General features: G+C 41.3%; 2 protein-coding genes across 5 annotated transcripts; one reads left to right on the forward strand and one right to left on the reverse strand.

The window, feature by feature from the left end:
- Positions 1–59,915: 59,915 nt before the first annotated feature.
- On the reverse strand, positions 59,916–152,414 carry lmo7b (LIM domain 7b). Of its 4 annotated transcripts, none has more exons than XM_060899018.1 (27): positions 152,237–152,414; positions 151,449–151,553; positions 141,876–141,946; positions 141,642–141,711; positions 139,365–139,471; positions 132,587–132,617; positions 124,517–124,630; positions 122,675–122,855; positions 115,698–115,854; positions 108,889–108,918; positions 106,130–106,289; positions 103,965–104,092; positions 101,670–102,099; positions 100,972–101,220; positions 99,659–99,773; positions 95,094–95,255; positions 92,024–92,115; positions 91,817–91,880; positions 88,683–88,708; positions 88,472–88,579; positions 86,767–86,856; positions 83,441–83,640; positions 81,006–81,061; positions 80,743–80,905; positions 77,713–77,958; positions 67,263–67,368; positions 59,916–60,495 (listed from the first exon to the last, which is right to left on the reverse strand). In XM_060899018.1, exons 2-27 carry the CDS (start codon positions 151,515–151,517, stop codon positions 60,460–60,462), a joined length of 3,261 nt encoding a protein of 1,086 aa, XP_060755001.1. In that variant the 5' UTR covers positions 151,518–151,553; positions 152,237–152,414; the 3' UTR covers positions 59,916–60,459. The 4 variants fall into 4 exon arrangements, with proteins under 4 accessions (XP_060755001.1, XP_060754999.1, XP_060755000.1 ...); XM_060899016.1 differs by having other exon boundaries at positions 80,683–80,905; XM_060899017.1 differs by lacking the exon at positions 108,889–108,918 and having other exon boundaries at positions 80,683–80,905.
- Positions 152,415–215,677: 63,263 nt separating this feature from the next.
- On the forward strand, positions 215,678–257,720 carry klf12a (Kruppel like factor 12a). Its single transcript, XM_060899020.1, has 6 exons — positions 215,678–215,873; positions 226,750–226,816; positions 234,908–235,520; positions 241,754–241,892; positions 252,688–252,845; positions 255,436–257,720. The coding sequence occupies exons 2-6, from the start codon at positions 226,751–226,753 to the stop codon at positions 255,615–255,617; spliced, it is 1,158 nt and encodes a 385-aa protein (XP_060755003.1). The 5' UTR covers positions 215,678–215,873; position 226,750; the 3' UTR covers positions 255,618–257,720.
- Positions 257,721–288,358: the final 30,638 nt, after the last annotated feature.

Here is a 288,358-nt window from a genome sequence, read left to right on the forward strand (position 1 = left end):
ATATCTTCAAGCCAACATGTGATTTTCTTTTTATTATATCGACACATTCATAAACAAAAAGTACCCAAATTTATCAAAACAATTCATCGATTTCCTCACGAGTGACATATAAAGATTTCTCATCTCATTATCTCTAGCCGCTTTATCCTGTTCTACAGGGTCGCAGGCAAGCTGGAGCCTATCCCAGCTGACTACGGGCAAAAGGCAGGGTACAACCTGGACAAGTCGCCAGGTCATCGCAGGGCTGACACATAGACGACCATTCACACTCAATTTGGAGTCACCAGTTAACCTAACCTGCATGTCTTTGGACTGTGGGGGAAACCGGAGCACCCGGACAACATGCAAACTCTGCACAGAAAGGCCCCCGCCAGCTACGGGACTCAAACCCAGACCTTCTTGCTGTGAGGCGACAGCGCTAACCACTACACCACCGTGCCGCCCAGTAAAACACTCATGTCTATATAATATATAAATGTCTCCTCACAGAAAACGTAGCAGGAACTACTGTCTGAGTCAAGCTGTTAGAGGAAAATTAATCAACACGCACTTACTGATCAATCAGTGCTTTAAAAAAAATAATAATAAATTCATAGATACTACTAAAATGGCTGCTACATCTTTATTCTAATGAAAAACATAGCACAAATTACATAGTAATGTTTAGTGGAAGTGCTAAGTTAACATAAATTTGAATATACGGTACCAGTCAAAAGTTTGTACACCCCTACTTGACGCATTCATAGGTTTTTTCTCTATTGTGAGTATTTTCTAGATTGGAGAACAATACTGAAGACATCAAAACTATGAAATAACATCTGGAACATATATGGAATTATATGGTAAACAACAACAAAAAAGTTTTAAAAAACCAAAATGTTTCATATTTTAGATTCTTCAAAGTATCCACTGTTTCCCTTGATGACACTTTGCACACTATTGGTGTTATCTTAACCAGCTTCATGAGGTAGTTACCTGGAACGCTTTTCAATTAACAGCTGCGTCTCATCAAAAGTTAATTAGTGGATAAGTTTCCTTCCTCTTTAATGCATTTGAGATCAAACAGTAAATAATAACAATACAGTAAGTAATCCATACATATTACATCAAGAAACTAAGTAAAGAGAAATTATATTCATCATTATTTTAAGACATGAAGTGACTTTTAATTAATAAACATAAAGAAAAAAACATTGAATTAGAAGGTTTGTCCACAGTTCTGACTGGTACAATACAATATCTATTTTTAAAATCTAATCAGAATATAAGATGGAAATGATTTTTCTTGGCTAGAATATGAGTAAAGCTGTATCCTATGTAAAGCTAAATGGAGAATATAACTATCATCTAACATACACTCTCAGAGTTTAGCCCCTCTGGCAATTGTATGAATGTTTCCAACAAGACACACGTACATACACGTGTGTGTGTGTGTGTGGGCAAGAGGGAAAAACAGCTGTGGCCCTCCATCTGTCATAAGCATCAGTTCCCATACACTGGAGCATTACAGGAACACCACTTTAGTCACGCTGCAAAGACGAATGATGAAACAAACAAACAAAAAAATACAATATTAAGGAGGATGATTGAATTTTATTGCTAAGAGCAGTTTAGTCTACTTTTCAAACTTGACATTTTAAAATGTTTAATGTGGCTTATCTACCAAGAAACACCACTCACTTACCATGTCATAAATACTGCATCTTACAGGAAACAGCTTAACGGCTTAATCCAAGACCAAATTTCAATTACATTTTCCTGACCATAATCTCTCTGCTATGAAGAGAACGATAAGTAAGAAGTATAACACAAAAGGGCATGCTGTGATCGGAAAATGAGACCGTCAATAACGGCGTAGCTCACTCCGACCCCGTCTAGTCCAGAAGGAATGATCTAAAATGGGCCACCTTGCACAATAAATGTTACAAGCTATATACACTATATACAACCCCGATTCCAAAAAAGTTGGGACAAAGTACAAATTGTAAATAAAAACGGAATGCAATGATGTGGAAGTTTCAAAATTCCATATTTTATTCAGAATAGAACATAGATGACATATCAAATGTTTAAACTGAGAAAATGTATCATTTAAAGAGAAAAATTAGGTGATTTTAAATTTCATGACAACAACACATCTCAAAAAAGTTGGGACAAGGCCATGTTTCCCACTGTGAGACATCCCCTTTTCTCTTTACAACAGTCTGTAAACGTCTGGGGACTGAGGAGACAAGTTGCTCAAGTTTAGGGATAGGAATGTTAACCCATTCTTGTCTAATGTAGGATTCTAGTTGCTCAACTGTCTTAGGTCTTTTTTGTCGTATCTTCCGTTTTATGATGCGCCAAATGTTTTCTATGGGTGAAAGATCTGGACTGCAGGCTGGCCAGTTCAGTACCCGGACCCTTCTTCTACGCAGCCATGATGCTGTAATTGATGCAGTATGTGGTTTGGCATTGTCATGTTGGAAAATGCAAGGTCTTCCCTGAAAGAGATGTCGTCTGGATGGGGGCATATGTTGCTCTAGAACCTGGATATACCTTTCAGCATTGATGGTGTCTTTCCAGATGTGTAAGCTGCCCATGCCACATGCACTAATGCAACCCCATACCATCAGAGATGCAGGCTTCTGAACTGAGCGCTGATAACAACTTGGGTTGTCCTTCTCCTCTTTAGTCCGAATGACACGGCGTCCCTGATTTCCATAAAGAACTTCAAATTTTGATTCATCTGACCACAGAACAGTTTTCCACTTTGCCACAGTCCATTTTAAATGAGCCTTGGCCCAGAGAAGACGTCTGCGCTTCTGGATCATGTTTAGATACGGCTTCTTCTTTGAACTACAGAGTTTTAGTTGGCAACAGCGGACAGCACGGTGAATTGTGTTCAGAGATAATGTTCTCTGGAAATATTCCTGAGCCCATTTTGTGATTTCCAATACAGAAGCATGCCTGTATGTGATGCAGTGCTGTCTAAGGACCCGAAGATCACAGGCACCCAGTATGGTTTTCCGGCCTTGACCCTTACGCACAGAGATTCTTCCAGATTCTCTGAATCTTTTGATGATATTATGCACTGTAGATGATGATATGTTCAAACTCTTTGCAATTTTACACTGTCGAACTCCTTTCTGATATTGCTCCACTATTTGTCGGCGCAGAATTAGGGGGATTGGTGATCCTCTTCCCATCTTTACTTCTGAGAGCCACTGTCACTCCAAGATGCTCTTTTTATACCCAGTCATGTTAATGACCTCTTGCCAATTGACCTAATGAGTTGCAATTTGGTCCTCCAGCTGTTCCTTTTTTGTACCTTTAACTTTTCCAGCCTCTTATTGCCCCGTCCCAACTTTTTTGAGATGTGTTGCTGTCATGAAATTTCAAATGAGCCGATATTTGGCATGAAATTTAAAAATGTCTCACTTTCGACATTTGATATGTTGTCTATGTTCTGTTGTGAATACAATATCAGTTTTTGAGATTTGTAAATTATTGCATTCTGTTTTTATTTACAATTTGTACTTTGTCCCAACTTTTTTGGAATCGGGGTTGTACAAGCTATATATATAGAAGCTATATACAACCCTAGGAATACCGACCTATTTGCCAGAAAGGATCCAAAACGGCGAGGAATTGACAGAGAAGAATCTATTTTTGTTGAACTGCTCATTAAGGCTTAATTAGTCCATTATTAACTTCATTAATATCTGTAATGAAGCAAATCTGGGTAGAAGTTATGTGCACCCTAGGTCCCCTACCTTCACGCCAGAAAGAATCAAAATCGGTGAAGAATTGAGGGAGAAGAAGCGATTTGTGTTGAAACTGCTCATTAGGGATCAATTAATTACTCCATATCTTCATTATTAATTGCAGTTATGCAAATTTGTGTAGAAGCTATCTATATGCACCCCAGGCAGACCTATCTTCCTGCCAAAAAGAATACAAATCAGTGAAGAATTGAGAGAGAAGAAGCGATTTTCGTGAAATGTGGACGACGCCGGACGGACAACACATGACAACATAAGCTTGTCGCCTGTCACCGGATGAGCTAATAAATTGTCAGTAAGCGCAGACTGTTTAAAACTTGCAGCATGCTGCTTCCATAACTGATACACTTGTACCAGTGTCACACACTTTGCATCACTTCTTCTGAAATCAATACTGCAGTTCTTCCAACTGATCACTGGATGAAATGTTTCTATTCTGATGGGCGTGGTCTCTTCCAGGATGACTACACCCCCACCCACAGGGCACGAATGCTCACTGAATGGTTTGCTGTGGATGAAGTTATTGATACCTGACTATTGCACCCTTATGTAGTTCTTTCTGAAGCTCTTGTCACAAAACTGGAGAATAAAGAATATAAGAATAAACATCGGTGAAGAATTGAGAGAGAAGAAATGATTTTCGTGAAATGTGGACAACACCAGATGACGGAAGACAGACGACAGACAACATATGATGGCATAAGCTCATCGCCTGTCGGTTAGATGAGCTAATAACCAATAACAGAATGTCCCAAAGTGTTTTATTCCACTTATACAGCAACAGTTTACCAATAATGATTGAATATACTTTTTATTCGTATAGGTAATCGTATGGGGCCGAGTAAAATTAAGGATTAATTTCATGAGTGATTTCACGACTCAGGCAATTTCAAAACTTCGAAATCACGAGTATTTTGGCATTTTCATTTTCGCTTGCAGCTTTCAACTGGTTTATCATTTCTTCATCAAATATAGCGAAACGCGGCATTGCTGACTCAGCAGAGTCAGCCATTTTGTTGACAAAATTTGCTAATTTTTGTAACCATAACCAAGCAACGAACTAGCCAATAGCATTTCAGAAATACGGCCCTATGTTGAGTAAAGAAGCCCTCCTTGATTGACCAATCAGAATTGAGTAATTTGGCCCTATGTATCATAAAGTAAATAACTATACAACTTACTTTTTATCCCTTTATAGTTACATTTAATGTTGCAGAACATCCTTGAATTAGCTTGCCAAAGGAGGTAATGATTAAATTTTAGCAACAGCAAATTTGACAGTAGCTGTGGATGCAAGCTCGAAAGTTTGAAAATGTTGTTTCTATAGTAACATCTTCCACATAGGGACTTGTATGTCTTGAATGAGTCTCCACTGTCAGCACTTTGCACCACTCAGATCCAAAGCTGTAACTTTAATTTATAAATCAATAAACTGGGAAAAATCTGTAGTTTGTAGTTCATTAACCCATACGAAGCCATTTTCTTCTATAGAGTTCCTATAGATAAGAATATATTTCATATTAAAAAGATCCTATTATCTCATGCAGAGACAAAGGTAAGTGTGTGAGAGGCTTGGATGCTAATTTGGGACATTATTGTTATTTTGGTAGCCTTTTAGAATATATCCAAATAATACATAATTATATAAATTGCAGGGAAATATGTGCTTCATGCTTTCATCTGATGTCTGTGGTCCAATTTATTCTTTGAGTCCTTGAGTCGTCCCTCTGCAGGTAAGCAGCTCGTTGGCCAGCTCTGCCTCTGTGTGTTTGCATACAACATTCTAATCTGAGCTCGGATGCGAAGCAGGAATGAGAACTCCATAAATACTCATCACCTTCAGTTATCATCAGTAGATATTCATCATCAGTTACTGTGTGGCTTGGGAGAGAATCAAAAGGGTGCCGCAGTTATAATCCAGGAGTCTTCTCAGGGTCAGACATATCACTTTTTCACTTTTTATTGCTCATGTGACAAGAGTTTTCGAAGCAGTCAACTGTAATTAAAAAAAAAAAAATGAAACTCGTTATTTATTTCTCAAGAAATACAATATTGGAGCAATAAGTAAAAACAATATAAAAGCATACAATATGTGTATATTGTAACAGTATAAAGGCATATGACAAAGTGATGGATTGCCTCTATATCTGGACCACAAGATTATCAGCATTATTCAAGACAACGGACAAAACTGAATGCATAAAATAAACTTTGCACGCATTGATTCAAGTTTTCCACTTTAACAACTGGAGAAAGTACTTTTTTTTTGTCTAACAAAAAAACATTCAGTTTCAGAAGAGCTTAAAAAACAAGAAGAAGCCTTTATCATCTCATTCTCATTATCTCTAGCCACTTTATCCTGTTCTACAGGGTCGCAGGCAAGCTGGAGCCTATCCCAGCTGACTACGGGCGAAAGGCGGGGTACACCCTGGACAAGTCGCCAGGTCATCACAGGGCTGACACATAGACACAGACAACCATTCACACTCACATTCACACCTACGGTCAATTTAGAGTCACCAGTTAACCTAACCTGCATGTCTTTGGACTGTGGGGGAAACCGGAGCACCCGGAGGAAACCCACACGGACACGGGGAGAACATGCAAACTTCGCACAGAAAGGCCCTCGCCAGCCACGGGGATTGAACCCAGACCTTCTTGCTGTGAGGCGACAGTGCTAACCACTACACCACCGTGCCGCCCAAGCCTTTATCAAGCACAGCGAAATTCCTCCTCTGCATTTAACCCATCTGAAGCAGTGAACACACACAAGTGAGCAATGAGCACACACACCAGGTTTGTAGTACTCGAGTCCAGGACTTAGACTTGAGTCCGACTCGTGCCCTAATTTTAAAGACTTGTGACTTGACTTTGACTTGAGCACTGATGACTCAGACTTGGACTTGGATTTTTTCTTAATTTTTTGTAACATGCCATAATAATGGGCAGCACGGTGATGTAGTGGTTAGCGCTGTTGCCTCACAGCAAGAAAGTCCGGGTTTGAGCCCCGTGGCCGGCGAGGGCCTTTCTGTGCGGAGTTTGCATGTTCTCCCCGTGTCCGTGTGGGTTTCCTCCGGGTGCTCCGGTTTCCCCCACAGTCCAAAGACATGCAGGTTAGGTTAACTGGTGACTCTAAATTGACCGTAGGTGTGAGTGTGAATGGTTGTCTGTGTCTATGTGTCAGCCCTGTGATGACCTGGCGACTTGTCCAGGGTGTACCCCGCCTTTCGCCCGTAGTCAGCTGGGATAGGCTCCAGCTTGCCTGCGACCCTGTAGAACAGGATAAAGCGGCTACAGATAATGAGATGAGATGAGATGCCATAATAATTTGGCATAAGATATTTATATCTACATTAATTTTCATACTAATTTCGTGCAAGAGAATGCACATTCACCTATTCATACATCATAATCAGGAACAAAATAATAATAATAGTAATAATTTCAACTTCTCTAGCACCTTTCTCACACCCAAGATCACTTTACACTTAGAGAGAGAGAGAAAAAAAAAGTCCACCAAAAGAGGGTCAGGATGCAATTCCAGTGGCGTAGCTGGCCACAGTGCCACTAAAGTTAATGACACTAAAATGCCTGGAGAGAATGCTCCTAGGATTGTCTGCTTTGCTTATACAGACTTCTCGTGCGGTGGGAAAAAATGCATTACTATGTGTTCCATATGTAGAAGAACTATCGAGGAGATGGCGGGGACAACCTCGAACTTCAATTGTCATTTGGCAAGACTCCACTCAGAGAAGGAAGTGACATGCTATGTTCATTGCTCTCTTGATAGCGAGGCTTGCTGACCAATGAACTAGCTAGTGTTAACCCTCTCTCATGTTATTTGTCTTGTTGATATTGGGGCTTGTGTCGGACTCAACTCAGATCAGTAGTGGAATCGACTCGGACTCGACTCAAAATTTTCTTTAATGACTTGGACTTGACTCAGACTTGAACACTGGGGACTCAAGACTGGACTCGGACTCAAGGGTTAGTGACTCGACTACAACACTGACACACACATACATACCCAGAGCAGTGGGCAGGTATGCTACAGCACCCGGGGAGCAGTTGGGGGTTGGGTGCCTTGCTCAAGGGCACTTCATCCATGATACAGAGGGAGGGGAAAAAGTGTTGTTCATTCACTCAACTCCCCTCACATTTTTTCTACCGGTCCCAGGAATCCAACCAGCAACCCTTTGGGCCCAAGGCAGTTTCTCTAACCTTCAGGCCATGGCTGCCCCCAAGGATAACAAATTGTCTTCCTTGAAAAAAATTCCATCATTTTTTAATTGCTCTCAGCCTCTAGTTTCTTTCTTGCTGCCTTTGACCAAATGGACACATTTGGTGAAAAATGAGGACTGAATACAAGCAAAAGCCCCCAAATCCATTGTAAGATATTGTGATGGATCGTTGATGCATGGGGCTGGGGTGGTCCAGGGACAGTTGCGAAGACTGATGGCATCTCCTGGCTGCCTCTGCCATGAGATTCAAACAAAATTGGATCTTTCAACAATATAATGACCAAAATATATATCCTAATGTGGGGTTACAAAATCAATGTTTCACTCCGGTCATCTCAGTCTCTGGAATGTTTGGATTTTAACCCTCCTCAAACCCTTTTATGAGAATTAATGAGAAAATGCCACATGCACAAACCAAAGAATATAAATGATATTAAAACAGTTTGCATGAAGGTGTAGTTCAAGGCATTCTACACGTGTCACCAACCTTATACTTTACAAGAAGAAGCCCAGTTCTGTTATCCCAATTCTGTTACAGGGGAAGCTTTACCAAATATGTTGTATTAATCCTACACTCTCAGAATAAAAGGTACTAAACTGTACTGTACATTTCCTTCTTGTTGCTATGGTTCCTTTAAGCATACATCTGTTGTACTTATTGTATGTATCTTTTACATATAGTGAATATAGCGAACCTTTAAAACTTAAAAGTAAATTAAAATCCTTTAAAATCTTTTGTATTTACATTTCCAGGTAAAAGAGAGACATTAAAGGTACAAAAAATAAGTGTACATCTCCAGTGACAAGAAAAGGAACAATTAGTATGATGTTTTTCTGCCAGCGTAAGGTGCCAATACTTTTGAAACAAACAAACCCCACCCCACCCCCTTTTGTTTTATTTTATTATTTGCTTGTTTTCATGAAGGGTGCCAGTAATTCTAGAGTTGACTGAACGGCAAAAGCTGGTTTTGGACACCCCTTCCCCCTTTTTTTTTCTTGCCAATTTGGTCACCTGTCACTTCCCACCCACCTGCCAACTCTATTTACAAACAACAGCTAAAAAATAGCCCCAATGAGGCTGTAGCTCATACCGGCCACTGTTGTTGTGTGTCAGTTTGAAATCCGATCAGTCCTGTAGGAGGAGTAGCGATTTTTGTGAAATTGCATATGACCCCTGTGTTGCCTCATCCATGGTAAGTGGCGCCACCTGGTGAACAATTCTTGTTGGAACATGTCTTTAGAGTCTTCTGGGTGAGTTTCAGTGAAAACGTCCCAGCAGTTTACAAACAGTAGTGTTTGGTGTGACGAGTCACCCAAAATTTTCAAACGCCCATAAAATGTTAAATGTGACAGGTGGCACCACCGTCTTGACAACTTTTATACACACCAACCAGGGGAACCTAAAAGACATAAATAAAGCATATGAGGAATTATTGAGGATATTTACATCATTATATAATAAAAATTGCCCAATTGTTCAATACAGTAAAAAAGTCAAACATACAGTATGTCCATGGATTACAAGGGGTTTACAAAATGCCTGTAAAAAGAAAAATACATTGTATAGAGAGTTCATAAAGCAGAAAACTAAAGAGGCAGAGGATAGATTATTTTTTTTTTATTTAACCTTTCTTTAACCAGGAAATGGTCCCATTGAGTTACAATAACTCTTCTTCCAGGGAGTCCTGGCCAAGATAGGCGGCTAAAAAGTTACATTACAATAAAACACATAAAACAAACCACAGCTACACCACATCTAAACAGACAAAAACAAATCAATGCTAACAGCCTATGTATACACAGACTACTAAAAAAGCACACTGCAAACAAATAATGATATTAAAAACAATTACAATGCTCAGTTAATGTTGCTTTTAAAAGGTCTTTAAAAGAATTAATGGGTGGAAGAATTTCAAGATTTAAAGTAGCTTGAAGTTCATTCCAAAGCTTTGGTGCATATGAAGAAAAGGCAGTTTTACCAAGTTCTGATCTTGTTTGTGGAGCATGTAAAAGTATTTTTCCTGATGACCTTGTCCGGTAAACACTATTATGAAAAGAAAGCAAATTAAAAATGTACAGGGGTAGTTTACCCATTAGGGCTTTAGCAATAAAAGTCAGTGCATGGATTCTCCTTCGGAGAGAGAGAGAAGACCATTGTACAGTTTCATAAAGAGTGCAGTGGTGAGTCCCGGCTGATACACCAGTGATGAAACGCAGGGCTGAATGGTACAACACATCCAGTTTTTTAAGTAAAAACAAACTGGAGTGCATATATAATGTGTCCCCATAATCAAGCACTGACAAGAACGTGCTTAGAACTAACTTTCTCCTTGCATGATAAGAAAAGCACTTCCTCATTCTAAAGAAAAAATTCAACTTTGGTCTCAATTTCTTGCAGAGGCTCTCAATATGTACACCAAAAGACATCTTATCATCCAACCAAATCCCTAAATACTTGTATGATGATACTCTTTCTATTTCAGTGCCATCTAATGTTGACACACCAATATTAGCTGGAGAGCGTGATCGTGTAAAAGACATTATTTTTGTTTTTTTAGCATTCAGTACCAACCTTAACTCAATAAGAAATGTTTGTACATGATTAAAAGCAGACTGCAGTTGTGCAAATGCATCATTCACTGATGAAGCTGTGGTATACAAAATGGTGTCATCTGCATAAAGATGCACCTTTGCTTGCTTCAAGTTCTTACCTAAATCATTTATATAAATAGAAAATAAAATTGGGCCCAAAACAGACCCTTGTGGGACACCCATAAAGACTTCTAATGATGATGAAGTATAGTTATCAATAACAATACATTGTGTTCTACCACTGAGATAATTTGAAAACCACCTTAATACAGTACCACTAAAACCTATGCTTTTTAATCGCTTCAGAAGGTGGTCATGGTTCACCGTATCAAACGCTTTAGAAAGGTCAATAAATATTGCAGCACAAGACTCCTTATTATCCAAGGCATTTAAAATATCATTTGTGACTACGGTTACGGCTGTGACTGTACCATGGCCTTGTCGGAAGCCAGACTGCATAGGATTTAAAATGGAGTTTTCAGTTAAAAAATGTTTAAGCTGCTCATTTATAAAAGCTTCAAACAGTTTGGCCAGCACAGACAATCTGGAGATTGGGCGATAGTTGTCCAATACAAAAGGATCTCCACTTTTTAAAAGTGGGAGGACAAATGCAGACTTCCATGATTTAGGTATAGAACCACTGAATAAACTAAGATTAAAAATGGAGGCAATAGGGCCAGCAATCAACTTAGCAGCAGTCTTAAGAAAGTAAGGCTCGATCTGGTCAGGGCCAGCAGACTTTTTACAGTCCAATCCAAGCAAAGCCCTCTGAACTTCACAGGCAGATATAGAGCTGAAATTAAAACTATTTAAACTTAAGTTTGGATCTGGGACAGTCATTATACTATTAATAAAATTGGTTGGAAGAGTCGACTGAATAGCAATTCCAGCACTAATAAAATGCATGTTAAAAGTGTCTACCATGTTTTGTTTATCCCTAATTTCTCCCTGGCTAGTCACTAAATATTCAGGAATAGTAGGAGGTGGCACATTACCCGAGGATGATTTAATTGATATATAGATAGATAGATAGATAGATAGATAGATAGATAGATAGATAGATAGATAGATAGATAGATAGATAGATATAAAAAATATAAAAATAAATTAACTAATATTATAAGGGCTGCTAAGAAAGAATATTATAATAAATTATTAAATGAAAACAGAAATAATATCAAAGTAATTTGGAGCACTTTGAACAGTATTATAAAAAATGGGTCAAGATATATAAATTATCCAAAGTACTTTCTTAGTAATGACAAAGATGAATATAATATGGATGTGGTAGTTAATAGCTTCAACCATTACTTTGTAAACGTAGGACCAGTCTTAGCAGAACAAATCCTGGATCCAGGAACATCTGTTGAACATCTGGGCAATTTGATAGATAATAATCCTTTTTCAATGTTCCTCACAGCAGTGGAAGAAAAATAAATTGTTGATATTGTTGGGAAATGGGCGGCACGGTGGTGTAGTGGTTAGCGCTGTCGCCTCACAGCAAGAAGGTCCTGGGTTCGAGCCCCGGGGCCGGCGAGGGCCTTTCTGTGCGGAGTTTGCATGTTCTCCCCGTGTCCGCGTGGGTTTCCTCCGGGTGCTCCGGTTTCCCCCACAGTCCAAAGACATGCAGGTTAGGTTAACTGGTGACTCTAAATTGACCGTAGGTGTGAATGTGAGTGTGAATGGTTGTCTGTGTCTATGTGTCAGCCCTGTGATGACCTGGCGACTTGTCCAGGGTGTACCCCGCCTTTCGCCCGTAGTCAGCTGGGATAGGCTCCAGCTTGCCTGCGACCCTGTAGAAGGATAAAGCGGCTAGAGATAATGTGATGTGATGTGTGTGTGTGTTGGGAAATGTATGAACAAAAAGTCTACCGACTGTGATGACATTGACATGATGATATTGAAAAATGTTATTGATGGAATATCCAAACCATTCACATATATATGTAATTTGTCATTTCTAACCGGTATATTTCCATACAGAATGAAAACAGCAAAAGTCATTCCTCTGTACAAATCTGGGAGCAAACACCACTTCACAAACTACAGACCTGTCTCACTACTTCTGCAATTCTCCAAAATTTTTGAAAAAACTTTTCAATAACCGATTGGATAAATTCATTGACAAACATAAACTACTTAGTGACAGTCAATATGGATTTAGAGCATATAGATCAACATCACTGGCTTTAATAGAATTAGTTGAAGAAATCACCAATTCCATAGAGCAGAAAAAACATGCAGTTGGAATATTCATTGATTTAAAGAAAGCATTTAATACAATAAATCACGACATATTAATAGAAAAAACTGGAACGATATGGCATCAGGGGTATAGTTTTAAACTGGGTTAAAAGCTACTTAAGTAACAAGAGACAGTTTGTGAAGCTGGGAGATTGTTCTACCTCATGTTTGGACATAACTTGTGGTGTTCCCCAGGGGTCAGTGTTAGGACCAAAGTTTTTTATACTATATATCAATGACATATGTAGTGTATCTAAAGTAATGAAGCTTGTCTTGTTTAGTGACGATACAAATATTCTCTTTTCTGGTGATAATTTAATGGAACTATTGCAGGAGATCACAACATAAATAAGTAAATTAATAATATGGTTCAACAGTAACAAATTATCATTAAACTTGAACAAATCCAAAGTAATATTATTTGGTAACAACAAAACAAACACACAAATAAATATTCAAATAGATGGGGTTATTATAGAAAGAGTTAAGGGAATCAAATTTCTTGGAACAACTATTGATGAAAAACTCAGCTGGAAACCACATATAAAAAACATCCAATCCAAAGTATCAAGAAGTATTGCAATATTAAACAAAGTCAAACAGTTTCTAGATCACAATTCACTCCGGATTCTTCACTCCGGATTCCTGGTTTCACCTTATTTAAGTTACTGTGCAGAGGTATGGGACAATAATTACAAAAATACAATACATTCATTATTCATTCTCCAAAAAAGACCAATAAGGATTATACACTAGGCTGGTTATCGGGATCATACAAATATATTATTCTTACAGTCAGAAATACTGAAATTTGCAGATCAGGTGGACTTTCAAACGGCACAAATATTATTCAAAGCAAACAATAATCAACTACCACATAATATTCAAAAACTGTTCACTGAAAGAGAAGGGAGTTATAATTTAAGGGGTTTATTCAAATTTAAAAATTATAGGGTGCGCACAACCAAGAAAAGTTTTTGTATTTCTGTTTGTGGGGTGAAGCGGTGGAACAGTATAAATGAGGAGCTCAAGGGATGTCCAGACATGAAGCAGTTTAAAAAGATGTACAAAAATTTGATTTTCACAAGGTATAAGGATGAAGGGGATTAATCATAACTGGCTGTTTACTGTGTATTTTTTTATTTTGTTCTTTTTTGATTCATCGTCTATGTGTTTTGTTTTTATCTTGTTCTTCTCCATTGTGAGTGTGGTATTAGTAGCAAACTTATGTGTAGACATATGGATATATATATATAATTAATTATATGATATAGTCATAGAGAATTGATATCTGAATAGTTGAAGTAATAAGTATTATACAGTGTATGTATGCAAAGTGTTCTGTACTGTATTGCTAAACAGACTGAGAAGTGCAATAGACAAAAAACTTAGGGAGGAACAGGCTGGATTCCAACCTAACAGGTCCTGTAGTGACCAAATATTTATCTTACGCAACATTATTGAACAAAGCCTTGAGTCCCAGAAACCAGTATCCATAAACTTCATTGACTTTACAAAAGCATTTGATAGTGTACACAGAGAATCAATATGGGGAATACTCAGAACATATGGCATACCTGAAAGGTTCACAAATGTTTTCCGAAACTTGTATGAGGGTTCAAGTTGTTGCGTGAAGGTTGACTCAGGCTATACTGACAGCTTTGATATAGTCACGGAAGTAAGACAAGGATGTGTCCTGTCCCCTCTGTTGTTCATCACCACTAAAGACTATGTAATACGCAAAGCCATGGATAACCCTAACTTTGGTTTAGTATGGAAAGAGGGCAGACGCCTCACAGATCTGAACTTTGCAGATGACATTGCTTTAGCAGCTGAGTCGCATCTGATTCTCCAAGAGATGACTACAAGCACTGAGACAAATTCAGCGAAAGTAGGCCTGAGAATTAGCTGCAGCAAAACCAAAGCAATGCAGGTTGGAGAACAGCCCACAAATATACAGCTGCACATTAATGGTGAACCAACAGAGAACGTTACTCAGTTCACATATCTGGGCAGTGTAATTACCGCTGAGGGAGATTCAGACACAGACATCAATTCCCGTATTGGCAAGGCAGCGTCAGTCTTTAGGAGAATGAACACAGTTTGGAACAGCAGGACACTATCCAGGAAACTCAAGGTAAAGCTACTCCAATCAGTAGTACTTCCCATTGCTCTCTATGCCAGTGAGACATGGAAAATCACAGCAAAAATGAAAAGAAAGCTTGATGCATTCCAACAACGGTGCCTCCGAAAGATACACAACATAACATACAAAGATAGAATTACAAATGAGGAAGTGTATCAAAGGAGCGGGACAAAACCCCTTAGCACCACCATCACAGAGAGGAGAATGAAGTACACAGGACATGTCCTTAGAATGCCAGTGGAGAGACATGCAAAAACAGTGCTGCACTGGTAACTCAACAAAGGAAAAAGGAAGCAGGGAAGACCTAAACTAACCTGGAGACATATGTTACAAAGGGACCTCAGCCAACTCGGGGTTAGCCTGAGGGAAGTGGAAACCCTAGCCCAAAACCGCCCTGAGTGGAGAAGGCTTGCTGCCCAATGTGTCACTAGACATGGGAGGATCTAAGTCTAAGTAAGTAAGTAAAGTGCATATATATATATATATATATATATATATATATATATATATATATATATATATATATATACACACACACACACAGTGGGGCAAAAGCCACCAATTGTGCAAGTTCTCCCACTTAAAAAGATAAGAGAGGCCTGTAATTTTCATCATAGGTACACTTCAACTATGAGAGACAGAATGGGGGGAAAGAATCCAGGAAATCACATTGTAGGATTTTTAATGAATTAATTGGTAAATTCCTCGGTAAAATAAGTATTTGGTCACCTACAAACAAGCAAGATTTCTGGCTCTCACAGACCTGTAACTTCTTCTTTAAGAGGCTCCTCTGTCCTCCACTCATTACCTGTATTAATGGCACCTGTTTGAACTCGTTATCAGTATAAAAGACACCTGTCCACAACCTCAAAAAGTCACACTCCAAACTCCACTATGGCCAAGACCAAAGAGCTGTCAAAGGACACCAGAAACAAAATTGTAGACCTGCACCAGGCTGGGAAGACTGAATCTGCAATAGGTAAGCAGCTTGGTGTGAAGAAATCAACTGTGGGAGCAATTATTAGAAAATGGAAGACATACAAGACCACTGATAATCTCCCTCGATCTGGGGCTCCACGCAAGATCTCACCCCGTGGGGTCAAAATGATCACAAGAACAGTGAGCAAAAACCCCAGAACCACACGGGGACCTAGTGAATGACCTGCAGAGAGCTGAGACCAAAGTAACAAAGGCTACCATCAGTAACACACTACGCCGCCAGGGACTCAAATCCTGCAGTGCCAGGCATGTCCCCCTGCTTAAGCCAGTACATGTCCAGGCCCGTCTGAAGTTTGCTAGAGAGCATTTGGATGATCCAGAAGAGGATTGGGAGAATGTCATATGGTCAGATGAAACCAAAATAGAACTTTTTGGTAAAAACTCAACTTGTCGTGTTTGGAGGAGAAAGAATGCTGAGTTGCATCCAAAGAACACTATACCTACTGTGAAGCATGGGGGTGGAAACATCATGCTTTGGGGATGTTTTTCTGCAAAGGGACCAGGACGACTGATCCGTGTAAAGGAAAGAATGAATGGGATCATGTATTGTGAGATTTTGAGTGAAAACCTCCTTCCATCAGCAAGGGCATTGAAGATGAAACGTAGCTGGGTCTTTCAGCATGACAATGATCCCAAACACACCGCCCGGGCAACGAAGGAATGGCTTTGTAAGGAGCATTTCAAGGTCCTGGAGTGGCCTAGCCAGTCTCCAGATCTCAACCCCATAGAAAATCTTTGGAGGGAGTTGAAAGTCCGTGTTGCCCAGCGACAGCCCCAAAACATCACTGCTCTAGAGGAGATCTGCATGGAGGAATGGGCCAAAATACCAGCAACAGTGTGTGAAAACCTTGTGAAGACTTACAGAAAACGTTTGACCTCTGTCATTGCCAACAAAGGGTATATAACAAAGTATTGAGATGAACTTTTGTTATTGACCAAATACTTATTTTCCACCATAATTTGCAAATAAATTCTTTATAAATCAGACAATGTGATTTTCTGGATTTTTTTTTTTCTCATTTTGTCTCTCATAGTTGAAGTGTACCTATGATGAAAATTACAGGCCTCTCTCATCTTTTTAAGTGGGAGAACTTGCACAATTGGTGACTGACTAAATACTTTTTTGCCCCACTGTGTGTGTGTGTGTGTGTGTGTGTGTGTGTGTGTGTGTATATATATATATATATATAAATAAGGAAGCTAGATAATCAATTGACTAAAGAAGAGGGGTGGGATTAAATAAGTTTTTACTTCATCCCACTCCTTTTCGGACATCTAAACTCAAAACTGCTTAGTGCGTCCTTGTTTGTATTTTTGTTTTCTTTTGTTTTGATTTTGATATTATATTATTATTATCTATATTATTTATGGTTTATTTTCTAATTTAGCGGCTTTTTACATATTCTTGTGCAAATGCTGTTTTGCTTTTCTTGTTTTCTGCTTATTTATTCATTGTTTGTTTACATGTTCGAAATAAACTAACATTCCATGTGAGTTTGATCAAAATTTGATCAATCCTGTAGAAGGAGTAGCGATTTTCATGAAATTGCACGTGACCCTTCTGTAGCCTCATCCATGGTAGATGGTGCCACTTGGTGAACAACTCTTGTTGGAATATGTCTTTAGAGTCTTCTGGGTGAGGTTCAGGGAAAACATCCCAGCAGTTTACGAAGAGTAGCGTTTAATGTGACGAGTCACCCAAAAATTTCAGACACCCATAAAATTATAAATATAACAGGTGGCACCACCATCTTGACAACTTTTGTGCACACCCACCTGGGGAACGTTCTATGTGAGTTTTATCAAAATCTGATCAATCCTGTAGGAGGAGTAGTGATTTTTGTAAATTGTGGATGGACAATGCATGATCACATAAGCTCGCTAATAAAAAAAAAAAAAAAAAAAAAAAACAAGGAAGGGTAAAGCCGGGCAACTATATTTTTTCAAACTGCTGCTCCTGCTGTATCACAGGGCAGCATAACACAGTGGGAGAAAAGCACTATCTAGCCTTTTCTGCATGGAAACAGAGATCGGCACCGCACCCATGTGTCTCAAAGAGCTGGTTAGTACTGGGACAGGAGACTGCCTGGGAAGACCAGATCCTGGCGTGGAAGGGACTTTGACCCTCTTCCGCATACACAGATGCCAACAGTTGGCTTGTGTCACTGTGATTGACAGGAGAGAGAGTATGTTCCTCCCATGCAGATAGCATGGCCAATATTTCTCTCTTGACTCCCAGCCGTGGCATTACTGGGTTTATACTGAGGTAGATCCAGACACAAACCTTCTTGGGCATTAAATTTGCGCAGTACAGTCACGAGCACACTCACAGAGACTCTGAGTCAGGAATGGGACAGTCATGACCTAAATATCAAACCCCTGAAGCACAGTGACTGTCTGTAAATCCCTTTTCTGTTTTGTCAGAGGAGGGACAGAGGGAGATGATTACAAAGTCTGTGTGATAGTGTAGTGAACGGTCTTACTGATATGGGTTAGGAAATACCCCGAACCAACGGGACTTTCCTCCCACACCACCCCGAGCTCCAAACCTTCTCTTGCACGAGGTCAGAACAGAGGATGCACTGTGTTCCACAATCAGATGCTTCAGAGGCTAACAAAGGCATTTTAAGTTGACACAGGAGAGAAGGATGAAGCCAAATCCTGTAATCTTGTCCAAGGAGATTTCTCCTTTAGAATATAATTCTTAAGAAATACACAATTCAATTTAGTACATGAATTGAATTGTGTATATGATAAAACTGGGAAACATGGATTAAAATATTCTTTTCAAGGAATTCTTTAGCATTTTCCAACCAAATCTCTGTCCATCACTCAGCATTGTACTGTATGTGTAACTTCTTACTATAGATAAGAAGTTCACCGTGTCTCCCTGTACTGAGAAAAGAACAGTAGATATGAATATCATTAAAATGTGCAGATAATAAAAGTGTAATGGTTTAACAGTTGTTAGTTTTCCATCAAGTAATCATTTACAGAATAAAGATATTTATATATAATCAGCGGCAAAGTTTGTTTGTTTGTTTGTCTTGAACTAATGTCGCCATTTCTCGACAGATTTTCACCAAATTTGGCAAGTAGGTCCAGGGATGACCCGGAATTTTGCAGATATAAGCAAAATTCATGTATGAGCCCTAGGGAGGTCCCTAGGGGGCACAACATCCACCCACCCCCTCCCTCAATCCCTTTCACATTACATTTATCAACACAAACTCTCAACAGATCTTCACTAAACTTGGCATAGGAGATAGACACAATTTGGCAGAACTCAGAAATTCCACATTTGGGCCCCAGAGGGTCCCCGGTGGGCCCCTGGGTGGTGGATGTTTGGATGAAGTAAGAAATATGTAGCAACAAAGTATCTTTCATTTCTTGGTGGATATCTTCTCTCCATCCTTCCCACTGACTATTGTATTACTCTTAAAGCCCTTTTTCTAATATATAGAAACACAGCATATTTTATCAGAACCTGAAATGTAAAAATCTACAAAGTGAAAATATTTTCCCAGGAGAAATGTATATAGCTTATATTTGTGTTGCTCTAATAAAGAATATAAAACTAGAATTGTTTGATTTTAATATATTGTATATCAAATACTAAAAAAATTATGTCTGAGCTTCAAACCCCCCCAGAACCTGGGCAACGCCAAGTAACCTGCTAGTACTATATAATGCAAATTCAAACCTACAACCATTACAGCAACAACTACATTTTAACACTATTGTTCACATGGCTTAATGCACACAACCACATCCAGGGCTCTGAAATGCAAGCACAGAACAGTTACCTTGAAATTTCTGTTAAAATATTGATATTTTTTCATTCTGTCTAACCAAATACACTACATTATTTCGGCCAAATTGAATTTAAGTCAAATGTTTCTTGTTTCATCCATGAACTGTTCTTGTCCTTGGTCAGGTCTTCATCCGTCTTGCGATGGGTCTGCCTGCTCACAATCTCTTAATTGTTGTTTGGCAGAACGTAGGATTCGGTGCCATTTAACTCAATCCAATGCACAAAGTTTCCCCATCGCAATATTGCAATCCTCTCCTAGATACAGCTCAAGATCCTTACCCAGCATCTTCAGGATGTTTAGTCTTGGGCATCCAACACCTCTAGAGCCATGGGCTGGAACCGAGTCTAGCAGGAATTTAGGGAACCTGCCATCTGATATTTGTACCACATGCCCAAAGTAAAGGAGACAGCAATAGCTTCTACTTATTCCCAGGCTACAACAACCAGTTCTCCTTCTTATCTCAAGGTTCGAAATGTGATCATGGAACCATACCTTTAGGATTCTGCGCAGACAATTATGATGGAAGGCATCCAGTTGATGTAACTACTGTTGTTGTGCAGCCATAGAGAAGTGTTGTAATAACTCCACACTCATATTTTGATCTTGGTATCAAGCGGTAGCCCTCTGTTCTTCCAAATGTTATTGAGTGTGTTGAAAGCACTCAATGCTAGACCAATCCTGACATTAAGTTCTTTATCAGTGGAGCCATTGCTGGAAATAGTGGATCCTAGGTAGTGGAAATGATTGACTTGTTTTAAGTGTTCTCCATGAACTTCTATGTCCAACATCTCGGAGAAGTGAACTTTCCAATAAGCATGGTCTTAGTCTTGTTTACACCAATTTGCAGGCCAGCTTCCTTCCCAAAATTCACGATTTGAGTGGTGGTTTCCTGAAGTCTGGCAGCAGAGCTGTCTCGAGTGGCTATGCTGCATAGTCTGTGTCAATAATGCAAATGGCTGGATACCGTGACCTCATATGGTTTTGGAGAAGAAAGCCTCTTGAAACAGATTTCTCCTGAATGGCCCTTTGCATTACCCAGTTCAGGACAATGTTTAAGATTGGTGGGGCTTGAATGTTGCCTTGCCCCATCCCGGCCTTTACCTCAAACCAGTCTGCTAGCTCATCTCTGACACTCACAGCGCTGACTGTACTGATAATGAACTGCTAAGTGATAATAAAATGTATGGTGGGAATTTATTTTACAAAAATTCCTTTTAGTTCTTTGTGTCACCAAGAAAATGGGTAAAGATCCAATCAAAAGTTATAGAAACATTTTACAGAACTATTTCTGGCATCTCATTTTTAAGAGCTTACAACTTTGCCTTTATATCTAACTCCTTCCCAATTCCTTGCCTACAAAAGGTAAGATAAGTGACTAACATAACTGAATGGTGTCAAAAGTTACCTTGTAATGCTTAACCATTAATAATAGTTTATAGTTATAAATACATCATCATCAATGCGGCCTCAGCCGAGCTATACACCTGGTGGCCCGGTCATCACGATTGTTGATGCACGATATTAGTTCAGAGAGTCTCTGAGCCCCAGTGTCTCTCATTAGTGTGTCTAGAAAGGTGGCTGGAGGGCAGCCCCTCCTCAGATGACCATGGGTTGGGCACCACAACACCAACTGACTTGCGGGAAGGTCAGGGTAGCAATAGCAATGACCAACAAGGCCAAGCCTCCTGTAGCCAATCTTGTCCGAGATATGGGGGATGTCACCGTACAGCTCAGAATTGGTGATATGTTCTCTTCAGCTGATGTTAAGTACCCTATGGAGCATGCACATGTAGGTGCCATTTAGGGATTTCTCCAATGCAGTTGTGAGGGTCCAGCCATTGCAACCATAAAGCAAAACAGATTTGACAGTAGCTGAGAAGAAACAAAGATTTAGCTGTCTAGATAGATTTGATTGCCAAACATCTGTTATGCTGCTGAGTAGCTCAACAGCTATAAATACATCCATCCATTATCTGTAGCCACTTATCCTGTGCAGGGTCGTGGGCAAGCTGGAGCATATCCCAGCTGAGACTATGGATGAGAGGCGGGGTACACCCTGGACAAGTCACCAGGTCATCGCAGGGCTGACACACAGAGACAAACATCAATTCACACTCACAGTCAATTTAGAGTCACCAATTAGCCTAACCTGCATGTCTTTGGACTGTGGGGGAAACCGGAGCACCCAGGGGAAACCCACACAGACATGGGTAGAACATGCAAACTCCACACAGAAAGGCCCTCATCGGCTACGGGGCTTGAACCCAGAACCTTTTTGCTGTGAGGCGACAGTGCTAACCACTACACCACCGTGCCACCCGCTATAAATACAGTAATAATTAAATGTTTGGTTTTGTACTGGTGCTTCATGTTATCGCTTAAAAGTCCATTTTAAGTAGCTTAGAACTTGAAATTATCCAACAAACCCTTAAGCATGTCTTGAAGACTCCTTTTTTTTTCTAAGAGTCTATAATATATTCTTAATTCAAGATGATTGATTAACAAGCATGCAGTCTGGCTTTGTTTTTCCTACTGGAATTATCATTTAAAAATCATAACAAGCTCGGGACGATTTAGCAGACATTGGAACTACAGTACAGACTCAGGGAGGAGAATTTCATTACATTTCATCAGCAATCAAAACAGACATGCTAATGAAATAGAAACCCAGCTGTTTCCTGAATGCTGCATATTATACTGCAGTAGTTCCCTGTAAACAAGTGTTTTCTCATTTTTTGGTGCAAAAAAGGGAAAAACTGCATGTTGTCTACTTGAAGGAAACCAAACCAGCTGTAGGATTAGGAGGAGGATGGCAAATACGATATCGAGAGTGGAGGTTTGATAGGGGGAAATGGCTTTTGCTTGCTGTTCATATCTTGGTGGATGGAAAGAGCTAAGTTTGCTTCTGTCTCCCACCATTTCATCATGACAGCCCTTTAAACAAATCCTCCTCCTTTTCTAATCAACCAAGGGGAAACTTGGCTTAATCCTTCATGGAACAGTCAATAAGAACAATCTCAGAGGAATACTTGCATGCACACAGACACACAGACACACACTTTTCAGTGAGTTATCGACATACCTTTTTGTCTGGCCCTCTGTTGACTGCTTCCTTCATGCTGTTGTTTCTATGGCGACCACCCAGGAGGCTGTGGTTGGTGGTCCACTGGCTGTGAAGCAACTAAAACCCCTTCCAGCCACACACACACACACACACAGTAGAAACACTAAGCAGGGACAAGGATTCGAGCCATTTACTGGGCCTAATCTGGGCTGTTTTCATTTTCTTCTCACACTAGGCCTGGAGGAGAGAACATAAGTACACAAGTCTGAACTTACAAACTACACTGTGCCAGTGGCTTCAGGGATCACAATTAGGTGGCTTGGATGAGTACAAATAACTTCTGCAATTATAACAAAAAAACAGCATAATTTATAGTTTCACTGTTGGTGAGACCACAGAGGCGGGCCCTTAAACAATATAATTATATGTCCAAAAAAACAAAAACAAAAAAAAAACGGTTGGTTTTAGATGTCGTGCAGAAACCACCACATTTACGTTTTGCAGCACATTTAAGAAAATTTTACATTCATGTCTGTCCAAGGGAAATACATGCCCCCAAACAGCAGTACTTCATGCCATAACTACATGTATTTACTTCAGCAAAAAAAAGCTATAGATTCCCATGAAACTAGAAATCACCTTATGACTGAGTTTCTCTGGGGTTTGCCAAGACATCTTCCAGGCTGCAAGCCAAGAAAAATGGGGAGCAAAAGCCAAGTATATGTTATTCCAAGAAAACCCACAAATGTAATTAACTTTCAAAATCATGGTGAGAAAAAAATCCAAAGTTGCTCTGCTTGTTTGTAGGACCGGATTTCGGTTTAATGACGATCAGTCATTGGGCTCTTATGACAATAAACCATGGTTTTTGGTTCAGAAGAACAACATGAAAACTTGCTAAAAACCATGTCAGCCATAATTATAATATGACTACTTTGGTATGTGTATCATTTGTACTAAGGTATAAAACCACAGTGATGTCATTACGTTAAGAATATAACAACTATATGCTTCCCATATGATACGCTGTTCTAACCCTGTGGCAGTATCATACTTCAATTTGTATGGAGTAAGAAATAAAACCTTTAGGGTGAAAATATTCAATGACAGGATGACGTGATGTAGGCTGACATAAACCAAAGCCCATGATGTTGCTCTAACAGCAAATCCTGACATGCTTTATTCCTCTTATACCCAAAGCTTATTTATTGAAAATTGTGAAACTGTACTTTTTATTCACTTTATGTGGCAAAAGGTGGGACAGGAGCAACAAAAGACTGAAAAAGTTGTGTAATGCTAAAAAAAAACTAATTAGGTTAATTAGCAACAGGTCAGTAACACGATTGGGTATAAAAAGAGCATCCCAGAGAGGCGGAGTCTCTCAGAAGTAAAGATGGGGAGGGGTTCACCGCTCTGTGAAAGACTGCGTGGGCAAACAGTGCAACAATTTAAGAATAACGTTCCTCAATGTAAAATTACAAAGAATTTGAGGATCACATCATCTATGGTACATAATATCATTAAAAGATTCAGAGAATCTGGAGAAATCTCTGTATACAAGAGACAAGGCTGAAAACTGACACTGGATGCCTATGATCTTCAGCCCCTCAGGAGACACTGTATTAAAAGCAGACACGTGTCTGTAGTGGAAATCACTGTATGGGCTCAGGAACACTTCAGAAAAGCATCGTCTGTGAAAACAGTCATGCATCTACAAATGCAAGCTAAAACCAGATATAAACAATATCCAGAAACACTGCCACCTTCTCTGGGCCCGAGCTCTTTTATGATGGACTGAGACGAAGTGGAAAATTGTCCCAAGGTCTGATGAATCAAAAGTAGAAATTCTTTTTAGAAATCATGGAAACCACATCCTCCAGGCTAAAGAGGAGAGGAACCATCTGGCTTGTTATCAGTGCACAGTTCAAAAGCCAGCATCTGTGATGGCATAAGGGTGCATTAGTGCACATGACATGTGTAGCTTGTACATCTGGGAAGACATCATTAATGCTGAATGATATTTACATGTTTCAGAGAAATATGCTGCCATCCAGACAAAATCTTTTTCAGGGAAGTCCTTCCTTCTTTCAGCAAGACAAAACTGCTTTCTGCACATATTAAAACTGCATGGCTCCATAGTAAAAGAGTCCAGGTGCTAAACTGGCCTGCCTGCAGTCCAGACCTGTCTCCCATTTAAAACATTTGCCGCATTATGAAGCGCAAAATATGACAAAGGAGACCCCGAACTGTTGAGCAACTGAAACTGTATATCAGGCAAGAATGGGACAACATTTCTCTTTCAAAACTACAGCAATTAGTCTCCTCAGTTCCCAAACGTTTACAGAGTGTTGTTAAAAGTCGAGGTGATGCAACACAGTGGTAAACATGTCCCTGTCCCAACTTTTCTGAAACGTGTTGCTGACATCAAATTCAAAATGAGGATATATCTTTCAAAAAACAATAACTTTTCTCAGTTTCAACATTTGATATGTTGTCTTTGTTCTATTTTCAATGAAATATAGGGTTTCCATGATTTGCAAATTATCACATTCTGTTTTTATTGACAGTTTACACAGCATCCTCAACTTTTCTGGAACTGGGGTTGTAATTCTTTGTTATCGCTTAAATTCTAGCAGATAAACAGTTGTTCGCTCACCAGACTCTCTTTTTTATGCTTAATAAACATTAATAAGAAATGCGGCTTTTTAACTTAACAATAAACCAGAAAACGCAAAAACTTTACATATAATAGTGGAAAACTAGTATTATAGTTTAAAGTATTGTAGTTCACCATTTGATATCAGTTGATATAGTTACTAATTAAAGACATTATAATTTAGGGTAATAATTTATACCTTGATCAGTGCAGTCTAGTCAAACAAGAGACAATTTTAAGAAACTTGTAAAGCAGTTTCTGTTGAGTAAATTCCAAACCCAATCTTATGATGTGCATATAACTACTTTTTAATGTTCATACAGGTGCTATTATAGTAATCTAGTCACTTTTTTGTGGTAGTGCAGTCATTATTCATTTTGGTTATTTCTATACATTTTTATAATAGTTATATTTCTATACTCATCAGTATTATTGTTAAATTTATACATATGCATTATTGTCTCATATTTTTTTTGTTGCCTGCTGTCATCAAGAGGACCACATTGGAAATAAGTGTGTTTATATGTTTATATGTCATCCTCAGTGCTATTTACACAAGCCGATTTCAAAAAAGTTGGGACAAAGTACAAATTGTAAATAAAAGCGGAATGCAATAATTTACAAAACTCAAAAACTGATATTGTATTCACAATAGAACATAGACAACATATCAAATGTCGAAAGTGAGACATTTTGAAATTTCATGCCAAATATTGGCTCATTTGAAATTTCATGACAGCAACACATCTCAAAAAAGTTGGGACAGGGGCAATAAGAGGCTGGAAAAGTTAAAGGTACAAAAAAGGAACAGCTGGAGGACCAAATTGCAACTCATTAGGTCAATTGGCAATAGGTCATTAACATGACTGGGTATAAAAAGAGCATCGTGGAGTGGCAGCGGCTCTCAGAAGTAAAGATGGGAAGAGGATCACCAATCCCCCTAATTCTGCTCTGACAAATAGTGGAGCAATATCAGAAAGGAGTTCGACAGTGTAAAATTGCAAAGAGTTTGAACATATCATCATCTACAGTGCATAATATCATCAAAAGATTCAGAGAATCTGGAAGAATCTCTGTGCGTAAGGGTCAAGGCCAGAAAACCATACTGGGTGCCCGTGATCTTTGGGCCCTTAGACGGCACTGCATCACATACAGGCATGCTTCTGTATTGGAAATCACAAAATGGGCTCAGGAATATTTCCAGAGAACACTATCTGTGAACACAATTCACCGTGCCATCCGCCGTTGCCAGCTAAAACTCTATAGTTCAAAGAAGAAGCCGTATCTAAACATGATCCAGAAGCGCAGACGTCTTCTCTGGGCCAAGGCTCATTTAAAATGGACTGTGGCAAAGTGGAAAACTGTTCTGTGGTCAGACGAATCAAAATTTGAAGTTCTTTATGGAAATCAGGGACGCCGTGTCATTCAGACTAAAGAGGAGAAGGACGACCCAAGTTGTTATCAGCGCTCAGTTCAGAAGCCTGCATCTCTGATGGTATGGGGTTGCATTAGTGCGTGTGGCATGGGCAGCTTACACATCTGGAAAGACAACATCAATGCTGAAAGGTATATCCAGGTTCTAGAGCAACATATGCTCCCATCCAGACGACGTCTCTTTCAGGGAAGACCTTTCATTTTCCAACATGACAATGCCAAACCACATACTGCATCAATTACAGCATCATGGCTGCGTAGAAGAAGGGTCCGGGTACTGAACTGGTCAGCCTGCAGTCCAGCTCTTTCACCCATAAAAAACATTTGGCGCATCATTAAACGGAAGATACGACAAAAAAGACCTAAGACAGTTGAGCAACTAGAATCCTACATTAGACAAGAATGGGTTAACGTTCCTATCCCTAAACTTGAGCAACTTGTCTCCTCAGTCCCCAGACGTTTACAGACTGTTGTAAAGAGAAAAGGGGATGTCTCACAGTGGTAAACATGGCCTTGTCCCAACTTTTTTGAGATGTGTTGTTGTCATGAAATTTAAAATCACCTAATTTTTCTCTTTAAATGATACATTTTCTCAGTTTAAACATTTGATATGTCATCTATGTTCTATTCTGAATAAAATATGGAATTTTGAAACTTCCACATCATTGCATTCCGTTTTTATTTACAATTTGTACTTTGTCCCAACTTTTTTGGAATCGGGGTTGTACTTGGTTTTTTTCATATATGAATTTTACCAAATAAATCCATACCATACCATACCATACCATACCTCCTGAGATTGAGTTGCTGACCTCTTCTGCTCCTCGGACCTGCCTGATCCATCCTGATGCCCTACGTCTGGCTGGAGTCTCATCACATCGCTCCTGTGGAGGACAGCCCCATATGGACAGTCGAAAGTCACACTTGGAAGATGCTCTGGACACTTACAGTAATGCTTTTATGGCTGAGGACTACAGTTGACTTGCTAATTTTAGGACTGCAGTTGTCATGAACAGTTTTGCACTCAAGTCTCCATCAATGAAGAGTTTATAACATCAGCGAAACTGACTTCATGTTAAAACTGTTAAAAATGTTATAACCACGTTGTCTGTTATCAACCAAATGAGGATGGGTTCCCTTTTGAGTCTGGTTCCTCTCGAGGTTTCTTCTTCATGTCGTCTGAGGGAGTTTTTCCTTGCCACCGTCACCACAGGCTTGCTCATTGGGGATAGATTAGGGATAAAATTAGCTCATGTTTAAAGTAATTCAAATTCTGTAAAGCTGCTTTGCAATAATGTTTATTGTTAAAAGCACTATAAAAATCAACTTGACTTGATACCATGGTACATTTCTATTATTGGGTGTATGCTGAAGCCAGTTGAAGCTTTGCTTTCTTTCCCAGTACTCCACACTTCCTTCTCATTCTTTCTACCCTGCTGGGTAACTGAATAACCTTTTGTGAAGCCAGAATCAAAAACATTCAGAAAAGAACTACCTTTTTGGAAGTGATAACTTGACAAGCAAAAGAAAGGGAAGTGTAAAAGCTGAAGCTGAGTATAGAACTAAGGGCGACTTAGATGTTATGATGTTCTTTTGAAAGCCAATAAAACAATGGCAATGCTGATGGCTGACATCAACATTGGCAATGTTGATGGTTTTACTGAGCATCTTACAGATTCCGCCACAGTTCTTCTGGACACTTTGACTGTCACACTTGCTTCTTCGTTTTGCAGCCAAACCCAGTAGCCTTCATTATGTTTTCTTTTTTTAATCTGAAAAGTGGTCTCTTATGTAAGATGCTGCTCAGATACAAACTTTTTTTTTCTGTAACATTTTATTTTGTGCTGGAAAACAAACGTTTGGAACTCTAAAATGCTCTTGTACTGACTCAATGTAGAAGTCATAAAATAGAAATCTATAACTAAGTTTGTATGAAAAAAATAGGGTGGCTCATACTTTTGCACAGGACTGTATGTATACACCAAGTCTATTTATACGTATGTGTATCTGCGTATAGACAAATCAAAGGGAATTTTGGTTAAGCATTGCTCGTGGTGGTATGTAAAGGAGGCAACATGAACTCCTCCAAAAACTCAACACAGCATCATGTGAGTATGCTGTGCAATGCATCAATGAAAGACTGATTGGTTCATCAGGGACATGTACAGGTTTTTTTGTTCTTCCTCTCCAAATGTGACTCGTCCAGCTGTTACTTCTGTTTCTACCTGCCCACAATATTTTCTAATAAAACACAGTAGGTGAAATTCCACCAAATATAAACAAAATACACATTGAAATACTGTTTAGAGAGTTTTTCCCTTTCCTTGTAATGAACACGAGAAACACAGCAAGCTTAAAAAAAACTAGCTTTTGGCAGTGATTTAGTTTTATCTCAAATGAATTAACATAGATTTGTGAGCTGATAGAAAATAACAGGACAGCAGTGTAAACTTTGTCCTGCTTTGCATTATCCCACAAGATTCATTTCTGACCGCCCACTCAAACCTGCAAATAAAAGACATTCTGTATTTCTCAACTTCCCTTCTCATGCACACATGGCACTTCCTCTCTAGTGCAAATGATAGAAGTATGCATGCTGTTTGGTAATTGCATTACCAAAAACTCATTGGTATCATCGATTTGAATGTAGACATTTTGAAACCTCCAAACATTCTGCTAAAACCACTATTTAGATAACAATCTCAGTGACCTGGTAAGTCATCAATACAAGTTTCAACACATACACATGATTAGTCAGGAAGGACTGTAAGAATTGATGGAAACTGATGCATCAGGCATGACAGAGCACATTGGCATTACTCCAGGTCCAGGGCTGGGAACCAATAATCTCTATTTCTGAAACTTAGAGGGGAAAAAACATAATTGACCAAATAAGTGCTCAATGACTGACTAGGTATTCTGCCAGAATAGCCAAAACCCAATCCAAATCCACTTATACCTTCTACTGGTACTACTTAATACAGCTTTAGTGTACAAATTGAAAAGGAGGGAACATACATGAAGGCTGAGGTCATGAACTTACAGTGGCAACATTGGACATGGCAGTGTTTTACTGCTAGACAACAAACAAGACCTCAGGAATATGAACTGATTTAAAAACAGTAAAACATGTACAATTTAAAAACCTCTGTTAAATATCATCATCATCGTGACAAGAGGATTTCTCGAACTCTCCTGTCTTCAACTAAGAACCCGGCATCATCTGCTAACTAATCAATGTATTTCTTTTTAGGGTGACCAACTGGTTTTTGGCCATGCGAGGGTCTCCATACAAGGACATCACTAACAATCTCATCTTTGCTATGCCATAAACGACCAGCTAGGCGTGGTCTTCACTCTCAAAGAACACAAGTTACTCTTGGAAGGTTTCCATAGAGCTCTTCAATTGTAGGGTGCATTCTCCAGTTAACATTTAAGATGGCTCTTAGCATTCTCGTGCATGTCCCATCTAGAGCTTTTTTTAGTTGGTGGTCCATGATGTTGAGTCATACAGTTAAATATTCACCATGGAATTCCTACACTGTTAGAAATAGGGGTACAGTAGGAGTCCATTTCTGTACCCCTTAGGGCTTATTATTGAACCTCAAGGTAACTGTGTGTACCTTTTTAGGGCCAAAAATGTACATATATGTTCCCAAGCAGTATATAAAAGATACAAATAAGTACCTTAGAGGGTACTGCCCCAGTGACAAGCCACTGTACCCCTAAAAGTACAATAATGTACTTTATTTTCTGAGAGTGTAAAGAAGTACATCAAACATCAAACCCCAAACCCAGCTATAAGAAAAGAAAAAGGCAGGCTCAGCTGCAAACACAGATCATTTAAACTCAAAATTGTGTCATACATGAGGACAACACTGTATTACCAAAATCCATAATATACCAGTGCTGATGCATGGCGACACGCCTCTCACACCCCGCCCTTACTGTTAGTTTTAATTTTACTAACGAGTTTGATACGGCCTACATCCTCCTATAGGCCTATCACTTATGATCGCCAGACTTTATTGGACATCAGACAAAATGCTCCAAAACTGCCTACAACAGGGCTTTTCAAAGTGCGGGGGCCCCCCGGGGGGCGCCAGAGTTCTTCGGGGGGGTGCAACGTGAGGAAAAATAAACCAGAATAAGTTACTATTGCGGACATTTAGCGAACTTCAGCTAGCCTTTACCAGAGACAAAATGGATCGATTTTTAGTACCTAAAGCTACAGTGAGTGAGGAGACAGAGTCTGGGCCAAGCAAAAAAACAGACCCTCCAGGATGCTGCGATTTACAACTTCAACGCAAATTCAACCAATCCCCACGAATTCAGGGTGGTGTTGCAATTATATCCAATCACCACAACTTTCCCGCAAATTTGACCAATCGTTGGCGTCGTCTTGAGGTGACGTCGACAAACTACCTTCCGCCTTACTTCCGTGTATACGTTCAAGAGAAGCAGCATGCGCGCAGTGTTGCCAGATTGGGCGGTTTCAAGTGCATTTTGGCGGGTTTTGAACATATTTTGGGCTGGAAAACGTCAGCAGTATCTGGCAACACTGCATGTGCGAGTCAGTGTTTATATAGGCTTAAATTCTGTTACTGAAAGTGTGTTATGTTTACAGTGAAGGACTGTGTGCACTTTACATTATTTTTTTTTACTTAATACAAGAAATTAATGGATGCCAACATTTTTGCCAAAATGGTATTTTATTTTCGATTGTTTAGGCAGCTTCAGCATCATACTGTGAGATTCTGTTCAAATTGTTTTTTTTTTCTTCTATGAAGCCGGAGCCATTTATTTAATTAGTTTATAATTATTGTTTAATTTAGTCTTCAGGAGAGACTGCCTGCACACAGTACTAGTATTAATAGTTTTTTTTTCTTACATGAAAGCTGAGGCATTTATATTATATTTTAAGGTAACTTCATGTTGTGCTGTGAGGTTCTCTGCACTTTAACTTTTGAACCAACAGGTGCATTTGGATAAATAAAGCCTATTTTTCTGCATTTTTGTAGTCCTGGTAATCTTTTATATTGGTAAAGTTGTTTATAGGACCATTTCTCAGTGTCTTTGTTTTTTTAATCAATAGTTTTTCAGTAATAACTTAATATTTAACATATCACTCAATTTTAATCACAAAAAGAGAAAATCGCAACAATTTCTCGCAACTTTCACTTCCTCCTGCAATGTAATCGCAACAAAAACCTAAAAAACACCGCAACTTTCATCGCAATTTTTTGGAAAACCCCTGCAACATCAGACATTTTAGCCTGCAACAATCACAAAAAAGGCCCGCGGAATCCTGGGGGGACTGAAAAAAGAAGGAAGTATGACCACGATTATTTAAAGTTTGAATTTTCATGGACTGGATCTGAAGATGCTCCACTGCCACAGTGTGTTGTCTGCCAAGAGGTGCTAGCTAACGATGCTATGAGATGTTTAAAATGTGTAAAACAAGATGTTTTAAAAAGCACAGATGTTTAAAATGTGAAAAAGAAAAAAAATGTGTACAACAACCATTTTTTAAAAATACAAATGGAACATTAAGTATAGCAACAACAAAAATTGTAAGGGGGGGGGCACTGTTGTTTATTTGCTCTCCAAGGGGGGGTTGACTCTCCCACACTTTGAAAACCCCTGGCCTACAACATCTATGATACCTTTGGATATTACTAAGACCTCAGAGACCTGGTGCACTGGCTACCAAAGGCGATACGGGCAGAAGAGAGGAAGACGGGGGGGACTGCTGGTGAGGCTACGGAGCCGACCTACGCGGCCTCCAATACCAAGCATGTTGCTGGCAAACATGCAATCCATCAGCAACAAGATGGATGAGCTCCGTTGCCGGGTCAGTGTTCAGCGAGATCTGGGGAGTTGCTGTGTGTTCTGTTTTACGGAGACATGGCTAACATCGGACTACCCGGATAATGCCATAAACTTGGACGGCTTCTCCGTATTTCGTTCGTACCAGGCCAAGCACACGACTGGCAAGTCGAAAGGTGGGGGTGTGTGCTTTCTAGTGAACAACTCATGGTGCACTGACGCGGAAGTGATCTCCCACTCCTGTTCGCCGGTCCTCGAACATCTCACCATCAAATGCCGGCCTTTTTATTCACCATGGGAATTTCCATCAGTCCTACTCACTGTGGTATACATCCCTCCCCAAGCCAATGCTAAGGCAGCCCTGGAGGAGCTCTCCGACGCCGTCAACAGGTGTGAGATGCTGCACCCGCAAGCCCTCTCCATTGTTGCCGGTGACTTCAACCACTGCAATCTAAAGACAGTGCTACCAAAATACTACCAACACATCAACTGTGTCACGAGAGGCAACCAAACTCTCGACCACTGCTATTCAACTATCAAGGGAGCTTATAAATCTGTCCCCCGACCTCATTTTGGGAAATCAGATCATTCCTCCGTTCGACTGCTCCTTGTGTACAAGCAGGAGATAAAGAGGGAGAAACCCACTGTGAGGACAATACAGCGTTGGACTGCTGAAGGTGAGCTAATGTTGCAAGGCTGTTTTGAATCCACTGACTGGACAGTTTTTAGTGATGCTGCTACTTTGCATGAGTATACTGAGGCAGTCACTGATTATGTTAAATTCTGTGTGGACAGTTGTATTCCCACTTGCACTTTTTGCATTTACCCTAATGAAAAACCATGGGTAAACAGCGACGTGTGCACGAAATTGCATGAGAGAACGGCAGCTTTTAAATCTGGAGATGATGTTTGACAAGGCCTACCTACAAGCAGTAAGGCCAAACCTAGTGGCGTCACAACAACTTCTGTTTCCTTCCCCGACGACTTGAACATATTTTATGCTCGCTTTGAATGCGCTGCTGAGTCTTTGGCTCTGAGACCATCTCCAACTGGGGATGCGCATGTCAAAATACCTCTGCGCGATGAAATGCCTACAAATGGGAATACACACACATACACTGACACACTGTCTCCAACCGGGGATGCGTTTAACAGGCAAACATATCAGGTCTCAGTCACAGACACACGTAAAGTTTTTAAATTTGTGAAAATAGGAAAGGCTGCAGGGCCTGATGGTATTACTCCACGAGTCTTGAGGACATGTTATAGCCAACTTGCCTCTGTTTTCACTGATATTTTTAACCGGTCACTCTCTCTTTGTGTGGTTCCGAATTGTTTTAAAAAATCAATCATAATTCCTGTGCCTAAGAAAACGACTGCCACCTACATGAATGATTTTAGACCTGTTGCCTTGACTTCTGTGATTATGAAGTGTTTTGAAAAGCTTGTGAAGGCACACATCAACAACAGCTTACCAGTCTCCACTGATTTACTACAATTTGCATATAGATCAAATAGAGCGGTGGATGATGCTGTATCCTTTGCCTTACATACTGTGCTACGACACCTAGAGGGCAGGGATACGTATGCCAGGATGTTATTTGTTGATTATAGCAGTGCCTTCAATACCATCAGACCTTCTCTTCTAATACCCAAGCTTTTAGACCTGGGCCTCTGCAACTCCATCTGCAGGTGGATACAGGATTTCCTAACAGGCCGCCCCCAGACAGTTAGAGTTGGCACTACATACTCAGCCCCTATAGTGCTAAACACTGGAGCACCTCAAGAGTGCTGTCTTAGTCCACTATTATATAGTCTGTACACTTATGACTGTATTGCAAAACATCCCACTAACAGTATTGTGAAATTTGCAGATGATACTACTGTGGTAGGACTTATTGGCAGCAATAATGAAACTGCCTACAGGGATGAGGTGAGTAACCTAATCATCTGGTGCCACAGAAATAACCCGTCCCTCAATGTGGGGAAAACTAAGGAGGTCATTATAGATTTCAGAAGAAACAAACCCACACATACACCTGTCTATATTGACAACTTCCCAGTTGAAATTGTTAACACATGTTAAGTTCTTAGACATCCACATTTCAGACTCCCTCTTATGGTCCTCACATATCAGCTGTGTCATTAAGAAGGCACAGCAGAGACTTTATTTCCTGAGGTGTCTCAAGAAATATGGTATGTCCCTTAACATTCTACAGAACTTTTATCGCTGTACTATTGAGAGTATAGTGACAGGTAACATCGTAGTGTGGTTTGGCAGGGCTACTTCACATGATCTTAATCTTCTAGCAAGGGTGGTCAAAACTGCCTCTAGAATTATTGGGGCTCCACTTGAACCGCTCCAAAATACATACTGGAAATGCAGTACTAAGAAGGCACTAAGTATTATGCAGGATTCTAGGCATCCCGCATACAATTTCTTCTCCCACCTCCCATCAGGGAGGCGTTTGCAGAGTATCCCAACACACACATCATGTTTCAGGGATAGTTTTTACCGCCGGTAATTAGGCTAATGAATGAAAGTTCAACTGGAAGGAGGACTGAGGTCTGAGCTTAGTTACTAGGTTTATTGTACATGTTTTTGAATGTTATTTATAGTCTTTCTTTTATTTATTGAACGGTGTGGAGAGAGTGCCAAGGCACATTGTTTTCATTGCTGTGGTACTCATGCATATGACAAATAAATCTGAATTGAATTGAACTTATACATAATATAATACAAACACTTATCTATGCTGCCAACTTTGTCCACACACACCCTACTTTTTTCCATATGTCCATTCTATAATTTCCAAGAATGCTGTATCCCACTGCAGCTGACTAAAGAGTTAGGAAGTATAGACCTACACCTTGAAGCTGTTTTGTTGAAAATCTGTGCACCATTGAGGCCCAGCATGAGGCTATTACCGCAAAACAATTTCTCATAAACCTGAACCTTTCAGAGTCCGAGAGTTTATTAACTAAACAGTCTGAACCACTCAGAGCCATGACTTCAGCAAGGCCTGTAGATGCTTTCCAAACAAATGTGTTGAAATGGGGATTGTATTTATGGTTTTGTATTATTCACCACTTCAGAAGTGATATTAACAAGACATGATGCAGTATCCGTGTTTATCAATATAGCAGAACCCATGCAAGTTAGCTTGTGCTAGATGCTAAGTGTAATAACTTTAAGAATATGATTTTCTTAGTATTTTAACAATATATCTGAGGGAAATGTTGGTATTCCTTAAGTTTTTGTCTCATTTCCATTGTCATTCTGTCTTTATATTGTCTTTAAAAAAAAAACGGAAAGAAAAAGACCTGATGGATATGTGCTAGCGAGAAAAATCTCCAGTCTCACAGATTAGCTAGTTTATGCTAAGTGCAAGAGGTTTCCCAGTTGTTTAGCAACAATGTTCTCAAGAACACTTCAGTTTGTGTTCACTTCAGTATTTTAACAACGTATCTGAGGTAAAAGTTGGTATTCCTTGATGTTTTGTCTCACTTTCCATGTCGTTATATTGTTTATAAAAATAAAAAGACTTGATTGTTATTTGCTAGCTAGCAAAATCTAGCTAGCAAAAGCCTCAGAGATTAGCTAGTGCATGCAATTTGTTATAGGAGTAATATGAGTGTAATTTTGCTTGTAGAGTCTTTTCCTTGTACTTTAACGGCATCATTATCTCTAGCCGCTTTATCCTGTTCTACAGGGCCGCAGGCGAGCTGGAGCCTATCCCAGCTGACTACGGGCGAAAGGCGGGGTACACCCTGGACAAGTCGCCAGGTCATCACAGGGCTGACACATAGACACAGACAACCATTCACACTCACATTCACACCTACGCTCAATTTAGAGTCACCAGTTAACCTAACCTGCATGTCTTTGGACTGTGGGGGAAACCGGAGCACCCAGAGGAAACCCACATGGACACGGGGAGAACATGCAAACTCCGCACAGAAAGGCCCTCGCCGGCCACGGGGCTCGAACCCGGACCTTCTTGCTGTGAGGCGACAGCGCTAACCACTACACCACCTTTAACAACATATCTGAGGTAAATATACTTATATAACAATTTTTTTCTCATTTCCCCTGTTAAAAATAGAAAAGACATATATGTTATTTAGCAGCTGGGAGGTCCATATCGTGAAATACCGTGACCGAGGTCTTGAAAGTACTGACCAAGGCCCTCTGGGCTGAGGTCAGTATTTAAGGCCAAGGTCACAGTATTTCACCATACAGACTGACCTTAAGCTGGTCAATAATATATTTATTTTTTTCTTTACCAAATTCTAACAGAAAATGAGAGCACCCGAAAGGGAAAACCGAGCTGAACCAAGCCGAGGCGAGCCACCATTTTGAATCCTCATTCACAGCTGTAATGCAAATTGCTTCCTCCTTGGCATACAAATGCACTTCCATGGCAGGAAAAAAAACTACATTGTGCCACCTATGTAGTCCTCTATTTATACAAAATTGAGTCATTCAGGATTCAGCCATGTTTTTGCTCGGCGTTAGCAAGTTACAGGTTTTTAGCTTTCTCCTGCAATGTTTTTTTTTTATTTCTTCTTCCTCAGGGTAGTAAAACTCGCTTTCGCTGTGAACACTGTCGTTATCGCTATCCATGCTGTAAAATGAATGCTATTCTCCTGAGAAATGCTGGCAAAAATTAAGATTTTTGATAATCTTATAAACAAATCTTATAAAAAAAGATAAAAGTTGACAAAAAATTCTACTAAGTTTGTTGTTGTTGTGAACGAGAAAGTCGCCAGAGGTCCGTAACCAGGGTCCATAACGGGGTCTGCTCGCCAGCCAATCAGAGTGCAGGATTTGATGGAAACCGCACCGCGAAAAAAATAATTGGTGTTATTCATCACCTCAGAAGTTATATTATATATTGTTCCCATATTGTGTAGCTTATGGAAATTCAGTTTTCATTTGATGCTATGTGTAATAAAAGTGTTATTTCACATGTAGAGATTCTTTTCTTTCTATTTTAACAACATATCTGAGGTAAATGTTGGTATTCTTTACAGTTTTGTGCCATACAGTATCTGCTGTCATTTTATCTTTATACTGTTTGGAAAGAAAGAAAGATATGACTTGATGGTTACATGCTAGCTAGGAAAATCTTAAACCTCAGAGATTAGCTAGTCTAGATGCAGCTTCCAGTTGCCTAGCAACAATGTTTTCAAGAATCTCTTCAATGCTAAGTGTAATAAGTGTGACTTTAGTCGTACAAAGTCTTTTCTTAGTATTTTGATAATGTCTCATTTCCATTCTTATTGTCTGTAGAAAATACCTGATGGATATGTGCTAGCGAGCAAAATCTCCAGTCTCACAGATTAGCTAGTTTATGCTAAATGCAAGAGGTTTTCCAGTTGTTTAGCCACAATGTTCTCAAGAACACTTCAGTTTGTGTTTACTTCAGTATTTTCTTAGTATTTTATCAACATATCTTAGGTAAAAGTTGGTGTTCCTTGATGTTTTGTCTCACTTCCACTGTCATATTGTTGATAAAAACAGAGTTGATTGTTATTTGCTAGCTAGCAAAATCTAGCTAGCAAAAGCCTCAGAGATTAGCTAGTGTATGCAGTTTGTAATAGGAGTAATATGAGTATAATTTTGCTTGTAGAGTCTTTTCCTTGTAGTTTAACCACATATCTGAGGTAAATGTTGGTATTATTTACAGTTTTGTGCCATACGGTATCCTGGGCTGCCAACTCTCACTCAATGAGCGTGAGACACACGCATTTGACTGTCTTCACACGCTCACACGCCATACCTCCGATTTCTCACGCTAGTAAAAAAATCTAGTTTATCTATCTGATCTAGGCTACCTATTGCATCGCGCCAACCACTTGAGATCGATCAATTACGCCTTACGCACGGCTAAACAGGCAGAGAGGTGTTCCCTTCTGTACACACTCCCCTATGGTAGGTGGCGCATCTAATGATGCTGCACTCGCCGGAAGTTGGATAATTGCCTACCATCAATTTAGAGGAAGAGGAGAGAGAAGAAGGTATCCGAGTTGAAGACGGGTGTCTCAGACAGGTTTGTACATATGTACGCTGATGTGTGGCGTTACTGGCATAATTATGAACTTATATAAAGTTTCTTAATCGTTTTAGCCTATAAGTGTTGTGAGAATATTTAATGCCATTTCGAGAGCTGTGTACTAGGCATGCTAAATCATTATAGGCCATTATATATTTCAAACATGAACTTGCCTTTGGGCGGCACGGTGGTGTAGTGGTTAGCGCTGTCACCTCACAGCAGGAAGGTCCGGGTTTGAGCCCCGTGGCTAGCGAGGGCCTTTCTGTGCGGAGTTTGCATGTTCTCCCGGTGTCTGCGTGGGTTTCCTCCGGGTGCTCCGGTTTCCCCCACAGTCCAAAGACATGCAGGTTAGGTTAACTGGTGGCTCTAAATTGACCGTAGGTGTGAATGTGAGTGTGAATGGTTGTCTGTGTCTATGTGTCAGCCCTGTGATGACCTGGCGACTTGTCCAGGGTGTACCCCGCCTTTCACCCGTAGTCAGCTGGGATAGGCTCCAGCTTGCCTGCGACCCTGTAGAACAGGATAAAGCGGCTAGAGATAATGAGATGAGATGAGATGAGATGAGATGAGATGAGATGAGATGAGAACTTGCCTTTAAATCTGAAACACAGGTCTATAGGGCTACAGGAACATTGGCAGTCATCTGTATTTTTCTAGTGTGGGGGCTTTTAAGCCAAAACTTGGTGCTTTTGTTGGCCACAAGCTGAAGGCCTGGCAAGTCAGGGTGTGTAAGAATGTACGTATGGCACAGCAGGCCACTCCAAAAATCCACCAGAATGCAGGAACATCTACTAAATCCAAAATCTCACCCCCCCCCCCCTCATTGTCCATCTCCAGCTGGACAACCCACAAACAAAACACCAGAATGCAGGGGGACAAGTGAATATCAAACTGAATACAAAATTCCCACTTACTGCATGGTGTGCGGAAAAATTTTGCCGTCGACCCCCCCCCCCCCAAAAAAAAAACAAAAAACAAAAAACAAAAACAAATCCCACTCCAAGGAATTTTGAAAAGTTGGCAGCCCTGTGGTATCTGCTGTCATTTTATCTTTATACTGTCTGTAAAGAAAGAAAGAAAAAAAATATGACTTGATAGTAATGTGCTAGCTAGGAAAATCTTCAGCCTCAGAGATTAGCTAGTTTTGTGCAGCTTCCAGCTGCCTAGCAACAATTGTTTCAAGAATATCTTCAATGTTAAGTGTGATTTTAGTCGTATAAAGTATTTTCTTAGTATTTTAACAACATATCTGAGGTAAATGTTGGAATTATTTACAGTTTTGTCTCATTTTTCAACTGTCATTCTGACTTGCATTGCCTGGAGAAAAAAGCCTTTATGGTGTGCTAGCTAACAAAACTCTTTAGTCTTAGAGACTAGCTAGTGTATGTTTAGCATAAAAGGTTTTCTAGTTGCCTAGCAACAGTGTTCAAGACTCCATTGAAATACCTTAAACACCTTGCAATTTGTGATATTCTAATTAATTTCTGAGGATTTTATGTGAAAGAGGTTAACAACGCATTACCTGTAATTTGACCCAGGTTTAAAAGATTAGCCCTCATTTTGAAGAGGGGGAATATCCATTATTTGCACCATCCCCCATTTTTTAAAAAAAATTCTATCTCTTGCTGTATGAATAGAACAGATTGCAGATTATTGGAATTTTAAATAAGGCCCAGTGTCACCGCTGTTATCCATAGATGAGTCAAAAACCAATGAAAGGAAAATAAATGATTTATTAGAGACAGCGGGATATGACTCGACTGCCTGGTAACCGCACAAAGGCTTCATACTGCATGTGTTTCATTATGAAAATGTGGAAAATCACTCACACACACCCACGCACACACACCCCCATGCACCCACCCACACGTACACACACACACACACCAAATTAGAGACGGTATGTAAATGTGCAAGGAAAGCAGACCTGACAGAAGGCAGTATGTATATAAATATAAAAGTCGAAGAGACAGAATGACAAAAGTTATGACAGGAACGACTGAGCCAAACTGCAGCACCTTCAGAAATGACAGAGCTTTTGGCACGCCTCAGGGAAAACTGAGGAAACTTTCACACACAGATATAACAGAAATAGGACAGTAAGCAGTTTCCTAAAATGGAGAAAACCATAGCAAATGAGCATGTCCTCACACTTCTAGTCCATCACTGCAAAATCATACAGCTCAAAAAACAACAAGAAGAAGGAAGTCTGCCTCTGACTTTAGAATGGTGAGACACGCAACGACACTTATTTTTAGCATCGCCGCTGTTTTCATCATGGAATCAAACAGATGCAGTTCAAAAGTGGTTCAATTACACAAAACCCAAAGGCTTTTTTCTTGTAGTTGCAAGAGGCTTTTTTTTTTCTGAAAACCTGTCTGGACAACGCCCCGTGGAGTTCGGATATTAATGTTAGCAATGTTTTCATTATGTTCAGAGACATTATACGCTGAGATATTTCCAGTCGTGATTTATTACGCTTGTGACCTTTAGGATGAAAACAGAGCTCTTGTCTATAATAACGGTGATGGTAAACTTTTGACTCCTCCATTCATCAAGCTGAGTGGGGCAAATGTGATTTAAGTATCAAGCTGTCTTACCGGTAAACCTCCCTGAAGAGAAGGATGGATGAACTAGAGAAAGAAAGAGACAGAAAATGAACAAAGAAACAAAAAAACAGGAAAAGTGAAAGAAAGAAAGAAAGAAAGAAAGAAAGAAAGAAAGAAAGAAAGAAAGAAAGAAAGAAAGAGAAAATGAACAAAGAAACAAAAACAGGAAAAGTGAAAGAAAGAAAGAAAGAAAGAAAGAAAGAAAGAAAGAAAGAAAGAAAGAAAGAAAGAAAAACAGGAAAATGAAAGAAAGAAAGAAAGAAAGAAAGAAAGAAAGAAAGAAAGAAAGAAAGAAAGAAAGAAAGAAAGAAAGAAAAGGGGTGACAATGATTGAGAAAAAACTGAAAAGATCATTAAAGGAAGAATAAAAAGAAAAGAAAAACATTTTAAAATTGGAAGGAAAGAAAGAAAGAAAGAAAGAAAGAAAGAAAGAAAGAAAGAAAGAAAGAAAGAAAATGAACAAAGAAACAAAGGAGAAAGAAAGAAACAAAAAAATTAGGGGAAACAATGAATTAAAAACGAAAAGGTAATTACAGCAAGAATAAAAAGATTAAAAGAAACATTTTTAAATATGGAAAGAAAGAAAGAAAGAAAGAAAGAAAGAAAGAAAGAATGGAAATAAGTCTGAAAAAGAAAAAAAAACAGAAGAGAAAATGAATGAAAAGAGGGAAGAAAAGAAGAAAAAGAAAAGCCTTATTTGAATTGGAACGGATTTTGTTTTAAGTGTTCATTGGGTCACAATCAGTGTGAACATTCTCCTCCTTTTTCAATGTCCACCCACCAGCTCTTATCTCTGTCATCTTCCTTCACCATCTCTCTCCTCCTCCTTGTCCACTGAAAATCTGACAACCCTAAAATGAGATACAACCGGAGTTGTCCCCAGGTGCTGCCCTGCTGATAAACGGTCTCAATTTAGAGCCTCGTATGGAGGGAGCATAAACCTGAACTAGCTCTCTGCTTCAGCCGATCAGCAAGCGCACCCTCAACAATAAACAACAGAGTAAAACCTACACAATAGTTTAATTTGTAAACCTTTCTACAGTTCTCGCTCATCTGGGGACGCAGTTTTCCATTTGTCTGCTCAGTTCACGAGTCACAGGGTGGTGTTTACTGGCAAAACATTTGAGGCCAGCAATATTCCTGATCTCCTGCTCTATTATGCATACAGTCATTTATTAAGTCGAATAAAAGCATAATACCACAATGAATCACCATAGATTTAAATACATTTCCCCAAAATGACCTCCTTGACATTTAGCTTTCCTGATCTGCATATCAATAGAAGAACACTCGGAAAGCTCAGATGCTGTCAGGGTTCACAATATGAAAGCCCGAAGGAGGAAAAGGAAGAGCAAGTGAGAGGATGAGTAGGATGATGTTCCTCTTTCTGGATATAATGAACCACCTGCTGAGAGAACAAGAAGTGGCCCAAAGTGACTCAAAGTCAAACTCTCTCTCTCTCTCTCTCTCTCTCTCAGACACACACACACAAAGAATTACGTGGTTATCCTGATGAAAGCTTGTCAGGGCTGTCATTAAACGTGGATGGCGCTGGGAGATATGGATGCTATTAATGGACTTTTGTCTCCTCTGTTGCTTTTCTCAGAACACACTGTCTCGACAAAGCTGGTAAATCTGTTGATGAATAGCTCATCCTCTGTACACCGAGATTCGAGTGTATTATATGATTTCTGGTGACAAATCATGGCACAAAGCTTCACTATTCTGGAAGTGTACTGGATGGATGGGGTATTGTTCCTCCAAAACTTATTCCCTCAGTTGGTGTTTTTAAGATGGTGGTAAAGAGTGTTATTGAACACATTACTCCTAAATCTCTCAGTGGGTTGAGATCTGGTAACTGTAAAGGTAAAGGCTTATACACTACATCGGCAAAAGTTTGTAAAGAGCAATTCCAGCGTTATGGACGTGACACTTGAACTCAAAATGGCAACAAATGACCCAGTGCATGTTTTATTGTCTCCCAGTATTTAAACAGGTGTTGCATATTTTAAGGCTGTACCATACTGGAGAAGTGATAGAACAAGAACAATCCCCATAGTACATCTAGGGCATGCCAGAAAATGCCAATAAAAGATGCGTTATGGATGTGACAGAAGAAGTATCACTTTTCTTGGGTGACTGTACATTTTTATCAAACTCTGTGAAATCGTAAACCTAATGTCGAAATGGAGATATCCATTTGATAGAGGGGTCCAAGGTGAATATTAAAAAATCTTTGTTTAAAATATTTTGTATTTCATGCAGAGTTTCGGAAGGAAAAGTCAGCGTTATGGATGTGACGAAATTCCGTTATGGATGTGACGCGTCTGAAATAGACATGGCATATGTTTAGAAAACCAGCAATTTAACCACCATAACCCTTTGAAAAACTCTAAATATCAGCTAAAACTATCAAAGTTCTTAAATAATATTTAGGATGGCTATTGTTTTGCTGTTTTGTGGATTTTAGCATACATTTCTGTGGCTTGTGGCAATAATATAGAATTGTACATGATCAAAGTTGATTTTAGCTTGGGTTTTACATTATAAGAAAGAAAGACTGACAGTGACATATTAGGTTGGTTACAAATTGGTTCAACTTATTCACATCTGTAAAATACAGGCCTAGGTGATATCTCTGGGAGTGGTTTTGATGTATTACATGTTGCTTTACCCCGCCTTTCGCCCGTAGTCAGCTGGGATAGGCTTCAGCTTGCCTGTGACCCTGTAGAAGGATAAAGCGGCTAGAGATAATGAGATGAGATGAGACATGTTGCTTTATTTTTGCATGGTGAGGTTGACATTTACATGGAATTGCCCTAAACACCTGACCAGTCCTATTCCAGATTTATTCCCCCTTTGCTCTTGTAATAAGCTACACTCTTCAGGGAATGCTTTCCACTAGATTTTGGGGGCGTAGCTATGGGGATTTGTGTTCATTTAGCCACAAGAGCATGTGTGTGAGATCACGCACTGATGTTGGGTGAGGTTAGTGTTCCAGTTTATCCCAAAGGTATTCAGTGGGATTGAGATCTAGGCTCTGTGCAGGAAAATTGAGTTCTTTTACACCAACCTTTTCAAACCATGTCTTCATGGAGCTTGCTTTGTGCACAGGAGCACTGTCATGTTGTCGTACGGCCTCTGCATGCTCTTGCGACAAGGCTTTCGCAGACAGCTTTTCACAGACAGTTGTAATTTATCGTTGAGCGGGGAGTAATAGGCGTGCGCGATGTTATTCACCTCCACAACGCAAGGGGGCGCGAAGTCGCGAAATCGCTAGGAGTAGTTGGTGGGTGTGGTTAGTGGAGTGCTTATCCTCCGGTTACTTATAATGACTAGAACTGGAGTCGTATAGATGTACGTACTTCCTCACTTCCTCGATCAACCGCTCTTTGTGCTGCTCCATCTTCGCTCGTGTTTTTAAAAATGGCGGTCGTGAAAACAAACCAAAACGGGAAAGTAAGGAAGCGGAAGTGCATGTACAGCGGATGTAGAGTGGACCTGGAGTGGACCAATTAGGGCCCTCTTGTGTGCGACGCTGTCTGCGAGGCTTCTGCGGTGGTCACAATTTTGGGGAGGTGCGCGCAGAGTGTCTGCGAAGGTGGGGGGGCTACGCAGACACCATCTGCGATGCCGTCTGTGAGGACTGCGTTGTCAGCATAAATTGGCCTTTAGTTCCAGTGAAAGGAACTTGTAATGCTACAGCATGCAAAGACATTCTATATAAAACTCCAATTCCAAAAACGTTGGGACGTTGTGTAAACTGTAAACAAAAGCAATGCAATAATTTGCAAACCATGGAAACCCTATATTTCAGTGAAAATAGTACAAAAGACAACATATCAAATGTAAAAACTGAGAAATGTTATTGTTTTTTGAAAGATATATGCTCATTTTGAATTTGATGTCAGCAACACATTTAAAAGAAGTTGGGACAGGGGCGTGTTTACCACTGTGTTGCATCACCTCGACTTTTAACAACACTCTGGAAACGTTTAAGAACTGAGGAGACCAATTGCTGTAGTTTTGAAAGAGAAATGTTGTCCCATTCTTGCTTGATATACAATTTCAGTTGCTCAAGAGTTCAGGGTCTCCTTTGTCGTATTTTGCGCTTCATAATGTGGCAAATGTTTTAAATGGGAGACAAGTCTGGACTGCAGGCAGGCCAGTTTAGCACCCGGACTCTTTTACTACGGAGCCATGCAGTTTTAATACGTGCAGAAAGCAGTTTTGTCTTGCTGAAAGAAGGAAGGCCTTCCCTGAAAAAGATTTTATCTGGATGGCAGCATATTTCTCTGAAACGTGTATATATCATTCAGCATTGATGATGCCTTCCCAGATGTACAAGCTACACGTCATGTGCACTAATGCACCCTCATACCATCACAAATGCTGGCTTTTGAACTGTACACTGATAACAAGCCGGATGGTCCCTCTCCTCTTTAGCCTGGAGGACGTGGTGTCCATGATTTCTAAAAAGAATTTCTACTTTTGATTCGTCAGACCTTGGGACAATTTTCCACTTTGCCTCAGTCAATCGTAAAAGAGCTCGGGCCCAGAGAAGGTGGCGGTGTTTCTGGATATTGTTTATATCTGGTTTTAGCTTGCATTTGTAGATGCAGTAATTAACTGTTTTCACAGATGATGTTTTTCTGAAGTGTTCCTGAGCCCATACAGTGATTTCCACTACAGACACGTGTTTGCTTTTAATGCAGTGACTCCTGAGGGCCTGAAGATCACAGGCATCCGGTGTCAGTTTTCAGCCTTGTTTCTTGCATACAGAGATTTCCACAGATTATCTGAATCTTTTAATGATATTATGTACCATAGATAATGTGATCCTCAAATTCTTTGTAATTTTACATTGAGGAACGTTATTCTTAAATTGTTGCACTGTTTGCCCACGCAGTCTTTCACAGAGCGGTGAACCCCTCCCCATCTTTACTTCTGAGAGACTCCGCCTCTCTGGGATGCTCTTTTTATACCCAATCGTGTTACTGACCTGTTGCTAATTAACCTAATTAGGTTTGTTTTTTTTTTAGCATTACACAACTTTTTCAGTCTTTTGTTGCTCCTGTCCCACCTTTTACCATATAAAGTTAATAAAAAGTACAGTTTCACAATTTTCAATAAATAAGCATATTTAATGGGTATAAGAGGAATAAAGTATGTCAGGATTTGCTGTTAGAGCAACATCATGGGCTTTGGTTTATGTCAGGCTACATCACGTCATCCTGTCATTGATTATTTTCACCCTAAAGGTTTTATTTCTTACTCCATACAAATTGAAGTATGATACTGCCACAGGGTTAGAACAGCGTATCATATGGTAAGCATAGTTGTTATAGTCTTCACATAATGACATCATTGTGGTTTTATAGTTTAGTACAAATGATACACATACCAAAGTAGTCATATTATAATTATGGCTGACATGATTTTTAGCATGTTTTCATGTTGTTTTTCCGAACCAAAAACCATGGTTTATTGTCATAAGAGCCCAATGACTGATCATCGTCATTAAACCGAAACCCGGTCCTACAAACAAGCAGAGCAACTTTGGATATTTTTTTTTTCTCACCATGATTTTAAAAGTTAAATTTGTGGGTTTTCTTGGAATAACATGTACTTGGCTTTTGTTCCCCATTTTTCTTGGCTTGCAGCCTGGAAGATGTCTTGGCAAACCCCACAGAAACTCTGTTTAATCAGTCATAAGGTGATTTCTAGTTTCATGGGAATCTATAGTGTTTTTTGCTTAAGTAAATCACATTGTTTTGTTGAAAGAAGGAAGGCCTTCCCTGAAAAAGATTTTGTCTGGATGGCAGCATATTGTTCGGAAACATGTATCTATCATTCAGCATTAATGATGCCTTCCCAGATGTACAAGTTACCCATGTCATGTGCATTAATGCACCCTCATGCCATCACAGATGTTGGCTTTTGAACTGTGCCCTGGGAACAAGCCGGATGGTCCCTTTCCTCTTTAGCCTGGAGGACATGGTGTCCATGATTTCTAAAAAGAATTTCTGCTTTTGATGCATCAGACCACGGGACAATTTTCCACTTCGTCTAAGTCGATCGTAAAAGAGCTCTGACCTAGAGAAGGTGGCGGTGTTTCTGGATATTGTTTATATCTGGTTTTAACTTGTGTTTGTGGATGCAGTAATGAACTGTTTTCACAGACGACACTTTTCTGAAGTGTTCCTGAGCCCATACAGTGATTTCCACTACAGATACGTGTCTGCTTTTAATGCAGCGTCTCCTGAGGGCCTAAAGGTCACAGGCATCCGGTGTCAGTTTTCAGCCTTGTCTCTTGCATACAGAGATTTCTCCAGATTCTCTGAATCTTAAGTGATACAGACTGTCTGATGCTGGTACAAGCGTATCAGTTTCAGAAGCAGCATGCTGCAAGTTTTATACAGTCTACACTTACTGACACTTTATTGGACACCTTGTTGTTTTTGCAAATTGTCAACGCAAACCCAGGTGCCAATGCTTTTCTGAGGGAGAAAACCCAAGAACTTAGAGGAAACCCATGCAGAGTTGGCAAAACTCCACACTGACATTGATTGGTTTAACAGGAGAAAAATCAAGTCTGTATGACTTGACTATACATACTGGTGAACATCACAAAAAAAAAAATTATGACAAAGTAATGCTGAAATATTGACGATGAAATTTTCAATTATGTCATAAATCTCTTTACATTTACACTCAGTAACAAGCCTAATGCTTCACTGGTACTTTGTCCTTCATGTTAGTTTTTTGTAAAATAGTACCAGTAATTAACTTCACTTTGACTGCTTTGGGGCTGCTTCCCATATGATTACATGTAACAATGTGCTGTTGACTGTTCAGATGGCTGCCCACAACACTGCTACTGGTTTTTAATTGGTGGACATTTCTAAATCCAGCTGTGGCACTGACATGAGGTCAAGAATCTCATCCAATACAATTTTCTACCCTGTAATCATTTAACCAGTCCATGTCAACCAATTTGAACACGTGGGGATTGCAGAACCTACCAGAAGATGTAACTATTGTGGGATGTGTATCTTACGAAACCATTTCTCCCATGGGAAATCCATGAATGTATCCTTCATTCTCTTAAAATGCAATTCACTTTTTGTTTACATCTCATTAGCAAAAAAAAACCCCTCCCAGAATATATTTAGTACGTTCATGAAGGGAACATTCACCAATTTCCTTCACAAATTATCCTGAAGCTTTCACTGACATAAGGAAACTATTTCACTAATCCGTTTGGAGCCATGACTGCTTCAGGACCAGAATTTCCCCCAGAGAAGAACTAGAGAGATCTTATCTATAATTTCAGAGTTTCAGAAGCAGTCGAGTATGGCCAGTATGCATATCCCCAAGGTAATACGCATTCTCATAGCCAGCTTTTTCCCAAGCAGCATGTAGGATGTCGTCTTCGGTTAGAGCCTTAAAGACAGAAAATTTGAGAACAACCACAAACCCGGTGGCCCCATAAGGGACTCATGAGGAAAGGACTAGATTTCTGGGATGGAGGGGAGAGAATTGGTAAAAAAAAAAAAAAAGAAAGTTACCCCGGTGTTGTGCTCTGGTGTTCCTGTGTAGAGGCACGACTGCTGCTGTGCTCTTAAGAAAGGACACTGAATCATCATGAAAACACTGGCACACACAAAAAAAAAAGACAGCATATAAATGGATGAAGAGAGTCATAGAGAAGTAAAGAGATTAAATGCCAAAGGAAAAGAGCAAAGGATGAAAAGGGTATTAGGTTCAAGTTGCAGACATCTGGCAGCTATGGGAAAATCGCAGGTGACACATGTGGGCACACATGAAAAAGTGTCAAATTGAATCAAGACTTGCTTTCCAGCCTGTGCCTTATCCACCGCTTGCCCCCCTCCTTTACATGCTATTACAACCTCAATTCCAAAAAAGTTGGGACGCTTTGTAAACTGTAAATAAAAACAGAATGCGATAATTGGCAAATCATGGAAACCCTGTATTTCATTGAAAATGGGACAAAGACAACATATCAAATGTTGAAGCTGAGAAATTTTGTTTTTTGAAAAATATATGCTTTTGAATTTGATGTCGGCAACCCGTTTCAGAAAAGTTGCGACAGGAGCAACAAAAGACTGAAAAAGTTGTGTAACGTGAAAAAAAAAAAAACTAATTTGGTTAACTGACAACAGGTCAGTAATATGACTGGGTATGAAAAGAACATCCCAGAGAGGCGGAGTCTCTCAGAAGTAAAGATGGGGCGGGGTTCAGCGCTCTGTGAAAGACTGCGTGGGCAAACAGTGCAACAATTTAAGAATTACGTTCCTCAGTGTAAAACTGCGAAGAATCTGGGGATCACATCATCTATGGTACACATCATTAAAAGATTCAGAGAATCTGGAGAAATTTCTGTGTGCAAGAGACAAGGCTGAAAACTGACATTGGATGTCTGATCTTCAGGCCCTCAGGAGACACTGCATTAAAAGCAGACATGGCTCTGTAGTAAGAGTGTGTGGGTGCTAAACTGGCCTGCCTGCAGTCCAGACCTGTCTCCCATTTAAAACATTTGGCGTATTATGAAGTGAAAAATACGAAATGGGACAACATTTCTCTTTCAAAACTACAGCAACTGGTCTCCTCAGTTCCCAAACATTTACAGCGTGTTGTTAAAAGTAGAGGTGATGATACACAGTGGAAAACATGCCCCGTTCCAACTTTTTTGAAACATGTTGCTGACATCAAATTCAAAATGAGCATATACACTCACCGGCCACTTTATTAGGTACACCTGTCCAACTGCTCGTTAACACTTAATTTCTAATCAGCCAATCACATGGCGGCAACTCAGTGCATTTAGGCATGTAGACATGGTCAAGACAATCTCCTGCAGTTCAAACCGAGCATCAGTATGGGGAAGAAAGGTGATTTGAGTGACTTTGAACGTGGCATGGTTGTTGGTGCCAGAAGGGCTGGTCTGAGTATTTCAGAAACTGCTGATCTACTGGGATTTTCACGCACAACCATCTCTAGGGTTTACAGAGAATGGTCCGAAAAAGAAAAAATATCCAGTGAGCGGCAGTTCTGTGGGCGGAAATGCCTTGTTGATGCCAGAGGTCAGAGGAGAATGGCCAGACTGGTTCGAGCTGATAGAAAGGCAACAGTGACTCAAATAACCACCCGTTACAACCAAGGTAGGCAGAAGAGCATCTCTGAACGCACAGTACGTCGAACTTTGAGGCAGATGGGCTACAGCAGCAGAAGACCACACCGGGTGCCACTCCTTTCAGCTAAGAACAGGAAACTGAGGCTACAATTTGCACAAGCTCATCGAAATTGGACAATAGAAGATTGGAAAAACGTTGCCTGGTCTGATGAGTCTCGATTTCTGCTGCGACATTCGAATGGTAGGGTCAGAATTTGGCGTCAACAACATGAAAGCATGGATCCATCCTGCCTTGTATCAACGGTTCAGGCTGGTGGTGGTGGTGTAATGGTGTGGGGAATATTTTCTTGGCACTCTTTGGGCCCCTTGGTACCAATTGAGCATCGTTGCAATGCCACAGCCTACCTGAGTATTGTTGCTGACCATGTCCATCCCTTTATGACCACAATGTACCCAACTTCTGATGGCTACTTTCAGCAGGATAATGCGCCATGTCATAAAGCTGGAATCATCTCAGACTGGTTTCTTGAACATGACAATGAGTTCACTGTACTCAAATGGCCTCCACAGTCACCAGATCTCAATCCAATAGAGCATCTTTGGGATGTGGTGGAACGGGAGATTCGCATCATGGATGTGCAGCCGACAAATCTGCGCCAACTGTGTGATGCCATCATGTCAATATGGACCAAACTCTCTGAGGAATGCTTCCAGCACCTTGTTGAATCTATGCCACGAAGAATTGAGGCAGTTCTGAAGGCAAAAGGGGGTCCAACCCGTTACTAGCATGGTGTACCTAATAAAGTGGCCGGTGAGTGTATTTAAAAACAATGAAATTTCAGTTTCAACATTTGGTATGTTGTCTTTGTACCATTTTCAATGAAATTTAAGGTTTTCATTACTTGCAAATGATCACATTGTTTTTAGTTACAGTTTACAGAGCGTCCCAACTTTTTTTATAAATTAAGGTTGAATCAGCTAAAATCAGTCTTCAGATTGTTAAGTGTTTTTTTCTTCATCTCTGTTGGCTGTTAAATAGCCTACTGTTGTATACCGGTTCCTTCTGCAACACTTTCATTCCAGAACGTTCATGTGACGACATGATCCTAACAAGGACACTGGACTGGGTTGAGCAATCACAGTAGCCAACTTGAACGCTCAAGAATGCTCACTTCCTTTTCGTGCTTTTTACGCAGAGGAACTGAAGATAAGGCTGAGGATCTAAGAGAGAACAAGCAAGACAGAAACCAGACAGCAGAATAAAGATGTGGGTTAAGGTCATTCTGCTAGCGCTACATAAAACGTCTTAAAGATGCAGGTCTGGTAATAATCCAGGAATAAAAACACATGGCAGGATGGTTTCATAGGGCTATCATGCTGGTATAGGAAAGTTATTTTAGTAAGTAAAGGAAATAAGTAAATTACCTGTTATCACATTACGGCAGCTATAAACAGTCATTCCTGAACCTTTTCCCCCCCCACTTTCTGTTTCGAAATTACTATAATAATAATAATATTTAAAAAAACCCGCATACTACCCTATTACCAAGAAAACAGGAAGTAAAACATTCTGTCCTGAAGACTTTCCCATGGTGGAAAAACCTACTAATTGTTAAGTGCCAACATAAGAGATTCCTTCCATAAATACTAAACAAAGATCTTACAGAAAATGTCACAAGGTCAAAGATGAGATATTTTTCTCTTCTCCCCCAAATAACATTGTTAGATTTGTCTGCGATACAAGTCCTTGCGCGGGGCGGCACGGTGGTGTAGTGGTTAGCGCTGTCGCCTCACAGCAAGAGGGTCCGGGTTCGAGCCCCGTGGCTGGCGAGGGCCTTTCTGTGTGGAGTTTGCATGTTCTCCCCGTGTCCGCATGGGTTTCCTCCGGGTGCTCCGGTTTCTCCCACAGTCCAAAGACATGCAGGTTAGGTTAACCGGTGACTCTAAATTGAGCGTAGGTGTGAATGTGAGTGTGAGTGGTTGTCTGTGTCTATGCGTCAGCCCTGTGATGACCTGGCGACTTGTCCAGGGTGTACCCCGCCTTTCGCCCATAGTCAGCTGGGATAGGCTCCAGCTTGCCTGCGACCCTGTAGAACAGGATAAAGCGGCTGGAGATAATGAGATGAGACAAGTCCTTGCGCACGACATGCTCCGATGATGTATTTGAACAAGTGCATTAATATAAAGCTTTGCAAGCAGAACAATATTGAGTTCCTGTTAGAGAATGAATCAACACCTTCTGACCAATCTGATTAGAGTATTCAACAACGGTGTGGTAAAACCCTACAATAAGTCATAGAAAAATTAGATTTTGCTTTTTTTTTTTAAATCATACCCTTCTTGTAAGCTCGAGCCACTGCTGTCTTGAATCGAGAGAAGATGTGGCTTGACATGGTGTACAAGGGTCAGCTCCTGTAGAGCTGTATCACACACATCCCACTGAATGGAGACCCTGGGGCAGACCCAGTACATGCCAGAGAATTTAGGTCTCTGGGAACGACGAGGGATCCCTCAGGAGGAAGTGGAATCTGTGGCTCAGGATGGAGAAGTCTGGGCTGAGCTTCTCGCCTTCTCATCCTGCTACCCACTCATCAGGAAAATGAAATGGAAATTAACGTTTCAGAAGATACGTTCAGGTGATGGTGGGGAGGAGTGTAGAATCAATCAGAGCTAAACTTTGCAGTTTATGCGACTGAATTATCATCACAAGGCAGATAAAGCTCTGAAGACGAAGCCACTGCTCAAAAGAAGGCGTACAGTTTCTCAGTCAGCATGGTTTCTTGGGGTTCTGCCTGGAATTGGTTTCACTCATGCCCGAGTTTAATAGAGATCGTGTGCTCATGATGTTTATGAGCAGATTCCACATGAACAGCCTTCTCTACTACTCATTACTACAGTAATGAGATGTTCTGAAAGCTCATAAGTTGTAAAGGAAAACCGTTTCTCAAGAAATCACTGGGAAATTTGGTTAGCAGTTGATGGGAAGAGTTGATAAATGTAGCTGAAGCACATAAAATAAGTTACCAAGACATCACGAGGGAAACATTGCTATAGTATTTCCCATAGTTCTCTCAATTCTGCTGTCAACATGCCGTTATGTTGTTTCTGTTGAAACAAAATGCTGCCTTTTAAGGCTAAGGCTAGAGAACATGGTCATGTCCAAACTGTTTCCAAAGAAGTATTGCCTTCCTTCATGTGAACAGTTTTTGAATGCAATATACATTTTTCCACCATCCTACGCGTCTCAATTTTGTGCTTCAGCCAGTCTGGAAAGAAATCATGGCTTTAAGTTATTTGTAATCGTTTTCGACTTGACAAATTATACCTCTTTTCCATAACGGTTGGACTGTTAAGGTGAGAAATCGTTCACTTTGTGATAGAAGCATGAAATTTGGCATTCTAGCTCAAGTTGATATACAGTATATAATAATTCTAGATATGGGGGCATTTCAAATTCAGCTTCTAAACCCTGGAATATGCATGCGCAAAATCAACCAAATATGAAAACGAAATTAAATCTCAGAGATCACATGATTAGTCACATGACATAAGGATACAGTATTAAGTACAGTGGTGCTTGAAAGTTTGTGAACCCTTTAGAATTTTCTATATTTCTGCATAAATATGACCTAAAACAACAGATTTTCACACAAGTCCTAAAAGTAGATAAAGAGAACCCAGTTAAACAAATGAGACAAAAATATCATACTTGGTCATTTATTTATTGAGGAAAATGATCCAATATTACATATCTGTGAGTGGCAAAAGTATGTGAATCTTTGCTTTCAGTATCTGGTGTGACCCCCTTGTGCAGTAATAACTGCAACTAAATGTTTCCGGTAACTGTTGATCAGTCCTGCACACCGGGTTGGAGGAATTTTAGTCCGTTCCTCCGTACAGAACAGCTTCAACTCTGGGATGGTGGTGAGTTTCCACACATGAACTGCTCGCTTCAGGTCAGTGGCGGCTGGTAGTCTTTCAAACAGGGGAGGCTGGTCGGTTACGATATTTCCAGATTTTAAAAGAAAAAAAACATCAATTTTGCCCATACTCTTGCCTCTGATCTGGCTGATTGTTGGCAGCGTCACAAACTGTGAAATAACAGGTTCTTTTGGCCCATTAGCCTACTGTCCAATATACATGATGGTGGTGTTGGGGGGGGGGGGTATATTTTAACATTTTATATTTTAAAATTGTGGCATGTTGTTTAAAAATTGACCTCGGCTGTGTTTTTGTTTAAAAATGTTTTCCAAATTGTAGCGGTGTTTTATTCATATCCAGAAAAACATATTCCAATATAATATACTCAGCATAAACATTTTAAATAGATTCTATATTTTTGGTCCATCCATGACATATTACTAAAGTAGCCTATTTACTGTTGTTGATGTGGGTCACTTGCTGTTAGCCAATTCACTTTCTCGTACCAGGAGAGCTGAAAGGAACGAGTAGTATTCCCTACCTTTTTCACCAAGTCAATTTGAGGCGTTGGTCTACCCTGCTCTTTAATTTTAATTTTTTCCTCGAAAGGAAGACTGGCAAATGGCTTCGCCAAAATTAAATCAGCAATGCTTGGCATCCGTGCGCAGCTTTCTTGCTAGCTGACTAGCCCCCTCAAGTTCAAGTTCAGTCACTCAAAAAAACGACATTTCTGGAACCAAGATAGCAAACTTGACAACACTATATTTACACTTTATTTACAATGAAAATATATACAAACTAAAAAAGCTGGTAGAAACCATATGTAATGAATGAAATCAAAATGTAAGCCGATCTCTTACAATACACCACAGCACTTACGAATCCGCATGGGACTGAACTGATGTTGCCAGATACTGCTGACGTTATCCAGCCCAAAATATGTTCAAAACCCGCCAAAATGCACTTAAAACCGCCCAATTGGACGGTAAATCGCCGAATCTGGCAACACTGTCCGCTGCCTGTCTATAGTTGAAACGAGCTGTCAATCAAAGAAAATATCCGGCTGCTTTCACCAATCACCAGTCTCCTCGCGGAAACTGCCATGTCCCTCCCATGTGAGGCTCGGAGTCCGTGGGCGGGCATTTTTGCAGTATTTGTCCAATAACCATCTTGCATTTTGAGATTGAAAAGCGCATAGCTCCCAAATGCCGTTGAAGTCCATTGAGGCTGGGAGTCCGTGAGACTCCGTGGGCGGGCGTTTTCGCAGTATTTGTCCAATAATTGTCTTGCCTTTTGAGATTGAAAAGCGCAGCGCTCCCAAATGCCATTGAAGTCCACTGAGGCTGCGCTGCATCGCGCTGTCACGAGGGGGAAAAACTCACGCACACATTAGGCGAACTGGGGAAAGTTATAATGGAATGATTTCGCACTGTCGTGGGTTGAGCACATATATTTCTATGATTCTGGATCTGAAATAGTAATGTTATAAGGTCGGCTATAACATAAGCCTAGCGCAATTCATCCTACATGATGTTCGTCATTTTTAGAGGAGGCTGAGCCTCCCTCGTTGTCTTAGAGCAATCGCCCGTGCTTCAGGTCCTTCCACAACATTTCGATTGGATTAAGGTCAGGACTTTGACTTGGCCATTCCAAAACATTAATTTTATTCTTCTTTAACTATTTTTTGATAGAACGACTTGTGTGCTTAGGGTTGTTGTCTTGCTGTATGACCCACATTCTCTTGAGATTCAGTTCATGGACAGATGTCCTGACATTTTCCTTTATAAATCGCTGCTATAATTCAAAATTCATTGTTCCATCAATGATGGCAAGCCGTCCTGGCCCACCACCATGTTTCACAGATAGGATAAGGTTCTTATGCTGGAATGCAGTTTTTTCCTTTCTCCAAACATAACACTTCTCATTTAAACCAAAAAGTTCTATTTTGGTCTCAGCCATCCACAAAACATTTTTCCAATAGCCTTCTGGCTTGTCCACGTGGTCTTTAACATTGCTGCTTGTCTGCAGTTTGTTCTTTTTGGAGAGCAGTGGTTTTCTCCTTGCAACCCTGCCATGCACAACATTGTTGTTCAGTGTTCTCCTGATGGTGGACTCATGAACATTATCAGCCAATGTGAGAGAGGCCTTCAGTTGCTTAGGCCAAGTTTACATTAGACCGTATCTGTCTCATTTTCTTCGCGGATGCACTGTCCGTTTACATTAAAACGCCTGGAAATGGGAATCCGCCAGCGTCCACGTATTCAATCCAGATCGTGTCTGGTCCGGTGCTGTGTAAACATTGAGAATATGCGGATACGCTGCGCTGAGCTCTAGCTGGCGTCGTCATTGGACAACGTCACTGTGACATCCACCTTCCTGATTCTCTGGCATTGGTCATGTGACGTGACTGCTGAAAAACGGCGTGGACTTCCGCCTTGTATCACCTTTCATTAAAGAGTATAAAAGTATGAAAATACTGCAAATACTGCCCATTGTGTAGTTATGATTGTCTTTAGGCTTGCCATCCTTCCACTTGCAAGTGGTAAGTGATATGCACCGAGATCACACACACAGCAGCTCAGTCCCAAATCACTGCTCGTGCGCTTCACTCGCGCGCTCTGTGAGCTGCGCAGGGCCGGAGTACGCACCCTCCAGAGGGCACTCACTGTTCAGGGCGGAGTGATTTGGAGCGCAGGATGCCTGCGGAGCCGAGCGTATCCGTGTATTGGCGTTGCTGTGTGCACGCGAATTGTGTATTGGTGTTGCTGTGTGCACGCTAATCGTTTTAAAAACGTTAATCTGATGATCTGCTGATACGGTCTAATGTAAACCCCACCTTAGAAGTTACCCTGGGGTCCTTTGTAACCTCACCGACTATTACATGCCTTGCTCTTGGAGTGATCTTTGTTGGTTGACCACTTGTGGGGAGGGTAACAATGGTCTTGAATTTCCTCCCTTTGTACACAATCTGACTGGATTGGTGGAGTCCAAACTCTTTAGAGATGGTTTTGTAACCTTTTCCAGCCTGATGAGCATCAACAACACTTTTTCTGAGGTCCTCAGGAATCTCCTTTGTTCGTGCCATGATACACTTCCACAAATGTGTTGTGACTTTGATGGATCCCTGTTCTTTAAATAAAACAAGGTGCCCACTCACACCTGATTGTCATCCCATTGATTGAAAACACCCGACTCTAATTTCACCTTGAAATTAACTGCTAATCCTAGAGGCTCACATACTTTTGCCACTTACAGATGTGTAATATTGAATCATTTTCCTCAATAAATAAATGACCAAGTATAATATTTTTGTCTCATTTGTTTAACTGGGTTCTCTTTATCTACTTTTAGGACTTGTGCGAAAATCTGATGTTTTGGTCATATTTATACAGAAATAGAGAAAATTCTAAAGGGTTCACAAACTTAGGCACCACTGTAAATAAAAAGGCTGCCAGCAGAGCATTTTCACAGTTCAAAGTTTTAGCTGTTAATAGGGATTTATATCTCAAAATATTGAAAAAATACCTGTCATTATGGATTCCAATCCCCGTGACGGAAGCATAACGCTGTACATTGAAGATTAGCCTTCATACATTTACAATTGACCCAAATACCCTTTCTTAGAACCACAATGAATCAAATGCCTCCATATCTAGAATTATATACATCAGCTTGAGCTAGCATGCCAAATTTCATACTTCGATCACAAAAAAGAACAATTCCATGCTTTTTGTGTTGCTCAACAGCCAGACAAGTTGACTGTTCCCAAAGGTCGCATTTATGGTTAGAGAAGCAGCTTTGGGACCAAAAGGTCACCGGTTCAATTCTCTGGACCACCAGGAATGGCTAAAGTGCTCTTGAGCAAAGCACCCAACTTCTCCAGGAAATGTTGAATGTTGCTCACGCTGAGTATCTGCTAAATGCCTGCAACATAACGTCTGCAAGATGCTTTGGTCAACTTGAGGACTGGCCTGTTCATTTAAATAACGAGCCACTGCTCACTCCACTCTACTCTTCCATCAGCCAATCAGGTAACACTTTGATCATGAATATTCATTCACAAAGGCAGTTCTGAAGCTATGGATTGAGATACTCCGAGGAGGCAGGATGATTTAATGAGCTCCACTTGCAACCTAGAAAGAGGAACCAAATCCAAAAACAGCTTGAAGAATGTTTTCTGAAATGCGCAGAACAAAAACTGACTGGATTGACTTGAGTTTGTGGGTTGGTAGGCACTCCAGATACCTAAATGTGTACACAACCTTTGAAAGTTTCTCATATTTCCCCTTTAAGATTTATAGCGAGAAATGCTCTTCCCTAAAGCTAATGAATTTAAAAGGTCACCTAATGGTCTTTTAGGGTTGGTAACCATCAGGTGAAGTTTCTCATACCATTCCCTTCGTGTCAACAGAAGTACTGACTTAAGACAAGGTTTCGAATCAGCTGCCTTCCATTTCAGACCGACTGTCAATCTTGAGCTAGCTTAAGAACCCATATTTCTCAGTTGCCTAGCGACAGTGCTGTTAGATCCTGGACTGGTGAGCTCATCATGTGTTCATATCAGAAACATGATTCACTTTCATTTGAATGCTGAGCAGGTAGCAGGTGAGGAGGAGCATTTAAGCACACAGGAGGAAAACTTGTAAAATTCCTAGATTTCACCAAATCCATTGGAAAGCACCAACAGAAGGGGGTGGGGGAGAGACAAATTGTCAGAATCCAAATCTAGTTACTCCAGGATTCTACAGTTCACTGTTCTATTTGAACACACAAACAGGATGGAATATACTACAGTGCTGATGCAAGACTCCGAGAATTGACTCCATTCATGGGTTTGGTGTCCAAAACTGAATGCAGCATCATTTTATACATCCATGATTTAGAAGACACTCACACCAACCTCTGCGAATGTACCTGCAAGGAAAAGCTTTGAAGGCACATGTGCTAAAAACAGTCATCTGTCAACAAGCGCTGCATCAATTATAGAATATATTCGCTAGTGAAAGCAGAATTACAGGAACACAACAACCTAGGGCCCGTCCCTGCTACCAGGAACCAGCATTTTATACAAAGAGCACAACATACCTCCTCGCCCTTGTTAACAGCTGCTGTATACACCAATATTTACATTTTGGATGAATAAATGCAATAGGTAAAACACCCAGGTAACAGAATACTCTAAAATCCAGCTTTATACAGAAGCAACAAGAGATTTCACATCTCTGACAAATAACTACTACTATCTCTTGAGGGCAGGAGGATTCACTAATGATTACGTTTGGGTGGATTTCACAGATCTGGCAACCTCTTTATTCATTACCACTTGAGACAAAACCCAGAGCACCATCTAGTGACTGACCAATAAAAACACATTTAAATAAAAGCTGTATCGTAGATCCTTTTATTTACAGCATTAGGAAAGATCATTGGGATTTCTCTAAAAACACTTTTCAAAAAAAAAAAGCAAGAAAAAAAAACTTGTGCATTACAAGATCAAGTGCTGACATCATGCACTTGTATCTGTGAAATGTACACATACGCATTATATATTAAATCTGTGAAACAAAAACCTGTGCTGCTGAAAGCTGGAATGAAGAGAAGGGAATGATACAAGAAAAACATGTCCAATTTAAAAAGAGTCAGCTCGTTTCAGTTCTTCAGTCCAGATTAGCAGGACAAGGATGAAAACAGTGTTTTAGTTCAGCAATTTCACTTTATTAAACAGAAATAAAAAACCAAAAAAAAAAAAAATTAATGACACCACATGCAGAAACTACATACTGACGACCTGTACAAATCCACACAACATTAAATCTGTGACCGAAGTGGAAGGTTAAGCAGTAGCTTAATCCCATCTGAAATTATGCCGAGTTTGTGGTCGTCGTCTGAATCATCTCCAGGGAAAGTCTTCTCCCCGATGTGCAGTCAGTCATGCACTGTGGTCACTTGGGAATGCTGGTACTGACTGAGGAGAAACCAATAGATAGAGTACTTGCTAAAGGAAAAGTCATCAGAATCCATTTCAGTGTTTCATGCCATTAAAACAGACTGCAGTCAACATTTCGTATGCATCAGCTCCAAAATAGACTTCTGCAAATGAATACCGTCCCCAAAAAAAACCCTGCATTTTGTTGCTTACCGTAAGTACTTGTTCAGTGAAGTTGAAACTACTCATGTCAGCCATCCTGAGGTTATTGTTTAATGGAATATTCCAGCATTTTCATCTCCATCCACTGACTCTGTAGTGGATCTCATGTCTTGTCTCATCTCTAGCTGCTTTATCCTGTTCTACGGGGTCGCAGGCAAGCTGGAGCCTATCCCAGCTGACTACGGGCGAAAGGCGGGGTACACCCTGGACAAGTCGCCAGGTCATCACAGGGCTGACACACAACCATTCACACCTACGGTCAATTTAGAGTCACCAGTTAACCTAACCTGCGTGTCTTTGGACTGCAGGGGAAAAACGGAGCACCCAGACATGGGGAGAACATGCAAACTCCACACAAAGGCCCTCACTGGCCACGGGGCTCGAACCCAGACCTTCTTGCTGTGAGGTGATGGCGCTAACCACTACACCACCGTGCCGCCCCTGGATCTCACGTATGCCTGTAATTACCAGACAAAAATTTACCACCCTAACAATAGCAAAAACAACCCTGTACACCAAAAACTCATCCCTAGCCATGTTTCCATTCAACTACTGAATGCACTCCAGGTTCTCCAGAAAATCTGCAGTCACCATCTTTATATTAAAATAGTAGGGCAAGCCAAAGGCACACTAACACTACGTTCAGACTGCAACCTGAAACGACCCATATCCGATTTGTTGTGAAATCCGATTTTGTTGTTAGGCCGTTCACATTACCAATTATATGAGACTTGTATGCGATCTCCAATATGAACGGAAAGTGACCCAAAAGTGTCCCGCATGCGCAAATTGACACGTAATAAGCACATCTACCTAATACGTAAACAAAAAAAAAAAGCGCACTCTTCATGTTTAATGATTTTTTTGTTTGTTTAATTATCTGGTTAGTGTTAATGTGTGAGGTCTCGTGTGTGTTTTTGTTTCTGAACTGAAATGAAAACGTGTAGCCTGGTAACGAGGGTTGACTCCTAAATGTCTCTCTAATTTCTATATAAGTGCACTACATGTTACTAGGAAGTAATGGATTTTTAAACTCTATATAGTGCACTCGAGCTTCAGTAGGCAGTCGTTTGGGATACGGCCGCTGTATTACCAAACTCTTAATTCAGGCTTAATAATTTGCGCATATTTATTTCGTCATATTAATAAACTTTTTCTACATTTTTATAAATATTTATTTAGATTGTTTATAGCCAGCTGAATTCTGCAACTTCTCTCAGCGCTGGCTCAAGGTGCAGAAACACCAGTGCAGTTTGCGATGGAGATGAGGCGAGACCTGGCGATGTGGTTTTTGTGGCGGCGGCGGAACTCACACAATAATCTGATTAATGTGGGCAGCAGACTAATGAGACCGAAGGTGTCAAATTACTGGAAATTTCCAGAACAATCTTATAATCTTGTAATACAGGATGGTTTAAGTTATAAATCAGTTACAGAAACTGTTTTATTTAATCAGGCTAACAGATCAACATCCAGGTCCCTACCAAATCCACCATTAGCTTGATCAATTCTATAAAAGTCTATTTAAATTCTGAAAACTGTACAAATGTTTTCCACCAAAGAGGCGGGATTAGCCAACGCAGAATAGTGACGTTTGTCTCTTGTTGATGACGTGTAGGTGGCATGAATGCGACCTGTCCGGTCAGACTGCAGTCGCATGTGAAAATATCGGATATGCATCGGAATTAGGACCACATATCCAAGCGGCCTGGGTCGCATGTGGGGGGAAAAAAAAAAACAAAAAAAACGGATCTGTGTCGTTCAGATTGTCAATAACAAAAATCGGATACAGGTTGCATATGGGCAAACAAACAAACAAACAAACAACAAAAAAAAAAACACATATGGGTCGTTTCAGGGTGCAGTCTGAACGTAGTCTAATGCACACTCCCCCCCCAAAAAAAAAAACCTTTGAAATTTACATGCCTTCTGGTGCATTCTCAACTCCTCAATTAACCATTTCCCTGTAAAATATTTGCAAAACCTGTATAAAATTTCCCTCCAGATGCGTGTGTGGCTTTCAGTTCCCCTCCGTAGTACACTGCCTGATTAACAACTACATGTGAGCTTATTTGGTGCATGTGTCACGTACGGTACTTGATGTGCAGTGCTGTGTATTGTCCAGTTTTAATCTCGGCATAAATATTTGCACACCATTAGTTATTTGCACTTTACAAGTACGAAGCCGGGCGGCACGGTGGTGTAGTGGTTAGCGCTGTCGCCTCACAGCAAGAAGGTCCTGGGTTCGAGCCCCGGGGCCGGCGAGGGCCTTTCTGTGCGGAGTTTGCATGTTCTCCCCGTGTCCGCGTGGGTTTCCTCCGGGTGCTCCGGTTTCCCCCACAGTCCAAAGACATGCAGGTTAGGTTAACTGGTGACTCTAAATTGACCGTAGGTGTGAATGTGAGTGTGAATGGTTGTCTGTGTCTATGTGTCAGCCCTGTGATGACCTGGCGACTTGTCCAGGGTGTACCCCGCCTTTCGCCCGTAGTCAGCTGGGATAGGCTCCAGCTTGCCTGCGACCCTGTAGAAGGATAAAGCGGCTAGAGATAATGTGATGTGATGTGTGAAGTACGAAGCCTTAGCTAAGGGACCAGACATCTCTGGGAACTGAGGCACTCTGGGTAGCTTCTGGATATGAAAATTATATGTACAAACCTGCAGAAGACAGGCTTCATTTGGCCCACAGAAGGTTTTAGTTTCTTCTTCGGTGGCATTTTGTGAAAACCGAGTGAAACTGTAGGTAACAACCACCAACTATGTCTTTACTGCCTGCTACGGCGTGGTCACATGGTCCAGCTCAGCTAATCAGAGCATGAGAATCAATCCACAAATATGGTGGTCATGCTAGACCCAAATTGAAGACAGTTTCATGGTGGAATAATTGGACTCACAGCAAAGTATGGGCAGTGGAGATTATATAAAATTGCTTGAACATTGAAAGTTATCTTTTTCCTGGAATTGAGTAGCTGGTGCAGAAAAGTGCTGGTCACTGGTGTTTATGGGACATCTGTGCACTATTTGACAGTGCAATACTAAAAATCCCCAATAAGTAATAGAAACATGAATTTCGGAAGGGGGAGAACCCCACACAAAAATTTAGGCTTGCATGACATCCCCCCCCCGACGATTCGATAAAAATACACAAAATTGAAATTAACTTTTTTTGCATGACGTGACCAAATGGAAACACTACCTATCTGGGAAAAGGGTGCTCTGTAAGAGCCATCACAATAAGAGAAACCCCAGCTTCAATCTCATCTCACCACTCAATAGAAATCACAGTCCAGTGTTGTTGAAGTTTTCAAAAACGTCACTTCTATTTTGTGGAAAACCTGCACAGGGTGTCTACAGGTTTGTCCAAGTTAAATTTAAGACTTGGAGACTTTCATACCATGTTCCCAAAAAAGTTAAGACCAAATCTAAAAAGTCACACAAAAACGTACTCGGGGGGGGGGACGACACTATATAATTTAATGTAACTTATTGTTCTTGTAAACATTCACCAGAAAACACTATTCTTCTAGTAGAAGTACTTCATTTCTTTTCCTTGACAGGCATTCACACACTCCGAACACAATATAAGGATCAGATAAACTTGTAACTATGTGACAATCAGAATGCAGTCACAACGTTTGAATCCAATGTGAAAATGTGAATGAAGTCACACACAATCCAATGCAACAGCATCTCATTATCTCTAGCCGCTTTATCCTTCTACAGGGTCGCAGGCAAGCTGGAGCCTATCCCAGCTGACTACGGGCGAAAGGCGGGGTACACCCTGGACAAGTCGCCAGGTCATCACAGGGCTGACACAGACAACCATTCACACCTACGGTCAATTTAGAGTCACCAGTTAACCTAACCTGCATGTCTTTGGACTGTGGGGGAAACCGGAGCACCCAGAGGAAACCCACGTGGACACGGGGAGAACATGCAAACTCCGCACAGAAAGGCCCTCGCCTGCCACGGGGCTCGAACCTGGACCTTCTTGCTGTGAGGCGACAGCGCTAACCTGAACCACTGTGCCGCCACCCAATCCAACAGGTTTTTTTTTTTCTTCTCTGCTTGGGGAGTCACATTGTAAGCAGAATCGTTCAATTCCATCTTTGGTCAAACAACAAGGCAGAAAACAGTTAAACAATGTGAATACACATACACCTGAAACTTCGGCTCACTCACTTGAAAGGTATGCTCACTTGCACTTCTTAAAACACTTGGAACGATACCCACACACAAAATACTATTCTCTCACATGCACCGAAGTGACGAGTCATGGAATCCACGGACACGTCTGCTGAAACGAATCCGAGAAAATCGCAAAAGCATTAATTTATTGAGCATTAATTTATTTAGCATTAATTAATGCTTCTTTTGCGATTTTCTCAGATTCGTTTCGGCAGACATGTGTCTGTGGATTCCATGACTCGACACAGTCACACACTCAATATTCTCTTACATCTCACAGATCTATCCTCTTCTCCACGACAGTTAGTGGTGGCAGCGCTGAAGTCGGATATTTGAGGCTGATGCTTGCAGCCTTTAGCAAAAGCAATGTGCTTGGCACTCTTCATACGAGAGTCCACCATTCTTATCCCCATTGTGCCCAACTTAAGTCTTACAGTATGCCTCGTTGGCATCTTTGGGTACAGCTTTCAGCCACCACGAGTATTTTGCATCTTGCAGCCAGTTATCATTAAATTTACATTTACCCATTGTGGCTCGGACTACCCTCCATCAACAGATCAGGCACCGAGTGGTTGTCAAGCACGCGTGTGTCTAGCAACCGGTGGATTCGGAGCCTGCGCGGTATAATTGTGAGCATCAAAAACGATTAAACTTTTTCCCCATCCAAAGTGTAGAGTGGGGGGAAAAAAGCCCCCCTTAAGGAAAATTCAGTTTTTCTCCAAGTTGAAATGAACCATGTGCTTAGTTTTAATCATAGTTTTTGACAACAGTGACATGAACAATAATGCCACCTAAAGTTTGCCATAAGGTAATACTTTTTTTTTTTTTAACAAAAACAAACATTGTGCCAAAGGGGCCTTTTACCCCCCCCAGTGGGGTAAAAGGCCCCCTGAGGTGGGGCAATAAGCCCCCTCACTCAAAAAAAAGCTGTTTGGATAGCAAAAGTGTTTACTTAAGCCTATAATGTGAAACAAGAAAATATCCCTGAATTAATGAATAGATGCATTATTTTATTATATTTCGCATTTTAATTTCTTTTTTTTTATTTCAATTATTTTTAATATTAAGTTTAAGTTACTTGCTTTACTCAACCAGGTAAGTGAGATGTTATTAAAAACTATGTATCTGCTATTCAGAAATGTACGAAATACAGTAATTATGATAAAAGGAAACGATGCCCCCTGGGGGCCATTTACCCCGCCATTAAGGGGGCGTTTTACCCCACAGACTACACTTTTACAAAAAAGGGTCTTACTTTCAAAATGTGATTCAACTTTTTATACCTAATGTATTTTTAACGTACTGACTTGTCTACTCATACCACATACACAGCTGTGATATCTGACGAAATAGCAGCTATCTAAATACAGTTTTACTGATATCTGAAAATTATCACCATGAAATTTGATTTCTCTCTGCTGCGTTGCTGATATGCGATCCACAGTGGATATTTGTATATCCCCGTTGTCAAGCCAGTCCATAGCAACAATAGAAATGTAACTTTGCGCCATCTGGCGGTTATTTTGGGTAAAACAGGCCGGGGGCGTATTACCCCACAGGGGCGCATTACCCCACTCTACTCTACCACATTTTAATGATATGACTGAGTAAAATCTCCATAAATTTAAGATTGAAAATTTAAGACCACGGGGTTTGAAATTTAAGACTTTTTAATGGCCTTATTTTAGGAAAAGTAAATTTAAGATTAACTTTTTAAGGACCCGCGGCCACCCTGCTGCAATGGAAACCCAGCTACTCACACAAGGAAAGTCTAAGGGCAGCTCCTGAATTCCATCAACACTGATGCTAAATGTTTGCAAAACATCATGAAATCAGTTAAAGATACTACACCTTCAAATCTAATTGGTACTTTCAAAGAGATGGGACTACTTTCAGATCCAGTGTTTCATGGCTCTGATAGCACGATTCCATGAAAGCGAAAGGAACCAGATTTTTTTTAACCTGCACTGCTCCAGTAGTCTAGTGCTGGAACACTGAAGGAGGAAATACAACCTCCATCAAAACCACTTTAATCAGACTCTCTTAAGTTGTAGCTTTGAACTTGCGTTACACGGGTCACGTTATATTCATGTACAAATTTCAACATCTGCCCTCCACGAAACCTCCATTAGAAGCAAGTTGAGTGCTTTCATTTCTCAGTAAAGGAAAATGAGGACATTTCTGTAATAAATCTCTCGCACACTACCGATTCAGTGGAAAGGTTTAAAAATGCTGGAGTATTCCTTTAATTTAGATCATAAATAATGGGTATAGTTCATAAGCATGTTTTACTCATCAGTCCAAGACTTCATTGAGTTTAGAAACATGTTAGCTGCACTATACAGTCAACCAGCTGTTTAGCTGACTTTAGAGAACAGCAGATGTGAAGTGAGGCTCACCTTGGACTCTGTTGTAGCAGGTGTTGCAGAAGAGCTGTCTGTGTCTGACTCGCACCTGAGCGCCAGACTCTGGGTGTGTCCTGAGCCTAGTCCTGCAGCTGACACACTGGGAAACAGAACAGCAAGAGGGGGAGGAAAAGATTTAACAGATGGCTCATGGATCAGTTCATCATGTGTGTTTTTCAGGGGTGCACAGAATATCTTCCCCATCTAGCAAGTGTGCCGCCCAGTGCGAAGCCTGATTAACAAGGCTAGTGAATGGTACCGAAATAAGGAATAACATAACTGGGTGTGCTCTTATCAGAAAATGATCAATGAGGTAGTGCGAGGAGGCTCAAACTTAAGAAAAAGTAATAAATCATTCTTGGCCTTGAGTTAAAGAACAGCAGGTCATACTTTACCCATTTATAGTTACATTAACACTATGTTCACACTGCAAGGCTTAATGCTCAATTCCGATTTTTTTGTGAAATCCGATTTTTTGTGAGGTCGTTCACATTAACAAATATATGCGACTTGTATGTGATCCTCAGCATGAACAAAAAGCGACCTAAAAGTGTCCTGCATGCGCATTGCAGGATACGATGACGGCACACAGTGAGCACGGAAGTAACCTAAAGTTTCCTGTGTATGACAGTAGCCAGCATGGAGTACCTGGCGATGATGCAGTTGTTGCGACAGAGCCAGAACATGCACAATAGCCTGATGTTAAGGAGGAGGTTGAGAAGGAAGAGGGCAAGGGTTTTGGCTCAGGCGTTCTGCGGGGTAGTGACCACAACCTCCGTTCAAAGGAACGCGTGGGTGCGGAGTCGCATTGATGTCATGCGCCATGTTGTAACTTTTGAGAGACCTGCCGCCTACTTCAGTGCAGAATAGTGATGTTTGTGGCTTGTTGAGGACGTGCAAGTCGGATGAATGCGACCTGGCGGTTCAGACTGAAGTCGCATATGAAAAGATCGGATAGGAATCGGAATTAGGACCACATATCCAAACGGCCTGGGTCGGATTTGAAAATCGGATCCGTGTCGTTCATATTGTCAACTAGACAGGGACACTAACGAGTGCAAACCCCGCCTTTTCCCTATTAAAATACATTGGGCGAAAATTTCGAAGTTCTGCCATGACCTTGACCTTTGACCTCCAAAATTTAATGGTTTCCTCCCTGGGTGATTGGCAACACATGTACAAAATTTGGTCCAAATCAATCCATTGGTTCTTGAGATATCTTGCAGACAGACAGACAGACAGACAGACGCAGGTGAAAATAATAACCCCTCCGACTACTGTCGGCGGGGTTAATAAAAGATCGGATACAGGTCACATATGGGCGAAAAAAAAATCGGATTTGAGTCACTTCAGCCTGCAGTGTGAATGTAGTCTAAAAGCATGATTAATGTATTACTTCTAGACAAAAAGACACGCAAGTTATGTCCCCCCCCAAAAAAAAAAAAACAAACAAACAAAAAACCTAAAAGCCCTTTTGTGGACAATTTCATTGTGGGTAATTCACAGAGAGGCAGAACCACAGAGCAGCCATCGCCAGCCGGAAGTGGCGTACAGTCATCGATTCCGGGTGCAAGTAAACAGTGTTCCGTGGGTTGAGATTCCCAGTCAAGTAACTTCAGAACACACTGAATCAATAGATCTAATGGATCTTTATGGCCCATATCCATTTCATGGCATTATGTGCAAGTAGATTTGGTTGTACTTTGGGGTCAGCAGCTTCGCCCGTGAAGCTCGACAGGTTTAGAAAGAGTAGGTCATGTATTTAATATCCTCATGGAGTGTTTTTTTTTTAAAATCATACAAGCATGATAGACAAACTTCATACTTTACACTTTCCTATGTGCCCAGTGCCAAATCTAGCTCTTAAATTACCTAAATTAGATGAAATATAAAACTTGTCACCTTACTTGGTCACACTGAAGCATGCACTTCCACGTTCATAAAAGCCCATTCACATGCCTTGTGTCTGAAATTGCTCCCTACTCAGTATATAGTGAGGATGCCATTTTGTAGTACTGTCCAAAATGATTACACCCTATATATAGTGCACGAAAGTGATTTCAGACACAGGAATGGTAACAGCATGATGACTTTCGCTCTGTTTCTTTTTTGCAGTGTGAACACCCACTGTAAACAGGTTAAAGTTACCCTGTCCACACTAGGGATTTTGTACCGATACGATACTACTTTCGTACCGCAACACCTGTCCACACTAGCAACTATACCGGTACTGTAGCGGTATAACTATCGGTACGAAACCCACAAATGTATGGGTTTCGTACCGGTACAGTATCGGTGCTGTAGCGCTTCGCTGTAGTGTGGACAGATGAAGCAGCTCTGTATCGATACAAATATAATGCGCAAGTGCAATGAACCATTCCTACGTCTTCCGGGTTATTCATACAATACAATATGCACGTGCTTTCCAGCTGTAAATAAAACGTCAAAATGGCTCAAAACGACCGTGGAGCTACATGGAGCAAAGAAAGGGGGGAGAAAGGGAGAGGAAGAAAGGAGGAACAGAGGAAAAGGGAGAGAAAGGGAGAGGAAGAAAGGAGGAACAGAGGAAAAGGGAGAGAAAGGGAGGGGAAGAGAAGGGGAGAAAGGGAGATTCGTTTTCTTTGTTTCTTTCTCAACTGCCTCGCACGTTTTATACGATTCGACTGAATAAAATGACCACCAGAAATACAGACTGTACATTGACAAAAAGCACACGCACGTTGTTTCATCCGCCATATTCTCGGAAGGAAGTTACTCAGTAACCATGGAAACATTTCACACACGCGCATTTCAACTTGCGTGAAAGAAAACTGCAAGCATTTCTCGCTAGTGTGGACAGATGCACTAAACTGTACCGGTATACTTTGTATCGATACAGTTATACCACTTTCGTCCCGGTACAAGTGTGAACACAGCATAAGTCCAACATCCCATTAGGGAATATAGGGATATTTGGAGGTAAAACTTGAGATGGCACATTGATTATGCTCTTCAGATGATTCATTTTATGATTCAGAACAGCGATTCGGTTCAATCTTGAGAACTGCGACACTGATGAACGGTACCTCTTTTTTTAATTTCAACTCGATCCAGCCAAAGATCAGCTCAAGTAAGTGTAAATATTTCTTATGAGCAGATCGGTTGATAATGTGTCATCTTGGACTGCGTTTGCAACACACAGGGTCGGTGACCAGTCCACTGTGGCCCAGACAAGCCAACGACTGCGTGTCACTACCAGTGCTGTGAAGGAGGCAACATGTCGCTGACCACCCACATGCAATGAACCGGTGCTACAGGTGCTCTAGCCCCTGCCCCTTTTCTGTTTGCTGTCCAAAGTGCCCTTTTCATAGGGACTGTTGTGTTTTGTTTTTTTAATATTTGTAAAAGACAAAGTTAGCTCCAACATATATTCTCTACTTTGACAATATATGAAATTATAGATTTATAAAATAACGTTTTTCTATGTAAATGCAGGCATCAATCCATGACGTCATGCATTCAGTGAGCCTCTGTGCAGAAAGCGCATGCAGGTGGTTGACAGTGGGAGACAGTGCGAAGAACGGCATGGTAAGGTCACACTGAAAGTCTCCTTTCATTTCTTATCTGAACATGCAATATTGTGCAGCTTAGAACACAACAGTAAATGCGTAGGGTTGTTTATCATTTAATGAAGCCGCCGAGGCTATATTTAAACCGTTTGCTCCATCCATTTCATTAACGTGGCAGATTCGGAAACTTTAGTTTGAACGACGGCGTTAATAACATTCTAGCAGCTTCGAAAACTTAAGGCTGAATGACGACATCCACAACATTCTAGGCTGTCAGACCTTCTTCTGCTGGCAATTGAGAAAGATATCCATATTGAATACAGTGTTGTCAGACATTTTCAAGAACATGGTAAACCGAAGACTGCTGCTTTGAAGAATACTGCAGCATTTAGATGGATCTCACTCACACACAATGTTCAGTTGCAATTGAAATTTAGTTTTGAATAAAGTTAACTTGTGTGAAAAATTTGTTCCAAGTGCCCTTTTTTGAATGTTGAGCCCCTGCGCCTCCAAAGGTCTTTGCACGGCCCTGTCGCTGACCATGCCTGACTGGCAGAGCAGTGACTTAAAACTCACTTGACAAGAGCTTATGACAAACGTTACATGGCGGAACCCCTGGTATCATACGTGATCTTTTGAAACTGCTAGTAATTAAAACTCACTACTACAGGTACAATAAGTGTTGAGCAGCCACAAAAAAGGCAATTGAAATGAGTTTTTTTTTCGGGGATAAGAGCCTTACACCAGAGGAGAACTGTCAGGGCCTTTAAAGAAGGCCCAAACATATCAGCATTTCAACCCCCCCATTCTTTAATTCCTTCACAATTTCATTATAATTCTCCAATTTTAACTTGGCCTCATTTTCTATCAAATTTGCTTCAGAAACAAAAGGGTTAGTGTCCTGAAAACATTAAAAAGAGTTATCCAATGAGATTTGTTTGTTGCCTCTAGGCTGAGAAGAGTTTAGAGCTGCTCACTCATTGGTTACGACTTCATTGCCAGGACAGAAGGCCATGGCAGTGTGCGTTTATGTCGGAAGTGACCGATGAATTAGCCAACCAGATTTATAATGGGAGGGACCAAAGATTTATCATCCTAGGCCTTCGAAAGCAAATGCGAGCTTAACCTCAAGTCAGTGCTGCAGTGAAATCCCCTTCCAGCCGGTGTAGCATTCATTAGTAGTGCCAGCGAATGCTAATAAAATGGTCATGCCGGTGCTATTGAGGGCAAATAGCACAGACTAACGACTGAGAAACTAAGATTTCTGTCTCCAGACTCTTGCACGCTCAACAGTATTTTTCACTACAACTCAAGTATTCATTTCCCTATGCAATTCACAGGAGTTACTTTTAACCCTTTGATGCACAACCTGGGTCAAAAGTGACTCAGCTGAGTTTTTATTTAAGCTGGGTTTGCTAAGCTTGTGCATCAAAGGGTTAAAGTCAACACTGACCGCTACACACAACAGAGCGACCTGATGCTAATCCCTTATGAAAGCCTTTGCCCTGTTGCTTTTTTGGTGTCTGGCTAAGTTTTGGCTGAGCCCAAGTCCCAGCTCCAATAGCAACGCTTAACATTTCTGTAAGGCAATGGCAAACCTCTTCACAACAAGCATATACATGTTTATAAAATCTGCATCTGTAACAGATGCCTCAAGTATTCGTACGAGTGCAAAAATAAAACCCTGATCTGAATTTAGTTGCGGAAGTCAGAGCTGCTATTAGAGAAAATTCAATTCAGAGCTGCGGTAGAATTTCATTTAAAATGATGGAATGTTTAGCTAGAAGTGCAATAAGGTTCTGATAAAGTGAGTGAGCACTGAAAACACTTCCTGACATTGTCTTTACAGTGATGTGATGCACATTGGAGAAGTATCACGTTGCTCTGTGGTCCTGATTCTGGCAGGATTATTTGTGCAAGATCATGTGTAGTTCAGGGAGGTGGGGAGGTTTAGAATTGAAGTGTCGATCCATCCAGCCAAGACTGACTTTCAAAGCAGCTGGAGTGACCACAATGCCAACCTACCGACTCCTAATCAGTTTGGGGGGGGCACATCTGAAGTGAGATGAAATGGACCAAGGCTAAAGATCATCTCATACCCATAAGGACACTGTACAAGTCTCCACTGAGACATGAACAATGGAGCCATAAACAGCATTGTTAAGAAATCCAAACCTCAAACCTTTTCGTCCTCATCAAAACCAGTACATCCTGCACCCCAGAGAGAGACAGCAGCCATTATGACGAGATTCAGCAGTGTTTGTGCAGTGTGTGAGAGAGAGACTTGGAGCAAGACAGCATGGAACCCGTGGAAAGTAAAGTCTTGTGATTGCACCAGATCTCTGATTAGCAGACTTCCCCAGGAACAGAAAGCATAGGTGACCCATTAATGTGCACGAGTTCACACTGAGGCAACCAGACCACATGCAAATCTTGAGGCCAGAAAGTAATTTCACGGACATTTAATTCTGTGAATCGACAGGATATTCATTTTTCATGTCATGTCTGATCAACACCGGTTACTTTGAGAAAGTAAGGGTTAACAATTAAGGAAACCGACAAGCAAGCGTTCAAATAAGTGTCTACTTTTCTTGAAGTGTAATACGGTTAATTAGCACAAGGCTTCAGGAAAAGTAACCAGGTCTTGAACACACTTCAGAGCTCAAAAAAAAAAAAAACCATCTTTACAGGCTACTGTCAAATTTAAAAGGACTTGAATTTTAATAAGCTGAAAATACAAAATGCTCAAATGGAGTCCGTTTTTACTTTCGCAAGCTGTAAACATCAGCAGCCGCTATAATGAGCACAAGTTTGTGATGCAGTGTTCTCCAAAATATTTTAGTCATGTTTTAGAGTTCTAAACCAAGCCGAGATCATAGTTTCGCATTTCCAAATGTCAAGAATAATTGGCATGGCGAGTACAGATTTCAATTGGGCTCTTGTATGCTCAACATAACATTTTATCCACATTCACAGACCCTGATTGGCTACTCTACTACTAGGCCATCAGCTCATGTACTGTGAGCAGAGAAAAACAAAAATGGCAGAGCGTGCTACTGAACCAATAGAGGACAAAAAAAAAACTACTTGAAAACAAAACCCCAAAAATCAAGTACTTAAAAGAACCAGAAATGGCGAAAAAAAAAAAAGTCCACCCCAATATCTCCTGTTCCACTCTCCAGCCCAGCTGGTGGCAGTAATGCACCTTTAAGCTGATTTGCCAACTGCCAAAAAACTCTAAAGCAAAAAAAAAAAAAAAAAGTATTAGATGTCAGAACATTTCAAGTATAGCATTTTTCACAAATTGCTCCCGTCATTTCGCTGGTTTGTTTACATTCTAAGCAAAAATGATTTTGTTGGATGTTTTGTACAGAGTTGATCAAATTTGCAAAAAATAAAAAAAATGCTGTCTCAGAATCCCATTGAATGTGGATAAAACCGTTATTCCACTCAATCTTGTCGTACACGGCTTATAGCCAACTCGGTGCTACTGTATGTGCTTCGCCAGCCATCAGCTCATGTACGACTCGATTTCGTGGAATAACTTGATTGAGAGCAAGAACGATCACATTTCATCTACAAATGAAGTGATTAAAAGTGTAATAAATTCCAACAGTCACAAAAAAAGATCTTCCTATCTAATACTAATGAAAGCCTTGTGTTTTGACATGAATGGAAGCGCTAAACATGTTGACCAGCACGGATTGAATCATGAGGCATTGAGATTCTCACTCTTAATCATAACGTCCTGCTTCTCAAGTCTGCATGTGATCCGATTCCCAACAATTATGATCACTTAGTGAGTTTTCAAGATAAGTCAGCCAGCCCAGGTGCAGGTCAGTAGATTATCAGGTGACCTCCAGGCTCACCTTAAAGCACCCGACATGAAAGGAAAGGTCCAGAGACTCGATGACCATGGCCGGGCCCTTGGCCAGCAGCTGTTCACAGTAGGAGCACTGTCGCCTGCGGCTCACCAGCCTACAGGACACGGCAAAGTGTCTCAAAACGTTCAAGATGTTTACTAGCCCATTCATCTCAACTTACCTTCAGTGAAAAGGTGTGCAAATTTTTTTTTTTTTAAACAGCGACAATTTCTTAAGGACAAATTTTCCACCTCTGCACCCAGTGTTTATGAAAAACATAACTAAACTTTCAGACCATATGACTATACAGTAAAATTTTTTTGCTTTTAACAGGGAACTGAAGTCATTAAACTTGCTTTATTTCTTAACTAACGTTATTCAATTATGTTTCCAGTTTTATTAACCTTATATCATGACTTATTGGCATATTCAATTACACTCTGCCTTTTTGGGTTTTAGCCATGAACGTAGTTCGTATAGTCCACGGCAGGCGTCACTTATCCGCACGATCTTCACGAGACTTGAAACGTCAAGTGTCAGCGCCACCATTTTGAAAACTTTACACAGCAGCCAGATCACCATATTCCAATTTAGATTAATTGAGATTTGCCAGCTTCATCAGGTGATTGAGATTATTCCATACGACTTCGAACCAATGTGGAGTACAGAAGAGCCGGAAAGACGGCAGGATAAGAACTAATCTGTCGCACTGGTATTTACATCATTCCTGTCACACAATTAAAACGTGCCAGATCAGGCAGCTGGTGGGCTTTCAAAAATAAATACATGCATGCATTTTTGTGATACATTATACTGAGCGCATTTCCCATAATCCTCACTAAGGTTTCGGACAGCACTACAAAATAGCGTCCCCACTATATAGTGAGTGGGGAGCGATTTCGGACACAGGGAAAACTTCTGGCTTGATTAAGTCAGCATTTGAAAGAGGGCGTGCGCATCTTGACAGCGTTGGCAGATGTTGGTCACTTTGATTTCCACTGTACGTTTGACTCCAGTCTGAAGATTCTCAGTCATCCAGGTACATACAGTAGTAATCTGTGGTTGATTGAAGAGAGCAACTGGACTTGCTTGAAGATTCTTGAAAACATTTTCAAGAATCTTCAAGCAAGTCCAGTTGCTCTCTTCAACCAACCACAGATTACCATGTACCTGGATGACTGAGAATCTTCAGACATGTTTCTACGCACTTTGGGATGAGTTCCCTTCGACTGGTGCGGGAGTATGAGAGGACTTCCAGAAAACTGGCAGACATCTTAGCCAGAGAGGATCGTTCATTTGTGTCAACCTGGAATGACCATCACTGAACAGAGGTGGGTGTCCAAGACATCCTTTATCAGCCACCTACAATGCAGCCATCAGAATTCTGATTCTATAATCCATGAGAGGATAAATGCCTGATACTCCCTATTAGTCAGACAGAACTGAGGAAGCCTTTCAGATGAGAGGTGAAATGTTTTCAAGAATCTTCAAGCAAGTCCAGTTGCTCTCTTCTACCAACCACAGTTTGACTTCAGTCCTACAATGTCTCGCACAGGTCTCAGCAATCTCGTTTACAGCCATTGCTTTGACATATGGACTGATTACGTAGCATATTTCAAACACCAACTTATTATAGTGGGTGACAAAATGGCCATCAAAAATGCATTCCTATATTTAATAAAATGAGAACTTGATTTTTGACAAGTTTGCCTTCAGTTCCCCTTAAATGGTCTTGGTGAAACAATGAAAAAACATCAAGTGCTTTTAAGTCTTCATATTTCATCCATCAGCAGTTCTCAAAGAAAATTTCCCTTTTTGTTACCAGGATGAAAGTTAAAGTTTTTATAGTTACCAGTGTTGGACTGGACTTAAACCAAAACCTCATTAACTAAATAAAAAAAGTAGCTTCAATTTTTACCAGCACATCAGCAATGCAGTAGCTCTCACAGCCATAGCATGAGAAACCAGACTTATTGTGAGCCAAGTTGCTCTTCAAATTGCTCCCATGATCTTCTGAACAAAACCAAATCAAAAACCATTAAAAACTGGAGTAGTAATTCTCCTGCAAGTTCGTTAACCAGCCTAATTAGCAACTTAATGAGAAAGCACAACCAGGGAGTAGCTTTTGTGCATACTGATTAGATCTTTGAAACAAACGAACAAAAAAAAAAAAAAATTAAAATCCATTAAACTCCGGGAGGAGTAGCAATTTGTGAATTGTGGACAGACGCCACGTGATTAGCTCACCAGCCTATGGCCGTGTGAGTCAACAAACACGGGGAACCTTTCTACTCAAATAAGATCAACTGTGCTACTGCTCACTTGCACATCCCCCCCCCCCCTCGCTTATATCAGAACACAAGCAATCAAAGGAAGAGGACATTTATGAATGTTGACTTCAACAAATAATTAAACCTGAAACAAGTAAAGAGCAGTGTTCTCCCCAGGGGTTTCAAATAGCATCCTGGTAAACTGTCATTTTGAAATGGCATCAAAATCCACCCCGTTTCTCATAAATACATTGTCAGTAAAACAGGAAGTTGATGTGCGACAGACCTGAGAGCGGTATACACGGTATAGAACCCCAAGCTGAAGCTTGGTACCAAATATCCAGCAGTTGTGATTTGTAGTTGCTGAGAAAAGTGTTGTGAAAATTTGGTAAATCCACGCTATACAAATTTCGTAAATACATCAGTAAACAGGAAGTTGATGTGCAACAGACCTGAAAATGGTATACATGGTATAGAACCCCAAGTTGAAGTTTGGTACCAAATACCAAGTGGCTATGACTTGTGGCTGGTGAGAAAAAGGGCGTTTTGGACAGAGGTAAAACAGTATACCCACCTCCTTCAGAGCAGGGGTATATGTAAATATCCAAACTCTAATACACTTAACTAATAAGTCTAATATTTGAATCATTAGATTATGTACTAAAGCATCTATGAAATTTGTATTACGGTTAGAGCGCCCAAGCTGCAAACATTTTGAAAACCCTTGCCATTTCCTGTCCAGTCCACCACCCATACTCCATACCTGTCAGGCTGCTGTGAACGGTTATACGCCTCCTCAGCATCAGATACAGGGGACATGGGAGACTGAGACCAGGAGCTCTGCCTTAAAGCGTTGGAGAAAATGGCAGCTCCAGGGCCCAGGCTGCAGCGGCCTGAGTATCCTCGGTAAGGAGTGATGCTGCTCAGGCTGGAGAGGGGCTGAGATGAGCTGGAGAACTGTTTCGATGAGGAGCTGCTGATCGTGTGGACGTTGTCCAGAGACTCGTGTCTGAAATTAAACCACGAAGGACAAACAGCATTCAGATCAATGCTTTAAGACAATTTATACCACGATGGCAAGACTGCAGCTAATTTGTGCCCAAGAGCTACACAAAGGCAAAAGGAGACTCGTTCATGTATGAAACAAAAGTCAGTTCAGCTCAAGTAATTAGATTAAGGTGAGCAAGAGTGATTTTTTTTTTTTTTTACCGCCATGCCAGCACCTGAGGCTATATCACAGAAAGAACATTTCTAAAAAGGTAGTACACTTGATAAAGTTATATAAAGAAAACTAAATACCATACTTTTAAAAACATGAGAAATTAAGACTGTGGTGGCACACGCAAACATCCAAAGTATTTTGGGAGTAAAAACATGCCCTTGTGGCATTTAGACCAGGATAGCAAAGTAAAATATGCTTGATCAATTAGATTAGAAGATGAAATCATACAAGTGCTAACATGAACAGCACCGAGATATTGCTATGTAAATATATACAGTAGGTGTGCAAAAGTTTGCATCCCCCAGTGTTTTCTGTGAGCAGAAATCTCCCTTTATTTTTATATTTTATCCATAAAATTCAAAGAACTTAAAGCTGAAATACTTTGCAGGGTTACCTATAATAGGACAAAAATCAAACAGTCTGAAGAGACCGTTTATATAGACAAGGATGGACAGTTAATTTGCGCTAGCGCAAATTAACTGTTACTCTTATTCGATCTTTCTACTTAACATTTTTTTTAGGATGCTATTCCTCCCTCAGTTTTCAACACCAAATTTCACATGAATACCTCTGGGCTGAATTACATGGCTATGACTTTTGGTGCTCATCTGAGTCACTGAACCAGAATGATCCATCAAAACAGGCTTTCCCCCCAAAATCGCTTAACTGTCAATTTCCATGGTTTACTTCACTATTTATTTTGTTCAGGGCAGCACTTTCTCACAGAGTCATTCTCCATCTCTTACCGTTCCAGCTCTATAGGATACAGTGACCAGACATCCTGGTTTGTAAGAGCCAGTTCAAGTTACTGACTTTAGAAATTAAACTAGATGGAGACCGTCTAAAGACGTCAGGATGCATAGTCCTGTATTACTTTCAAAAGCCCAACACAACTCATTCAACGACATTTCAACAAAAATGAACAAAGCTACACACACCATGCTACACTGACTAACAAAATCTCATTCAGTAACTTATCTCCTCAATGAAACGGCTTTAATTCTGATTGTATAACAGAGGTGCCTACACTACGTCGATTTACAAACTGAGAAGAGAGGGACTGCTGGGTTTGTTGTTGCTGACTTGGTCATAAAATTTTAATTTATTAGGAATTACGGTCTGACTATAAAAGTAATTTGAAATATATATTACGCTGATTCTCACTCCGCCACATTTCTATTTTAAAAAAATAAATAAAAAAGGTACATGCTGATCCCCCCACCACTACCACTTTGATGCGCTGTACTAGCATGACAGCTAACCTCTGCTAGTGACTCTCAGAAGAGCAGGAAATCTCATCTCTAGCTGCTTTATCCTGTTCTACAGGGTCGCAGGCAAGCTGGAGCCTATCCCAGCTGACTACGGGCGAAAGGCGGGGTACACCCTGGACAAGTCGCCAGGTCATCACAAGGCTGACACAGACACCCATTCACACTCACACCTACGGTCAATTTAGAGTCACCAGTTAACCTAACCTGCATGTCTTTGGACTGTGGGGGAAACCGGAGCACCCGGAGGAAACCCACGCGGACACGGGGAGAACATGCAAACTCCGCACAGAAAGGCCCTCGCCGGCCACGGGGCTCGAACCCGGACCTTCTTGCTGTGAGGCGGCAGCGCTAACCACTACACCACCGTGCCACCCAGAGCAGGAAATGAAAACTAAAATAAGGAAACCTTACCGGTTATGGATTTACAAGGGTGAGACCAAATGGATTGTTACACGACATTACGGACATAAGTGTTCAAACATTACAACTGTACTTTTAAAACCAGAACGTCAAGCATGTAGGTGGTCATCTGGTCTACCATCAAAACCTCCATGACTACCAAACAGAACTGAATTGTGACTGTGAAAGAGGACCAACCTCCATGACTAATGGTTCACAACAGGGGGAAGGGGGGGGGGGGGGGGGAACCTACATTTTGTTCCCTGAGGGAAGATTGACCCAAAACAATCAGAACTGAACTTGCATGATAAATGAGACAGGAGGTACAATTCTAGTCTGGAGGAAAAAAAAAAAAAAACACATCATCAAGTTGACCTAAATAATTTGTTTGCAAAAAACTAAATACAATGACCAAGTTTTGTGCAAAAGGTCTAGTTCTTTCAAACAAAACCATCAGAACTGAAAAAGTTGTAAGCAAGTTGTTTACAACAAAAACCACCAAGTTTTGTTCCTCAAGGGAAGATCTACCCAAAACCTTCATCAAAACTGAAATCGAATGAGGTGCACAATTCTAATAAGGCCTGGAAAAATGTTAATTTGATCTAATTAACAAAACAATGACCAAGTTTTGTGCAGAGTGAAGAGTTTTTCCAAACAAAACAATCAGAATGGAAATCCATGGAGAACCGATGGAGGAGATACAATTTAACTCAACCGTTTACAAATGGACACCACGCCATGGCAACAGCTCATCAGCCTTGTGGCCAAATGAGCCAACAAGCTAATGAGGTGAAAGAGGCTTAGGCGTGCAGAAAAATTCCAAAAATAATTCTTCATTTACTTCAAGTTTGATGACAACGTATGAAGTTTCTCCGGAGTGTCGCATGACCATGAGACGAACCTTCTCAGTGGTGTCACATTGATGGGCTCCTTGTGGATGGTACAGGTGCTGCGCTGGCGAATCCAGCTGCTGTCAGTGAGGACTGGAGTCTTCTTCCTCATCTCCTCCAGGATCTGTAGCCGCTCCTGTTCAGCCCGAGACAGGCGGTCCTTCTTAACGCCCACTTCAGCCAATTAACACAGGAAATACGGAAAGAGAGGAACCAATTAGTTCAACAGGCAGTTCATTCAAATGGAGAGAGAGTGAAAATACAGCAGACAGACCTCTGGAATCTTGCTTGTGGCTTCCATCAAGTGAAGGAGTGGATATGGACTTCTTCCTGTGAACAAAAACAACCAATCAGCACATACAGATTTGTGAAGTCTTCTGTTGGTTTTAAAACACCAAACTGGTTCAGGAAGTGCTTTGGACCAGTCACATTTGAGAACCTATCTTGGCTAACAGTGATACAAGCCACTTTTTACAAGTTTGGTTACTAATGAACTACTGAGAACATGATAAAAAATCAATATAAATTTGGTATAAAAGCCAAGATCTAGATGTAGACAGGCGTACAGATGTTTGACAAGACATTCAGGCTCACGCATGCATTTAGAACGCTTTATTGAAGCATGAAGCGCACTGACCTGTCTGGAGCTGTTAACTTGGTAAATCCGTAAGATTCTCTCGGCCTGACACGCAACACAGCAGCACACATGTACAACAGAGCAGTGAAATTTGCAGCAGACACACAGCAAAACACTGATGCCTTCCAACATATTGCACTGGTGTCCTATACTGTACATAAACCATTAAACCAACTGTGTGTGGTGTATTTAGAGACCAAACCAGGGCATAAGGGTAGAAATGGATAATTATTGGTCTCGTCAGATCTCATCCACATTTCTGCCCTGATTTGGTTCCCAAATGTGTTTTTATTTATTTATATATATATATAATATAAATATTATATATATATATATATATATATATATATATATATATATATATATATATATATATATATATATATATATATATATATATTTTTTTTTTTTTTTTTTAAATGTGTGGAAAACTGAAGAAATATAGATGCGGACTAAGAAAAAAAAAAGAGCAATGATTTAAATGCTAGGTAGACATGGAATGTGTGATTAAATAGTACAAATTTAGGACCACATGAAATCAATGAAATGATAAATGAATCTCGATCAGCCATCACCAATTGCACTGTTTAGACGGCAGGGGCCATAATCACATACAATAGTGGGAACACACGACATGACTTCACCATAGGTGGAAGTAGCACTGCTCTAATGCCATGGAAAGAGCTGTTGTGCACTTGACTGTACACAGATTTAAGAAATCAGATTCTCTTTTTACAGACTACTGAACACTAAAGAGAACAAATGGAAGTTGAAAAGGACCATTCGTTAACTTTCGTCTTTAATAAAAGGAATATTTTTAGCCAATAGGCCATTATATTTTACTCCCTTTATGGATGTGGGTAAATTACTGTAGGTCATTACAAAAATGAAACCAGGGTTTGTTAAGAAAAGGGATATTTAATCTAAAGAATAAAAATATTGCATTTTTGGTAGAAGCCATGGCATAATGGTTAGAGAAGCAGCATTGGGACCAAAAGGTTCCTGGTTCGATTCCCTGGACCAGCAGGAATAGCTGAAGTGCCCTTGAGAAAGGCACCGAACCCCCAACTGCCCTGGGTACATTGTACGTAGCTCTGGAGAAGAGCATTTGCCAAATGCCCATAATGTAATGGTAAAATTTTCTCATCTCATTCTCATTATCTCTAGCCACTTTATCCTTCTACAGGGTCGCAGGCAAGCTGGAGCCTATCCCAGCTGACTACGGGCGAAAGGCGGGGTACACCCTGGACAAGTCGCCAGGTCATCACAGGGCTGACACATAGACACAGACAACCATTCACACTCACATTCACACCTACAGTCAATTTAGAGTCACCAGTTAACCTAACCTGCATGTCTTTGGACTGTGGGGGAAACCGGAGCACCCGGAGGAAACCCACGCGGACACGGGGAGAACATGCAAACTCCACACAGAAAGGCCCTCGCCGGCCCCGGGGCTCGAACCCAGGACCTTCTTGCTGTGAGGTGACAGCGCTAACCACTACACCACCGTGCCGCCCGGTAAAATTTTCTTTAACTTAAAAAAAAAAAAAAAGTAAAAAAAAAAAAGTGAGAAAGTCAAATCATGAACCCAATCAAATCATGAATTGAGTAAATTGTTACACCATCTTTTTTCTTATGCTTAAGAAACATGGACAACAGATCTATGGCAACCCCTAACAGGAGCAGCTGAATGATTGTCCATCTGGCTTTCTGCCACAATTAATCCCCCAAATATTATAGTGATTTATCACTTTTAATAGACTCATGAACCAAGCTTGATCACATTGGCTCACAAATGAACTTCCCTGAATGTCTCAGATTACTCTGTGCTAGCTGAAATCATTTAATACCCATATCCTAATTGCCAGGTATATTTTCAAATGATCATTAAAGGAGTAGCAAATTAAAAAGCATTAAAAGAATTCACAGATCCTTCTCTGTGACGATCCTTTTCAGATTGCTACTTGATTGAGTAGTCTTCACTCCTTTAATTCTTTAGTGTAAAGAGGAAGAGACTTGCATTAAAAACACTTTTGAAATCTCACACACACCATCCCTACATCTCTCACCATTGACTTGTCTTTGAGGAATCATGCTCCTCCTTGGTCGGATGACCAGCTGCTATTTGGACTTGTTTGTTCTGGAGGAGTGCCACCTCTTGGGCTTGCCGAGTCGGTGCCACAAGAGATGAGGAATTTGATCGGTGGAGGAAAGAGACTGGAGTATAATGCACAATGTTTCCACTGGGCAGAGGGGCCACGTCCCGATTCTGTAGAGAAAGGCAAGAGAATAGAAGAATAACTTAGAATTGGCATGTGTAGGTAAAGGGGAACTGAAGGCAAGTTTGTCATCAAAATTCTCATTTTATAAAGTGTAGGAATGCATTTCTGATAGCCATTTTGTCACTGCTATAGCAAATTATGAGTGAAATATGCCATCAGTCCATATATCAAAGCAATGGCTGTGAAGATTTGTTGAGACCTGTGCGAGATATCGTAGGACGGAAGTAAAATGTACAGCGGAAATCAAAATGACCGTTGTCAAAAGACACATGCGCCCTCTTTCGAATGCTGATGTAATCAAGCCAGAAATTGCTCCCTACTCACTATATAGTGGGGACGCCATTTTGTAGTGCTGTCCGAAAACCTGGTGAGTATTGTGTGGGAAATACGCTCAGTATAATACGTATTTATTATTTTGAAAACCCACCAGCCGCCTGATCTGGCACGGTTTAATCGTGCGATAGCAATGACACAAATACCAGCACGATGGACTCGTCCTTATCCTGTCGTGTTCCCAACTCCTCTCTACTCCATGTTGGCTTGAAGTCGTATGGAATAATCTCCAAGTCACATACACAAGGGAGGCGGATGCATGTGCAGAAGCATACAGTTTAATAAAGTGCTGGCAAACAATCCAAAACGGCAAGCTAGTTGCCTAGTAAACTAGACCCACCTGCCTAGCGGCCAAAAATATTTTTGCCTAGCGAGTGGGTCTAGCCTCGCACCATATAAACAAAAACACTCCGGGCATCAAATCGTGCCCACCAATCACAACGCAAGGTTTTTGTTTGGATTCTTTGGGCGGGCTTTTGCAGGAGTGACGACAAAGCTGCGCGACGCTGGAGAAAGCACAGCAGGAAAGATGGCTATGGCTAGTGAACAGCGCGCGTTTGACTCCGCTTTGGAATCAGTTTTAGAAGAATTAGACTTGGAGTTTTCGTTGAAACATGAGCAGGAAGAGGCTCTCTGCTCATTCCTTTTCAAGAAGGACGTTTTTGCCGTTTTGCCGACCGGCTATGGCAAAAGTCTGATCTACCAGCTGGCTCCGCTCGTAGCCAAAAGGATGGGGCTAGTTTGTGCAGTACAAAGAATTAATAAACAGCTTTGAAACATTACTTTTTGATTGTTTCTTATTTTCCCGTTATTTTAAATTTAAGGGAAATTATTTCACCAAACACCACTAAATAAAAACTCTCAAAAACAGTTTAAGCAAACCCTTGAAAAACACTTGGGGGGGTGTGCATGTGGTACAGACTCCAAACTTGTGGTCATCATCTCCAAACTTCTTAATATCTAGAACCTGTTTATTAATTAATACACATTTTGAAAAATTATTTATTTCAAGGCCTCCCCCACTGCTTTCTGTCACTCTGACTACGTCACAGTCACTGTTGCGCTGATTGGTCAGAGCGTTGGCCTATACGCACAGAGACAGTTTGAAAGACAGCGGTTTGTTCCTCCTACCCCCTTCGGAAATGTCTACGGATCGAGGCCAGACTAAATATTCACATTTAGTCTGGCTTGCCAGGCTAGCAAGCTAGATCAAAAACGAGAACACATGCAAAAGGTTCAGTCAAGGTGCAAACAGTACATCAAAGGCTAAGCAAGGACAAGAATGAGAAACAGGAAATCAATACAACAGGTAGAAAGGCTCTAACATGCTTCGTAATACTTCATGATGCAAATGCATCAGCAGTCCTTAAATAGGCAAACAGTTCCTTAATTGAGCTCAGGTGCACCTTGTTCACGGCACGCGTGCTGAAGTCCACTCGGCACACCTTCAGGTGCACGCGCCACAGTACACAGGACTGACACTCCATCACTGATGAAGCTGGCAAATCTTAAAATTAATCTAAATTGGAATTATAAATGGCCGCGCTGACACTTCACGTTTGAAGTCTCGCACAAGTCTTGTGAAGATCACACGGATAAGTGACGCCTGCTGTGGACCATACAGACTACATTCAACATGGCTAAAAACCGAAAAGGCCGACAAGTGTAATATGCCAATATGAGTCATGATATAAAAAGGTTAATAAAACCGAAAACGTAAATGAACACGTAAAGAAATAAAGCAAGTTTAAAAAGGACTTCAGCTCCCCTTTAAATGAGTATTACAAGATCTCAACCTTGTTTCCATGCAATGAAAGGAGAGAAAAGAAAAAAAAAACACCCCACACACTTGGCTTCTGGTCACTTATAATGAAGATGGAAGTGTAGAAGCTGAACTCCATCAATAAATGTTTAAAACGTGCTTCTATTTAACATCATTTCAAAACTTGGAAAGAAAATTGCACAAAAGCTGTCCTTATGTACAGTAGATTTCTTACACACCGTCTCTGCACCATCAGACCCACACAACTCCAATGTGCAATTATGAAATCCTAACATGCAATTAGAATAAGTCAATATACTGATCTTGGCATACTACTGCCACCTAGAGGCAGCTGACACCAATATAACTCACTTATGTAATGTTCATTTCACTTCACATCCCAGAAGTGTCCCGTTATCCCCAATTTACCAGTAGAATAAGCATATTAAAACCCAAAATGTGGAGAATCTGAACATTTCAGCTGTATCCTTATCCTGCATCTGAAAAATTATACAGGATTTTATGGTCAGAAGGTATTGGTTAATCTTCATCAGTACATCTAGTTTGGATAGTAGCGCCAGCAGTCAGTCATTCAACTCTCAGGTTTGAGTTCATGCTTGTTGTAATACATTCAGTTCTACAGGAACAAATTGTACAAAGACATCTTTGGGTGGACATTCCACAGGAACTGACATGAGAAAGATGTGTAATTGTATATAAACCAAAGTCTTCTGAGACAGACACTTAAGGAAGGAGTCTCCAGCATCAACACTTTGTAAAACCATAACTCATCTTCAGGACAGAAGTTTAGAACAAAGCAGAAGTGTTTTGTGGTTTCAGAATAGAGCGGAAAAAAAAAAAAAGAGGCTGTGAGGAGCCCACTGTTTACAACTGCTATAATGTATGTGATAACGAAGATATTTCATAAATGTTCAACATTAAATGCAAGCATCAATGGATTAAAAAGTATGATGGTTGCATTTAATTCTAGAATTACACACTTTACAATTTAACAAACCTCAGGGCTGCTGGTTTCTTCTAATGCTGCTTCCTGCTGATCTCGTCTCCATGCTTCTTCTAGTCTCTCTTGATCACGCCTGTACTTCTCCTGACATACACACAGGAAATACTGCAGTCTTGTTTTCTGCTGAGAAGTAGCTGTACTGATGTTTCACCTCAATATTATTTCAAACTCTGAAGGTGATGATACACAGGGCAACAATGGTTGGTTTCTCTTTCACAGTGGGAACAGCCCACTGTAAACAGGATAAAACCTGTCAGCTGTAGTTTAGGCTATTTGGAGGTAAAACTTGTTGTAAGATGACATGCACATTTTGTGCTTCAGATGATTCAGGACTGATTCAATTCAATCTTGAATGGTGCCTTTTTTACTTCAACTCAATCCAACTGAAGATCAGCTCAAGTGTAAATATTTCTATACATTACGAGCTGTGCAGTTCATACACAGGAAAAATGACTGAACAATTTTTTCAGAATTAAAAGTCTCAAAAATAGTTAATTTTGCTCTACTTTGAGTTGAGAAAGTACAATTTGGAGTTGGAGCAAAATTACAGTGTAATTGTGTAAGAGTTGGTTGTGGCTCTGAACTAACTAAAAATAGTACAAGAGTTAATTTCAAGACACACTGAACAGTCAAATACCAGATAAATGAAGCTGCTGTAAAAAGCAGTTTTAGAAGCGTGTTGGAATGAATGAATGAATGTATGTGTGTGTGTGTGTGTGTGTGTGTGTGTGTGTGTGTGGGGGGGGGGGGGGGGGGGTAACCATTGTGATAAACTGTTTTGATCACTTGACCTGATGGGATTAAGAGCTGGCCATGGAAGGGGTTCTCACTCTTCTCATTGAACAGAATGGTATTTTTTCCTCTTTGCATTGAATACCCCTCCCACTGCCAACCCTTTATCCCAAAACAGTAGGACAAGTTTTGATGGCCAGTTGATTATCCATATTAATGGAGTTTAAGCCCATATAAATGGATTTAAGTTTTTGTGCTTGATACATTCCCAAGACTGAACAGAAATCACCTCAAGTGACCAAAACAGTTCGACACAATGGGTCAGGTCATGTTTTTTCCACATATTCCAACAGTTCCAAGTGCTTTTTGCAACATTTTTAAAGTACAAATGATGTACTACATGTAACTGAACACCCCCCCCCCACACACACACACACCAAAAAAAATATCCATGAGTTTGAAAACACTACTTAGATTTGTTGAAATTGACAAAGCATACAAAATCATTAACGTGCCAGAAAAACACTCAGACCCAAGAGGGTTAAACGATTATGTTCTTGCCATTATATTTTTGTGATGCGTCAGTTATTAGTTATAGCATGTGATTGAGGCTAGTAGCATTTTTTAAAGCACTTTTTTTTTTAAAAAAATAAAAAGCGTTAACCAGAAATGTAGTTATTTTGACTTCTAAATGTTAAGATAATGGCAACTTATCTTTTGACCAGAGTATCTATTCCATTTTGTTCCAGAAGTGATACTTGAGCAAAATAAAAAGCTGAAGCCAAGACAAAAAAAAAAAAAAAAAGTGACTGCTGCAAATGTTTGTCCATTTTTGCAGCATCTCTCCGACAACAGATTTGCTCTTATCTGATTGGTTGCCAATTACCTGTTGCCCAAAAAGTTGCCTTGCATCACCTTTATACCTTACCTAGGCTTTAGTAGTCCTACACCATGTCCCTCTTCTTACCTGCAGGAGGTGCTCCTGCTCCATCTGCCATTTCTCTTGTCTCCTCCTTTCCTCCTCAGTGTTCCAGCACCAGCGTGAGGACGACGCACCAATAGAGGGAACCTGCAGCTACAGGAAGACATTCACAGAAGAATTAGGAAGGAAGTGATCATCTTTTATACCTCAACTATAAATTATCAAATCTGCAAACAACCAACCAATAATGACTTACGTCTGATATCGCCGACTCTGAGCCTCCTGAAGTGAAGTGGGGGAGAATCATGGGGGGATGGTTAGTTAATGTGTTTATTTTACAGTACACATGCAAAAGACTAAAGGAATACTCCAGAATTAACCTAATCTAGCCACTTCCTGGAGTGTATTTGTGTCTAAGGGGCAGCTGTTGAATTCAGCCAGTAACGTGTCAAAATGTGACATTGACAAATGTAAAAATTAAAAAAAAAAAAAAAACAACCCTGTACAGAATTACAGGTTGCACTTCCTTTTTGTCTGAACAAACCGTCTACGACAGTCCTACATATAAAATGTTCACCAAGTTCAACAACTGCCCTTAGACTTGGTCAATTTCAAGAAACAGGTTTTCTATTCAGTTCTCAGTACAAATAAACATGCTGGAACAAGGATTGTGTAGCAATTCATACACTAAAATTAAGGCCAAAGGGGGGGGGGAAAAAAAAAAAAAAGTGTATTCCTTTAAAAAGAGCCACACCCATTAAGTACTCATGCTAAATTTGGCGTTTCAGATCTCAGGAAGAGCACACAGGCAAACACAGCAGTCATTTACCACAAAGGTAGACTGAGGAGTCCACTGTGGAACCAGAGGAACCTGAGGTGTATATAAAAAGGTGTAGATAAATTCATTATGAAAAGTAGGATTATTTAACAGAGCCTAGGTAAACCCCACCATCATGACCTGAACAGTACCTGTTATTTAGCACAAATCCAAAGTCTCTTTACATCTTAAAAAAAAAAAAAAAAGCACCCACCCCTCAGCTTGATCTAGGAAGGGGCTTATGACTGCTTCGGGACTGGAAGCTGGAAATTTCTGCTGCTGTCCATGTTAAGGATCAGTTGTTGATCCCTGAAATGTGGACTGAAAAGCAGATTCTTTGGTGCCTTTGGATATTTGTAGTTAAGCCATAAACCTTGAATTGTGGGCACCTTCATAGATCTGATCAGAAGTGACAAGTTATCACAAATTCAACTGACTCAATTACACGTTTGGCAAATTAACCGGGGGATTACATCTCTTGCCCTGCTTGACGAGTTTTGCTGACTAACAGAAGAATCTACTCCTAAAAACTCAAATTATTAAAAGGCCATTTGATATCCCACCATTTTCATATGTAGGACTAATAAAGCTACAGAGTCTAACTGAAAAAAAAAATTTTTCAATGAGAAAAATGAGACTGTCTCCATCACCAACAGTTGCCATATGTAAACAAATTAAAAACTTCCACTAAAAAGTATCCTAGAACGAATGGCAATTTAAGGAGAACTGAAGGCAAATTTATCAAAATTCTCAGTTTATTAAATATCAGGATGCATTTTTGATTGCTATAGCAAGTTATGAGTGTTTGAAACATGCTCTGTAATACATCAGTCCATATGTCAAAGCAATGGCTGTAAGCGAGATTCGTTGAGACCAGTGCGAGACATTGTAGGACGGAAGTAAAACGTACAGCGGAAATCAAAGTGACCAACATCTGCCAAAAGACGCATGCGCCCCCTTTCGAATGCTGACGTAATCAGACTGGAAGTTTTGTTCGTGTCGATGGCAATCAGGAAAGTTTTAAAAAAAGTAGGCAGTAACAGTCATTTAAACTTGTTTTTGTGCAATATTTCATTTGGGAAAAAAAAAAAAGTTTTCAAAATGGTGGCACTGACACCTGGCTGACGCTTCATGAATATCGCGCAGATAAGTGATGCCTGCCGTGGACCAAATGAACTAAATTCAACATGGCTAAAAACCAAATAGGCCGATAAGTATAATATTTAATTGTGATTTAGTTGCCAATACGAGTCACGATATAAGGTTACTAAAACTGAAAAAAATTGAACACGTTAAGAAATGAAGCAAGTTTAAAATGACTTTAGTTCTCTTTTAAATTAAAAGTGAAATATAAAATATTCAGGAATGACAACCCAGCCAAAATTAATACCAGTTGTTTATAAGACTGCAATTGTGAAGCAAGACGAAGATTATGCCAAGATGTAAGGTTTTCATCAAGCTGTGGCTAGTTTAAAGTGAAATTCACTTTGTTGCAGCATGTTTTTATTCCATTTCAATTTTTTGTTCAATGTTATCAGCTGCTATAAACGTTAACACCAAGTTATCAAAATCAATAAACCACACATTTGTCAATTGTGTGAAAAACCATGTGCATAGATTAGACAATTCGCACAAATCAATCAGATCAAGAACAGCTTGCACTTTATTTGAATAATAAAGTGTGTTTTTTCCATCACTAAACCCATCGTTGAAACAATGGGATTGATGGAAAAAAAAAAAATTCAGTTCACTAATCCTGTTCTCTTAACTGAGCACTCTGAACAGAAATGGATGTGTATATACACTATACTGTTGGCTGTAGCAGTGTACTGTCAGGGTACGTACTGTGTTAAAATAATTTGGAGGGAGGATTGTGACTAACAGGCTACATCAAACATGTCTGCATGGGGAAATACAATTACGCCTTTTCAAACCGGAATCTCGGCAACTTTCATTTAAAAAAAAAAAAAAAAAATAATAATAATAATAATAATAATAATAATAATAATAATAATCCCACACATCTTAACCTGATCAGTAAGTACTCATAATAAAATAGTGTTCTTGGATCTTGTGCTATGGTGGTGTAGTGGTTCGCACTGTCGCCTCACAGCAAGGTCCTGGGCTTGAGCCCAGCTGCCAGCGAGGGCCTTTCTGTGTGGAGTTTCTATGTTCTCCCCATGTCTGCACAGGTTTCCCCCCACAGTCCAAAGGCATGCAGGTTAGGCTAATTGGTGGCTCTAAATTGACTGTAGGTGTGAGTGTGAATGGTTGTCTCCGTCAGCCCTGTGATGACCTGGCGACTTGTCCAGGGTGTACCCCACCTCTCACCCATATAGTCAGCTGGGGTGGGCTCTGGCTTGCCTGTGACCCTGTGGGACAGGATAAGTGGCTACAGATAATGGATGGATCTTGTGCTAAATAACCATAAACTGACCTGAACTGAATTAACAGGAAGCAGCTAATAATCCTCAAAGCCCAAGTTGCCTGAGAGATTTAGAAGTGAAGAGCTTTCTCCTTTGTCCCTGTCAAATTGAAGTCAAAGCCAGTTGAAATGCAAACCCATCACTTACCTTTGTTTTTTGTTGGGACGGGACCGTCCATGACACTCCTATCGGTTGCTTTCAATGGCAAACCCTGCAGTCAACATTAACAGGGGAGGGGGAGCACATCATTACTGCATCAACCATCCGGTGAATTTGACCTTTAGAAATTCCTGAAATTGTGCCATTTGATTGATGACAGTACAAAGTCTCTTCTGATGTTAACAGTTCACTCACATTAACAGGATGGCCATTGACCTGCGCTTTAGTCTTGCTCTCCATAGGCAGGCTGGAGGTGGTACTGATGGAGGTGTGGTGATCTGCATGACCTACATGTTAGACACACTAGTAAGACTTTATACCCTTTAAACAGCAATCCAATTCTGAAGTTAGGTCTACATTGGAAAATATAGAAAGCAGTGTTTGGCCTATTGTAAAAAGCCACAATAATGCAGAACTTTAACATGGCATAGAAGCAGATCATTCGATGTTGGCTAGACTCCGGAGGAAACGGACACCCACTCGAATAGGCTCTCTAATCCAGATTATAAAGACACGCACACTTAACTTGGCTCATCCTCATTTCTTGGAACTTGCAATGTTCAGTAGGCATGTAAATGCCATGTTGTGCAACGATAAATCAATACGAATTTGAATCATTGAAACTGATTAACAGGGCACAATCTTAGTTTTTCCTGGCTGTAATTGTATTGTTTGGACAGCAGAGGCATTTAAGCCTTTACTCCTCACATGTACATTAGAGATAGTACTACAAGCCTCGAGTACAGCTCGTGCCCTAATTAAGGACTTGACTCAACTTGGACTCGAATTCGTGCATTAACGGCATTCAGACTTAAATTGGAAACGAGGACTTGGATTTTCTTCATTTTTGCATTATGCCAAATTATGGCATGCGATATTTAGTACAAAATTAATGTAGATATAATTTCATGAAAGACTGTCACGCATGCACCAAGGTGTGCAGGTATCAGATAGACCCCGGTGTACTCCAGACAGTATGCACATGCTGTAAGTGACTTGCACAGGATTAAGATACAATCAGCAGACCTATATAAAAACTGAAAATGCATGCACTTCGCGAAGTATTGAGTTGCGTTGGTGACATTACCAAGCCTTATTTCCTTGCTTGGTTTCCTGATCCCTGATTTCCTGTTTTTGATTCTGCCAAGTCTACGATAGCCCGTTTGTCTCGCTCGACCTATTGCCCATTTCACCATTTTATGATTTTGTCTGCTGTTCTGGATTGTTTATTAGTACAAGTGAAGACAGGTAAACACCTTCTGCACTTAGTGCATCCATCTCCCAACCATCTGACAATACTTCACACTCCCTGACAAAGAGAAGCACATTCACCTGTTCATGCACTGTTCAGGAACAAACTAATGCTAATGGGGCTAAAACAGCCACCATCAAATGGTGCAGTTGGAATCTTGTTCTTGGACTCGACTCTTTTTTAATGACTTGGAATTGACTCGGACTTGAACACTGGGGACTCTAGGTTTAGTGACTCTACTAAAACACTTTAGAGAACAGTGAAATTCTCTCTGCATTTAACACAATTGGGGATGTGACCACACATACCCAGAGCAGTGGGCAGCTGGGGGTTAAAGTGCCTTGCTCAAGGGCACTTCAGTCACTCTTGTTGGTCCAGGGAATCAAACTGGTGACCTTTTGATCCCAAACCTTCCCCATACATAGGAGTGCAGAGAAATATGCAAGAGCGGTGCAGGATGACCGTGGTGGTGAGAGGTTGGAATGACCGATAGGTTCAGGGTGTTGGTGGGATTACATCAAGGATCAGCGCTGAGCCCTTTGTCTGTAATAAATGATTGACTGAGACAAGATCACGCAGGAAACTCTGGACTATGATGTTTACAGATGACCCGGATCCATACTGAAAGCAGGGAACAGGTTGAGGAAAGTCTGGAGAAGTGGAGCTATGCACTGGATAAGAGGAATGAAAGTCAGTAAGAGCAAGATGGAATACATGTGTGAATTTGAGGGATGACTGGAATGGTGAGGGCACAGTAGAGGTGGCAAAAGTGGAAGAGATTAAATAATTGGTTGACTGTTCAAAGACAATGGGGAAAGCAGAAGAGAGGTGAAAACAGTACAGGCAGGGTGGAGAAGAGTGTCAAGAGTGATTTGCAATAGAAGAGTAAAAGGGAAGATGTACAAGATGGTAGTGAGACCAGCCATATTATGGGTTGGAGATTGGCACTGACAGACAGGAGGCAGAGCCAAAGATGAGATGTGTGCTGGAAGTGATAAAGATGGACAGGATTAGGAACAAGAGTACTCAGAGCACAGTATCCCCCACTAGCAACCACAACCTTATGAAATTGTCAAAGTACAAGTTTGGTAATCAAGGGCTACAATTCTGGTAAAATGCAACTGAACTGAGCAAAATTGCAATATGCGCATTACAGACAGAATCCTGTCAAGTTTCATCAAATTCCTCCAAAAATTGAGGGAAGAGTTGATTTCAGAAGGTGAGTACCCTTCCGGGGACAGAGACATCGCCATGACAATCCCCCTTCGGGCCTTTCGGCCAGCGAGGGATAATGAGTATTCGGGAGACAGCCTGGGTTGGACAAAGCAAGAGAGGAGATTGGAGTTGGTTTGGACATGTGTATAGGAGAGATACTGAAGTTGGAGCTTCCAGGCAAGAAGAAAGCCAAAGAGGAATTTTATGGATGTGCTGTGAGGGGGGCATGCAGGTTGTTGACTGAGGAGGATGCTGAAGACAGGCTGAAATGGATGACCCACCATGAGCAGCTGAAAGAAAACCTGCAGCTTCACCCTAGGTGGAAGTAACACAGCTCTAAAAAGTGAAAGAGCTGTTGTGTGATTGACTGTACAATAAGACTGAACAAAACCAGAGCTCAGACTGCTGAAACCTAAAAAGCAAATGGAGGAACCAAAAAACCCCCACAGATTTAAGTTTAGGTCAATTGGTAATAGTCCATGAATTTTACTCCAACCTTTACAAATGTGGGTGCATAAGATTTTCTTCAATTTAACAAAAGGAAAATTTAAGTTGAACAGGCAAATAAAACGTCGCAACTTTTGGAAACAAATTCCCAAAAAATATCATTGGGGGGGACCTAATCAAACCCATCATGAATCCAATTGTAAATTGGGTGAATCGTTACATTCTGAGTGTTAAACTTTCCCAAATCATACCACTGTCACCTTTCCTTCAGCAACAATACAGAAGACTTGCTTTTTGGTGTTGCAGGTTACTAATGAAAATTAGTTCAACGTTTAACAAAATTCTTATTACCGTTAAGGCTGAGACGTCGGATGTCCATCAGAAGCTTGCCCTCTCGCAGAGCAGCATCCATATTGGCCTTCCATTGTTCGTAGCTCATTTCGGCCACTCGCTGTCCACCCAAAGCCACAATCTCATCGCCTGCTTGCAAGTGGCACAGCTGAGCTGAGCTGCCTGAGGGACAAAGCCAAATCATGCACACTGGGGTTTATACTGTGGACTTTCCCCACTGGTCTGAATCATCTCTGGAGAGTCAAGCTTTCTTCTTGCTAATGTTTAGCTCAAAGGCTGGTCAAACTTGCTCACAGCTAGAGGCAATTTAATTTAGAGTCATAAATCCATACCCTGGCATGTTTTTGCACGAGCGGAAACTGGAGAACCCTAAAGGAACCCGCATGCACCCAGTAAGAACATGAAACTCTACAGAGACAGCAACCCGAGTTCAGGATCGAACTGGAAAAACTGGAGCTGTGAAGCAGCAACACTACCTGCTGTACTGTTTATTCAGAACCTTTTTCCTTCATTATCAGAGGATCATTTAACCAAATACACCTGAGGACTAGAAATCCACAAACTCATATCTAAACACTTGTCATGCTTTGTTTGCTTTTAGACAAAGTGTTCATATTATTCCAATGGTGAAATGTGTCCTAGTGTTTATTGAAAAGCACAAAAAAGCATCAGCGTTACTGCAGTTGAGAATGAAGAGATCCTACGTGCAACAGTACAGTACATTTGTCTAATCAGACTGATGCACAGTAAGCAACACCTTCACTGTTCAATCATTCATGCCCATGTCCCTCTGTGTACACGCGCACAGCTGTTTCATAGTGGGATCATGCAAAAGGGTGGAGGAAAAAAGCTACATGAACCACTTAACGATCTAATTAAACTGCTGCAAGTTAGTGACCTCATTAAATAACATCCAATCACCACACTAAATGATGCATAGTCTCATTACAACATGAAACTCATCTCAAATAGATCTCATTTACTGATCAAGCTGGGAAACCAAAAAAAGCCACTTAAAGGAGAACTGAAGGCAAATATCAAAATTCTCTCATTTTAAATACATGAATGCATTTCCGACTGCCATTTTGTCACTGCTATAGCAGGTTATGAGTGTTTGAAATATGCTACGTAATCTCAGTCCATATGTCAAAGCAACAGCTGTAAAAGATTCGTTGAGACCTATGCGAGACAGCGTAGGACGGAAGTAAAACGTACAGCAGAAATCAAAATGCCCAACATCTTCAAAAGATGTGCGTGCCCTCTTTCAAATGCCGATGTAATCAAGCCGGAAGTTGTGTTTGTTTTGATAGCAGTCAAGAAAGTTTGAAAAAAGTAGGCAGTAATCGTCATTTAAACTTGTTTTGTGCAATATTTCGTTTGGAAAACAGTTTTCAAAATGGCGGCACTGACACCTGGCTGACACTTCACGTTTTGAAGTCTTGTGAAGATCGCGCAGATAAGCGACGCCTGCTGTGAACCAAACTAAAATTCAACACTGCTAAAAACCGAATGAGCCGATAAGTATAATTTAATTACAATCAGTTGCCAATACGAGTCACAATACAAGGTTACTAAAACCGAAAACATAACTGAATAACGTGTTAAAAGTTTAAAGGAGAACTCAAGTCATCTTTAAAAGGTAGGCTGCCTTTCAGATTTTTCAAGTGGAGGTCATAAGAATTTTCCCCAGACACCTGATTATTTTTGTTTAGTGGCCTGAAAGTGAATCAGACTTCCAATTCTATTAGAACAATGAGTTTGTGGCCACATGGCTCTAAAATTCTCCACCATTTGTTCCTGCTTCACCATGACAAAGTACAAGATACTGGGTCATACATGACGTGGTGGGCCTTCCCTGTTCGTGCAAAGCATTGTGGGATATAAATTTGAAACAGGAAAGAAAAATGGAGGACGAGAGTGTGCAAATGAAACGTGAAAAACCAACTACAGTAACTACAACCCCAATTCCAAAAAAGTTGGGACAAAGTACAAATTGTAAATAAAGCGGAATGCAATGATGTGGAAGTTTCAAAATTCCATATTTTATTCAGAATAGAACATAGATGACATATGTTTAAACTGACAAAATGTATCATTTAAAGAGAAAAATTAGGTGATATTAAAATTTCATGACAACACATCTCAAAAAAGTTGGGACAAGGCCATGTTTACCACTGTGAGACATCCCCTTTTCTCTTTACAACAGTCTGTAAACGTCTGGGGACTGAGGAGACAAGTTGCTCAAGTTTAGGGATAGGAATGTTAACCCATTCTTGTCTAATGTAGGATTCTAGTTGCTCAACTGTCTTAGGTCTTTTTTGTCGTATCTTCTGTTTTATGATGCGTCAAATGTTTTCTATGGGTGAAAGATCTGGACTGCAGGCTAGCCAGTTCAGTACCCGGACCCTTCTTCTACGCAGCCATGATGCTGTAATTGATGCAGTATGTGGTTTGGCATTGTCATGTTGGAAAATGCAAGGTCTTCCCTGAAAGAGACGTTGTCTGGATGGGAGCATATGTTGCTCTAGAACCTGGATATACCTTTCAGCATTGATGGCGTCTTTCCAGATGTGTAAGCTGCCCATGCCACACGCACTAATGCAACCCCATACCATCAGAGATGCAGGCTTCTGAACTGAGCGCTGATAACTTGGGTCGTCCTTCTTCTCTTTAGTCCGAATGACACGGCGTCCCTGATTTCCATAAAGAACTTGAAATTTTGATTCGTCTGACCACAGAACAGTTTTCCACTTTGCCACAGTCCATTTTAAATGAGCCTTGGCCCAGAGAAGACGTCTGCGCTTCTGGATCATGTTTAGATACGGCTTCTTCCTTGAACAAGAGAGTTTTAGCTGGCAACGGCGGATGGCACCGTGAATTGTGTTCACATAACATTCTCTGGAAATATTCCTGAGCCCATTTTGTGATTTCCAATACAGAAGCATGCCTGTATGTGATGCAGTGCTGTCTAAGGGCCCGAAGATCACGGGCACCCAGTATGGTTTTCCGGCCTTGACCCTTACACACAGATTCTTCCAGATTCTCTGAATCTTTTGATGATATTATGCACTGTAGATGATATGTTCAAACTCTTTGCAATTTTACACTGTCGAACTCCTTTCTGATATTGCTCCACTATTTGTCAGAGCAGAATTAGGGGGATTGGTGATCCTCTTCCCATCTTTACTTCTGAGAGCCGCTGCCACTCCAAGATGCTCTTTTTATACCCAGTCATGTTAATGACCTATTGCCAATTGACCTAATGAGTTGCAATTTGGTCCTCCAGCTGTTCCTTTTTTGTACCTTTAACTTTTCCAGCCTCTTATTGCCCCTGTCCCAACTTTTGAGGTGTTGCTGTCATGAAATTTCAAAATGACTCACTTTTGACATTTGATATGTTGTCTATGTTCTATTGTGAATACAATATCAGTTTGAGATTTGTAAATTATTGCATTCTGTTTTTATTTACAATTTGTACTTTGTCCCAACTTTTTTGGAATTGGGGTTGTAAAAGTGAGATGTTATATACGAAGGAAAGGAAACGGGACCAAACCAATAAATATATCAGCGCTAAGCGAGCACTTCTGTGTGATCAGCTGTTCATTTTGCAACAATGATGGAACGGTCAGTGCACGGTCAAAGGTAAACCTGTAGAGTGCAGTAATGCAACACTGGATGCCGCATGCTGTTGGGAAAACCCAACAGAAGGAAAAGCAGGTAAACCTGCGCATGCGCACATGGACTTCCTGTCTGCTTGACTGCAAAGCGAGCAATTTCACACGTTTGGTTTAATCCCCTCAAATTAAATAACTTCCCAGCCACAGAATTGCGCCCCCCCCCCCCTTTTGTTTTTAAAATATTACAGAAATGCATACATCAGAATAACCAAATTTCAGAGGGAACTAAATTTCACTGATTTTATGAAACCAAAAGGCCGTCTCCTTGGAAATAAACACATTTATAAATAAAAAAATAATAAAATCACCCAAAAATTTAGCTTTCTGCAAAAATGTTTTAACTACAATAATGAACAGTCCTCCATTAGCTTACACTCCACAACTTTCTTCAGGTTGTTTTACTCTGCATTTCTTCCTCCCCCTTTCTTACCCTCCCATTTATTGCTTCTTATTTTGAGGGCAAATTGTGTTTTGCATTTGATTTGTACATGCACAATAGCTTAAAGACTTTTTGTAGTTTTTACTTCTGCTTTTATTCATTAAATAAGTATTCTCTCTTTCCCTCCATCTCTTAGGAATGGCTTTAAAACTGCATTAAAACAAACTGCAAACAGAAAGTCCTTACTGTCCCTATCGAAGATATGGTCATGACATGACCGAAAATGAAAATGTTAATGCATCAGACACAGTAAAATCATAACCCATAATCAGGAAACCGTTTGTGTATTGTCATGGTTGGTTTAATTTCATTATTCCAAAAAAAAAAAAAAAAAAGCTGCAGTTCAGGAATAGGTTAGTGATTTCAATATCAAGCCCCCCAAAAAGTAAAAATTTAAGAGAGAAAAAAAAAAAAAAAAAAGTAACCGCCTGATATGAAACACTTCTTACCTGGTTGGACGGATATGATACGAGTGCCAGCCGAATCCCAGTGAGCCTGAAAGCCGAAGTCCGTGCCGCTGTTGGGCGTCTGATTCAGACTGACTCGCATGTCACAGTGATCCACCTGATGGAGAGACAGAACGGAGGAAATGCTACCCGAGGCAGGTGATCATGCGATTGCATCCTGTAGGGGAACCTGAGATCTTTGACGTACTGATGCTTACTGTGCTTTTTACTCGAATCCCGACCTGGTGTATAAAATTACACTCCCCATGGTAAACATGCATGCCTGTACATGTCCATCTCCATTAAGTGACTTACAACCAGTGCTTTGAACCAGTTCAAGGAATGAAAACGAAAACCGGGAACTTTTTCTATTTCACATGGAACAGAAACGAAACCAGAAACTATTATTTTTCATGTTCCGGAACAGAAACACTTATTAACAATAATGGTAACCGGTTAATACTGGTTTTTATTTCGTTCCTCAAAGTTTCCGTAGCCTACAAATAAAAAAAAAAAAAAAAAAAAAGTCATTCTTCTCCTGCGCAAGTTTCTATGACCCGCTGGGGTTCACTTCCTGTGTGACGTTCGCTGACTGAATGGAGAGAGCGGGAGGGTGGACTACTATCACGTCTCCACATCTTAAATAAGAGGTAAATATTGCAGTCTATCATTCAAAAACGTCAATTTCAAACACGATATCAATATATTTGTCCACGTTAATGAGAGGCTCGCGAACATTAAATGACGTTAACCTCTGTTAGCCTATCAATGCATAGGGCCTGACTAGCCTTTGGTAACACACTAAACGAATTATCTTTCATTTTTGGCACTTTTTCTGTTTGTGTAGATGGGAAGACATACTGAGAATCCAAATCGCCAACATTTGAAATAATTGTTTTGAATTATTTCTTGTCTTATTTAATGAAGGTTGTAATAGAATTAACCTACATTTGGCTTAAGCTGGATGAGACAATTTTATAGCCATTTGTTAAACAGCTGACAGGGAACGTAATTAACCGTTCCGGGAAGGAAATTTTTTTGTTCTAACCGGTTCGGGAACGTCTATTTAATGGTGGAACCCAAAACCGGAAACGTTAAAATTCCGTTTCTGTTCGGAACGAACCAATAGGAAAAAAAATTCTGGTTCAAAGCCCTGCTTACAACCAAGTGACATCACTGAATTCTTATAAAAGTGGAACATTTCATAAAGTGGGTCAGAGATTAATAAAATATTGCTGGGATGATGTAATTATATAACTATAGTAATTGTGATCGTTATGATTATGGGGAATTAAAGACAGACTCCTCGTGTTCACCTTGTCCTCCCTGCTCGCAGACACTGCTTTATCAGGCATCAGGACGCTAGCAGACATGAAGGAATGAACGCTAGGAGCCGAGTCCATCCGCTTTCCCCTCACTCCCTCCTCCTTCCTCCACTGGGTGGCTGCACGTGTACTACGAAGATGAGCGTCATCTTTGTAATCAGGAGTGGTGTCAATTCCTCGGTGAGGGACAGATGCAGGAAGCTGGTCTCGCTCTCGTTGGCCATTATAGGAGTCGTCCATCTGCAAGGGGTCAAGATGGACTAATTCATGTGAATTTAATATGTTTAAAATATTTTGAGAACGGATAATACTAGCTCTTCTCAACAAGGCGCACACAAAACCCCTGCTGGGATGAAATAGGGCACTTTCATCCTAGTGCCCCATTTCAATTGGGCAGTTATTTGGAAAGCTTGGGTTTCACTATCTGCCAGGAGCATTAAGTGGCAAGGCCACCATGTTCCATTATTTATACAAGCTGCAAAGAGATCATGGAGAGCTGAGTAACACTAAACTTCACACAGCTTTGTGTACAAGTAGATGGATGAAGAGACGCATGCCTCCTCGAAAAAAAAAAGTGCATAAAACAAGAGCTGTATCTTTGGGACAAACCAGTCAACTTGAAAAATAAAGCTTAATTCTGGGAAAAAAGTATAAACAGGTTGAGGGCAAGAAACACAAAATGCACTCACAGAGTAGAATCTGGGCTGCGTGGACCTCCTGGACGTGCTGAAAGGTTTTGGTGTGACTCCTGCAGAGAGCCGTGAGGTGGCCTCTGACCTGCGGAAACCTCTGGGCAGTGCGGCAGACATCTGTGGCGTACCTGAAAAAGCACTTTCTAGAGACTTGGCACGCTGGACAGGTGCTGGAGCCAAGCCTGGCGGGGAGGGGGATGAGGAGCTCTGCACGCAATCGGATGCTGTGCTCACTACAGGTGGTGTGTGAGGACTTGTTTCACTCGTACCGTTATAAGAACCACCTCTGCGTACACAAACCGGTCCAGTTGAGTTTATAGGTGCAGGCATGTTGCAGTCACTGGAGGTCAATGGAGAAGGAGCAAAGGCCTTATTTGTAGCTATGGAGGCCAAATTAGGCTCCTTCTGTAGGCTGCTCCTACAAAAACTGCAAAGGAACATTATGTAGATTTCCAGACCAGTCTTGAGATCATATTTTGAAAGACAGCTTAGAAAAATGGATTCCCAAGAATTCCATACAACAGAGTTGGTTCTTTGTTTAAAGTCTCTTGCCAGAAATGAGCCCCATTCCATTTTCCTTAAAAAGGCAACTTACAATAGACATACAGTGCTTCTCATTTCTGTGAACAGATTCTCAATTGTGCCTAGCTCCTTTCTCTGAAAATTTTTATAAATAAAAAGGGGCAGCAACCCTGTTTACCACATAACCCATGGTGAGTGAATCTTTAACCCTTTGGGGTACAGAGCTTCACTGGTGAAGCTCGACAGGTTTAGAATGAGTCGGATATATATATATATATATATATATATATATATATATATATATATATATATATATATAGAGATATATATATATATATATATATATATATATATATATATATATATATATATATATATATATATATATATATATATATATAAAAAATACAAGCATGATAAACATTGACACTTCACACTTTCCTATGTGCCCACTGCCAAATATTAGTTTAAGTTACCTACATTAGAAGAAACAAAACTGTCACCTTCCTCAGTCAAACCAGTCATTGATAGACTATTCACATGGTAATCACTTTCACTTTGTTTCCATTGGTTTCTCTTTGGTGGTGGGAACGCCCACCGTAAAACCGGATAAAACTCATCTCTAGTTTAGGTTATTTGGAGGTAAAACCTGTTGTGAGATGGCACGCAGATTGTGTGCACTTCAGGATTCAGAACAGCGATTCAATTCAATCTTGAGAACTGCGACACTGATGAACAGTGCCTTTTTTTACTTCGACTCGATCCAGCCGAAGATCAATTTAAGTGTAAATATTTCTCCTATTTATTATGAGCAGATTGGTTGATGTGCACACTAGGGCATACACAGGAAAAATGAATTTTTTCCAGAGGTAAAAAGTCTCAATAGTTAATTTTGCTCCATTTTGAGTCGTGTGTGAAATTGAGTTGGAGTAAAAGTTAGAGTAACAGAGTTGGTTGTGGCTCTGAAATGAGTAAAATAGTACAAGAGTTAATCTCAAGACACTGAATAAAGTCAAATACCAGATAAATGAAGCGGTTTATGAAAATCAAATTTTAAGAACTGTGTTGGGGGGGGGGGGGATACCTCCCCCATTGGGACTTGACCTAATTGGATTAAGGAGTTGGCAGTGGGAAGGATTTTTACTCTTCATTGAATACCCTTCCCACTGCCAACCTTTTATCCCAAAACAATGAATTTTTTTGATTGCCAGTTAATTGTCAAATCAATGGAGCAGATTTAAAATTTGTGCTTGATACATTCCTCAGACTGAACAGAATCACCTCAAAGTGACCAAAACGGTTCAACACAATAGGTAAGGTCAAGTCCCCCCCCACCACCACCACAGATCTAAAACTGCTTTACAATTTTTTTGTACAAGTACAGCCATGGCATACAGACTATAGATATTGTAGTTGAACTTGTGCCAAATACAAAAAAGTCAGATGACTTAGAAAATACTGCTTAGATTTGTTGAAATTGACAAAATCAGAGCATGCCAAAGTCAGTAGAGTGCCAGAAAATACCCTCAGACCCCAGAGGGTTAACGGGAAGTGATTATTAAAATGACTTGTTTTTACAGTTTTATCATCAAGGTCCACAGGTGTGTATCCCATCCTACTTGGTTTCTCTTCACACATTTAAAAATGATCCATTTGCACATCAGTGAGCATACTGGAAAATATCCCTAGTTTCAGTAAAGGATGGAGTCCAAGTGTTAAAGGATCAGAAAGGAACCTCGAAACTAAAGATAAGTTGTGTGTGAGCGCTACCTTTGCTCCTGCTCCTCTTCAACTTGGACAATCCCACTGGTGAGGAGCCCAAGTTGTTCTCGCTCCTCTTTCTTCCTGTGCAGGTCAGAGTTCACACTCCGCCTTCGAGTCTTCCACTTGCTCAAGTCCTACAGGCAGACAACAAAAGTTAACTTTCCCACTTTTACCTACTTGAATGAAAGTATCCAAACCTGCACTCACATTGGCAGTGATGCAGCGGCATAAAGTATTAATAGAAGTGAAACTGGTGACCAGCAATGGGATTGAGGCTTGGTGCTATGGTATTTGGGGGGGGGGGGGGGCTGCCAGTTGGCATGCTGCCAGTGTGGAATCAGATTTGCCTTGCAGGATTTATCCAACAGCTTCTGAGGCATAGGAAAGCCTTGACACACTTGATGCGACAAAATTGCGATGTGAAAATGCAAAAAGTTAACATGTTCAACATCTCACACAGAGTAGGAGAAACAGTCTGATGTGAAATTTTTAAAATACTTTGCATATTTCACACTGGTTTCAGGTCATGGCCATCAGTAGTGTCCTGAGTGAAGGAGTCCAAGAAAGTTTTGGGTACACCTGTTGGAAACAGACAAGGAGTTTTTCATAATATCGCTCGAGCTGAAGCTGAGAGACCAGAACAATGTCTTTCAGGAGAGACCGAGTAGAACTGCTGCTCCTCCACATCGAAAGGAGTCAGTTGAGGTGGTTTGGACACCTTGTTAGGATGCCCCCTGGACACCTCCCAAGGGAGGTTTTCTGGGCATGCCCCACTGGGAGGAGACCCCAGACACACTGAAGAGATTACATCTCTGCTGGCCTGGGAACACCTCAGTATTCCCCTGGAAGAGCTGGTGGAGGTGGCCAGGGAGAGGGAAGTCTGGGCTGATCTGCTTAGGCTGCTACCCTCACAACCCAGATGAGTGGTAGAAGATGGATGGATGCAGTGCGTGTATCAACATAAAATCCTGTCAGGTTTCATGAAATTTCTCCAAAATTTGAGAGGACTTGACTTCAGAAGGTGAGTACCGTTCCCAGGACAGACAGATGGACATTGCCATGACATAACCCCCCCCTTTGACCTTTCAGCCAGTGGGGGATGAAAATTGAGAGTTGATTTCAGAAGGGGGGGGGGGGGTTGTTAATCAAGGGCTGTAACTCCAGTAAAACACGACCAAATTTAACGAAATTACAATAATGCGCATTACTGACAATGCCATCAAGCTTCATGAAATCCCTTGAAAACGAGAGTTGATTTCAGAAGACGAGTACGCTTTCCTGGGACGGACATGGCCACGACAATCCCCCTTCGGGCCTTTCAGCCAGTGGGGGATTTATTTAAAAAAAAGTAATAAAATGGGAAAGAAGAGTTATGAAGTTGACTGTACAAATAGATTTAAGAAAGTCAACTCTTTACAGACTTCTGAAAGCTAAGAGTACAAAGTGTTCATAAGTTTAAGAAAAGGCCCATTTGTTAATTTCCCATACTTAAGGCTATTTTACTCCAACCTTTACAAAAAAAAGGATATTCAAGTTGATAAACAGGAAAATAAATGCTGAAAGTCTTACTACCAAAAAAAAAAAACCCCTACATTTATTTAAATATCATGGGAAAACCAACTCATTAACCCAATATCAAAAGTTGGGTGAATCATTACACGCCTAAAGTTGGCACAGAGCAGAGGCTCACCGCTACATTCGAGGCAGTTTTATCGTGTAGTCTCCGTGGATCCCTCATTTGATTGCCTGACCAAACATTTTTGCACGTGAAATTTCTCACCACATCTGAAATTTTACACAGCTGAATTTCGTTCTTTGTATAAAAGACCATGTATTTAATGACTTGCATGACTGCGAAAATTCTGTTTGGAAAAAAAAAAAAAAAAAAAAAAACACATTAAAAACAACCCCCCCCCCAAAAAAAAGCCAGACTAATGAACAAAAAGGCAGAAAAGAAACAAGCGCCAAAATAACCCAGACACCCACCACAAAACTAGAGGAAAATAGGTGGGGGGAACCCCACTCCATACAAGTCTCCTTCCTATGTATTGTATCACTCCAGCACCGAGAAGAACCCTGACAGTAAAGCAGGTCGATCATAAGCACTCATTCACTCTGGATTATTACCTGGTCAGGCTTGGGGCGGTCACAGAAATGAACAGCGCACTCACCTCCTGCCACTTGGCCTCGCTCTCCCGCAGCTTGGCCTGATCGTGCCACATCTGCTCCTGCCGCAGGGAAGCTGTAGTAGCTTTACTGGGGCAACTTTTCAAAGGATGAAACGACTCCTGTGCTACAGGCTTTGAGGTGATGTCATTCATGGACTTGCTCCTGATGGGTTAAGAAAAGTTGAGCTCAAGTTCATCATAATTACTAAACAAACAGGTAAGTGGGCTGCAACAAGCAAACATGTTTTCAGCAGCTGCTTAAACAGGGTTCGTTTATCATTTACGACAGAACTTCCTTTCAAGGTCAAAAGGAAAACTGGTTGTCATTTTGAAACATTAAGAAGGATCATGTGTTTACGACGGTATATTAGGGCCATTGTAAGTTTAAAAAAAAAAAAAAAGCACTAGGGAAGGAAAAACCCTCAATACCAAGATTAGTCAAAATCTACAAAGAAAAAAAAAACCCTCTGGGACTTTTTTGGTCAAGGAACCTAGAACTCTCGACTCTGCCGTTCAAAATAACAGACTGGCACAGATGAGAAGAATCCATGCACTGAAAGTAGGTTGCCTCACAGCAAGAAGGTTCTGGGTTCGAACCCAGCAAGGGCCTTTCTGTGCGGAGTTTGCATGTTCTCCCCATGTCTGCGTGGGTTTCCCCCACACTCCAAAGACATGCGGTTAGGTTAATATGGGACGGCCTTGGGCTGAGGTGCCCTTGAGCGAGGCACCCAACTCCCAACTGCTCCCCGGGTGCTGTTAGCATGGCTGCCCACTGCTCTGGGTATGTGTGTGTTCACTGCTTCAGATGGGTTAAATGCAGAGAGGAAATTTCACAAGGTGTGTGATGAATAAAGTTGTGCTTTCTTTCTTCAATAGGAAACTGCTCTTGGACAGTAATTCTACATTTAAACTACAAAAAGAGGACAAACAAAATCAGTTTAGTTCATTTTCATCCCCCAGTGCGTCCTGGAAGTCTAACTTCCCAGCTACAGTACATTGTGATTGCAACGTTATTGAAGAGACTATTCTTTTATATTGCGTGATTGAGGAGGAAAGGCTGCATTTCTTATAACCCTTGGCTCAGCTGTGGCATGATGATGATCCAGCCTTGCTAAGTGAAGCAATCTGGCTCCTTTAATAATAAACCCCACAAGAAAAACCCACAATTGACCGCAAGTTTCGTCTTCTGTGAATTCATTTTTTTCTTGCAAGTTTGAAACTCCACCCCTTCACATTTTTGATGGTAGAGAATTGTGGGTTTTCCTCCCTAGTTAATTTATTACTCTCAACCATTTCTTGAAATATTACCCCCACAACTTCATATTCCTCCCTCCTCCCCACATACAATGGCCTTAATATGCAGTCATACTTATTCCTTAGAGAAATTTATTTCTTACTGCAAGCTTCAACAATATGCAAGAAATCCTCACTTAAAAAAAAAAAAAAAAAAAAAAGTTATGCCCTTGACCTAAACCATTTAAAAAAAAAACCCACAGATTTAAGCCTCTGTATGAACCCTGTAAGCACTGCTTGAGTAGGGCTGGGCGATAAAATGATAACGATATGTATCACGATAGACACGTACTTGATATCAATAGAAAATGCGTTCGATAGAACGTTTCGATAGAATTTTTTTTTTTTTTTTCAAGAAACAAGCTTTAGCCAGAGCCCTCTCTGGTTTAGGTCCGCTTTCAATCAACTGTTGCGAAGCAAGCTTGGTTGCATGAGCAAAGGCACTTGTCCTCTGGTGCCTAGCAACGCATAGGGAGTGACACGCTGATAGCCAATCATGTAACAGTATCGTGTTTGGTTGCGCCATCTCGTTGTCTCGTGGTCGTGTTTATTTTTTTTCCAGAAACAGTGTGGCCAAGAAAAGAAAGATGAGTGCCGGAACGAGCGAGGAAATTGTGGATAAAGTCAGATGTTCCAGATGTAAAGTCTTAAGTCTACCTCAGTTTTACTTTAATTTCTTCTATGTTTACAAAACACGATTTTTATTTTATTAAACCTTCAATGAAAATATACTTGAATAGTTTAAGAATAGTCTAAGTCTACCTCGGTTTCACTCAATTTCTTTTATATGTTTATAAAGCACTGCATATTTTTATTTATGTTTTTAAATGTTATTCACCAGAGGGTGAACTTTTTTGCACTAAACTTGCAGTAAAAAAATTAAAAATATGACAGTCCTTCTCACATAGCAGGTTTTGCTATGTTGACATTTAACACTTTGCTCATGTTTTTATAACACTTGAGTTTTTTAAGCACTTTATTATTGATAATTGCTCAGTTTTTGTTGTGATCGTAACATTGAACATGCGTGTTGACATTCCTTGCTTATTGGCTGTCAGAGGAAGTTTAAAATAAATGTTTGAATTTAGTATTGTTCCCTCCTGGTCCTTATTTTAAATAGGTCATAAAATGTTTCAATAATTATCGATATCGACCAATATGAAACACTTATATCGTGATACAGATTTCAGCCATATCGCCCAGCCCTATGCTTGAGACATTACACCAACATGCAGAGCAGACAGCTATAAGCAGACACTACAGCTGAACAGGTTGAAGATACTCAGACTGAATCGATATCTAATTAGTCCAGTACAGCGCAAATATGATGGCAGAGCACAACACAGAGGCAACACCGCTTCAAGCTAACCTCAAACCTGCAGCAGGGGAAGCAGACATCAGACCAAGTACAGCACTAGTCACTAAAGCATGTATAGGGCCATAGCGTTAAACACAAACACGACACTCACCCGACACAGGAAGAGTGTCCTGTAGGAACTCTAGGAAATAAAAGATTGGTTTGATTTGTCAATGTAATAGCTGAGGTGTTTGAGTGAATTGGAGTTTTAAAACAAAACAAAAAAACCAAGTATAATAAAACCAAGTGTGCATTCTTTTTGCTTCTCGGTTTCAGAAAAGGCTCCACATGGAACCAGAACAAACCCGGTACCATTAAACTTCCAAGGAATTTGACCCTATTGTGCAAGTGTTTATTTTCATATGGTGTACAAAAATCATACAAAGGCTCGTTCTTTTCCTCCCCAGCTGCATATTTTCCCTAACCAACTCATTCTGTTGGGAAGTGTAAAATTTAAGTAAAACCATACTTAAAATGCTCTTTTCCCACCAACATGTGCTCAGCTCATTTTGAAGCTGAACCAACTTAATCTTAAAACTGCTCCTCATACAGCATAAGGACACTGAGGAAAGTGCTATCTACCTTCTTCCACATACATGAGCTGATGGAAGCCCACGATTGGGTTGTTTTGCTCTGATTGACCGGGGAGGGGGAGTACGCCAGATTGGGTCACGTTTGTCATCTTCAGTATTTGTGTCTAAAGCCCTGTGCACATGGGTGACTTATCGCAAGCGTATTGCGATTTTTTTGGACACAAGTTTCCCCTCTCTGGTAGCTGCATGTGCATGTTACCTAGTCTGGTTAACACCAGACCATATCACAAGTGAAATATGGTCTGGAACCCACCTATTGAATTTCTCATAGGGGAGGTGTGGTTTACGATTGTCAACGGCCGTTTATTGGACGTTGCGAATGTCTATCATTTGGCGTATATGTAGCCCATGGCCAATCATGGCAGTTGTACCCGGTGACTTACTTAAAGCGACGAAGAGGTGAAGAGAAGGAAAGAGAAGGCAAAACAAAAATAGGAAAAACAATGGCACCGAAATTATTTCACTTGATATGGTCTGGTGTTAACCAGACTAATTCAGAACAGTGTCTAAAGCTTGATCGAAAGTTTGGTTCGTATCGCTCGCCGCCATGTTAAATGTGATCCGTAAACAGTCCCAAATAAACTACAAGCTTCCGTTTGTCGAGTAGTACGCGTCACTGTCTTTCCACCCCTCCCCACTCTCTGATTGGCTCCCTAACTCAGGCGAGCCTTTAGACCATAGTTTCCATGCTGTCTTTTCAGATCGGAACGATTGTGCAAAGCAGCATGGGATTTCCCAGGCTACATGTTACCTGCAACCAGTGGGCAATTTTGGGGGGGGGGGGGGTGCAAGTCATGTGGAAATCATGCAACTACTTTACTTTGCAGGCAGGGATTGGCTTAGCCTTTGGAGGTGATCTCGCTTTGTTATTGCAAAGACGCACACGTGGCGATCTCCGCAATGAGTCAGCGACTGGTGATTTTGTGTCGCAGAATAAAAGCACGTTTGATACTTTTTGAAAAGAAAACCTGTCACGAATACCTGCACAACAATTTGTGCAACTTTGATACGAGACAGGGAAAAAAAAAAACCCACAATCACCTGTGCACACCAAGCATCTGCTACATAGTCAAAATACTAGCATGAGGTTTCAAAGGCCTTTTCACACCCATTGGTCCACTTTTGTCTGAATCGGAGTCAAAGATTCCTTTGGTTTTTCATTTTAAACGTGTGATGTTTGGTTTAGTTCCTGCAGTAGAATTGAGCCACAGTCCAATTGATTTCACCACTACAATTTGAGTCCAGCTAACTCGAACGCTTTTCATCGACACCTGAACGATTTGTCTTTGCACTTTAGAGCGCACCAGTGTTTGGTTCAAACAGACGAAAAACAATACATCTACAAAATGAAAGCAAAGATCAGTGTGAAATCCCTAACAGAGAATCATGGGCCTTGCTGGTCACATCCCAGTGAGAATCTCAGACCAAGCTGATTGTCAACACAAGCAAAAAAGATGCAGAGATAACAGACTTGCTCAAAGAAAAAAAAAAAAAAAAACTTTACATGTGCAAGAAAACATTTTATTTACCTTTTGTTAACCTCAAGGCATTAATTTCTGTTCTCTTGGGCATGGACACAAAGCTAGCAGCATATATTGAGCAATAAACTGATACCCTGTACTGGGGAAACACTGCACTGTTGCTTCTCAAGTCTCCAGAATGGAGCAGACAGGTTTCTATTGGTAGTCTGCTTCCTGAATTTTTGATTTCAGGTCCAGTGCATGTGTTTTTAAAAAAAAAAAAAAAAAGGCAGCAAGCATTGTAAACAAATCCCAGTTCTTAAAAAAAAAAAAAAAAAAGCCCCCCCCTCATACCTTGGAATTAAAAAAGGTGCCATTGTGCATCATTGGAGCAATGGCTTTGCTAGTGTGCCCTCTGCTGGCCATCTACATACAGGTGAGAAATTAAAGGAGAACTGAAGACAAGTTTATCAAAATTTGTATTTCTCATTTTATTAAATACAGGAATGCATTTTTGATCGCCATTTTGTCACTGCTATAGCAAGTTATGAGCGTTTGAAATATGCTATGTAATACATCAGTCTGTATGTCAAAGCAATGGCCGTAAACGAGATTCGTCGAGACCTGTGTGAAACATCGTAGGACGGAATTAAAAATGTACAGCGGAAGTCAAAGTGACCATCTGCCAGATGCGCATTCCTTCTTTCGAATGCTTATGTAATCAAGCCGGAAGTTGTTTCGATAATCAGGAAAGTTTGAAGAAAAAAAAAGTAGGCAGTAATAGTCATTTAAACTCATTTTTGTGCAATATTTCGTTTGGAAAGGAGTTTTCAAAATGGCGGCACTGACACTTCATGTTTCGAAGTCTCGTGAAGATCGTGTGGATAAGTGACGCCTGCCGTAGACCAAACTAACCAAATTCAACATGGCTAAGAGCCAAATAGGCTGATGAGTATAATTTAATTGCAATTAGTTGCCAATACAAGTTAGTTTTAAAATGGCTTCAGTTCTCCTTTAAAGGTGAAGTGTCAGCCAGGGATTGATCCACCAGAACAGCTTCAGTGTACCTGGCTGTATTAGGTGGATGGAGCACAGTTCCTCCAAAAGATATATTTGCTCAGTTGGTGGTGGTTCAAGTCACCAAGACCTCACTTCAAAATCTGTCACAGGTTCCCAGTTGGGTTTAAAATCTGATAAGGCCATAGCATACGATTTACATTCTTTCCATCCTCATCAAAACAATGGCGTGAGCACTCATGCTCTGGATTCTTTGTACACATGTGAGGTCACGCTTATTTTCCAAAGTGGAAGTCTGCCATGTTGGATGATAACCAAGATAGCGGCACTTCACGTGTGAGCTGCTACAACACATTTATATTTCATATTGCCTTTGAAGACAAATGCCAACTGTGTGCAGTATACAGGGTGTTTCCCAAAAAATAAGTAATTCACAATCTAATAACTTTGCCAGTTCTTGTTCAATTGACAAATTTTAACAGCATGTATGGAAACAGGTCAAAAATGTTTAAGTATAGAAATGCCATTCATGGGAAGAGGCGTTGTTAGAATACACTTGAACAAGACTGCAGCGTGCATTTATATGAGAATTCTCTAAAAATGCACCAACTGCAATGCAGATTTGGACACCGCACCAAAAGTTCAAAAAGGAAGGCTATGTGCGCAGGACAAAAGGATCTGGACGACCACCAGCTTCGGAAGAGACGGTCGAGCGAGCGGGTTCACGAATATTGAAAATTTGTGAAATCGTTCATGGAATTACACATACCTTTGAATTTCTCATTCAAATTGAGGAATAAGTCTTACATTGCTCACTATTAAGCCATTCAGTTTCACTTACCTGGACTATGTAGTTTCTGGGATATTTACATCTCAAAAACACCCTGTATAATGCTACTCATGACAAAGAAGTGGTTCTTCAGAATTCCCAAAATAATTAAAAACAGCAACCAAACAAATGAACTGTCCAAAGAATGCTGTGCATACGCTGTGATTCAAAAACATGCATTGTAAGGACTTGAGGAAAAGGCTAACTACACCTGCCTGTGTACGTGACCACCACTTTATATCTGGTAAGAGTTCATGGTGAATTAAAGCAATGTCTTCTGCTGATTAAACTAAACTTTTGAGCTTCAACTCAAATACACGGCTTCTCACCTTGCAGAAGCACCAGCAAACTCACATAAAACAAATCCAGATTGGGCACCAAGACTCAAATTAGGACACGATAAGAAAACTCTCGCAGTATCAAGAAGCAACAGGATAAATGAAAGATCTGCCAAGAAAGCTCGATTAGAAACAGTGCAAACCTTAGCGAGTGGATACACTTGAACAATGTGGGTCAATGCCACCAGGTAAGATCTTAGCAATGCCATTCCAGTAACTTCATTTTACACTTTTTTGTAGAAGACAGTTCACAATATCAGGGTATTAATCGGTGGTAATGAGTCCTCCATTTTTCTCTCCGGTTTCAAATTTGTATCCCACAATGCCTTGAACAGGGAAAGCCCACCACATCATGCATGATGTCATCTCTCATATTGGGTCATGGTTAATCAGGAAAAAAAAAAAAAGCACAGAATTTAGGGCCATGTGGCCCTAAATTCAATAACTGTTCTATTTAAAGAAATAAAACTAAAAATTGGAAGTCTGATTTGAATTCTGTAGCTTTCAGCCCATTAAACCGAAATAATTGGTGTTTTTTTTTTTTTGGGGGGGGGGGGGGGGAATTCTTTTTATGACCTACACTTAATCTGAAAAGCAGTCTAGCTTTAACATACAGTACACAGGTCAAAGCTATAAATTTAAAACTTCTCCAAATCCTGATTGAGGACAACCAAAGAACCATATTTCAAGAAAATCAGATGCATCGGTTATTGTTCGCACAAGACGGCATTTTGGATTGGTCCATCATCCAACACGGTGGCAGATGCATAATGTTACGCCATTTTGTCACATGGTAGCATATGACTAAGGGGTGGAGTAGTCATTCTGGAAGAGACCACACCCATCAGGATAGACATGTTTGAGGTGATAAACTTGGTGCTGATTTGCAGTGACTTCATGCCAAGTGGAGCCAAACCACAAAAATAAAATAAAAGTCCCCACAAGAGGACAGAACCACTTTTTCCCTTTGATTTACCACCAGTCTGGAAGTTTAATCCTCAAGTTTTGGTACTGGCTCTAAACAAACATTAGCTCTTGTGCATTATGGCTTAAGTATGGACTCGGGTACTGGTTCCAACCAGTAGAGTTCAAACTATTTTTGATCCATCAGACACCAAGATGTTTGAGCCTGGAGTCCACACCACTATGTTGGCAGTTATGTTCAAAACGGAAGCCTAATGCAGAACAGGAGGAAGATGATTGGGATAGTGCTTAAAAGGTGTTAAAGGTTCGCTCAGATCTGGATGTAGGTGGATAGGTGTGAGCAGGGGCTCCCAACCAGGGAGTGACGTCAAAGTCTTCCTCAGACGAGCCAGAAGTCTTTTGGCTAAACCCAGGGATTGAGGGAGAAAAAGAAAAAACCAAGAGAGGAGGGTAAAAAGTCACTGAAAATCCTAAGACAGTAGATTGCTTATATAAAATCCAAGAAAAAAAAAAAAAACTTAGATGAAAAAAGCATTCCACCATCCGGACCAACCTGAAGCCCTGCATCTTCTTGTACCAGGGTCTGCGCTGTGAACCCAGTCTGATCTTCCCCACATGAGCATCCTCCTCAGGAGTCCAGTACTTGGGCAGGAACTTGTCTGAATCCATGTTGACTGAGGTCTGATGGGTGGTCTGAAGCACCCTGCGAGTGTAGAGGTCATCCTGAATGGGGTCGGCGTAGCCTCGGCCCTCGTCCGATTCACTCGAGTCTTCATTCCAAGCTTGCAGGAGAAGCTCTTTTTCCAGACTGGAGGGCTTTCCTTCTGTGCTACCAGATAGCAGGGGCGTGTCGCTGTTCATTTGAAACGCAAACATCCCTTTTAAGAACGCAGCAAGAACAGAACACATCTACATGCGTATGGGAAAGAATCCAATCTTGGTTGTGAAACGGTATTGATTAAAACACTACTAAATCATGAAGCAGGACAAGATTAAATCTGCCAGCTTAGGTGAATGATGAGATGCAGATTAGTGGAAGGCCAGTGCATTTAAAGTCAACCAAGAAAACTCCCATCATGATGGGCAACCACATCTGGGAGTTAATCAAGTAGCCAGTAAATAAAACCCACACATCAACATGCCCTGATAAACAGAGCACAAGTGTTAGCAAGCCACAGCAGGGTTAGGATGTCATGCCACACCAAGTCACTCCAAACTCTGACCTCTGGCTTGACCTTTCATGAGGAACAGTAGCCAACCAGGAGGCATCAGACATTGTGACCTTCGACCTTCTCGCACTGGGGGTCAGTACAGGGAATGGCCGAATACTTCTAGGGTTCAGAGGGACAGCAAAGTTCGCAGGGGTAGCTGGGGTTGTTGAGCGAAAACGACGGCTTGCAAGGTCGTCCTGAACGAGGTCCGGTTCGGGCCGGTCAGAGTCAGACTCCGAGTCGCTCTGGTAATCACGTGCCCATTGATGGAAAGCAGAAACAGGAGGGAGATCAAGGCAGGGACTGACTAAGCCCCTCCCATTTTCACTGCAGCCAAGAGACGGTGAGGAAATCAGACAGGAATATTTTAAAAAAGGGAGAAAAAAAAAATCCCAAACCCACACTGCAAGCTAATAAAACCAGGATTGTACAATTAATCCAAATGCTTGCCAGACTGGACAATATTCCAATCCACAAATTCTTGACACACTCAGGAAAATCCAAACCTCACAGCATAAGCAAACTACAAAAGGGAAATATAGGCAGTACCTCTGGAGTTGGCTGATGCGACCCCTGCCACCTTCTTCATGCTGCTGAAATCTTTTCTTCCTCAGCGCAGCCGGGACGTTTCGTCTCTCTCTATCGGGTGCAGATGGAGGTTCGGTCATCCTAAAGCAATGCTCTGCCTCTGCGTCGCTCCCGAACCCTGACCGAGAGAAAACAAGCCAAGGATGAAAAACAGCAGATCCTTGATCCACAGTGCGACTAATACGTTAAACGATTATTCAACTGCACCATGTACAACGTTCAGGCTGAACACACCAACGCCTGCATTACCACAGTGGTGAGGAATGACCCAGTATGTCACACTTACATGAGTGCTGAAGTTTCATGACACATTTGACAGTCATAGCATAACAGAAGAAAAATAAACACCAGCTTGCAGTTGTTTGCAGGGATGAGAGGGGCTTGTGATGAAAAAAATCTGAAAAATTAGCCGGGGGTCTGGGGGCAAAGCCCCCGGGAGCTCATGGATTTTAGAGATTTTTTACCCTAAAAACCATTTATTTTATCAAAATTAAAAAAAAAAAAATTGAATACCATACCCTGTTTGCTTACAAAATTGACACTTATACAAAAGTAGAACTCTTTCAAGTACATATATTACTTAAACCTTCATTTGATAAAGATCAACTACACCTATGTAAAGGAAACATTGACATAGGCCTTTTGTGATAAATTTTGCATATACATTCCAGGTGAGCACCAACATGATACTTCAAATTTGCTGCTCTAAATCCAAACTAAGGTAACACATTCACTGCTATATTAAATAATGCTTTATATGATTTATGAATACATTTTTCCTTTGGTTCTATAAAGTGTTTATTTACAATATATACAACTATTTACAGTTTCATGGTGCAGAAAATTTATTTCTTCATTTTGAGCTTTTTAGCAAGAGCTAAAAGCTTGTTGGTCCGCTCCCTCTTTTTAGCCAACTCCTCTTGATTTTTCACATGCTCCAGCCTTGCTTTCTGAAGGGTGTTTCTGATTTGTTAGCTGTCTAACTGGAGCAGGAGGGCAGGACATGACTGAATGGGTGTTTGATTCGTCAGCTGTAGTCCTTACACTGCATGGCATGCTCCAAAATCGGCAGCTTCAAAACGACTGATTTTTTTTTAACCGACAACCAAAAAAAAAAAAAAAAAAATGACCGGTTGACGTTGATTCAGTCAACCACTGGTCAAAACAGTCATTGGTTAACATCCCTATACCCTACCCCCCTAAAATTCTCTCAACGGATTTGCAACAATATAAAAAAAGGTCCATTTTGACTGAAAAAAGCGGAATTCTGCCAAAAAGCGGAAAACTCTCATCCCTGTGTTTGGGGTTCTGAAGTAGTGCATAGTGTATTAGGATGATCTTATATCAACATTGGTATTGAATTTTTCCCCAAAATATCATTAGAAAGCATCATTGCTTTTAACTCCACCCAAGCAACTGATTTCTTTCAGTTAGCAAACCAGATCAAGGATGTAGCTCCTCATCTGGTCTACCATCAAACCAACCACAACTTGCAAACAAAACTGAAATGAGAATGTGCGAGAGGACCAACTTCCATGACGGATAGTTTACAGCAGGAAAAATAAAAACCAAATTTTGTTCAAGGGAAGATCGACCCAAAACAATCAGAACTGAATTCGCATGATAAATGAGAGGAGACTCAATTCTAGTCAGAAGGAAATTTATTAAAGTTAACTTAATTACTAATTTGTTAGCAAAAAATTGACAATACAATGACCAAGTTTTGAGCAGAAGGTTAAGTTCTTTTAGAAAAAAAGAACCCACACAAATGCTGTCAGGCAAAACAAACCTCGCCCAGTAACACTTATGAACATGAAGGAAGATTAAATGAAATAAATGGGTACCCTATGGCTACTGCTTAATATATAGATTTAAGCACTGCCTAAAAGCAGAGCTCCCATCCATTTCTGAGTTGTAGAATTTTCTTACATCATAGCCAGACTCTGTTTTACATCAAGAAACTACAAAAAAAAAAAATTCAGGCATGACATGCACACATTGTGCATGGAGATTGTCCCACCATGACTGGGTTGCCTGTGATGGCAGGCATGCGAGTACACAACACTGCCACGTCAGGCAACAAGTTACTCACTACTATACTGTCCTGACTTCACTATTCACTTGACTAGTTGAGTTTCCTGTGGTGGCAGAAAAACAGAACCAAAAGCCATCAGAAAACAACTCCATGGATTTCTTTACGTATCCACACTATGCCTATGGGGCTCTGCTAACACTGGCCACTAGGCAGCGTTTAGGACTGGTAATTATTACCAACACTGGTATGGTGGAGGCGCTCACAGGACCGAAACCATCAGAAAACAACTCAAGGGGTTTCTTAATGTATCCACGCTATGCCTATGGGGCTCTGTGCACATGGGCTGAAGGCATGCACAGGAGCTCTGCTATAAATAAAAGTTCACCTTAATTAAAAATTTAAGGTAAATTCTCAAAATAAACCCCACATATCAAATCATTAGCCTTGGCAAACCACAAGGTGTTTTTTTGATTATCTTCTGATATTATGAAGTTATGAGGTTTCTCTTTAGTTTGTAGTTCTGATGAGTTCCAAAGTTTATCAAGAAATGGAACAGGTAATCAAACTTCATCAGGATAAGTGCTGATTGGTTACAAACACTGTCCTAAAGTTACACTCATTCACTATGCCCTACTCCAGGGGTCACCAAACTTTTCTCTGGGGGCCACATTGTCGTTCCTGACTGTGATGGGGGGCCAGGGTTGGGTCAGCTATATAACAATTGTATGACCCAGACAAATATGACCACCAGCAGGCCTCATTGTGTAGTAGAGATTACTAGCCTGGCACAGCCATCCCACACTACTATATCCCACACTACTATATCCCACACTAGATTCCTGGCACATATTTGTTTATCTTTACTAGTGGTTTGCAAAAGTAGTAAATCGAGTCTTCACACTTTGTTTTAATTTGAAATACCACAGATGTTCCATTTATTTATTTTCTAATAAAAATATCAAAGCTGTCAAGGTAAGAAACATCTGCCTAGTTGAGGTGATTGACACTGGCAAAGGTGAGTGGAAAATTATAAATTGTAGGTAGGCCTGTTGATAATTGTGTGCAGCACTTAAAAGGTCAAATAAATAGGCCTATAAAATAAATACATTTAAAAAAACTGAAATAATATGAGCAATAGATCAATAGATCACAGCAGTTGTGCTGTGTCCTGCACATCATTGCTCTCATCCATGGCCAAAGCAAAAAACTCGAATTCTGACGCTCTCTCATTCAGCTGGTCATACACGGTGTCCCCCAAATCTTCGGTTCGCCTGGTCATAGCAGGTGCGGAGAGACTCACCACGTTGAGCGCATCCTTCTTGTCGGGACACACCTCCTCGGCCACAGCAAGCATGCATACTTTAACAAAGTCCCCATCAGTAAACGGCTTTCCATGGGTAGCTAGTAGGTGAGCTACCTTATAGCTAGCTCGGACAGCAGCCTGGTTGATCTGGGTTTGGTGAAGGAATACATTCTGTTGTGCAGCCAGTCCGCATTTTATCCTCCGAATCCTGTCTTCTCGTTTGCCCTCGCAAACTAGCATACTCCTTGTGGCGGGTTTCGTAGTGACGACGCAGATTATATTCTTTGAAAACCGACACACTTTCTTTACATACAAGACAAACTGCACAGTCCTTACACTGAATGAAAAAAATAATCGGTGGTCCACTGTTCTTTAAAAACCTCTGCACTCTGTCAGCTTTTCGCTGACCGCTAGCCATTTTGCTGTCCTGAACACTGACAGTTCTCTGCGCGTGCGCTGCCCGTCACTGCTTGATCGCGAGCATATGACGAAAATTCGGAAAATATGAATAGTTCATTTTATAACTAAATATCAATTTTAATTGATAAAATCAACAAAATACAAGATGCAGACATATTTGCCAAAAAGCAATTTAAAAAAAAAAAAAAAAGCCATGACCACTTTTGGGGATTGCCTCATGGAGTTGGCCCGCAGTTTGATGACCCCTGCTCTACTCACTATATGGGAAATTACTATATAGTGAGCTCATTGGTTACATGATAAAACTTCTACACCCCCGTCCTTTTTTGCTGCAGCCTCCCCCATGATGCATTGAGATACTCCATGTACTATATAGGGTGTAATAATGCTCACTATACATTGACAGCACAACAAAATGGCAACCTGACTATATAGCAAGTGATTTGGGACACAGGGGAACTTTCACTATTGTTTCATTCTTAAACTCATTCTTGTACTATTGCAGGGGTTTTCAAAGTGTGGGAGACTCAGCCCCCCCTCAGAGAGCAAATAAACAGTGCCCCCCCTTACAATTTTTGTTGCTATACTTAATGTTCCATTCGTATTTAAAAAAAAAAAAAAAAAAAAAAAAAAAGGTTGTACACTTTACACATTTTAAACATGTGCTTTTTTTCCCCCCAAACATCTTGTTTTACACATTTTAAACATCTCATAGCATCGTTAGCGAGCACCTCTTGGCAGACACACTGGCAGTGGAGCATCTTCAGATCCAGTCCATGAAAATCCAAACTTTAAATAATTGTGGTCATACTTCTTTTTTTGCTTGGCCCAGACTCTGTCTCCTCACTCACTGTAGCTTTAGGTACTAAAAATCGATCCATTTTGTCTCTGGCAAAGGCTAGCTGAAGTTCGCCAAGTGTCCGCAATAGTAACTTATTCTGGTTTATTTTTCCCCTCACGTTGCGCCCCCCTGAAGAACTCTGGCACCCCCTAGGGGAGGTGCACCCCACACTTTGAAAAGCCCTGTACTATTGTAATAGTTATGTAATAATTGTAATAGTAGCCACTGTGCACATTTCATTCTTACAACATAACGCAAAATCAACTGTTCATATTGCGAGATCACAATTCACCGTTCTGGTGATGCACAGTATGCGATTGTTACTCACATTCTTACAGCACAATGACTGTGGCTACTGCCTCTATACAAAAACTTTGACCGGATTACCCCCAAAATGTCAGAGGTTCTATTTGAGACCAATGCCCACCTATCCCAAAAGTTTCATGAAGATTGGTCTGGCCATTTTACTGCAATATCATTTACCAAAAAAAAAAAAAAACCACCGAAAACAATACCTCAGCCCCTGGTGGACTGTCCCAGGCAAGGTAACAAATCAGAACTGAACTCCATTAAGAGCAGAGGAGGGAGGAGATGCAATTTAACTGAAAAAACAAAGTTGCAAACAAACTGTTTATAAGGAAAAAAAAAAAAAATGACCAAGTTGTTCCTCGAGGGAAGATCTACCCAAAACAATCAACTGAAATCAGGTGAGAAACGAGAGAGGAGATACAATTCTAGTGAGACCTGGAAAATTCATTAATTTGGCCTAATTAGTAACTCATTAGCAAAAAAAAGTTGACAAAACGACCAAGTTATGTGCAGCGTGATGAGTTCTTTCAAACAAAATCAGAACAGAAACCCGTAGAGATAGGATTTAACTGAACTGTGGACGGCTGCCACACCATGACAACGATGGCCTTGTGAACGAAAAACACATACCATTTACAATAGAGTATTGTGTAGACTGTTAGATTGTACCGGCTCCCAGGTTGTGGCATGAACTTCCCCTGGTTGTATGAATACCCAAGTCAATAGCAGTCTTCAAATAAACCCAATCTTTTTTTGATGGAGATTCTGGATAAAGACATCTGCTAAACGCTGAAAATGTTGAGTTGCGTGCTATATAGAGCAGTTGTAAGACTGACATCAGCCCTGAATGAGAATCACGGTGGTCCGGTCAACCGAGGCGACTTAATTTGTCATTTGGCGGGTAATTCCTGTCACTAGCCAGCCTGGCTGGCTAGTTAATAAAAAAAAAAAAACCACAATATGAAGCGAAGATTCAGACACACCGTCAACTAAAGCCAAGATTCAGACACACCGTCAACTAAAGCCAAGATTCAGACACACCGTCAACTAAAGCCAAGATTCAGACACACCGTCAACTAAAGCCAAGATTCAGACACACCGTCAACTAAAGCCGTGTCCGTGTGTTTATCGGCAGGACGGAAAACATCGAAGAATTCCAAATCATATCGTGTACGAGTCAGGCTGTCGTTTTTTTTCCACTACTGCGCATGCATATAACGCATCTCGTTGAATATCGCGGTAATCAGGTTATCAAATTCAATAGATGTGGCCACATTACCGCCCATTTAAACACGTTTTTGCAGTTTACATCTACCAAAGTTACGTTGCGATGTAGAATTTTCTGAAAGGTGCACAGAAACCGCCAGAGACGGAGACAAAGCGACCTCGGTCTGAAGAGGAGAAAAAGGCCACCAATAAAGCGTACGAGAAGGAGAAACGACAAAGGACTTGTCAGCAAACGTGGGAGCAGGGTAGGCCTTGGCTGCGATACGATTTTTATGGAATTAAATTTTTCAAGTTGATCCCTCGTCAATATGAAGCTCCTAATGCTTCCTCGCTCAAAGGGTTAAATACAGAAAGCATGTTGGACATATTTTGGGTGCTATAGTCATGATAGTAAGTAGATTTGTTTTCAATACTCATACACCAAGTTTTCCAATATATTATTTGTTGATATTATATTATGGTGCTCTGTGTTGTTCTCATTTATGTATTTAACAGTATCAAAATACTCGGGTCTTGAAATAAATGCACATTAGTCATGAACAATGGTAGCTACTTGTGTTATTTTTGACAGAAGTAAAATTCATACATGAATAAATTTTGGCTAGTTGATTGATTGGCTAGTTACTTTGGAAGGGAACTAGTCTGGCTGGTGAAAAAAAAAAAATTTCTAGGCCTGAGAATGCACCAGTAGCACATTATTAAACCTTAGAACAACTGCTACTTTGATAGTCACTCACTTTAAACAATTCAAAGCATTAACTTAGCCAACTATACATAAGCAAAGTCCTCCTGGGAGCTCCTACCTTCACTACCCGTTATTAGTGTATTGTCCGTCGTCACGCTCAACGTGTGTGACTCCACCGAGTCCTGGCTCTCCACTGAATCCTCCCTCCTGTAGTTTGGCACTGCCTGATCAGGGTACCAGGTTTCTGCAAAACCACTGTCCCTTACACTGGATTTGGAGCACGATGCCTCTTCGAGAGCCTGCAGGATCAGCAAGACAGAAGGGGAGGAGTGGAAGAAGCATGACTCCTTATAGTACCAAGCAAAGATCAACTCTGCATTTTATAACTCAGGATTATACTACACAAGATCAGGAAGCAGTCATCCACACAGCCATTAGCTGGGAGTAAAAGACCCAAATATCATTAAACGTGTAAAAAGAAAAAAAAAAAAAAAAAAAAAGAAAAAAAAAAAAAAGCAGGACATCAAATTTGTCAACCTTTGACAAATTCATAATTATTCTATCCACATTTCACTGGATGAACAATCATGTGCTCTGATTGGCTACTCTACTACTAGGATATCGGCTTATATACTGTGAGTAGAGAAACAAAGGCGGAGTGCTGCTGAACCAAGTGAGGATGAAAAACTACTCGACTCCCAAAAAAGTATCCTTCAAGAATTGGAGCATTTTTCCACATATTGCTCCTGTCATTTTGCCAGTGTTTACATTCTTCATCTTTAAGCATTAAACTTTTTTAGACTTGTTCAAAAGCTCAAAGTTTGAAAATTACATAAATGAAGTGCCCAAGGAAGAATTAAACATCTAAATCTATTCTATAGCTCGGCACGACAACAAGACGCACTTTTTTTTTTTAAACCCACAAACTAGTCAATTCGTGCAGCCATCAAGAAGTTCGCCTAAGCAGAAGTGATTGTTGATGTTTTGTATAACATTATCAAATTTGCAAAAAAGAAGTTCTGTTTCTCAAAATCCAGTGAATGTGGATAGGAAAAAAAAAAGTTATTCCACTCAATCTTGTCATATGTGGCTTATAGACAACACTACTGTACATGCCTCCTCAGTTATCAGCTCACATACAACTCAATTGTGGTACAATTGTTAAACATGTGCTTGCATTTTTTTGACCATTCAGAACCGTTAATCTACAGAAGCCGAGAGAGGCCCTTCATATAATCCTTTTTTTTTTTTTTAAATTCACCTTATCCCGAGATAACGACAATTAATTCAGGATCTCAAGAAAACACCACAACTAATTCGAGATCGAGAAAACAAAACAGTCATTTCGAGATCTTGAGAAAACAATTATTCCGTGATCTTGAGAAAAATTTCATGATCGAGTAAACAGCTGAGAAATGGTTCATTCAGGTGCGCCAAGAGACTTGTGATATGCTGACTTTGGGGCTATTTGTCATTCTGTATAGACGCAACTTTGCTCATTAGAATGTCTGGAATAATCGATCACCTAATAAGGCAATATTTTGATCAGGGGTTGACACAGGGAGAGATTGCATTAAGTCTTTTAATAAGGGATCATTTCAAAATTAGTCCGCGGCACCTCCGCAGAAGACTGGCCCGGCTTCGTCTCTACCGACGGAGATACAGTGATCCAGCTGAAATCATGAAATAATTTTCTTGAGATCACAGAATAATTGTTTTGTTTTCTCGAGATCCTGAATTAATTATGTAATTCTCGGAATAACAAGGTGAATTTAAAAAAAAAAAAAAAAAAAAAAAAATGAAGGGCCTCTCGCGGCTTCTGTATTAATCACACTATCCAGTATTCCTTTAAAAACATACCAATACTGAACTAAAAGCTACAAGATAACCGTTACTAAAATGTTAAAAAGTGATGGATAACTTGAAATCCTGCAGATATCTGTCTCCAGTCCTTACTCACTTTGGATAAGGCGACGCCCAGCAGACCTTCGAAAGCTTTAAAGTTGAGCTGTGGTCCGTGGTAGGATGGGTCAGCCTGAGCTTTCCTTCCCAGCCAGTATATCGTGATCAGAACCTGACAATGACGAGATCAACTGTGAGCTACTGTCCACTTCCATATCCCCCCCTGCTCTCGCTTAACAGAACAATCGAAGGAATAGGACACTTATAAAATGTTGACTAAATAATTAACCCTGAAACAAGTAAAGAGCAGCGTTCTCCCCAGACTCTTCAAACAGCATCCTGGTAAACTCATTTTGAAATAGGATCAAAAATCCACCTTGTGTTTCATAAGTACATTCATTCAGTCAGTAAACAGGAAGTTGATGTGTGACAGACCTGAAAACTGTATACATGGAATAAAACCCCAAGTTGAAGTTTGGTACCAAATATCAAGCAGTTATGAGTTGTTGCTGAGAAAAGTGGCACAAAAATTGTAAATCCACACCATGTTTTGGAAGTACATTCAGTCGGTAAACAGGAAGTTGATGTGCAACAGACCTGAAAACGGTATACATCGTACAGAACCCTAAGTGGCTGTGATTCGTGGTTGATGAGAAAAGGGTGCCATTTCAGAGGGACAGACTGAGGTAAACCAGTATATCCACCCCCTCCCTCAGAGTGGAGGTATACGAGACCTTTCTGGTTAACATACAGCATTGGCTCATGTTAAAAGACACCAGAATTAGAAGGGAGGAACCCCCCCACACACACACTTAATACACTGACCGTTAATGGTTTAGATTTTTGGAAAACTTAATCAGCCAAGACTTGTTCCATCACGCATGCATGCACACACATACTGGTATTACTAAATCAAACCACGCTTCACTTTTATTCACCATATTTTGAGGAAATTGATTATCTACCTCAGATTTTAAGTCTGATCTAAGCAAAACACTTCATTACCACACACCTGTTCAGTCAAACTACTCCTTTAACTGCCAATCTATTCACAGCAGATGAACAAAATGAGCTATAAAAACTTACTCAACTGGGGCCTATTGATTTCTATCTTGCACCTTGTCCCATCATCCCTCAGTTTTCACGCCATTTTCTCCCATCACTACCTCTCTAGCACCACAGTGAGTACTCATTGTTGGAGCCTTGTATGAAAGGCTCTTGTGTTCCCATGCCCCTTTTGTCTGTTCATCCAGAAAGAACTTCCACTCACTGAGCGAGCAAACACACACCAAAAACCATCACGCAAGGCAGCCTGATGCTTAAGATCTTAGAGAAATGTTAACGCCAAAACGCTATAAACGTGCACCAACAAAAGATGGTACAAATTGAAGCGAGTACGTCTTAAAAACAAAATGTAAACCTACATACAAGTGTAGGATAGGCCCGTCATGATAAATTTTGTTGGACGATATATTCAGAAATTGCAATAAACGATATCCATGTTTTTTCAAGACAATTTTATGCCACTAGTAAAATAATGATCATGCAAACACCCCCTTTCAAAGAACAGTAAACCTTTTAAATCAAGTCAACTTATTCAATTTCAACAGTGGAATGTAAAAAAAAAAAAAAGGAAAAAAAACTCAATAAATAAAATGCAATCTATGGCTCTTAATTACACTTAAGTAAATATTAACTTGGCACAGGGTAATACGGCATTTTCTTCACAGGCAACATTCTGCCTGTGAACGACATTTACACGGAAGACCTTTGCCGACAGGTCCTTTAGTGTTTGTGGTCCTAGACTATGGAATAACCTCCCAGTATCCTTAAAATCAATTGACTCTTGTGAAGTTTCGCAGCAAATTGAAAACTCATCTTTTCTCCAGTAGCCTGGGCCCACCCATCCTAAGTGTGACGCAACACGAGGGCCTGTTGCGAGCTTAGTCTGGCCAGGCAAGCTATCTACAGCTCTTCCAAGCTCCTGAAAAATCGGGACCCAATCAACTTTGAGCATCTCCAACGGCCCTGGGTAGAGGCGTGTTCAAGGCAGTGACGTAGTAGAACTGCGACCGGAAGCCATAGATTGTTTACAGAATCTATGCCGGAAGCGCTTCATTCACTAGAAACATTACGAACATGGAGCAAGTTCTCATTGAAAACGGAGCAAAGAGCAGCCCTGGAGGTATTTATTGAAAGGAAGGACGTTTTCGCCTTGCTCCCGACCGGCTTCGGTAAGAGTTTAATCTACCAGTTAGCCCCGTCGCGTCACATACGTCAGAGGAAAGAGTGATGCGATTGGTTTAAGCTTCGTCACAGCCTTTTCTGGCTTTGACCAGTAGCAAACTGAGGCATTTCAGGGAGGCGGGTCAACCACGCACTCTGGGAAACGGTTGGGCTTAAGAGCTTTGAAGTCGCGTTAGCCAGACTATTTCTCCAGGGCTTTCCATATGTCGAGTTAAAATTCAAGTCAAACAGTCCTGGTCATGTTCATACAAAACATGCCAGTGGATTTAAGATCTTAAGTTGTTAAATTAGCCCTTAATTTCTATTTTTTTTTTTACATTTTATTATTCTTAATTTGTTAAATTTATTTCTAGTCTACATTTTAATTAAAATTTTATATTTATCATTATTTTATTATTTAAAATTATACCTAGTTTTATTCTATATTACTTTTTGTTAAGTGCCATAGTGTGTATATACTGTACAATTATGTGCGTGGTGGCACGGTGGTGTAGTGGTTAGCGCTGTCGCCTCACCACAAGAAGGTCCGGGTTCAAGCCCCATGGCTGGCGAGGGCCTTTCTGTGCGGAGTTTGCATGTTCTCCCCGTGTCCACGTGGGTTTCCTCCGGGTGCTCCGGTTTCACCCCACAGTCCAAAGACATGCAGGTTAGGCTAACTGGTGACTAAATTGACCGTAGGTGTGAATGGTTGTCTGTGTCAGCCCTGTGATGACCTGGCGACTTGTCCAGGGTGTACCCTGCCTTTCGCCTGTAGTCAGCTGGGATAGGCTCCAGCTTGCCTGCGACCCTGTAGAACAGGATAAAGCGGCTACAGATAATGAGATGAATTATGTGCGCTATATAAATGCTAATAAACTTAAACTTCTGCCAATCCAGTTTCTCAAAGATTAGTACCCAGATAAAGTGCAAAGTAACAACATATTGCCAGCTGTCATTTGGATAAAAGTAACAATGAGAACATGTAGGCAAGGGCGTAGGTTTGGTATGAACATTGGTGGGAACAAAAACCCAATGCCAACCCACAGTGGCGCCAACTTCAGGTCAACATTAGAGGGTCAACATTTTGCTCTGTTGTGTTCCACCAAGAGTATCCATCATCTCTCCAAAGTCCAGAACTGTAGTAATTCATGGATATGCAATTCATTTGATTAATTGCAAATCTTGCATGTGATGATTAACTCATTCTACTAATTTGCAAATGTGTTTTACAAGCAAATAACGCATAGACTGTCAGGAGGGTGCATGTTCTTTCCCCCTCATAAATGGAAGTATAACACATCCAGAGCCTTAAACACTGCGTTCCGTGAGGCTGGCAGGGGGAGTCGGCTATCTTCTGTGATCTTTAGTTAACGGTAAAACAGGACGAGGGCTCTAGAACTTTGACACGTTGAAAGGTTACAATTTTACTTGGCAACAGAACGTATCTGAATTCTGATTGGTGGTTATATTATTGCCCTTCTGTTGCCTTTTTGAGCCCAGAGCAGAGAGGGAGGAGTGAGTGACCAGGTTCTACAGAGAAAAGTTTTTAGCCTACCGCTTTCAAATGAATCCCATCAAAAACCCAATCAGTTCAGTGGCTGTGTACTCAGCATGTGACGTTTTCAAAAGAAAGGTGGGAGTAACCAAAAAATTCTGATCAAGAAGACAGAGGCTATTATGCTCACCACATGAAAATGTTTTGATTAAAAGGTGCCTGGGCCACAAACAATATCCACATCACCATCGGGTTGTCGTTTACATGCGTCATGTTACACGAACTTGGTCAGGGCTCTGCAGGTCTTAACTGAAGCGCTTCAGATTAAGGGTTCGTGGGCTGCTAAAGTTTGCATGCACTTCGCAAGCAAGCCTTTGTGCAATATTAGCCAACATTAGCACAATTTGATAATGGCTTTGTGACCTTAATGAACGCCAGTTGTCGTAATCAAGTCGGATTGTTATTGACATGCCACACAAACTTAAGTCATATTTGCATGTTGTCATTTTCACACACTGAATACGAACTGTTAACTGATTCATTTTACAAGCTAATCTAATGTTACATTCCTCAAGGACAGTTTGCTAGCTAGCAGCCTGTCACTGCACTGCAACTGCACTTGCTAATTGACATGGTAGCTGAATTTGCTTGCCGTTTTAGCAACCATGCCCCCAGAGCGAATATTCGTGAGCGAATTTTGTGCGGTTTCGTCCAGTGGATCATTTGCGTACTGCACATGGAGTGTGATTGAAGGAAAAATAAAAAATAAAAAATATTGGTGGGGACACATCCATACCTAAATTCTACACCTACAGTCTGTACAATGGAGCAACGTGTTGTCTTTTCCCCATTCAGCAGATCCCCTGGCTGGATAACTGTTGCATGCTGGGAGGCCCCGCCTCTGACAGCCGAATGAGACGACAGAAAACAGCACGGCGTTTTATTCAGTCAGTAAAATGGGTCAAGCTAATACTCTAGCGACTTCCCCATGTAGATGTACAGCACTTAAATGTCAAAATCGTGGTTTTAAAAAAAAAAAAAAAAAAAAAAAGACTTCATTTACCGTACAAGTCGGTATATTAAATTATCGCGACAGGCCTAGTGCAAGATAGAGCCCTGCACTCCCGTGGGAGTCCCGCGGGACCCGCCGCAAAGCAGTGCGGCGCGGGACAAATTTTGAAAGCTCATTGTGGGCGCAAGTGCACATATGCACGCGCAGGCGGGAGCGCACATATGCGGCGCGGGTGGGAGCGGTGACAAGCTGCAGTCCCGCTAACTAAAAATGTTTTTGAAATAAAATTTATAAATTATTAATTTATGTCCATCATATATAATTTGTGCTGGATATTTTATTTGGCATTAATAAAAACATTTTAAGATGCCTAAATTTGCAGAGAGTCAGATTGCCAGATTGAATGAGGAATGGCATCTTAAATTTGCCATTGATCACCCTAATGGGAAATCCTTTGATCACTCTAATGACTCGCAGTTCACACCCAGCTAGCAAGAGAACCATGAGTGAAGTGATTTACTGCTTGTGCTAGTCTACAACTCTAATCAGAGAGACAGGTTACACAGTGACTGTAGGCTTGACTCAATGCTATCCCAGAAATCCTTCCTGTAATATGCAAATTTGGCCACCTCTGATTGGACAGCCAAATTTGCATATTACAGGAAGGATTTCTGGGATAGCATTGAGTCAAGCCTACAGTCACTGTGTAACCTGTCTCTCTGATTAGAGTTGTAGACTAACTCAAGCAGTAAATCAATTCACTTCTTACTAGCTCTGCTTTGCAATTTAAAAAAAAAAAAAAAAAAAAAAAAAAAAGACATTGGTACAAAGCAAGCCCATTCACTTTATGCTGATCAGAGAATTACAATGGTTTCTCATGTGATAAAAATGTGCGATTCGCAATTAAATATTTTAATCGCTTGACAGCACTAATTATTATTAGAGACACTACATGCTGAATTCAGAAACAAGGTAAATAATAAACGTGAATGTGAGCTGTAGATATTTATGCTCAAATCCACTCAAAGTAGGGGGCGGGGCACCATCACGCTGTGTCAAGACAAGAACTTTCGTGAGAAATAACGCGAACGTCTGCATCATGCAGGATTTGCGGGTGGGAGCGGGACAAAATATGGCAGGCGCGGGCAGGAGTGGGACTGCAAATCAATTTTTTGTGGGCGCGGGCAGGAGCGGGACTGAAAATCAATTCTTTGCGGGCGCGGGCGGGACTGAAAAATCCGACCCGCGCAGACCTCTAGTGCAAGACAACTCTAACATCTGTTCCAGTACCGGTTCACCCAATACGCACGTTGCGTAGGGCCCCGCAAACTCAGAGGCGCCGTGGGGGGGCCTTGACGACGTGACCGTCCGTCGCGCTGCTCATGCACATCAGATTCCCAGTGCATGTGCATCAACCTAGCAAGATGAAGCGGAGTTATCCCTTGGGGAATGAAAAGGAAAAAGAAACTGCATGAAAGTGAACAGCAGTCAGGTAACTCTCCTCTCCAGGTGGGAGAGTGGGAGGGACAGGGCTCGTTGTGTTTGACCTACATAACAGGGCAGTGAGCCCTGGGTGAACCCCGGACGATCTCCGTGCGCGTCTTGCTGGCTTCTACAATTTAAGTGTTATATCAATCGTTCTGAGTAGTTACAACTGCACTTGTACAAAATGGAAAGTAACGGATATTTACCAAGATTGAATTTTGTTTGCTTGGATAGCCCACAGGCAAATATAGATGCAGATATATTAGTGAATAAATAAAACTCTTGAAATATGACAATGGTGCTAAATAATAATCTAAAATCACCTACATTTTAAGTACAGTATCTGAAGGTAAAACAAGTGCAGCCAATTTGATGGAGCTGAATTAATAGTAGCCTTATCTATATTTTACTTCAACATTGTGGTTGACTCCACAATAGCATCCATTGATGAATTTGAAACTCTGAACCAAGACTAAATATGGAGTAGTGCTGAACTTCAGCACTGCATGTCAGATGTCCAGTGACTCCTTAAAGGCTCAGTGTATGGAACTTGAGAAAACTCTGACCTTCAACCAAGACTGTGACATCAGTGGAGTTAATCTGGCAAACAAAATCAAGAATTTACCTAACCTACCCTCAGCTATTATGACTGCCTTTGAGCTGCTTTCTTTCCTTTGTGAGAAAAATCTGGAGGAACTATCCTAACCTTTGGATAGCCCTGAGAATTGCTGTCACTCTGCCTGTGACAGTTGCCTCAGCTGAGAAGAGCTTCAGCAAGTTAAAAATGATCAAAAACTATCTGAGATCTTCCATGTCCCAGGAACGTCTGAGTGGTTTGGCCATCATGAGTATCAACCATGATGTGGGGAAGCAAATATCATATGATGACATTATTGAGGATTTTACATCCAGAAAGTGCAGAAAGGGACATTTTTAATGGTGAGTAATTTGTTACACATTTAGTTCAATTTGATTTGGTCTGAATTTATTTGGAGTTAGACCAACAGGTGGCGACACTAGTGCAATATGTTTAAGGGGGGGGGGGGGGGGGGGGGGGGAATGAGTGGAAGCACTGGGCGTCAGGTGCGACTGTTGAACATTTTGGGGTTCAGTTAAGAGGGCCCCTTAGCAGAATTTTGCCGAGGGCCCCATGGAGGTCTGAACCAGCTCGGATCTGTTCAATACTCAAACTCAAGCTACAGATCAAAATGAAGCAAAGTAAGACCAAGCAAAACTTTCTGGATTAATATAGGCAGCGTCAGAATTATTGGCACCCTCAGTAAATACAGGAGGCCTTGAAAACCTCAGTTGTGCTAGAGAATGGTGGCACGGTTGCCTCACAGAAAGAACGTCCTGGATTCAAGCTCAGCAGCCGACCGGGACCTTTCTGCGTGGAGTCTGCATGTTCTCCCTCCAGAGTCATGTAGTAAGGTTAACGTGGGACGGCTTTGGGCTGAAGTGCCCAAGAGTGGTGGCGCGCATGTACACCGCAGCATTGCTCTCCTATGAGGAACTAAAATTTCATTGTACATTTGTGCAGTGACAAAGGCATTCTATCCTATTCCAGAGAAGTATGTCCACAAGAAAGAACCCTAGAAGATCTAGACAGATTCCTTGTGCAGTATTTTACAATCTCAAGGATTATAGGAGAAGACTGAGGTAAACAGAAGTCGCACAAAATTGAGTACTAAACACAGGGGTGCCAATAGTTGACACATTGGTGCTTTTTTTTTTTTTAGGATCACTAAAATCAATTAAACATTCAGTTCAGTGTACGATTAAGCCAAGAGTCAACAAATCCAAAGAATTTTAGCCCATTTTTACCAAGGGTACTAATAACTCTGGAGCTGAACATGTTAACACAGCATACCCATCTATATAGCTGTAAAATACAAATCGATTCAACTTACATTTTTCAGTCGCCTGGATGTCTCTTGATGCCTATAAGGAGAAAAGTGAAAAGTCAATGAGCTGGAGATTTAAAGTAGCTGCTCTGCAGCGATCTCTACAAAATCTGTTAAATCGACTCACTCAGCATGCGTTTACACACAAAACGTGTGGCCTACAGAGCGGCTGAACACTAACAAACGGCACCGTAAATAAGACTCCGAAGCTGTCACACAGTCAGGGATCTGTACTGAAAGCCTCAGAGTTGCACAGTAATAAGGGCAGGTGGGTGAAAGTCAGACAAAAATAACCACCCAGCATATATAGATCTGCTATAGTTTCACCACAGCATGGGGCCGTATGGCTAAATTTGGAAGACATGCTGCCACCCAGCCAAACCCAACAAGGCTTAACAAATCGTGCTGTTAGAAACAGCTCCGTGAGAGCTGTACATATCCAAGGACAGAAATGTATTATTCATCATCATGATCCATTTGGTTCTCTTGTCCCAAGGTGAAAATAAAAGCTCATTTCCTGTACTGAGAGAGGCGTAAAAACCTCACTTAAGATCAACCTGCTCTCACTTCTATCAGAACACAAGCAATCAAAGGAATAGGACACTTATGAATGTTGACTTCAACAAATAATTAACCCCGAAACAAATAAGTAGAGAGCAGTGTTCTCCCCAGGGATTTCAAATAGCATCCTGATAAACTCATTTTGAAATGGCATTTTCCTTGGCATCAAAAATCCATGCTACGTTTCCTAAATACATTGTCGGTAAACAGGAAGTCGATGTGCGACAGACCTGAAGACTGTCTACACTGTATAGAACCCCAAGCTGAAGCTTGGTACCAAACATCAAGCAGTTGTGATTTGTAGCTGCTGAGAAAACGTGGTACGAAAAATTTGTAAATCCACGCTATATTTCGTTAATACGTTCAATCGGTAAACAGGAAGTCAATGTGTGACAGACCTGAAAACGGTATAGAAACCAAAGCTGGCGTTTGGTACCAAGCAGCTACGATTTGTGGTTACTGAGAAAAAGGGCGTTTCAGACAGACGGACAGAGGTAAAATCAGTCTACCCCCCTCCTCCTTCAGAGCAGGGGTATAATGAAGGTCAAAGGGCCAAGCAATTCCATCAATAAACATTTATGCAGAAATCTCTAATGAAGTCCATCGCCAAAGTTTAATTCTGTAAGACTTAATCCTTTCAAGAAGCTAATTTATTCCTGAGGAAAGGATCTGGTCATTAAGCATGACCAATGCAGTTTGATGGCACATTTATACCAAGAATCCCTCAGGCCAAGAAACATAACTAGATCTACTTTGAGCTTTACAGATGGTTTAAACAGCAGCTTTGGTCAACCTCTCTCGCTCATTTGGACTCCTGCACTGCTCCAGTGAAACATGCAGAGTTTTGAGTTTACTGACTGCTCCAACACCTGCCCTTAAACATTCATTGTAAGGGAGCTTAAAGTTTGTTTTTTGCATTTTTTCAGTACTGGAAAAACAGCCTTAGTTATAAATTAAAAAAAAAAAAAAAGTGTATGAATGTAATGCCTCTAAACCCCACTCCCCCCCCGTACAAAGCAACAATCATTGTGTCAATTAACCACGTGTTTTAGCCATAGCCAATCCAAAAGGCTATAAATTAATGGAAAATCAATAAAAGCCGCCAATTTTCATGGAATCTGCTGAGACTGAAGTGGAAGATCCTGAAGGGATGCATGACATGTGTAACAACCCAGGTATCAATTTCGTTCCTGTGTGCAGCAGTGGTTCGGCCAGTCTCGACGTGGAATCACATTTTGGAGAGAATTCAGATAGTGATTGGAATACTTATGTTGAATGAAGGGGCAGATGATTATCAAAAGGTATTCTGGAGTAAATACATGTGCATCAATGAGAATGGGAATGAGAGTGAGTGAAGATGCAAAGAAAGTTGGTGAATTTAAGTACCTGGGGTCAACGGTGCAGGAAAATGGGGGCTGTGATAGTGAGGTGAGAAAGAGAGCGCAGACAGGGTGGAGCAGTTGGAGAAGGATTTTGGGAGTCATTTGTGATGGGAAAGTCCCAGCAAAAGTGAAAGGCAAGACAGTAGTGAGACCAGCTGTGATGTACAGTATGGATTGGAGACCGTACCCTTAACGAAGAGACAGAAGGCAAAGTTGGAGGTGGCGGAGTTGAGGTTTGCAATGGGAGGTTGGACAGGATAAGGAACGAGCGCATCAGAGGGACAGCGCATGTGGAGAGCTTGGGAATTAAGCTAAGAGAGATGAGACTGAGATGGTACGGGCACATCCTGAGAAGAGATGCAGAGCATGTTGGAAGGAGAATGTTGAGGATGGAGCTGCCAGGCACACGGAAACGAGGAAGGCCAAAGAGGAGATACATGGATGTGGTGAGAGAAGACATGAAAGTGGCAGGTGTGGTAGAGAAGAAAGCGGAAGACAGGGAGCAACGGAGACAAAAGATCCGCTGTGGCAACGCCTAACCGGGAGCAGCCAAAAGAAGAATTCTGGAGTAAAATGGTTTTGAGCCCCCAAGATGAGTAACTGTCAGTTCATGTAGTCTTCCTCTGTAGCATGCGTGCGAGAGAGATGTGCAGAACGCAGTGGTTACCTTTCGTCATTTTCCTGAACAAAACTAAAAACAAATCGAGTCTTAACATATTGCAATCAGAGCATTTAATACACTTCAGTTAATAATTAACGAGGATTGCACACGCACACATTTCTTCCTGTTAAAGTGCACCAGATAAGATCAGATGTGGCGTGTAAACGTTGCTCATAATCTTGCGTCTGGTGCACTGAAAGATAATACAGGGAATCCGTGAACTGTCCAAATGTCAGATCAAATGTCATTTATTAAATAAACAGGTTTGGGTTTTTTTTGTTCCAGTAATTCCCATGTGGTCGTTCTGATGGTGATGAACACTTGATTAATCAGATTTATTATTTGTTGGAAATGGACATGAAATCTGCCCGCTTCGTTTGCGCAAAGCTCACCCACTATCGCTTTAGATGAGTGTCATTTCTTGGAAATTCATGAACTGAACGTCCTGCTCTATGGATCTGAACATCCAAACACACTGCTTTCCCATCATTATTCTTCTAAGATTCCATCAATATCCAACTTCAGCGAGTAAACAAGCACCGAGTCAGATGAACTGAAATTACCCAGATAATCAGAGATCCATGTGTGACGTCACACGAGATTAGCCCTGGGGCAAGGCTACCTTTTTCTGGGATCCGGACACCACGATTTATCGATAGTTGTGAGCTTGATAAAATATTTTTCTCCCTGCTTTATTAATTCATTTTGGTTGTTACTAAGGATATTCATTTTAAATGACTTCATACACCAGCACTACAGATGTGGTGAATAAGTCTCAAGTTAGAAAGCTAGATTATTCCTTTCTGCAAGCGTGGCACTTCATTAGAGTCTAAAGCAACCCGCATTTCTGTGGTCAGACCAGTTGTCCGTTGACGTGCATCCATTATCCTGAGTGGTTTAATGACAGGCCACAGGTCAAAGGGTAAAGCAATAACATTCCCTCACATCGGCAGATTCCAAACACTCACTGTGGATACGGCTTTAAAAGCCTTGTGCGAGTGTGGCGTTTTGACGCTTAAAATGCCAGGGACTATGATGGACTAGCATCAGGAACAACTTCAGCAACCAAAGTGAACTATAGGGGTGTTCACATGGCAACTTTTACTCCGGTGTAGCACCGGGGCTGCCCTGGTAGAGCGTTCACACGGTACAAAGTTATACCGGTGTAGCCCCTGAAAGCTGCTTAAACCGGTGCAAATCTAACACTGCTCAGGAGGTGGTTTAAGAAATTTACTCCGGAGTAAATGCTAGTTTGCGGGGCAGCACCGTTGTAAAATGGGACGTCTGAACGCTACAGGGGTAGACTCGCTACGCGTGAGGAGAGCTGATTACATATGGGCATTGCATAATTTGCATCCTGGTATTTTGCGCTTCCAAAATGGCGAACATCAACAGAACTGCATGTCTTCCAGTGTTGCCAGATTGGGCGGTTTTAAGTGCATTTGAATATATTTTGGGCTGGAAACCGTCAGCAGTATCTGGCAACACTGGTGTCTTCATCCACATTGTTTTCCTGGCACTTGGTGATGCCATGACAACCGGGAAAAGTACGTTTTCACGCATGCGCACATTTCATTTCCGCATTATTACTATCGGAAATGATAGTAATAAAAGGAAATTATATCAAAACTTTATTACTATCAATGATGGACTAGCATCAGGATCAACTTCAGCAACCAAAGTGAACTTTGTGGGATTGAGGATTACTCCTTAAAATTAAAATCATACAATAACTGAACAGCTTCCCAATCTCAGATTGGGAAACCGCTTTACTGGTAATTGTAGCAAACCAAATACAAGCTACAGTAAATGTAATGACGTGTCCAAAAAAAACAAGAAAATAAAAGCATATTATATGGACGAGTGTTTTACTGGGAAATGCACTTCATTTTTCATACAAGCGCCATCCAGGACATGGAGAACCTAAACTGTGAAATCTCTATACATCACTTGTGAGGAAATTGATTGTTTTGATAAATCTGGATACTTCGTGAAAACATGTCTATATAATAAAACACATTGGATTGAAGGTATGAAGTTTGTGTTGAAAAACTTGCGTATTTTTCATACAAAATACATCGTGGATCTGAGCAACATATTTAAATAACATTGGGTGGTGTAGAGTGGTATATCATATTCCATTCAGCTCACATGATACTGAACAAGTCGAAGACGAGTAGCTGAATGGAATCTGACATACCATAAAAAAAAAGCCATCATTATTATTCACATTCAATGGAACAAACCTGGCAGCCATGTTTGTTTACAAATTGTCATTTGCTAGTGCAGAACTTTTACATGCAATATGCATCTTATGGCATTTTCAATTCACTGACCATTGCAGGCACCATCAGCGAACAAAGAAATGCTTGTGCATGCGCAGCAGAAATCTCGCTGGATATTCACATCAGCTCTGACGTGTGATGTCATGTTTGTCTTGACAACCATGCAATATCGTTAACCATATTCACTTGTTCTCCATTGGGTAGAGTGACGCAATATCATCCTATGTACTGTATATGCTAATATTGCATGCCATCAAACCCACTAAAAGGGAATAGAATACGTTTGTATTCAATTGGGAAAACGTCCTGCATGTAGAATAATCCCTGATATTTCACCCCGATAACATCACTCCAAGTGTTTGCCCGTTGACTAGGTGTTAAAATGGCAAACAAGCTTAGAATTAAAATTCTTTTGATTAACTCGTGTATTTTTTTTTTGGTTGATGTGTCCATATAATAAATGTTACATGGTGGCATGATATGAAGTTTGTTGAAAATATTTTCACTTATTCACTCGTATTCACCACTCAGAGATGAACTTCACATCTTCACAGAACCGTATAATGCAGGGGTGATAGCGTTCCGGCGCCACGCCAGATTTCCGGCGTACCGTGGCTGGGGTAAAAAAAAAAAAAAAAAATCTAGTTCGCCCATCATTCTGAGATGCCCAGATAGACAGTAAAGGGAATTCGGAATTCCCTTTACTGTCTATCTGCACATCTCAGAATGACACAGGACAATGGGCGAACTAGATTTTTTTTTTTACCCCAGCCACGGTACGCCGGAAATCCGGCGTGGCGCCGGAACGCTATCACCCCTGTATATCATCCTCCATTTATTTTTTTCATGGTCCGGTTTCCATCAAATCCTGCGCTCTGATTGGCTGGTGAGCGGGTCCATATCCTACAATACAGACCCCAGGTATGGACCTCTGGCGACTCGCTCGTTCACAAACATGGCAGCAAAATCTTAAATTTTCGCCAGCATTTCAGTATAATAGCATTAATTTTACATCATGGATAGTGATGACCGTCTTCACAGCAAAAGTGAGTTTTACTACCCTGAGGAAGAATAAAAAACCATTTCAGGAGAAAGCTAAAAACCTGTAACTGCTACCAACACTGAGCAAAAACATGGCTGAATCCTGAATGACTCAATTTTGTATAAATAGAGGACTACATAGGTGGCACAATGTAGTTTTTCTCCTGCCATGGAAGTGCACTTGTATACCGAGGAGGAAGCAATTTGCATTACAGCCGTGAATGAGGATTCAAAATGGCGGTTCACCTCGGTTTTCCCCTTTCCAGCGCTCTCGTTTTCTGTTAGAATTTGGTAAAGGAAAAAAATATATATATATATATTTACCAGCTTAAGGTTGGTCCGTATGGTCAAATACCGCGACCTCGGCCTTAAGTGCTGACAGAGGCCCTCTGGGCCGAGGTCAGTATTCAAGACCTCGGTCATGGTATTTCACGATACGGACCTCTCAGCTGGTAAACATATGTATCCATCATATTGCATGACGATTATAATACACCAAAACCAAAGTTCAAACTCAAAACCTGACATTGCACCAAAAAAGTCCAAAATTTGACTAAAACCATGACCATCAAAATGAGATTCCAAGTCTTGAAATGTGCAAAATGTGACAAACTTGTGCTTCATCATTAAGGATTTAATAGCCAAAACACCAATTCATTTGAAATTAAACCTACAGAACATCATGTACAAAACCTGGAGGTGTCAATACTTCCTGAACACGTAGAAACCAATAAGGTTCAGTTTTGTTTGCACCCACACAGCTTTCATGGACATTCCACCATTAACAACTCCATGGCTGTTCATCTTGAGCCTGAAACCTGTGGAGTGAATTTTGGGAAGGAGGAGGAGATTACCTGACGGTAACACGGGTGGACACGTCCTGCAAGTCTCCGGGGTGGAAGAGCTGTGCGTCGTTCAGCCCGAGTTTCCCACAGGCCTTCAGAAACACGTTCACGTTATCCTACAGAAAGTCAAGTGTAAAAGCAGCTCAGCACACATGCTCACACATGTACATTGAAGTCTGTACTTGAAGTGAAATTTGTTCTGTATTTAATTAACGTGACCTGAGGAGAGCAAAGATGTGGACGGAAAAAAAAAAGCCGACTAATTAGAGTTTGAAGTAGAGGATTTACAGAGAACTTATGCAAATACACCAATTTCTCTTCAGATTTGACTGGCGATAATGGAAACCAGAGCAGGACAGCCAAACTAATTTGCTACTGATGCTAATATAAAAAATACCCAGTGAAATTATGTCAAACCAAAGGCTGGAATTCTATTATTTGCTTTTAACTCTGCATTTCCTGTGATCAGGATTGTTGGGGCGGCATATCACAACGTGATCGTGTCCACAACTGAAAACAAACAGACACCGTCTCAAACCACATACTATTCTCGACTGAGCACTAATACGAACTGGTTTTGCTGTTAGAGTTGGTGTGAGTTCTCAAACCTATTGAAAGGTCTGTTTTTTTGTACCAGTCTACTGGATTGCTTTGATCAGTAAACACTTGGAGTCAGAATTTCTTATGAGATGCAGATCACAACAATGATGGCAGAAAGTTTGAGCTCATCAGTAGGTTTAATATTATTGTGCATCAAGTCACTAAACAGTTTACAGTGGAATTGGAAACCTGATGGACAGATGTTTTGGCTCTGGCCTGTCAAAACAAGAGTGCTCCGAGAGCACAATATCCCCTGCTGACAACTCAGCCATAACTAAAATGCGACTGAATTGGACAAAATTGCAATATGCATATTAGAGACAAAGAACCCTTCCAAGTCTTTGGAAATTCCTCCAAAAAGTGAGCGATGATTTCAGAAGATGAGTACCCTTCCTGGGACAGATGGACATCGTGACATTATCCACTTTCAGGCCTTTCAGCCAGCAGGGGATAAAAATTGTGAAGGAAGTTGATTTCAGAAAGCAAGCACACCATGATGAAATTGCCAAAGTCTGTTAATAATAAAGGGCATAACTCTGGTAAAGTTTCTCATCTCATTATCTGTAGCCGCTTTATCCTGTTCTACAGGGTCGCAGGCAAGCTGGAGCCTATCCCAGCTGACTATGGGCGAAAGGCGGGGTACACCCTGGACAAGTCGCCAGGTCATCACAGGGCTGACACATAGACACAGACAACCATTCACACTCTCATTCACACCTACGGTCAATTTAGAGTCACCAGTTAACCTAACCTGCATGTCTTTGGACTGTGGGGGAAACCGGAGCACCCGGAGGAAACCCACGCAGACACAGGGAGAACATGCAAACTCCGCACAGAAAGGCCCTTGCCGGCCACAGGGCTTGAACCCGGACCTTCTTGCTGTGAGGCGACAGCGCTAACCACTACACCACCGTGCTGCCCCTCTGGTAAAATTTACCCAAATTAAACAAAATTTCAATCTGCGTATCACTGTCAAAGCCTTCTGTCAAGTTTGGTGAAATCCCTCCACAAATCATAAGAGGAGTTGATTTCAGAAGAACGTACACCCTCACGAAATTGTCAAAGTACAAGTTATTTAATCAAAGGGTCAAAACTCTGGGAAAACTCAAACGAAATTAAATTGCAATATGCAAATTACCATCATATAACAAGGCCTTTTACCAAGCTTCGAGAAATTCTCCAAAAATTGAGAGGAGTTGATGTCAAAAGGGGGGAGAAGAAAAAAAAACCTTCATGAAAATGTCAAAATACAAGGCTGTTAATCAAGGACTAACTCTGGTAAAACACAGCCGACTTGAACAAAACATGTGTACTAATGACCTAAAGATGCCAGTCAAGTTTCGTGAAATTCCTTCAAAAATTGTAACGGGTTGATTTCAGAAGGAAGACTCGTGAAATTGTCAAATTGTTAATTAAGAGCTGTAACTCTGGTAAAATGTGACCCAATTTAATGAAGCTGCAATATGCGTATTACCAACAAAGAATCCTGCCAAGTTGAGAGAGGAGTTGATTTCAGAAGAGTACCCTTCCCAGGACAGACAGACCAACCGACCGACATTGCCATGACAATCCCCCTTTGGGCCTTTCAGCCAGCGGGGATGATAAAATGTGTGAATGTTGCTTTTAATGCTTCAAGTATAAAGTGGAATGAACTACTAAAGGGACATAAAATAAAACTGCACTCACTAAGCCAGCGATGGGGGTAGAAAGTCTGTTCACCCGCTTGATGATCCCAGGCTTGAGTTTGTTGAGCAGGCTGCATGGACAACATATTCATCCAACAGCTCCCAAATAATAATAATAATAATAATAATAATAATAATAATAATAATAATGCCATCCCTCTACACAAAACAGGATCAGGTTCACATTTTATCTTGCCTAGTTCTCAACATAAATCAAACACTTCTCTCCACTCACTCGCACAACAAGACTCCATTCTCCAGGGCAGATCTAAAGTTACTGCTCCCGAATTTCTTCTTGGTCACTTCCTGTGAAGAAAGGAAAGAAAGTCACAAGTTTTAAAAAAAAAAAAAAAAAAAACCCAAGCAAACACTTATTTTGAATAAGTTCTAGCATCGTGTTATACTACACTTTTACCCACAGCAAACCAGACCTGGACCTTGAGTACATTTTAACCAGGGTTCGTTTGGCTAATTAAAATAGGGGGTGGGATATCTTCTGATCATTTTGTACACATCAAGCAAATTTAGTGTTTAGCCTCACCATTAGTGTTAACTGCCAATTATAATTAACATTAATACTACTCAAGGTCAAGTCAAACATGCTCCGTTGGCTATCTGAGCTACTAAAATGCAACAATTCTGATTTCCTGTCATTTTTATGCTGCAGATAAAAACAATGGTGTTTCACACATCCACCAGTTAGTAATTCAGTGCAAAAACCCTGTAAAAAAATTTTATATTAAGAGCACTAATAGACAAACTAATTTATATTAAAACATAATAGCGGTTTAACACAAGGTTTTTATAGCAGCGGCCTCTTGTACGCAGCTCATGTTCAGATTTTGTAGTCTGATTGCTGTAGGAAAGAAACTAAATGGCCAAGTCGTCCTTGATCTGATGCTTCTGTATCTTTTCCTGGGCTGCAAGAGTATGAACATGCCATGAGAGGGAGGAGTGGAATCCTTTATGCTGCGGGTTGCCCCATGTAGAAGTCCTGCAGGCACGGTAACAAGGCACCCATGATTTGTTCAGCAGTTCTCACCATCCTGTTCAGTGAGTCTCCCCTCTGCTGTGCTACTGCCAATCCATGAAGATGCCCTCAATGGTGCCTCTAAAACATGGTCATAGCCAGAACAGGAAGTTCAGCCGTCTTGACCGCTGCGTTGTCATCCTTGGAGGTCAGCTTGTCTGTCAGCTGGATCCCCAGGAACTGTGCTGTGAACCCTCTCCATCTCAGAACTGCTGATGGTCAACGGGAGATGGTGACCAGTCCTCCTAAACTTTACCATCTCCTTGGTCTTATGGGCAAGATTGTGTTTTGTGCACCAGGTGGTCAGCTACTCCACCTCTTTTCTGTAAGCCAACTCATCATTGGTAATGAGACCAGCAACTGTAGAGTCATCAGCAAACTTGATGTGGCTGGAACACTCATGCATCAGCAGCATAAACCAACAGGCTCAGTACACACCCTTGGTCATCCTGTGCTCACTGTGGTTGTTTTAGATGCAACACGACCCATTCTGACCGTCTGCCATCTCCATCAAAACGTCCCTGATCCAACTGCACAAACCAGGATCCACACCCAGCAACAGCAGCTTTTCAAGGAGCTGTTGTGGCAATTTTAACAAGTAGACAGAAATAACCATACATTGGAGAGAAGAGGGCGGCATGGTGGTGTAGTGGTTAGCGCTGTCGCCTCACATGGGTTCGAGCCCCGTGGCCGGCGAGGGCCTTTCTGTGCAGAGTTTGCATGTTCTCCCCGTGTCCGCGTGGGTTTCCTCCGGGTGCTCCGGTTTCCCCCACAGTCCAAAGACATGCAGGTTAGGTTAACTGGTGACTCTAAATTGACCGTAGGTGTGAATGTGAGTGTGAATGGTTGTCTGTGTCTATGAGTCAGCCCCGTGATGACCTGGCGACTTGTCCAGGGTGTACCCCGCCTTTTGCCCGTAGTCAGCTGGGATAGGCTCCAGCTTGCCTGCGACCCTGTAGAACAGGATAAAGTGGCTAGAGATAATGAGATGAGATGGAGAGTGGATTTTCTTGCATTGGATGTGAGGGGACCCTTTTGGACCATGATTAAAAATACAGATTTACATTTCCAGGTTCTTGATTAAACATTTGCCCTTCGCCTACTAGACCCCAATTGAACAAACCTTGAAATGTAATGTAAAAAAATTCAAGAGCAGCAACTACAGCATATAACCCAACTAATCCGTCGAAATATCTTATGGCAGTTAAATATCTAAACATGAGCTCAAGGTGCTATTAATTGTGCCACGTGACCAAGCGAGCACTGAGCTCATTTTAATAATCATGCTCACCAGTACTGCTTTGTGCACTCAGCCTGGCCACCCTCATACTGTAATGCACAAGTATAAAACTCCATACCAGGTGTACTATACTAAAGGGGTGTTCACACAGCAACTTTTACTCCGGTGTAGCACCAGGGCTGCCCCAGTAGAGCGTTCACACGGTACAAAGTTATACCGGTGTCGCCCCTGAAAGCTGCTTAAACCAGTGCAAATCTAACCCTGCTCGGGAGGTGGTTTAAGAAATTTACTCCGGAGTAAACGCTAGTTTGCGGGGCAGCACCGATATAAAATGGGACGTCTGAACGCTACAGGGGTAGACTCGCTACGCGTGAAGAGAGTTGATTACATACGGGCATTGCATAATTTGCATCCTGGTATTTTGCACTTCCAAAATGGCAAATAACAGAACTACATGTCTTCCAGTGTTGCCAGATTGGGCAGTTTTAAGTGCCTTTTGGCGGATTTGAACATATTTTGGGATGGAAAACATCAGCAATATCTAGCAACACTGGTGTCTTCATCCACGTTGGTTTCCTGGCGCTTGGTGATGCCATGACAACCGGGAAAAGGAAGTACATTTTCACGCATGCGCATATTTAATTTCCGCATTATTACTATCGCAAATGATAGTAATAATGATAGGAAATTATATCAAAACTTTATTACTATCAAAGGAAATGATAGTAATAAAGTTTTTGCTACTATTGCACGGTCGCAGAAACCGCCGTGTGACCGCAAGTGGGGCTGCACCGGTGCTAACACGCTTCTCTCTAGTAAGCAGGGTTGTGACGTGTGAACGCTGCGCAAAATTTACACCGGTGTAAGATATGTCGCAACAAAGTACATCGGTGCAGCATCGATGCAAATATGCGCCGTGTGAACACCCTATAACAGAGCTAAATAAGATGCTTGACACTTGATTGCTTAATACACCATAGAGATTAAGCATTTCTGAATTAGCACAATTGAGCTGAAAATTGAGGCGTCGCTATTTTTTCCTGTCAGTTACTACAATTATAAACTAGCTAGTTAAGAGATTTCACACAAATACAAGGTGTATAATGCGAATCAGGAGTTCAAGAGAAGTGAAATATTTAATTAAAGGAAAAAAAACCACTACAAGACTAATACTAAGAGGGAAATGGAGCGTCTGATTTCTTCCAGTTTGCCCCCAGAGCCTCTGAAACTAACGTCATAGGTGCTCATTAAAAAGCCAAACAGCAATCAGGCTTCATTTCAACAGTGTAAAAAGCAGGATATCAGAGAGCAAGCACCAGATCTCCTGCCTTGTGAAAGTATACAGTATGGAGCATTAGCGAGCACTCAGGAATTAGGGACCCTACTGAGGGCTTTTGTGTTTGACCAGTGGGTTCTCAAACCTGTACTCCCTCTTTCTCATCGGCTCATTTGTGTGGATGGAATGTTGCTCGGACAATAGCCGACATACCCAAACACAGCAAGCGGTCCAACTCGGACAGTGAAAAGGCCAGAACAAGAACTTCTAGAAAGCAAATAAGTGCATTAGGTCAGAAATTCTAAAGACCGGGAGTCAGCAAATGGACCCTAAATAAAGGCAGTTCAGTCAACTGGGATATGTGCAATACAACTTCATGTACTAGTGCATTATAATCCAAACTAAAGTGGCAGAATGGCAAGCATGCACATGCTTAAAAAGAAAGCTGAATGCACAGAAAAGGAAACTGTGCTCTGTCTAAAACAGGAAATGACTTTTCACCATAGCAACGCTGCACCCCAGCCTGAACCGCAGTTGTCCATTTTTAACATTTACCTGAAACTAACCCAGGAAGTGCAGGCATTGAAAAAAGGACATGATTTTTCTTCACTTTATCAGGATTTACACAGGAATTTAAAGTTTACACACATCTGATTTGCTGTGCCTGCAACAGGCTTCATCAACTGGTACTAACTCCACAAGATGGCTTTTCTCCTTATCTTGCAAATTTTACAAGATATCAAACATTTCTGCAAATCAGAGATATTGTGCTCTTTTTAAAAGCAATGCACTTTTTTTTTTTAAATTATACTTCACGATCATTGTACAAGTACTACAAGGTTTTTTTTGTTTTTAAAATCTGTTTTTGGTTTCTATTTCCTGCTGTCATTGCTCTTATTTCGATTATCTGTTTGAATTCTCCCCTTTATTTCTTGTCTTTCATTCCTGTAGTCTGGGAAGGTGTGTGTGGGGTGTAGAGGAAAGGATGGGGGTTAAACAGTGCCCACTTAAGAATCCAAAATGTGAAACTGACTCAACACCACCTGTATTTTGACTGACATTGCAGTATTGTTCTAGCCTGGGAAATCCCATGCTGCTTTGCACAATCGTTTCGATCTGAAGAGACAGCATGGAAACTATGGTCTAAAGGCTCGCCTGAGTTAGGGAGCCAATCAGAGAGTGGGGAGGGGTGGAAAGACGGTGACGCGTACTACTCGACAAACAGAAGCTTGTAGTTTATTTGGGACCGTTTACGGATCACATTTAACATGGCGGCGAGCGATACGAACCAAACTAACCAAACCAGCTTCTCTCATTTGTCTTGCACAAACGGCAGTAATCGTTCGGTGCCATTGTTTTCCTATTTTTGTTTTGCCTTCTCTTTCTATTTCCTTCTCTTCTTCATCGCTCTAACTACGTCACCGAGTACAACTGCCATGATTGACCATGGGCTACGTATACGCCAAATGATAGACATTTGCAACGTCCAATAAACGGCCGTTGACAATCGTAAACCACACCTCCCCTACGAGAAATTCAATAGGCGGATTCCAGACCATATTTCACTTGTGATATGGTCTGGTGTTAACCAGACTAGTATTGTTCTAGCCTGGGAAATCCCATGCTGCTTTGCACAATCGTTCCGATCTGAAAAGACAGCATGGAAACTATGGTCTAATGGCTCGCCTGAGTTAGGGAGCCAATCAGAGAGTGGGGAGGGGTGGAAAGACGGTGACGCGTACTACTCGACAAACGGAAGCTTGTAGTTTATTTGGGACTGTTTACGGATCACATTTAACATGGCAGCGAGCGATACGAACCAAACTTTCGATCAAGCTTTAGACACTGTTCTGAATAGTTTAGAGCGAAAGTTTGTTTTAAAAAAAGAACAGCGTTTGGCGTTAGTCTTTCTTCCCCTCTTCGTCGCTCTAACTACGTCACCGGGTACAACTGCCATGATTGGCCATGGGCTACGTATACGCCAAATGATAGACATTCGCAACATCCAATAAACAGCCGTTGACAATTGTAAACCACACCTCCCCTACGAGAAATTCAATAGGCGGATTCCAGACCATATTTCACTTGTGATATGGTCTGGTGTTAACCAGACTAGTATTGTTCTGCAGTGTCAGTCAAAATACAGACAACCCTATGAATGAGTAGGGGTGTACAAACTTAGCTGGTACAGTATATACTACAAGTCACTGATACTGTATCACTTAAGGATTCATTTTGCACTTTAAAAGTCTCCCTCTTCCCTTTGTTCATTATGCATCTTGTATTCACCGTCTATGCACTATTGTCAATCATGTTCGATTATACAGCATCTGTCTGTGCATCACATTCTCTTCATTTGGCATAGCCTTGGTTTGTGGAAGTTAACATTTTATTTCAGATTACTTCATTTAAAGGAGAACTGAAGTCATTTTTAAACTCGCTTTATTTCTTAACACATTATTCAATTACATTTTCGGTTTTAGTAACCTTATATCGTGACTCGTATCGGCAACTAACTGCAATTAAATATACTTATCGGCTTATTTGGTTTTTAGCCGTGTTGAATTTAGCTCATTTGGTCCCACGGCAGGCATCACTTATCTGCGCCATCTTCACGAGACTTGTGCAAGACTTCAAAACGTCAAGTGTCAGCGCTGCCATTTTGAAAACTGTTTTCCAAATGAAATATTGCACAAAACTGAGTTTAAATGACGATTACTGCCTACTTTCTTCAAACTTTCCTGATTGCTACCAAAACAAAACTTCCAGCTTGATTACATCAGCATTCGAAAGAGGGCGCACACGTCTTTTGACAACGTTGGCCGCTTTGATTTCCGCTGTACGTTTTACTTCTGTCCCACAATGTCTCATACAGGTCTCTGAACCTCATTTACAGCCATTGCTTTGACATATGGACGGATATATTCCATAGCATATTTCAAAACACTCAACTTGCTATAGCAGTGACAATAGCTATCAAAAAACGCATTCCTATATTTAATAAAATGAGAATTTATGGAAAAAAATTTGCCTTCGGTCGGTTCTCCTTTAAAACCAAACCTTGGAGGGCACAAACTAACCCAAGGTTCCACCAGTCAACTTTTTCCCAAACCCCACCACATCACTATCCACCACGAGCATTTTAAGACAACCTCTTAACACTTGCAACCTTAAGCCCAGTGCTTTAACATTGTTAAGTGCTAGGACACCTTCATTAAATGCTACCCAGCTTTTTTCAGTAATATGAGCACGCAAAGTTCCATTGATGTAGCTTCTGAGAACTTGTCCAGGTTGAAACAGACAGAAGGACAGACTCCATTCCTATATCCCCCTGCGCACTTCATGGCAGGGGATAAAAATCCCAATACGGTGTGTGTTTGTTTTTTTAGGAAACCCCTGGCACCCTGGTCTCTAACCTATTAGTTGAAAAGTATTACAAACAAAGCTGCACAAATTTCAGAAAGCCTTACGTTTACTTTCAGGTCAGTGGAGTTTCACTCCAGAGAAAACAAAGAGCCCACTGAAGGCACTGCAGTCCCTCCTTCATTCAAAGTGACCATTACAGCACAGCTATCAAACCATAAAACCTACGCGACCATGGGCACCTGATCAGACACTGGAGATAAGAAACAAACCCAAACTGAAGCATGTATGATTCAGCTCTACAGTACATCAGTCAGCTGATACTCATGACTAACGGTAGTTATAAAGTATCCAATAACCCTGCAAACACTGCATACGATCTAAAACTAATACTGGAGTGTTACTTAACCAACCGAGTTTTTGAGGTTGTCGCCCCCAAACTGTAGAATGCCCTGCCCACCCATCTCTATCCATTTATCCACTGTGACTTGTCTGTGAAAACCACTATATAAATAAATTTTACTTAACAGTGAATATATAACTGATGTAAAAGTTTCCTGAAAGGAGATGTTTATTTATGGAAGGAGTCTCCAGTATCAGTGCTCTGTAACAGCCAGTAGGTTTTCCACCACAGGAAAGTCTTCAGGATAGAAGCGTTTACACTTTGTCGTCTCAGTTATATGATCAGCTGAAAACCAGAACTAACTTGCTCACAACACAGAACTATAAATGAATTAGAAAATACCGCATGTCATTTGTTAACATCAACTGTGGCCTACTGCTCACTTGCGTATCCCCCCCGCTCTCACTTATCAGAATGCAAGCAACCGAAGGAATAGGACGCTTGTTATGAATGTTGACTTCAACAAATAATTAACCCTGAAACAAGTAAAGAGTAGTTTTGATTTGTAGTTGCTGAGGAGTGTTACTGCACGAAAATTTTGCAAAGCCATGCTACACTTCGTAAATACATAGTCAGTAAACAGGAAGTCGACATGCAACAGACCTGAAAATGGTATACACGGTACAGAACCCCAAGCTGAAGCTTGGTACCAAATATCAAGCAGTCGTGATTTGTAGTTGCTGAGAAAGGAAAACTTTGTAAATCCATGCTCTCTCAGCAACTACAAATCACAACTGCTTGATATTTGGTACCGAGCTTCAGCTTGGGGTTCTATACCGTGTGTACCGTTTTCAGGTCTGTCGCACATCGACTTCCTGTTTATCACCTGAATACATTTACGAAATCTACAAAAATTTTGTAAATCCATGCCATGTTTATAAATACATTCAGTTGATAAACAGGAAGTTGATGTGCTCCAGACCTGAAAACGGTACACAGTATAGAACCCCAAGCTGAAGCTCAGTACCAAATATCAAACAGTTGTGATTTGTAGTTGCTGAGAAAGTGCTAGGAAAATTTTGTAAAGCAACACTATGTTTCATAAATGCATTCAGTTGGTAAACAGGAAGTTGATGTGCTCCAGACCTGAAAACTGTACACACGGTATAGAACCCCAAGCTGAAGTTTGGTACCAAGTGACCGATTTGTAGCTGCTGAGAAAAAGGGCGTTTTGGATGGACAGAAGTAAACCAGTATATAACAGTTTGTGGTTTCATATATGACATGTCCATGAAGTATCACAATAACAGAATTGAAGTCTGTCGGAAAGTGGGACGAGCCAATTATTCAAATAGTCAGAAATATCTCAGCATTTATGGGTTCAGGAATAAAAGATACCAAACTACTTTTTTGTTGCACAGGTGGGACCGTCATCTTTTATATCTTACCTCAGAAACTGTACGTAATGTCCATTTGGTTAGTTTCAGAGTAAAGCTTTAAAATCCAATTATTTGTGCTATATATCCATACACACCAAGATATATACCGTACTAATGGCTCTAGTATAATCCTGAGCTTGGATGTGTCTGTGTGGAGTTTCTGTGCTCGTTCTCTGGTTTCGCTCAGCCTCCCAAAATCATGCCAATAGGTGGACTGGATTAGATAACTTGCCCTTAAGGATGTGAATGAATGGGTGTATAGTACCCTCAATGGACTGGCCAGGAAGAATTCCTGACACACACACACTGATTTTGGGACAGGCTCCAGATCCATCATGACTCGAGGTCAGGATACTGAGAGAAAACTAGCAAGTGAGTGAGAGTAGTACTTTATATTCTTTCTTCCTGGTAAAGGATGCAAACTAAAGCGTTGTTACTAATTGTTAATGTCTACGAGGATCGGTCAACCCCTTCAATGCCCTTGGACAAGTCACGTACATCATGAAATCTTACCGCTGTGCCTTATGACGTACACTACTTGTCAAACACCTATGTACCTTACATGGCACATTACTTTTACTTCACAGTGGCGCACATGAATTACAGTCATAACGCACAGCGGTAAAAGATTTCTCGTCCAAGGGCAACGAAAGGGTTAATGTTTCTGATAGTGACAGGCCTTGCTCATGGAGCCTCTTGTAATTGTGGTTGCCATTGGCAACACTAGATTTCACTTTTTTTTTTTGCACCCAAGTCCTTTGAGATTAAGGTTTTAATAGGAAGGTGCCTTGTGTGGGACTCATTCACACCTATGCTTTTGGACCTTCCTTTTTTTGTATGCCTTATAAATTTGTAGTGGTTTTGTTGTTTGAAGGCTAATAATTTTTTTTTTAAACTATAGGTTCAAGTCATAGCACCATTACAGCAGCCAAGAACAGTTCGGTTTGCTGGGTCAGTTTTAATTTTTGAGTATCTCAAACTTACTCTTGTATTGATCTCCAGAATGGCCACAGACACCCTGATGTAAACGTAATATGGAGCAAACCTTAAAAAAAAAAAAAAAAAAAAACACACGCATGCATGTGTGAGAGAACATGGTAGAAGAGGACTCCCTTACCTCCACCCATCGCTGTGCCTCGCTGAACGCCACCTCACACCCGACCACCGTCTGCTCTCTCCACTCCATCACCAACCAACCAACCAACCAACCAACCTGGAAGAGCTGCACAATATATTTGGTGTTCAATCACCACAATATTACACGTCAGATGACACACTCAGCAATGAGAACTTTAACAAAGGCTCAATGGTGGGTTTCCCAAAAGCCTCTTGGTGTTCTAAGAGCATCTTAATTAGGACAGAGAATATTTCATTATGACGCTTGCACTACCATTTAATGATTTGTGCTACGATGCTTTTGGGAAACGCACCCCAGACTGATTTCAAGGGTCTACCTAAAAAACAAACCCCCCACCCCTTAGACTGCTCAAGGCCAGATGATTGTAATTGTAGTGGGTCACGTGATCACCTGGGGGGGCCCACAATATTACTGCAAGACATTTCTGTCCACTTCTACAACCTGTGTGGGGTTTTACTTATGAAAAAAAGGGTGTTTAAGTTAAACCTGAAATATTTTGCTTCTTTGAGAAAATATTTCACCTGCAAGTCAGTTAACAGCAGGAGCCTAGAAGGCTCCTTTACCAGTGTGCATTGGTTCGATGCCCAAACCTGAATATTAGTAGCAGTTTAGACTTCAAGTACAAATTAACGTTACAGAAACATTTTAAAACAATTTTAAAGAGAACAAAGTTAATTTTCAGGTCTTATTTCAACGCCCTTAGTGAAATAAACCGCTTCCCGTATTATATGCAACTTTTTTTTTTTCAACCCCACCTTAAAACTCACCTTATCTCATTCCCACCAGCCTGACACAGATGGAGTCTTTCTTTTGGTGTTTCTCCTGAACTCTCACTCCACTTGTCCCTTCATATAACCTGAAAACAACCGTAAATCCCTCTTAAAGCGCGCAAAAATACAAGCAGCTCAAATACAATGCCAACAGGTTCCGCTCAAAACTGCAGGCAGAATGATGCGCCACTACAAGCAAGCCACGCCCCTGTTGATAAAGTCAGTGAAAGCCACGCCCCTTCTTTTAGACCAACCGAAAGCCACGCCCCAACTTATAAACCCGGTCGAAACCACGCCTTCGCTTATCAAGTGGGTCAAACCACGCCCTGATTGTTAAATTAATTAAAACGTGCTGTTTGGGTTATCCACAAGATGGCGCCACACTCACAATTTCAAGATAAACTGGTGTCCGTGTCCAGAAACAAGGACCGTTAATTAACTCTGAATTAAAGTGGATCAGTTTATTCACCTTTAAACTTAAGTCAGACTATAGATCCCACTGGTCAAATGTGACTCTGATACAAGTGAAAGTTGTCCAGTCAAATTTTTACTTAAGTTAAAGTCCCCGCGTGGGTTTCCTCCGGGTGCTCCGGTTTCCCCCACAGTCCAAAGACATGCAGGTTAGGTTAACTGGTGGCTCTAAATTGAGCGTAGGTGTGAATGTGAGTGTGAATGGTTGTCTGTGTCTATGTGTCAGCCCTGTGATGACCTGGCGACTTGTCCAGGGTGTACCCCGCCTTTCGCCCGTAGTCAGCTGGGATAGGCTCCAGCTTGCCTGCGACCCTGTAGAAGGATAAAGCGGCTAGAGATAATGAGATGAGATGAGATGAGAAGTTAAAGTCCTGAAGCACTCGCTTTTAAAAATACTTAAGTATTAAAAGGACATTTTCTGTCAACGCATCGTTGTATTATTGCCACAACGCTTACAAAACCTAATGCCGTTACCAAAGACAGAAATGTGAATTCACAAAATGAACGCATGCTGTGCCATCATGGTGGTTTAACGTTAAGCTAGCTAGTCAGTGACGCTCCACCAGACATGCTAGCAAATTCTTTTCAAACTCAAAATCATATTGGGTATCTAACGTTAATAGAAAAGAAAGATTTCTACATTGTTTATTTGGCAAGATTATGCTAAAACATGGGGCAGCACGGTGGTGTAGCGCTGTCGCCTCACAGCAAGAAGGTCCGGGTTCGAGCCCCGTGGCCGGTGAGGGCCTTTCTGTGCGGAGTTTGCATGTTCTCCCCGTGTCCGCATGGGTTTCCTCCGGGTGCTCCGGTTTCCCCCACAGTCCAAAGACATGCAGGTTAGGTTAACTGGTGACTCTAAATTGACCGTAGGTGTGAATGTGAGTGTGAATGGTTGTCTGTGTCTATGTGTCAGCCCTGTGATGACCTGGCGACTTGTCCAGGGTGTACCCCGCCTTTCGCCCGTAGTCAGCTGGGATAGGCTCCAGCTTGCCTGCGACCCTGTAGAAGGATAATGCGGCTAGAGATAATGAGATGAGATGAGATGAGATGCTAAAACATGGGGCAGCACGGTGGTGTAGTGGTTAGCGCTGTCGCCTCACAGCAAGAAGGTCCGGGTTCGAGCCCCGTGGCCGGTGAGGGCCTTTCTGTGCGGAGTTTGCATGTTCTCCCCGTGTCCGCGTGGGTTTCCTCCGGGTGCTCCGGTTTCCCCCACAGTCCAAAGACATGCAGGTTAGGTTAACTGGTGACTCTAAATTGAGCGTAGGTGTGAATGTGAGTGTGAATGGTTGTCTGTGTCTATGTGTCAGCCCTGTGATGACCTGGCGACTTGTCCAGGGTGTACCCTGTCTTTCGCCCGTAGTCAGCTGGGATAGGCTCCAGCTTGCCTGCGACCCTGTAGAACAGGATAAAGCGGCTAGAGATAATGAGATGAGATGCTAAAACATATTTCTCAAAGGACTTCAGATAAGTTAACGTTATTGATGTTAGCGTAACTCCGTTTTTACATGCTAACTAACAGCGTCCAAGTTAACTAGCTATGTGTTAACGTTAGCCGTGGACAAGGCTACGGCAACTTGATGGGCAAATCCATATTAAGTCATTTGACTAACCAGACTGCATAGCTATTGTAATGTTATCGCTCGCTCTAAAAGCACAGACAACTTCGTTGCAAGCTTTCTCTTGGAATAAAACGCTTATATCCCTCAATATGCTTCCGCAGGTTGGATGGTGAGTTTTTGTAGGCTGTGATGTGGTTCATTTTTGGCAAACAAAGTAAACATTTAAAACAAAACAAATATTTAATCCTTTCAGAAAACTGAAACATGGGTTCTAGCTATAGCCATGAGTGCGTGCGTTCTCCAGAAGAACCGCCTCCTTCCATTCTGCCATCAACTGATCGTGTTAAATAATGCTGCGGAGAAATCACTGAACTTGATTTTATACAGTCTACAGACAAGACGTGACCCTAGTGATTACTGATTGGCTGTCTCAGTGTCACCTGCGAAAAAAAACCCAATCACGTTTTAGAAAAGAAAAGAAAAAAACATCCACTTTCAAAGCTGCTTCATAGTAACAAGTAACGAGGACCTTGATAGCAATGTCATGGAGTGAAAAGTATGATATTTGCCTTTCAAATGTAGTGAAGTTAAAGTCAGAAGTTTCCAAAAAAATAATACTCAAGTAAAGTACAGATACTCAAAAAGTGTACTTAAGTACAGTACTCAAGTAAATGTACTTCGTTACTGTCCACCTCTGCCTTCATTTAAAGCTAGACCGCCTTTCAGATTTTTCAGGTGTAGGTCATTAAAAGAATTTTCCCAGACACCTGGTTATTTTTGCTTAGAGGACCAAAAGCTACTGAATTCGAATCGCAGACTTCCAATTTTATTATTTTTTTAAAAAATAGAACAATTAATGAATTTAAGGCCACGTGACCCTAAATTCCCCGCTATTTTTTCTTGCTTCACCATGACCTAATTCAAGATACTATGTCATGCGTGACATGGTGGGCTTTCCCTGTTTGCGCAAGGCATTGTGGGATACAAATTTGAAACAGGAGAGAAAAATGGAGGACATGAGTGTGCGAATGAAACGTGAAAGACTGACTACAGGAACGGAAAAGCGAGAAGAAAAGACGAAATGTTATATACGAAGGAAAGGAAATGCAGGAAATATCAAACTAATAAATATCGGCGGTCAGCAGGCACCTCAGTGTGATCAGCTGTTCGTTTAGCGACAGAATGATGGAACCGTCAGTGCACGGTCAAAGGTAAACCTGTAGATGGTAGTAATGCAACACTACCACAACTGGATGCCAGTTGCCATAAAGAAGAAGAAGGTAAACCTATGCATGCGCACATGGACTTCCTCTGTCTGCTTGACTGCACAAAGCGAGTGATTTCATGCACATTATTTGCTTTAATCCCTTCAAATGAAATAACTTCCCAGCCACAGAATGGCCTAATATTTTGTGAGATATTACAGAAATAAACATCTCTCACAATGACCAAATTTCCGAAGGAACTAAATTTCACTGATTTTATGAAATCGAAAGGCCGTCTAGCTTTAACATAATCAGGATTGTAGCTATTGAATTCATTTCTTCCTTTCCAGTAAGCACTGGTTATTTAATCCTGGTCATAGTGGATCTGGAGACCGCGAGCTGGCCTAGTGGTTAGTGTGTCCGCCTCTTGATTGGGAGATTGCGAGTTCTACTAGCAGTCAGGTCATACCAAAGGCCAGCATAAAAAGCATAAGCTAGCCCCCCGCAGCGAGAGGACGAGGGCTATCTAAACAGAGATCGGCGCCACACCTATATGCCTCAAAGAGCTGGTTAATACTGGGACAGGAGACTGCCTGGGGAGACCAGATTCTGGCATGAGCGGGACTTTGACGTTGATAGTGGATCTGGAGCATATAATGGGAATACTGGGTGTGAGGTGGAAATGCACCCTGTATAGGGTGCAAGTCCATTGTAGGGCTCCACACACTCATGCACACACTGTATGTACATACAGTGGGGCAAAAAAGTATTTAGTCAGTCACCAATTGTGCAAGTTCTCCCACTTAAAAAGATGAGAGAGGCCTGTAATTTTCATCATAGGTACACTTCAACTATGAGAGACAAAATGAGAAAAAAAATCCAGAAAATCACATTGTCTGATTTTTAAAGAATTTATTTGCAAATTATGGTGGAAAATAAGTATTTGGTCAATAACAAAAGTTCATCTCAATACATTGTTATATACCCTTTGTTGGCAATGACAGAGGTCAAAAATTTTCTGTAAGTCTTCACAAGGTTTTCACACATTGTTGCTGGTATTTTGGCCCATTCCTCCATGCAGATCTCCTCTAGAGCAGTGATGTTTTGGGGCTGTCGCTGGGCAACACGGACTTTCAACTCCCTCCAAAGATTTTCTATGGGGTTGAGACCTGGAGACTGGCTAGGCCACTCCAGGACCTTGAAATGCTTCTTACGAAGCCACTCCTTCGTTGCCTGGGCGGTGTGTTTGGGATCATTGTCATGCTAAAAGACCCAGCCATGTTTCATCTTCAATGTCCTTGCTGATGGAAGGAGGTTTTCACTCCAAATCTCACGATACATGGCCCCGTTCATTCTTTCCTTTACACGGATCAGTCGTCCTGGTCCCTTTGCAGAAAAACAGCCCCAAAGCATGACGTTTCCACCCCCATGCTTCACAGTAGGTATGGTGTTCTTTGGATGCAACTCAGCATTCTTTCTCCTCCAAACACGACAAGTTGAGTTTTTACCAAAAAGTTCTATTTTGGTTTCATCTGACCATATGACATTCTCCCAATCCTCTTCTGGATCATCCAAATGCTCTCTAGCAAACTTCAGACAGGCCTGGACATGTACTGGCTTAAGCAGGGGGACACGTCTGGCACTGCAGGATTTGAGTCCCTGGTGGCGTAGTGTGTTACTGATGGTAGCCTTTGTTACTTTGGTCCCAGCTCTCTGCAGGTCATTCACTAGGTCCCCCCGTGTGGTTCTGGGATTTTTGCTCACCGTTCTTGTGATCATTTTGACCCCACGGGGTGAGATCTTGCGTGGAGCCCCAGATCGAGGGAGATTATCTGTGGTCTTGTATGTCTTCCATTTTCTAATAATTGCTCCCACAGTTGATTTCTTCACACCAAGTTGCTTACCTATTGCAGATTCAGTCTTCCCAGCCTGGTGCAGGTCTACAATTTTGTTTCTGGTGTCCTTTGACAGCTCTTTGGTCTTGGCCATAGTGGAGTTTGGAGTGTGACTGTTTGAGGTTGTGGACAGGTGTCTTTTATACTGATAACGAGTTCAAACAGGTGCCATTAATACAGGTAATGAGTGGAGGACAGAGGAGCCTCTTAAAGAAGAAGTTACAGGTCTGTGAGAGCCAGAAATCTTGCTTGTTTGTAGGTGACCAAATACTTATTTTACCAAGGAATTTACCAATTAATTCATTAAAATCCTACAATGTGATTTCCTGGATTCTTTCCCCCCATTCTGTCTCTCATAGTTGAAGTGTACCTATGATGAAAATTACAGGCCTCTCTCATCTTTTTAAGTGGGAGAACTTGCACAATTGGTGGCTGACTAAATACTTTTTTGACCCACTGTATTATTCACTAAGGGCAATTTAGCATAGTTGAGTCACCTCTTGGGATGTTTTTGGGACACTGGAGAACCTGAAGGAAGCCCACACAGGCATGGGGAGAGCATGTGAAACATCACACAAAGAGAAACCCAAGCTCAGGATTGAACCAGGGACCCTGCAGCTGTGACGCGGCAATGCTTGATAAACTCCATTACAGTAGTTTACACCTCAGTTGGGGATTAAAGGAGAATGGAAGGCAATTTTTTTTTATTATCAAAATTATATTTCTCTCATTTTATTAAATCTAGGAATGCATTTTTGATAGCCATTTTGTCACTGCTGTAGCAAGTTATGAGTGTTTGAAATATGGTCTGTAATCAGGGGCGGAACTAAAGGGGGATGGGCGGGGCCATTGCCCCTGGGCCTTGGGCCCTCCCCCTAGCCATACAGGGCCCCACCCTTTGACATTCAGGCCCTCCCAATAAATGTGCCTTACGCGATTTCATTGGAAATTCCTTGAAACCTACAAGTTTTCACATGATTACAGACTAGTTGGCCTATATATCTCTCATTTTTGCTACACATTCTTATCATGGTTAAAAAAATTAAATTAAAAAAACTCTGTGAAATCAGGATAGTTAAGGCTTTTCTTGGATTCGAGATAACTGTGAACACATCCGTTTCTGAACTGGAGGGCCGACTTATTAGCTGCATTGAAGGGAATGGCTTAGATCTCTCCAGATGCCGTGGACAGGGTTATGACGGCACAGCGAACATGAGTGGAATTTATTCTGGTGTTCAAGCAAGAATAGCGGAGCGGGAGCCCCTTGCTTTGTACGTGCACTGTGTGGCTCATTGTCTGAATTTGGTACTGAATGATTCTGTCAAAACTATCCCAGAGATTAGACAGTTTTATGATGTGGTTGCCAACAGTGTTAAGAGATGGCCATTACTTGGTGACTTATTGAGCCCAGAGAGCAGGGACATAACCTTGAAACGCCTCTGCCCAACCCGCTGGTCCTCCCGCTACGTTAAAGTACAGATATGGAGACGTCATTAAAGCTCTCACTTACAAGCGAGAAAATGAATGAACGAGATGAGGCAGATGCACTTAAAAAGGCCATTACTAAATTTCAGTTCATATTTTTAATCAGCCTTCAGACAAAGATTTTGGAGTGCACTAATGCCATCTCAAAGTTACTGCAGGAGAAGACCACTGATCTCCTCAAAGCGTCTGCATTATTGCAGAATGCTGTACGAACTCTACAGGAGTGCAGGGAGCAGTTTGATGAGGCAAAGGCTTCCACTCTGGCATTGGCTGTGAAATGGGGCAGTCAAACGCAATTTGTAGCCACCAGGTTGAAAAAAGTGAAGCGCCACTTCAATCACCTTAGCGAAGACAGTCGGCTTTCCGATGCAGAACATTATTTTCGGGTGAACGTGTTCTATGCATGCCTTGATGTAATCATTCAGCAGCTGTCACAAAGGTTTGTCAGTTTAAATCAGACTGCTCATTTGTTTGAGGCTATTCATCCAAATACGCTCCAGCATGCCAAGGACGAGGAGCTATACGAAGTGGCCCGTCGACTGTATGATCACTATAGTCGGGATATTGACTCCAGCTTTCCTGGTCAACTAGTGTCATCAAGGAGCAGATAGCAAGACACGCATCTGTGCTTAGCCTGGCCAGGTTGCTGGTAGTAGATCATCCAGCAGTAACTTCTACATTTAGTGAGGTGTGCATGGCCTTCTTGCTTTTTCTCACTCTCCCTGTCTCAGTCGCAACAGCAGAGCGCTCTTTCTCCAAATTAAAATTGATAAAAAAAATTATCTCAGGAGTGCAATGGGTCAAGAGAGACTCTGTGGATTGGCCATTTTATCAATTGAGAATGAGCGAGCAAGAGCGCTTAACATCCCTCAAATAGTCGTCGAATGCCTTTTTAATGACGAACGCAGGTTTCCGTGTCGGCTTTGTAGTTGAAGACGTGCTTACACAATGAGAGTGTATCATTCATGATTGCTGGATTTTTTTTTTGTTGTTGTTGTGTAGTGTCTATTTGGAACATAATAAAAAAAAACGAATGGAAAATATAGGCTATGTAGGCCTATAAAAAAATTATAAATAAAATAATAATAATAATAAAAAAAAACTTTAAGCAAGTTCTGTTCTAATATAGCCTGATTATATGCCGCAGGCCTTCTGTTTGTTTGCAGTTTCGCCATGGCTAGGTCCAAAGGCTACGTTCTTAAAAACTGCTTTTTGTTAGATATAGCCTGAGTAGGCTTATATGCCGCAAGCCTTCTAATTTGTTTGTTTGCAATTTGGCCATGTGGGGGGGCCCCCGCTTGGTGTTTTGCCCCGGGGCCTTGTGTGCAGTTGTTCCGCCACTGTCTGTATCGGTCCATATGTCAAAGCAATGGCCGTAAACGAGATTCGTTGAGACCTGTGCGAGGCATCGTAGGACGGAAATAAAACGTACAGCGGAAATCAAAGCGACCAACATCTGCCAACGTTGTCAAAAGACGTGCGTGCCCTCTTTCGAATGCTGATGTAATCAAGCCGGAAGTTTTGTTTGTTTTGATAGCAATCAGGAAAGTTTGAAAAAAGTAGGCAGTAATCGTCATTTAAACTCGTTTTTGTGCAATATTTCGTTTGGAAAACAGTTTTCAAAATGGTGGCACTGACACCTGGCTGACGCTTCACGTTTCGAAGTCTCGCACAAGTCTCATGGAGATCGCGCGGATAAGCGACGCCTGCCGTGGACCAAACGAACGAAATTGGCTAAAAACCGAATAGGCCTATAAGTATAATATTTAATTGCAATTAGTTGCCAATACGAGTCACGATATAAGGTTACTAAAACTGAAAATGTAATTGAATAACACATTAATTAAGAGATAAAGCAAGTTTAAAAATGACTTCAGTTCTCCTTTAATTTCCATTTTTTTTAAACCGTGACATGGATGCATTAGATTTATTGGGAGGAATGGATTTTTTTTTTTAAACTTTAGTTACCTTAAAACATGAAGGTATAAGTATCAGTAATGATTCCTCTGAAGCGTAACACAGTTTCTGTTTACTTTTTTAGTCCATCATGGTGAACAGGCAAAAATGTACTCAGTTTAATCAGAGGTTAAAGTTTTAACCGGCGTTTTGTTCAGTCATATTTGAAATTAAGTGAATTTAAATTCGGCGGCATGGTGGTGTAGTGGTTAGCACTGTCGCCTCACAGTAAGAAGGTTCTGGGTTCGAGCCCAATGGCTGACAGGAGCCTTTCTGTGTGGAGTTTACATGTTGTCTGCATGGGTTTCCTCCGGGTGCTCTGGTTTCCCCCACAGTCCAAAGACATACAGGTTAGGTTAAATGGTGGCTCTAAATTGACCGTAGGTGTGAATGTGAAAGTGTGTGAATGGTTGTTTGTCTGTGTGTCAGCCTGCGATGATCTGATGACTTGTCCAGGGTGTATCCCGCCTCTCTCCCATAGTCAGCTGGGATAGGCTCCAGCTTGCCCGTGACCCTGCACAGGATAAGTGGCTACAGATAATGGATGGATGAACAAGTCAGTGATCAGGCCTGAACTCTGTGTATTTATATTCTTGTTGGTGCAACGTGCCTCAAGACCAAGTCAAAAAACACATAAGAACTGCTTCTGTAATCATAAACACTCTTCTGTACTCATCCCAGGATCCGTATTCACAACCTGCTCATGCTGAACATCCTTTCAACACGCTCAGTCCTGTCTGACTGTATCTTTATAGTATATAATTTTATAACAGGAGTGAATTATAATCCCACTATCCGGCGTCACTAAGTAGAGGATGAGTTCCTCTGCTTTTGAGTCTGGTTCCTCTCAAACTTTCTTCCACATGTCATCTCAGGGAGTTTTTCTGCTTTGTGGAAATGTCAGCCTTCTTCACCTACACATATAGTCAAATAAATGTTGTACTTTTGTACTCATTCTTCAGTTTATCCAGCTTTTCCTTTTTTGGATGCTGGTGCTTTTTAAATTCTTCTCATCCTTAACCACAGTTCTATTCTGCATGTGATACACTAAATCATGACATATAGTACTTCTTTTCTCTTCTTTGTTGATATTGTTGGTATAGACCTGAATGGATCACGTGACAAGTTATCACCAGAGATAAACACAATGAATGAATCATTGTCCCATCACTCATGGTGTTCCCCCAGAGATCAGTTCTTGGTCTGCTTGTCTTTAATGCACAGGTAAACCATCGGTAAACATTATTCATAACCATGGTCAGATTTCGATGTTATGCTGATGATATTCAGGTATATGCTTCTAGCAGCATCTATCTCTGATCTAAAACTCTTAATATATTATCCAGGATTTTTTTTTTATGTACTGTATATAAAGGATATTACACAATGGCTCAAAGATATGAAGTTTATCTTCAAGTGGTGAATGTTTGCTTCGCTCATTCATGATATATTTTTCAACATGAGAAAAGTAAACTTCATATCTTCACGCCACTGTGTAATGTTCTTTATATTATATGGACACATCCACACAAAAAATATGCAAGTTAATTAAAAGAATTTTAATTTTGAACCGGTTCACCATTTTGACAGTGTCTAGTCAGCAGGAAAACACTGGGAATGACATATCAGGAATTATTATACACACAGGACACTTTTTCAATGGAATAAAAATGTGTTCTATTCCCTTCTAGCGGGTTTACTGATAGCATGCAATATTGTTATCATATCGCTTATCTTCCATGTATTATGTCACTCTTCCCAATGTAGAATGAGCAGGCAATACTGTTATAATATTGCACATTGTCAAGACAACACAACATCACACATGTCAGAGCTCATGCGAAGATCCAGTGACAAAACTTTTCTGCTGCACATGCACACAATCATTTCTTTGTCCGCCAGGAAAGAGAGAAGACAAGGCTAATCCAGTGCTACCACAAGGATTAGCACTAAATACATAAACCGAAAACTGAAACTGAAGACGTGTTGAACACCTGAAAGGCTACCAAAACTTCATTATATATTCTTCATGCATATTTACAAGAGAAAAACATACCAATGGACTGAAAAAAACTGAAAATGAGACACATCGGAGATGTAAAACTTCTGCACTAGTGAGTGACTGTGACAGTTTGTAAACAAACATGTCCACGATGTTTGCTTCGTTAAAAGCGGAAGATTTTGAGAGAATTTTGGCGGCCAGGTTGCTCTGTTGTGTGTAGCTGTCGATGTTGATTTTAAAAGTAACTAAGTAAATTACACAGGGAAAATAATAATAATAATATTCAGTTTGACTGCGCTAGTATTGGCCTTTACTAACACGATACTGGCTGGAAGGTAACTGGACTGCTGCACTAACAGCACTGAGTCACGGGTAAGCTAGCATTGGCCTTCACTAATGCTACTGCTACACCAGCTGGAAGATAACTGGACTACCACGCTAACAGCGCTGAGTTAGCATGTAAGCTAGCATTGGCCTTTGAGAATGCTGATATGAAGAGTGTGTATGCATAATAATAATATCTCATCTCATTATCTGTAGCCGCTTTATCCTGTTCTACAGGGTCGCAGGCAAGCTGGAGCCTATCCCAGCTGACTACGGGCGAAAAGCGGGGTACACCCTGGACAAGTCGCCAGGTCATCACGGGGCTGACACATAGACAACCATTCACACTCACATCTACGGTCAATTCAGAGTCACCAGTTAACCTAACCTGCATGTCTTTGGACTGTGGGGGAAACTGGAGCACCTGGAGGAAACCCACGCGGAGAACATGCAAACTCCGCACAGAAAGGCCCTCGCCTGCCACGGGGCTCGAACCCGGACCTTCTTGCTGTGAGGCGACAGCGCTAACCACTACACCACCGTGCCGCCATAATAATAATAATATTGGCTGTTTTTTTTATTGGCTGGATATACAGTGCTCAGTGTAAATGAGTACACCCCCTTTGAAAAGTAACATTTTAAACAATATCTCAATGAACACAAACAATTTCCAAAATGTTGAAAAGACAAAGTTTAATATAACATCTGTTTAACTTATAACGTGAAAGTAAGGTTAATAATATAAACTTAGATTACACATTTTTCAGTTTTACTCAAATTAGGGTGGTGCAAAAATGAGTACACCCCACAACAAAAACTACTACATCTAGTACTTTGTATGGCCTCCATGATTTTTAATGACAGCACCAAGTCTTCTAGGCATGGAATGAACAAGTTGGCGACATTTTGCAACATCAATCTTTTTCCATTCTTCAACAATGAGAATATCCGACAAAAAATTCAAACTACTAATTTAAGGTCAGACAATGTAAGTGACCCTGTAGTTAACAATACAACTGTATCAGATCATCAATTAGGCGGCACGGTGGTGTAGTGGTTAGCGCTGTCACCTCACAGCAAGAAGGTCCTGGGTTTGAGCCCCGGGGCCGGCGAGGGCCTTTCTGTGCGGAGTTTGCATGTTCTCCGCGTGGGTTTCCTCCGGGTGCTCCGGTTTCCCCCACAGTCCAAAGACATGCAGGTTAGGTTAACTGGTGACTCTAAATTGACCGTAGGTGTGAATGGTTGTCTGTGTCTATGTGTCAGCCCTGTGATGACCTGGCGACTTGTCCAGGGTGTACCCCGCCTTTCGCCTGTAGTCAGCTGGGATAGGCTCCAGCTTGCCTGCGACCCTGTAGAAGGATAAAGCGGCTAGAGATAATGAGATGAGATGAGATCATCAATTAGAATGTTTTACTCCCCTAAGAGAAATTGAATTACTTTCATTAATCTCGGCATCAAAAGCCTCAACTTGCGTACTAGATCCCTTACCTACACGTCTATTCAAACAGATAATACCTGAAGTAATTGAACCGCTTCTAAAAATAATAAATTCTTCTCTTACGATTGGCTATGTACCCAAATCCTTTAAACTAGCAGTCATCAAACCCCTGATTAAAAAACCTGACCTTGATCCCTGTCAGCTGTCCAATTATCGGCCAATATCAAAGCTTTATCTCCAAGATCCTTGAAAAAGCTGTGGCACAGCAGTTATGCTCATATTTACATAGGAATAACATCCATGAAATGTATCAGTCAGGATTTAGACCTCATCATAGCACAGAGACAGCTTTGGTTAAAATAGTAAATTACCTACTGTTGGCGTCTGATCAGGGCTGTGTCTCGCTGCTTGTGTTGCTTGACCTTAGTGCAGCATTTGATAGCACTGATCATTCCATTCTTCTGGATAGACTAGAAAATGTTGTGGGAGTTAAGGGAATGGCCCTCTCCTGGCTCAGGTCTTATTTAACTGATTGCTATCAGTATGTTGATAAAAATGGTGATATTTCTAGACATACTGAGGTAAAGCTTGGTGTTCCACAAGGTTCTGTCTTGGGTCCACTGCTTTTTTTCTTTATATATATTACCTCTGGGTGATATTATTCGTAAACATTGTATTAGTTTCCACTGTTATGCTGATGACACACAGTTGTATGTTTCTGCAAAACCTGATGAGAGACACCCGCTTAATAGAATTGAGGAATGTGTGAAGGACATTAGACACTGGATGCTTATTAACTTCCTTCTGCTTAACTCTGACAAGACTGACGTACTTGTACTAGGACCACATGCAGCTAGAAGTAAGTTTTCTGATTCCACAGTAACTCTGGATGGCCTTTCTGTTTCTTGATGTGCAGCAGTAAAAGACCTCGGGGGTGATTATTGACCCCAGTCTTTCATTCGAAACTCACATTGATAACCGGATAGCTTTCTTTCATCTCAGAAATATTGCTAAGATAAGAAATTTAATGTTACTACATGACGTGGAAAAACTTTCATGCTTTCGTTACCTCCAGGTTGGATTATTGTAATGCCTTACTGTCTGGATGTTCCAATAAGTGCATAAACAAGCTCCAGTTACTTCAAAATGCAGCAGCAAGAGTCCTGACTAGAACTAGAAAATATGACCACATCACCCCTGTCTTATCCACACTGCATTGGCTCCCAATCAAATTTCGTATTGATTATAAAATACTACGATTGACCTTTAAAGCACTGAATGGTCTCGTACCACAGTACCTGAGTGAACTTCTGCTCTTCTATGACCCGTCACGCCTACTTAGATCAAAAGGTGCAGGCTATCTGCTGGTACCTTGCATAGTGAAGACTACATCAGGGGGCAGAGCCTTTTCTTACAAAGCCCCACAGTTATGGAACAGCCTTCCAAGTAGTGTTCGGGAATCAGACACAGTCTCAGTGTTTAAGTCTAGGCTGAAAACATATCTGTTTAGTCAAGCCTTTTGTTAACGGTGTTTATGAGGTAAAGGTGTAGACCTGGAGGGTCCTCAGACATAGAGTGTTTTGGTAAACTGGGATGTACTGGTATGGATGCTGCCAGTCCCCACTCGCTTGCTCACTCAAGTTTGTTAACAGTGTAGTGGCTGCTGCTTTATGTCCCGGGGCTCCCTCATGCCTGTGTTACCTTCTGGCTCTCCCCTTTTAGTTATGCTGTCATAGTTAGTTGCCGGAGTCCCTGCTTGTACTCAGTGCAATATGTATACTGTTCCTACTTATTCAGGTGACATTGGGCATACCTAACAACCTGTGTTTTCTCTCTCTTCTCCTCTCCCCCAAATCTGTCCCTCTGAGTTACATGTTGGTCCTGGGATCGAGATGCTGACCTCTTCTGCTCCTCGGACCTGCCTGATCCATCCTGGTGCTCTGTGTCTGGTTGGAGTCTCATCGCATCGCTCCTGTGGAAGGTGGCCCCATGTGGGCAGTTGGGGGTCGCACCTGGAGGACGCTCTGGACTCTTGCAGTGGTGCTTTTGTGGCTGGGGACTGCAGTTGACTTGCTGACTTTAGGACTGCAGTTGACTTGCTGACTTTGGGACTACGGTTGTCATGAACGGTTTTGTGCTCGGGTTTCCGTCGGTGGGGGGTTTATAGCATCAACGAAGCTGACTTTGTTAGGACTGTTAATGTTATAGTCATGTTGTCTGTTGTTGCCCAGATGGGGATGAGTTCCCTTTTGAGTCTGGTTCCTCTCGAGGTTTCTTCCTCATGTCGTCTGAGGGAGTTCTTCCTTGCCACTGTCACCACAAGCGTGCTCATTGAAGATAGATTAGGGATAAAATTAGCTCATATTTTAAGTCATTCAAATTCTGTAAAGCTGCTTTGCGACAATGTTTATTGTTAAAAGCGCTATACAAATAAACTTGACTTGACTTTTAGTGACTGGATGCTGGATGGAGAGTGATGCTCAACTTGTCTCTTCAGAATTCCCCCAAAAAAATAATTTCTGGGCGGCACAGTGGTGTAGTGGTTAGCGTTGTCGCCTCACAGCAAGAAGGTCCGGGTTCGAGCCCCGTGGCCGGTGAGGGCCTTTCTGTGCGGAGTTTGCATGTTCTCCCCGTGTCTGCATGGGTTTCCTCCGGGTGCTCCGGTTTCCCCCACAGTCCAAAGACATGCAGGTTAGGTTAACTGGTGACTCTAAATTGACCGTAGGTGTGAATGTGAGTGTGATTGGTTGTCTGTGTCTATGTGTCAGCCCTGTGATGACCTGGCAACTTGTCCAGGGTGTACCCCGCCTTTCGCCCGTAGTCAGCTGGGATAGGCTCCAGCTTGCCTGCGACCCTGTAGAAGGATAAAGCGGCTAGAGATAATGAGATGAAAATAATTTCTTTGCACCACAAAGGTGAAGGCTACAAGAAGATCAGCAAAGCTTTAGTTATAGGTCAGAATACTGTTGCAAAAGTGGTACAAAAATTTAAGAAAGCTGGAACTGCAACCATCTCACAGAGACGTCCAGGTCGTCCCGGCAGTTAACACCTCGACAGGAGCGTCTTCTGATGAGAAGGGTTGAAGAAAATTGGCATGCAAGTTCACTGCAGTTATCTAAAGAAGTAGAAAGCCAAACTGGGGTGACTATTTCCCGTGACACAATATGGCGTACACTGCAGAGGAATGGCATGCATGGATGCCATCCACGAAAGAAGCCTCTCCTAAAGCCCAGGCACAAAAAAGCCCACCTAGAGTTTGCCAGGGCCCGTGCTGACAAAGATGAAGACTACTGGGACTCTATACTCTGGAGTGATGAGACCAAGATAAATGTTTTTGGAACTGATGGCTTCAAAACTGTATGGAGTCGCAAAGGTGAGGAATACAAAGAAAAATGCATGGTGCCTATAGTGAAACATGGTGGTGGCAGTGTCCTTATGTGGGGCTGCATGAGTGCTGCTGGTGTCGGGGAGCTGCATTTCATTGATGGCATTATGAATTCACAGACGTATTGCTGTATACTGAAAGAGAAGATGGTACCATCACTCCATGCCCTTGGTTGTCGTGCACTTTTCCAGCATGACAATGATCCTAAACACACATCTAAGGCCACTGTTGGATTTCTGAAGAAGAACAGGGTGAAAGTGATTCAGTGGCCAAGTATGTCTCCTGATCTGAACCCAGTTGAACACCTACTGTATGGAGAATTCTGAAGAGACAAGTTGAGCATCACTCTCCATCCAGCATCCAGTCACTAAAAGAGGTCATTGTTGAAGAATGGAAAAAGAGTGATGTTGCAAAATGTCGCCAACTTGTTCATTCCATGCCTAGAAGACTTGGTGCTGTCATTAAAAATCATGGAGGCCATACAAAGTACTAGATGTAGTAGTTTTTGTTGTGGGGTGTACTCATTTTTGCACCACCCTAATTTGAGTAAAACTGAAAAATGTGTAATCTAAGTTTATATTATTAACCTTACTTTCACGTTATAAGTTAAACAGATGTTATATTAAACTTTGTCTTTTCAACATTTTGGAAATTGTTTGTGTTCATTGAGATATTGTTTAAAATGTTACTTTTCAAAGGGGGTGGACTCATTTACACTGAGCACTGTACATAGAACTTATAATGCTTATTATCACTTATAATACTTGAGATGGGTGTGGTTGATGTAAATGTGTTTGCAGGGCTAATTCCATTTGTCTTTCAACAATTAAACAAAAAACATCAATATAATACAATATAAAATATCAGATTATCTGATGTTGTCTTAAGTCTGATTAGTTTGGACTTTTGTAGAACTGGGGGGGCGGCACGGTGGCGTAGTAGTTAGCACTGTCGCCTGACAGCAAGAAGGTCCTGGGTTCGAGCCCAGCAGCCAACAAGGGGCTTTCTGTGTGGAGTTTGCATGTTCTCCCCGTATCTGCGTGGGTTTCCTCCGGGTGCTCCTGTTTCCCCCACAGTCCAAAGACATGCAGAATAGGCTAATTGGTGGCTCTAAATTGACCGTAGGTGTGAATGTGAGTGTGAATGGTTGTTTGTCTTGATGTGTCAGCTCTGCGATGACCTGGCGACTTGTCCAAGGTGTACCCCGCCTCTCACCCATAGTCAGCCGGCATAGGCTCCAGCTTGCTCGTGACCCTGTACAGGATAAGCAGCTATAGATAATGGATGGATAGAACTGGGGGCAAGAGCAACACCAACAGTGGTAAGAAAAACAATGATGAAGAATTGAAAAGTGAGGCTGGGACTGATTTCTTTCTTGCCCAGATTGTACATTCATGCAGCCTATCAGTGACAGCAATGTCAGGTGATTTCCCAGAGTGACACACCCACCTAGATTTGTCTCCATTTGGGCTGATATACCGTAGTGCTTGAAAGTTTGTGAACCCTTTAGAATTTTCTATATTTCTGCACAAATATGACCTAAAACATCATCAGATTTTCACACAAGTCCTAAAAGTAGATAAAGAGAACCCAGTTAAACAAATGAGATAAAAATATTATACTTGGTCATTTATTTATTGAGGAAAATGATCCAATATTACATATCTGTGAGTGGCAAAAGTATGTGAACCTTTGCTTTCAGTATCTGGTGTGACCCCCTTGTGCAGCAATAACTGCAACTAAATGTTTCCGGTAACTGTTGATCAGTCCTGCACACCTTGGAGGAACTTTAGCCCATTCCTCCATACAGAACAGCTTCAGCTCTGGGATGCTGGTGGGTTTCCTCACATGAACTGCTCGCTTCAGGTCCTTCCACAACATTTCGATTGGATTAAGGTCAGGACTTTGACTTGGCCATTCCAAAACATTAACTTTATTCTTCTTTAATCATTCTTTGGAAGAACGACTTGTGTGCTTAGGGTCGTTGTCTTGCTTCATGACCCACCTTCTCTTGAGATTCAGTTCATGGACAGATATCCTGACATTTTCCTTTAGAATTCACTGCTATAATTCAGAATTCATTGTTCCATCAATGATGGCAAGTCATCCTGGCCCAGATGCAGCAAAACAGGCCCAAACCATGATACTACCACCACCATGTTTCACAGATGGGATAAGGTTCTTATGCTGGAATGCAGCATTTTCCTTTCTCCAAACATAATGCTTCTCATTTAAACCAAAAAGTTCTATTTTGGCCTCATCCGTCCACAAAACATTTTTCCAATAGCCTTCTGGCTTGTCCACGTGATCTTTAGCAAACTGCAGATGAGCAGCAATGTTCTTTTTGGAGAGCAGTGGCTTTCTCCTTGCAACCCTGCCATGCACACCATTGTTGTTCAGTGTTCTCCTGATGGTGGACTCATGAACATTAACATTAGCCAATGTGAGAGAGGCCTTCAGTTGCTTAGAAGTTACCCTGGGGTCCTTTGTGACCTCGCCGACTATTACATGCCTTACTCTTGGAGTGATCTTTGTTGGTCGACCACTCCTGGGGAGGGTAACAGTGGTCTTGAATTTCCTCCATTTGTACACAGTCTGTCTGACTGTGGATTGGTGGAGTCCAAACTCTTTAGAGATGGTTTTGTAACCTTTTCCAGCCTGATGAGCATCAACAATGCTTTTTCTGAGGTCCTCAGAAATCTCCTTTGTTTGTGCCATGATACACTTCCACAAACATGTGTTGTGACTTTGATAGATCCCTGTTCTTTAAATAAAACAGGGTGCCCACTCACATCTGATTGTCATCCCACTGATTGAAAACACCTGACTCTATTTTCACCTTCAAATTAACTGCTAATCCTAGAGGTTCACATACTTTTGCCACTCACAGATATGTAATATTGGATCATTTTCCTCAATAAGTAAATGACCAAGTATAATATTTTTGTCTCATTTGTTTAACTGGGTTCTCTTTATCTACTTTTAGGACTTATGTGAAAATCTGATGATGTTTTAGGTCATATTTATACAGAAATATAGAAAATTCTAAAGGGTTCACAAACTTTCAAACACCACTGTATGTATTTTTGATAAATACTGTACGTCACACATCATCAACAGTGATTGAGAAGCTACACGTGAAATAGAGTCTTGTGTTTTATGAATGTGAATGAGGTGGGTTGTTTAATCCTTTTTTTTTTGTCCCCAGATTAATGTTGGAGGAGAAACTAAAAGTAGGTAAAACACACACTGTCCAATCAAAGTACAAATTACACAAAAGTAGTAGTAGTAGTTTGCCCTCCATCACTTTTATCATGCTATTAAGGAAACTTTATGTAGATTGTATATCTAATATCACCACCAATCATCACTACGATATTGTAACTTTCTCCATCATACAACCCAATGCTGTGTGTTTTATTGGTGAACTATATTTTTTAGATATCTAATATACATGTACACATAATACACATTATTATTTAATTTTTGCTTATCCATTTCAACACCTCAAACCAATATCTGCAATATACCTTTAGATGTTCATTGAACTCATACGCATAAAGATGAAACACAATCTGTTAACAAGCCTCTAATTCGGCCTGAGATCCGTTTTCGTCAGGTGGAGCACGAACAGGAAGCGCTTCACCCAGCGACAGGAAGTTCTGTAACCAGAGCTGGAGCAGCATGCAAGACTGTCTGCCCACTGGTTTCCTGTGTGACTAGCCTGCTGTCTGATAATCGTGCAGTCTCACTCTCACACACACACACACACACACACACACTCTCGTGTGAAGCATTGCTCCATATTCAGATCACTACATGTGAGCCGGGTCTTCACCTCAGTTGCATGTGATTTATCTTTCAGCATCAGTCACTCATAAATGATACCTTCAGTCCGAAGGATGGCTTAATATCTAACCGATAAAGAAAAGTGTAAAACAAATATCACAGCAGTGGTTTTAAATCTGGACATTTTACAACATATTATGCTATTCTGAAACATGCACATTGGGAAAAAAATCTCTCAATGGCGATATTATGGTATTTAAAATGAAGTCAGGTCAGATTTAATGCAATCATTTCGAAGAGCTTTGAGCTTTTCAGACACATGTCTTACTGAAAAAAAACCCCATCCATGTCTCTCACACCTTCACTCTCACTCTACTCTCTTTCTCACTCCACTCTCAAGTTTGCTGTCATCTCATTACACTGCATGGAGACATTCGAGAGGCCCGGCCTTTTGGCTAATCACTGTAACATGCACCTCACTCGCCGCCGTCGTAGCAAAATAAGGCTTGAAGTGGGAAAATATCCGTGATTCATTTGTATTCAGGTATGTTGAGCGTCTGCCAGCGGTGCTGTCAGAGGTTTAGATCATACATAAGTAGTCTTCCTCATGTGGAGACTTTCTTCACATAAAGTTCTGTTCGTAATAGCCACATTTAAATATTTAGATTTTTTTTTCCAGGTATTGCAACACTGGTTAGTTAAGCATTTCATTGCAGCTGATAAATCTTTCTGTCTACCTCCATTAAAGTTCCAGACAAGATCTATAATTTTAAATATCAGTTATAAAAAGTATAATTTGCAATAGTGGCATGAAATTGTTCCTCATTCCAGGCTGATGTTTCATTGAAATCATGTACATATGTAACCACGCTGTTTATATAAAGGTCACATACTTATCCCCTATACTCATCTGTTTTAGTGAGATCACTGAAAACTATTTTTAACCATCAAAAAGTGTGTAACTGTTCACTTATGCTCGCTAACTAGGTTGGGAAAGAGTTTGCTAGCTAAACATAAATAGATTTTTTTTTTTTTTAATTAAGCTACTAAATACAGCTAACTGGTTAGCATGACACTGAGAGCCTATCAGTTTAGTTTGTAAGCCAAATGTAAATAACTAGCTAGTTTTAAGCAGCATGAAATAAGGTAGCTACTGTTACACTGATTGTCACTGGAGTATGTTAGCTAAACATAAATAACTAGCTACATCTATTGCAATAAAATAAGGAATTAAATCCAGCTAAGTACCAAATGACACTACAAATCTGACACTGGATTATATTAGCTAAAGATAAATAAAAAGCTAGTGTCTATTGCTATAAAAATAAGGAACTAAATATAGCTAAGTAGCTAATGACACTAAAAATCTGACACTGGATTATATTAACTAAAGATAAATAAAAAGTTAGTGTCTACTGCTATAAAAATAAGGAATTAAATATAGCTAAGTAGCTAATTACACTAAAAATGTGACACTGGAGTATGTTAGCTAAAGATAAATAAAAAGCTAGTGTCTATTGCGATATAAATAAGGAATTAAATATAGCTAAGTAGCTAATTACACTAAAAATCTGACACTGGATTATATTAACTAAAGATAAATAAAAAGCTAGTGTCTATTGCTAAAAAAATAAGGAATTAAATATAGCTAAGTAGCTAATTACACTAAAAATCTGACACTGGAGTATGTTAGCTAAAGATAAATAAAAAGCTAGTGTCTATTGCGATATAAATAATGAATTAAATATAGCTAAGTAGCTAATTACACTAAAAATCTGACACTGGATTATATTAGCTAAAGATAAATAAAAAGCTAGCATTGATTGCTAAAAAAAAATAAGGAATTAAATATAGCCAAGTAGCTAATTAAAAATCTGACACTGGAGTATGTTAGCGAAACATAAATAACTAGCTAGTGTTTATTGCTATAAAATAAGGAATTAAATACAGCTAAGTAGCTAATTACACTGAAGGTCTGACACTGGAGTATGTTAGCTAAATATAAATAACTAGCTGGTGTTTATTGCTATAAAAATAAGGAATTAAATATAGCTAAGTAGCTAATTATACTGAAAGTCTGACACTGGAGTAGGTTAGCTAAACATAAATAACCAGTTAGCATCTACTGCTATAAAATAAGGAATTACATACAGCTAAGTAGCTAATTACACTAAAAATCTGACACTGGATTATATTAGCTAAAGGTAAATAAAAATCAAGTGTCTATTGCTCTAAAAATAAGGCATTAAATATAGCTAAGTATCTAATTACACTAAAAATCTGACACGAGTATGTTAGCTAAACATAAATAACTAAATAGCGTCTATTGCTAAAAAAATAAGGAAGTAAATACAGCTAAGTGGCTAATTACACTGAAGGGCTGACACTGGATTATATTAGCTAAAGATAAATAAAAAGCTAGCATCGATTGCTAAAAAAATAATTAAATATAGCTAAGTAGTGAATTACACTAAAAATCTGACACTGAAGTATGTTAGCTAAACATAAATAACTAACTGGTGTCTATTGTTATAAAATAAGGAATTAAATATAGCTAAGTGGCTAATCACACTGAAGATCTGACACTGGAGTATGTTAGCCAAACATAAATAACTAGCTAGCGTCTATTGCTATAAAATAAGGAATTCAATACAGCTAAGTGGCTAATCACACTGAAGATCTGACACTGGAGTATGTTAGCTAAATATAAATAACTAGCTGGTGTTTACTGCTATAAAAATAAGGAATTAAATATAGCTAAGTAGCTAATTATACTGAAAGTCTGACACTGGAGTAGGTTAGCTAAACATAAATAACCAGTTAGCGTCTACTGCTATAAAATAAGGAATTACATACAGCCAAGTCGCTAATTACACTAAAAATCTGACACTGGATTATATTAGCTAAAGATAAATAAAAATCTAGTGTCTATTGCTCTAAAAATAAGGCATTAAATATAGCTAAGTATCTAATTATACTAAAAATCTGACACGAGTATGTTAGCTAAACGTAAATAACTAAATAGCGTCTATTGCTAAAAAAATAAGGAAGTAAATACAGCTAAGTGGCTAATCACACCGAAGGTCTGACACTGGATTATATTAGCTAAAGATAAATAAAAAGCTAGCATCGATTGCTAAAAAAGAATTAAATATAGCTAAGTAGCGAATTACACTAAAAATCTGACACTGAAGTATGTTAGCTAAACATAAATAACTAGCTAGCGTCTATTGCTATAAAATAAGGAATTCAATACAGCTAAGTGGCTAATCACACTGAAGGTCTGACACTGGTGTATGTTAGCTAAACATAAATAACTTGCTATCTTATAACACTATTAATTTAAAAAAAAAAAAAAAAAAATATATATATATATATATATATATATATATATATATATATATATATATATATATTTAAATACAGCTATTGAGACAAGCTGACATTAGCTTATGTTAGCTAGCTAGCTTTTAACACCATAAAGGTTTTAAAGCCACAGACTAGCATTACTCTGAAGCTAAACCCCAAGATGCTAAATATAAACAGCTAAAATCCTCTAAAAAATTTTAAAGAAAATTTAACCATTAAATAAACTACTGGATATTAAACATAACTAAATATTAGTTGCACTCTTAGAAAAAAGGGATCCTCTGATGCTTTTGGGGTGATTCAGGGTTCTACAGTAGCTCCTTAATGGGGTTCTACTGAGAACCTTTACTGGAAGGTAGACTCTGTTCTACTTAGAATCTATAAGTATTGGCTGTATATGTTATAAAGCTTCAGGAGACAAAAGCAGTCCTCCTTTTGGAAAAGAGTGAAGTGACTATATTCATATTGATCTCTGAATGAATAAACACGCCCGTGTTGCGTGAAAGAGTTCTGTGAACTTGCGTCATTCGCATTCGGTGAGTAAACAATGAATCCTGTGCTGACTGCGAACACAATAAACATGCCGTTTCTGTGGCCTGGCCGCAGCGTGCTGTGGTTTGCAGGAGCTGTAGTTCTTCACATCATTTCCATCACTGTTTAACATTTCTCCTTTGTGCATGCTTCTTTATGCATGCATTTGCTCATGACTCCAGTTGTAGGCCACTTGAAGTGCTGCATATGTAATGGCCATAGCAAGGACCTCAGGCAGTGTGTGTGTTTGTGTGTGTGTGTGGTGTCCCTGGCCACATTCTGGTTGTCTGTTTCACCTGGAGCTGCCCAGCTGTTTCGTATGTGTGTGTGTGTGTGTGTGTGTGTAAGTAAAACACTGTAGCTTTGTCTGTCCTAACCTGGCATCAGAGAACAACGGGGGGGACGGACAGACCAGAAGGGGTCGTAACCAGCTGTGTTAGTGTAGCATAGGGCATAGTCTGGTCTCTTTAACACACACACACACGAAACATCATTTGTAACCAGACCCACCCGAGTATTTGGCATAACCTAATTCAAAAAATATGTGATGACAAGCACGTAAAACTGCATGATGCAGAGTTGGTCAATTTTAGGAGAATTATTATCTTGATTTCTTGTATATTGTTAATCGTAAGCAACTGTTACAAGAAGTCATTTAGAAACTATTCCCAATGCGTTTTTTCCCACTGAATTAGCTGAATGACTAACGATGTCTGTGTTGAGTTTTGTAGACAACAAAATTTTCTAATCTCAATCTGTGATCCGTGTGCATTTCTTCAAGAGGACCTCCTGAAGAGACACGCAGAGGCTGAATGGACTGGGAGATGGAAGCAGAATACACAAGACTGAACTGATGTTTGAAGAGGTGACATTACTTCTTTCCAGTGAAGTTTTGGAACAAGTCTCTGAGTTCGCTGAGAAGGCACAGATTTCATAACATACCAAAGGCAAGGAACGACAGATGCGCAAATTTCAAACATTGCTGTCTAAAACCACCTCCTCCAGCAAGACAGAAGTGCTGAATTGGAGGAAGAAATCTGGCCAGGCTACACAACCGGACATAGAAGAGAAATGGGTGAAGAACTTATCTGACAGGGTACTCACCCAACCAGAGAAAGATGTTTTATCCAAGGGACTAAACTTTGCAGTTTCACCAGAGCAGATACCAGTGGTAGACCTCATCACAGCCACAGAGTCAACCATCAGAAACAACAATCTGACCAACACAGAGGCAGAACAACTTAGACTGAAGGTATCAGCTGCTCTTGCCAGTGCGAAAGCACCCCCCTCCAACCTCACCATCCAAGAAAGGAGGGCTCTTACATTGCTTCAAAGAGACCAGAACATTACCATCCTTCCTGCTGACAAAAGGAGATGCACAATGGTGCTAAACACAGCGGACTACCACTCAAAGATGACCAGTCACCTCAGCGACACAACCACCTATGAAACCTTGAGGCAGGATCCCACCAATTGTTACAAAAAGAAATTGTTAGCTGCCTGCAACAACTAGAAAAGGACCAAGCCGTCAAACGATCCCTATACTACAGATTGTACCCTGGGGAAGCCATTCCTCTCATATACGGACTCCCCAAGATTCACAAGGAACGAGCTCCACTCAGACTTATCATCAGCAGTATAAACTCTGTCACCTATAATATTGCCAAACACCTAGCCACCATCCTGGCTCCTCTTGTTGAAAACACGCCACATCACGTCAAAAACTCCCAAAATTTTGCTACTAAAGTTGCAGACCTCAAACTAGACTCAGTTGAAACCATGGTTTCCTACAATGTCACTTCTCTATTCACCTGCATTCCCACCACAGAAGCAGTCGAATCTGTTAGAAAATGACTCCTTCAAGACAGCACCTTACCACGGACCAGATTTGCACCCTGCTTGACCTCTGCCTGACCACCACCTATTTCCAGTTTAATGAAAGTTTCTACAGACAGAAGCATGGATGTGCCATGGGCTCACCAGTATCCCCTATTGTGGCCAATCTATACATGGAGGAAGTGGAACATAAAGCCTTGACCACTTTTTCAGAAGTTGCTCCCAGCCACTGGTTCAGATATATGGATGACACCTAGGTTAAAATCAAAACCCATGAGGTGGAAGCCTTCTCTAAGCACATCAATGCACTGGATATCAACATCAGTTTCACTCAGGAGGATGTCAGTAGGAATAATCTAGCCTTCTTGGATTGTGATGTACACATTAGACAAGACAGAAGCCTTAGCATCAAGGTCTACCGGAAACCCCCACACAAAGACCAGTACCTACTCTTTGACTCTCACCACCCACTGGAACACAAATTGGGGGTCATTAGGACCTTGCAACACAGGGCTCAGAACATTCCTACAACGGTAGATGGAAAAGAGAAGGAGCAAAATCACATCAAGAAAGCACTTCAGAACTGCAAGTATCCCAACTGGGCTTTTTTCAAGAGCAGAAAAAGGAACATAACGGACAAGGAAGATAACAGGAACAAATGCAAGAACATTGTCATTCCCTACATTTCTGGTCTATCTGAGAAACTCAGGAGGATCTTCTACAAACACAACATTCCAGTGCATTTCAGACCCAGCAACATGCTGAAGCAGAAACTGGTCCACCCTAAGGACAGAATACCCAGACACAAACAGGACAACGTAGTGTATGCAATTCAGTGCAGTGAAGGATGCACGGACTCGTATATTGGAGAAACAAAACAACCGCTTCACAGGCACATGGCTCAACACAGGAGAGCCAGTTCCTCAGGCCAGGACTCTGCTGTCTATCTTCATCTTAACAACAAAGGACACTCATTTCAGGATTGTAACGTACACATTTTAGCCAGAGAGGAACGTTGGTATGAGCGAGGAGTTAAAGAAGCCATTTTTGTCAACCTGGAACGGCCATCACTGAACAGAGGTGGTGGTTTAAGACACCATTTATCAGTCACCTACAATGCAGTCCTTGGCACACTTCCCAGACAACTGAATGCACACCAAAACCCAGCTGTTTTTAGTGACTCACAGGAGGACAGAGAGAACCAACAACCCATTGATTACCCCAACGACTCTCTCGGCCGTTCACACCCAGCCCCCAGTGACCCACACCAACAGGATGACTCCACAACACCTTAGGATTGCTTTTCATCCATGAGAGGATAAATACCTGATACTCCCCATTAGTCAGACAGAACTGAAGAAGCCTTTTGGATGAGAGTTGAAACGTCTTCAGGAATCTTCAAGCAAGTCCAGTTGCTCTCTTTTACCACCCACAGACTGCATAGCTATTTCAATGTTATCACTAGCTCTAAAAGCACAGACTACAAGCTTTCTCTTGGAATAAAACGTTTATATACCTCAATATGCTTCCGTAGGTTGGATGGTGAGTTTTTGTAGGCCATGATGTGGTTCGTTTTCAGCAAACAAAGCGAACATTTAAAACGAAACGAATCTTGAATCCTTTCAGAAAACTGAAACCTGGGTTCTAGCTATAGCCATGAGTGCGTGCATTCTCCAGAAGAACCGCCTCCTTCCATTCTGCCATCAACTGATCATGTTAAATAATACTGCTGAGAAATTGAACTTGATTTTATACAGTCTATGGACGTGACATGACCCTAGTGATTACTGATCGGCTGTCTCAGTGTCACCTGCGAAAAAACCAATCACATTTTAGAAAAGAAAAGAAAAAACATCCACTTTCAAAGCTGCTTCATAGTAACGAGTAACAAGGACCTTGATAGAAATGTCGTGGAGTAAAAATTACAATATTTGTCTTTCAAATGTAGTGAAGTTAGAGTCATAAGTTTCCAAAAAATTATAGTAATACTCAAGTAAAGTACAGATCCTCAAAAAGTGTACTTAAGTACAGTACTCAAGTAAATGTACTTCATTACTGTCCACCTCTGGTCACACGTAGAGTCAATTAAGCGGGATGTTTTAGGGAGGAAACCAGAGAACCCAGAGGAACCCCATATGGACACTGGGAGAACATGCAGATAGTAACCTGAGCTCAGGATCAATGAAGGAGCTGTGATGCATCAATGCTACATAATGCACCACTCATATGCTACTGACGTAGGAGACAGGGATTAGGTTGAAAAAAGGCTGGAGTATAGCAGTAATACAGGAGGTTGAGTGTCTACATTGCGGGGGATTTTTTTCTGAGCCCCAGCGTCTTTTTTTCAATTGTTCCAAATTGTCGCTCCTTTCCAAGCAACCAATCATATGGTGGTGAGTGGTTATATATCATATGTAGTGGTGATATGTTGTCAAGATATTGTTGTCATAGCAACAAAACCAACATGCAGCATGGGATCACTTTTTGGCTCAGCCTTTGGCTGAAGCCTATAGAGGCATCTGTCTGTATGTGTATGTTTAACCGAGTTCGAGCGTGTTTAAGAGTGTAATTGGCATGCCAGCCTCAGGTAGCGATTCCACAGTCGTGGTGTGGTGCCATGGCATATTGATTATGTAAGCACCATGTTACATAACCACAATCTGTGATGTAATTTTCTCTGGCTGAGTGGTCTAGAGTGTTGTCCAGGAACTGAACAGGTTTTGCAACATTGGTTCAAATCCTGCCGTTGACATAAAAGGCTGAGCTCAGACCTGCACAGGTCTCTAGTTTGATGAAGTGCAGAGAAAAATGCTGTATGGACACACGCCCTTACCAGAGGCGGCGGCAGGAAGTTTTGGATGGGAGGGGCGACGTGTCACGCGCTGAAGGTGTGCCAAATCTGGGGGGTGGGGCATGCGGCGCCCCCCTCCGGGAAATTTTGGAATTTTTAACCCTCTAAAACGCTATTTCCCGCATTTTGAGAGGCAAATTTTGGTGGCGTAAAGCTAAGTTTAATGTCTCTATTAGAGTAAATTTCATCCATGTATTTTTTTCTATATGAAACAGAACCAATGATACAATTGTTGCATATTTTCCAAATCAAAACTGCATGATATTGGTGTATTGAAACATGTATGAATGACATACGAGACTGTATCGGTAAATTGGAAAAACTGCATTCCCTTAGTTTTCTGATGGATCCCCCCCACATACAAAAACAAAATGAGAGAAAATTTGTCCTCAATGTCCTTGTTGAATTAAAGAGCTAATAGATTTATATACCTGCTCAGCTACGTGGTATAAAGCAAGAGCATGAATAACTGTCTTTCCTTTAGTCTTTAGTGTGAATAAACAGTCATTCATTTCTTGGTTTGCGAAATTTGATTTGGGATGTTAAAAAAATTTATACTGAAAACTTACCTCGTTATCATCAAGCAACTTGGGTGTCTTTGTCGAGCCCAAAAAGTTTGGATTGGGTATTTGTCTGAAACTCCTCTTCATACTGATTTTCAGTGAGTGGTCAGGGCAGCAAGCAAATCCATGTAGATCTTGAGCAGCATCAAGTTTTTGGGCGCCCAAAGCTGCTTGTACACCTCATGAACGCTATCTAGCCATCCGGACAGGACCTGGGTTATCAGTCAGATACAAATGTAGCAACACTGTCATAGCCTTGCTGTCACAGGGTCCCCGCTTTGGCACGAGTACCCAAGGAGACCAGATATGTCTAGACAGTTGCCACAGCAACGGGTTAATTAGTCCACAGAATATTCATAAATCAGCTTGTCGACTAAAAGTGATGGGTTTTGCAGTTCTGCGTAAGCCAAATAAGGAAAATCCCAGCAAGCGGAGGCAATCAATGACGTCAAGGCCAGGCTAATTTACATCAGTTTTGGTGCGAATGGGTGCTACCAACCGACAGTACAAAGGGATGCTGCCGGGGCGCCGGGATGAAAGGATGCAGCGGGATTTAATAAGGGAAAACAAAGGCGTACAGCGGGCTGTTTATTTACACTACTCTCTCATTTTCTTCCTTGTAAATAGTCAAAGGACTCCCATCGCAGCTTGGGGAGCATAGCCCTCCCCCCCAACTTAATTTTAGGGAGGGCCCCCCCCCGCCGCTGCCACTGCTTACAGTGACATTATGTATGAAAAAGGGCAGCGTATAGGTGTAATAGGGTGCTACATAAACGTAGTATATAAAAGAAGTTGGAATATTGCAGTGTTATGGACTAATTTAACAATTATTCCACAAAATCGAGTCGTACGTGAGCTGATAGCCGATGAGGCGTGTAGCACCAAGTTCACTATAAGCCATGTACGACAAGAGTGAGTGGAATAACTGTTTTATTCTATCCACATTCACTGGATTTTGAGAAACAGATCATTTTTATTTTTATTTTTTGCAAATCCGATAAATAAAAACTTTATACAAAACGTCCGACAAAATATTTTCCGCTTTGAATATAAACAAACTGGCGAAATGACAGGAGCAATTTGTGAAAAATGCTATAATGATAATAATTCTTGAAAAATAAAAAAAGATACGTTCTTACCATCAAATACTTTCATTCCACATTTTGTTGCTTTTTTGTATTTTTTAGGGTTTTGTTTTTGAGTAGTTTTTATTTCATCCTCGTTGGTTCAGCAACACGCTCCGCCATCTTGTTTTTGTTTACTCATGGTATATGAGCTGATACCCTAGTAGTAGAGTAGCCAATCAGAGCGTGCAATTGTTCATATCCAGTGAATGTGGACAGAATAAAGAGCATCTAGGTGGCATGGTGGTGTAGTGGTTAGCACTGTCACCTCACAGCAAGAAGGTTCTGGGTTCAAGCCCAGCGGCTGACAGGGGCCTTTCCGTGTGGAGTTTGCATGTTCTCCCTGTGTCTGCGTGGGTTTCCTCTGGGTGCTCCGGTTTCCCCCACAGTCCAAAGACATGCAGGTTAGGATAATTGGTGACTCTAAATTGACCGTAGGTGTGAATGTGAGTGTGAATGGTTGTTTGTCTCTATGTGTCAGCCCTGCAATGATCTGGCGACTTGTGTACCCCGCCTCTCACCCATAGTCAGCTGGGATAGGCTCCAGCTAGCCTGTGACCCTGCACAGGATAAGTGGTTGTATATAATGGATGGATGGATGGATAAATAATATATATATATTATTCCTATACTCCTGTTTTTTCTACACTACATTCCACCATGCACAAAACTGCATGAACTACTGACATGCTACCATTATTATTATTATTATTGGCGGCACGGTGGTGTAGTGGTTAGCGCTGTCGCCTCACAGCAAGAAGGTCTGGGTTCGAGCCCCGTGGCCGGTGAGGGCCTTTCTGTGTGGAGTTTGCATGTTCTCCCCGTGTCCGTGTGGGTTTCCTCCGGGTGCTCCGGTTTCCCCCACAGTCCAAAGACATGCAGGTTAGGTTAACTGGTGACTCTAAATTGACGGTAGGTGTGAATGTGAGTGTGAATGGTTGTCTGTGTCTATGTGTCAGCCCTGTGATGACCTGGCGACTTGTCCAGGGTGTACCCCGCCTTTCGCCCGTAGTCAGCTGGGATAGGCTCCAGCTTGCCTGCGACCCTGTAGAAGGATAAAGCGGCTAGAGATGATGAGATGAGATGAGATGAGATTATTATAACAACACTGTATCATGCTTTGCAATAATTAAGAATTCCAGTGATGTCATATTCCAAAAATGAAGCATGGTGGTGGGTGTGTGTTGGAATGCTGAGCAAAGGTTGTGGTGCAAATGAGCTCATGATTTCTAGCCATTAAAAAAAAACAAAAAAACAGCCAGCTCCCTTTCTGAACAGAGCCACTCTGAGACAGGGCCGAGGGCCTCGCCAGGAACATCAGGCCTCGCCAAGCCCTCCTTCCTCTCCCCCAGATCACACTCACACTCCCAGCCAACCTTTTATTTATCACTCTTCCTCCTCCTTTTAACACCCCAGCTCCTCTATCGACTCTGTCACACAGTTAGACGGCTTGTCTAGTCTAGCCTCCTCTTTTCTTCTCTGTTCCTCTTGCTCTCGCCTTCTCTCACTCTTTCTCTCTTTCTCTTTTTAATCAAAAGCTTAACATCTCAGCGCTACATATATTATCAGTGCATGTGTTATGTTTATCACAAGATGCTTCCGGTATGCTTACTTCCTGTCATCCAGGCTGATGGCCATTTCAGCCTACAACCATCTGGCTCTTCTGAATGAGTATGTGTGTGTATATGTATGTTTCTGTATTCGTTATCATTCAGACATTCAGTATAAATTTTGGTGATTGGAACTCCATAATCACACGACTGTCATGTCTGCTTTTACATGCCTCCAGTTTGAACGAACAAGGTTGTAAAGCGCACTATTTTTCCTCTGAATCATGACATGTTTCTCTCTCTCTCTCTCTCTCTCTCTCTCTCTTTCTCTCTCTTTTTTTCCACAGGCCAGTCAGCAACCCCACCCCCACCCCCCTTCGCTCCACCACATGTTCTCATCGTCCGAGTATTCAACCCCGCCACAGATCAGGGCTGTCTCCCATTTTCCTGCTGCGTGCTGGGGGCTGCAAGGGGGCCGAAACAGACCCCAAACGACGTGGCAGTGCTTGTGTGTGTGTGTGTGTGTGTGTGTGTCTGTGTGTGTGTGTGTCTTTACTGTCCAAACACAAAGCCCAAACACACACTCACACACACACACACACCCCACGGCAAAAGTCAAATAAAAATCTGATGGGGATTCAGGGTGGGAAGCATTTCCAATAAATGATGTCTGGCCACTTGGGTTTCTGGAGCGAATTAGCAGAGGATGCTGGAAATCCTTCATCAATGGCTGACTCGGTTAGGGGAGGAATTTCTCAACTACCAAACGTTCAATTTCAAAACCCATAATCAAGTACACACATATGCACGCTCACAGAGTGTGTCAGCGAAATTGGAGCATTATTGATTGTGAAGAACAACAGCAAAAAAAATAAATAAATAAATTGGAGGTTTTGGGAACACTGCAAATGAAGAAATGCTGTCTTTCATATACACACATATTTGTATATACACTCCCTGACCCCCTGTCGACTCTCTCTCTTTGTGTGTGTGTGTGTGTGTGTGTGTATGTGGGGGAGTTGATCTCCAAGAGCAGTTTGGCAGGAAGACGCCTTATTCGAAGCCAGGGGAGTAGCGCAACGGAGGAAAAATGTGTTATCTGAGAATTCCAAAAAACAAAAACTTGGGTCCAAATAATGTCTGGAGTTTTAAACAATTTGTCTGAATTGCTCTGTTTCCATGTCTTGATCGTCTGCACATGATTTCTTTCCTTCTTTAACATCCCCCCATACACTAGGCACAGAACAAGTATTGATTCGTTCAGGTTGAGTCGAAGTGCCTATTGATTCACCCAGGTCATAATGATTCACTTATCCTGATAAAGGTGGATGCTGGGAAGTGTAATAATGCTGTGATCTAATCATAATCACTTGAAGGATTCGGAAAAAGGTTTCGTGATAGGATGTGTCCTTGGGAAATCACTTATCTGTATTGGTGGTTGTGGGTTGGTGGTGTAACTATGTGAGGATTCATATAGGATTCAGGATTTCTCAATCCTGAGATCGAGATCCTGACCTCTTCTGCTCCTCAGACCTGCCTGATCCATCCTGATGCCCTACATCTGGCTGGAGTCTCATCATATTGCTCCTGTGGAGGACGGCCCCATATGGACAGTTGAAAGTCACACTTGGAGGACGCTCTGGACACTTACAGTAATGCTTTTATGGCTGAGGACTACAGTTGACTTGCTAACTTTAGGACTGCAGTTGTCATGAACAGTTTTGCACTCAAGTTTCCATCAATGAAGAGTTTATAACATCAGCGAAACTGACTTCATGTTAAAACTGTTAAAAATGTTATAATCACGTTGTCTATTATCACCCAAATGAGGATGGGTTCCCTTTTGAGTCTGGTTCCTCTTGAGGTTTCTTCCTCACATTGTCTGAGGGAGTTTTTCCTTGCCACTGTCGCCACAGGCTTGCTCATCGGGGATAGATCAGGGATAAAATTAGCTCATGATTAAAGTCATTAAAATTCTGTAAAGCTGCTTTGTGACAATGTCTATTGTTAAAAGCGCTATACAAATAAACTTGACTTGACTTGTGCAAGGCTTCATTCCCTGGCAATGAACACAAAAAATTAGATTGCTTGAACCCTTGTTGTGGTTGTCCAGTGAGATTTCACCAATCTCAACTGTCCCAATCACTCCCAGTATAGGGTTAACAAGAAAATTCATTTCTCATGTGTGTTTGGATTAGTATGGTGGATCTCACACACAGGTGCAGGACTAACTGGGCAATTTTCCAGGGCACCAGACAACTAGGGGGCGCCAGACCATGACAAGCTTTGCGAAAACATCTACCAGGTAAATGTTTTGGATTTGTACCCAAATCTTAGCCTTGCACTGATTGGTAACTGTAACTGTGGCATCAGGAGAGAGGGGAGTTTGTCTCAAACTCTTAGCCATGCCCTCAAGGTTACAGAAGTAGCCATGAGGCCAAAGGGTTGCCAGTTCGATTCCTGAGACCAGCAGGAAAAATGTGAGAGGAGTTGAATGAGTGAACAGCACTTTCCCCTCCCTCTGTATCACGGCTGAAGTGCCCTCAAGCAAGGCACCCAACCCCCAACTGCTCCCCGGGTGCTGTAGCATTGCTGCCCACTGCTCTGGGTATGTGTGTGTGTGCTCATTGCTCACTTGTGTGTTCACTGCTTCAGATGGGTTAAATGCAGAGGATGAATTTTGCTGTGCTTGAGTGCACATGTGACCAAATAAAGGCTTCTTCTTCTTCTTAAAGAAGTATCTGTGATCGACAGTGTCACAAGATCGTTTGAAAGCAGTGACCAAAATTAAAATTGACGTTATGTTACGTTAAGGGCGGCATGGTGGTGTAGTGGTTAGCGCTGTCGCCTCACAGCAAGAAGGTCTGGGTTTGAGCCCCATGGCCAATGAGGGCCTTTCTGTGCAGAGTTTGTATGTTCTCCCCGTGTCTGCGTGGGTTTCCTCCGGGTGCTCCAGTTTCCCCCACAGTCCAAAGACATGCAGGTTAGGTTAACTGGTGACTCTAAATTGACCATAGGTGTGAATGTGAGTGTGAATGGTTGTCTGTGTCTATGTGTCAGCCCTGTGATGACCTGGCGACTTGTCCAGGGTGTACCCCGCCTTTCGCCTGTAGTCAGCTGGGATAGGCTCCAGCTTGCCTGCGACCCTGTAGAACAGGATAAAGTGGCTAGAGATAATGAGATGAGATGAGATGAGATGTTACGTTAAAGGCATTTAGCAGATGCTCTTATCCAGAGCAATGTACAACATACCCAGAGCAGCCTGGGGAGCAGTTGGGGGTTTGGTGCCTTGCTCAAGGGCACTTCAGCCATTCCTGCTGGTCCAGGGAATCAAACTGGCAACCTTTTGGTCCCAAAGCTGCTTCTCTAACCATTAGGCCAAAATTTGAGCACCAGATTTTGCCCAGAGTTCTGAATTATCTTCCCCTGTCCCTGCTCACACACCTAATATATTTATTTACACATGTACTAACTCAGGACTGGGTTGGTGAGCAGGTACAATTCCCTGATTAAAGCAAAGGACAAAAACCATCTCGCATGCAAAAATCTTCGTTTAGAATCATGGGGTTCTCCTAGGGCGCCATACAAGCTACAACCACCACTGGCCAAAAGTATGTGGACACCTGACCATCATACCCATATGTGGTTCTTCTCCAAACTGTTGCAACAAACTTGGAAGCACACAGTTGTTTAGAATGTCTTTGGATGCTGTAGCATTATAATTTCCCTTCACTGGAACCAAGAAACCCAAACCTGTTCCAGCATGACAGTATCCTTGTGCACAAAGCGAGCTCCATGAAGACATGGTTTGCCAAGGCTGGAGTGAAAAAACTCAAGTGTCCTGCACAAAGCCTGGACCTCAACCCCACTGAACACCTTTGGGATGAACTGGAATGCTGACTGCAACCCAGGCCTTCTCAATCAACATTATTGTCTCTGATCTCACTAATGCTCTTCTGGCTGAATGAACACAAATCCCCACAGCCACACTCCAAAATCTAGTTGAAAGCCTTCCCAAAAGAGTTACTATAACAGCAAAGAGGGACTAAATCTGGAATGGGATGTTAAACGAGACCGTCAGTGACGGCGTAGCTCACTCCGGCTCCGTCCAGTCCAGAAGGAATCATCTAAAGTGGGCCACCTTGTGCAATAAATGTTGCAAACTATATACTGTACCGGACACTATATACAAGCTATTTATAGAAGCAATATCCACCCTAGGAATACCGACCTATTTGCCAGAAAGAATCCAAAATGGTGAGGAATTGACTAAGAAGAATCAATTTTTGTTGAACTGCTCATTAAGGCTTAATTAGTCCATAACTTCATTAATAATTGTAATAAAGCAAATCTGGGTAGAAGTTATATGCACACTAAGTACCCCTACCGTCATGCCAGAAAGAATCAAAATCGGTGAAGAATTGAGGGAGAAGAAATGATTTGTGTGGAAACTGCTTGTTAGGGCTTGATTAGTCCACATCTTCATTATTAATTGCAGTTATGCAAATGTCTGTAGAAGCTATATGCACCCCAGGCAGACCTACCTTCCTGCCAAAAAGAATAAAATTCAGTGAAGATTTGAAAGAGAAGTGATTTTTGTGAAATGTGGATGATGCCAGATAGACAACGGACAGACGATGGACAACACATGATGGCATAAGTTCATCGCCTGTTGGCTGGATGAACCAATAAGCTCATATGGGTGTAATGTCGGGTGGCCACAAACAGGTGTCCATATAGTATATCTCATTACACTGGCTACATTACTTTCAGTTGTGGTCAGAAGTTTACATACAGTGACATGAATGTCATGGCAATATTTGGGCTTTCAGTAATTTCTTTGAACTGTACTTTTTCTGTGGTAGAATGACTGTACAGCATACATCTTTAATTAAAAAAACCACTCATGGGGGCGTCGTGGCTCAGGTGGATAAGGCGCCATACCATAAATCCGGGGACCCGGGTTCGATTCTGGCCTGAGGTCATTTCCCGATCCCTCCCCGTCTCTCTCCTGCTCATTTCCTGTCTCTACACTGTCCTATCCAATAATAAAGGTGAAAAAAGCCACAAAAAATATCTTTAAAAAAAAAACACTCAGATTTGGTGCATAAGTTTTAATTTTCTTTGGGTTTTCTGAAATCAACACAAAGTCAAAATTATACATACAGGGTTAAAAATATACATACAGCACACCTAATATTTGGGTAAAATGTCTCTTCGCAAGATTCACCTTGACCAAACATTTTTGTTTACCATGAACAAGCTTCAGGCAGAATTCTGGTTGGATATTTCACAACTCTTCATGGCAGAATTGGTAGAGTTCAATTAAATTTTTTTTTTCTTGGCATGGACTCGACTTACAGTGGTGCTTGAAAGTTTGTGAAACTTTTAGAATTTTCTACATTTCTGCATAAATATGACCTAAAACATCATCAGATTTTCACACAAGTCTAAAAGTATCTAAAAGTAGATAAAGAGAACCCAGTTAAACAAATGAGACAAAAATATTATACTTGGTCATTTATTTATTGAGGAAAATGATCCAATATTACATATCTGTGAGTGGCAAAAGTATGTGAACCTCTAGGATTAGCAGTTAATTTGAAGGTGAAATTAGAGTCAGGTGTGTTCAGTCAATGGGATGACAATCAGGTGTGAGTGGGCACCCTGTTTTATTTAAAGAACAGGGATCTATCAAAGTCTGATCTTCACAACACATGTTTGTGGAAGTGTATCATGGTACGAACAAAAGAGATTTCTGAGGACCTCAGAAAAAGCATTGTTGATGCTCATCAGGCTGGAAAAGGTTACAAAACCATCTCTAAAGAGTTTGGACTCCACCAATCCACAGTCAGACAGATCGTGTACAAATGGAGGAAATTCAAGACCATTGTTACCCTCCCCAGGAGTGGTCGACCAACAAAGATCACTCCAAGAGCAAGGCGTGTAATAGTTGGCGAGGTCACAAAGGACCCCAGGGTAACTTCTAAGCAACTGAAGGCCTCTCTCACATTGGCTAATGTTCATGAGTCCACCATCAGGAGAACACTGAACAACAATGGTGTGCATGGCAGAGTTGCAAGGAGAAAGCCACTGCTCTCCAAAAAGAGCATTGCTGCTTGTCTGCAGTTTGCTAAAGATCATGTGGACAAGCCAGAAGGCTATTGGAAAAATGTTTTGTGGACAGATGAGACCAAAATAGAACTTTTTGGTTTGAATGAGAAGCGTTATGTTTGGAGAAAGGAAAACAATGCATTCCAGCATAAGAACCTTATCCCATCTGTGAAATGTGGTGGTGGTAGTATCATGGTGTGGCAGTGGGGGCATGGTCAAGCGTCGGTCTGTGACCGGAGGGCGGAGTCAGGGAAGGTAAGTGGCAGAATCACTACACCTGATGTGAATTAACCTGTGTTTGTGTGTCTTCCCAGCAACCACACCCTATATAAGGAGAGAGAGAGCAGAGGAAGTGAGCTCTCTCCCGCACCAGATGACTTTTGTGTGTGTGTGTGTGTGTGTGTGTGTGTGTGTGCGCGTGTGGCTGGGAGAGTGTATGTTGCTACTGAAAAGTGCAAATAAAAAGAGTTTTTGGAACTCCGTTCTGGCCTGCCGTACTTCTGTGCTCCACCCACCCACTCTGACTTCTACACATGGTTAGGGCCTGTTTTGCCAGGACAGCTTGCCATCATTGATGGAACAATGAATTCTGTATTACACCAGCAAATTCTAAAGGAAAATGTCAGGACATCTGTCCATGAACTGAATCTCAAGAGAAGGTGGGTCATGCAGCAAGACAACGACCCTAAGCACACAAGCCATTCTATCAAAGAATGGTTAAAGAAGAATAAAGTTAATGTTTTGGAATGGCCAAGTCAAAGTCCTGACCTTAATCCAATTGAAATGTTGTGGAAGGACCTGAAGCGAGCAGTTCATGTGAGGAAACCCGCCAACATCCCTGAGTTGAAGCTGTTCTGTATGGAGGAATGGGCTAAAATTCCTCCAAGCCGGTGTGCAGGACTGATCAACAGTTACCAAAAATGTTTAGTTGCAGTTATTGCTGCACAAGGGGGTCACACCAGATACTGAAAGCAAAGGTTCACATACTTTTGCCACTCATAGATATGCAATATTGAATCATTTTCCTCAATAAATAAATGACCAAGTATAATATTTTTGTCTCATTTGTTTAACTAGGTTCTCTTTATCTACTTTTAGAAGAAGAAGAAACCTTTATTTGTCACATGCACACTTCAAGCACAATGAAATTCATCCTCTGCATTTAACCCATCTGAAGCAATGAACACACATGCACACACACACACCCAGAGCAGTGGGCAGCCACACCAGAGCACCCAGGGAGCAGTCAGGGGTTAGGTACCTTGCTCAAGGGCACTTCAGCCCAAGGCCACCCCACATTAACCTAACTGCATGTCTTTGAGCTGTGGGGGAAACCGGAGCACCCGGAGGAAACCCCCGCAGACACAGGGAGAACATGCAAACTCCACACAGAAAGGCCCTTGCCAGCCGCTGGGTTCGAACCCAGAAACCTTCTTGCTGTGAGGCAACTGTGCTAACCACTACACCACTGTGCCATCCACAGACTTGTGTGAAAATCTGATGATGTTTTAGGTCATATTTATGCAGAAATATAGAAAATTCTGAAGGGTTCACAAACTTTCAAGCCCCACTGTATAAGCACAGTTCATATTTTTCCAATAGGGTTGAAGTCAGGACTTGTTTTAAGCTTAATGTTCACCTGCTTTATCCTCCACAACCAGCTCTGATGTGTGTTTGGATTCATTGTCCTGTTGTAACTCCCAAGTCGCGTTCAAGTTTCTGATGGTTTATGCTGAAGAATTCTGAGGTAGTCCTCCTTCTTCATTATTCCATCCACTTTGTGCAATGAACTGGTTCCACTGGCAGCAGAACAGCCCCAGAGCATGATGATCCTACCACCACCACCAGCTGGTACAGTGTTCTTCTGTACATGGTGGTCATTGTGGCCAAACAACTCAATCTTTGTCTCATCTGACCATATAGCTTTCCTCCAGAAGGCTTTTTCTTTGTCTATGTGGTCAGCTTCAAACTTTAGTTAAGCTTGAAGGTGGCAGTTTTGGAGCAGGGGGTTATTTCTTGGATAGCAGCCTCTTAGTCCATGGTGATCTGAACTGTAGACAGTGATCTATCAGCTTCCAGTTCATGGCAGGGCTGTGCCATGGTGATTCCCAGGTTGTTCCTGACCATCTAAACCAATTTCCTTTCAGCTGAGGGTGACAGTTTGGGTTTTCTTGAAGCAAAGTGGCTTGGCAAAGTGACTACACCTCACAATAACTTGGATACAATTGTTTGAACTAATCGGAATTTGCAGTTGTTTAGAAATGGCTCCAAGAGATATTGCGGAGTTGTGTATATCTGCGATCCTCTTTCTCAGTTCTGCACTGAGCTCCTTGAACGTTCCCATTTTATTGTGTATTGGTCAATCCAATGAGTTCTGTAAACAAGCCTTTTTTATGAAGGCACAGAGACGCTACCAGCTGTCATACATGTCAAGTTATACGGTTTCCCTGTATTTTGTATGGGAAAATGCAATTTTTTGGCTAATCTGGCATACACTGATTTTCATACGGGAAAATTACGTTTTGTATCAGAGATTTTTTCCGTTGCTCCGAGAAAATTTTCTTAGCATCCACCATTTATTTTTTCAAACACGCATGCCCAATGAAATGGAACTATTTTCAATTTATGTGGTTTTATAGTTGCACGTGATTTTATCAGTCATTTAAGTACATCGGCTCGGACTGCCCAGACTTCTGTGATGGCTGCAGAAGTTATGTTCTGCCAATTTCTTGTGGAACACAACATCCCCCCGACTGTGGCAGACCATTTTTCGCAGCTAGCAGGAAAAAATGTTTCCCGATTCAAAGACTGCACAAGTAAGCATTTGTGTGTTTTTTTTTAAAGTTTTTACTGTTTGCATGTAGGAAAGCTTCCTCCATTATCATGATAATTTAGGGAGGCGATACTAGGAGTCGCCATTTATACAACGGCAACTGTAGTTACTCGGCAATTTCTGGTTTCGCTTCCCTAAAACTGCTGATAGACATTATATGTAGACACAGATGACCAACACTCGTTACTACCATCAGTTGTCATTAAACTGGAAAAGTATTGAATGAAGAGTAATGGTGGTAACGACCGTTGGTAACCTGTCTCTAAAATGTGTAGTAGGGGGTGGAAGCAATTTAACACCATCTACATGTTTGCCGTGCTCTGATTTTCTTTTATTGACCAGGAAAATAATGGATGTATATTGGGGAAAGGTCTTCGATGTAAAAACTGCTCTGGGTGTTGCCAGGTTTCCAATGCTGAAACAACTTTTTACTGCTTTGCTGTGCCTCCCACAGAGCAATGCAGATAGTGAGAGAGCTTTTTCATTGGTTAGGAAAATTCATACTGAGTACAGAAAAAATATGGCTGCAGACACATTAACTGCATACCTGCAAATTAAAATGAACTGTGATGAGGAGCGACAACTGCTACCCAAGCAGTGATATTATACCGTAGCTAGTGCCAAATCTGCAACATCTTTGTACAGCAAAGAACACTCCAAAAAGGAATAAGATTTAAATTCTTGTTATAAATTACTGGGAAAATGTTCAATTTAACTTCATAATTTATTCATATTTTCATTTATCCTTGTTTACATAATATACTTGATGTGGTTTAGTCATCTTTAGTTGGATCTAACACTGCTTGCGGTGTCAACACTTTTTTCTCAAATGGAACTTTTACTAACCTTCATTTACTGTTTGAGATGATTATATAAAATTTATTACATGTAACCTACTATTTTAATTAACATACCTACTTAGTACCGCTATTATATTTCAAGTAATTTTCTTTGGTGGAATGTAATATTGTAGGTGATGTCAGCACCTGTCAAATAGAACTTTGTGTAATTTTTAGGAACTATTTAATATTAATACATTTTATTTGCAAAATTTACATCAATAATTCTGGTATTACTGATACAATGTACAGTGCCTTGAAAAAGTATTCATAACCCTTCAACTTTTTCACATTTTTCCACCTTACAACCACGAACTTAAAAGTTTTTTATTGAGATTTTATGTGATAGACCAACACAGAGTAGCACATAATTGTGAAGTGAAATGAAAATGATAAATGGTCTTCAAAATTTTAAACAAATAAAAATCTGAAAAATGTGATGTGCATTAGTATTCAGCCCCCCTGCGTCAATACTTTGTAGAGCCACCTTTTGCTGCAATTACAGCTGCAAGTCTTTTGTGGTATGTCTCTACCAGCTTTGCACATCTAGACACTGAAATTTTTGCCCATTCTTCTTTGCAAAATAGCTGAAGCTCAGCCAGATTGGATGGAGAGCGTCTGTGAACAGCAATTTTCAAGTCTTGCCACAGATGCTCAATGGGATTTAGGTCTGGACTTTGACTGGGCCATTCTAACACATGAATATTCTTTGATCTAAACCATTCCATTGTAGCTCTGGCTGTATGTTTAGGGTCATTGTCTTGCTGGAAAGTGAATCTCCTTCCCAGTCTCAAGTCTTTTGCAGCCTCCAACAGGTTTTCTTCCAGGATTGCCCTGTATTTAGCTCCATCCATCTTCCCATCAACTCTGACCAGCTTCCCTGTCCCTGCTGAAGAAAAGCATCCCCATAGCATGATGCTGCCACCACCATGTTTCACAGTGGGGATGGTGTGTGCAGGGTGATGAGCAGTGTTAGTTTTCCGCCACACATAGCGCTTTGCATTTAGGCCAAAAAGTTCAACTTTGGTCTCATCTAACCAAAGCACCTTCTTCCACATGTTTGCTGTGCCCCCTACATGGCTTCTGGCAAACTGCAAATGGGACTTCTTATGCCTGTCTTTCAACAATGGCTTTCTTCTTGCCACTCTTCCAAAAAGGCCAGATTTGTGGCGTGTACGACTTATAGTTGTCCTGTGCACAGATTCTCCAACCTGAGCTGTGGATTTCTGCAGCTCCTCCAGAGTGATCATGGGCCTCTTGGCTGCTTCTCTGACCAGTGCTCTCCTTGCTCGCTCTGTCAGTTTAGGTGGACAGCCATGTCTTGGTAGGTTTGCAGTTGTGCCATACTTTTTCCATTTTTGAATGATGGCTTGAACAGTGCTTCTTGAGATGTTCAGAGCTTGGGATATTTTTTATAACCTAACCCTGCTTTAAACTTCTCCAGAACTTTATCCCTGACCTGTCTGGTGAGTTCTTTGGTCTTCATGATGCTGTTTGTTCTTCAGTGTTCTCTAACAAACCACTGAGGCCTTCACAGAACAAGTGTATTTATGCTGAGAGTAAATTACACACAGTAGGACTCTATTAACTAATTAGATGACTTCTGAAGGCAATTGATTGCACTGGATTGTATTTAGAGGTATCAGAGTACAGGGGGCTGAATACTAATGCACACCACATTTTTCAGATTTTTATTTGTTTAAAATTTTGAAGACTATTTATCATTTTTGTTTCACTTCACAATTATGTGCTACCCTGTGTTGGTCTATCACATAAAATCTCAATAAAACACTTTTAAGTTCGTGGTTGTAAGGTGGAAAAATGTGAAAAAGTTCAAGGGGTATGAATACTTTTTCAAGGCACTGTATCTCATCTCATTCTCATTATCTCTAGCCGCTTTATCCTTCTACAGGGCCGCAGGCAAGCTGGAGCCTATCCCAGCTGACTACGGGCGAAAGGCGGGGTACACCCTGGACAAGTCGCCAGGTCATCACAGGGCTGACACATAGACACAGACAACCATTCACACTCACATTCACACCTACGGTCAATTTAGAGTCACCAGTTAACCTAACCTGCATGTCTTTGGACTGTGGGGGAAACCGGAGCACCCGGAGGAAACCCACGCGGACACGGGGAGAACATGCAAACTCCGCACAGAAAGGCCCTCGCCAGCCACGGGGCTCGAACCCGGACCTTCTTGCTGTGAGGCGACAGCGCTAACTACTACACCATCGTGCCGCCGGATACAATGTATATTAAATAATTAAGTTTATAGTTCAGTCATTTTCTTTAGTAGATAATCGTTTACTTGATTGTACATATAGTCCTTTTTAATTCTGTTGTTTTCTCTGGGAGCTAAAATTTCTTTTTATTCAGTCCATGCTTATATGACCCCTTTAACTTGATGCAGTGTGATAAATATGCCTACTATAATAGGAGTGTATAATGTGGAATAAAACAATCGGTGCTTTGGATTATATATTGGATTTTTTTCTCGTGTATAAGGGCTCATGGGTGTATGTAAGGGAAAAGTACAGATTTTGTAAGGGCATGAGTAACTAAAAGTTGACATGTATGCGCTGTAGTCAATCATGATCACCAACAGGAAGTTAAGAGACCTCGGCCTTGGCAAGATAAGAGATGTTTTGGAAATTTCAGCACCTCTGAATTAATAATCTAAGTGAGCGTGTGTAAATGTTTGACCCTGTATGTATAATTATGACCCTGTGTTGATTTCAGAAAACCCAAAGAAAATTAAAACTTGTGCGCCAAATTCTAGCATTTTTTTATTAAAGATGTATGCTGTACAATCATTCTGCCACAGAAAAAGAACAGTTCAAAGAAATTACTGAAAGCCCAAATATTGCCATAACATTCATATCCAAGATGACATTCATGTCACTGTATGTAAACTTCTGACCACAACTGTATTACAGATGCCTAATACACACATCCATAAGCAGACTCAGACTCAGTATGCCCAGTTGAAGGAAGGACGGCGATGTCTTTCCAGACGGACAAAAAACATCAAAAATAGCCTGGGAAAATTCAACCCCAATCAGTATCAACAACTGGGAAAAAGTTACCTCAAACAGAAACGCTTGGAAGAAATCCATCCAAAAGGAAGCCACGTTACATAAGCAGGATCTCCCTCATGCTCAAACAACAACAACAACAACAACAACCACATCCACCACTCGTGTATACATTGCTCCAGAAGACAGAAAACTAGCTGTGGAAAAGCTGTAGATCTGGCAACAGTGTCACTCAACCCAATCTTAAACATACAGCATTATACAATCTGTCTACTGCATGTAGGTCATTTTCTACCTCACTGATTAGGACTGCAGATCAGAATTTAGCGCCAAATAACAGCAATCCTTCATTTTCGTTACTAGATGCACAATAATTACTGAATACTGTGGTCTCTTTCTCTTATAGATTGAATGTGGAGCATTATACTCCTCTCGCTTGTCTCTGTCATTAGTAGGAGAAGGATAAAGGGAGTGAGAGAAAGCGAGAAATGTGGCATGGGGGAGGTTGGAAGGTGTTCAGGAGTGTGATTATGGGGTTGCCGTGGTAGCAGGTCTGTCCTCCACACTAGAGAGAGAGAGAGAGAGAGAGAGAGAGACTTTAACCCACTTCCAACAGGTGCTGTGGTTCAACAGCTTCCTAATAGCAGACTGTGGTTACAAATTATTTACTACAACTCCAGATCATGGTGAAGATCTGAGAGTGAAGATGAATACCTTCTGATCTATCTGCAGTGGCAGTGTGCATGTATTCGGGCTGTCAGATTCCTCTGGAATTGGATTTCTCGAGAACAAATCCTAAACGGCTATCTATTCACTACATACACTCGCTGGCCACTTTATTAGGAACACCCTAATAACTCCATCCACCTGCTGTTCCGTTCTCTAATCAGCCGATCCCTTGACAGCAGCGCCATGCAGATACAACTCAAGAGCTTCAGTTAATGTTCAAACATCAGAATGGGAAAAATCGTGACCTCACAGTGAAGTGTGACTTTCTTTCACTGTTGTATGGGGGTTGGTTTGAGCCAGATGGACCGGTTTGAGTATTTCAGAAACTGCTGATCTCCTGGGGTTTTCACACACAACGGTCTTTAGAGTTTACACAGACAGAATGGTGCGAAAAACAAAAAACATCGAGTGAGTGAGTGAGTGAGTGAAACAAATATCTTGTTGATAAGAGAGGTCAGAGGAAAATGGACAGATTCATGGTTCGAGCTTTTTTTTGCCAGGAAGGATATAGTAACTCATATAATATAATCGGGCGGCACGGTGGTGTAGTGGTTAGCGCTGTCGCCTCACAGCAAGAAGGTCCGGGTTCGAGCCCCGTGGCCGGCGAGGGCCTTTCTGTGTGGAGTTTGCATGTTCTCCCCGTGTCCGCATGGGTTTCCTCCGGGTGCTCCGGTTTCCCCCACAGTCCAAAGACATGCAGGTTAGGTTAACTGGTGACTCTAAATTGACCGTAGGTGTGAATGTGAGTGTGATTGGTTGTCTGTGTCTATGTGTCAGCCCTGTGATGACCTGGCGACTTGTCCAGGGTGTACCCCACCTTTCGCCCGTAGTCAGCTGGGATAGGCTCCAGCTTGCCTGCGACCCTGTAGAACAGGATAAAGCGGCTAGAGATAATGAAATGAGATGAGATGAGATATAATATAATCACTCTTTACAGCCGTGGTGAGCAGAAAAGCATCTCAGCATGCAGCAGCAGAAGAACACATTGGGTTCCACGAACAGCCAAGAACAGGGATCTTAGAATCAAGAACAAGTTTCTATTAAAGTGGCTGGTGAGTGAATGCTCATTACATAAGGTATGGCATAATGTCATGTTATGGAGTGCACAAACAAACAAACAAACAAACAAAATTACTCAGTTAAGTACTTGTATTAAATTAATACTATTTTGGCACACTGTATTTTTTATATCATGCGACACAGCAATCATTTAGCCAAGAAGTTTAGAAAATGATTAATTTAATAGGTTAAAAGTGGAAAATGTAATTCTGACAGTCTTTAGTAGTGTGTGTGGTGTATGGATATATCTTTACAGTTGCACGTACTCAGCACACACACACACTTGTAATGATGACTGGAGGACTGGTGAAGACCAAGGAGATGCTCTTTGGGATCAAATCAGCAAGTGGCTAAGATCATCACTACTGCTTGACACTGATATACTGTACCTCTAGAATAGCCTCAGGTTTTTATTCACACGCACGCACGCACATACGCACGTACACCCCCCACCACACACACACCGTGTTTTTTCCTTCATTAGTGCTGTGGCTGATAGTTGAGGGCAGGTGTTAGAGCAGTCAGGCATACACTAGCCCCAGGCTTTGCATTAGCATCACACTTCACCAGCTCTGCTAGCAACCCATCTACAGTTGCAGTCACTCACAGCCTTTCTTTTACTTCAGGGTTTTTTTCTTTCCAGTGATTTATTTTATTTTATTTTTTATTTTTATTCAACATATCTAGTTACCTGTGCCAACTGTGTTGGAGGAGGTTATGTTTTCAGCTCAGTTTGTTTTCCCGTTCCCAATGTAACTAAAAAAAGTAGTGAACGGATTTTGATGAAAGTTTGAGGAAAAGTGAACCATGGGCCAAGGAACAACTGATTAGATTTTGATGCAAATCTGAATTTGTATATGGATCCAGGATTTTTTTTGTCTGTTTCCAACATAACTCAAAAAGTATTGAACAGATTTGGATGAAAGTTGGCATACAGCATTAGTATTATCCTAGGTTCAAGTGGTTTGATTTTGATGTTGATAATATGTGGCTTGGCGCAGGTATGCACTCTACTGTGTGCCATTCTAGTTGCAGTGCCTTGCAAAAGTATTCATACCCCTTGAACTTTTTCACATTTTTCCACCTTACAACCACAAACTTAAAAGTGTTTTATTGAGATTTTATGTGATAGACCAACGCAGAGTAGCACATAATTGTGAAGTGAAACGAAAATGATAAATGGTCTTCAAAATTTTAAACAAATAAAAATCTGAAAAATGTGGTGTGCATTAGTATTCAGCCCCCTGTACTCTGATACCTCTAAATACAATCCAGTGCAATCAATTGCCTTCAGAAGTCATCTAATTAGTTAATAGAGTCCTACTGTGTGCAATTTACTCTCAGCATAAATACACTTGTTCTGTGAAGGCCTCAGTGGTTTGTTAGAGAACACTGAAGAACAAACAGCATCATGAAGACCAAAGAACTCACCAGACAGGTCAGGGATAAAGTTCTGGAGAAGTTTAAAGCAGGGTTAGGTTATAAAAAAAATCCCAAGCTCTGAACATCTCAAGAAGCACTGTTCAATCCATCATTCAAAAATGGAAAAAGTATGGCACAACTGCAAACCTACCAAGACATGGCCGTCCACCTAAACTGACAGAGCGAGCAAGGAGAGCACTGGTCAGAGAAGCAGCCAAGAGGCCCATGATCACTCTGGAGGAGCTGCAGAAATCCACAGCTCAGGTTGGAGAATCTGTGCACAGGACAGTCGTACACTCCACAAATCTGGCCTTTTTGGAAGAGTGGCAAGAAGAAAGCCATTGTTGAAAGACAGCCATAAGAAGCCATGTAGGGGACACAGCAAACATGTGGAAGAAGGTGCTTTGGTCAGATGAGACCAAAGTTGAACTTTTTGGCCTAAATGCAAAGCGCTATGTGTGGTGGAAAACTAACACTGCTCATCACCCTGCACACACCATCCCCACTGTGAAACATGGTGGTGGCAGCATCATGCTATGGGGATGCTTTTCTTCAGCAGGGACAGGGAAGCTGGTCAGAGTTGATGGGAAGATGGATGGAGCTAAATACAGGGCAATCCTGGAAGAAAACCTGTTGGAGGCTGCAAAAGACTTGAGACCGGGAAGGAGATTCACCTTCCAGCAAGACAATGACCCTAAACATACAGCCAGAGCTACAATGGAATGGTTTAGATCAAAGAATATTCATGTGTTAGAATGGCCCAGTCAAAGTCCAGACCTAAATCCCATTGAGCATCTGTGGCAAGACTTGAAAATTGCTGTTCACAGACGCTCTCCATCCAATCTGGCTGAGCTTCAGCTATTTTGCAAAGAAGAATGGGCAAAAATTTCAGTGTCTAGATGTGCAAAGCTGGTAGAGACATACCACAAAAGACTTGCAGCTGTAATTGCAGCAAAAGGTGGCTCTACAAAGTATTGATGCAGGGGGGCTGAATACTAATGCACATCACATTTTTCAGATTTTTATTTGTTTCAATTTTTGAAGACCATTTATCATTTTTATTTCACTTCACAATTATGTGCTACTCTGGGTTGGTCTATCATATAAAATCTCAATAAAAAACTTTTAAGTTCGTGGTTGTAAGGTGGAAAAATGTGAAAAAGTTCAAGGGGTATGAATACTTTTGCAAGGCACTGTATAAATGAGCTTAACCCTTACAAAAAAGAAGTTTATTCAAGTGTGCTTTGAGTATACTTCTTTTAAACTAAAAATAAGAGAGTATGCTTTCAGTTTACTTTTTATTTACTTATCAGAGATGTACTTAATAAAATTATACATAAGTATACATGGCTTATACTGAAAAGTACATAGAAAAGTCTAAGTATATTAAACTTTTGATCAAGATATACTTAACAAAAGTGTAATAAAGTATTAAAATATTTCTGCCTTATGTTTAAGTGTACTCGCCCTGTAGTTGTGCTTATCCTTTTGATAGTAGCCTATAAAATACTTCTTTTTCACACATATTGGCTTCTTTGTGATATACGGCAGCATGTTTTAAATCCCATCTTTTAAACCTACATGTACCATAAGTTTGTGGTTGGCTCAAAACCCTTAAGTTGTCTCCTGGTAGTGTGCATGAGGTAAGGGTTAGGGCTAGAAAACTAATAATATACCTAGAAGGGCAATTGCAGTATACTTCAAAACTAAAAAGTGGACTAGATGTATATAACCAGTAACTAATAGTATATTTCCAATATGCTATAAAGTATACTTTTATAAACTAAAAAGTGGACTAGACGTGTGTAACGAGTAAACCAATAGTATATTTCCAGTATACTACAAAGTATACGCTTAGTAAACTAAAAAGTGGACTAGAAATATAAAACAAGTGAACTCGTGGTATATTTCCAGTACACTGTGAAGTATGCTTTTGTAAACTAAAGAGTGGACTACAAGTATAGAACTAGTAAACTACTAGTATATAAGTTTACTTGTGGTATACCTGCAGTACAAAATAAAAAATACTAGTTGTATACTCAAAGTTTACTTCTCTTAGACTTAAAGTATACTTTTTATAAACTAAAAGTGGGCCGATTTAGTCCCAAGAAGTATTAGATTAGTTTACTTACAAGTATACTGTAAGTACATTGATATCAGTGTACTTGGTACACAAAAGTATACTTAAGGAAATATACTTTAACTTTACTTCAGTATACTTAATAGAATGAACTTGAAGTATACTTCTTGCTGATAAGGGAACTCAAAAAGTAGTGAACAGATTTGGATGAAAGTTGGCATACAGCATTAGTATTATCCTAGGTTCAAGTGGTTTGATTTTGATGTTGATAATATGTGGCTTGGCACAGGTATGCATTCTACTGCGTGCCATTCTAGTTATAAATGGAGCTTACACTACCGTTCAAAAGTTTGGGGTCACCCAGACAATTTTGTGTTTTCCATGAAAAGTCACACTTTTATTTACCACCATAAGTTCTCATCTCATCTCATTATCTCTAGCTGCTTTATCCTGTTCTACAGGGTCGCAGGCAAGCTGGAGCCTATCCCAGCTGACTACGGGCGAAAGGCGGGGCACACCCTGGACAAGTCGCCAGGTCATCACAGGGCTGACACATAGACACAGACAACCATTCACACTCACATTCACACCTACGGTCAATTTAGAGTCACCAGTTAACCTAACCTGCATGTCTTTGGACTGTGGGGGAAACCGGAGCACCCGGAGGAAACCCACGCGGACACGGGGAGAACATGCAAACTCCACACAGAAAGGCCCTTGCCGGCCACGGGGCTCGAACCCAGACCTTCTTGCTGTGAGGCGACAGCGCTAACCACTACACCACCGTGCCGCCCCTCCACCATAAGTTGTAAAATGAATAGAAAATATAGTCAAGACATTTTTCTGGCCATTTTGAGCATTTAATCGACCCCACAAATGTGATGCTCCAGAAACTCAATCTGCTCAAAGGAAGGTCAGTTTTATAGCTTCTCTAAAGAGCTAAACTGTTTTCAGCTGTGCTAACATGATTGTACAAGGGTTTTCTAATCATCCATTAGCCTTCTGAGGCAATGACCAAACACATTGTACCATTAGAACACTGGAGTGATAGTTGCTGGAAATGGGCCTTTATTAGGGTGACCAGATTTCTTGAGTCTAAAACCGGGACACTTTGCGCGTGACCGTGATACTCGTGCACGCACACGCGTTTTGATGTAAACATGCGCTGGCTCAAACCATGGCTCAGACAGGTGCTTTTATCATTTTGTAGAAGCTCACTTTTATCAACATTTCAGAGAATAATCAAGTATTTTCTTGTTATCTACATGTACTTCTATCACAGTTCAGTTAAAGTAAGAAAATCAGACAACAGATGTGATGATAGGGAATAGGCCAATAGCCTAAATTTCAACTGATTTATTTCACCTTTGTGAAAACGCCAAGAAAATGCATTGCTTGCATATTAACATCAACATTTTATGCGACAAACTTTTTTTTAAACAATAGGCTATGCATTGTAACAGGAACGAGCGCATGAGCCTAATCGTTGTCACCTCCGAACCTTTACCCAAAATGCCTCTGTTTAATCTTAACCAGTGTCGGCTATTAACTATTTTGAAAACGTGAACCCTGAGTTGACAACAGCATCAAACAAGTCAAGACAATCTGTGATACAGATTAATGACAGATGAAACAGATGAAAGACAACAAAAAATGTTTCAGAAACACAGCCACCCAACCTAAAGAGGATGCCATTTTATTGCATATATTTACATGATGAGTGAATTTGCTCCAGTAGCGCTTTATTGCCCGAGAGCCTGCTGTGAAACTGCAAGCAAGTATCGTCGAATTTGGCCCGGGTAATGAGCAAGGCTTCGAGAGTAGGCACGGTCATGCGATTCCTCTCGTCAGTCAGGTGTTACTCATGAGTGAAAATATTCGCTCAACTGGAGCATTGGTGCCAGGTAGGCACATGGCAAACTGGCAAAGCTGGCTGACATTGCTGTAAGGAATCTCCCTACTTTTGAAGTGCGCGAACATCTCCGCCCAGCGCTCATCCGTTCGGCATTGCCGCTAGCGGAAAAAAACGTGATAACGCAGCCTCTATATTGCAACATTGTACAAATAGATACATTGTAAGGTTGACTGCGCACACACACACATTGATGCTGAATTGCTAGAAGCTTTATTGACATCTTGTTGGCTATATATGATCGCTGTAACCGGGACAGTTTGTTAGTGTTTGGTGTAAACCGGGACATTTCAGCGTCCCGACGGACCTTTGTTGGGACTGGGCACACGCGACTCAAAATCGGGACTGTCCCGGTCAAACCGCGATGTCTGGTCACATTAGCCTCTATACACCTATGTAGATATTGCACCAAAAACCAGACATTTAGTAGAATTTAGCTAGAATAGTCATTTACCACATTAGCAATGTATAGAGTGTGTTTCTGATTAGTTTAAAGTGATCTTCATTGAAAAGAACAGTGCTTTTCTTTCAAAAATAAGGAAATTTCAAAGTGACCCCAAACTTTTGAACGGTAGTGTAAGTTAAACCTAAAATATGGCTCAGAGAAGGGTAGAGTTGTAGTGTTGCTCTGGATTTATACAGTCAGAGAAGAATGTGAGGAACAGTGCCGTATTAAGCCAATGCGGTGCCCATGGGCACTATACATCAAATCAAATCAAATCAAGTTTATTTGTATAGCGCTTTTAACAATAAACATTGTCGCAAAGCAGCTTTACAGAAATTGAACGACTTAAAACGTGAGCTAATTTTATCCCTAATCTATCCCCAATGAGCAAGCCTGTGGCGACGGTGGCAAGGAAAAACTCCCTCAGACGACATGAGGAAGAAACCTCGAGAGGAACCAGACTCAAAAGGGAACCCATCCTCATTTGGGCAACAACAGACAGCCTGACTATAATATTAACAGTTTTAACAGGTGTAACCCTCAACTGTCCTCATGGGGCCGTCCTTCACAGGAGCGGTGCGATAAAATTCCGACCAGACACAGGGCACCAGGATGGATCAAGCAGGTCCGAGGGGCAGAAGAGGCCAGCATCTCAATCCCAGGATCAACATGTAACTCAGAGGGACAGATTGGGGGGGGGAAGAGAGAGAGAAAGAAAACACAGGTTGTTAGGTATGCCCTAAAAATGACAAGTATTAAATCTGTGTGGTAGGCTCGCAGAGACGAGAGTCTTTACATCAGGCATAACACGCAACAATGGCATGTTAATATGGTAAAAAATATCATGACCTGCTCTGGCTGGATGCTTGATTGGGTGATGGGAGCACACTCCTCAGCAATGATGAGATGCAGATGGGACCCTTAGGGCTGGCCAAGACAATTCAGTTACATTTCACCGGGTCTGGGACATGCGACAGAATGTCTGACGGCCGATTCCCTGCAGGCTACGATAGCCAGTCGAGGTCTCCACCCTCTCCACCAAAAGATTTCCTGTTGACTCCATGTAACTCAGAGGGACAGATTTGGGGTGGGGGGGAGGGAAAGAAAACACAGGTTGTTAGGTATGCCCAATGTCACCTGAATAAGTAGGAGCAGTATACATATTGCACCGAGTACAAGCAGGGACTCCGGCAACTAACCATGACAGCATAACTAAAAGGGGAGAGCCAGAAGGTAACACAGGCATGAGGGAGCCCCGAGACATAAAGCAGCCAGCCACTACACCATCAACAAACTCAAGTGAGCAAGCGAGTGGGGACTGACAGCATCCATACATCCCAGTTTACCAAAACACTCTATGTCTGAGGACCCTCCAGATCTACTCCTTTACCTCATAAACACCATTAACAAAAGGCTTGACTAAATAGATATGTTTTTAGCCTAGACTTAAATGCTGAGACTGTGTCTGATTCCTGAACATTACTTGGAAGGCTGCTCCATAACTGTGGGGCTTTGTAAGAAAAGGCTCCGCCCCCTGATGTAGCCTTCACTGTACGAGGTACCAGCAGATAGCCTGCACCTTTTGATCTAAGTAGGCATGGCGGGTCATAGAGGAGCAGAAGTTCACTCAGGTACTGTGGTGCGAGACCATTTAGTGCTTTAAAGGTCAATAGTAGTATTTTATAATCAATACGAAATTATACCTCAAGTGCCCCCCCACCACCATCCTGCGCGCACGCGTTCAGTAACCTCCTGCACACACTCACAAACCTTGCCCTTTGCTGTCAAAATAGTAGCATATACATAAACAATAGTACACATAAACAAGGTCATTCTTCCTCATTGAAAACTTATTAAGTAGGCTACATCAGCCCATCAAATTCACTGAAAACAACCAACGATATGCATGTAGGCATATTGAAATGTCTTATTCAAAAATGAGCAGCATATATTTGTATGTCTCAAGGGGATCCTCGTCGTCGCCGACCCCTCGGCTAACACTGGCTGTGGTTGTAGCATCTCCCCGGCTAGTGCGAGCAGGGCCATCTCCCTCACTAGCATCGCTGATTTCACTAGCTTCGGCTTCAGCGCTGGTAGTGACAGCAGTTGTCGATGTTTTTATAAAAAAAACGATCTAACACTGGAACATTTTTAATTGCAGCTACACGCCTGGAGTCTTTCTCTTTTTTTAATTTTCTCTTCGCACAACCACTCAATTGATGTCTGTTCATTTTTCATTTCTACCGCGGTTTTTAAAAAATTGATACATTTCACCGTAGGTGGACTGGCTCAACTGACAGGTTGAGGAAAGGGGGGTTAATGGTCACATAGGCCACTCTTGCTCAGAATTATGATTATTGTTGTTGTTCTTATGAAATTAGTGTTCATAATGAATTATATATGACTATTTAACAATGTCAAGTGTATAACCATTTTAAGTGTACAAACATTCACGAAAAATATTTTTAAAGTTTCTGTCATGTGGTGCCCCCCCACTGGCTGTGAGTGGTTAGTGCCCCTGGGCACTGTGCCGCAGGCCCATATAGTTAATCCGGCCTTGGTGAGGAAAATAAGCCATTTAGCGATAATAAAAAAACAACAACAGGGAGTTTGCTAGTCTTTCTTCTAGGCAGCTTACGTTTTTCATGTCAGGATACCTGCCTCCATGTTTTTCATGCTATCATCCAGCAGTAACTAACTTCATTAGCTAACTAACTTCATTAGCTAGCCTACCATAAACACTCTCATGTACTCAAGCACTGTTTGAACAATGAAATGTGGAAAGAATAGCAGTTATGTCCATGCCTTTTTACTTCCTGTAATAAACAGAACCATTATTTTAGTTATTTTAGCTAGCAAGGAAGACAACAAGTTAGTTAGCTCAAAAGGCAAGAAATCTTAGCTAGCTACTTAGGCAGGTAACATTTTGCTTGATAATTAGGAAGACAATGTGTTTGCTTGCTATTTAGGCAGACGTGTTAGCCTTTTAGCGAGCTAATTAGGTAGCTAATAAAAGACAATCATGTTAGCTTAGAGGTTAGACAGAAAACTTTCGCTAGCTATTTAGGCAGACAGTGTGAGCTACACTGTAAAACCCGAAAAGGTCACTGAGCTCAAAAATTTTATTGAAACCGATTACGTAAAAATTTTTGAGGTAAGAAACTAAATTTTTTAAGGTAAGATTTCTTAAAAATTACAATTAAGTGTAACTATAGTGTAATTTTTAAGAAATCTTACCTTAAAAAATTTAGTTACTTACCTCAAAAATTTTTACGTAATCGGTTTCAATAAAATTTTTGAGCTCAGTGACCTTATCGGGTTTTACAGTGTAGCTATTTAAGTACATAACATTAAATAGCTAATTAGGAGATAACTTTAGCTAGGTAGTTAAGCAGATGACATGCTAGGTTGTTTGGATTGATTGAGTCCTTAATAATTATCTGCTTGTCATAAGAGGACTAGCTATTGAATTGTCCACCAGTGTTTTCACAAAATATGACATATTACTGCATGTATGCAATATAATACCACATTTGAGCAAAAAAAAGTGCTTTGACAGCATTTCATTTGGACGACACTTATCTTTATCATACGTGATTACTTCTAGCATATTCTGTAGGCAACATTTATCACTTATCACTAGCTTCACAGCTTAACTAAAACTGAAGGCAGAACTAGTAACAGTAATTCTCCAAGATAATTATATCATGCATTCTTAACTGAGATATTATACACCGATCACATTATGACCACTGACAGGTAAAGTGAATCACGCTGATTATCTCATTACAATGGCACCTGTCAAGGGGTGGGATATATTAGGCAGCAAGAGAACAATCAGGCTAGCCCATATGGTCCAATCCCACAGAAGAGCTACTGGAGCACAAACTGCTGAAAAAGTAAATCCTGACACCTTTCTGTTTTAGTCAGCATTAACTTTTTCAGTAGTTTGTGCTACAGTAGCTCTTCTGTTCTTCTGGATTGGACCATATGTTCTAGCCTTCATGCCCCATGCGATTCAATGAGCCTTTGAATCAATGAGCCTTTGACACCCATGACCCTGTTGCCGGTTCACCCATTGTCCTTCCTTGGACCACTTTTGGTAGGTACTAACTATTGCATATCAAGAACAACCCACAAGATGTGCCATTTTGGAGATGCTCAGACCCAGTCATCTAGCCATCACAATTTGGTCCTTGCCAAAGTCATTACTTACGCTTGCCCATTTTTCCTGCTTCCAACATAACAACTTCAAGAACCGACTGTTCTCTTGCTGCCTAATATATCCCACCCCTTGACAGGTGCCATTGTAATGAGATAATTAATGTTATTCTATCCGCATTCACTGGATATGAGCAATCGCATGCTCTGATTGGCTACTCTACTACTAGGATATCAGCTCATATACCGCGAGTAGAGAAAAACAAAATGGTGGAGCGTGTTGCTGAACCAACCGAGGACAAAATGAAAACTGTACTCGAAAATAAACCCCCCAAAAATACAAACAAACAAAAAGCAACAATATATGGAATAAAAACTATTTGATGGTAAGAGTGTATTTTTTTTTTAATTTTTCAAAAATTATTATTATCGCATTTTTCACAAATTGCTACCATCATTTCGCCAGTTTGTTTACATTCTAAGAGGAAATTATTTTGTCGGATATTTTGTATAAAGTTTTTATTTATCGAATTTGCAAAAAATAAAAATGCTGTGTTCCTCAAAATCCAGTGAATGTGGGCAGAATAAAGCAGTTATTCCACTCAATCTAATCGTATCCGGTGCTACGCTCCTCGTCGGTTATCCGCTCATGTACCAGAGGTGGACAAAGTACCCAACTTCATTACTTATGTCAAAGTACAGATCCCACTGGTCAAATGTGACTCCGATACAAGTGAAAGTTGTCCAGTCAAATTTTTACTTAAGTTAAAGTACTGAAGTACTTGCTTTTAAAAATACTTAAGTATTAAAAGTACATTTTCTGTCAACACATTGTTGTATTATTGCCACAATGCTTACAAAATCTAATGCCTCTGAAGCAACTGACTGGATTATTTTGTGAATTCACAAAATGAACACATGCTGTGCATCCTGGTGGTTTAACGTTAAGCTCCTCCTGACATGCTAGCAAACTCTTTTCAAACTCGAAATCATATTGTGTAGCTAACGCTACTAGAAAAGAAAGATTCCTACATTCTGTTTATTTGGCAAGATTATGCTAAACATATTTCTGAAAGGACTTCAGATAAGTTAACGTTATTCATGTTAGCGTAACTCTGTTTTACATGCTAACTAACAGTGTCCAAGTTAACTAGCTATGTGTTAACGTTAGCCGCGGACAAGGCGACGGCAACTTGATGGGCAAATCCATAGAAATTCATTTGACTAACCAGACTGCATAGCTATTGCAACGCTATAGCTAGCTCTAAAAGCACAGACAACTTAATTACAAGCTTTCTCTTGGAATAAAACGTTTACATTCCTAAATATACTTCTGCAGGTTGGACGGTGAGTTTTTGTAGGCCGTGATGTGGTTTGTTTTCGGCAAACAAAGCAAACATTTAAAACAAAATGAATCTTTAATCCTTGCAGAAAACTGAAACATGGGTTCATGGGCCATGAGTGCATTCATTCCCCAGAAGAACCGCCTCCTTCCATTCTGCCATCAACTGGTGTAGTGGTTAGCGCTGTCGCCTCACAGCAAGAAGGTCTGGGTGTCAAAACCATCGTGTTAAATAACGCTGCGGAGAAATCACTGAACTTGATTTTATACAGTCTATGGACGTGACGTGACCCTAGTGATTACTGATCGGCTGTCTCAGTGTCACCTGTGACAAAACCATCACGTTTTAGAAAAGAAAAGAAAAAACATCCACTTTCAAAGCTGCTTCATAGTAACGAGTAACGAGGACCTTGATAGAAATGTCGTGGAGTGAAAAATACGATATTTGTCTTTCAAATGTAGTGAAGTTAAAGTCATCTCATCTCCTCTAGCCGCTTTATCCTTCTACAGGGTTGCAGGCAAGCTGGAGCCTATCCCAACTGACTACGGGCGAAAGGCGGGGTACACCCTGGACAAGTCGCCAGGTCATCACAGGGCTGACACATAGATAACCATTCACACTCACGGTCAATTTAGAGTCACCAGTTAACCTAACCTGCATGTCTTTGGACTGTGGGGGAAACCGGAGCACCCGGAGGAAACCCACGCGGACACGGGGAGAACATGCAAACTCCGCACAGAAAGGCCCTCGCCGGCCACGGGGCTCGAACCCGGACCTTCTTGCTGTGAGGCGACAGCGCTAACCACTACACCACTGTGCTGCCCAAGTTAAAGTCATAAGTTTCAAAAAAATAAATAACTTAAATTAAAGTACAGATACTCAAAAAGTGTACTTAAGTACAGTACTCAAGTAAATGTACTTCGTTACTATCCACCTCTGATATGTACGACTCGATTTTGTGGAATAACTGTTAATTATTCACTTCACCTGTAAGTGGTCAGAATGTTATGACTGATCGGTGTATAGTATCATCTTCCTGTTGAATAAGCATGATTCAAATCACTTGTGACGTAATTTGTGTAATCGTTTGTGCTCGCATAATGATAGTACAGCTGAGAGATAAACACAATAACCCTAAAAAAAGGCGTAACTTGTTCATGTATTCAGATTACATTTTTCAAACCAATGTTTCTCACATTCGAGTCATTTGACTGACACCTGTATCATCTTGCTCTCAAATTATATCATTAAAATGAGGTAGAGGAAAATTATTTCCACAGGTCGCCATCTGAGCTACTGGGTAGACTCTGAAATCCAAGACAATAAATATACACTCTGGACTTTTCCACACTTTCTGAATGTTATCACAGAGCACGGGAATACACAAGCCATAGGAAATTCAATCAGAAGACTTGACGAACCTGGGCCAATATCAACAGTCCAATCAGCGCGCTCGGTTATGTTTGATTGATCAAAAATAAACCATGCCACAGTTTCAATACCCACAGCGAGTGGATACTCAATTTCAGACAGATGATTTTATAGGCATTTTCATTTTAAAAAATAGCATGCGTCTTTTATTTCATTTACCACCTGGGTGTCTAAGGAGGCGAATACTATGAATTTATAACGGGAAAGATTGTAGAAACTCTAAGCTGGGGAGAAAAAAAACAAAAAAACATGTATTTCCATGAGCCTATGCTCACTGTAGCTTCATATTCATGTTCCTGGTTCACAGGAGTGGATCCTGATGTGGTCTTCTGCTGCTGTAGCCCATCCACCTCAAAGTTGAACATGTTTTGCATTCTGAGATGCTTTTCTACTCACCATGGTTGTACAGAGTGGTTATTTGAGTTCCTGCCAAGCATTTCTTCCTGTTAAACTGCCGCTCACTGGACGTTTCTTTTTTCACACCGTTCTGTGTAAACCCTAGAGACAGGTGTGGGTGAAAATCCCAGGCACCAATAATCATGGCATGACTCAAATCACTGACCAAAATTTGTCCTAGTGCCCTTTCCTGTTGTGTGTATCTGTTATATCACACATAAATTTAGCTCACATAGTCTTGCCCTGAGGATTTTTGTATGAATTTCAGAGCCTCCAAATTCTAGTTAGAAGGAAACGAATGGTGTATGATGTCGTAAACAATGTCAGTGTCAATAAGCGTGAACTGTAAATTAGAATAAATGAAACCAAAAGAGACAAGATCAGTCCTACAGCCCCAATTCCAAAAAAGTTGGGACGCTGTGTAAACTGTAAATACAAACAGAATGCGATAATTTGCAAATCATGGAAACTCTATATTTCATTGGAAATAGTACAACGTGAACATATCAAATGTTGAAACTGAGAAATGTTATTGTTTTGGGAGACAGGTCTGGACTGCAGGCAGGCCAGTTTAGCACCCAGACTCTTTTACTATGGAGCCATGCAGTTTTTAATATGTGCAGAAAGTGGTTTGGCATTGTCTTGCTGAAAAAAGGAAGGCATTCCCTGAAAAAGATTTTGTCTGGATGGCAGCATATTGCTCTGAAACGTGTATATATCATTCAGCATTAATGATCCCTTCCCAGATGTACAAGCTACCCATGCCATGTGCACTAATGCACCCTCATACCATCACCGATGTTGGCTTTTGAACTGTGCACTGATAACAAGCCAGATGGTCCTTCTCCTCTTTAGTCTGGCGGACGTGGTGTCCATGATTTCTAAAATGAATTTCTACTTTTGATTCATCAGACCTCGGGACAATTTTCCACTTCGCCTCAGTCTATCGTGAAAGAGCTCGGGCCCAGAGAAGGTGGCAGTGTTTCTGGATATTGTTTGTTTATATCTGGTTTTAACTTGGATTTGTGGATGCAGTAATGAACTGTTTTTACAGATGATGGTTTTCTGAAGTGCTCCTGAGCCCATACAGTGATTTCCACTACAGACAAGTGTCTGCTTTTAATGCAGTGACTCCTGAGGGCCTGAAGATCACAGGCATCTGTTGTCAGTTTTCAGCCTTGTCTCTTGCATACAGAGATTTCTCTGGATTCTCTGAATCTTTTAATGATATTATGTACCATAGATGATGTGATCCTCAAATTCTTTGCAGTTTTACATTGAGAATGTTTCGTTATTCTTAAATTGTTGCACTGTTTGCCCACGCAGTCTTTCACAGAGCGGTGAACCCCTCCCCATCTTTACTTCTGAGAGACTCCGCCTCTCTGGGATGCTCTTTTTATACCCAATCATGTTACTGACCTGTTGCCAATTAACCAAATTATTAGTATTTTTTTTAGCATTACACAACTTTTTCAGTCTTTTGTTGCCCCTGTCCCAACTTTTCTGAAACATGCTGCTGACATCAAATTCAAACTGAGCATATAGTTTTCAAAAAACAATAAAATTTCTCAGTTTCAACATTTGATTGTTGTCTTTGTACAAATCATTGCATTCTGTTATTATTTACAGTTTACACAACGTCCCCAACTTTTTTGGAACTGGGGTTGTAGGACATTTTACAGAAAAACCAGGCCTGGCAAATTTCACTAAAATTATTACTTAGTGGACTTAGTGAGAGGGTGGCACAGTGGTGTAGTGGTTAGCACTGTCGCCTCACAGTAAGAAGGTTCTGGGTTTGAGCCCAGCGGCCGGCGAAAGCCTTTCTGTGCGGAGTTTGCATGTTCTCCCCGTGTCCGCGTGGGTTTCCTCCGGGTGCTCCGGTTTCCCCCACAGTCCAAAGACATGCAGGTTAGGCTAACTGGTGACTCTGAATTGACCGTAGATGTGAGTGTGAATGGTTGTCTGTGTCTATGTGTCAGCCCTGTGATGACCTGGCGACTTGTCCAGGGTGTACCCTGCCTCTCGCCCGTAGTCAGCTGGGATAGGCTCCAGTTTGCCTGCGACCCTGTAGAACAGGATAAGCGGCTGCAGATAATGGATGGATGGATGGACTTAGTGAGGAAAATCGAATTCTGAACACAGTATCGTGAATCAAATCATGAATCAGGTGAATCGTTACATGTCTACCATTTCAAAAATGAATTAAATGGAGAGTGTTTCAGCTTCATATCTCTCTGTTGTCAGGGGTACAGGTGGGTGAGGATGATTCAAAGGATGCTGAGTAAACATGGGGCCCAAGAGGACCCTAGAACATGTCCAGAACAATGAAATTTCCTTCATTCTGATGTTTGATGTGAACACGAATTGAAGCCCTTGAGCCGTAACTGCATGATTTTATAAAAATTTTAGATCCATGCCCTGCTCCTTTCTTTACTTGAAGAAAACCTGCTTTTAAAGGCTTCCTGAGAAAAAAAGGAAGAAACTAAAGAAAGAACAGTAAAAGAAGGTGTGAGAGACTGAGAGAGAGAAATAAAGGGAGAAAGAGAAAGAGCCCTCCACCTCCATATACACCTCCACAAAAAGACGGACCCAAGGTGGAAGGCAGGTCGCTATGGCAACTGACGAGTGGCCTCCAAGGAAAGTCTCTCTCTCTCTCTCTCTCTCTTTCACACACACACACACACACACACACACACACACACACACTCCCTCAGACCTCAATTAGCTCTGCTTGTGGCAGTCCCTCACTTAGACACACACACACACACACATACACACACCAGTGAGTGGGCAGTGAAGTGAAGGGGCTTGCATTAGGTGAGCTGGTCATCAGCCCAAGGCAAAGCACCAACAAACTAACCAACCGCTCCACTGCAGAAATGACACAAGGAAATAAAATTATCTTTCTATTTCTTACACCGTCTGGGATTTAAAAAAAAAATGTTTTCAAGTTTGTTTCTTTGGCTGTGTTTTTTTGCAAGATAAATGCTTGCAATGTGAATGTGAAGTCTGTGAATATTAAAAGAGATTAAATAGAAAGTTGGGCATGATCATGTCATGTTATTATAAAGTATGGTAATGGAGCATGACTCATTTTTTTTTTTTAACCAGTGGTTAGCTTGTGATTTCAGCTAAGTTTCAGTGATCAGTGTACACCAACGTACGATCTAGCAAAACCAAATAAGGTCATGCACATTGTTAAATAAGTTTTGGCTGCAGGGCAGAACAGTGGTGCAGCGGGTAGCGTTGCCCCGTCGCAGCTCCTGGATCCCGAGTTCAGTCAGGAGCTCGGATTCCTCAAGGTTCTCCAGTTTCGTCCCATTTCCCAGAAGGATGTTGGTAGATTGTTGGATTGGTGACTCTCAGTTGTTAATGTGTGTGTTAGTCCCTGTGATGGACTGGTATCTCATCCAGGATATATTCCCCCCTCACACCCAGTGCTCCCAGGATAGGCTCTGGATCCAGTGCAACCCTGTCCAGAAGAAAGTGCTTACTGAAGATGAATTGATATGATTATTACAGGTCCAGAAACAGGTCAACATATAAAAGCCTGCACCATTACATACATGCATGTCGACAGGGTCTATGGTTGTGATCACTGGCCCAGCGCTGACCCAGCAGCAGCCCAGTGTGGGGTGGTAATCTTTACTGCAGTAGCAGTCCTGGACGGTGTACACTATGAGGAAACGCTCCAGGCTTTAAGCCCCAAATGGATTTTCCACCCTTCTGCTTCCAGCTGGAACACGGTCCTGGATGCAGGAAAGAAAAACGAGGATTTAGCCATTCGTGCACTTGCATGCCTTTCACTTCTGTTTGTTGGTTTGTGTTTTTCAAACGTTCGGTTTCCTGTTACCTGAAATTGCAACGACTGGCTATCAGATGATTAATAATTTGGGAAGGACTGGGTGAAAGGGCATGCACGAAAGGACGGCGGCTGTGATCTTCAAAGCTTTGATCGTTCTTTCTCCAAATCACAGAATACTGTCATTTGAAGGTTTTGTTTTTTAGAAGGTGCCATTTTCAGCTTGAACCAACACCTATCTGGTCCAGCAGCTGCTGCTTATATACATATTTGCCTGTTTCACAATAATCCAACAGTTGAAGCTCTGAAGCAATCTACACACACAGATACACACACACACAAAAAAAAAAAAACACCACCACCACCACCACCTACACAACCACCAGCAGGCTGGATCTATATTGTCCTCACCCCTGGCAGCCTAAGGGTCCACCCCCTCTCTTCATTCACAATGGTCATGTGATGTGCACTTTCAGAGTACAACAGCTTAGTGAGAGCTCCCCATTCATTTCCTCCTGAGCAGCCCACGAAGGAGGAGGGAAAGGACCGACAGAGCAAGAGAGAGAGAGAGAGAGAGAGAGAGAGGTACAGACAAGAGTCTGACCACACAGGAAAACAAGACAGAGAGAGAAAGAGAGCTAAAAGGACGCAATACGGATATCACTTCTTGATCTCACGTTCCAAGACTTCAAACAAGGTCAGTTCCGAAAATCATCTCTATTGCATTGCCTGCTTCTCTCTCTCCCTCTCTCTCCCTCTCTCTTAGCTGTCAGCTGTCATTTCACTGAGTTGCCTGTCAAGACAGCCGTCTTTTATGGACAATCCTCAAACTTGAGTGAAAGAATTCAAATCAGATCTTCAAATTACAAACTATAAATTATATCAACAATATATAAATATATGTACAGTATATACCAGAGTAATATTTTTGGTCTGTGTGTTCTCGACTGTATTCCTAATTTATTATTTTTTAATTTTTTATTAATTAATCCATGTCACTTGAGATCATATGATCATGTCATCACTTTGCGTCAAACATTCAATCAGTTTATCATTGTTGTTATGATTATGTACAAACATTCGTCATAATGTTACAAACTGATCAATTTTTCTGACCTATGGATTTCTCACAATGCATTTTTTTGACTCAGTAGTTCACTGATATATGTTCATGTACTGTATGACATACAGTATAAGCTGTTACCACCACACCAGTATATACCGGTACAGTAGTTACAGATTTCTTTTGAACGTTTTAATACCATAGTAAGTATCTGGCACACATGGATATATGAAGCATATAGACAGCTATGTATATGTTTTATGCGGTCTGTGTGAATCCCCCACAGTGCTGCTCTTCCTTTCACTCGCTGAGTGATAGTTATGTTGGATCCACTCCAAATACCAAGAACGTCTCTTTAGAACAACAATATCTACAGCGTGATGAAGACCGGCCTCTCTATTCAGCGGAGTCAGGAGTAGTTCTGTATATATGGAAGAATAATAGTCGCATAAATAGCGGCTTTAAGTGCTTGGCTTTTGCTGGATACTCTCACTTAAAGGGTCATTTTGCAAAATTTCAAATTTTTCTAGCTCTAATATAATCACATAATTCCAAAGATGCCATCAAAAAAACTAAAATTTGCAATATAGCAATGCAACAGATTTGATGAGGTTTTTTTTTTTAATTTTATTTTCAAGCTTGTGTTTATGCTTTTCTGGCCCAGAAACTAGCTCTGCTTCCAGCCAGTATATAGCTGCAAACATTTTGGCAAATAGGTCTGACAAGGAATCAGATCTACCATGTACAAAAACCATTGAAAAGAAGTTGCTAAGAGCCTCAGTGACAGTTTACATTTTTTTCTGGTCCAGAAATTAGCCCTGTGTCTTGATGGGAAACAGCTGGAATGTTTCATGAGAAGGAAACTTATAAGACATAGGATATGACACAGGAAGTGGGGTAAAGGTTCATGACTTTTTTGCAGTTCATTTTGACGGCAGCAGAGGGCACTAAATATTACAAATTGCTCCTTTAAATGAATGTTATCACACCAGGACACCTGAGTTGCCTTTCTTGTTTAACTGAACTTTGTCAAATTATGTAGCTAGTTAACGTTAGCTAACATTCGAACACTGGATTTGCCAAGATTTATATTTTCTTGTACATATGGTATGAAAACAACCATTAACTTTGGAGAGATGTGCGAAGCTTCATGACACCCCCAGCACCATAACATTTCCCCGTTATGCCTCTTAGCGTAGCTGTCCTGTCCTGTCTGTGAGTTATAGTCTCCAGTCATGAGGGTCTATAGGCTCAAACTTGCTTGACCTGCTCTTCTTTAACAGCGTTACACATCTGAAACAGCTGGAACGCAAGCAAACAATCGCTGTGTCTTGGACTTCTGCTGACCCTGTGGTGGCCTAGTGTTCCTTGTAGGTCCACCTCTGGCAGGATTGTTGTCATAGTTGGGTTGCACGTGTACAATGAAGAAAGAGGCCAAAGGTCAGGGAACATGGGATGAGTGCAAACACAGGCCTGATGAGGGGGTTGGTGAAGTATGTCAACATGACTGGGATACAGAGACCAATGAAGACCTTGTGCACTGATTTAACTCAATGGCTAATTATCAATCCCATCTTGAGCGACATCTTGAGAGCATGAACGTCTGCTGGTCCGAGGAGGAGGAACGGGACGGCTTTATTACAACAGGAAGGAACGCTCCAATTTATAGGCAACCCAGTTTTCATTGAGCTTGTTGCAGCTGTGGCACTGCTGTTGTGTAACTGTCCTTGAACTCAGATTCTTGCTCTTCTTGATATGATGCACCACACGGAGATGATGAACTGGTCTTGGCTTGGATTCAAAACAGAACATATGATGCCTGATTTCTCAAACTTTCTCGGCTTGAGACTGGTACTGCATCGGACTCTGCTTGTTTTGGCACAACCAAATGATTCACAAACACACACACACACACACACACATTTGTCTCACTATCCTTGTGAGGACCTTCCATTGACATAATTATTATTGCAGTTAATTAATGTTAATCTTGTGCCTGAACCTAAACCTCACCCGAACCTTCACCTCAGTAATGAAAAGGAAACTTTTTGGCTCTTTTATTAATATTGCGCAATTATTTTTCTTTTAATTTTTGTTGAAAAAAACACAACAACAGCAATTTCCTTTTAGAGACCATCCAAGTGTCCCCACAAGGTTGAAACTGTCAGATTTTACTATCCTTGTAGGGACATTCGGTCCTCAGTAGTATATAAACACACACACACACACACGTTCATCTTATGATCTTTGTAAAGACTTTTCATAATTACAGGCACAATTATTAATGCAGCTAATTAATGCTATGCCTACAGTGCCTCGATAACCCAAAGGAATCATTTCGGCTCTTTCAATTAATTTTAATAAAATCTGCAGCTTTTTAAAAGCAGCTTTCCTCATAGGGACCTCCCCACAATCAGATATTCCTATCCTTGTGGGGACAGTGTCCCTGCTAAGCTGTAAAAACATAGACGCCCCCCCCCAACACACACACACACACACACACACACACACACACACACACACACACGAACATAGATACTATGACTCACAGACCTACTGAAAACAGAGTGGCAGAGTGATTTGTGTAGTGTACGGGAAATCGGGGCTCTTCGTGGTGGCTGCCAGGCCCATTAAACAGAGCTCTGGAAAGAGCTGGGGGGCCAGAACAGCACAGCGGATGCACTTCCTGTGGCCGAACTTTGACCCCTTGACTCCCAGGGTCCTCCTGGTGTTCAAGTCAAATTGCACACATCACCAAAAGACAGGGGAGCACAGAGAGAGAGAGAGAGAGAGAGAGATCCATGTGGAAGGGGTTACTGGTTAACAGTCTGTTACTGATCAACAGCTGTGTTCTGCCGAGTTGGCATTGTGATGGTGTGTGCACGTCAGTGTGAGTTTAGGGTTTCTCTCTTTCTATATCACTCTGTCTTCACACACGCACACACAGATGCAATGGAAATGCTCTCACTGTATAAACGCGCTCACTATTCCTCCGTCGCATTTGTCTATCTCTGTGTCTCTTCCATACTTCTCTCCCTCCCTCCTTGCAGCTGCAGGTCTTCCAGCAGTGCAGAGGGCAGGAGTGAGAAAAACAGCCCTTGCCCAGGACTCTACGAGTTTGTGTGTGAATATGTGTGTGGTGCTGAAGGAAAACACAGCTGTCTGACTCGTTACGGCGAGCAGCCTGATAACGCTCGCTTGCTGAAAAAGGGTGGCGAGACAAAAGTGAAAAAAAAAAAGTTTTCATAAAAATGTCTAGGTGTCACTAAAGGCGAGACTGGGTGCAGCAAAATGTGTTGCAGATTCTTTTTTGCAGTTGTTATTTGTGTCTTATATTTTTTCTCACTTCTCCTCTAATCTTCTGGACCAAAATATAAAGTTCCGGTCACCCTTTCTTGTGTTGTCTCTTCCTCTTCTGTATGAATGCTGTTTCTCTTTTCTTCTCTTCTCTTCTGTTCTCCCAGTGGTTTAGCATGCCCGGTCACTGGCACTCACAATGGCGCACGAGTGTTTTCTGGCACGGCTTTAGAAGAAGCCCAGGTTTTCCCACAATGCCGAGGACAGCTGTGGAGGGCCAGCCGCTGCCCCCCAGAGCCTGATGAGAATGTGCACAGATCTCTTCCAGCTGTGCTAGCAGACCAGACCATAAGCTAGCGCCTTTTGGTCGTTTATGGTCATATGGTCATGCACAAAGCAAATATCTATCCTCGTTAAACCAGGTTGGCTATTTCAGAATGGTTGCAAGTCATTCCACTTATTGGTATGTTTCCACAGTATATACGGTAGATTGAATCTATTGCTGTAGATGTGAATATAAAATTGTCCTTCATTGTTGACTCTTCATTGGTTTGACAATGTGGTCGCTCACTTCGCTTGACTGAGTGATTAATGGGACCACTTGGAATCCCGAAGTGGTTGGTATGTTCTTGGAACGAAAAAAAAAATGTATATATATATATATATATATATCCCTGCCATTTTATGAGCACCTTCATGTTTTTCATGGTTCTCTTTGCACCATTGCACAATATGACCAAACACTGATGTCCTTCAGTCATTGCACAATCCCGGCCCTCTGATAATAAACAGTTTGACAGTATGTGGTTCAACAGTTCAAGTCAAATTGCACACATCTGTCTTAGCCTGTCCAAGGGAACACTAAAGAGGCAGCCTCAGATCTTTCTGGCACATGGTCTTCGTGCAAGAGCGTACGACAGCACCAGATCCAGCCTGGGCCCAAGAGGCCATGAGGGAGAATGGGCTTTTTTGTGCTGATCTTAGATCAGTTTCTGACAGCACCAATCATAACCTTGTTATTGTAAAAAAAAAAACAAGGACACAGAACAAAGTGTCGACTTTGGTGAAGAAATGATCTGCGTAAAAAAAGCCATGGAAAATGTCTTGTTTGAGCGTCCTGGATTTCAGCACGACAGGAAAGACAGCCTTATGACATTTATTTTTGCTCGCATGTGTCAGTCTGGAGCACATCCTGTCAGCTCTGATGAGTCTACTGTAAAAGAGAAAAAGTGATCAGTCGTACTGTACCGCCGTACTATGCACTATGCTTACCAGACAGTATACATCCTATTAAAGCCTCCTGCATACTTCCAGACTCCAGGAAGCTTGACCTGTTCTCAGTTTGGTTGTAGGGTGTCTGTGTGACTACACAGACAGATAGAAACCGAGGTACTCGGGTGCTCGGGCCATGCCCAAATCAATAGCAGATGTGAGAAGGGAGTGTGTTTTGGCTAGCTTTCTTTGAGGGAGAAAGAGAGACATCGAAAGTGCAGAAGCTTAATTTCAGAAGCAACTTAGTAAATCTGCAGGAGATAGTCTCAAATATTTATGTAGTGTCTTGGACGACAAGTGGGGACTATTTAGACAGTGCTTTCACTGTAAGGCAAGAAGGAATTATTTACACAGTGATACCAAGACCTATCTGTTTTAAGCTCCAGGATACAGTAAGATTATGTTTATTATTGTATTCATAATGAATACATTTTTGTTGTTTTCTGTTTTTTTAATCAGTCCTGGTAGTAGTCACAAGATATGCGAATCTATATATGAAGTTATATTTAAACTCTGAAGGATTTACTCGAAACAGAAATATCATGTCCCTATCTGTTGGCAGTATTCAGTGAGTCCTTAAAACCAAGATAGAACCACTTTCCAAAACCGTACCATTTTGGTTTGTTCTTTCAGTTGTTATTGTTGTTGGTTGCGTCTAAAAGCCTTTCCAGTTATTTCTTGGACATAGCGTATTGTCTCTTGTCGAAAACAGACAGTGAAATAGTGCACCTCTCTTAACACACACACACACACACACACACATTCTGTGAGGCTGAGCAGTGTCCTGGCTCTGCCCGGCAGCAGCCCCCATCCGACTCGAGTCGTCCGCCAAGGAAAACTAGCGCCGCTGAAATGGAAAGTCTGAAGTCACTCTGGGTTTTTTTTGGCGAGGTCTGATTACGCAAAGCAGGAGAATCCAGCAGGAGAGGTCTGCGTGTTCCTGAATACAGGTCCAATGCGGGAAGTCCGAGACATCTCTGTTATCTGTCACTGACATCAGCTTCAGACAGCAGAGTAGATCCTTCAGCATGGAGTAGACCTTCAGCTTGGAGTCAGGGGAGGTTTGGAATGGCCTTGATCTTAGATTATGACTCTAAGATCCAGATCATTCTGTGCTGGAGATGTTTTATGACAATCCAGTTTTATATTCCTAGGGAAAAAAAAGGGTTACTCAAGATCTGTTTTGAGAGTTAAGTGATTCTTTGCTTGCTTAAAGGGGTTCTACTTGAATCTCTTTCTACCATGATACGGCACCTCTGTTGTTCCAGAAAGAACCCTTGAGGCTTTGGTAGTTAAATTTTTTTCAGAGTGCATCACGTGTGACCTAAACCATAAGGCAATACAGCATTATGCAAATGAGATCATACTAACTGATACGAATCCACAATACACATTCACCAAAAAAAAAAAAAACATGGTTCTTCAAGCGTTCCTTGGAAACATTTCTGAAAGGGAAAACATCTGTTGTAGGATTATACATAGAGAGTTATATAAGGATTCCCACAGAGAGACAAACCAAAGAACCCTTTAGGGTCTTAGATGGAACTTTAAAGTGAAGCTTTTCTAACTACACTTTAACACTTTTCACAGTTCCAGTATGCTATGGCCAGATCAAACACACGGTTCAATTTCCATCTCCACTCTTATCTGTCACTGACAAGAGGGAGATTATTGAGCAGAGGTAGCGTAGGCGGTGTTTATCCAGGAGGCACAAAGCTCAAACTGGTTCATGGCAGAGCAACAGTGTGGAAGGAAGTTGTGCTGACCCGACTGAGGTCATGCTCTCTGATGAAACTGACCATCTCCTTTACAAAAAAACACTGACTCATTGCTTTCTTGTCTATGTGCACTTATCTGCACTTTGGGCAAAAAGATGACTTTCACAGTTAAATCTCAGTTGGTGAGTTTCTCAGACAAGGATAAGGCATATTCCTGGAATAAAAATTGACTTTGTGATAAGAATGCTTACTCAGATTAGTCTGTTGACCACAACAATTCAATTCAAACTAATCAAGTGCTGAACTAGGAAAGATCTCAGTACGGACAAAGAGCTGACAGCACTCCTGTGTCGCTAATTAGTGAGAAGCCTTTCTTAACCACATCCGAGATTTGTCTGGTTCCGTGAAGTAGTCCTTTCCCGAGTGGAGGCTGAAGTGGATTTTGTCCATCTTTGACTTCCATCACTGACATGTCATGCCTCATTCTGAATGAGGTTGATCTTGGCCAGCTGTTCTTCCACCAAAGCTTCTCCCTCATCAAAATGGGTGCCAAAGAAAATCTCTCCTTCCCACATAGGCAATACGATTCCAATCCGGATCCCAACCTCAACCTTTCATTGATCCCATCCCTTCCCATTAATGCAAACCTGGTTAGCCATTTGTAACCATTACATTGTCACCATCCGCGTGCTGATCCTGTGACTAATGCCGAGAGCCCGCTTCCTGAACCCTCTCATTGCCTGGACATGGCAACAAACCCTTAGATTGGGGATTTATTGATGCTCAGGGGTGCGTTCAAGCCTCATCTAGGGTGTATGAGGTGTTACAGAGGCACAGCTGTGTAACATATGGCTCTCACAGTCGTCTACTGCAAGATGGAAGGCATGGTGCTGATGGCTGGCCTGAGGTACGGTGAGCTGCCTTAAATTGGGATTCTTCTGGTGAATATGTACACCACATGTATCAGGAAGGATTATGGTGCTATTAAACCACACACACATACACACATACTTTTAGGAGCTTGGGTCAAGGAATTATAATTGTTGTGCAGCCATCCAAGACCCCACCCATTTCTTTTGACATCCTGTCTGCTTCATTGCTCACGCACACAACAAAATCCAGGTCAGAAGAGGCCAAAGTAGTCAGCAAGTTTCTGCCCTGGGTCTCTCCTGAATCAGTGAGCACGGCAGAGAATTGGACACAATCAACTGTGGCCATTTATCACCAAGCTACTGTATATGCTGAGCCATAAAAGCATGGCTGACCTGCTAACCCCCCACTGCCGAGGCATGTGTGGTCAGTGTTTATATGAGGGGCAGCTTCTATTAAATTTCTGCCACATTTTATTTAATCTAAGTTGCACAGTGAATAGTTGTACTGATCATGCTGATAAAAATAGAATTGTTGTTGCAATGGCAAAGTTCCTGAATTCACACACTCTTTGCAAAAAGATAAATGTCTCAGAATTGCAAGCTGAGGAAGTCTACTAGGTACTGCCATTTCCTGCTTTAGTTTGTCACTTTGAATCAGAATGAAAAAAAAAACTGACCACCAAAACTGAATAGTTGAAGACTGGGAAAAACACCAGCTGTGAGTCTGTGCCGACTATAACCTCAGATTCCTGTTCTTGACTGACACAAGTGGAACCTAATGTGATCTTCTGCTGTGGTAGCCCATCCAACAGGAGGTTCAACATGCTTCATGTGTTCTGAGATGCTTTTCTTCTCATCATGTTTGTAAAGAGTACTTATTTGAGATACCTTAGCATTCCTGCCAGATCAAACCATTCTGGCCATTCTCCTCTGACCTCTCTCATCAACAAGGCCTTTGTGCCTGCAGAATTGCTGCTCAATTGATGTTTTGTTGTTGTTCACAGTATTCACTGTAAACTAGTATTGTAGTCAAGACCACCTAAACTGAGACCAAGTCATGACCAAGACCAGAGTGTATCAAGAACAAGTCAAGACCAAGACTTTGAGGGTGAGATCAAGTCAAGACCAAGACCAAAGTGTATCAAGACCAAGACTTTGAAGGGTTGAGATCAAGTCAAGACCAAGACTTTGAGGGGTTGAGATCAAGTCAAGACCAAGACCAGAGTGTATCGAGACCAAGACTTTGAGGGGTTGACATCAAGTCAAGACCAAGACCAGAGCGTATCGAGACCAAGACAAGACCAAGAATTTGAGGGATTGAGATCAAGTCAAGACCAAGACCAAAGTGTATCGAGACCAAGACTTTGAGGGGTTGAGATCAAGTCAAGACCAAGACCAGAGTGTATCGAGACCAAGACAAGACCAAGAATTTGAGGGATTGAGATCAAGTCAAGACCAAGACAAGACCAAGACTTTGAGGGGTTGACATCAAGTCAAGACCAAGACCAGAGCGTATCGAGACCAAGACAAGACCAAGACTTTGAGGGATTGAGATCAAGTCAAGACCAAGACCAAAGTGTATCGAGACCAAGACTTTGAGGGTTGAGATCAAGTCAAGACCAAGGCAGGACAAGACTGAGTCAAGACCAGGACCAGACCAATATGTGTGAAGGAGATCAGGAGGGGTGACAGCCGTTAACAGGAAGAAAATTTTCAAATTAACAGCGAGTCACGTTATTGGTTGCATTTGAAGCAGGACATTTTACATCCATTCACAGTAACAATGTTCACAAATGAATCAGATAATGCCCAAGCAATTTAGCGAAATCCCCACAGTTGTGGTCTTGATCGGTCGTGAAATAAAATCCAGAATCCTCTGCGTTTGAGACCGAGACAAGACCGAGTTAAAATGCAGTCGATTCTGAGATGAAACTGAGACCTTCAAAAAGTGGTCTTGAGACCAATCTTGAGTACAACAACACGAGTGTAAACTCAAGAGTCTGCTATGTAAATAAAAATCCCAGGAGATCAGCCGTTTCTGAATTACTCAAACCAAGCCATCTGGCACCAGCAACCATACTACAGTCAAAGTTGCTGAGATTACATTCATTTCCCCATTCTAAAGTTTGTAATTCATACTGAACTCCTGACCTGTATGTGCAGGTTTTTATGTGTCGCACTGCTGCTGTCTGATTGGTTGATTGGATAATTTCATGAATGAATGAACAGGTGTACAGCTGTTCAACAGGTGTTCATGTTCAACAAGTATTAAAGTAGCTTAAATTGAGTGTATATGGAGAAAGATATACAAAGGTAAATATATACAATCCTTTAAAAGCGGGACCCTTTAAAGCTTCTATACAGAACCCTTTAACAGAAGGATTTCCTTTTCCTTGTTTAAACGTGGTGGTGGTGATTTTATTACAAATGTGTCAAACTTGTTATAGTTGTACTTTAGTTATTATAGCTATAAACCTGATTGAATAATTTGCTTCAGTGATGCAAAAACCAAATGAAATTCCTGTGTACACTTTTATCAGAGTGGATCTGGTTTGGGCTCTGTGGGTGGAAAGTTCAGGAATAAAAACCTTTAACAGACCAATAAATTAATATAATGATGCTTAATGTACCTAAAATTTGAAAAGTTGCGTTATGGTAATTTTATATATATATGTATATAAAATCTGCTGCAATCATAAGGTTCTCTGAGGTATTTTATTAACACTGGAAGAGGTTCCTGGCGGAAAAGCTACGAACAGCTCCTGATTTAATACGTGCTGGAGGTGTATAGTTGAACCTAATGACATTTCAGGGGTATCTGTGCCAACACACACACACACACACACACACACACACACACACACACACACACACACACACACACAAAACCATACGCATGTCTCTGTGGATAATATCAGAGTGAGACACACAACATACAGGGCAAGTCATTATTACGCATGACGAGCAAATTCAGGTTAGGTGGAGAGCTTAAATAGCCAAACATCTCACTTAAGCACTACTGATTTTATGAGCTGTGTGACTGTCAAAAAGATTCATAACATGACTCAAATGGTTCATTACAGCTTACCAGCCCTGCTGAGTCTGGCTTGTCACATGCTTTTAGACTATAAACTCATTCTGAATCTCTCTCTCTCTCTCTCTCTCTCTCTCTCTCTCTCTCTTTCAATTTATCCCTCTTTTATCCACTCATTCTTGTTCTTATTAGGTTTCTTTACATGCTCCGGCAACACTTTGCTCTGATTTTCACGTAATCATTTTATCACTTCTGTCAAACTGGAAAAACTAACATGTCTCTTTTCTGTCTTGTGTCCCTGTGTGTGTCATGATCAGGATGTTGATGCTGGACGGCATGCCTGTCCTGCGAGTCAGAGCAGAGCCTGTGCAGATGCAGCGGAGGGTGAGCAGCTTCGCACTCACTAAAATATTATGTCGTGACGTCATTGTGTAAATATTATCCAGATAACAGTTATTACTGTATTTAAAACTGGATGAAAATCAGATGGCTTTCTGTTTGATTCTAACGATGCAACACTGTGGTAAATGACTGTATCAGATTTGATAATGACTTTTCAGATGGAATCAACAAATTGCTTGAAGTCCTACCACTAAGTTACTTGTTATCATAAAGCAGTGTCATTAATTAATCCACCCATGAACATTAAACATTAATTCTGAACCATTAAAGTGTAACTTTAACTGATAACTGTGTAACTCCACACACTTTGTAATTTTGAAAAATGATAAAACATACATGTCAACCTTTGGTCAATCAAACCTGTATAACCAACCTCCAAAATCCGTATTTCCCTTATAAAATCCGTATAAGATGCAAATTCAAATAATTTACCTAAAATTTGAATGATAATTAACAATGATATATCCCAGTTACTTTTTATTCAATAATAATAACAATCCTTCAGAATGAATACAAAGCTCCAATGTTTGACAAAAACACAGTGTTATCAGCGTAGTTATGAAGGAAATACTTCGTTGTTTGGAGACAGGTTTCACCGAGCGGCTATTATGCACGAGACTTCATATTAGCCACAAAGTCAGGAAAATCTGTTCGTAAAATTACGTTATAATGACCAAATACAATGAAAAGTATTTTTCCAGTCTCACCTGTGAAAGGTAATCCCATGTGATCTCGTTTGGATGGTAAACCTGTTGGTACAGTTAAACGCAGCACATGAATGAGGCATCTTTATTCTCGGCTACTGTCTAGACGCTATACCAGAGACGGTTGAAGAATCTCCACTTTGCCACATCCAATATGGCGACGAGGATGATGTATAATTCTACGCAGAAGGCGGTGTCTATGTTTATATGTCTATGACTTCACGGTTGGCGGGATTCTCGCAATGTGGTGTGCGCATGATCAAAAGTGGAACGAAGTCTCGCTACCACAAGATAACGCACGATTTCATAAGACTCTTTACTGGCTGTCTGTGGTGTACAGTACGTTTGTAAATGTTATGCGCTCTTTTATCATCGTGGGAATTGATTATAGCTCTAAATAAATATTGAAGTTTTTTTAAAGAATCCGTATAACTTTATGTATACGCCCGTATACTAAGTTTATTGAATCAAATCCGTATAAAATACGGACATTCCGTATAGGTTGACATGTATGATAAAACGTGAGTAAGGGGCTGAGAAGGGGGGCAGGAAGGGCTCAGGATGGGATGGGTAGCACAAACTCCTCAGCGTTTATTTCAATCAGCATATATTTGAAAATGAGCAGTTTCACAGCATCCCACTCAAGGGCAGGGGCTGAGGGAAGTAGGTTAGAGCAGCCTTTCTCAACTAGGGTGCTGCGGCACCCTGGGGTGCCGTCTGGCTTCGTTAGGGGTGCCGTCAAAAAATTATATATTCTAACATTGAAACAAATAAAATGAATTAAAATTCCAAAAAACGATAGTTACACTAATGCAGATCATCGCCGCCTCATGCATCATCAAAATTTGTCTCACGGCCCCCTTTCCCATGTCACAACGTCACTGCCGGGGTCAGCGTATGGTCAGCGTGACTGCGTATATTTTATATGGGGGTGCCTTGAGAATTTGCATACTTCTGAAGGGTGCCGTGACTGAAAAAAGGTTGAGAAACGCTGGGTTAGAGGAGGTGAGCCATCTCAGGACCTCTGGTTAGACGGTGTTAACATTCTCTTTAAAAAAATAAAATAAAATTCATGACATACAGATGTACCACCAAATGTTTGACTCTACGTCAGCATTGGCCTTGCAAGGCTGAGGACGATTTGAACCAGCAGATGGCATTTTGCACCATTTTCAGTCCATAAAATGCCGATTTTCATCATAATGGTCATTTTGTTGGTGTAATATTAACACCAATGTTGATGTGTTTCATCACAGTACAGTCATATCATTTACTAAGTGTGCAATACCTCTTTAAAGTGTTTTAATGTCCAAAAAATTCAGCTTTGCTTTACTTGCAATTTAAAAAAAATGCCAGGAATCATGAGCATGCAATTTGAAAATACTCCTGACAAATAGCTAGCTAGCTAATTCAGTGCTAGTTAATATAACGTTAGCATACCAAGCATGATTTTGTTGCTCAGATAGAAAACAAACTTGGGTTAGTTACGAATTAACTGGATTATCTAGTTATATGACTCATTAGCCAGCTGATCATATAACTGTTAGTAAACTAGCTGACATTTTTGACAGTCCGAGCCCAGTATTTGTCTCCATTTACATTGTCATTTTCTTAGCAGCGTATTTAACTGTAGCCAAAACTCTGGAAGTACAAAGTTAACACACTATGACAAGCAAGATTTTGTTACTCAGTTACATTAAGTATAGTTGCTAGCCTGCTATTTAACTTGCTTACCGAGCTAACCACCTCTCTAGGTCGATGGGTAGCTAAAAAAGTAAACTAGAGCGGCAGCTACAATTATCGACATTCCATAATTATCGACAACTTTTCAGATTTACCAATAAAAAACAATTTTACAAAGGTGAGTTTCAGTTCCAACAGTTATTATTGGTTAATTAATCAACCAGAAGACCCGCCTCACCTTTTGATCTTGTCGTCTGATGACACAGCTCGTTACCTGAGATGGAATTTTTTTTAGCACGATCAGCAATTTGATGAAAACCCGGATGTTATCATCGCAGGTAAGCATGGTGGAAAGATCATGGACATGTTTTTACTGATCAAATTCACCGATATTTCATGATCTCCTTGTCGAAACCTACTTTGTTTCTTACTCTTTCATTTGACAGTCGCCATTTTGTATCTAAATGCGTGTTTGTGAAGGCATGTGAGGTGTCAATAATAGTGATCACTTTCACCGGTGTCCACCATTATTGACACGCTGTGGAATTAAGTGACATTTACAACTGTTATGGATCGATCTTTGTATAACATTGTTGGAGTAGATGAAGTACTTTAAAAAAATAAAAAGTGCTGTGATTTATAATATTTTTTTTTCTGATTCATAACAGAATGGAATGTTTATAGAGTATTTGGAATCCGATTGCAATAAATAGAATTAGAGCAGAATTAAATTCCGCGCATATAAAAAATTACATGCTTGAAATATTCAGATTTTTCTATTCCATTCAGAAAATATGTTTTGACAGTTTGTTGTAAATATCTATCACATATTACAATATCAGTAGACATTTTGTATTTTTAGATGTAAAAATATAAAATTTTGGTTCGAGGAATGACATGCGACCATTGACCTGGATGTTCATGTGGTTACAATGTCGATTCCCTGTTGATATTTATTGATAAACTACAACACTAGAAATTAATACAAACAACAATGAATGATTAACAAAATGTGATCTACAAAAATACTTAGAAAGTGGGTAGAAATTGGAACAAAAAGATTTTCTGACACAGGTTAAACATTATCAGTTCATTTGTTTACAAACATTAGAATTACTTCCTCATTTACGTAAACACCAACATCCATATATTTATATAAAAGATCTTTTGTACTAAATATGAGTCTATGAAAAACAAATTTTAAATAAAAACTATGTTTTGTTAATTTAATACCACATACCAGTTTTTTTTTTTTACAAATAATCATCTGTATGTCGATATTTGTGGAACGGTGTCGATAACTGTGGACAAACGTGTTGATAATTGTGGTGTGGTGTCATGTGATCTGATACGCTAAGTAATCAGGAATCAACTCTTTTTTTTTTTCCAGTGGAAGTTTGAATAATTATTCATGAACAATTTATGTATCAAGTCTTTTCTACTTTTGCAACGGCCAAAAGATCGTTAAGGTGTCGATAATCGTAGCCGCCGCCCTAGCTTACGTTTCTTATTGTTGGGTTTCAGTATCTGAGTATTTATGTTGTGTATTTCCTTATCAATTTATTTAACGGCAGTGAAATCTGTGAAAATATAAAGTTACAGTAGATATTTAACTAGCTTGCATTTGTCGAGGTCAGATTTCAATTCATCAGACCAGCAATGTGTCATCCAGAGTAGACTCTCATCACCACAGCCCCTTTTTTGGGGAAAACAATCCCGCGTCCCATGTTGATGGTGACAGCTAAACAGAGGAAGTTTAAATGTGTCTCCAATTTTTTTTTTAATAAAACAACACCATAACTTATCATAGGTTTATATCAGGGATCAATCAGGTTTAGGTACATTTGCTAGCCATATTGCTAGCTACCTTGGTTAGCTAGCTAACTGTCTATTTAACTAGACAGTTAGCTAACTGCTAGTACATGAAATGTTTACCAAAGTGTCAGTTCAAGTGTGACTAGTTCTAGTCTAGTCTATGTCTATGTTTAGTCTATGTCTAGTTCTTTTCTAGAGTGTTTATACTGTTTGTATTGTTTATTTCAATTATTCTTATTTCAATTATTTCTATTTTTTTATTTATTGCATTGCCTGTTTGAACCGTGCGTCAGAGAGGACTGAAATTTCATCTGTGCTGTATGTCGAGCATGTATAGCATATTTGACAATAAAGTTGACTTGACTTGACTTGTATGGAATCAATTTTGAGCCAAAATGTTCATACAATACTTTTGAAATATCAAACAAAAACGACAAATCAAAATGCAAAAAAAAAAAAGTCAATTTTTTTAGACTGGCAAACAAATTATTCGTGTGATCGTCCAAAATATCAGTCTATTACTCTTCAGAAACCTTTTATTTTTGTTCCGCGTCTTTCTCAGTTTTGTTTGATGTAATTTATTTTGGTTGCGATTCCAGCTTTCTCGTTTGCAGTCCCTCACTTTTTGCTTGCAGTTTTGGCACAAACTTCACGTGTGGGTGGGCTGTCCAGGAATGCATTCCCATTGGGTAACTTGTGTTTGACTGACAGCTACGCTCAGCGATTCCCCTGGAAGCTGTTGCAGCCATTTCCTACTCGGATTTTGGCGGACTTTTTGACGAGTGACCGATCCATTGAAGGTAAACAAGGATCGAGTGGACTTCAGTGGCGACTATGATATTAAATTAATTCAACAAAGTGTAAGTACGGGACAAATGTGTTGTACGTGTTGCAGTAGTGCACATTATGCAGGTGATTCGTGGCAAGTTAAATGTTAGCCTTAGCTCCACTACCCAATATAATAGCTGTCTTGCTAACGTTAAACACACCTGCATAATGTGCACTACTGCAACACATACAACACATTTGTCCCGCACTTACACTTTGTTGAATTAATTCAATATCATAGTCGCCACTGACGTCCACTCGATCCTTGTTTACCTTCAATGGATCGGTCACTCATCAAACAGTCCGCCAAAATCCAAGTAGGAAATGGCCGCAACAGCCTCCGGGGGAATCGCTGAGCGTAGCTGTCAGTCAAACACAAGTTACCCAATGGGAATGCATTCCTGGACAGCCCACCCACACGTGAAGTTTGTGCCAAAACTGCAAGCAAAAAGTCAGGGAGCGCAAACGAGAAAGCTGGAATCGCAACCAAAATAAATTACGTCAAACAAAACTGAGAAAGACGCGGAACAAAAATAAAAGGTTTCTGAAGAGTAATAGACTGATATTTTGCACAATCACACGAATAATTTGTTTGTCTAAAAAAATTGACTTTTTTTCTGTATTTTGATTTGTCGTTTTTGTTTGATATTTCAAAAGTATTGTATGAACATTTTGGCACAAAATTGATTCCATAGACTTGACTTGACTTGATTTCGGTATCTGAGTCATTTTTATGGCAATTTATTTAACAGAAGTCAAACTTATGAACATAAAACATTAACATAATAACAAGCATATTTCTGTTACTCAGTTACATTAGATATGTTTGCTAGCCAGTTTGCCTGCCTAGGCAACTACCTCTTGGCTAGCTAACTGCTAGTAAACTAGCTCTCTTTTTTCGCTGTGCGATTTCAGTATGCGAGTCTTTTTGGCGGTTTATTGAACAGCAGTCAAAGCTGTGAAACCGTAAAATGAATAGAACAAGTGTGAATTTATTCATGAGAACATAAGGTAAATTTACTAGCCAGCTTATCTAGCTAACTAGGTGGATAGCTAACTGCTAGTAAACTAGCTCAAACTTGTCACAATGTGATTTCAGTATCTGAGTCATTTTTATGGCAATTTATTTAACAGAAGTCAAACTTATGAACATAAAACATTAGCATACGTCTGTTACTCAGTTACATTAGATATGTTTGCTAGCCAGTTTGCCTGCCTAGCCAACTACCTCTTTAGCTAGGTGGCTAGCTAACTGGTAGTAAACTAGCTCAAACGTGTCACAATGTGATTTCAGTATCTGACTTTAATTTGGTTATGTCAGGCCAATATTTTCAGTGATATATTTAACTGTTGGCAAATGCACCAAGCCGTTTTGTTCAACAATAACATTAGCTGGCTAGTTTAGCACGCAGGTCCTGTGGCTACTTCTTTGAACTCATACTGTGAAAGTGAAAGTCTGTTATAAATAGAAAAATGTGAATTTGGCACTATATTTACACAAAAGACCAAACTAAATAATCAGAATCAGCCAATTAAAAGAAGAAAACTTTTAAAATTATTATTTTTTTATTAGCATAGCGCACAGAATACCTATTTTATCTATCTGAGCCTCAATGACGAGTGACATTAAAGACAAAACAAACACAAAAGTTTAATATTTTCAAAGAGGTCTGATGCTATTTTTTCTCTTTACTTAACCTTACCATTATTGTCTTTGGATATTTTGTTGGTTAATGTTTCTAGATCACAGAACACACTGTAAAATGAGGACAGTGTGCAGAGACCGATCCTACCTCCCCTCCATGTCTCTCTTTCTCGCTCTCTCTCTCTAGCTATCTATCTATCTATCTGTCCCATTGCGTTCACTGTTGTTTGCGTGAGGTTTTTGTGCGTGGGCTACAAAGTCCTGCACTTGAAGTGCGAAATAGCGGAGCGTACGGTTGAAGCATGCGTGTGCTGTTTGATCGGGCTCGGTGTCAAAGCATCTTTTTTATTTTCTTGGAAACTTTGCTCCCCCCATGCTGTCCAGAGGCTTTTTGAGTTCGGAAAATGAGCAGTAATAAGCAGGAGGAACCCCCCTCCTTCGTTTTCCCTTCCGAATAAGGGGTTGGAAACGGGCTGTGTAGGAGGCTAAGAGGAACGATGAAGATGAGAAAATTAGACGAGAGTCGCCTGCGCAGGAGAGTGAACGAGAGAGAGAGAGAGAGTGCAAGAGAGCGAGATGAGGTTTCAAAACAAGTTTCATTTCAGTTGAGAAACCTCCAAGCCAGCCGACCGCAGGAAACACAGCGGAAAATTAGGGCACATTTTGTTTGATACTGTCTAGAATGTGAATGCGAGAGCTCTAACCAATAAGTAGGGCTTGTTGCACATGCATGGACAATAAAGGTGCCGTTTGAAATGTTTAAAAGTGCCTCTAGACTTGTGAGAATCCTGTAATTTAAAGAACACCTTGTGAAATTTGTGATGTGCAATTTTGTCATGCAAGAGAGCTGCACGCAAGAGAGAGTTTCTTCTTTTTAGTCTTTTGCTGTTGCTTTTTTCTGGCCCAGAAATTCTCCCTGTTCGCTCTTCTTAGCTCAGCTTCTTTTTCTTATAAGAAAACCCAAAAGGCATATGTAGTTTTCAAAAAAAAAAAGTCATGTGAAGTAATTTTTAGGGAATGAGAAAGTTGTTCATGATTCATGATGTTGTTTTTCTCCTCACAGGCAGCAGGGGGCACCAAACCTTACAAATTGCTTCTTTAAGTTCATACGTCTAAGTACAACTAAGCTGCCTTACTTGTTAAACTGCTTAACTGAACTTTGTCAAATAAGTATTTAGAAAGATAACATAGCTAATTAAAGTTCTGCAGAGTTTAGCGAGTTAAAGTTTAGCTAGCTAACTCACGGTTGTTCAAATGAATTGAGGCAATACAACTGCAAGTTAAGGTTTAAATATTTTTTTTACGTTTTTAAGAGAAATTTCAGTTCATCCTACAAGCAGCAAAGGAAATTCATGATACGAGTCATATTTAAAATATCTTTATGTCTTTCCTTACCAGTCTCCCGAGATCCATAGCTACGCAGACATGGGCGTGTTGGTGATGGAAAGAAGGTTCCGGACTCATTCACCTGAAAAACGATTTCCATCAGACCTGTTCCAGATGCAGACCGAGCCGGTTGACCTTTCCACCAACAGATCCCGCTCTTCACCATCATCGTCGTCATCATCGTCATCATCGTCATCATCATTATCATCATCACCCTCTTCATCATTGTTGCGTTTCTCACCTCGATCCCCTCCAGTCTCATCCACCAAGTCTCCTTCATCATCATCATCATCATCAACCTCATCGTTGTCGTCATCGTCGTCATTGTCATCATTATCGTCATTATCATTGCCTTCAAGCTCGCCTCCGTCCGTCATTACTCCAGTGCCGCGATTAAAGATGTCTCCGTCAAGGGTGACATCTCCACCTTCCATCGCTCGCAGGGGGCAGCCATTCCTGCACATGCCCCAGGTCATGCCTCCATGCCCTAGCCCCATCCACTTGCGCCCCCACAGAGTCCCTGTGGTGGTACAGCCCATGCCGCTGGTCTACACTGGGGTTGGCTCACTAGGACCTGGAGGTCTCATGGCACCCATGCTGGAAGAAAGCAGGATACATGGAAAAGGTGAGACAGAGTTCAACAGAGAGAGAGAGACAGACAGAGTAAGAATGTATGCTTTTAATAGACAAACATGGCAGAATAACTGATGGCTCTCTGTATAGTTTACAGATTCTCAGCTCTTCCCCTTCCTCAACATCTGTACCTTTCCAACTCTGGCACTGGTTTTGACATTTGTTCTGTTTTACCCTCCCCTCTCTCTCTGTCTCTCTCTCTCTCTCTCTCTCTCTCTCTCTCTCTCTCACACACACACACACACACACACACACACACACACACACACACACACACACTCCCCTTTTTTCTATCTGTCTCACTTTCTTTGTCATCTGCAATCCTGCAATCTCATCAGTGTTAATGACACAGCCCAGAACCCAACAATGTGTCGAATAGCCATTGCTTGATTTCTGAGACTGCACTGTGTTTCACAGTCTATCCTCAATCAAAACAAGTTGGAATAAAAACCGGGTTTATTTAAAGGAGAACTGAAGGCAAATTTTGTACTATCAAAATTCTATTTATCTCATTTTATTAAATATCGGAATGCATTTTTGTTTGCTATTTTGTCGCTGCTATAGCAAGTTCTGAGTGTTTGAAATATGCTCTGTAATATATCAGTCCATATGTCAAAGCAATGGCCGTAAACGAGATTCGTTGAGACCTGTGCGGGACATCATAGGACGGAAGTAAAACGTACAGCGGAAATCAAAGTGACCAACATCTGCCAATGTTGTCAAAAGACGCGCGCGCCCTCTTTCGAATGCTGACGTAATCAAGCCGGAAGTTTTGTTTGTTTTGATAGCAATCAGGAAAGTTTGAAAAAAGCAGGTAGGAATCGTCATTTAAACTCGTTTTTGTGCAATACTTCGTTTGGAAAACAGTTTTCAAAATGGCGGCACTGACACCTGGCTGACACTTGATGTTTTGAAGTCTCGCACAAGTTCTCGTGAAGATCGCGCGGATAAGCGACGCCTGCCGTGGACCAAACGAACATGGCTAAAAACCGAATAGGCCGATAAGTATAATATTTAATTGCAATTAGTTGCCAATACAAGTCACGATATAAGGTTAGTAAAACCGAAAACGTAATTGAATAACGCGTTAATTAAGAAATAAAGCAAGTTTAAAAATGACTTCAGTTCTCCTTTAAAGGTGCAGTTTGTAAAGTTTAAACATTTCTAGCTCTGAAACATGATTACTCTATGTACTTGATCTGTTTGTTTGTTTGTTTTTTTCATTTTAAAGCCAGTTCACACCAAAGATTCATGACAAGACGAGGTGCAACTATTTGAAACCAGCAACTTCTTGCAACTTCTTGCAGCAAAGCATTCTAAAACCCTGGGGTTCACACTGCTCAGACTGCTTGCAACAGCGCCAATGTTTCCATAACAACCAATGCCTTTGTTACACCATTTGTTGTTAGCATTGTTTACTTAGCCTATTTTAAGATGAAGCCAATTTATTGTGAGTGATAGCTATTAACAGTATAATCAGGCGACAGAGACATATCACTGAGTAAATAATACATCAGAAAAAAAAAATTTTATTCCTAATGACCTTTAAATGACTGTATATGTTTAAAAATACCGTGTAAATCCATGACACACACTGATACACTACACGATCTAAAAGTTAATGCTGGAAGTGCTTTTGCCCCTCAACACATATTAGCCAATCAGATTTCAGGATCTCCGAGTCCGTTCAATCGCATGTGAGTATTTTGTAAGATGGGCCGGACAACGGCTGTGTTGCGTTTCAGGAAGCTACCAGCTAGGAAAAAGGGAAAAGCACACAATTTTTGTTTTGTTTCCTGTGATTTTTTTCCCCCTACCGCTAAACTGAATGATCATTCAGTAAAACAGGTGAAAAGTTATATTTGATATTAAAGCGTGGACATGTTAAAAATCTGAACAGAAGTCACTACTGAAGTAGAAATGTTCTAAAACCTCACAACCGAGATTTGACACGACGAATCTTTTGCAACTGCAGCAATTAATTCACACCACTACAACTCGTCTCTGTGACGTTCTGCAACCGTTACGAATCTTTGGCTTTTAGGCACTGGTTTATATTCTTTCTGACCCAGAAAATAGCTCTTCCGCTTTCTCTGAACAAGATCTTCCCAAGCATATGTGGTTTTAATAGTTGTTTGGGGTGAAGGCGAAGTCATGTGGGTATTATTAATTTGATTTGCAGTACACTTCACAGAGGGAAGATGGCGCTAAAAATTATGGACCGCTCCTTTAAATCAGAGTCCCTAAATTATTTATAGCTGTGAATTGAAAGTGTGAATGAAATACAGAAAAGAATATGAGTATTTTTTTTAAATATATTTTGATATTTATGTCCTTATATACTTTCTTTTGGATTATGTTTGCTTTAAGTTTAGGTGACTAATATGTAGCACTTCAGTACACATACAATACAGACCCAAGTGTACACACACACACACACACACACACACACACACATACATACAGAGAGAGAGAGAGAAAGAGAGAGAAATATTTCTCATGGCAGTCTGTCTGCTTTTCCGCACGAGTGCTGTTTATAACAGGCTTAGTGGCAGTTGAGGATTTTCTTGTTCCCGTTCTGTTTTACCCTCGCTGTTTTGAAACAGAGCAGGCGGAGGGGTCACCTAAGATCAACCTCCTGTAACACACACACACACACACACACATGTTCACATATATGGAGTTCATACGCACTTCAAGTATGATAATCTGTAAAGAAAGAAAGAAAGAAAGAAAGGATTTTTCTTGAGGGTCCATGCCCTCTGCGGTGTCTAGAGAGGTTTCCATGGTAACACTATTGAACAACAAGGTAATGAGATATGTAAGACTGTAAAAATCATTTTCAAATAATAACAATACTCAAAAAAACAAAACCCACACAGACAGACACATCCGGCTACAGTTTCACAGGATGTGATCATACGCTTTTGGTGTTTACCAGGAAATCCTGTACTTTTCAGAGCACTAGTCTTTAGTTTTAGCATTAATTAGCTGAGTCACAGAGATTTATTAGAAAAACCTAAAAGGAAAATCCCAGTGTCAGATCGCGCGCTAAAAAGTTCCTGGTACTGCAAGTCTTTTATGCTTTTGATGTAAATATGTTTTGCTCTTCCAGATAACAACTTCATTTGTTCCAGACCATGGTAAAAAAAAAAAAAACCTCAGTTGATCTTTGATCAGGATATGAGAAATCATTTCATGTCACATCTGTAGACACAAACAATGCCACAGTATCGTCTTCTTTTTCTTTTCCTTTTTTTTCACAAGAGTAACTCCACATGTGCTTATAAACATGACTGAGGTCATTCAGGCCAGGGCAATTTAGCATAGTGTGAATCATTAAAGATGACATGTTATGAGGTCATTTCTACACTTAAACCCTGAAAGTGCTAAAAAAAAAAATAATAGTGATACAAAAATAAGTTTAAAAAAAAAAAAAAACTCCCAGATGTTCTCCTGCCAAAGAGCTAGCATGTTAACTAGCTTGGGTGGCACGGTGGTGTAGTGGTTAGCATGGTCGCCTCACAGCAAGAAGGTTCCAGGTTTGAACCCAGTGGCCGATGAGGGCCTTTCTGTGTGGAGTTTGCATGTTCTCCCTGTGTCTGTGTGGGTTTGCTCCGGTTTCCCCCAAAGACATGCAGTTAGGTTAACGTGGGGTGGCCTTGGGCTGAGGTGCCCTTGAGCAAGGTACCGAACCCCTGACTGCTCCCCGGGTGCTCTGGTGTGGCTGCCCACTGCTCTGGGTGTGTGCGTGTGTTCACTGCTTCAGATGGGTTAAATACAGAGGATGAATTGAAGTGTGCATGTGACAAATAAAGGTTTCTTCTTCTAACTGCTAATCAGCTAGCACACATTTGTCACAGGTAGCCATGAGGAGGAATTCAGTATACACGTTGTCATATTTTCAGTGATTTAATTAGCCAAACCTGCTAAAATATAATGTCACATTAACACCCAAGTAAATATAAATATATACTAGTGCTGTCAAGCGATTAAAATATTTAATCGCGATTAATGTCGCGACTGTCATAGTTAACTCGCGATTAATCGCAATTTAATCGCACATTTTTGTCACATGAAAAACCATTGTAATTCTCTTATCAGCATAAAAAAGTGAATGGGCTTGCTCACCGTTCGAACTACGGGGGTACTCGGGGGATCCGAGATCCCCTTAAACAGACATGAGATCCCTTGAAAACATGATTTGGGAAATGTTGGGGGGTCTCTAAAATATTGGCAAAATGATGTTTATTGACATAGCAATCGTGTGTAACGGGAAGCATTTGCATATCCGAAGTGAGCGCACGATGGAGATCCGCGCTCTGAGACAAGCGCAAGCACCCCCCCAAGGGAAAAAAAGGGACCCCCCGAAAATATCGGCATAGTTCGAACACTGGTGGTACCAATGTTTTTTTTTTTATTTATTGCAGAGCATAACACGTCTTGTCACAGCCACTGCAAAGTGGGGCTGGAGCCGCCGATGGGAAAACGAAACCTAAGCCGAGCACCGTGGCTCTTCGGGGGAGGGCAGAGGACTCTGGCTGTGCAGGACGTGGCATTACAGTCTAGCTGCTATCGTTTTTCTCAGCAAAGTCTCTGTTCCAAGTTTCTGGCAGTTTCAAAAGCTTATGAAAAACCTACATCATGTCACAGAGAGTTAATCTCGCGATAAAAAAATTATCGCCGTTAAAATTGAGTCAAGTTAACGCATTAATAACGTGACATTTTTGACAACACTAATATATACATTCCCTCTTGGGGCGGCACAGTGGTGTAGTGGTTAGCACTGTCGCCTCACAGCAAGAAGGTTTTGGGTTTGAGCCCCGTGGCCGGCGAGGGCCTTTCTGTGTGGAGTTTGCATGTTCTCCCCGTGTCCACGTGGGTTTCCCCCGGGTGCTCCGGTTTCCCCCACAGTCCAAAGACTGTGGGGGAAATAAGATAAAGGTTAGGTTAACTGGTGACTCTAAATTGACCGTAGGTGTGAATGTGAGTGTGAATGGTTGTCTGTGTCTATGTGTCAGCCCTGTGATGACCTGGCGACTTGTCCAGGGTGTACCCCGCCTTTCGCCCGTAGTCAGCTGGGATAGGCTCCAGCTTGCCTGCAACCCTGTAGAACAGGATAAAACGGCTAGAGATAATGAGATGAGACATTCCCTCTTTGACTCTTTCTCGTTTAAATGTTAAAATGTAACTTGAGCATGGTGTAAACAGATGAACCCGAACACCATGATATGATCCATATCATCAAAATCAGACATGTTGTTAAAGCGAGACGGCCTTTCGATTTCACAAAATCGGTGAAATTTAGTTCCCTCGGAAATTTGGTCATTGTGAGAGATGTTTATTTCTGTAATATCTCACAAAATATCAGGCCATTTTGTGGCTGGGAAGTTATTTAATTTGAGGGGATTAAAGCAAATAATGTGCATGAAATCGCTCGCTTCGCACAGTCAAGCAGACAGAGGAAGTCCGTTGACGGTGCGCTGACAGTTCCATCATTCTGTCGCTAAACGAACAGCTGATCACACCGAGGTGCTCGCTGAGCACCGATATTTATTAGTTTGGTCCTGCATTTCCTTTCCTTCACATATAACATAATGTCTTTTCTTCTTGCTTTCTGTTACTGTAGTCGGTCTTTTACGTTTCATTCACACACTCACTTCCTCCATTTTTCTCTCCTGTTTCAAATTTGTATCCCACAATGCCTTGCGCAAACAGGGAAAGCCCACCACGTCATGCATGACGGAGTATCTTGTATTGCGTTATGGTGAAGCAGGAAAAAATAGCAGAGAATTTAGGGCCATGTGGCCTTAAATTCATTAATTGTTCTATTTTTAAAAGCCTAATAAAATTGGAAGTCTGTGATTCGAATTCAGTTGCTTTCGGTCCACTAAACAAAAATAATTAGGAGTCGGGGAAAATTCTTTTTATGACCTACACTTGAAAAATCTGAAAGGTAGTCTACCTTTAAGACAAATTAGCTGTGTTTTTGATAGAAATACTTATTTGATTTGATAATTATGAGGTAAATAAATGTGTATAAATGATGAGTTTATAAGACAATGCTTTTTAGTGTTTATAGTATCTGTCAACTATGTTTACTGCAGCAAAAATTATTTTACAGTGTTTATATCATAATATTTTTTGTCACTGTTTGTTTTTCCTTCATGTACATTCATATCCACACCACGTCTCTAACCCCGCCCTCTTCATCCTCTTCTCTAGTCACACACAGAGTACCAGATGGACCGTCTCCACGGCGATCTTTGAGTGACAGTGAGGACGATGACCTGCCCAATGTGACATTAGACAGAGTGAACGAGACCGGATCCACCGCCCTGACCATCGCCCGTGCTGTCCAGGAGTGAGTTTCTCACACACACACACACACACACACACACACACACACACACACACACAAACAGACAGGTTCTACTTTTTTTGGAAAATGTGTTTCCGAAGCCTTTTTTTCTCAGGTTCTACAAAGAACCTTTAATCTTTATCCCAGACTGACAAACCTTTTAAACTGTACAACTAACTTTAGTGATACATTTTTGTACCTGTTTCTTATACCCTGTCCACACTAGGGATTTTGTACCGATACGATACTACTTTCGTACCGCAACACCTGTCCACACTAGCAACTATACCGGTACTGTAGCGGTATAACTGTATCGGTACGAAACCCACAAATGTATGGGTTTCGTACCGGTACGGTATCGGTACTGTAGCGCTTCGCTGTAGTGTGGACAGATGAAGCGGCTCTGTATCGATACAAATATAATGCGCATGCGCAATGAACCATTCCTACTTCTTCGCTGTCTTCGCTGAATAAAATAGTGAAGAACGGAGATTCGTTTTCTTTGTTTCTTTCTCAACTGCCTCGCGTGTTTTATACGATTCGACTGAATAAATGACCACCAGAAATACAGACTGTACATTGACAACAAAAAGCACACACACGTTGTTTCATCCGCCATATTCTCGGAAGGAAGTTACTCGGTAACCATGGAAACATTTTGCGCACGCACATTTCAACTACCGTGAAAGAAAACCACAAACATTTCTCGCTAGTGTGGACAGATGCACTAAACTGTACCGGTATACTTTGTATCGATACAGTTATACCACTATCGTACCGGTATATATGTGAACACAGCTTTAGAGGGTTCTTTAGGGAGTTAATGGTTCTAGCTTTCTAAAAGAGTTCTACTTGGAACGTTTTCCAAAAGTCTTTGCTGTAGAATCTTTCTCTGTCCAGAAAGACAAACTGAAGAACCCTTCAAAGTGTTCCATCAAACTTATTGTGATTAGATGGAAAACATTTGTGTACACTAGTACAGAAAACTCTGCCTTAGTGGGTTGGGTTTTTTTTTTTTGTTTTTTTTTTTGTTTTTTACAAAGGTAATGGAAAACAGTGTTGTAGGATTATCTATAGAACCTTTAAGGGTTTCCTCAAACCCTTTTCCACCAACAGGGAATGGGTTCTGTGCTGGTTTGGTTAGTTTGTTACCAAGTTTTGAACCGCTCAGGGGTGGGTTTCCCAAAAGCATCGGAGCACAAAGATCATCGTTAATTGGTAGAGCAAGCAACACACTGAACACTCTCTCTCTCCTAGTTAAGATGCTCTTAGTGTTAAGAGGTTTTTGGGAAACCCACCCCAGAGCATTTCGACCAAAAATGAATTCGTTCGGAGCCTGAAAAGTTGGTTCCCAGCTGGAACCAAAATACAGCTAGTTTTTGGAGCATGAACCATGATGACATCAGTGGGCGTGTAATTAGTCTGGAGAGAAAGCAGAGCAACAGAAAAGGATACGTCTTCAGAAAAAAATGGACTGAAAACAAATATCTGCAATAACAGAACAAAAGCTCAGAGGTAATCAATGCGAGCCGCCATCTTGCTACTACTGTTTACTCCCGTTGTGAATTGAGCAATGCCTTCCATTCATGATGCATCCTTGATTACAACAGTTCCACTCAAAACTAGTGAAAACGTGGGCTGGTTCACTGGAGAGAACCAGCCCACCAAGGCACCGAGGTTCAAGAACCTGTTCCCTTTTGGTCAAAAAGGGGTATCAGAGGGACAAAGTGAAGAACCCTTAAGGGTGCTGGAGTAGGGATTTTGTTTTGTTTTGAGAATGTCCTTAACAGAGGGCAGCACGGTGGTGTAGTGGTTAGCACTGTCGCCTCACAGCAAGAAGGTCCTGGGTTCAAGCCCAGTGGCCGACAAGGGCCTTTCTGTGTGGAGTTTGCATGCTCTCCCCATCTGTGTGGGTTTCCTCCAGGTGCTCCGGTTTCCTCCACAGTCCAAAGACATGCAGGTTAGGCTAATTGGTGGCTCTTAATTGACCGTAGGTGTGAATGTGAGTGTGAATGGTTGTTTGTCTCTATGTATCAGCCCTGCGATGATCTGGCGACTTGTCCAGGGTGTACCCCGCCTCTCACCCATAGTCAGCTGGGATAGGATCCAGCTTGCCTCTGATCCTACACAGGATAAGTGGCTACAGATGATGGATGGATGGATGGATGGATGGATGTCCTTAACAGCTCAAGATATATAAAGGGTTCTACTTGGAAACTTGAATGGAAAATCTTCAGTTGTAGGGTTCAACCTAGAACCTTTAACAGCAGCAGGCATTTAGCAGACGCTCTTATCCAGAGTGACGTACAACATACCCAGAGCAGCCTGGGGAGCACATGGGGGTTAGGCTCCTTGCTCCAGGGCACTTCAACCATTCCTGCTGGTCCATGGAATTGAATCAGCAACCTTTAGGTCTCAAAGTTGCTTTGCTAAGCATTAGGTCATGGCGTAGACCTTTAACGGTTCTCTTAAATAGAACATCGAGAAGTGCTCAGTGGAACCTCTTGTTTTTAGGATTGGATGTATCGTAATATGTTTGGACACTCAAAGAAAATGGGACTTCAGTGGTTCTTGAGATAGTTAATGGTTCTAGATGTACAAAGGCATTCTACTTGGAACTGTATGAATGGGAAACTCTGTTGTAGGGTTCTGTTGTAGGGTTCTGTTGTAGGGTCCCCCCCCCCAAGAGCATACCCATGGGTTCTTTGTAAACGGATTCTACTTGGAAGTTGAAGGAGAAACCCTCAGGTTCAGGCTTCAACACAGGCAAACCAAAGAGCTCTTTAGGGTGCTCGATGGAACCTTTTTTTTTCAACGATTAACTGCTTGCTTTTGTTTTTCAGACAGTTATAAAGAGGTGTTTAAAGGGTTCTACTGAAAGCAAACACGTCTTCTGTTGTACTCGATTCTACACAATAACAATAACAGTGAAGAGTGTTTTCAAGTGTGAAGCATTGCACAATAACGAAATAACCTTTGACCTCAGTCAAGTGTAAATTGATGCATTTAAGGCACAAGAGTTGTATCTGAGTCATAAGAGGTTTCAAATAGAACCTTCTTGGAAAGTTTCCGAGATGTCTCTCTCTCTCTCTCTCTCTCTCTCTCTCTCTCTCTCTCTCTCTCACACACACACACACACACACGCAAGAAAAGTTACGCACAGCCACAAGTGTCTGCAATTTATAAAGTGTACAAGAAAAATCTACAATGTTCCACAATAATCTGTCACTGTATTAGAGTTTGTGCAACGCCAGACAGCCTGAAACGTGGCGTGCTCCAAAATGAGAAAATAAACTCCCACTCTGTGTGTGTGTGTGTGTGTGTGTGTGTGTGTGTGTGTGTGTGTGTGTGTGAACCAGCTGCTTTTGTCTCTCAGTTTGATAGAATTTTGTCGAGACACTTTCCCTGTCAGCATGAATTCATCATCATTATAAACGGGCACTTGTGAAGGAATGGCAGATGTGCAGGTGTGTGTGTCTGGGCATCTTGCTCAGCCCTAAGGGAAGCTCATTAATAAAGGAATTCTCCCTGGAGGGTGACAGAGGCTCCTCCATATTCAGAATGCCCGCAAGGCGAGAGTGTTGCAATGGGGCCGTGCCAGCTGATGGGCACACCAGGGGGAGGAAGAGGAACATGGCTGCCAGCGGTGCTGAGCTTTGTGCCAAGCCTCAAGGCAACAATGTGTTTGAATGTGTCATGGCGTGTGTGTGTGTGTGTGTGTGTGTGTGTGTGTGTGTGTGTGTGTGTGTGTGTGAGAAAGAGAGGCCGGATGAGCTGGCTAATGCACTCTGCCGTTCCTTAAAATCATTGTTTGCTCAGGTCTCAGAGGGAGTGTGTTTCAGGGACGCAGGTGCACGAGGCAATCAGGTTCATGTCATAAACTTGATTCACTTCTCCTGACCCTGGGTCAGCTGAACACACTGTACGCCATTGTCCTGTGTGTTAGAGACTGTGTGTAAACTGATCCGAGCTCAGTGGCACTGCCATGCACGTCCTCGCTGCAGGAAAGCCCCTTCTCGCGCCTCCAGGAGGAAAAAATTTTAAACAAAAGACGGAACAAAAGAACAAGCGCCACCGTTTTTAGATGCCGTTCAGCTGTAGTTTCCCTCTCGCTCATTCAGCCGTGATTAAAAAACAGCCTGAAAACACAAAGTAGGACAAAAACAACTCACAAAAAACACCTCCATCATATCATATCTCCATCAGCTCACACCTCCATCAGATCATATCTCCATCAGCTCACACCTCCATCAACTAACACCTCCACCAACTAACACCTCCACCAACTCACAACTCCATCAAATCACATCTCCATCAACTCACACCTCCATCAGCTCAAATCTCCATGAACTCACACATCCATCAACTAAAATCTCCATCAACTCACATCTCCATCAAATCACATCTCCATCAAATCACACCTCCATCAAATCACACCTCCTTCAACTCACACCTCCTTCAACTCACACCTCCATCAGCTCACACCTCCATCAGCTCACACCTCCATCAGATCATATCTTCATCAACTAACACCTCCATCAGCTAAAATCTCCATCAACTCACACATCCATCAACTAAAATCTTCATCAACTCACACCTCCATCAGCTCACACCTCCATCAACTAACACCTCCATCAGCTCATATCTTCATCAACTAACACCTCCATCAGATCATACCTCCATCAACTCACACCTCCATCAACTAACACCTCCATCAATGAACACCTCCACCAGATCATATCTCCATCAACTAAAATCTCCATCAAATCATATCTCCATCAACTCACACCTCCATCAACTCACATCTCCATCAGATCATATCTTCATCAACTAACACCTCCATCAGTTCTCATCATCAACTCATACCTCCATCAACTCACACCTCCATCAACTCACACCTCCATCAGATCACATCTCCATCAACTCACACCTCCATCAGCTCAAATCTCCATGAACTCACACATCCATCAACTAAAATCTCCATCAACTCACACCTCCTTCAACTCACACCGCCATCAGATCATATCTCCATCAACTAACACCTCCATCAACTAACACTTCCATCAGCTCACACCTCCATCAGTTCATACCTCTATCAACTAACACCTCCATCAGCTAAAATCTCCATCAATTCACACATCCATCAACTAAAATCTCCATCAGCTCACACCTCCATCAGCTCACACCTCCATCAACTATCACCTCCATCAGCTCATATCTTCATCAACTAACACCTCCATCAGATCATACCTCCATCAACTAACACCTCCATCAGATCATACCTCCATTAACTAACACCTCCATCAACGAACACCTCCACCAGATCATATCTCTATCAAATCATATCTCCATCAACTCACATCTCCATCAGATCATATCTCCAACAACTACCGGTAACACCTCCATCAGCTCACATCATCAACTCATACCTCCATCAACTCACACCTCCATCAGCTCACACCTCCATCAACTATCACCTCCATCAGCTCATATCTTCATCAACTAACACCTCCATCAGATCATACCTCCATCAACTAACACCTCCATCAGATCATACCTCCATTAACTAACACCTCCATCAACGAACACCTCCACCAGATCATATCTCTATCAAATCATATCTCCATCAACTCACATCTCCATCAGATCATATCTCCAACAACTACCGGTAACACCTCCATCAGCTCACATCATCAACTCATACCTCCATCAACTCACACCTCCAGCAACTCACATCTCCATCAGATCATATCTTCATCAACTAACACCTCCATCAACTAAACTCTCCATCAGATCACACCTCCATCAACTAAAATCTCCATCAGATCACATCTCTATCAACTCACACCTCCATCAGCTCACATCTCCATCAGATCACACCTCCATCAACTAACACCTCCATCAACTAAAATCTCCATCAGATCACATCTCTATCAACTCACACCTCCATCAATTCACATCTCCATCAGATCATATCTTCATCAACTAACACATCCATCTACTAAAATCTCCATCAGATCACACCTCCTTCAACTCACACCTCCATCAACTAACACATCCACCAGCTCACATCATCAACTCACACCTGCATCAACTCACATCTCCATCAGATCATATCTCCATCAACTAACACCTCCATCAGCTCACATCATCAACTCATACCTCCATCAACTCACATCTCCATCAGATCAAATCTTCATCAACTAACACCTCCATCAACTTACATCTCCATCAGCTCACACCTCCATCAACTTACATCTCCATCAGCTCACACCTCCATCAACTAAAATCTCCATTAGATCACATCTCCATCAACTCACACCTCCATCAACTAAAATCTCCATTAGATCACATCTCCATCAACTCACACCTCCATCAGCTCATACATCCACTTCTTTTTTCTTCTTTTTTATTTTACTTAAATATAAAGTATAAAGCATAAGAAATTATCTAATAGAATTATGAATAAACTTTGCAAAATTGAATTCCAGCAGTCATCTGGTGATGTAATAACAGTTTTCACAGCTGACCAATCAGGGGCTTTGATTAAACTCGCTCAAAGTTTTCTTTCTTTCTTTCTTTCTTTCTTTCTTTCTTTCTTTCTTTCTTTCTTTCTTCATATTTTTCTCTCATTGTTTTCAGGCTTATTAATTTCATCCCTCCATCCCTTTAAGTTCCTGACCCATTGTACAGGCAGAATGATTTCTTTCCTAAACAATCATCCTGACACTACACACTTCCTCCTGTGCGAAGGCTGAAAATGTGCTGAAGGTCTCCAAATCCAGAATCACAAAGATTTGAGGATCTCCTGAGACAAAGACATGTCAGAGCTTCTTAAAGCCAGCCTGATGACTGCCTTCTGCTCCCTCCGTCATGTCTTGTGCTGAATCAGTGAATCATTTTCTCCTCTCTTTTGGGAGAGAATGAGAGAAGAGAAGATGTGGGAGTCGAGTGCTTCTTTTTTCCCTCCATCTCCTCTGGGCTCCCAGAAGAGTTCGAGCTGCCAACAGCCACAGGTGGCCGTTATCCCCTTTCCACATCAGACACACACACACACTCCTGCGGCCCAAGAGAAACAGGAAGTGAGTCTGCAGGGGGTGAGGAGCAACTCCCAAACTTCTCCCGGCAAAGTCTGACTGACTTAAACGGTTTTGTGTGTGTGTGTGTGTGTGTGTGTGTTTTCATGTTTGGACGTTGTTTACTTTGGGGTTTTTCATCTTTTCAAAGTTTTATGTGGAAATTGTTTATGGCTCTCGATTATGTTTATGGATAAATACATTCCTTCTTCATGTGTGAGGAGAGCAGGCTCAGGGAGGAGCTGGATGCTGGCAGTGTAACAGCAGCACAGCGCCCTCTAGTGGTCGGAGTTATTATTACTGTTAACCTGCTCACTGATTTACATGACCAAAGCCAAAGCTGGTGTACAGGGTTAGTGTACAGTACAGACAGTACAGACAGTACAGACCTGGATCTTAACCCCTGCTGGTGGTGCTTTCTTTCAGGAAATACACTTCACTCTAAAGATCAATAAAATCATTCAAAAGAGCTGAACTGGCTGAAAACTTCATGAATGTGATTTTTATTGAATTAAACAACCAGTAAAATGTAAAATGTATATTGTATTACTGCATCAGTGTCATGCCCTTCTTTCTTTCTTTCTTTCTTTCTTTCTTTCTTTTATATTAATTTCTCTTTATTTTATTTTTTTCCTTCTTACATTTTTGTCCTTTATTTTAACTTTCTTTTGTCCGTCTTTGTCTGTATATCTATTTTTTCTCCCTTTCTGTTTGATTTTACCCATCCTTTCTTTCTTTCCTTTATTTTCTTTCCTTTCTATGCATGCTTCCATTCTCTCTTTTCTTTCTTCTCTTCATTTTCACACTCCTGCCTTTTTGTCTTTCTTTATACCTTTCTCTTTGGGTTTTTTCTTTCTCCCTTTCTTTCCATTATTTATCTTTCTTTCTTTCTTTCTTTCTTTCTTTCTTTCTTTCTTTCTTTCTTTCCCTTTCATTTTTCCTCTTTCCATTATCATTCCTTTCTTTTCTATACATCCTTCCATCCTCTCCTTTTCTTTCCTCTCTTCATTTTCACTCTTTCCTTTTTGTCTTTCTTTATACCTTTCTCTTTGGTTTTTTCTTTCTCCCTTTCTTTCCTTTATTTTTCTTTCTTTCATTCATTTTCCTCTTTCCATTATTCATTCTTTCCTTTCTATACATCCTTCCATTCTCTCCTTTTCTTTCCTGTCTTTCTTTATACCTGTTTCTCTTTGAGGGGGTTTTCTTTCTTTCTTTCTTTCTTTCTTTCTTTCTTTCTTTCTTTCTTTCTTTCTTTCTTTCTATCCTTCCATTCTCTTATTTTCTTTCTTCTGTTCATGTTCACACTTGTTTGTTTTGTCTGTCTTTATACCATTCTCTGATTTATTTTTCTTCCTTCCTTTCTTTTTTATTTTTTCCTCTTTCCATTATTATTTCATTCTTTTCTTTCTTTTCTATACATCCTTCCATTCTCCCCTTTTCTTTCCTCTCTTCATTTTCACACTCTTTCCTTTTTGTGTTTCTTTATACCCATTTTTCTTTGGGTTTTTTTTATTTCTCCCTTTCTTTCCTTTATTTTTTTTCTTTCTTTCCCTTTCATTTTTCCTCTTTCCATTATTCTTTCCTTTCTTTTCTATACACCCTTCCATTCTTTCCTTTTCTTTCCTCTCTTCATTTTCACACTTTCCTTTTTCTTTCTTTATACCTTTCTCTTTTGTTTTTTTTTCTTTCTCCCTTTGTTTCCTTGATCTATCTATCTATCTATCTATCTATCTATCTATCTATCTATCTATCTATCTATCTATCTATCTATCTATCTATCTATCTTTTTCCTCTTTCCATTATTCATTCTTTCCTTTCTTTACATCCTTCCATTCTCTCCTTTTCTTTCCTGTCTTTCTTTATACCTGTTTCTCTTTGGGGGGGTTTCTTTCTTTCTTTCTTTCTTTCTTTCTTTCTTTCTTTCTTTCTTTCTTTCTTTCTTTCTTTCTTTCTTTCTATCCTTCCATTCTCTTATTTTCTTTCTTCTCTTCATGTTCACACTTGTTTGTTTTGTCTTTCTTTATACCATTCTCCGATTTATTTTTCTTTCTTTCTTTCTCTTTTATTTTTTCCTCTTTCCATTATTATTTTGTTCTTTTCTTTCTTTTCTATACATCCTTCCATTCTCCCCTTTACTTTCTTATCTTCATTTTCACACTCTTTCCTTTTTGTCTTTCTTTATACCCGTTTTTCTAGTTTTTTTTTCTTTCTCCCTTTCTTTCCTTTATTTTTCTCTTTCTTTCTTCCCTTCAAATTTTCCTCATCACATTATTTTTCTTTCCTTTCTATACGTCCTTTCATTCTCTTGTTCCTTCTTCTCTTCATTTTCACATTCTTTCCTTTTTTGTCTTTATTTATTTATATCTGTTTCTCTTTTTTATTTATTTCTTCCTTTTCATTTTCCCTCTTTCCATTATTCTTTCATTCCTTCCTTTCATTTCTATACATCCTGTCGTTCTCTCATTTTCTTTCTTCTCTTCATTTTCACATGCTTTCCTTATATCTGTTTCTCTTTGGGGTTTTTTCTCCCTTTCTTTCCTTTATTTTTCTCTTTCTTTCATTTTCCCCTCTTTCCATTATTCTTCCTTTCCTTTCTATACATCCTTCCATTCTCTCTTGTCCTTTCTTCTCCTCATTATCACATTCTTTCCTATTTTGTCTTTATTTATATCTGTTTCTCTTTGGGGTCTTTCTTTCTTTCTTTCTTTCTTTCTTTCTTTCTTTCTCCATTTATTTCCTTTATTTTTCCTCTTTCAGTTATTCTTTCTTTCCTTTCAATACGTCCTTTCATTCTCTCTTGTTCTTTCCTCTCTTCATTGTCACACTCTTTCCTTTTTGTCTTTTTTATACCTGTTTCTCTTTTGGGGGGGTTTCTTTCTCATTTTCTTTCTTCCCTTTAATTTTTCCTCTTTCTATTATTCTTTCTTTCCTTTCTATACATCCTTCCATCAGACGCGCAGCTTGTGAACAGGCAAGGCAGGCAACTGCTTGGGGCCCCCTGGCCCAGGGGCCCCCCGAGAGTCAGGGCCCAAGGGCTTATTTATTTTGTTTTTTATTGTTTTTATTGTTCTTTACCATTGTATTTTCACATTTGGAATTTAAAAAACTTTGGTTTCATACATTTTTTGTTGGCGTCAGATTATTTATAACATATTGGTGATGAACACTGGTCAGAAGGGCCCCCTGGAAATTTTTGCTTGGGGCCACAACAGACTCTAGAATCGCCTCTGCCTTCCATTCTCTCTTCTTCTTTGTTCTCCTCATTTTCACACTCTTTTCTTTTTTTGTCTTTGGGGTGTTTTTTTTCCTTTCTCCCTTTATTTCCTTTATTTTTCTTTCTCTCTTCTCTTTATTTTGTCTTCCTTCATTGTCCATTTTTTCACTTTATGTAAAAATGATCAGTGATTTCACAGTGATGTCAGCATGACCTGCGCTGCCTCACCTGTTTTTTCCCTTTTGTTTCTTTTCCTCCGTTATCTGTCTTTATTTATTTATTTTCACCATGTGTATGCTCTCCTTCACCTTTACCGGTTTTATACAGTCTTGAGATGAGGTTTAGCCCGACTTCAAGCCAAAGCGCTTCTCAGCATCGTCTGTAAACTCCAGCCCCTGAACCATTTACTCTCTCTGCCCCTCACACATGTAGTTCGAAGCCCTGTTCTGCTTTACTGATGATATGGATGATGTATAGTGATGATTTTTTTAAAACGTTGTCGTTGCAGCTCCATGTTGCCGTTCAGCATCGAGAGCATGCGAAGGTCGAGGCGGCCCGAGTCTCCTGACACCAAGAGGAGACGCATCCACCGCTGTGAGTTTGAGGGCTGCAGTAAGGTTTACACCAAGAGCTCTCACCTCAAAGCCCACAGGAGGACACACACCGGTGAGTCTGAGAGAGAGAGAAAAAAAACGCTGAGTATTAATTCAACACTGTTACTTTTAATTCAACTGTCTCTAAACAAATTAAAGTTACACTATGTGTAGTGACATGTACTCAAGTTAGGGCCAGAAATATATTTTAACGACCAGGTAAAAGGACTAAAATCATAAATACGAGGAGCACAACAACAACCAAAAAAAAAGAGAAAAGAAATTCAAAGAAAACACATACAGTGGGGCAAAAAAGTATTTAGTCAGCCACCAATTGTGCAAGTTCTCCCACTTAAAAAGATGAGAGAGGCCTGTAATTTTCATCATAGGTACACTTCAACTATGACAGACAGAATGGGGGGAAAGAATCCAGGAAATCACATTGTAGGATTTTTAATGAATTAATTGGTAAATTCCTCGGTAAAATAAGTATTTGGTCACCTACAAACAAGCAAGATTTCTGGCTCTCACAGACCTGTAACTTCTTCTTTAAGAGGCTCCTCTGTCCTCCACTCGTTACCTGTATTAATGGCACCTGTTTGAACTCGTTATCAGTATAAAAGACACCTGTCCACAACCTCAAACAGTCACACTCCAAACTCCACTATGGCCAAGACCAGAGAGCTGTCAAAGGACACCAGAAACAAAATTGTAGACCTGCACCAGGCTGGGAAGACTGAATCTGCAATAGGTAAGCAGCTTGGTGTGAAGAAATCAACTGTGGGAGCAATTATTAGAAAATGGAAGACATACAAGACCACTGATAATCTCCCTCGATCTGGGGCTCCACGCAAGATCTCACCCCGTGGGGTCAAAATGATCACAAGAACGGTGAGCAAAAATCCCAGAACCACACAGGGGGACCTAGTGAATGACCTGCAGAGAGCTGGGACCAAAGTAACAAAGGCTACCATCAGTAACACACTACGCCGCCAGGGACTCAAATCCTGCAGTGCCAGACATGTCCCTCTGCTTAAGCCAGTACATGTCCAGGCCCGTCTGAAGTTTGCTAGAGAGCATTTGGATGATCCAGAAGAGGATTGGGAGAATGTCATATGGTCAGATGAAACCAAAATATAACTTTTTGGTAAAAACTCAACTTGTCGTGTTTGGAGGAGAAAGAATGCCGAGTTGCATCCAAAGAACACCATACCTACTGTGAAGCATGGGGGTGGAAACGTCATGCTTTGGGGCTGTTTTTCTGCAAAGGGACCAGGACAACTGATCCGTGTAAAGGAAAGAATGAATGTGGCCATGTATCGTGAGATTTTGAGTGAAAACCTCCTTTCATCAGCAAGGGCATTGAAGATGAAACATGGCTGGGTCTTTCAGCATGACAATGATCCCAAACACACCGCCCGGGCAACGAAGGAGTGGCTTCGTAAGAAGCATTTCAAGGTCCTGGAGTGGCCTAGCCAGTCTCCAGATCTCAACCCCATAGAAAATCTTTGGAGGGAGTTGAAAGTCCGTGTTGCCCAGCGACAGCCCCAAAACATCACTGCTCTAGAGGAGATCTGCATGGAGGAATGGGCCAAAATACCAGCAACAGTGTGTGAAAACCTTGTGAAGACTTACAGAAAACGTTTGACCTCTGTCATTGCCAACAAAGGGTATATAACAAAGTATTGAAATGAACTTTTGTTATTGACCAAATACTTATTTTCCACCATAATTTGCAAATAAATTCTTTAAAAATCAGACAATGTGATTTTCTGGATTTTTTTCTCATTTTGTCTCTCATAGTTGAGGTATACCTATGATGAAAATTACAGGCCTCTCTCATCTTTTTAAGTGGGAGAACTTGCACAATTGGTGACTGACTAAATACTTTTTTGCCCACTGTAACTGAGCACGAATAACATGAAGATGAAGACATGAAAACAAGACCGAGTGAAGAGTGAGTGAACATACACATGAGGAGTAAACACACTGAGGAAGGAGGAGCTAGAGTGAGTGGGTGTGGCTTCTGGATGGGAATTCTGGGAATTAGAGTTAGCATATCTTGAGTAATATGCATACCAAGATAACAGAGTTTTCCAACTATAATTTGGGCCGCGACCTGAGCTCAGGTTCAAACCAGAGACCTTGTTCTAGTGCCTGGTGCGTTGCTCACACCTCTCTTTGGTGTACAGATCACTTTTTTTTTTAAATGTTTGGCTTTGATATCCCGCACTCCAGCCAGTCAGAGTGTCTCTAAACGTTTGATAACTGACAGTAGAAACTTGTTTGGTTCATTGATGATGATGATGATGATGATGATGATGCCATCTGGAAATTGTACACAAAGTAAAGCAAAAGCGCCAATATTGAACAACTGTGTTCTGGCTAGAGGCGGAGCTCATTTCAGGGCCAGAAAAATGAAAAATAAAAAACAAAGCCTTGAAATGAAGAAACTGGGCAATGTTGTAATGTTATTACGATGTCTTTTTTTTATCATGATGTGATTCTTACAGGTCTGGAAAGAAAGAAAAAAAATGACATACGGCACCTTTAATTGGTTTCTGTTAACTGAACAGAGACAGCGCCACATCAGGTCCGCATCAGGTTCAAAAGCAAAGCGGAAAATGACCGCGCTCACACTTCTTCTTCTGTCTCTGTTTCAGGTGAGAAGCCGTATAAGTGCACGTGGGACGGCTGCACGTGGAAGTTCGCACGCTCGGATGAGCTCACACGTCACTACCGCAAGCACACGGGGGTCAAACCGTTCAAGTGTGGCGACTGCGAGCGCAGCTTCTCCCGCTCGGACCACCTGGCACTCCACCGCCGCCGCCATGCCCTGGTGTGAAGATGCTCACACACACACACACACACACACATGGATGGATGGATGGATGGATGGATGGATGGATGGATGGATGGACCAGTTTTAGGAAACCAGAGTCAGTATGAGGCTTGGGAGAGGCTGGACCTTTCCCTGAATGTGCTCATGGTATTAGGAGAGGAAATGAAGTCTCGTCATGAACGAAGACTCCGAGTGCTGATCAGATTTTACTGTTTATATCCTGAAGAATACATTTATATACCTATATCTATATATATTTGTGTATAAGGAGCTGATCTTGTTGATCATGCACTCATATTCTTAGACTTACACAGTATGAAGGAGGAGAGCGAGAGAGAGAGAGAGAGAGAGAGAGAGAGTATCCAATAATACCAGTGCATATTGCAGGGCATGTCGATGTCAATCATAATCAGCATTTATATGTAATTTCATTGCAATAGCTATTACATAAGAAACCCAGTTTAAAAGTATTACACCAGTTTGTTTTGTTTTAAGAAATCTTCATGTAAATTGTTGTATTTTTTTTCCGACTGTATCAATATCAGTCACGAACTGTGAAAAAACAAGGGCAGAGATACAAAATTGAGATACAGATCACGTCTCCGAACTCTTTTGTTTCTTATCAGAGTATGAGGACCAGATTCAAATTAAAGGAGAACCGAAGTCATTTTTAAACTTGCTTTATTTCTTAATTAACGTGTTCTTCAATTACATTTTCGGTTTTAGTAACCTTATATCGTGACTCGTATTGACAACTAATTGCAATTAAATATTATACTTATCGGCCTATTCGTTTTTTAGCCGTGTTGAATTTAGTTTGTTTGGCCCACGGCAGGCGTCGCTTATCCGTGCGATCTTCACGAGATTTGTGCGAGACTTCGAAACGTGAAGTGTCAGCCAGGTGTCAGTGCCGCCATTTTGAAAACTGTTTTCCAAACAAAATATTGCACAAAACGAGTTTAAATGACGATTACTGCCTACTTTTTTCAAACTTTCCTGATTGCTATCAAAACAAACAAAACTTCCGGCTTGATCACATCAGCATTCGAAAGAGGGCGCACGTCTTTTGACAACGTTGGCAGATGTCGGTCACTTTGATTTCCGCTGTACGTTTTACTTCCATCCTACGATGTCTTGCACAGGTCTCGACGAATCTCGTTTACGGCCATCGCTTTGACATACGGACTGATATATTACAGAGCATATTTCAAACACTCATAACTTGCTATAGCAGCGACAAAATAGCGATCAAAAATGCATTCTTATATTTAATAAAATGATAAATAGAATTGTGATAATAAAAAATTTGCCTTCGGTTCTCCTTTAAAACACACACACACACACACACACACACACACACACACACACACACACACACACACACAGACGGATAATTAACAAGGTATAAACCTCAATGTGAACGAGCAAACTATTCCATCCACGAAATATCATTTAGTGATTTATTTCCTGATGGAAAAAAAAAGAAACTTTTGCACACCTTTGATATGGACTGAGTGTTCACACGGATTAGATATGAGACCGTAACAATCCTTTCAATGCGATATATTATTACTGAATCCATGTACTGTGTTGAAAAAGAGAGAGCGAGAGAGAGAGAGAGAGAGCGCGAGAGAGATTAGTTTCCATTTAAACTGCATAACTTGTGCACAAACATAGTGTAGCAGATGTCTGTACATTAAAAAAAAGTTATCATGCTCTGTATGCGCATCTTACGTCACGTCACGTCATGTATTTGTTCAGTATTTTTATTGCACCCTTTTTTGAAAGTATGTGACGTCACCATTTATATATTATAAGTGTTGTATAGAGAAGCCCGAATGACCGATAATCGAAAGCGTCAAAGGGACCTTCCTTTAACCTTTAACCTTTAACCTTTAATCCTGTTTCTCAATTATGTATTTGTAAATGATGTTATTGTATACATTTCCCTTTTTTATATGGATTGACTGTGAATTTATACATAAAATATCTATATATGTGTGTGTGTGTGTGTGTGTGTGTGTGTGTGTGTGTGTGTGTGTGTGCGTGCGTGTGTGTTTAATGAATTGAATGAAGGCATGAATAAAAAGTCACTTAACACTTTAATCCTATTGCAGTCTTTTATCTTTTTAAGTTACATTTATTAATCAGAATATAATTAACAGTTATTCCACGAAATCGAGTCGTACATGAGCTGATAGCTGACGAGGTGCATAGCACTGAGTTAACGATAAGCCATGTACGACAAGATTGAGTGGAATAACTGTTATATTCTATCGACCTTCACTGGATTTTGAGAAGCAGAGCATTTTTATTTTTTTGCAAATTTGATAAATAAAAGCTTTATACAACACGGCCGAAGAAATCATTTCCGCCTAGAATGTAAACAAACGGGCGAAATGACAGGAGCAATTTGTGAAAAATACGATGATAATAATAATTCTTGAAAAATGTTTAAAAAAAGATGCATTCTTACCAGGGCGGCATGGTGGTGTAGTGGTTAGCGCTGTCGCCTCACAGCAAGAAGGTCCGGGTTCGAGCCCCGTGGCCGGCGAGGGTCTTTCTGTGCGGAGTTTGCATGTTCTCCCCGTGTCCGCGTGGGTTTCCTCCGGGTGCTCCGGTTTCCCCCACAGTCCAAAGACATGCAGGTTAGGTTAACTGGTGACTCTAAATTGAGCGTAGGTGTGAATGTGAGTGTGAATGGTTGTCTGTGTCTATGTGTCAGCCCTGTGATGACCTGGCGACTTGTCCAGGGTGTACCCCGCCTTTCACCCGTAGTCAGCTGGGATAGGCTCCAGCTTGCCTGCAACCCTGTAGGACAGGATAAAGTGGCTAGAGATAATGAGATGAGATGAGACGTTCTTACCATCAAATACTTTCATTCCATATTGTGTTGCTTTTTTTATTTTGGGGGGTTTTGTTTTCAATTAGAGTTTTTATTTCATCCTCGGTTGGTTCAGCAACACGCTCTGCCATTTTGTTTTTTTCTTCTTTAGGATTTCTTGGCAGTTGGCAAACCAACTTAAAGGTGCATTTATAATAATAATAATAATAATAATAATAATGATTTATATAGCGCCTTTCTCATACCCAAGGTCACTTTACAATTATAAGGACAGGAGGAAAAAAAGTCCACCAAATAAAGGTCAGGATGTCATTCCAATGGTGTAGCAGCCACAGTCCCAACAAAAGGTGAACGAAAACAAGTCTCACACCTCCAGCACAGCCGCTGCAACACCACCGGGCAACACTGCGCCATGGATCCACAAAGCAAGCACAGACGCACCGCCACGCAGAGCGCTGGTATGTCCCAAACCATCTGCACAGCTGCCGCAACACCACCGAGCAACATCGCTCGGAACATCACGCCAAACACTAAAGCACCGCCGCACAGAGCACTGGACAACCCCGATGTTAAAAGAGCAACGAGCTCACTGTGGCCCAAAGCGAGGAGCACAGGCATCACCCACGGCGAACCAAGGCCTGGAGGGAACCGACACCCAAAACTGGGTCTGGAGCTACACCACAACCGGCGGACAAAAACACTCAAACAAAAAACAAGCAAACTACACAAACACAAAAAAGACAAACAAAAAGGAAAATAAAATAAAAAGCTCCGGTGAGAAGCGGCAGCCAGAATGCGCACAGCGTACTCTCAACCGGAAATGGAAACGTTACCGCCACCAACTGGGCTGGAGTGTGGAACAGGAGATATTGGGGGCAAAAACTATATTCTTTTAGCGATTTCTGTTTCTTTTAAATACTTCATAACAAAGTGATATATCTGACTTGACGTGCTCCACGTCAAGTATTTTTCTCTACTCACGGTATATGAGCTATGAGTAGAGTAGCCAATTAGAGCATGTGATTACTCATCTCCAGTGAATGTGGATAGAATAATAAAATAATAAATAATAGAAATGTATAAACAGTGATGACATGCTGATATACAGTAAGTCTGCATGGGTGATGTTTTTCATTATTAAAATGCTTAGAGATGGCTGTTTGAGGAACATTTACTTGTATTAGTGCACCGTGAGAAATAGGGGTGCAGCAGGAGTCCATTTCTGTCCCCCAAGATACAGTCTACAGTGGTGCTTGAAAGTTTGTGAACCCTTTAGAATTTTCTATATTTCTGCATAAATATCACCTAAAACATCATCGGATTTTCACACAAGTCCTAAAAGTAGATAAAGAGAACCCAGTTAAACAAATGAGACAAAAATATTATACTTGGTCATTTATTTATTGAGGAAAATGATCCAATATTACATATCTGTGAGTGGCAAAAGTATGTGAACCTTTGCGTTCAGTATCTGGTGTGACCCCCTTGTGCAGCAATAACTGCAACTAAACATTTGTGGTAACTGTTGATCAGTCCTGCACACCGGCTTGGAGGAATTTTAGCCCATTCCTCCATACAGAACAGCTTCAACTCTGGGATGTTGGTGGGTTTCCTCACATGAACTGCTCGCTTCAGGTCCTTCCACAACATTTCGATTGGATTAAGGTCAGGACTTTGACTTGGCCATTCCAAAACATTAACTTTATTCTTCTTTAACCATTCTTTGGTAGAATGACTTGTATGCTTAGGGTCATTGTCTTGCTGCATGACCCACCTTCTCTTGAGATTTAGTTCATGGACAAATGTCCTGATATTTTCCTTTAGAATTTGCTGGTATAATTCAGAATTCATTGTTCCAACAATGATGGCAAACCATCCTGGCCCAGATGCAGCAAAACAGGCCCAAACCATGATACTACCACCACCATGTTTCACAGAAGGGATAAGGTTCTTATGTTGGAATGCAGTGCTTTCCTTTCTCCAAACATAACGCTTCTCATTGAAACCAAAAAGTTCTATTTTGATCTCATTTGTCCACAAAACATTTTCCAGTAGCCTTCTGGCTTGTCCACATGATCTTTAGCAAACTGCAGATGAGCAGCAATGTTCTTTTTGGAGAGCAGTGGCTTTCTCCTTGCAACCCTGCCATGCACACCATTGTTGTTCAGTGTTCTCCTGATGGTGGACTCATGAACATTGGCTAATGTTAATGTGAGAGAGGTCTTCAGTTGCTTAGAAGTTACCTTGGGGTCCTTTGTGACCTCGCCGACTATTACACACCTTGCTCATGGAGTGATCTTTGTTGGTCGACCACTCCTGGGGAGGGTAACAATGGTCTTGAATTTCCTCCATTTGTACACAATCTGTCTGACTGTGGATTGGTGGAGTCCAAACTCTTTAGAGATGGTTCTGTAACCTTTTCCAGCCTGATGAGCATCAGCAACGCTTTTTCTGAGGTCCTCAGAAATCTCCTTTGTTCGTGCCATGATACACTTCCACAAACATGTGTTGTGAAGATCAGACTTTGATAGATCCCTGTTCTTTAAATAAAACAGGGTGCCCACTCACACCTGATTGTCATCCCATTGATTGAAAACACCTGACTCTAATTTCACCTTCAAATTAACTGCTAATCCTAGAGGTTCACATACTTTTGCCACTCACAGATATGTAATATTGGATCATTTTCCTCAATAAATAAATCTCATCTCATCTCATTATCTCTAGCCGCTTTATCCTTCTACAGGGTTGCAGGCAAGCTGGAGCCTATCCCAGCTGACTATGGGCGAAAGGCGGGGTACACCCTGGACAAGTCGCCAGGTCATCACAGGGCTGACACATAGACACAGACAACCATTCACACTCACATTCACACCTACGGTCAATTTAGAGTCACCAGTTAACCTAACCTGCATGTCTTTGGACTGTGGGGGAAACCGGAGCACCCGGAGGAAACCCACGCGGACACGGGGAGAACATGCAAACTCCACACAGAAAGGCCCTCGCCGGCCCCGGGGCTCGAACCCAGGACCTTCTTGCTGTGAGGCAACAGCGCTAACCACTACACCACCGTGCCGCCCTCAATAAATAAATGACCAAGTATAATATTTTTGTCTCATTTGTTTAACTGGGTTCTCTTTATCTACTTTTAGGACTTGTGTGACAATATGATGATGTTTTAGTTCATATTTATGCAGAAATATAGAAAATTCTAAAGGGTTCACAAACTTTCAAGCACCACTGTACACTGTAATCCCTAGGGCTCATTACTGGACCTCAAGGTAACTATGTGCACCTTTTGGGGCCAAAAAGCTACATATATGTTCCTGAGCAGTATATAAAGGGTACAAATACATACCTTAGAAGGTCCTGATCCAATGACAAGCCAGTGTACCGCTAAAGGTACAATAATGTACTTTATTTTCTATGAGTGTAGGCAATCTAAGGAATAAAACACTTGGGGGTGTGCTGTTAGAGGAAAATAATCAACATGTTGATATGTCATATACATCACAATGCCAATGATTACTGTTTTTAGCAGAGCCAAGCTCCATACTTAAGAGAATATGGTAACGCATCGACCCGATTTTTGATGGCTTTTGCGACCGTACATAAGAACAATGAACGTGTACCACCACAGGGAACCCGATCGTAAGTGCAAGGCAACATATTTCATAAACACTTGATCACTGGGCAACAAAATTTGAAGAGTTTGGTTCCAAAACGCGATAAACGCCAAATTTGAAAAATTGAAATTCCCGCCACCAAACCATCAGCAATTATCATATCTTGCTCGTACCATATTTGGTTTTCACCAAAATACGATATCTGCCATTGATTTACACACTGCATTACGACCTTTCATTCCAAAACGCAACAAGCACCATCACCGTTTTTTCTCAAAACCAGACATATCCATTTGGCCAATCAGAGGCCGCCATTGGCATGAAGTCTTCTAAGATGGCTGTGCCCATGAAGTAGGAAATTGCTTTGGCACTTCTCGCATTTATTGGACAATTTCACGCTGAATTCTGAATAATTTTGATAAAATAATCTCCTCTCATCTCTAGCCGCTTTATCCTGTTCTACAGGGTCGCAGGCAAGCTGGAGCCTATCCCAGCTGACTACAGGCGAAAGGCGGGGTACACCCTGGACAAGTCGCCAGGTCATCACAGGGCTGACACATAGACAACCATTCACACTCACACCTACGGTGTCTTTGGACTGTGGGGGAAACCGGAGCAAACCCACGTGGACAACATGCAAACTCCACACAGAAAGGCCCTCACCGGCCACGGGGCTCGAACCCGGACCTTCTTGCTGTGACAGCGCTAACCACTACACCACCATGCTGCCCATAAAATAATCTATAAAATAAAATAATCTGTCATGAAAGAACACAGTTAAATGCACTTTAAATAGAAAGGGCTATGTAGCATTTTGGGGGAAAATGCCGTGGCGTGGATATGTAGCGACTTGACAAAAATAATAATTACTTGGTTCAGTTAAAAGCTGTTAATTAGTTCTGGATTTCATTTTTGAAGTTTATTATCATTAAGGAGTTCGTCAATACATTTTAAAACAGGATACAGTGGTTTTCCTTTTATCACTTCCCGTAATCAGAAAAAGTGATTGGAATGGAATTGGATATATAGCGTTTTGGAACCAAACTCTTTATCTTTATTTACATAAGATAGATGGGTTTTTATCCAGCACTTATTTTTCATTCACTTTTTAAAAATAAGAGACTATCTTCTCACACGTTTTACTGAAAATATTCACAACAGTTTCATATAAAGCTAGTTCAAACAGTTTTATTAGTCCACTAGCTTGTTGGACAGTTGACAGTTGGAACGAGACAACAGTTTGACATCAAGTTTGAAATGCAGACACCTTTCTGTTTTAGCCAGCATTAACTTTTTCAGTAGTTTGTGCTACAGTAGCTCTTCTGTTCTTCTGGATTGGACCATATGTTCTAGCCTTCGTGCCCAGTGCGAATCAATGAGCCTTCAACACCCATAACCCTGTCGCCAGTTCACCGGTTGTCTTTTGGATCCTTGGACCACTTTTGGGAGGTACTAACCACTGCATACCAAGAACACCTCACAGGATATGACATTTTAGAGATGCTCAGTCAGACCCAGTCACCCTTATCAAAAAGAAGTATACTTCAAGTTTATTTTATTAAGTACACTTAAGTAAAGTTAAAGTATATTTCCTTAAGTATACTTTTGTATACCAAGTATACTTATATCAATGTACTTACAGTATACTTGTAAGTAAACTAATCTAATACTTCTTGGGACTAAATTGGCCCACTTTTAGTTTATTAAAAGTATACTTTAAGTCTAAGAGAAGTAAACTCTGAGTATACAACTAGTATTTTTTATTTTGTACTGCAAGTATACCACAAGTGGGGATTAAGTCAGAGTGCTAACCTCCTAATGATATTCCCCGGGCAACGGCTACAGCAATGACCCTGGATTGCGATACCATCAGGAGCATGGTGGCGAACCATCAGGCCTGTTACCATCCTGTTAGGTTCCCCCTATTCCTGGCAGGTTCAACCATGGTGGGATGGATCCCAGGGGAGCTGCTGCTGGCTAATAGCACCTGCACCACCCAAACCCCCATGGGGTCTCACTGCCTTGTGAGTGCTAGGGATAGCAGAAGGCTAAGGGAAACAACCCTGACAGAAAAATTGGAGTGGAGCCCCACAGGCGGTGAGACTTGTCTATTTGTCAGTCTTCTCGGCAAATCCTGCAACCAAACTGGTACCAGACGTACTGATTTGCTTTCCTCTGGATTACGCTAATGAGATTGCTGGGGCAACACAGGACCTCCATAAACTTGCCCAGATGTGTTGCGCCATGGAAAGGCCACTCCATTAGAGCACAGAGGCCAAAAACAGAAGGAAAAAAACACCACATCACGACACAGACTTCATCTGCTCCATCTGCAATAAGGACTGTCATTCAAGAATTGGACTCTACAGCCACCACAGATGCTGCACAAGGAGCAACCTACCATCGTCTACGTAGATGGATGGAGGCCGAAAAAAAGAAAAAAATACCACAAGTAAATTTATATACTAATAGTTTACTAGTTCTATACTTGTAGTCCACTCTTTAGTTTACAAAAGCATACTTCATAGTTTACTGGATATACAGTGGTGCTTGAAAGTTTGTGAACCCTTTAGAATTGTCTATATTTCTGCATAAATATGACCTAAAACATCATCAGATTTTCACACAAGTCCTAAAAGTAGATAAAGAGAACCCAGTAAAACAGAACAGCTTCAACTCTGAGATGCTGGTGTGTTCCCTCACATGAACTGCTTGCTTCAGGTCCTTCCACAACATTTCAATTGGAGTAGTTAATGTTTTGGAATGACCAAGTCAAAGTCCTGACCTTAATCCAATCGAAATGTTGTGGAAGGACCTGAAGCGAACAGTTCATGTGAGGAAACCCACCAACATCCCAGAGTTGAAGCTGTTCTGTATGGAGGAATGGGCTAAAATTCCTCCAAGCCGGTGTGCAGGACTGATCAACTCTGTTTACCACAAACGTTTAGTTGCAGTTATTGCTGCACAAGGGGGTCACACCAGATACTGAAAGCAAAGGTTCACATACTTTTGCCACTCACAGATATGAAATATTGGATCATTTTCCTCAATAAATAAATGATCAGGTATAATATTTTTGTCTCATTTGTTTAATTGGGTTCTCTTTATCTACTTTTAGGACTTGTGTGAAAATCTGATGATGTTTTAGGTCATATTTATGCAGAAGTAGAGAAAATTCTAAAGGGTTCACAAACTTTCAAGCAACACTGTATACTATGAGTTTACCGTATTTGTGTTATACTTCTAGTCCACTTTTTAGTTTATAAAAGTATACTTTATAGCATATTGGAAATATACTATTAGTTACTGGTTATATACGGTACATCTAGTCCACTTTTAGTTTTAGTTTTGAAGTATACTGCAATGACCCTTCTAGGTATACTATTAGTTTTCTAGCCCGAACCCTTACCTCATGCACACTACCAATAGACAACTTAAGTGTTTTGTACCTTAAGTTACAATGAAGTTATTTAAAGGTAAGAATTCACAAAATAACAACAGATACTCAGGATTAAGAACATATCCATTTTCTTTAAAAATCAAAATTTAAAGCAACATTGTATTAAATGTCAAAGTATAAAAACATGGCAATGACAACTGAAATTGACATCTGAGCTCTGAAGAAAAAGAAATAAATAAAAAAAAATTAATTTTCCCACTCAGGAGAAATTTAAAAAAAAAAAAACTTTGCTGAAATTTGACTTGTTTTTTGATGAAATTGTAAAAATTCAGATGTATTTTGGTGATGGTGTATAATGACAGCCAGTATGATTCAAGTCTGTCACAATGTTCTCACCTTTGTTTTCAAATTTGTTGGCAAATAAAATAAGAGATTGTGTATAGAGTCTGTTTTAACATTAAAAACCTTTCTGACGAAACCTCTGTGCTTTGTATTATTGAATACATTTTACTATATAGACCTTTTATACTTTATTATTGTAACATACACTACCGTTCAAAAGTTTGGGGTCACTTTGAAATGTCCTTATTTTTGAAAGAAAAGCACTGTTCTTTTCAATGAAGATCACTTTAAATTAATCAGAAATCCACTCTATACATTGCTAATGTGCTAAATGACTATTCTAGCTGCAAATGTCTGGTTTTTGGTGCAATATCTCCATAGGTGTATAGAGGCCCATTTCCAGCAACTCTCACTCCAGTGTTCTAATGGTACAATGTGTTTGCTCATTGCCTCAGAAGGCTAATGGATGATTAGAAAACCCTTGTACAATCATGTTAGCACAGCTGAAAACAGTTGAGCTCTTTAGAGAAGCTATAAAACTGACCTTCCTTTGAGCAGATTGAGTTTCTGGAGCATCACATTTGTGGGGTCGATTAAATGCTCAAAATGGCCAGAAAAATGTCTTGACTATATTTTCTATTCATTTTACAACTTATGGTGGTAAATAAAAGTGTGACTTTTCATGGAAAACACAAAATTGTCTGGGTGACCCCAAACTTTTGAACGGTAGTGTATTGTACAACAACTTAATACTGTACACTCTCAGAAAATAAAATATATTATTGCACCTTTAGGGGTACAACAGCTTGTAACTGGAGCAGGACCCTAGTCTAAGGTATGTATTTGTACCCTTTATATACCACTTAGGAACATATACGTAGCTTTTTGGCCCTTTGTACACATAGTTACCTTGAGGTCCAATAATGAGCCCTTGGGGGTGCGTTAGTACAGATTGTACCTTGAGGGACGGAAATGGGCTCCTGCTGTACCCCTGTTTCTGACACTGTAATAACGAGCAATTTATATGCAGAAATTAATGTTTATATAAAATATTAGACACCATATTCATGGCATTTCGCAGATGCTCTTATCCAGAGTGACATACAACATACCTAGAGCAGCCTGGGGAGCAGTTAGGGGCCTTGCTCAAGGGCCTTTCAGCCATTCCTGCTAGTCCAGGGAATTGAACCAGCAACCTTTTGGTCCCAAAGGTGCTTTTCTAAACATTAGGCCATAGCTTCCCCTAGCCTCATGGTCACCATATAGATTTCTCATAGAGATAGATTTCTTTTAAGGATATTATTAATTGGGGTCGATCCTCTTGATTTCAGAAAGTGATTAAATCTATAAAGATTCGTGATAAAGTTGTTTATAGTTTTAATTGGCTTCATATTTACAATGCAGTATTTTTTTGTATTAAAAGATCATCATCATCATCATCATCATCATCTCAAAACTATTTTGGACCCTGTGCCAGTCTGTAGCTATGACAAACATCCAGTATGCCCATGAATGATGTCCCCTAGAAGGCAGAGAATATCAATAGTACACTTTGACATTTATAGTGAACAGGGAGTAGGGCACTATTTTAGAAACAGGGCAGGTTTATTTTTGGTGGACAGGAAATATTCTTGCTCACATGCTGCTTTTGGGCAGGGTTTACTATGAATAACATTCAGCATGTGTCATTATTACGAAACCAAACTCTGTTTGTAGTTATGAGTCTTCTCTCCACTAGGTGGTAGGATTTCCTAAGCCATATATTCAGCACCATTTCAAAGACAAGTATTTGCTTATGATGCTTTTCTGAGGCCGGTGTTAAAAAGTTCAACTGTTAAAGGTAGACTGCTTTAAAGAATTTTCCCCGACACCCAATTATTTTTGTTTAGTGACTGAAAGCTACTGAATTTGAATCACAGACTTCCAATTTTATTCATTTTTTAACAGAATAATTAATTAATTTATCTCCACGTAGCCCTAAATTCTGCGCTATTTTTTCCTGCTTCACCATGACCCAATACAAGATACTACATACATCATGCATCACGTAGTGGGCTTTCCCCATTCATGCAAGGCATTACGGGATACAAATTTGAAACAGGAGAGAAAAATGGAAGACGCGAGTGTGCAAAAGAAACGTGAAAGACCGACTACAGTAACAGAAAGTGAGAAGTGAGAAGAAAAGACATTATGTTATATATGAAGGAAAGGAAACGCAGGACCAAACTAATAAATATCGGCGCTCAGTGAGCACCTCGGTGTGATCAGCTATTCGTTTAGCGACAGAATGATGGAACTATCAGTGCACGGTCAAAGGTAAACCTGTGCATGTGCATACACACACATTGACTTCCTCTGTCTGCTTGACTGCACATTATTTGCTTTAATCCCCTAAAATTAAATAACTTCTGATATTTTGTGAGATATTACAGAAATAAACATATATCACAATGACCACATTTCCGAGGGAATTAAATTTCACCGATTTTATGAAATCGAAAGGCAGTCTCGCTTTAAGATGTTAAGACGTGGATAGCAGAGCTCTTGTATTGTTATTCTTGCGTTGTTTATGTCTCATTAGATACCTTTTATCCAGGTGATGGAAAACGGAGTGGCCTCAAGGGCTGACCTTTGACCTGAGTCTGGTCCTGAATATGAAGAGTATGCAAGTGACCGGACAAGACACCAAATACATGAATGTTGAGGTTTTGTTGGCATTTTCTAACCTTTGAATGCAGTTCATGAAATGTTGGCTGTGCTTGTTTGTGTAAGTGCATATCATAGCCATCTAGGACTGGCTAGTCTAGAGGTAGGGTAATTAATTGATAATTGATACCACAAGTTGGCCTAGTGGTTAGCGTGTCCATGTCTCGATTGGGAGATAGCGAGTTCTACTCATAAAAATGGTACCTACTGCTGACTGGCAAGGCACACTGTAATACAGATGCGAGTGGTGAGTCAAACTCTCGCGGTTACCAGAGGACTAGCCCCCCACTGTTACCCTAGCTGTATAGGTGAGAGGCTGAGCAAGGGCTATGGAAACAGAGATTGCCGCCTGATGCACCTCAAGGGCCTGGTTAGTACTGGGATGGGAAACTGCCTGGGAAGACCAGGTCCTGGCGTGGGAAGGACTTATGACTTTATGATGCAAAGTTGATTATTATCACAAAATAACAAACAACTGGTGTGTTAAAATAATTAATATCCGTGTGTGTGTGTGTGTGTGAAAAGGCTAGCAAGGTGATTTAATTGTACAGTGGTGCTTGAGAGTTTGTGAACCCTTTAGAATTTTCTATATTTCTGCATAAATATGACCTAAAACATCATCAGATTTTCACACAAGTCCTAAAAGTAGATAAAGACTCAAACAAGGTGAACTTTCATATAAAGAAAAACTGATCAAATTGGAGTTGCTACCACTTACCTATGACCGTGAGGTCAAATATTTAGTTTTTCTTTATAAGGCATTATAAGGCATATATTAGTTTTATTGAGAGTGTAAGTCATGGTCGTACTCGACGATTAAATCCATCTCGTGAAGTAAAATACTTAGAAACGCCCTTATGCAAATCAGTTACTTTTCAGGCCTCTTTCTTTAATCGTAGTATTAAATTATTGACTTTAATTTGTAAATCAATACAACCAACTGATTTTCTAAGTATAAAGACCTTTAAGACTGCTATCATTAAAGTCTATAAAGACGTACTGATTAATGTTTTTGATGCCAATAATGTTTGTACTTGGGGCTTGGCCCGCAATTGTGGTTGCCATTGGCAACAGTAGCTTATGGAATGTTTAGAATTTTTTTTTCTATTTTATTTTTTTAAGTATTATTTTTAGGTTTTATCTGGACGGTGTCTTGCATGGGACTTTATGTCCCGTTTGTACCTTTCCTTTTTGACCTGCTTCTTTTTATTTTTTCTTTCCTTGTGACTTTCAAAGACAATCCAAAATTGTTCTGGAGTTACCATAGATAATTTTCGTATCAATTTAGGTGATTGTTGATAAGTATATGATGTACACCAATAAAGGTAATAAAAAAAGAGAACCCAGTTAAACAAATGAGACAAAATATTATACTTGGTCATTTATTTATTGAGGAAAATGATCCAATATTACATATCTGTGAATGGCAAAAGTATGTGAACCTTTGCTTTCAGTATCTGGTGTGACCCCCTTGTGCAGCAATAACTGCAACTAAATGTTTCCGGTAACTGTTGATCAGTCCTGCACACCAGCTTGGAGGAATTTTAGCCCATTCCTCCGTACAGAACAGCTTCAACTCTGGGATGTTGGTGGGTTTCCTCACATGAACTGCTCACTTCAGGTCCTTCCACAACATTTCAATTGGATTAAGGTCAGGACTTTGACTTGGCCATTCCAAAACATTAACTTTATTCTTCTTTAACCATTCTTTGGTAGAATGACTTGTGTGCTGAGGGTCGTTGTCTTGCTGCATGACCCACCTTCTCTTGAGATTCAGTTCATGGACAGATGTCCTGACATTTTCCTTTAGAATTGGCTGGTATAATTCAGAATTCATTGTTCCATCAATGATGGCAAGCCGTTCTGGCCCAGATGCAGCAAAACAGGCCCAAACCATGATACTACCACCACCATGTTTCACAGATGGGATAAGGTTCTTATGCTGGAATCTAGTGTTTTCCTTTCTCCAAACATAACGCTTCTCAATTAAACCAAAAAGTTCTATTTTGGTCTCATCCGTCCACAAAACATTTTTCCAATAGCCTTCTGGCTTGTCCATGTGATCTTTAGCAAACTGCAGGCGAGCAGCAATGTTCTTTTTGGAGAGCAGTGGCTTTCTCCTTGCAACCCTCCCATGCACATCATTGTTGTTCAGTGTTCTCCTGATGGTGAACTCATGAACATTAACATTAGCCAATGTGAGAGAGGCCTTCAGTTGCTTAGAAGTTACCCTGGGGTCCTTTGTGACCTCGCCAACTATTACACGCCTTGCTCTTGGAGTGATCTTTGTTGGTCGACCACTCCTGAGGAGGGTAACAGTGGTCTTGAATTTCCTCCATTTGTACACAATCTGTCTGACTGTGGATTGGTGGAGTCCAAACTCTTTAGAGATATTTTTGTAACCTTTTCCTGCCTGATGAGCATCAACAACACTTTTTCTGAGGTCCTCAGAAATCTCCTTTGTTCATGCCATGATACACTTCCGCAAACATGTGTTGTGAAGATCAGACTTTGATAGATCCCTGTCCTTTAAATAAAACAGGGTGCCCACTCACACCTGATTGTCATCCCATTGATTGAAAACACCTGACTCTAATTTCACCTTCAAATTAACTGCTAATCCTAGAGGTTCACTTACTTTTGCCACTCACAGATATGTAATATTGGATCATTTTCCTCCATAAATAAATGACCAAGTATAATATTTTTGTCTCATTTGTTTAACTGGGTTCTCTTTATCTACTTTTAGGACTTGTGTGAAAATCTGATGATGTTTTAGGTCATATTTATGCAGAAATATAGAAAATTCTAAAGGGTTCACAAACTTTCAAGCACCACTTTTAAAATCTTTATCATGATTAGCGCCAGACTTTGATCAAAATAGGCTGAAATTATAGGATCAAAATTATACAGTAATATGATTTAAGTTACTGATCGACACGATCAGTAACTTAACTCAAATCATATTACTGTATAATGTGTGGAAGCAGATTATACGTAGAGTCAAATATCAGCTCATTGGCTTGTGAGTCAAAATCGTGTCATATCAAGTGACATCCTGAGGCACAAGGCGGATCTCCGTTTGCCAATCGGCATGTTTTTCAAAAGTCGGAGGAAACCCAAGAACCCAGAGAAAACCCAAACGTACACAAACAGCAACCTGAGCTGGGGAATGAACTGAGGACTCTGGAGCTGTGAGTCGGCATCACATACACACTATACCACCAATCAGGTTTTAGCGATTGTCTCATTATAGCCCAAAGGCATCAGTTATATCAAGAGCAAGATTTCAAATCTACATTCCACAATTAGGGAAAAAAAAAAACTCTTAAACCTGACTTTTACATTCCTCCCTGTTTTCAATCCGACAGCTAGTTTTACAAGAGATACTGTGAAACTCGTAGCAGTTATAAAATAGTAAAATGATAAGATATAATTGCTACATGATAATCCCTGAGCTTAAGTGGATAATAAGTGTATCAGGTTTGCCAACAGCATTCAATCCTCAACTATTTTGGCCTCTATGTACATCTTGTCTCTCCGAAAACTGATTATGAAACATGAATCTGTGGGAATATGTCACGAAGCCACTGCAAACATAATACCCATTGTGGCGTTTAATGCTAACTTTGGCCGTTGCTTATTATAGCTAATTATCAGATGCATTAGCTAATGCTCTTCTGAGCAAACCACACACTTCGAGTGCTTTAAGAAGAGCGCTCCAAGACGTGGAGGGCGAGGAAGTGTGTTTGTGTGGGTTGCAAATGGATCCTGCATGTCTCAATCAGTCGTCTCTCTCTGATCAGCCAGCGGAAGGAGATGAGAAACACCTTATGAAAATATTGTTCCTCTGTCAATGAAAACAGTGCAGTGGACTGTTGTTCCTCTCGCTGCTGTCTCATAATCCAAACAAAAGAATCTCTGTCATAACACAACCCCTGGGCTCTGCGGCGCTCCGAGGAAAAACAGGCTGTTGACAAGACGTGAGAGAGAAAGAGTGTGAGAGAAGGGGAGATCGAGAGAGGTACAGAAAGAAAAAGAGATGCTGCTGTTTTATTTGGCGCCATAAGTCCATTATTGTCCTCCTATGGACTTACTTTTTATTTTCTCGTAGGCGCTTAACTCTCTTCGGAAAATATCACAGTTTGTGCGCTGACTGATAAATGAGAAGCTACTTATTGAACACAAGGCTTTATCTGCTGGAAGAAAGGATCATTCGACCGAGGGCTCAGGAGGTGGCGTTTACAAAAACAGAAACACATATCTATAAAAGTACATCAGATTCCTGATCACAGTTCTTGAGACACTTGCTTGATTAAATATGTGATATTTGTCATTGTAGCTAATTGGCAGTTTAACAGTCTCATCTCATCTCATTATCTCTAGCCGCTTTATCCTGTTCTACAGGGTCGCAGGCAAGCTGGAGCCTATCCCAGCTGACTACGGGCGAAAGGCGGGGTACACCCTGGACAAGTCGCCAGGTCATCACAGGGCTGACACATAGACAACCATTCACACTCACACCTACGGTCAATTTAGAGTCACCAGTTAACCTAACCTGCATGTCTTTGGACTGTGGGGGAAACCGGAGCACACCCACGTGGACAACATGCAAACTCCACACAGAAAGGCCCTCGCCAGCCACGGGGCTCGAACCCGGACCTTCTTGCTGTGAGGCGACAGCGCTAACCACTACACCACCATGCCGCCCCAATTTAACAGTTATTCCATGAAATCAAGTCGTACATGATCTGATAGCCGACGAGGCGCATAGCACCGAGTTGTCTGTAATCCATGTACGACGAGATTGAGTGGAATAACTGTTTTATTCTTTCCATATTCACTGGATTTTGAGAAACAGAGCATTTTTATCTTATTTTTTGCAAATTCAATAAATAAAAAACTTGAAACAAAACATCCGACAAAATAATTTCCGCTTAGAATGTAAACAAATCGGCAAAATGGCAGGACCAATTTGTGAAAAATGCTATAATAATAATAATTCTTGAAAATTAAAAAAAAAGATATTTCTTACCATCAAATACTTTTATTCCATATTTTGTTGCTTTTCTATATTTTTGGGGTTTTGTTTTCAAGTAGAGTTTTTATTTCGTCCTCAGTTGGTTCAGCAACACACTCTGCCATGTTGTTTTTTCTTCTTTAGGGTTTCTTGGCAGTTGGCAAACCAACTTAAAGGTGCATTACCACTACTGACTGGGGTGGAGTGTGGAACAGGAGAGAATGGGGGGGGATATATCCTTTTAGCTATTTCTGTTTCTTTTAAAGGGTGGCACGGTGGAGAAGAGGTTAGCACTGTTGCCTCACAGCACAAAGGTTCTGGGTTCAAGCCCAGTGGCTGACAGGGACCTTTCTGCGTGGAGTTTGCATGTTCTCCCGGTGTCTGTGTGGGTTTCCCCATAGTCCAAAGACATGCAGGTTAGGATAATTGGTGGCTCTAAACTGATGGTGAATATTTCTTACCATCAAATACTTTTATTCCATATTTTGTTGCTTTTTTGTATTTTTTAGGGTTTTGTTTTCGAGTAGAATTTTTATTTCATCCTCGGTTGGTTCAGCAACACGCTCTGCCACTTTGTTTTTCTCTACTCACAGTATATGAGCTGATATCCTAGTAGTCAAGTCAGAATCAGAGTGCGTGATTGCTCCTATCCAGTGAATATGGTTAGAATAATAGTATTTATAGAAGAAACGCTCCTCATAACCAGATTAAGGAATGTGTAATTGTTGATTTGGTGAAGTTTTCTTGAAGGAGATGTTTATTTCACTTCCACATTATAGACAGAGTCTCCGGTGTTAGCACTTTCTAAGAGTCAGAGGTAAAGCTATAACTTTATTTTCTGATACGAATCTTCAGGATGGAGGTTTTTCAGGTTTCTCTGCAACATGGCAAACTATGATTTTGTTATTTTTGTTGTTGTTGTTGTTGTTGTTTTGTGTTTTAACTTATTTTAACTAATTATTAACTTTACAAAAGAGAAAAAGAGAGGCAGGTGAGGGAACAACTGTTTATATCTGCTATGACAAGTGAGAACAGAAACAGACTTCTTTTTCACAGAGGTTTCATAAGGTTAAATGACTCTACAACCAGATAAAAGTATGTGCTGTTATTTGAAAATAATTTTATTCCTCCATATCAGGTTTTATTGATGATTATTCTGTGGATCACTCGCAGCTCAGATGGTGGCAGAAGATGCTTTGCCTTACATCAGCCCTAAACTTAGGAATACTGTTCCATAAAAATTTTGAAAACTGGATCGATGGGTGTTTACTTTGACCTATCCTCAGGTTTTGGATTTTCAATAATACTACTACTCACACACACACACACACACACACACATATATATATATATATATATATATATATATGTGTGTGTGTGTGTGTGTGTGTGTGTGTGTGTGTATACACTATATTGCCAAAAGTATTCGCTCACCTGCCTTGACTCACATATGAGCATCCCATTCCTAATCCATAGGGTTCAATATGACGTCGGTCCACCCTTTGCAGCTAGAACACCTTCAACTCTTCTGGGAAGGCTGTCCACAAGGTTTAGGAGTGTGTTTATGGGAATTTTTGACCATTCTTCCAGAAGCGCATTTGTGAGTTCACACACTGATGTTGGGCAAGAAGGCCTGGCTCTCAGTCTCCGCTCTAATTCATCCCAAAGGTGTTCTATCGGGTTGAGGTCAGGACTCTGTGCAGGCCAGTCAAGTTCATCCACACCAGACTCTGTCATCCATGTCTTTATGGACCTTGCTTTGTGTACTGGTGCACAGTCATGTTGGAAGAGGAAGGGGCCAGCTCCAAACTGTAAAAACAGTCTGCATGCCTAGGTGCTTGATTTTATACACCTGTGGCTATGGAAGTAATTGGAACACCTGATTCCGATAATTTGGATGGGTGAGCAAATACTTTTGGCAATAGAGAGAGAGAGAGAGAGCACAGCACGGTGGTGTAGTGGTTAGCAGTGTCACCTCACAGTAAGAAGGTCCTGGGTTCGAGCCCAGTGGTCGGCGAGGGCCTTTCTGTGTGGAGTTTGCATGTTCTCCCCGTGTCTGTGCAGGTTTCCTCCGGGTGCTCTGGTTTCCCCCACAGTCCAAAGACATGCAGGTTAGGCTAAGTGCTGGCTCTAAATTGACCGTAGGTGTGAATGTGAGTGTGAATGGTTGTGTCAGCCCTGCGATAATCTGGTGACTTGTCCAGGGTGTACCCCGCCTTTCGCCCGTAGTCAGCTGGGATAGGCTCCAGCTTGCCTGCGACCCTGTAGAAGGATAAAGCGGCTAGAGATAATGAGATGATATATATATATATATATATATATGAGTTCTAATTGGCTACTCTACTACTAGGATTTCAGCTCATATTCTGTGAGTAGAGAAAAACAAAATGGCAGAGCGTGTTGCTGAATCAACCAAGGATGAAATAAAAACTCTACTCGAAAACAAAACCCCCAAAAATACAAAAAAGCAACAAAATATGCAATAAAAGTATCTTTTTTAATTTTTCAAGAATCATTATTATAGCATTTTTCACAAATTGCTCCTGTCATTTCGCCGGTTTGTTTACATTCTAAGTGGAAATTATTTTGTTGGACGTTTTGTATAAAGTTTTTATTTATCGAATTTGCAAAAAATAAAAATACATACTCATCATACATAGCTTATAGCCAACTCAGTGCTACGTGCCTCATTAGCTATCAGTGTTAGGGGTGGTGGAGGTGTGGTGAGATAAGGATCCAAAAGCAGAACACAGGCAGTAATCCAAAAAATAAGATGATTTAATCCAGGGAAAAAAGAGCATGGCAAAATGGTAAACAAACAGGACAAAAAAACAAATGGCAAAAAATACTCAAAAAAGAGACAAAAAACTTGACAAAAACATGAGACAGGCAAAGACAAAAACGCTAGTGCAAAAAACCATGAACCAGAAAAATAACTAAAGCAAAAAACCATGAGACGCAATAGAGGCATACAGTGGTGCTTGAAAGTTTGTGAACCCTTTAGATTTTTCTCTATTTCTGCATAAATATGACCTAAAACATCATCAGATTTTCACACAAGTCCTAAAAGTAGATAAAGAGAACCCAGTTAAACAAATGGAACAAAAATATTATACTTGGTCATTTATTTATTGAGGAAAATGATCCAATATTATATATCTGTGAGTGGCAAAAGTATGTGAACCTTTGCTTTCAGTATCTGGTGTGACCCCCTTGTGCAGCAATAACTGCAACTAAACGTTTGCGGTAACTGTTGATCAGTCCTGCACACCGGCTTGGAGGAATTTTAGCCCATTCCTCCGTACAGAACAGCTTCAACTCTGGGATGCTGGTAGGTTTCCTCACATGAACTGCTCGCTTCAGGTCCTTCCATAACATTTCGATTGGATTAAGGTCAGGACTTTGACTTGGCCATTCCAAAACATTAACTTTATTCTTCTTTAACCATTCTTTGGTAGAACGACTTGTGTGCTTGGGGTCGTTGCCTTGCTGCATGATTCACCTTCTCTTGAGATTCAGTTCATGGACAGATGTCCTGACATTTTCCTTTAGAATTCACTGGTATAATTCAGAATTCATTGTTCCATTAATGATGGCAAGCCGTCCTGGCTCAGCTGCAGCAAAACAGGCCCAAACCATGATACTACCACCACCACGTTTCACAGATGGGATAAGGTTCTTATGCTGGAATGCAGTGTTTTCCTTTCTTCAAACATAACGCTTCTCATTTCAACCAAAAAGTTCTATTTTGGGCTCATCCATCCACAAAACATTTTTCCAATAGCTTTCTGGCTTGTCCACGTGATCTTTAGCAAACTGTAGACAAGCAGCAATGTTCTTTTTGGAGAGCAGTGGCTTTCTCCTTGCAACCCTGCCATGCACACCATTGTTGTTCAGTGTTCTCCTGATGGTGGACTCATGAACATTAACGTTAGCCAATGTGAGAGAGGCTTTCAGTTGCTTAGAAGTTACCCTGGGGTCCTTTGTGACCTCACCGACTATTATATGCCTTGTTCTTGGAGTGATCTTTGTTGGTCTACCACTCCTGGGGAGGGTAACAATGGTCTTGAATTTCCTCCATTTGTACACAATCTGTCTGACTGTGGATTGGTGGAGTCCAAACTCTTTAGAGATGGTTTTGTAGCCTTTTCCTGTTAGGACTTGGACTGTTTTGGCCTCTAGAGGCCGCTGTTATTTCCTTTTCGTGTCTTGTTTATTTTGGCCTCTAGAGGCCGCCACTGTTCCTGTGTTTTGTGTTTTTGTTAATTGCCTGTTAGTCCTAATTATCTTCACCTGTGTCCTTAATTAGTTTGTGTATTTATACCCCTGAGTTCAGTCCTCTTGTCACGGAGTCTTTGTGCTGTTATGTTTATCTCCAGTTTCCTTTGTACTGTGTTTTGTGGATCTTCTGAGCTTTTGCATTTTTGCCTTTTTCTTTTTGAATTATACTCTTTGTTTTTGTTTTTGTTTTTTGTTTTGCCCTGGATTGTATATAGTGTACATAGTATAAATAAACCTTTTGTTACTTTTTCTACTTCCGCCTCATGCCTCTGCATTTGAGTCATTCCCCTGGTGGCCTAGTGGGGGTTTGCTGGATCATCACACCAACGAACCAGGTTCGAATCCCAGCAAAACCCTAACAGAAAGACTCCGTCATGACCGACTCAGCAGAGGCTGCTTCAACTGTCTACCCGGCCAACCTTCAGGGAATTATGGCAGCTTTGACATGCTTCGGAGCGACCATGGACGCTCATGGACGTACGCTCACCAGCCAACGTGAGGCCCTTGCTCGCCACGAGGAACTGCTTCAGCAAATTGGGAAAACCCTGGCACAGCTGACATCTCTGCCTGCATCTCCTGCTCCTGATCCAGTTCCTGCTCCTGATCCAGCTCCCACTCCTGCTCCAGTGCCTCCTGCCATGCTGCCTTCTTCACCTCGCGAACCCAGCCTTCCTGCACCACAGAGGTATGACGGCAAGCACAGTGAGTGCCGAGAGTTCCTTACCCAGTGTCAACTCACCTTTGAGCTTCAGCCTACCACCTACACTACGGATCGCTGCAAGATTGCCTTTGTGATCACCTTATTAGCTGGTAAGGCGCGAGCCTGGGCTACTGCTATCTGGCAAAGACAGGGACCTGAGTGCTTTGATTTCCAGCTGTTTTCTGAAGAGATGCTTCGGGTCTTCGATCAGGCAGACATCAGTACCGACGCAGCCCGAAAGCTCATGTCCATCCGGCAAGGAGGAAGCGTCGCAGATTACGCCATCTCGTTCCGAACACTCGCAGCAGTAAGTGGATGGAACGAGACTGCCCTGGTGTCAGCCTTCCACCATGGTCTGTCTGACCCCATCAAGGACGGTCTGGCCTCTATTGGATGCCCAAGTGACCTCGAAACCCTCATCTCACATGCTATTCGTCTGGACAACAGGATGAGAGAACGCCACCAAGCCTTGAGCCCCCCCAGCCTCCCTACCTCTACCTGGAGACCATCTACCTCCTTCAGTGACTGTCCAGAACCCATGCAAGTGGGTCGTACTCGCCTCTCCGCATCTGAGAGGGAGCGCAGAAGGAGGGACAAGTGCTGCATCTACTGTGGCAAGCCTGGTCACTTCCGAGCATCATGTCCCGAACTCTTGGGAAAAGGACCGCCCCGTCCAGCCGAGGGAGGGTTGTGACGGGGCCTACCCTCTCTCCCGGACTCCCTGGTCAAGGAATCTACATCCCGGTCTCCATCTCCTGGGGTGAGTCTGTCCACTCTTGTCAAGCTTTGATAGACTCAGGGGCAGCTGGGAACTTTATGGATATTCACTTCGCCCAAAGCATCAATATACCTACTGCACCTCTTGAAGTCCCTCTGTCTGTGTCTGCCCTCGATGGCCAAGCGTTAGGTGATGGAAGAGTCACCCAAGTTACTTCTCCAGTCTTCCTCCAGTCTCAAGGTCACAAGGAAGAAATATCCCTGCACCTGATTCCTTCACCTGAGTTCCCAGTTATTCTAGGCCTTCCTTGGCTTATTCGCCACAACCCTCGCATAGACTGGGTAACAAGCCAGGTTGTGGAATGGGGCCCTGCATGCCATGCCTCTTGTCTGCTCTCTAGCTCTCCTGTGTCTCCTGCCGAGCCCCCTGATCTCACCGAGTTATCTCAAGTTCCCACAGAGTACTGGGATCTCAAGGAAGTTTTCAGCAAGAGTAGGGCCGCCGTTCTTCCTCCGCACCGGGCCTACGACTGTGCCATCGACTTGCTCCCTGGGACTACCCCTCCTCGTGGCAGACTGTTTTCCCTCTCTCAGCCAGAACGCAAGGCTATGGAGGAATACCTCAAAGACACCCTGGTCTCTGGGTTCATTCGACCCTCCACCTCACCTGCTGGTGCCGGCTTCTTCTTTGTCGGCAAGAAGGATGGGGGGCTTCGACCATGTATTGACTACAGGGGCCTGAACAAGATCACTGTGCACAACCGATATCCCCTTCCGCTGATGTCCACTGCTTTCGACCTGCTCCAAGGCGCCACCGTCTTCACCAAGTTGGACCTACGGAACGCATACCACCTCATCCGTATCCGACAGGGAGACGAGTGGAAGACTGCCTTTAACACCCCGTCTGGGCACTACGAATACCAGGTGATGCCCTTCGGACTCACCAACGCACCAGCTGTTTTTCAGGCCCTAATCAACGACGTCTTAAGGGACATGATTAACCTGTACGTCTTTGTCTACCTCGATGACATCCTTATCTTTTCCAAGACCATGCAGGAGCACCGCCACCATGTCCGCCAGGTTCTCCAGAGGCTGCTACAGAACAATCTGTTCGCCAAGGCCCAGAAATGCGAATTTCATGTTCCCGAGGTCTCCTTTCTGGGATTTATTGTACGGACAGGCCAACTCCAAATGGACCCTGCCAAGACCCTGGCCGTCCGGGACTGGCCTACTCCCAAGTCCGTTAAGGAGGTTCAGCGGTTCTTAGGATTCGCTAACTTCTACCGCAAGTTCATCAGGAACTTCAGTTCTGTGGCAGCACCCATGTCAGACCTCACCAAAGGGACAGGTGGATCTTATGGCTGGTCTCCTCAGGCAGAAAAGGCGTTCAAAGACCTCAAGGCCCGCTTCTGCACGGCACCCATTCTGGTCCTCCCGGACACCTCCCAACCATTCATCGTGGAGGTGGACGCCTCGGACAGTGGTGTCGGCGCGGTACTCTCTCAACGTTCGGAAGGAAAGCTGCACCCCTGCGCTTACTTCTCCCACCGCCTGAGTCCTGCGGAGTCCCGGTACGATGTGGGGGATCGAGAACTGTTAGCGGTCAAACTGGCCCTTGAGGAGTGGAGGCACTGGCTGGAGGGAGCGCAACATCCATTCCTGGTTTGGACTGACCACAAGAACCTGGAGTACCTCCAGCAAGCCAAGAGACTGAACCCTCGACAGGCTAGGTGGGCCCTGTTTTTCAGTCGGTTTGACTTCACCCTCTCGTACCGTCCCGGCTCCAAGAACACCAAACCTGATGCACTGTCCAGGCTGTTCTCTGCCACTAACAGGGAGAATGAAGTTGGGCCTATTATCCCGGTGTCCCGGATTGTGGCCCCTGTCCGCTGGGGTATTGAGGAGGCTGTTCGACGAGCCCAACGCCAGGACCCCGGTCCTGGGACGGGGCCACCGGGCCTCTTGTACGTCCCACATCAAGCCCGGGCCAAGGTTCTCCAGTGGGGTCACTCTTCCCCTCTCACCGCCCACCCGGGAGCTCGGAGGACCCTGGACTTCCTGAAAAGACGCTTCTGGTGGCCTAACATGGAGCAGGAAGTAAGGTCATTTGTCCTGTCCTGTGAGGTTTGCACCAGAACCAAGAACCCACGACAGCGTCCCCAGGGTCTCCTGCATCCTCTGACCATTCCCCGGCGTCCCTGGTCCCACGTGGCAGTCGACTTCATCACGGGTCTCCCTGAGTCACAAGGTAACATGGTCATTTTGGTCATTGTTGACAGATTCTCCAAGGCCTGCCGCTTCATACCTCTGTGCAAACTCCCCTCTGCTCTTGAAACAGCGAAACTTATATTTAATCATGTCTTCCGAGTCTTTGGTCTTCCACAGGACATCGTCTCAGACCGAGGGCCCCAGTTCTCCTCCCGAGTGTGGCACGGGTTCTGCAAGGTCATCGGAGCCACTGCCAGCCTCTCCTCTGGGTTTCACCCACAGTCCAATGGTCAGACGGAGAGGCTCAACCAGGACCTGGAAACCACCCTGCGAGGCCTGGCTATGGATAACCCGACATCGTGGAGCACCTGGCTGCCATGGGCAGAGTACGCCCACAACACCCTGCAGTCATCGGCCACCAAGCTGTCGCCATTCCAGTGCCAATTCGGGTTCCAGCCACCTCTGTTCCCGGACCAGGAGGAGGACGCGGGGGTGCCCTCGGTCAACCAATATGTGAGACGGTGTCGCAAGACCTGGAGCAAGGTCAGGAAGACCCTCATACAGACCTCCAGAACCAACCAGACTCAGGCCAACCGCCATAGAAGACCTGCACACACTTTCCGCCCTGGGCAGCAGGTTTGGCTGTCCACTAAGGACCTTCCGCTGCGGGTGGAGAACCGCAAGCTTGCTCCTCGCTACATTGGCCCCTTCAAGGTGGTGCGCAGGGTGAACCCTGTCTCCTACCGGCTCCAGTTGCCCCGGACTCTGAGGATCAACCCCACTTTCCATGTTTCCCTGTTGCGGCCCGTACTGACGTCTACGTATGCCCCTGCCCCTAGGAACCACCCACCCCCCCGCATCTTCCAGGGGCAGACTGTGTTCACTGTGAATCGCCTGCTTGACTCCCGCTGGGTCCGCGGCGGCTTGCAATATCTGGTGGACTGGGAGGGCTATGGTCCTGAGGAGCGCTGCTGGGTTCCTGCTCGGGATGTCCTAGATAAAGAACTGTGTCGGGACTTCCATTCGGCCCATCCGGATCGCCCTGGGAACGTCAGGAGACGCTCCTAGAGGAGGGGGTCCTGTTAGGACTTGGACTGTTTTGGCCTCTAGAGGCCGCTGTTATTTCCTTTTCGTGTCTTGTTTATTTTGGCCTCTAGAGGCCGCCACTGTTCCTGTGTTTTGTGTTTTTGTTAATTGCCTGTTAGTCCTAATTATCTTCACCTGTGTCCTTAATTAGTTTGTGTATTTATACCCCTGAGTTCAGTCCTCTTGTCACGGAGTCTTTGTGCTGTTATATTTATCTCCAGTTTCCTTTGTACTGTGTTTTGTGGATCTTCTGAGCTTTTGCATTTTTGCCTTTTTCTTTTTGAATTATACTCTTTGTTTTTGTTTTTGTTTTTTGTTTTGCCCTGGATTGTATATAGTGTACATAGTATAAATAAACCTTTTGTTACTTTTTCTACTTCCGCCTCACGCCTCTGCATTTGAGTCATTCCCCTGGTGGCCTAGTGGGGGTTTGCTGGATCATCACACCAACGAACCAGGTTCGAATCCCAGCAAAACCGTAACATTTCCAGCCTGATGAGCATCAACAACGCTTTTTTCTGAGGTCCTCAGAAATCTCCTTTGTTTGTGCCATGATACACTTCCACAAACATGTGTTGTGAAGATCAGACTTTGATAGATCCCTGTTCTTTAAATAAAACAGGATGCCCACTCACTCCTCATTGTCATCCCATTGATTGAAAACACCTGACTTTAATTTCACCTTTAAATTAACTGCTAATCCCAGAGGTTCACATACTTTTGTCACTCACAGATATGTAATACTGGATGATTTTCCTCAATAAATAAATGACCAAGTATAATATTTTTGTCTCATTTGTTTAACTGGGTTCTCTTTATCTACTTTTAGGACTTGTGTGAAAATCTGATGATGTTTTCGGTCATATTTATGCAGAAATATAGAAAATTCTAAAGGGTTCACAAACTTTCAAGCACCACTGTAGAAACGGCTAGAGTAGCAAACTAGACATTCTGGCAAAGTCAGAGTCTGAGAACAGCTTTTAAATATGCAGCAGTGAAAACCAGGAAGAACTAGAGACCAGAGGTTTAAGCTGTGACACATGGAAAGTGGGGTGAATACGTCACATGGTGAGTGGTAATGCCAGTCTGACGGAACATGGATTGATTACCTTGCTGATGAGGAAGGGTCCTAGATATCTGGGGGCTGGCTTACGGGAGATGGTTCTGAGTGGCAGATGGCACATGGAGAGCATGACTCGCTGCCCCACCTGGTAGGTGGGTGCCTTAGAGCGGCATTTGTCAGCCTGCCTCTTGGATGCTAGGGCGGAGTGAATGAGTCTTCTCCAGGCCAATGCCCATGTCCTCCTGCAGCGGCGTATGAAGGTCTGGGCTGAGGGTATGGCGACCTCCTCCTCTTGGTTGGGGAAGAGTGGTGGTTGGTAACCTAGGGAACACTGGAAGGGCAAGAGACCTGTGGCAGATGAAGGGAGAGTGTTGTGAGCATACTCAACCCAAGGTAAGTACTTACTCCAAGAACCGGCATCCCTGGACGCCATGCACCTGAGTGCCACCTCCAAATCCTGATTGGCCCGTTCCGCCTGGCCATTGGTTTGAGGATGAAAACCTGAGGAGAGACTTTAGGTGGCCCCAGTGAGTTTGCAGAAGGCCCTCCAGAACTGCGCAGTGAACTGAGAACCCCGGTCAGAGACAATGTCAGTGGGGAGTCCGTGTAGGCAGAAAATGTGAAGGATGAGTAATTAGGCGGTTTCTTTAGCTGTGGGAAGCTTAGGCAGAGGGATGAAATGGACTGTCTTGGAGAAACAGTCAATAACTGTGAGGATGCATGTGTTGCCACCTGAGTTGGGGAGTCCTGTGATGAAGTCCAGGGCGATGTGAGACCAGGGTCGGTGAGGAGTCGGGAGCAGTCTTAGCAAGCTGGCAGGGGGTCGATTGGCTGTCTTGTTCCGGGCACATATGTCACAGGCTGCCACGAACTCCTGGATGTCTTCCTTGATGGAGGGCCAACAGAAGCGCTGTTGGATGAGTGCCAGGGTTCGAGCAGCTCCCGGGTGACAAGCCAACTTGGAGCCATGACCCCACTGCAGCACCTGGGTTTGCACAGAACAGGGAACAAATAGATGGTTAGGTGGTATGTTGTTTGAGTTACCTTCTCCGGGGTCCTGCTCCAGGGCCTTCTGCACTAATGTTTCTACCTTAAGTAGGGTGGCCCCCACCAGACAGCGTGGAAGGAGGATGGTTTTGGGCATACTAGCCTCCTCCTGGCAGGCAGAGAATATCCTGGACAGGGTGTCTGGTTTACCATTCTTGGAGCCTGGGCAGTAGGGGAGTGTGAATCTGAACCGGGAAAAGAAGAGAGACCATCGGGCTTGCTGTGAATTAAGGTGCTTGGCAGACTTGATGTATTCTAGGTTTTTGTGGTCAGTCCAGACAAGGAAGGGGAGATCCGACCCCTCGAGCCAGTGCCTCCACTCCTCCAAGGCTAGCTTGACAGCCAACAGCTCTCTGTCGCCGATGTCGTAATTTCATTCAGTAGGGGACAGCTGGTGAGAGAAGAAGGAGCAGGGGTGGACCTTGTTATCGTTGGCCCTCTGGGAGAGAATGGCTCCGACCCCGGACTTCGAAGTCGACCTCCACGATGAACTGTTTGGTCAGATCAGGTATGGTGAGAATGGGTGCTGTGGTGAACTTGTGCTAGAGCATGGAGAAGGCTTTCTCTGCTTCCTCCCCCCACTTGAACGGGGTCTTAATCGAGGTCAACGCCATGAGAGGTCCGGCCACTGTGCTGAAGCCACGGATGAAGTGCCTGTAGAAATTGGCGAACCCCAGGAAACACTGAAGCTCTCGTCGCGAGGATGGGGTAGGCCAGTCAGCAACTGCCTCAAGCTTGAGGGGGTCCATCTGGATCCTAGCCGGGGAAATGATGAACCCCAGAAATGAGACAGAGCTCTGGTGGAATTCGCTCTTCTCCGCCTTGACAAACAATTTATTCTCTAGCAGGCACTGGAGGACCTGCCAGACGTGGCCCCGGTGTTCCTCCAGGTAGCAAGAGAAGATCAGGATGTCATCCAGGTACACAAAGATGAAGATGTTAAGAAAGTCCCTGAAGACATTATTAACGAGTGCCTGGAAGACTGCGGGCGCATTGATCAGGCCAAAAGGGACCATGAGGTACTCATAGTGGCCCATGGTGGTGTTAAAGGCCATCTTCCACTCGTCCCCCTCCCTGATCCTCATGAGATGGTAGGCATTACGTAAATCCATCTTAGTAAATATCTTGGCTCCCTGAAGTAGTTCAAAGGCCATGGTCATGAGCAGTAGTGGGTAGCGGTTCTTGACCGTGATGGCATTGAGACCTCGATAGTCAATGCAGGGGCGGAGCAACTTGTTATTTTCCATGAAGATGAATCCCGCTTCTGCTGGGGAGGAGGAAGGGTGGATGATCCCAGCTGCCAGAGACTCAGAGATGTACTTCTCCATGGTTTGCCTTTTGACGGGAGAGAGAGAGTAGAGTCGCCCTTTGGGTGGCACCGTCCCAGGGAGGAGGTCGATTCCACAGTCATAGGGTCTGTGAGGAGGGAGGGACACTGCTTGGATCTTGCTGAACATGAGTATTAAGTCCAGATATTCCGGAGGCACGTGAGAGAGGTCGGGAAACTCACTGGCTGAAGGCTGCGGTGGTTTGGGAGGCAGAGCAGGGACAGCTGGGCAACATGTCTCAATAAATAAATGACCAAGTATAATATTTTTGTCTCATTTGTTTAACTGGGTTCTCTTTACCTACTTTTAGGACTTGTGTGAAAATCTGATGATGTTTTAGGTCATATTTATGCAGAAATACAGAAAATTCTAAAGGGTTCACAAACTTTCAAGCATCACTGTATATAATAATGATATTGTAATATATTAATATATAGTAATCTCATTATTATTATTATTATTATTATTATTATTATTATTATTATTTGTGACAGTTTGTATAGGTGGGTGGAGCACAGAAGGACGGCAGGACAGAACTGAATTCACAAAACTGGCTTTATTCAGCTTTTCAGCCTATGCACTCTCTCATACACACCCAGACACACGTACACACATCAGTCATCTGGTTGAGGAGAGAGCTCCCTCTGCTCTCGCTCTCTCTCCTTAAATAGGGCGCGGTCACTGGGAAGACACACAAACACATTAATTAATGACAGGTGTAGTGATTCTGCCACTTACCTTCCCTGACTCCGCCCTCCTGTCACAGACCGATGCTTGACCACGCCCCCGCTGCCACATACCCTCACAGCCCGACTCAGGCCGGGTGGCCTTCCGGCCTGCAGCCGACTCCCCCCCCCGACGGGAGAGGAAGTCCGCCACGACCATCTGCGCCCCCGGCCTGTGGATCACCTTGAAGTTAAAGGGTTAGAGTGCCAGATACCAACGGATGATCCGCACGTTGGCATCCTTCATGCAGTGGAGCCACTGGAGGGGCGCGTGGTCCGAACAGAGGGTGAAAGGGCGTCCCAGCAGGTAGTACTGGAGGGTGAGGACCGCCCACTTGATCGCCAGGCACTCTTTCTCGATGGTGCTGTAGCGCCCCTCACGCACTGACAACTTGCGACTAATGTATAAGACTGGGCGATCCTCCCCCTCCACCTGCTGGGACAAAACGGCCCCCAGCCCTCTGTCCGACGCATCCGTCTGCAACATAAAGGGGAGAGAAAAGTCAGGGGAGTGTAAAAGTGACCCCCCACACAGTGCAGCCTTTACCTTAGAAAAAGCCCGCTGGCATTGCTCCGTCCACTGGACTGGATCTGGTGCCCCCTTTTTAGTCAGATCAGTCAGCGGGCTGGTGACATCCAAATAATTAGGTATAAACCTACGATAATAGCCAGCCAGTCCCAGGAACTGTCTCACCCCCTTTTTGGTCTGGGGCCTCGGGCAGGCCGCAATTGCTGCTGTCTTGTTAATTTGGGGACGCACCTGCCCGTTGCCCAAGTGGAAGCCCAGATACCGTACTTCCACCCGCCCAATCGCACACTTCTTCGAGTTGGCTGTGAGATCCGCTCGCCTCAGCGACCTAAGGATGGCCCTCAGATGTTCGAGGTGCCTCAGCCAGTCATTGCTATAGATAATAATGTCATCGAGGTAGGCGGCCGCATAGGTGGTGTGGGGGCAAAGGACCCTGTCCATCAGCCGCTGAAACGTAGCGGGCGCCCCAAACAGCCCAAAAGGAAGTGTGACGAATTGGTGTAAGCCGAACGGTGTGGAAAAGGCCGTTTTTTCCCGGGATAATGGAGTCAAGGGGATCTGCCAATAACCCTTTGTTAAATCCAGTGTCGAGTAAAAACGAGCCATGCCTAGCCGATCGAGCAACTCATCAATACGAGGCATTGGGTACGCATTGAATTTAGACACCGCGTTGACTTTTCTATAGTCCGCACAGAACTGGACCGACCCGTCGGCCTTGGGTACCAAGACCACCGGGCTGCTCCAGTCACTGTGGGACTCCTCGACGATGCCCATTTTGAGCATGGCCTCGGGTTCTTCCCAAACCACTTTTTTTTGTGCTCGGGTAATCTGTAAAGGCGGCTACGCATGACCACCCCTGGGGACGTCTCAATGTGGTGCTCTATGAGGTTGGTGCGGCCGGGCAGGGGCGAGAACACATCCAAAAACTCAGTCTGCAACTGGGCAACCTCCGCGAGTTGGGTCGGGGAGAGGTGGTCTCCACAGGGGACCGGAGAGGTACGTGATGCCAATGTTCCCTTTTGAACCTCCGGCCCCAGCTCTGCCTTCTCCGGAACCACCGACACCAACGCCACGGGGACCTCCTCATTCCAGAGTTTGAGCAGGTTGAGGTGGCAAATCTG

The sequence above is a fragment of the Neoarius graeffei genome, chromosome 18, assembly GCF_027579695.1.
Source record: "Neoarius graeffei isolate fNeoGra1 chromosome 18, fNeoGra1.pri, whole genome shotgun sequence".
Taxonomy (NCBI): domain Eukaryota; kingdom Metazoa; phylum Chordata; class Actinopteri; order Siluriformes; family Ariidae; genus Neoarius; species Neoarius graeffei.

What these genes read in the sequence shown, in the direction of transcription:
- lmo7b (XM_060899016.1), bottom strand. Translation starts at nt 151,517, where the DNA reads ATGGAGTGGAGAGAGCAGACGGTGGTCGGGTGTGAGGTGGCGTTCAGC. An exon ending in CTGCGAGCAGGGAGGACAAG is followed by an intron (nt 99,774 to 100,971) that starts GTGAACACGAGG and finishes TCTCTCCATCAG; the next exon opens with GTGGATCACTGTGACATGCG. An exon ending in CCACAAGCAAGATTCCAGAG is followed by an intron (nt 80,906 to 81,005) that starts GTCTGTCTGCTG and finishes AATTGGCTGAAG; the next exon opens with TGGGCGTTAAGAAGGACCGC.
- klf12a (XM_060899020.1), top strand. Translation starts at nt 226,751, where the DNA reads ATGTTGATGCTGGACGGCATGCCTGTCCTGCGAGTCAGAGCAGAGCCT. An exon ending in CTGTGCAGATGCAGCGGAGG is followed by an intron (nt 226,817 to 234,907) that starts GTGAGCAGCTTC and finishes TTTCCTTACCAG; the next exon opens with TCTCCCGAGATCCATAGCTA. An exon ending in CCACAGGAGGACACACACCG is followed by an intron (nt 252,846 to 255,435) that starts GTGAGTCTGAGA and finishes TCTCTGTTTCAG; the next exon opens with GTGAGAAGCCGTATAAGTGC.